This window comes from Vipera berus (genome assembly GCF_964194415.1).
Source record: "Vipera berus genome assembly, chromosome: 3".
NCBI lineage: Eukaryota > Metazoa > Chordata > Lepidosauria > Squamata > Viperidae > Vipera > Vipera berus.
In genome coordinates, this window is record NC_138204.1 from 183,028,201 (window position 1) to 183,305,951 (window position 277,751).

Consider the following 277,751-nt stretch of genomic DNA (forward strand, 5'->3'; position numbering starts at 1 on the left):
TGTATAACAGACAGACTCATAACTCACATGTAATTCAAAGGCTGTTCTGCTTTTCAGTTTGTTTCCAATTCAACATGTTAATGATGATCTTTAAGTCCTTAAGAGCTTAGGTCCAGAATATCTCAGAATTGCCTTTCTCCATACTTGCCTGCCTACAATTCAACAGTGAATCTTTTTTTATAATCCTGTTGTGAAGTCCTGGCCAATAGTGGCTTTTTCATGGCTGTACCTCAAAGACTATTTAAGAAGGCATTTGCTTTACAGGAAATGCAAAATTTATTTTTTGTCTCATTTTAGCTTCTGAATCTGCCTACTTCTTTCTGCGTGTTCTTTACTTTTAAATTCTACTTTTCCCCCTCTAATTTAATTTTATTATCTTGTATTGTAACTCTCCAGAATGTTGTAGAACATAGCAGTTTCTTTGAGGTTTGAAGGTTGTAATGGACCCTCTCCTCCCCAAAGTTTTGCAGTAGCCAACAAAATCCTCCAAAACTTGTAAATAAGCAATATTTAATATGACCAAAGGGGGTGATATTGAATAGATGACTAGAGAATAGTTATACTAACTATGTTTTAATTAAATAAAAAGTTAGGTTTTTAGCTCTACCCACTAATTTTTGGAAAGGGTTATACCACTCAAAAGCCAAGTCCTGTAAATCTGGAAAAAGTTATACTTCACTAGTATAAAACTCTGGGTGGGTATAAAGGTTTGAATAAAAAAAGAAACATTTGTATTTTAAAAAAATGATTTAAATAAATGTACACTGTACTTTTTTAAAAAAAAAAATTCTAGTTATATGGCTTCCCTATCTCATATTCATGACTCTGGATGGTTAACTACAGTAAGATCTGTATGAATATACAATCATACAAAACCATATAAAAATCTTAAAAGCACAAGCAGCAGCCTGGATACAAAAAACCACCACACCGCCAATGAATATAACTGTTACCTTTTAAAAAGCCAGTATGATAAAGACCAATCTATTATCTACCCAAGGGAATGAAGTTCTAAAGGACAGGTACGACAGCAGAAAATGCTCTCTTCATAGCCTCTCCCCACCATTTCCTAACAGATGGAACCTCAGGCATGACTCTTCTGATAATTTCAGATGACATAATTGGAAGGAAATGGTCCCTCAAATTATGCATCCCTATGCGTTGACGAGAGTGAGCGCCTGTTACTCGTCCCAGCTTCTGCCCACCTAGCAGTTCGAAAGCACGTAAAAATGCAAGTAGAAAAATAGGGACCACTCCGGTGGGAAGGTAACAGCGTTCCGTGCGCCTTTGGCGTCTAGTCATGCCGGCCACATGACCACGGAGACGTCCTCGGACAAACGCTGGCTCTTCGGCTATGAAACGGAGATGAGCACCGGCCCCTAGAGTCGGAAACGACTAGCACGCATGTGCGGGGGAACCTTTACCTTTACCTTTACCTTTATGCGTTGACGAACTCTATGGATCATTACAAGGACCTTGAACCAGGAAGCATTCTGGTGCAACTTGTGGAGGAGACATGTAACATGTTCACATAACTGTCTGGGCTGTTGCATTCTGCTCCTGCTATAGCTTCCAGATGCTGTTCAAAGGTAGTCTCATGTAAAATGTTTTCTACATTTAGTCTTTTTTACCTTATGTTCATCCCATTAAATTGTTATTTAGAAGGGCAGAATATAACCACCTATAGCTCTTACATTGGGTACAGTTAATCTGTCTAACTAGTATAGGTATGAAATCTGGACTGGTCAGCACCATCTATAACTTTTGGGGGTTTTGCCCTCTGTAATCTATCACATTTTAAAAGCTTCTGTGAGTGCTTGTCTTTGGTTATATGGTATTAAAAACAATATGGTTCTTTAGGAAGCAAAAATGTAAAGCTCATGTTCAAAAGAAAGAAAGAGAAATATATACAATATTAGGTCTGTGCATTACTTTGAAAATCATTTGCAAAAGGTGTTCTGGAGTGGGCAAAAATGCTCACATTGCCCTTGTCTTCATCTCTTTTTTAAAGTAGTTCTATCATTTCCCAGGTATGGCTGTCATTTGCAGCTGTCATGTAGAGCACTCTTTTGGAATCAATACTAAAGCATTGTATAACCCTAATATACTTTAGGGAAAAAAGATGAGAAGAAGATAAAAAGAACAAAAACAGCTCCTGTCATGACATGCTGATTGATGTTTAGAACAAATGAAAACTCTGTGTGGGAAAACATAATAAAAGATCCTACGAGTGGGCATGGCTACCTGGCTAGAAGCTTGAATAGAAACATTGTATTACATGTTGCTACATGTTATTGCAGATTCCCCCACAATATTTTTTTTCATTTTAACATCTCTTTGGGAAAATTAAACAATAGCAGCATACCATAATATTTTTGCTGATTTTTTGGGGAGGGAGGGGAACTGCAGTTGGTGTAAAAAGTTTTTAAATTTTTTCTACTTTATAATAATAGTACTAATGATCCATACACGAATATGGATCTTCAAGCTTATGGATCTTAATCATAGTTCATGTTTAGGAGGCAAGAGAACTTTGAGTAATTCTACTACTTCTTTTCCTGCTAGTAATGTTGAGAGATTGTTTTAAGTGATTGAATTAATGGAGGGCCATCCACATATGTATACTTATAGTTAATTGGGTAGATGCAAGCCAGGAAAGATCCTGCAAAGTTTACCATCTTCCTCCTGTGAAGAAGAAGTCTAACTTGAGACTTTATTCAAACTGAGCTGCCTTTTTGGTAGACACTTTTTATAAGACTTGATTGAACTTCAAGAAACTCATTTTTGGTAAGATTGTAAACAAATAAATTGTACCATCCTATCCCAATTCACGGTTGTGCATTTCCTGCAGCACTTTCATTTTCTTGTCTGTGCTAAACTGACCTCTTTGCCAACCATAATGGTATGTGGGAATGACATGGGAGACATGGAGAGGAACCGCAGCCAGGGCAGTAGTGCTCAGATATGTGGCAGCTTAGTGTGTAGAAGAAATGTGGATTGTGGCAAATATCCCAGAAGGGATGTTCCTTCTGGGACTGTAAAGATAAAAGAGAAGAAATGCACTTTCAGACTTGCAAGATTCTCTTAATATAACTTTACAATAAAATAGACCTAGTACTTCTGGGTGAGTTTCTTGTCTAGACTACCTCACAAGGTTGACACTGACTTATCAGAAGGCCTTAAAAGCATATGTATTGAATAGGATAAATTAAATTGACTTTAATATTTACTTTGACTTTTATATATGTGGTTAAAGTCTGGGATTTTGGAACTTTGGTTTTAAGTTGCAAACAGATTTCAATACCCAAGAGCATAACTTGTTAATAAATATATGGGCATACTTAGGTTGGGTTGAAGAAAACGTTTTCCTCCATATTGATGGAGTCTACCAGCTGAGTGGTGTTTTTATTTAATAATTCAAAGTATTTAGGATTATTGGAGTCAAGAGCCAGGCCTTTTATATGGCAAGTCAGAGACTTTTGGCTTAGATTCCTTTTAGAACCTTTATTAAGACTATTTTGTATTATAGGTAAATAAAATTCAATCATGATTTTTTAAAAACATACTGTATGAGAAAGAAATGCATCAATGGTATTCATCATAAAATTATTGTGTAGGGGAAAACAACTGTACATTGGTTGGCAAAGAATCAGGCTATAATCTTGTGGATTTAAGACACTGAAAGATTGGCAGTCCATCTTATATACATTTATTCAGAATTAAAGCTAGTATGTGGTGATCTTAATTCTAAGGAACAATGTAATCTGAATGTTTGAATGCTGATTAATATTAGAAAAAAATTATCTGTGAACCTAGAAGATGAAAATCTCAGCCAGTGTTTCAGGAAGAAAACTGGTGTGGAAGCTTTATGAAGTCTAGATGGAGACAAGATTCTGATCCTCAGTTCACTTCATTGATCCTTTCCTTGTTGTTCTATACCAAAATTAATGAGAATGACTGGTGACTTCCTTTCTAGGCTTTCATTAATTATATCGGACATTCAAGATAAGACCTCTTCAGTGGAGGTCTCATGTTTCCACAAAATCATAGTATGTATGGTTTTGTTGTATCTTTTCTTAATGTTCAGCATTTTATTTATGTGCTATTCATTACACCACTCAGAGTCATGTTTCATGAGATGTAAACAAAGAACACATGAGAGAGAGAGAGAGAGAGAGAAAGCCAGTAAATTTCCTGCTTAGTCCACTGGAAATTCATGTGTTCACCAAGTACTCAGTGTTCCTTTGAGATCTTTAACACTAGCCAGTGGGCAGTAAACTGCCAAACCTTCCCAGCAATTCAAAGGCCTCTAAGAATTGCTTGCCTTCTCAGAACTGGAACAACCTTCAGGATTCAGCCAACAAAGTTCCAGTATTACAGCTGTAACTAGGACTATAAGAAGACGCCGCCAAGATAAGTTAGCGAAAAGGAGACCATGATTCAAAGTGTAACATCCAAATGTTTCTCATCTCGCACTTGAACTACCCAAGTTTTTTTGGGCAGAGATACTAAGCTGCCTTGGACAGTCAGTTTGGGAGTATCACGGAAGACTAGCAAATACATAATTTTACTAGGACAAAACTCATCAACTGATTTTTATCAGGGATGGGATGTTAGGATTGTTGAGGGGGAGGAGAGGAAGAAAAAAAGAGAAAGAGAAAAAAGAAGGAAAATAAAAATAGGAGGGAGGAGAGGAAAGAAAGAAAGAAAAAGACAGACTTTCTTTCCCTCCCCCATACTTTTTCCTTTTTTAATTTTTCATTAGTTTTTATATATTTTATCTTTTGTAGAAATTCAGTTTTATACACACATACACAAATATACATACATATTCTGTGTGAGTGTGTTTTGTGTGTGTGTGTACTGTATAGACACACATATACACACACATACATACACACAATATATATATGTATATATTTATATTTATATATATATATGTAATCTATATATATATATATATATATATATATATATATATACGCACACACACATAGTATATATATAGTGTATGTATGTATATATATATATATATATATATATATATATATATATATATATATATATATATATATACACACACACATACATACGTACATATACATATACATACAGCATGTATGTGTTATATGTATGTGTAATCTGACTCAGAGTTCCAGACAAAGCTGATTTTTTTTCTCACTCAAAATTTTAAAGGAACAGCCAATGGTCCAGAAATAGTAATGATTAAATAAGTCTTTAAAAATCATTTGTGTTTGTGTGTGTAGGTAGTCCTCAACTAATCACTTAGCAACATTTGAAATTATGATGGACCTATCTTGGGGTTACTTACAAACCGGATTCAAAATTTTAATAGTTGCCCCCACCCTGCACAGTCACATAAGCAAACTTTGGGAGTTTGGCAACCAGGTTACAGCATCCCAGTGTCATGTGGCCACATTTTATGATCGTTTTGTCAAAAACTCTCATTAACTTTTGGTACATAGCCATACTGTGTTTGCTTAATGAGCACTTACGATCATGATAGGCAGGCTCCATTAAGATAATAAATCTAGGACTATATATATGCATATCTATACATAAATAACTATAATATACATAATAGTTATAACATAAATTAAAATGGCAGGCCCTTGATGATATTTCAGAGCACGTGGCCCCAAATATGTACATCTCTGATCACATATTTTAGAACAGGTAAGATAGAAGTAAGTTGCATATAGTGAAGATAAAGTATGCAATGCCATAGTGCAATGTTTTGCAGTGTCACTAATTTTAAGTTGTGTAGATTTCCACTCCCAGAATTCCTCTGCCAATATGATAGGAATTCTGGGAGTTAAAAGTCCACAGATCTTAAAGTCACTGTGACTGAGAAAGACTGATATAATTCATGGTGGTGAAGGTGGTGGGAAGTGGGGGGGGGTGTCTCACTTGTTAGATAAATGATGAGCTGGACAGGCAGCCAGTTAGCTAAGCAACAAAAGATCATTCTACTTCTCTGCAAAGCATGACTCATTGTTACAACTGTGTCTGAAACTAGATTACTGTACATCAAATAAACTAAGAATGCCAAGAGCCACAGGATCCTTCATTTTCGTAAGAATGAAAAAATACTGCAGAATTGAAATCAAGTTAAAAAAAATCTCCACATTTCAACATATTTTACATTTATATATCGTATATCGACAATGTATAAAAGAATATAAATATTAATTCTTAATAATTTGTGATTTTTTTTATCTCGCAAGCTGTCAGCAGCATTTTCACAAAGCTCTGTTTCTATTCTTCAAATGATCTCACCCGTCCCCTTCCACCAGCTTCCTGGCACTCCCCTCACCTGACCTTTGGAGTAGAACTAAAGCAAATTGATGCCTTACCCTTCTTCTTTCTTCTGTGTTTACTTTTAATGGTGGCAAGAAAGAAGCTAACAGTAACAACTCCTAGTAACTACCAGTAGACACTATGAAAGAACTGAAGATAGAGTATTGCGAATTAATGGCACTTCTGCTTTAGGAGGGAAGGAAAAATCTCAGGAGGTGGAAAGCAAGACAGTCAGGATGTCCCACCATAGGGCTCCACAGGAAACATAACAGAACTATACTGAGGGGTGGGTGTTTCTGTAGCCTCAGTTAATCAATTAAATTCTGAAATTAATAGTCTCAGCATGAGAAGAGTGCTGGAAGTGATGGGCATCATAGGAACCCACAAGGGCAGTGCCAAATACCACAAAACAATGCTGATTTTCTTTAAAGCAGCATTTTAAAGAGTTAAAACAATAAGCTTTTTGTGAAATAACAGCATAGAAATTAACTCCCTTTGACTCCAAATTTCCTTTGAAGTTTACTGTTTCTTGATATATTCTTGTGCGATAGAAAAGGGACTGCAAATAAGAAATAAATCTAAGAGATTAGCAAAACAACACAGAATGATAGTGTCACAGTGATAAGCATTTCCCAGATCTTTTATATAATTATTATTCTCCCTTCAGAATATTTCCAGGTTCCAGGCATACATCTTCTGGACAGACATAAGTTGACTAGCATATGTATGGCAACTTTTTGCAAATTAATGTTCTCCAGATAGGTTAGGTGGAGTTCCTGTTACCCATGCTGCTTCCAGTGATGTAAACTTTCATAAAACACATTTGGGGAAAAACTAGGTTCCATGATATACTGTATATTCTATAATATTCATGTCTTTGGGGAAAGGACAGCTCCTTCAAAGGAAAGCCAGAATAAAGCCAAGAACACTATTGAGCTGTTATGACATTTATTTTTACAAGATGTCAAGTGTAGATCAGTGTAGAAATTAAATCTGTATGTTTAGATGTTTTGGACATTTTTCCCCCTTTGTTAGAAAAATCAAGATGTTTCACATCAGGCAGGCAGGAAGGACGTTCCTGTTTTACAACATTGGAAAAACTTTAAGCAGGAATAAAATAGCTACCGATATTTGCAATTGAAGGTTCACAGCAAAAAGATAGCTGAGTTTTATCATGTCTTCATCTGTCCACATTGAATGAATAGTTTTTTTGTCTGAAAAGAAATATAAATGTTATTAAAGCCGTTTTCTTATACTCATCATTGATTGATGGAGGACAATCTTTACTAATTCCTAGAGGAATGGAAATGATTTCTTCTCATAGTATCAAAAAAAAACTTTTCATGGTAAATAAAGTTGAGGAGAGGAGAGGAGAGGAAAGGAGAGAATAAGCATGCTGTTCATTTCATTTCATTTCATTTATTGGATTTTTATACCACCCTTCTCCCGAAGGACTCAGGGCGGTGAACAGGGCATGTAAATAGAGATACAAAAGTTAAAAAAAGATTAAATAAATTGCCCAATTAAAACAGTCAAATATAAAAACCCATAAAAACCCAGACATTCCCCCATCATTTCTTTGTTTGTTTATGAGAATTATAGGTTGCCCCAATTCTGATCAACTTACAAAATACAATAAGAAAAACACAGTAGGAACACAGACTATATCATCAAAAAAGAAAGCCTAAAATATCATAATCACACATCCAGACCAGAACTTCACATTAGGGTTCCATCATCCATTCTGACCCAGGGTCTAGGGATAGCCAAGTGGTAAGGCCTTGTTTAAATAAGGACAATTTTGTTTAATATAGATGAAAAATGATATGTTTTTCTCCTAAACCTCCTTCAGCAAATTGTTGTTAGGGGTGCAGTGTGCCTGCATTTCTATCTAATCATTCTTCCATAATAACATCCCACTGTTTTGAGGAACTGATTTTTCAAATTATTTTTCAGCATTGCAAAAGTTGCTTTCTCTTTTTCTTAAAAATGCATGTAGTCAATATAATATTACACGATCCTGTAAAAGTTTTATCAGAAATGAATGCTCCTTGTTAAAAAAAAATTATTTATTATTGCATCGAAAATTGCTATTTTCCTGTACTAAAATGTGCCTCCCCTCCCCCTTTTCAGCTTCAGAGATGGAACAACCTACCTAAGAAGGGCCTAACTTACGATAGCAGTCAACTTTAAACTCTCTTTAGGACTCTGGCTTTGCTGCTACTTCCTTATCAGGATGGCTGAAAAGGCTCCAGGTATGAACAAAAAGTCATCCGTGTCTACACAGTCTCTTCCACCAGAACCAGTGGACATAATCAGAAGCAAAGCATGTTCTAGGAGAGTGAAAATCAATGTAGGTGGACTTAATCATGAAGTTTTATGGAGGACTTTAGATAGACTTCCACGGACACGTTTAGGAAAGCTCAGAGACTGCAATACCAATGACTCTTTACTAGAAGTATGTGATGACTATAATCTTAATGAGAATGAATATTTCTTTGATAGACACCCAGGTGCTTTCACCTCTATCCTGAATTTCTACAGGACAGGAAAGTTACATATGATGGAGGAAATGTGTGCCCTCTCTTTTGGCCAAGAATTAGATTATTGGGGGATTGATGAAATATATTTGGAGTCCTGTTGCCAAGCAAGGTATCATCAGAAGAAAGAGCAAATGAATGAAGAATTAAGGAGAGAGGCAGAGACAATGAGAGAAAGAGAAGGTGAAGAATTTGATAATGCTTGCTGTCCAGAGAAAAGGAAAAAACTCTGGGACTTGTTGGAAAAACCCAATTCATCAGTGGCTGCAAAGGTAGGAAGAGATACTTGAGAATTTGTTTGTGTTGCATATTTATATCAATTACAAGCCATCAGTTTCATCTACTGAATATATTATAATAAGGATTACAGAGAATATATTTATATCCCCTGAATAGGTGTTTGTTAATTTGGGGTGGGGAAAATATATTTTATTTCAAGATATTATGTGGGGAGTCTGTGCTGTCAGTCAGGCTTTTGAAATTTGTCACAACAGATATTTTTTATATAGTTTTCATATATATTTTTTCGGTATATATGAGACAGTTTAGAATTTCTGGGATGTTTCCTTCAGTATAGTAGGAGCAATTATGATCAGCAATGTAATAAGTCAGAATGTTCATGACATCAAAGGGGTCTTGATGCATTATTAAGTCAGAAATATTTACTTTTCTAATGCACAATTTTATTCTTAAGTATATTCTTTTTGAATACAACAAAACTTTCAAGATAATTTGGTTAGCATTTGGTTTTCATGAATCCTTGTACAATAAAAGTATTGAATAACTGCTTACTATCATGATAATCCAGAATTGCTAAGCATCCCACTTATTGCTAGTATTGAGGACTAATATTACTAAAGGTTGTCAGATTGCTCTTATTTGCAAGAACAATTAAATTCACCAGAAAATGGAAATGAAAACAATAGCTTCCTATTGAATCAAAATATTAACCCTGGAGACTGATTTCCCTGTAAACCAAGGAACTGGAAATTAATTTCACCATTCCAGTACAGAGTCTGGTTTGCTTGGGAAAGGACTATCAGGATTCCAGTTTGGAATATTATGGAAAGCTTTTGCTTTCTCATTGGTTTCTGCTTAGTTTTAGTCTTTCCATGAGTGGGTAGAGTTAAGGTTGATAGGGTTTTTTATAGAAATTTGTCCTCATCAGTGATGGGCAACATTTTTAGCATTCTGGATTATTATTACTTCAAATATTATTAAATATTACATATATAAAATTATATTTCATTGTATCTTATTACTGGTAATACAAAATGCCTCCCCACTTAGATCAATTGTTCATGATACACTGGCTGTGTTTGTTATAGCTTTGTGACTTTGATTAATACAGTATTTATTTTGATTGAACTCTATAGAGGTGGAATTGGTAAGGATAGGCTGTTGAATCTGAGAAACCTTTTTATAATACATATGCATTCTGCACATTTTTACACCTTTTTCTATCACATGCTTAGGCTGATGTTAAAGGATCTGTTACCAAACTGACAAACTAGTAGATCCTTTGCATTTATTTAGTCTGTGGGAAAGACATACATACATGTTGTTGTTTTCTGTGAAAATGAATAGTGTTGAAATCTTTTTTAAACAGGGAAGTTTTGGACATTTTATCCTGTCTGAAATACAACAAAATGTGCTCTTTTTTGTAAATAGAAATGTATGTCCATTATAGTTGTAAGCATTTCAGATAAAGGGTAATGTCATAGGTTGTCATGAGAAAATATAAAGCAGTCTTCTTTAGCTGCTAAACAAAGAGAAAGGAACCTAAACTACAGCATCCAATCCTCTGGATAGCAGGATTCTTTTTGTGTCTTTTAATTGTATTGTACCCACCCATCCACACACAAATGTAAGTATACTGGCTTAATTTCCAATGAGGATTTTTGTAAAAGCCATTTATAAAACTTTCATTTTGATCTGAGGGCTCTGACAAGCACGTAGGAGTTTACCAGTGGATGGAGAATCAAGAAATTTCAGGGGTATCTGCAAGATGTGGTTAAAAAAAGTCAAAATGGTGGCTACAGTTGTAGGATTGAAGCGCTATCTGTTTCTTATGTGTGATGCATGTACAACACACACACAAACATGCCACATTTCTATCACACTATTGTAGCCACTGTCTTGAATATTTTGACACAACCTTCAGTAATGACAAATGTAATCCTCTTCTAGGTCAAAGGATACACTGTTAATAGAATGGTATATCTTTAGTCATTCATAGATTAAAAATTGATTAGCTGAAATTTTATTGTGAGGAAAATTTGGAGATGTACAGCTAGCCTAGCAGGCTACCCTAGATTCTTAGGCCCACTCAGAACTAGATTACCATCCTAAAGAGAATAACAAAGGTAGTATATGTCTGTCTGTACGTACGTAAGTATGTACGTATATAGAGCACCAAGGTAGAAACCAGGAGACCTGGTTGGGTAATATTGGGCCAGTTACTCTCTCTCAGCCCTATGAGGGAAGCAATGGCAAACCATTTCTGAACATCATATCAATAAAACCTCAGGGACTTGTCCAGGTGGTCACCAGGAGTCAAAAATTGGCTTGAAGGTGACTGGTTCTTCCCTCTTCTGCCACTTAAGATCAATTCAACTTGCTGTGATTTTTTTTTCTTTAAGAGCACTTTAAATAGTTCACATGTGTGTTTGGGATGCATCTCATAGGTTTGGCAGTGAATGGAGGTTACATGTGTATTGAGGGGTACCTTTTTGCACCACAGAGGTAAGGTATTTATGTCTGTGAGGTCAAAGCTGAGTGACTTGTCTTTATGGTACAGCAATCCAGTTTATGGTCTGAAAGCAACAGGTGCCAGCTTTTATCTTTGTTGTATATGATTCTACCGACATTGGTTCTGACTGTTCAAACAGAACTGGAAGTGCTGCCACTGCTTAATAGAATCCCTCTATAATTTGTTATTAATTAGCTATGCACTCAAGGTCCCAGAGACTAGTCTGTGGGAGATGGGCCATGTCATTGAGCTGATGCATGAAATCTCTACAGAACAAGGCAAGATCAAAATTCTCTGCCACACGGGTAGCTCAGTGATCCAAAATCCATTGATGTCAGGTTTGCAACATACTGCTGGTTTGCTTTTATTGCATAAGGAAAGGAAGGGCTTTTGCATGACAACAGCCTTGCCTGGGAAATGAAGTGGCATTATTTTTACATCATCTAATACTACTATTCTTACTCTAGTTGGAAAAATGCAAGGGCTTTGTCACTTAGGGGGTACTGTATATCCACATTTCAAGCCTGTGTCAATTTTATTGGTTTTGGCTTCTTTTAAAAAAAATCCTTGGAAAGATACTACACACAGGGTGTTGAGAGAAATACTGCTTCTTCAGAGAGCCGTCATTTCCAGGGTTTCCTATGTAAAAGGAATGATTAAGGTACCAATTTAATGTTTCAGTTTGAACAAATGGTTTGAAAGAAGTAGCAAGATGCTGACTAATAGATACAATTATAAAGCATCAGAAACCTTAATGCGTATTAGCCAATCTGCAGCTAAAGTGAAAAACACAGTGCAGTCCTTAAGACCTGGCATGAATATATTCATCTGCATTTCAGAGTAAGCAGGGAAGTGATTTCTTATTGATTTATTATTCTATAGCTGTGATTAATGATTTATTATTTTAGACCTGTGAGTTCGTTGTTCTAATATGTCCCCAGTTTAACAAATAAAAAGACACAGAACTGTATGTAGTTGGTGATTTTAAATTTTACAATCACAGCAATGACCCTAGCTTTTGATTTCTAAAATACAAAACAAACTCCCCAATCAAATAATTTTCCAACCTTTGCCCTCTTGTGTTGCATAACATTTAATGAAATATTCAGAAATTGTTTGGAAACTTCTTCCCCTTCAAAGTGCTATTGGATCATTCATGCTTCTGAAGCATACAGCATATATTTAGAAGTAATTATTATAATTCTGAATATAAGTATGAACTGTGGTATTCCACGATGATTTGTACTATATCTCTGAATTGTGACCATGTTTGGAAAGAATTATAAAATATTCCAGATTATAACACTGCCTTAGTATTTTCATTGTATTTATTACTAGATTTGTCTCCTGGCTTTATTTTGTACAACTCAGGGGAAGCGCACTGAGCAAGATAGACTGACCAAAGTCACCCAGCCAGTTTTCATGCCTAAAGCAGGACTACAATTACAATCTCCTAGATTCTAATCCAGTGCCATAACCACTACACCAAACTGATTCTTGGTTGTAGCTTGCATGGGCTAAAAAGCTATAGGTGAAGTTATAAAGATTGAGTTTGCTTTCAACATGATGAAATCTAATGCTGAGGTTTAAGCTTTTAGTGATGGCATTGCCATGTGAAGGAAATTGATGTATGCTAGGACTTGATGACATATAATCAATACATCAAAAGGACTTGTAAAACCTAATGCTAGATGATAATTCCCAGCATGTCTCACCATTGGCCGTGTGCTGCTACGAGATCAGGTCATCTGGAAGGCCACCACTTCATCATTTCCATATGATCAACTGGTCCTAAAATGGTACAGTGAAACCTCATTTTATCAGACCTTGATACAAAAACCTCACAGGTACTGTCCAAATGTTCACTGTGATTTATGTTATTTGTATTTTCATTTCTCAAATGAAGCAAATTTTTATTTGTATCATTTTTCATTATTTGTAAATGGGATCCCCTATTCTCCAATTTAACCGCTTCCTTAATAAGAGGCACACTCTGCTTCCCAATGAATACATGAAAAACAGAATTTACTATATATTAACATTGCACACATCTCACATATTTTTGAATTGTTTGCTATTGACAAAATTAGTTTTAACATTTAAATTCATATTGTAAAGAAATTACCACTGTTGAAGCAAGTGGTGAGCATGCACACTTACTTACGTTATCTGTTTTTTCAATAGGGGATGGATAAACCATGCATTCCTAGATGAACTTTCTTCTTTATTGTGACTTCTAAATATAAATTCTAGCTTAATCCAAGATCAAGTAAAGCCTTGCTAATGGATTTGTCAGGTATCCAGGGGATCCCTGCTAAGACAAAGTGTAGAACAAAAATGTAAGGATGATGCATATGGAAATGAATAGTAGAACTGCCTGGTAGCAATCAGATCCTTAAATATATACTGATTTTTTTCTTTTGGGTCTGCGTATGCATATTTGTATTTCCTTCCCAAATGCTTTCATACAGAAAGTATTTGGAAATAGGGAAAGTTTATTATCGGTATAGTAGAGAACAGAAAATGTGGGAAAGATGAAAGAGACATCCTGAAGTATCTTTTCTTTTGGCCTTTTTTTCTTGAGAGTAACACCTTCATTGGATTCCTGATAAAAACATTCACAAGCTTATGGTCTATCAAGCTGTAAACCTCAGCTCTCTAGACATTTTACATGGTCAGGATTAGCTTACCTAGCAGAAGGCTCTGAGATTTGATCCAGCTCAATTAAATCCTTTATTGCAGATTAAGCCACATACTCACCTAGGATTTGTCTACACATACACAAAAATCAAACTCCTTGTATGGGTTTATTTCCTAGAATTTAACTTCTGCCTTTTTCCTCTTGCCTTTCCAAATCAACAAATGTGTGCTTTATGGCCTTGAAAGATACTAATCCATCTCTAGCTTCTGAAGTCTTGGAACCACTGCTTCATGCCTTTCCAATTGTATTCCTTACATCCTAATATGTATATTGTAGTACTCTAGTCATTGAATGTCCCCACAATGAAAATCATCTCTATCTTACCTTCTGTAGAGGAACATCTATTCCCTCAATTATTACATTTATTCTTAATAATTAAAGTGCAATAATAAATGTATTCCTCAATATTGGAAATTACACATAAGTTTCACGTGAAGTCCACAGATTATATAGTAAGAATGCAACAGAATGCCAGTTGATAATTGATTTTGTTTTAAAAGCTGTTGTAACTATGGTCTGGTAAGTCAATTATTAAAATATTATTTACCATCCATGGTTTCTAAGCGAAGTATTGTGTAACTAATGATTCAGCATTATTTTTAGCTGGCACAATTATGAAAAAATAAAACCAGTATCTGAGCTATCTTATCTTAGCAATGTTTTAATGCCTTGGTGAATTATGTATAAGGATTCTTTTTAAGTCATAGCTGGGATTATTTGCTAATATAATAAGGCATTAGTACTGTTTTGCTGCATATTCTGGGGTGGAGGGAGACAAGTAATTGCTAAAAGTAGCTTTAAGTGTAGACAGTTCTTCATAACTCAGTTACTGTAATACCTAGGACTCTGAGCTATAACAATCTATTTTTGACCTCCAACAACCAAAGCAATGACTATGCTGTTCATCAGATTTGCCAGAAGAAAATGATATTTTCTGCCATAAGCTAGGATTAAAAGGCTGCATTGGTTTTGCAGCTTTGGATAATAACTTATGTTTTAAATTGTGTGGTACATTTCATTACCTAGATTTTCCAAGCCTAATATCCAGGATATTTGTTTTATATCATGAGCTGAATATTAACATAAGTTTCTCACTGAAAACTGAAAGATCTAACGGATCCACCACAAAACTTTCTAAATTGTATTTATTACTTTTTGCTGCTTTAATGAATGACCCTAAAACCAAGATGTGTCAAGTAGCTTGGCATATTATAAATGGTTCTTTAAGTCATGTGACATTTACAGCAAATAGACAAGCATATTTGATGCTGCCTTTCACAGAATGGCATTCTTATCTTACACATTAATTCAAGTAATTAGCTACTCATTGTTTGGAACAGTGAGGTAAGGTTACAATGCAGTTAATGGAGTTTTTAAAAATAATGTTCTAGGAACTCCCTAAGACCTAAGAACATAGCAAATTCACAAGATGTTCCTGGGTGCTGCCTTTTGCATGGTGATTGCTGACTTGTCTGCATGATGTAATATATTAGCACACTTAGGCAGACAAATCCCCAAAGACAAGATGGTTGAAGAAGTTTGCATGTGTGTGTTGTTTACACCAGCAAATGCATGCATTGTGAAAACTGCCTCCTATTCCACAGGAATATCTTGACATGGGGTGGAAACCTTACAATTCTGCAAGCCTTACTGCTATGATATATTAAAGTCTGACTACATCAGAATGTCACAGCTGGGGGGGGGGAAAGAGGGTACCTTATCAGAAATGTCTCATCCAATTCTTAAATAGAGAGTATCTCTTTCATAAACTCAGCTGGATTGAATGGAAATCATAGAGGGTAATGCTGTTGTTAACTGAATCCATTGAATTAATAACACCAAATGATACATTCAGCTATGCCTCCAAACATAAATTGCTGGATTTGTGAGTACATTGTATTCCCTATAAGATTGAATATCCTACATATATCAATTTTGCCTGGTTATAATAGGAAACGTTTGATGACATAATAATTGTTTTAAGGACTGACTTTCAAAATATAGAATGATAAATTTGGATAAAACCCTTATGCGGAACAAAGTACCTTTAAAAGGTGATTTGATTAGTTTCTTTAGTGTGGGAACTGTTATTTCCAAGTGAAAAATGGCAAGATAGAATGTACCTTTCTTAGTTTGCTTGTTTATTCCTACAACTCATGTGCTGCTTTTAGCAACTTACACTATTAATATAAGAAAATTAGAAATAAAAAATGATTAGAGAGGGGAAAATCTTCTCTGAAAAGCTGTAGAGTTGTTGAAGATGGAATTCCCTCATTTATGAAGTGCTTTCTCCCCATATTGGACAGACAGACTTTATTCAGACAGGGTGAATGAATATTCAGTTCTTGAGCAAGGTGATGTTTTGATGGTGACAACCAATGCCTTGAAATCTACCTGGAAGCTAACTGTAAGCTGATATCACACCTGTAGTAGTGATGTTATGTAGCAAACCTCAATGCATCTATAAATATCCAGCCCATTGTATGTTGTGTCAGCAGAAGCTTCCTGGTGGTTTTCAAAGGCAATCCCATCTGCAGCACCTTGCAGTAATCCAGCTGGAAAATGATGAGGCCTCCTGATCCCAGGCTGCAATTGATCCATATATAATTGTACAAACCTTCCTGGCCATAGCCTCTACTTTATGTATTTTATTTTCACCAGTATCACTCCTTAAAGTTGTTTGAATGTAGAACTCAGAGTAATACTTTCTTTCCCTAGATGGGGTGCTTACTGGTTCCAAAGAAGTCTCCATCTCTAAATAAATGCTTACATATATGGTGATGACTGCTCATTTCCAGAGATTGTTGCAATCAAAGAGCAGAAGACAAGATGATGAACCTTTTGTCTGGTATTTGCTATTTAACCTTCTGTTTCTAAACAGCAAGCAATGGGAAACTAAATTGTAAGACATAAGATTGATCTGCTTAAGATCAAAAATCACATAACTCACAGGAAATATGTTTCTATTTTCTACCTGTTTATTGAAAGCTGGCCAACTTTATTTGCCATAAAATGGCGATGCTAAGCAGAGTATGATAGATGTTATAATCAGGGAAATTATATTTATTCAGTAGCATTTGTCAAAAATAGCATTTCACTAAACAAGTGTACCCTTCTCTGAAAAACTCAGTGGGTGACTCTGGGCCAGTCACTCTCTGTCAACCAAACCTGATTCACATGGTGATTGTTGTGGAGAAAGTAAGAGCAGTAATGCCTCCTTGAGAGGGAGGGAAGGAGGAAGTCATCTTTTGGCTTCACTTGCACTAGGTTGGATCATTCAAATGTTTATGTTCTTCCCTGTGTGATGAAAACCAACTACTGCAATAGCCTAACAACAGCAAAAACCTTTCCCACTTCCAGAAGTGACTGTGTCCCCCAGATTTCAGATTTCACTTAGCTTACATTGAATGCCAATTGACGCAACCACAAAGGTTTGATTGTGCTTAAAATAGCAGGGGGTAGGACATGCTAGATTTATCCCAAGGACAGCCAAGTAACAATAATACAGTTCCGGATGTCAGCAGTCAAATCTAGGATGCACTTTTGGAAAAGAGCTGGCATTCTTTGCATTGCCCTGCTCGTTTTAATTTATCTTTGGCTGGTGTAAAACTATGCAAGCCAGAATTTTCCATGGTGTGACATATATGAAAATCAAGGTCTGAAAAAAATATTCATATTGCAAGAAGTTTTTTAAAAGTTTACATTTCTTTTTCTTTTCTTTTTTTTTCTTTTTAAAAGTACATTCAAGTCTTGTTCCTTCCAGTCTCCTTTTTCCTGCTGGGAATGGTTTCAGATTTCAGGTTGTTCTATTATGGAAGAACCTGGTCTATGTTTTTCTTGATAGTTTTGTTCCAGAGTATTATAATCGTATTGTTAAGCTTGCTGATGAATCAGTTTTAGTGGAATGTAAGTTCTGAAGAAAATTATTGCAATTTATTGAATATGATGGCTTAGGGTTAAAATGAAGAAAGTAAACTGCAAATGATTTCTCAATTAAGTTAGTTCCAATTTATCCTTTCTTAGTGTGATTCTCTCCCATACTGTATGTTAAATTTAGGGGAGTTGAACTTTTTCCCATTTGGAAAGCTCTTATTCCAAAGTATTGAAACACAGAAGAACTTACCGTATATACTTGAGTATAAGCCGAATTTTTCAGCCCACTTTTTGGGCTGAAAAATTCCACTTCGGCTTATACTCCAGTCAACAAAAAAACTTACCGAGGACTTGTGCGCGGCCGAGGCTTTGGTGCTTCCGGGATCGCGCGCACCTCTCCCAAGCCACCGCCGTCCGGAGACCTGCCGAAGTTTGGGGAGGTTTGGGGAGGTGCGCGCGCACCTCCCCAAACCTCCCCAAACATCGGCAGGTCTCCGTTCCTCCGCGCCCTGCCTGCCTGCTTCTTTCCGCTGCGGAAAGAAGCAGGCAGGCAGGGCGCGGAGGAACGGAGACCTGCCGACGTTTGGGGAGGCGCCCAAACCTCCCCAAACGTCGCCGGGTCTCCGTTCCTCTGCGCCCTGCCTGCCTGCTTCTTTCCACAGCGGAAAGAAGCAGGCAGGCAGGGCGCGGAGGAACGGAGACCTGCCGACGTTTGGGGAGGCGCCCAAACCTCCCCAAACGTCGCTGGGTCTCCGTTCCTCTGCGCCCTGCCTGCCTGCTTCTTTCCACAGCGGAAAGAAGCAGGCAGGCAGGGCGCGGAGGAACGGAGACCCGGCGACGTTTGGGGAGGTTTGGGGAGGCGCCCAAACCTCCCCAAACGTCGGCAGGTCTCCGTTCCTCCGCGCCCTGCCTGCCTGCTTCTTTCCGCTGTGGAAAGAAGCAGGCAGGCAGGGCGCAGAGGAACGGAGACCCGGCGACGTTTGGGGAGGTTTGGGGAGGCGCCCAAACCTCCCCAAACGTCGGCAGGTCTCCGTTCCTCCGCGCCCTGCCTGCCTGCTTCTTTCCGCTGTGGAAAGAAGCAGGCAGGCAGCGCGCGGAGGAACGGAGACCCGGCGACGTTTGGGGAGGTTTGGGGAGGCGCCCAAACCTCCCCAAACGTCAGCAGGTCTCCGTTCCTCCGCGCCCTGCCTGCCTGCTTCTTTCCGCTGTGGAAAGAAGCAGGCAGGCAGGGCGCGGAGGAACAGAGACCTGCCGATGTTTGGGGAGGTTTCGGGAGGTGCGCGCGCACCTCCCCAAACCTCCCCAAACTTCGGCAGGTCTCTGGATGGCGGCGGCTTGGGAGAGGTGCGCGCGATCCTGGAAGCACCGAAGCAAGTCCTCGGTAAGCTCCGGGCGGTCACTTGCTTCGCGTCTCCTGAGGGAAGGGGGGGCGACTGGAGCGGGCGTGTTTCCTCGCCTGCTGGGCGCCGCGATTTGCCCGGGGAACGCGCGGGCCCCGAATGGCAGCGTGGAGCGAGGAAGCGGACAGCCAGGGCTTCCCCAAGAGCCGCGGCCACACAGGGTATTCCTGTGTATTCAGGCTTGCAAAATGGCGGATCGAGCCTCTGCTGGCGTCAGAGGCTTGCAGAACGGCGGATCGGCTTATACTCGAGTCAACAACTTTTTCCAGTTTTTGGGGGTGAAATTGGGGGTCTCGGCTTATACTCGAGTCGGCTTATACTCAAGTATATACGGTACTTAAATACATTGATTCATCTTATTTTTTTGGAAGGGTTGCATAGCTATTGATGCTTTAGACAAATCTGCCCTTCCAGTCCTAGTCTTAGTCTTGCCAAAAGCTGTACAGCATAAAAATGGTTCTTTAAATGATCATCGACTATGTGATTTTACTGGTCTCAGTTTTTGTGTTTTGAGTTCCACCTCCCCATTCATATCTGCATATATGCCTTAAGTGGTTAATATAAATCAGTTGAACAATCATTTGTGTCCCATTACATTTATTGGAATAACATTGGGCTGACAAGTTATCCTAACCATGTAGTTCTCTTTGGCAAAGGCATTTGCCTAGACCAGGGGTAGGCAACCTCGGCTCTTTTATGACTCATGGACTTCAACTCCCAGAATTCCTGAGCCAGCTGGCTTGGCTGGCTCAGGAATTCTGGGACTTGAAGTCCATGAGTCATAAAAGAGCCGAGGTTGCCTACCCCTGGCCTAGACAAAGAGACCTTGACTTGGGATATTTGCATTCTTGCTGTTCTGTACCAGCCTGCTACCGGCCCTGCAGAAAAGGCAGGGACAACCCTTTACAAACGGCAAGAGGCTGGAATTAAGCCTGCCAAATTTATTAACATAAAACAGAGCAAACAAGACACCAACCATGAAACAGGAGCTATGAAACAGGAACTAATCAAGCAGTTGCCTTCAGCAAACCAGCCCTCCTATGCATTCCCCTTTTATACAGTTCAGGGCGTGGCTTCTCTCTGCCTCCTTCCGAGGTACCCCATTGCCTTCCTCTGTTTACTCCTGATTGACTGCCTCCTGCGTCGGGCGTCCTTGAACAGGGCAAGCTGTGGGTCATCTTCATCCACGCTGTCAGGCTCACACAGCTGGGTCTCCGTCATGACCAGGTGGGAGGGGCCTGGCTGAGGGCTCTCATCAGCAAGATCTTCAACCCCCTCAGCAAGCTCTTCAACAACCCCCTCCTCCTCTGAATCGTCCGACCCAACTGCCGAACCCACAGGCTGACCCTGAATCACAACACTTGCTATGAAAACTGAGAGATTGTGGAAGCTGAATGGAAACCAAAGTTTAACATTTATGGAAGGCATTGCTTGCATATAAAGCACTTAGCCCAAGGTTCAGTGATAATTCCTGGACATATTCCATTATGTCCAATCAGTTACTCATTTATTTTGTTCTTTAACCAACAGTAAAAAAACATAAAACAACAAAATTAGTCATAAGATTTACAACTATAACTTCTGAATGGCCAATACCTGCAAGATAAATATAGAATTATAAAGTACTAATATGAAGTACATAACTGTAAAATTACTGCTAAATCCAAAACCTGTAAAAATCTAAATGCTGCAATACAACTTAGAAAAAAATCTGTAACATTACAAAAATCTAGCACTCAAAAACTAAAAATTGGGAAGAACAAAATACAGGATATGACCATTCTGATGACCGGTCCCTCTTTTTCAGTCAAATCCTGCCAAATGTTGTAGGCTGCTAGATAGAGCATTAAAAGTTATGAAGAGTCTTTATCAGAAAGGAATGAGTACAGAACAAAGAATGTAGTGGGAAAATAAGAGTAGTCTGAATATAACTGTAACACAGGCAGTAACGAAGGATGTGTTCAATAATTTAAATCTGTCTACCGTCACAAAGACATTGGCATTTTTCTTGTACCTTTTATCTAGTAGGGATGAAGAAAGAACATTTCAGAAAATTTCAGGAAATTTCATGGTAAATGTCTTTCTATGATTAGAGACTTCTAGTTGTATAAGATGTGCTGTGGATAAACTACTAAGTACCTTTCACTTTCATTAAAGGTTTGGTATTCTGCCTAGGTCAGATTTATGCTCCTTGTTCCTTATATGTCTTTTAAAAAGAGTTCTTATTTCTTCCAACTTAGAGAAATATAGTGGAGTAGAACATTATAAAGTTAATGTGTTAGATCTAATTTTCTTCCAAGTGGTTTGATATTTATACACCAGCATTAAGGGGCTAAAGCTGTTATAAATAGCAATAGTCTTTGTCAAAAATTGTATATAGTAGCTATATTCTAGCCTACACAGTGTCTTCTTCCATCCATAAACCAGAGTTGACACACACTGCAACATCTGAAAAACTACTTTAAAAAATTAGATTGTTCCAACAGGGCAAAAATTGAACAAGAGGACCAACTTGGCTCCACAGGGAAGTTGTGCCACTGATTTAATTTCAAAGAGTTTTCCTTTTGTTCAGGACATGGCAACAATAATCCTTTCAGTGCTTTGAGTTTTAAACAAGGTAATTTCTACTGGCCTTCCTATAATGGCATTTGGGCTAGAATCAAATACATAATGCTACGTATTTTAGAATATATAAAGAAATATAAAACTGCTTTCTTCTGTCTTCATTAGTGTGTGTATGAATAAAATGCATACTATCATATATTTTTGTTAAAGTATATTATAATGTCAAAGCTTTAATGTAAAAATAGAAATGTCAATGAAAGCCATAAAACAAGAGAGCTATTTAATTCAGTAATATTTAATTAATTACATATTAATGAATTAAAAAATTCCTATTCTAATAATTGTTGCTGATGTTATTGGCAATTTTAGAAAATGTAACCTTCCTTCCTAAGGGATGCCGTGGCTCAGTGGGTTAGGACGCTGAGCTTGTTGATCAGAAGATTGGCAGTTTGGCGGGTTGAATCCCGAGTGCCGTGTAGCAGAGTGAGCGCCTGTTACTCGTCCCAGCTTCTGCCAACCTAGCAGTTCGAAAGCACGTAAAAATGCAAGTAGAAAAATAGGGACCACTCCGGTGGGAAGGTAACAGCGTTCCGTGCGCCTTTGGCGTCTAGTCATGTCGGCCACATGACCACGGAGACGTCCTCGGACAAGCGCTGTCTCTTCGGCTTTGAAACGGAGATGAGCACCGGCCCCTAGAGTCGGAAACGACTAGCATGCATGTGCAGGGGAACCTTTACCTTTACCTAACCTTCCTTAAATATCCTTTTCCATTTTCTGCCAAAATATACAACCTGATCTCTTGGGTAGGAGGTGAGAAAAGGAGGAGGAAAAAAGAGAACCCTGCTTAGATGAATCAACATTTCTTTCTTAAGGCTTTTGTTTGTATTTCAATGTGAACATTTATTTGCTTGATGGGGTATGAAATTGAAAACAGTAAACTGTTAAATTGGTCTTGTAAAGATGCCATTGGTAGGATGTATTTCTGATTCTGTATAAGATTTGTCTTCCAGCAGTATTAAGCTACAGACAGGATGGTCCTAAACATTAATTAATTGTAATCCAGGCATCACAGGTATTTTACTTCCTTTGCATCAACCTTACCAAGTCATTAGAAGACTGAAAAATATAGTTGTATTGAGCATTTGATAGGAAAATATTTTTTTTCTGCATGTCCCCACGCCTTTTCTTTTTTCTCCAAGGAAAGAATTCTGCCAGGAAAAACCGACCATCCAAAAGGTCTGTGATAGGATAGCTAAGAAAAATATCACCTTTGCTACGATTTCCAGCAAACTAGACAAGAATCATAAATTACTCTTCAAAAGGATAACATCATGATATAGTATCAGATGCGCCTTGAACTGGTAATAAATTGATGCAAAAAATGATGTGGAAATACCTTTTGAATGTGTTTCTGTTTCTGACTACAGCAGATTCTACTGCCCATAAGAAATTTATGAACTTCTCCCTATCTCCAAGTCTGAAAAACTATTCTTCCAGTTATATACATTAACTGTGGGATAAGAGGTTTATGGATAGTTTCAGAACAGTATTTAATTGTAAAAACACTGAGATCAGTAATGAATTGCCTTTCAGAATTACATCACCCATTAAATTGTATTTGTTATTTGTTTTCCTTCCTTCCTTCCTTCCTTCCTTCCTTCCTTCCTTCCTTCCTTCCTTCCTTCCTTCCTTCCTTCTTTCCATCTATCCATCCTCCTTCACTCCTCCTTCTTCCTTCCTGCCTGCCTGCCTGCCTGCATTTATAAAGTAAGCAGGCACTGAAATTTTCAAAATTAAATCAAACAAAAGGGGAAAATACATCTAGATAAATTCTACTGAAAAGTACATATTCACTTTTAAAATGTCAGTTACCATTAAAGTCCATACTTTTTTCCCAAAATAGGTTTGTGTTATAAAAGCCAACCAGACAGACATGCGGTTGGATGGATAGATGGATGGATAGATAGATAGATAGATAGATAGATAGATAGATAGATAGATAGATAGATAGATAGATAGATAGATAGAGGGCTTTTTTTCTCATAGAATGCTCAGAACAGCGTTCCGGCACCTTTTTTGAAAAGAAAAAAAAAAGCTTTTGCACAAGCTGTGCTGCTATTGGCTTAAGCCTATTGCAGGCTTTGCTCTTTTATGACTCATGGACTTCAACTCCCAGAATTCCTGAGTCAGCTATGCTGTTGGCTTTTGGAAGCCAATAGGAATTGCTGCTGAGCTTGCCAAAAGACCCAGCAGGCAAATGTTGCAGAGGCAAGTTGCAGCGAAGGCAGCCCTCCTCACTGCTTCCCAACTACACCATCTCAACTAGGTAAGTAAGATATTATTTGCAAATAGGATATCCAAGTATGACTCAAGGAAATTTTTCCTGCATGGAGGGAGTAGTAGTTTGTTTCACTTTGTTTCACTTTTCAAATTGCTGTAGAGAAGAAATGATGATTAGAAAAAGCAGGAAGTTATTTAGTACCACCAGCACAGAACATTTGCTTTTCTGAAACTTCATTCAACTTCAATTCCTGATAGGGGCATTTGAAAAATAAGATGTTATTTATTAAATTTATATGCTGATCTCACCAGGATGACTCTGAAGTCAAGGAGAGGGCTTGCAACTTCTGTTTGTAGTTATCCACGTTTCTGCACACTGAGATAATTGGCCATTGTACAATCATGTTTTTATATTTATATGGAACAGATACATTACCTGAAATTTTTGGAATGTGTAAAAAATTTGAACCAGCCCAGAAACTCATTTCCCATTGTTTGTGTATATGGAAAGTAAACCCTAAAATAGATCTGGAAAGAGCAAGGACTTTGATTAAATGGAAATGTTGCTAAGCATAGAACTGTTGAGTTAATTTGCAGCTGTTTCTTCTGTTTTCTTTTTATGTGCTTATGATTTTACATCACATTTTAAAATCAGCCAAATTGAATAGGAATAAAATTGTGACTGAAAGAATACTAATTCTGAAATATAGTAAATATCTTTAACAAGTAACGTTAAATTTAGCTTTAGTGTAATTTGCTTGCTTACTGTAGCTAAAACTGGAAATTATATTTCTAAAGCATTAGTTTGGATCATTGGAAAGAAAAAAGATTTAATATTTATAATTCAAAAATATAAATATGTGAGAAACATGTTTTTAAAGACTTTTGCAGCTTGTTCTCATATATATCCTGCCACAAAGGAATAACTAAAATTATGAAATTTAGAATCTACCAAGCTTCCCTCCCATGGATAGAAGACCATCCATGGGAAATGTGAATCCATAATCCATAGCTATAGCAGCAATAATAAATCTAATTATGCTATGCATATTTAAGTTAGCCAAACCCTGGAGCAGTGGTAGCAATCTTCTATCACAATGGCAAGCCCTTTAAGATTATATATTGTTAATCATATACTGTAAGTGAAGAAATGAGGAAAACTGTGGTTAAAGAAATTGTTTGATCCAATAATAAAATTTCATTGATAATTGATGAATCAACCACAATAAGCAAAAAAAATACCCTCATAGTATTTGTTTGATGCTGTATCGAAGGTATGGGAATGAATTCACCAGTAAATTTGTTTTTGGACTTGGTAGAAACTGAAAAAGTAACAGCAGAAGGAATATTTGATTCCTTACTCCAATGTCTTTACTCTTATGGGATGACAGAAGATTATTTGAAAAAATATTTGATTTCTCTGGCATGCGATGGTGCCACTGTGATGATGGGATGTAAAAGTGGAGTGAAAAAATTGCTGTCAGAACGTTTTCCTTCTATTATAGTTTTGCATTGTGCTAATCACAGACTAGAATTATCAGTAGGTGATGCTGCCAAGGAAACTTCAGGAATAAATAGATTCCAATCATTTATTGATAAACTGTATGTTATATACCATGCTTCACCAAAGAATAGCAAAGAGTTGCATTCATGTGCAGAATTACTGGGGACTGAGCAGCTGAAAATTGGAAGAATTTTAAGTACCTGATGGGTGTCATCTAGTTTGCATACAGTTTTGGCTGTATGGCATAATTTTGAATCTCTTGTGTATCATTTTGAACAAGCAATGCATGATCCTACAAGAGGTAAAAATGATAAATGCACTTATGATGGCTTGAAAAGAAAAATAACATCTACAGAATTTTTATTGAACCTAGGATTGATGTGTGACGCTTTCCAAGAATTGTCAGATTTAAGTCTGGATCTACAGGACCGCAACATCGACTTGTATAAGGCAAATAAGAAAATAAAAATACTGGTACAAGTTTTTGAAGAAAGAAGACAGAACTTTGGGCTCTATTATAAATGTGCTGTTGCTGCTGTAAGTGATCTTCGCTTTCGTGGAGTTTTACTTCACAAAAGAGATACAAAAAAGGATCCTCCCATTGACCCAAGTATATTTTATACAAAATTGAAAGAGTCAATTGAAAAAAAGATTACTTGATAGCAAAGACTATGAGTTGGCATATTGGTCTCGTGTACTTGATCAAAAACATTGGCCTGAAGATGTTAATACTCAACTGACATTTGGAGAAGTGGAAATTAGAAACTTATCAATCAGACTGCAACTAAATGAAAGAGAAATGATTCGTGGATTCCGTGAATACATTCTCAAAAAGACATATCCAGAAAAACTGTTGCATTTGATACGGACTCTGAATACCATTCCTATTTCTTCAAGTAAATGTGAACATGGGTTTTCACAGATGAATCTAATTTCCACCCCAACAAGAGCTTTGTTAAAGACTAAGACAATTTCAGCTCTTTTGTTCATCAAACTTGTCGGACCACCTCTGAGACTTTTCGATCCTTCAAAGTACATTGATCTGTGGTTACTCAGAGGACGACGTTCGGCCATAGATACTAAGAGCAAGGAAAGGAGTCAAGAAGATTTGCCAGACGAGAATTGGACAAAAGTTTGGAATTTTCTATGAACATTTGCCTTAAATACAATAAATTAAATGTATGTTAAGAATTGAATATATAATTGTTTAATTATATAAATAAATTTATAAATAAAATTATATAAATAAAAGATTAACAAGATGAGAGTTCCGTCACCTTTTTTTATAGAAAAAAGCCTTGGATAGATAGATAGATAGATAGATAGATAGATAGATAGATAGATAGATAGATAGATAGATAGATAGATAGATGATAGATAGATAGATAGATAGATAGATAGATAGATAGATCCTTTCAGTTTAAATGGTGTTATCCAGCAGATCTAGGAGTGCCTTCAGTGACAGGATTTTGCTGTTTAACAGAAACATCAGTGTTCCTATACTGTGTAAAATACTTTTTTGGAATCCCTGCACCAATCTGTCTGAATGCACTAATTTGCATAGTAATACTTTCTTACTCAGAGGTACTTGGTGATTACAGAAGAAAAGAAAGGATTAGAAGAGAGGGTGTGTTTTCTATTGAAATGCAAATAATATACACAACTTACCCGCAAAGAACTTGATGACTTGACTATATTGGGAAAGTACAATTATAGGGATTTCCTTTCATTGTATAGTCTCTAGCTCTCCTGTGCCTGCTACAATTTCCTCTGCTTTACATTGTGGGTTATCTAGTGAAAAAAATAATAGAGAGAAACAGCTCTAGGGATTTCAGCTTGTGTGTATTCAAGAAGAGGAGGAGATTTGAAAAGTACCCTAGCACAAAACTCACATCAGTCGTGGCTTTGCATGCTGCTATAAGTATAGCATACTAGGGTTTTGTTCTTCTCTAAAGTGGCCAAGAAAAGGAAAGTATTTACATTTTTAACTACATATAAAAAGGCACTCTGTCAAAGGGAGGATATACAGGCTTGCAGAAGATTTTATTCAGAAATTTTAAAAAGGCAAAAGCAAAGAAGAGACTAAAATCCATATTTTGTTTAGTTTGAAATGAATCACTGGTAGAGGATGGAAAGATCCAGGACTTTCAGGATTCAGGATGAAAAATATTCAGTAATTTACTAATGATTTAGTCTTTGATGGGAGTAAAGTAGGTAATGGTTATTCATAATTAATTTATCTCTTTTCCTGCTGTCATTATTTTTCAGGAAAAGCGACCGATTAATCACTTCCATTCTTTGAAACTTCCAGCTAAATGATGCTTTCGTAATGCGTTGATCCCCAGTTTCAATAAAGATGTAACCTCTGCTGAAATTATAATCCAGATTTATCTTTCTTAAAAGTACATTTTTTCATGGAGGAGTTAGATCTGTCACATATCTTGAAGCCAAGAAATAAACATGTCTTTAAAACATTAATTTTATTTATTTGTCAAATTTATATGCTGTTTGTCTTGAGGTGCAAGGTGACACTGAACAGCTTACAGCATAATAAAACATATGGAAATAAAAACAATTATAAAATATAAAAACAGATTTAAAATGATGACGATGATAATGATTAAAATTACAGGAGATTAAAACAAACTAATACCCCATGGATTTAGAGCAGAAAAGTAGTGGTAGCTTCTTTGTTTACTACACTAGTCATCTCCAGCCGAAGCTTCTCCTTCAGGGCCCCATGCCAAATGGCATAGCCAAGTTTTAAGAGATTTCCTGGGGGGCCAGAAGGGTGGGGGCAGACCTCGCCTCCTGTGGCAAGCTGTTCCAAATTTAAAGTGACCATTCTGCAATGAGTAAAATCTGTTAACTTACATGGTCTAACTGGAAGAAAATGCCATGAATGTGCACACAATGACCGCTTAAGACCTGGAAGTGGTTCCCTTAAATAGCTTGCCCCTGGATGGTAAGTTATCTCCCACTTTTGGTTTTTAAGAAGTTGGATAAAGCACTCCTTTTCTCAGAGGGCATTTAGTGAGGAAGAAATTAGCTTCAGTTTTAATGTGATCAAGAGTGTATAGATGCTTTAGTTTTGTGCAACCTAAGTTGCCTAGAATTGCTTGGGTAGGCAGAATATAAATACAGCTGAAAAAAGAATAGAAAGAAATTTGGATTTGTGATAACCTAAGTGATTCCCCCACACATTGTTCTCAGAAGATTTCTGATTAGCTTCTTTAATCAGTTGTTTTCTTTTTAAAAAAAAAGTTTAGAGACTGTGAAATTTTAAACAGGAAGAAAATTGACATGCTATACCTATGATGTCCTTTTTTCAAAAAATGGCAAGCTCTAAAAAGTATTTAAAAATTATTTAAGATATTCCTTCCCAAAGCTATCCCATTCCAGATTAAATCCATATATGTCTTGGTTATTCCTGAATTTGTCAATTTTGCTAGATTTATTTTTTTTTTAAAAAAAAAAGGGGAAAGCTGTATGGTTTATGATGAAACTTTTTGGATTAAGAAAGAAATATTTTTACATTGCTAATAGGTTTTACTCAAAAAAAGCTGAATGATTCAAGTGCTTTTAATGCAGTTTTTTATTCGTTATGACTAGTTAGATATTGTATGATTTGTAAAGGAAAAGTAACTCCAAAAATACTTTATTTGAAATTTTTTAGGGTATATTCATTATTGTTATTTTATTTTACCCCTTTATTATTTTTATAAATAAATCAAAGCAGTTAACTTCCTTCCTTCCTTCCTTCTGCTATTTTCCCATAACAGCATGTGAGGTTAGTTGGGTTGGGTGAGAATGACTGGTCGAAAGACACTGGCTTGTATGCAACCAGTACTGTACAACCATCTTAATATATTGCTTTTAAAATTTTGATTAGTAAAACATTTCTAATTGATACATTTAAATCTTATGAAACAGGCCATCATTGTACAGGTCTACTTTTTTACAAATTTCTATGTAATACTTCTAAATGCTTCTATTTTTACAATTAGTATGAATTTTCCTACTAGCTAGTTTATGATTTTTAATACCTTGTCCAATTACAATATTAATGATTGTATGTAATTGATTAGGAAATAAGATAGATTATTGTAAATGATCAAGAAACTAGGAATTTATATTTTCTAGTCACTGCCCATCTACTTGATTACAGAAAAAAGCATAAGAGGAAACGTGATCATTTTTTTACAAGAAACTTAGGGTGGTTCTAGTCAGTTTGTATTTGCCAGAAAACTCATTTGCAATAGACCTGCTGTTTTTCTGAATTCTCTATTAGCATTGATAAAACATTCATATAAATATCTGGCTGAAACTCAAAAGCAATCAGTTGCAGAGCTAGGAAATTTTAGACTGGATTTAAATATTTGAATAAATAAGTGTGCCTTCTGCTGATCCTCCAAATGTAGGCTTTAGTGATTATGGTCCCAAAATTCTTTCCTTCAGAAGAACAGTAATAGCAAAAGTGATTTAAAATATGAATACATATTTCATTTATACCACCTCTTTTTTCAACACATCCTGACTGTGTTTTCTGTTCTAAATATCAGGCCTTTGTGATCAGTGTCTAATTATCATTTACAGTTTTGTAAATGAAACGTAGAGTATGAAAAGGACTCACACATCTCTAAACATTTGAGGTCATTACGGAGGAAACAGCGATTGGGCAAATCAAACAAACAAAAGCCTACTGATATATTTAGAGAAAAAGGGACGTGGTGGCTCAGTGGGTTAGGATGCTGAGCTTGTCGATCAGAAGATCGGCAGTTTGGCGGGTCAAATCCCGAGTGCCGCGTAGCAGAGTGAGCGCCTGTTACTCGTCCCAGCTTCTGCCCACCTAGCAGCTTGAAAGCACATAAAAATGCAAGTAGAAAAATAGGTACCACTACGGTGGGAAGGTAACAGCGTTCCGTGCACCTTTGGCATCTAGTCATGCCGGCCACATGACCACGGAGATGTCCTCGGACAAACGCTGGCTCTTTGGCTTGAAACGGAGATGACCACTGGCCCCTAGAGTCAGAAACGACTAGCACGCATGTGCGGGGGAACCTTTACCTTTACCTTATATTTAGAGATGTGCATCTGCTGTTTACATTTTGCATGTTTATTGAGAAAAATATTGATATATAAACATTCTGACCTAACTTCTGCTATTCATTACTTCCTTAAAATATATTCATTATAGGAGAAATTCTCCATAAGTTAAATTATGAACAGTACATGGATTTCTTTCCAAAGCAATACAGATCCTATTCAAAATGTATTGGGGGCTATTTGCAGCTTTTTACAGTACAAGCTTTTGATGTAGTTAAACTGTATATTTTTTATTTATTTTATTTTAATTCCATTTACCGGTATATCCCGCCCTTCTCCGAAGACTCAGGGCGGCTTACAAGCTTAGCAGTAGCCTTCATTCTATTTATATGCCTGCTTATTAGGGCTTTCACACACACCCCCAAGCGGCATTATAACAAAGTCAGCTTAATTGCCCCCAACAATCTGGGTCCTCATGGACATGTCCAGTCACTTTGGGTTGAAGCGTGTAAGAAAAGGGTTGTTTGTCTGCCTATTATTTTCAGCAACTGAAATGTATCAGGGACTGCTTTCCTTATCAGTATGGTTGTTTTTGGAATTTGGACAACAATTTGTTTCTCTCATGATGAATTTGGGAAACAAAAAAAATGTCAAATTAACAATATTTCTTGACTTAATTGCTGACAGGAAAAACATATGTTATGTTTTGCATTGTTTCTTCAGTTGTGATGCCTGCATTATTATATGCTTCTGATCTCTAGCCAGCGATATTCCAGAATTGAATTTCAGTGCATTTCATTCAGAATCCTGTAGGTTTCCCCATGCATCCATTTCTTAAGCCAAAGATTCCAAGTAGGTATGTGTCCAAAGGTCTTACATTTCTGAAATATTGAACTAAGTCTATCTGTAACACTTATCTTACAACTAAAGTCTTCGTCACTTTGATTGATTTCATCTAGATTCCAGAGACTTTAGTATTATTATTTACTTACTTACTTAAGTGTATTGGCTAACCAATTCTGGTGACGCTATATCATAAATATTTTAAATTCTTATTGGATTTATGTTGAAGAGATCTTCTCAGTAGATATGAAATGCCAATAGAAGAAAGACCAAATTATGAAATGTCTTTAGGAAATTAGTATAAATTGTCTAGTTGGTTACAGGTTACACCTAGTGAGGGGATAATAAAACAAGGGGATTTGCATTATACATGTGGGCAGTGCCCAAATTTTACTTTTTCTGAAGACCTTTTTGGGGGGGGTTGATTTTGTTTCTTTAAAAAAATGATATAAAACTTATTACTAGGGATTGCTCTTCATTTTTCATGTGTTTCCTATTTAAAATTGAGAGATGCTTACGGTAGTTATAAAATGAGGATTTGGGGAAATGAGAGGTAAGTGCTCTTGGGCCTCAGAACGCCCAGGCTTTCTGTAAGGGGCCAAGCTAGATTTTATTACAGCATCGTAGTAAACCCAACATTCAGATTCTTGTAATTGTAGGTACTCAGACATTTAATTCTTATATTCCCTGACATAACATGCTCAGGTGAATATTACTAATCAAAGGTGCATTTCAAAAATAAGAGCACAGATACAAACCATGCATAATTTATTCCCACAGATTTTCCTCTAATCCTGCAAGTTGTTTGACTACCTCAGGTAATGCATTAGACACAGTTAAACATGTTCTCATGAAATTATTCTCTTGAAGTCTAAATGCATATTGGCAATAGCTATGCTATCAATGCAGCTGGTGCTTTTGAGGGAAACGGAAAAGCTTGTTTTAATCTGGAACAAATGACTCAGATGAGAGCTCTTAAAATACAATCCGATTGTCTTCTACTAAATCATGATCACTTGCAAAAAGATTTGGGTACAAGCAATGTAACAAAATTAAAAACAAACTAAAAATATGACAGCTGGCTAGGGCCTGTTGTGATAATAAGTGTCTCATATGCCAACATTTTAATTTGTATCCAATGGTTGCAACACCATAATCACGCCTTTAAAATGCTGGTAAGAAATTTCTCATCCAAATTCTGCTTGTGAATGAGAACACTCTTCCTGTGAGATATGAGTATGCTGACATTGAATCTTTTTGCCAAAAAGATTCCCTTTTAAAACTTTTTGCTTGCTCCTCCTTTCTGTATTCTTTTAAACCATGTTCAAAATTCAGAATTGTCAGGACATGCACTTAAAGAAAAGGCCCATTTAAAATACTTCTAGTCCTCATTTTTCATCATTTTATACCTGTGTAAAGCAAAAAATATGAAACAGACAGCTCTAAACTTTTGTCACCATAATATTTTTTTTAGTTTTTCTCATTTAAAAAATCCCTTTAATTTTCTATGTTCTAAAGAAAAAGCTTAGTGTTCATTTAAGTACATGGGGCCTTTTTTAATTAAACTATTTATCCCAATAGTTTCAGTGCCGTCAGCAACAAGAAGAACATCTGGATTGTGGTCAGTGTTTTATATAGATAATTTTGTAAAACATTAGTATATTTCAAACAAAGCTACATACTGCACATCTAAACACCTCTAACTTTGATGGAAAGGATTAAAATATATGTTTGGCATGAATCTTGAAATCAAGGAAATGTTTGTATCTAAAGAATACGATGTACTATATATCTTTTTTACTTTATGTTAGTGTAACTGCTACCATTGAAGAAAATTAATAGTTTCTTCTTTTCGCCAACTTAGTTCAAAAGATATCCTAAAGTGTGAAAAATAAACCTCACCACTTTTCTTTTCTTACCACTTTTACAAAAAACTCCTTAGCAATAACAGTAGCACTTAGACTTATATACCGCTTCACAGTGCCTTACAGCCCGCTCTAAGCAATTTACAGAGTCAGCATTTTGCCATCCACAATCTGGGTCCTCATTTTACCAACCTCGGAAGGATGGAGAGTTGAGGTGGTGAGATTGAACTGCCAAACTGCTGGCAGCCGGCAGTCAGCAGAAGTAGTCTGCAGTACTGCATTCTAACCACTGTACCACTGTGGCTTTTGAGAACCATCAACCAGTGTTTTCAATCTTTTCTTCACCGTGGACCCCCCCTTAAATACCTTTTGTCACCACAAACCTTAGCCACAGACCACCAAGACTTAACTCAAGATTTAAATCATAACACTTCTTCAAGCATTCGCAGATCCCCTGTGACAACATTGCAGCCCCCTGAGGGGTCTGCGGACCCCGTGTGAGAACCACTGCCATAGACCAATGAATTTAACTATGCCATGGTGGGTGAGTATGTGAATTTTGTAAACAAAAGTCTGGAAGTGGGAAAGATTAGAGATCCTGTGCATCCAATCAAAATTGGGCCACAATGCATTTACATTTGAGTATTGTATATAAAATTAAAAGGAGATCTAAACAAAGAAATACTTTGATTATTTCAAACCGTATTAAGTTGTCATAACTTTGGAGATTCTTTTTTGTCAAAAACAATTGAGCACATAATTTTTCACTGTTTTTCTTCTGTAATACAATGTTCTCCCATAAAGCCAACATAAAAGATTTGCAATTATTTGCTTAATTCATATTTATTTGATTCATGGGCAGATAAGATAATCACCAACTAAAAGGATTATATGTTTTAAAATAAAACAGTTCCAAAAATATAGCAGGTAGTAAAGATTTAACTTGTGCACAGCTAGACTAGAATTTTGTTTTAATGATATTTTATTTAGATCTGCTGCTCTTTTCAACAGATCATGTTTTTCAGTCTCTTGAGTTCTTTTTTAGTAGCCTCTACAAATCTCTCTATTCCAATATTTAGTGTGCTCCAAATGTTTTAAAACTATAGAGTATTCCTTAATATTCAGAAATAATAACATTGTTCACATTTTGTCTGCTGATGGCATATGAAAAGCTAAGACATGAGAAGGTCCAAGGTGACTTACCACTTTACATCTCATATGAGTCTGCTTTTTTGTCTGCTCTAAAACTCCTTTCAGTTAGCTTCATTTGGTACTAGAGTCCTGGGAGGGAGAGAAGAACTTCCTCCTACCCACTTGTTACATGCAATGCTTTATTTCATATGCCCCAGTAATGTCCCCATTGCGTTTCCTTTTTGTCAACCTAAAAAAAATCACAAATATGACAACCTTTGCTTCTAATGAAAGTGTTTGAACTTCTTGACCCTTTTGATTTTTTTTCTTCACTTTTTACACAGGTCTGTTGTATTCTTTTTCAATGTGGCAACCAGAACTGCATATAATACGCTATCCCAATAGTTTCTGTGCATTAAAATTAAAACAAAAAATTAACACCAGTTTAACTGTCAAGAGCTTATGTGAAGAGTAAGCTCTTGCCTGCCACTAGAAGGAAAGCAGAATAATTTAGCCTAAGGTGTGCATCCAGAAAACCTACATGTTTCCATGAAATATGTCTCCAGTTATCTGTATGGGTGTATGTATATGTTGCGGAGAGGCAGTAGATAAAAAACATTTCTCTGTTATGTCCTTAGGCTTTTAAACACATCTGTAAGGAAGAATGAAATTTTGCAAACAGCCTGGTTGAATTTGTGTGGAGCTTTAAAAGTCAATATAAACTGCCCAGAAGTTGGTGAAATGTTTTAAAGACTGTCTTCCCTGTGGATGAAATTGAAACATGGAAAACCAAAGAGACTGCAGTGGCCTGGAAAATTAACTGTGCAATGAAATACAAGACAATCTAGCGCAGGGGTGTCAAACTGCTGTCCTGCAGGCCAGATGCGTCATGGCAAAACCACGCTCACCCCATTGCCGGCAATAGGAAAAAAGTCACGATACGTCGCAACACATCAGGTGACATTGCGAGTTTGACAACCCTGATCTAGTACCTCAGAAATAAGTATAAGACATCCATATATAATTACTGAGGATTTAAGTGAGATTTTCTTCTGTTTAATGCAAGCAATTATTTTCCTTTAAGATGAGCAAGAGAGTCCAAAGAGACCAGAAAAAAAATTATCTCAAAAAAAATATTGCAGCATTAGCTTATGTGTTTTTTATGTGTATATATGTATGTGTGTATTATGTGTGTAAGTGATGTGGCCATCTTCACCCTGATATCCTGATATCAGCATTCCTGCTTCATCTTCATTCAAGGGTTTGTACCAGTTATGGTTAAAGCACAAGATAGAAACCAGGACATGGTGAGTCCCATTATAGGCATGAAAAACTGGTTGGGTGACTTTGGACTAGTCACTCTCCCTCATCCTAACTCACATCACAAAGTTGTCAGGAAAATAAGAGGAGGAAGGAGTATTAGATATGTTAACCATCTTGAGTTATTTTTAAAAATAATAAAGGTAGGACATAGGTAAAGATAAAGGTTTCTCTGTCAGTGCTCTTCTCCATTTCTTGGCTGAGGGAGCCAACATTGTCCGAAGACAATTTCTGTGGTCTTGTGGACAGCATGGCTATAGGCCAAAGACATACAGAATGCTGTTTCCCTCCCACTCAAGTGGTACCTATTAATCTACTTGTATGTGCATGCTTTTGAACTGCTAAGTAGGCAGGAGCTGGGGCAGGAACAGGAGCTTACCTGGTTGTGTGATACTTGGATCTCAAAACCAGGCTGTCAACTTTCCAGCTGACAAGCTCAATGTCTTTAATCACTGAGCCATTGCACCCCCTTAAAAATGGGATATAAATATATAATGTATAAATCCTCCTGTTATGCTATTCGCTTTTCTCCTTAGCCAGATAAGATTGCTTTTGCAAAAATAGTTCTGCAAAAATAGTTTTCACTTATTGATATCTTGAGAGTCATACTTTAGTTTATGTTTTAATTGTACTCATTTCAAGCACTGTTAAACACATTCTGAAACCCAGTGTCCATTATAAGCACTGAAATGAGTAAATCTTATAGCATGAATGCATATATCCTATCAGCAAATCTGTTCCTTAGCTCAGTGTTATATCAGAGCTACCTTTCCTGAATGGATTTTCATTGGGAGCACTGTCTGTGTGAAAAACAATTTATTACACAATCTGCACACTTTCCTTATTTAGATAATGCTTTTAAGACAGCACTTTGTACGTTCTCCAATAAATCACCTAAAAATATCACTTGTCTCATGATACTACGTACAAACAACAATACACATACACTCTGCATTAATTGGACAGTTGATACATTTCTTTAAAGAAGATATTAATAACTAAAATGTTTAATTCAGTAAGAGATTATTAATGCCTAGGTATTTTATGGGCTTTCCTGCTTTTTACTATTCACACATCTGAAGTGAATAGTAAACTGCAACTGATCTATACAGCGAGGACTAAATCTAGTTAGTAAGAGTAGAATGGAGGAAAGCACTCAAGAAATATCTGGAAATCTTCAATATCTTTCAAGATCAGTGTAACTCAACTTCACCTGATCAAAGACTGAAACAGGATACTCAAAACTCTTGTGTTTTAGCAATAGCATTAGCAATCAGATGGATATATCTCTCCATAGTGCTTTATAGCACTCTGTGGGTGTTTTACAATGTCAGCATATTACCCCCAACAATCTGGATCCTCATTTTACTGACCTCAGAAGGATAGAAGGCTAAGATAACCTTGAGCCCATTCAGAGTTTTCCTGCAATACTGTATTCTAGCCACTGTGCCAGTGTTTTACTTTCTGACAGTTGATGATTGACCTCACCTAGAGTAGGTATGCAGTGTCCTTTTTTATTAGCCAGCAATAAAGCATATTGTTCTTTATTTCTGCTGATTTCAAGGGAAAGAGGAAAACTAGATTAAATAAAATGCCCCTTTAGAAGCAAAGGAAGAGGACAGCAAATGTTGAGTATTTCCCCTATTTGCTCCAAATAAAATCTACAATCAAATCAGGAAGGGATGTTTCTCAGAAATGCTCCTCTGAAACTTAGAAAGATGGGAGATAGAAAAAGGTCTTTTCTGTAGCTACCTTGGTCTTACGGGATGGCTTTCCCTTGAGGCTTGGATGGCTCCTTTGCTAACTAAACTTTAGGAAGCAACAAATATCATTTGGTTTCATGGTCCTTTCAGAATTGAGTATTTCTCCTGGCTTTCTTCTAATTTTACTATTTAATATTGGGTATTATTATAATTTTAATTTAGTTTCTAATCATTCATTTTTATTATTTGATTTTGCACTTTTGTAATCTTGTAAGATTGTAATTTTGTAAGCTTGTCGATCAGAAGGTCAGCAGTTTGGCGGGTTGAATCCCGAGCCGCATAACAAAGTTAGTGCCTGTTACTCATCCCAGCTTCTGCCAACCTAGCAGTTCGAAAGCACATTAAAAATGCAAGTATAAAAATAGGGACCACTACGGTGGGAAGGTAACAGCGTTCTGTGCACCTTTGGCGTCTAGTCATGCCAGCCACATGACCACGGAGACGTCCTCGGACAAGCACTGGCTCTTCGGCTTTGAAACGGAGATGAGCACCGGCCCCTAGAGTTGGAAACGACTAGCACGCATGTGCGGGGGAACCTTTACCTTTACCTTTAATCCATCTGGAACCTATTGGTTAGACAGAATAGAAATGACATCATATATTAAAACATGCTGTACTATATATTTAAATAAGTAATTGAAACAGATATTCAACTTGAATTGTCATAGATACTATAAACAGCATCGAAACTGTATATTTATCACTTGCAGAATATACTGACAAAAATACTCAAGAATATTTATCATATGATGAAATGGTTGGATAGCTGCCACTTTATTGGAGTTATACAAAAAAGCAAATGCATTTGAAGGGTAATTATCCTTTATTTCTTCTCCCTTGTCATCAAAATATGATTGGATAAAGATTAACAATTATACCAAAGGAGATGAAAACTAAAGAGAATAGGACACATTAACAGTTTCTCAACACTACTATGTAAGAGAATCAAAATTTGTGGAAATATTTCAAATAGAAATGTAATAGTTTGAAAACAACAAGCTTAAAATTGCTTTTAACAATAGAATAGAATAGAATAGAATAGAATAGAATAGAATAGAATAGAATAGAATAGAATAGAATAGAATAGAATAGAATAGAATAGAATAGAATAGAATAGAGCAGAGCTGGAAAGGACTTTGAAGGTCTTCTAATCCAGCCCCCTGCTTAGATAGGAGAACCTATACAATCTCAGACAGGTGATTGTCTAGTCTCTTCTTAAAAATCTCCAGTGATCAAGTGCCCACGATTTCTGAAGGCAAGCTGTCCTCACTGTCAGGAAATTTCTCCTTAATTCCAGGTTGCTTCTCTCTTTGATCAGTTTCCAACACGTGACCCCCCTCTTCCTTGTGGCAGCCCCTGTGATACTGGAATACTACTATCATGTCTCCCCTATTTCTTCTTTTCAGAATAAATAGGGGAGACATGATAGTATTCCAGTATCACAGGGGCTGCCAAAAGGAAGAGGGGTCACGTTGTTCACCAGAGCACCGGAGGGAAGGACGAGAAACTATGGTTGGAAAGTTTGCATAATAAATTTTGCTATATTATGGAATGGAGAAAATGGATTGAGTTTATCCAGAACAAGTATAGGGTTGAGAAGTTTTATGTAGCATTCGAATAAGTCTTCTTTCGTTTTTTTTTTCTATTTTATTTTAGTTTTTTTTTATATATAGTTAATATTGTTAAGGTGTGTCTTATCCTATATAAGCTAGAGAGTAATGGATTTTAGATTTTATAGTGGGTAGTATATGGTTGCTTATGATTGCCTTTTTATAGATATATACCTTGTATTTAGCTCTGGGAAGTCGGGGGGGGAGGGGGGGATGGAGGGAGGGGAGGAGGGAGGGAGGTTGGGGGGAGGTAGGGGGGGGAGTAGGGAGGGGGAAGGTGGGTTTTTTAAAGGAAAATTGTATTTTAAAACTTTTCAATAAAAAAAAAATAAATTTTGCATCTTGGAATTTTCAGAATCATGGCTCTAAATATTAACATGTTATTTTTCATTGTTATTATATTAAGATGTTTCCTCTCAACTGTTTTGGTGTTGTTGTTTTACTTTATGGAGGAGATGGCAGTTAGAATTATATCGCAGTGTTTCCTTGCTAATTATTGAGTAGAGAAAAGAAAACATAGGTTTGTACTGATGAAAAATGAGGTGATTTCACTTGCCTTCCTACAATACCCAGTTACTTTGACTTTATTGTTTGTTCCTGCACTACTCAGTTACCTTGCTTTTAATATTTGTTTGGTCAAAATTCTTAGGGTTAGCATACTCACATAAAGTATAGGTAATAGAAAACCACACTGAGAGTCACTTTGGTGTAGTGGTTTAGGCCCTGGGCTAGGTGGCCACAAACTCTAGTACCAACTCCACTAACTTGATAATATAAAAGATAAAAGTGTTTCATGGACCGGAATAACTGTAAAAAGCTATTATTATTATTATTATTATTATTATTATTATTATTATTATTATTATTATTATTATTATTATTATTATTATTATTATTATTATTATTATTATTATCGTCCGATAATTTTAAGGGGAAAGGAATATATATTTCATGGCAGCAGGTTAATCATCCAAATTAGGAATTTTTCATGTTTTCATAGTTGTAATGTTATCTATTATTTCTTGTCAAGGTAAGCAGCTTGATCATGTATAGTTTTAGGAAGAGCTGCTTTTATATGATATACAAATTTATTGATTTGTTCCTCAATTACATTTGACTCAGTATTACACTTGATATTCTGCTTTTTTTAACGAATCCTAACTTACTTTATACTGGCTTCCCTTAATTCAAGATATAACATTACATTGTTGTAGCTATTTCAGCTGAGAGGTTAGTAATTTATCTCACTTCTAATATTCAGTGAATGTACTAAATATTCAGTGAATATTTTTGATGTGAATAAAGAAAATTAGTTTAATTTCTGTATGTTTAGCATACAGGTAGTCCTTGATTTACAATCACAACTGGAGTCTGAAATTCCATCATTGTAAATTGAGGCATCCTGTCATTGGACCCAATTTTATAACCATTTTTACACAGTCATTAAGCAAATCACGATTGTTAAGCAAATCCAGCTTCCCAAGTTGATGGGATTTTTTTTGTTGGAAACTGTCTAGGAAGTTGCAAGGTGACCTGGGAAGAGTTTAAGCCCATGGAACCTGAGGAATTGGACAAGCCCTTCTCAGCTACTAGTTCAGCCACTTGTCTATCAGATCCATGCCCTTCTTGGCTTATTAAAGTTCAGGAGGGGATGTAGGATTGGGCCTGGGTGATACTTAACTGCTTGAAAGAAAGAGTTATCCCACCAGCTCTTAAAGAGAAAATGATGCTACTCCTCAAAGCACCATCGCTTGATCCAACCATACTGGACAGTTTTCATTCAGTTTCCATCTTCCTTTCTTAGGGAAGTTTGTGTAGAGAGTTGTTGCATGGCAGTTGCAGAGGACTTTGGATGAAGAGGATTACCTAGACCTCTTTCAGGTGAGGTTCAGGCCAGTGCTTGGGCCTGAGAGGGCATTGATCACACAAATGAATGATCTCTGGTGGGAACGGGATGAAAGTAGTGCATCCATCCATCCATGCATGCATCCATCCATCCTTGACCTCTTAGCAGTATTTGATACCATCAATCTGGGCCATGGGATTTGGGAGTTGGGATTGAGTGTCACTGTGTTGTGCTGATTCTTTCTTCCTCTGGGAATGATTTCAGTTGGTGTTGATAGGCAGAGAGAGATCCAGGCTGCAGCTCCTACTTTGTGAGGTGGTAGAGGGTTTTGTTCCTTCTCCTCTCCTATCTAACATCTACATGAGGCCACTGAGTGAGGTGATCCAGCTGTATAGTTCTACTCCAGGCCCCTTGAGTGATACTGTGGACGTCCTATTCCAGGGTCTGAAGACTGTTGGGTTTGGATGAGGCCCTATTTGCTTCTTGTCTTTCCAAGTAAATTAATAATTCCTTCCTCTGTTGGAGGAAATTATCACTGTGGCTTATTCTATGTAGATTTCCCATATCAGTTTCAAGAAGTTACTAACCCTTCTGTTCATAAGGAAAGAATTAAAAAAGGCTTAGCATCTTGAACTAAAGCTTAACTGTCCCATTCAGCTGCTTGTATTTTATTTTGCTTGCAGAAAAAAGTATCAGGATTAAACTGTGTTTTCTCCCATAGAAACTAGGAATGAAAGTGAAAGGCTTGGCCTTAGGATTGTTACATTATATGTAAAATGTCACCAAGCTATAATAATGGGTTTCCTTCATCATACTGGCAAAGCTGCCCTTCATATTATGTAGAATTTACATTAAAGCCAAGTTTGATTTCTTTTTTACATTAAATTTCTTATTTGGCTTTTCTTGCCGTCACGTTTTTGTCTCTCAGTGAAATCAACATGTGGTGCACAGTTGTAGAGATAATTGTAATGTATTTTAAAAGCAACAGTAGTAAAAGCATCAACAATAATGTGATTAGTACAAGGAACCGTAAAATATCTGCATTTCTGCTGCTTTGAAATAGCAGAGTTAACTGCAGAAAACAGTGTTTTCTGTGCCTAAATATTGGAGTTAACAATAATTAGCTGCTTTCATTCTGTACATAACTACATAATCTTGATAGCACACAGTGTATTTTATTTGTTGTAATACAGATTCTACCACCCAGCAAACAGAGTCTGAAGAATTCCTGAGAAATTTAGTTGGTCACTGCCCATGCTAGTGACAGACTGTGCTTACATCTGCAAGAAAATATTAGGATCAAGTAATAAATAAAAGAGGAAATACTTTAGCTTTGTTTGATAAAAAATAACTTTCATAAATATGTAAATCACCTTTTGGAAATAATAGATTCCTATTGATTACAATCTAGAGCAAATTTCATGAAGGTACTTAACCTTTGTCACCCTAGTGCAGGGGTGTCAAACTGACGGTACACAGGCCGGATGTGTCATGCCAAAACCATGCCTACCCCATTGCTGGCAATGGGAAAAAATTGTGATACATCGTGACACATCACATGGCGTTGTGAGTTTGACATCCCTGTTCTGTTCCAGCCTACGACCGGCCCTGTTTGTGTGTCAGGGACAACCCCTTTTTCCTTTTTACAGTCAATAGGCTGGAAAAACCCAACCAAATTTATTTACAGTTGAAACAAAAAAGTAACAGAATATTTCCTTCAATAAATAAATCAAAATATCAAGCAAGAATCAACAAACAAGAGTTAAACAGAAGTAGCAAGAACAGACCAGAATTCTCTTAGAATGTCTCCAAGTGGTTGCCCTCAGCAACCAGCCCCGCCCACACCTTCCCCTTTTATTATCATTCCCAAGGGGTGGCTTCTCACTGCCTTCTCCTCCTCTCACTGAGTTGCCTCATTGATTTGCTCTGCTCTGCTCTGCTGGATTGCCTTCTGCTTCTGAACAGATTCAGCTGTGACTTCTGAGTCCGGCACCTCGTACACAGCTGAGCCTCATGAGGAACATAACTGGAGGGGCCAGGCTGAGAGTCCTGCAGTGCATCAGAGCCTCCCTCTGACACCAAAGGCTCTCCAAACCGCTCCTCCTCCTCAGATATATCGGACTCAGCTGCTGGGAGCACAGGCTGACACTGAAGCACAACAATCCCTGCCCTGGTGAAAATAACAGAAAACATCTTTTTCTAAGTTTAAATTAAAGCTACAGTTTATCCACACTGCTGCTTTTTTCACATCCCTCAATGCTGAGAGTAAAGAACAAGTATCACTGCCCACTTGGAGCTTGTTCAGCTCCTGCTGCAACAAATATCCCTCATACCATTCCACATAAAAGGAAAATAAAAGAAATGGGATAAATCCAAAGTTCCATTTCACTCCTACTTGTTTGACCTGGACAAATGAGGAAGAACTGTAAAGCTGTTAATGATTCACCTGTGGAGACGGTTACCAGCATCAAATTCCTGGGTGTGCAGCTAATGAGTAGACTGGCTTGGTCACTCAACAGTGAGAAACTGGTGAAGCGGGCATAGCAGCACCTGCATTTTCTGCATCCTTCCCCTGTCTTGACCACTTTCTACAGGGGGACGATTGAGAGCATCCTGTCATACAGCATCATAGTCTGGTTTGGAAGCTTCAGATAGGAAGGCGGTGCAGAAAGTGGTGAGAATGGCCAAAAAGATCATTGGCAGTTCCCTCACTCCTGTCCAGGACATAGCACAGAAGCGTTGTTTCAGCAGGATCTGTAAGATTATCTGGGACACTACACATCCTCTTCATGACCTGTTTTCTTTGTTACCTTCTGGGAGGAGGCTTCGTGGTATCCATAGCAGAACATCCAGATTCAGCCATAGTTTCATTCCATACATCATTAACCTTGTGAACTCTCAAGCTTCCTCCTTCCGTTATATGTTCAAGATGGACAGTATTTAATATTTGTTATGTATATGTAGGGGTGTGGGTCTATACATATGTTGTATATAGTATGTTTGGGTGTGTGTCATGTATGTGTTTCACTTTGAGAGCAGGCAACTAAATTTCATTTTTGATATGTGCCTTTGTGCCCACAGTAAAAAAAAATGACAATAAAGGTTCTGTTCTTCTCTTATCATAGCAATTGCTTCTTTGATAGTACTTGACACTTTGGAACTGAATGAACAGGTAAAGCAAAGGGGTTTTTTAGTTTTGAAAACACACATGTACACAATCTCAAATGAAGATTCTATAGACATTATCAAGTCACTATAACTCCCTCTGTGATTTTTGACTGTGGGTATAAAAAATATTTTAAAAACTCTGTCCCTCAACTGCATTTCTTTATCTTAGGTGAAGGAAGACACTGCATGCAAGCTTTAGCATCATAGTCCTCCTATGCTAGAGATGGATTAGAAACCTGAAATCCCATCAACTATATTAAAAAGGAAAGAGTCCCTCCCACCCAAATCTTCTTTATAGTGAAGTTCCAATGCTATTGGCTATTACTTCCTAGTGGCTGGAAAAGTGAGAAAAATCTCTCTTTATAGAATCTCCATCCATGTATTCAGTGGCTACTAAGCATGGTATACTATCTTGGCTTATTCAGAGGTGTGGCTCTTCCAATGTTTTCACATGCCTTCAAGTCTTTAATGAGCACTTATAAAGGTTCCCATCTTTCCTTGACAGCCCAGCAATCTCTGTCAAATACACAGAGGCACAGCTGATGGATATTCTGAGGCTAGGGGAATACTGATTTGCATTAGGATTGTTGCTGCATTCTTGGACTGGGTGAGATTTGGACAAGAGATTCCTGTTATACAGTTCATCTTTTTAGCTTCTGCATGAACAGCAGCTGTCTTTATTTGCCAGATTCTGGGTTTTTTTATTGTATTATGAGTGAGTACTTCAGGTGATCAAATAGTATTATTATTTTTGTTTGTTGCATACCTTATTTCAGTTCTGTCTCTTGTTTCTTTGTCAGAAGGACAACACCTAGTAATTACAGCCCTAAATGATAAAATCAGTGTAATAATGAAACATTGCAAATTACTAAATCAAGACCAAATACAGCACTGGCTATAATCAGAGCCTAATCACAGGCAATGTGACAGAAAGAGAGGCCAATTTATCCTTTTTTGCCAAGGAGATAGTATAAGCCCAGGTGCTGGATTGTAGCAGTCCCTGAGTGGTCATGTTTCAGCTCTCCCTGCTTTATTTCCTGAGCATTTCATTTTCATCCCAGCCAACTGTTTTGGCAAGGGTTGTTGCCTAGTAACTTCTGGACAGACTCCCCCCAATATTGGCATCAAAAGGGCTCCTGCAAAGTCAGCTGAAAAGGATAGTGAACACTGAATATTTTCTCAAATGATGCATCTGTAGCCTTCTTGTTTTCATCTTTCTTTGGGTATAATGTGGCATTCACCAATGTCAAAGTGTATAATAATATTAATAATAAGTTGGAAGGGACCTTGGAGGTCATCTAGTCCAACCCCCTGCTCAGGCAGGGAACCTTATACCATTTCAGGCAAATGGCTGTCCAGTCTCTTCTTAAAAACCTCCAGCGTTGGAGCATTCACCACCTCTGGAGGCAGGTTGTTCCACTGGTTAATTGTTCTAACTGTCAGGAAGTTTCTCCTTAGTTCTAGGTTGCTTCTCTCCTTGACTAGTTTCCATCCATTGCTTCTTGTCCTGCTTTCAGGTGCTTTGGAGAATAGCTTGACTCCCTCTTCTTTGTGGTAGCCCCTGAGATATTGGAACACTGCTATCATGTCACCCCTCACTCTTCTCTTCGTTAAACTACACATACCCAATTCCAGCAACCATTCCCTATATGTTTTAGCCTCCAGCCCCCTAATCATCTTTGTTGCTCTTCTCTGTACCCTTTCTAGAGTCTCGACATCTTTTTTACATTGTGGTGACCAAAACTGGATGCAGTATTCCAGGTGTGGCCTTACCAAAGCATTGTAAAGTGGTATTAGTACTTCACTTGATCTTGATTCTATCCCTCTGTTAATGCAGCCTAGCACTGTGTTGGCTTTTTTGGCAGCTGCAGCACACTGCTGGCTCATATTGAAGTGATTGTCTACTAGGACTCCGAGATCCCTCTCACAGTTACTACTATTGAGCAAGGTACCACCTATACTATACCTGTGCATTTGATTTTTCCTGCCTAAATGTAGAACCTTATTTTTTCAAGAGGAAGGCCTTTGCTATGATACAAAGAAAGAGAGGAAAAACTTAAATGCAGTTGTTTCTGTTTTGATCAGAGTGACCTAAAATATATTTCAGGAAAGGAAGAGTAAAAATATTTTTCCATAGGTGGAACTTTTCTGAAGACACAAGACAGTTTTTTAAAATGCCACTATGGGTGCAATAGGACTGTAACTTCAGTGGTGGTTATGAGTTTAGTCCGCTTCTTGTCATTTAGAGTCAAAATAGATAGTACACCAATAATACATTCTAGAGGCTGCCAGCAATCTAGTTTTGGAGGGGAAAAAATCCAGCTAAATGCCTGTCAACATTGCTTAGTTCATTTAAACAAAACATATTAAGTATCATTACAGACAGCAATATTTTTGTACCTATAAAGCATCTGAGTATCTGCAAAGTCAAGTCAGGGAAATGTTTTATCAGTTCCTCTCTAATAAGCATTGTAGACAGAGTATAGGGAATTTAACTTTTGCTTTGATAAATGTCCAGATAAACAGCTTATATGCAGAGCACATCATGAGAAAGGCAGGGCTAGATGAATCAAAAGTTGGAATTAAGATTGCCGGAAGAAATATCAACAACCTAAGATACGCAGATGATACCACTCTAATGGCAGAAAGTGAAGAAGAACTAAAGAGCCTCTTGTTGCGGGTGAAGAAGGAGAGTGCAAAACTTGGGTTGAAACTTAACATTAAGAAAACCAAGATCATGGCATCTGGCCCTCTCAATTCCTGGCAAATAGATGGGGAAGAAATGGAGGTAGTGACAGATTTTATTTTCCTGGGCTCCAAGATCACTGCAGATGGGGACTGTAGCCAAGAAATTAAAAGACGCTTGCTCCTCGGGAGGAAAGCCATGACAAATCTAGACAGCACACTAAAAAGCAGAGACATCACCCTGTCAACAAAAGTGCGTATAGTCAAGGCTATGGTCTTCCCAGTTGCAATGTATGGCAGTGAAAGTTGGACCATAAGAAAGGCTGAGCGCCAAAGAATTGAGGCCTTTGAACTATGGTGCTGGAGAAGACTCCTGCGAGTCCCTTGGACTGCAAGGCGATCAAACCGGTCAGTCCTAGAGGAGATCAATCCTGACTGCTCTTTAGAAGGCCAGATCCTGAAGCTAAAACTCAAATACTTTGGCCACCTAATGAGAAGGAAGGACTCACTGGAGAAATCCTAATGCTGGGAAAGATCGAGGGCAATAGAAGAAGGGGACAACAGAGAATGAGGTGGCTGGATGGAGTCACTGAAGCAGTAGGCGTGAGCTTAAATGGACTCCAGAAGATGGTAGAGGACAGAAAGGCCTGGAGGAATGTTGTCCATAGGGTCGCGATGGGTCGGACACGACTTCGCAGCTAACAACAACAACAACAACCAGGCAATCAATAAATATGAAATTGCTAGCTATGGCAGGGGATTCAGACATCTTCAGATACCTATCTGATGAAATGGCACTTGCCTAGCAATCAAATTTTATCATATTTTTCTGTAGAAAAAGCAACATGAATTGCTGTCCACACTTGTTAGTTTCCTTCATCGGTGTTTTAATTTGATTGCTTATATTATTTCTTTGTTTATTTGCATTCCACTTTTATTATTTTTACAAATATTTTTTACAAATAATTCATGGTGGCAAATATATCCAACACATCTTCTTCCTCCAATTTTCCCCACAACAGTCCTGTGAGGGGGGGTTGGGCTGAGAGTGTGACTGGCCCAGTCACCCAGTTGGATTTTATGCCTAAAATGGGACTACAACTCACTTTCCTCCCCCTTTCTTTCCTGGTGCCTTAACCACTAGACTAAACTGCTGGGGTGATGTTTTGCAACCTTAGCAACTTTAAGATGTGTGGACTTCAATTCCCAAAATTCCCCAGCCAGCATGTTGAAAAATACTAATGTAGGACATTGTTTGTCACAGGGTGATAAAAAAATCCATTCTTATATTCAGAGGTTAAATTACTTTTTTCTCCAACCTTATATTTATTACAAGTTCAACTTTCAGAACTGGGAGTTGAACATCCTAGCTAGAAATGTCCTAGCTAGAAATGTCCATCCTAGCTAGAAACAGTCTCAACCATTCTGAAAGTTACTAGGGTTGCTGACTTTTACCACACTGTCATAGCACATTTATTCTTCTGTTCATTTTAAAGTAATAAATACACTATATAATACTAGGAAGGTTATTTTTGCACATATTAATCTATTTGTTCACGTATCTTTCTCCACATGCACACTTACACTTTTCTGTGCAGTGAATTTCTCCAGGGAATAGGTAGTATACAAGCATATCATTAGTATTCTTTTAGCAAGACTACTTTCTATATATCCTGTATGGTGATTCCATTACATTGTGTTCATGATGGATTGAGATTATTATTATCTGTAAAAACCCTAAACTGTTGAGTAATTAACTCTCAGAATAATTACATATGCAGTACACATGGGGTATGCTTGATTGGTATGATTGCCCCTCTCTCCTTTTACTTGGGAGATCCATATGTGCATATGTGTGTGTTTTAAGTTCATCACAAAGATAAGATCAACACTGGGGACAGTCTTTATGCAGCTGTTGCATTTATTCAGTGCAGCCCTCATCAGCTCCCTGTCTGCAGAGATTATGGGTTTATACTCCTACACTTTTCCTTGGATAATGACATAAACTCTTAAGTGTAAATGTAGATTATCTAATTTTAGTCAAGCAGCAGTAAATTCCTCTGCAGTACATGCAGTATACTCGCTTTCTTTCAGGAGAAAACAAAGCAACAGGATATATACATTTTAGACAATCATTGTTCAGTTGAACAATCACTGTTCAAGCAATGAATCTGTGAACACCCAGAAGCAAGCAAAGTTATAACCAGAAGCTAACAAGGGTTTCTCAAAAATAGATCATACCGGACAAATCTTATTGCATTCTTTGACAAAATGACAAAATTAGTGGATATAATTTACTTGGACTTCAGTAAGGTATTCGATAAAATAAACTACAACCTACTACTTGATAAGATGGAAAAATGTGGATTAGACAGCATCACCACTAAATGGATTCAGAACTGGATGACCAACCGAACGACATGTAATCCTTAATAGAACTGCACCTACATTGAGGAAAGCATACAGTGGGGTACCTCAAGGCTCTGTCTTAGGCCCAGTACTCTTCAATATCTTCACTAATGATTTGGACAAGGGGATGACACCAAGCTGGCAGGAAGAGCCAACACTCCAGAAGATGGGCTCAAAATACATAAGGATCTTGACAGATTGTACATTTAGGGAAGAATATTTTCTTCGTTTATTGAAGCTGTGCACTGGAAGATATGAACATTGTATGTAGCTGTAATCTTCACTGATAGTGTAGAAAGTCAATAAAATGAATGTTAAAATTACTGATGTCCTCAAGACATCAGGTGATTTGTTCTGAAGAAGTAAATGACCTCAGGTTATGAAGCTAGAGGCTGGATATACTGCAAAGGAACAAAGCTTCTACAACGTCTGGAGAGACTTAGTTAAGTCCACTATGAGATTAAAAATCCTCGTCAATGAAGCTGAAAGCATAGGCTGTCTCTGTTGTTTTGATTTGGCAGAACACAAACCTTTCTTTGGCTCCTAACAATAAGCCTTATTTTATATGTATTTTTTAAAATATAAGCATCCTGAAGGAAAGTATGCTGAGGACCACAGCCTCAGACTATAGTCATGGTTAAAAATATGTAATACTTTATTCACAGTAAATATGCATACATGCTTTGCAGGACATTATTTCATTCACAAGAAGTTTAAGAATATCAGGCAACTAATGTTTCTTTGTGAGCCACTGTGAGAAGAGAGCAAAGGTAGTGTGTGGTAGCAAAAATGTAGTGCTTTATCCCAATTTAAATCCTACAGGCACACTCTAGTCACTCTACACATCTGATGAAGTTTGCTCGTATATCTCACAAAAACATGACATTTGTTAGTCAGAAAAAGTGCTACAACACTCTAACTGTGAGTATAAAGCACCTTTTTCCATTCTAGTGTCCCTTAGCTCTCAGAATTCCTAGCCAGTCTTGTTAAGGACTTTGGAAATTACAATTCCAATATAAAAAACAACAACAATGAAGCCAAGATAGGGATGCTGGTTTTGTATCCCTTTTACTTTTTTATCAGAATAATATGTAGGTGCACAATAAATAATGTCACTATCATTATATCAGCATTATAACAATAAACCACCCTATCTATGTGAATGGATTGGATAGGATTGTAACACTTATACAAACAAGATTGTTTTTCAAACTTGGATACCTTAACAAACTTGGCATGCTGGCTGGGGAATTCTTTGAGTTAAAAGTCCACCGATCTTAAAGTTGCCAAGTTTGAAAAATACTGATATCCAGTTAGCCTCTGTTTAATTACTTTCATTGAAGAAGAGTGTGCTATTCCACAAGACAGACTCTATTCTATTGTCACTCATAATCTCCAATAAGCACTATTGAACAACGCCATATATTTCTAAATAGAAATGAGTTTTGCTCAGAAGCGTGTCTTTTAGAACCTGGTTACTTGTTCATTCTTTTTTGATGAAGGGAAAAAAGGGACAATAAAGTTAGGCGATGGTATTGTATGCTAGGATTGGATTGTTTAAGAACTAGATTTTGTTAATTATTAATTAAATGCTGATATCTTTCCACCTTCTCTTATAAATTATTTTAATGACATAGTTTTTTTTTATTTTGCCTGTGTTGTAGAACAAAACATTTTATCTGGATTCATGTTCCAGATTGCATTGTCTAATGATGAGAAACCACTTTTTAAACAGTTAACCAAAGTTACCACCCCTTTTTAAACTAGTTATTGAGGTTGCTACTGTATTCAAGCCAGGGAAAAGATGTGGGTGCTTTAATTATTTGAAAAGTGAGTGATGCTTTACATGGGCACCCATATGTTCTGAATGAATTCATTCAAAGGATTTGCACAATACTAATAAAAACTTTCCATTGCTAGCAAATTCAAACAAATTTGGCTGATCTCTGTGTGTGAGATTTTCAGATTTACAGCCTAGCTTAATCAGAGAAACCCAGCTGCTTTAGCTGATTTGACAGAGCTTCTCTGTCTCCTCTCCTATTTAGAAATGCTATAATCTGTTGAAGTCCCATGTCATAATGAAGATTATGAGATAAAGTATGTCAGTGTTCTGAGAATGACAGCAAGTATTCTCAGTTGTGAGCTGGGAATGACATAGAAGTAAAGTATTGCCTTGCTTGAAAAACATTTTATGGTTTCACAGTGGCTTGGTTCAGAACTCCTTGAGTAGAAATGTGGGTATCTACTCATATAACTAACAGCAAAAAGACACAAAATGCCATGTCACAACTTCCAAAATTGAGTCAGTAAACACTGCGAATATTAGCACTGGGGAAAATAGCACATTGTTTCTAAGGCAAAGAAGTTAAACTAACATTTTTGGGAAAACATAGCAGAACTGTTCTATTGGGACTTTGACTTAGAAAGCTTTGTACTTATTGACAGTTCATTCTGCTGTTATTTGATATTTGTAACAGATAAATGTATTCATAATTTAGTTTTAGATGGTGGGCAATAGAAAACATACATATAAAGTCTTTCAGAAAAATATAAGGTAATCAAAACATCTTTTAAGGTATATCTTAAAAATATTTAAAAGCTATTTATCTTTTCTACTTAAATATAAGTAGAAGTAATCTTAGTTTCAAGTAATGTTAGTTTCAAAATATGCATTTAGGTGTTTGATGCTTAGCTTCTTTGCAAAATGCGTAAGTGTATAAATCAGTTTTTATTCTTGTCATATCAGAAACATCTCAAAATTATATACATAAGGAAATAGTTTACAGATATATTGACCACATAATCATTATATTTCTGCTAATTTTTAAAATTATAACTATGTAGTAAATCTATCTTTTTTTAAAAAAGTACAAGCTAAAAATACAAACTTTTTTAAAAAAATATTTTATACTTATCAATAGTCACTGACTTAGCAATGAATTCACTGCTATAATATGAACAATAGAAGATGTTATTGTAACATCATAGAATCTCTGCTACAGTAACTTATACTACTACATTATTGGATTATTCATTTGATCTTGAAAATACTACCTTTTCCAAAACAGATGGATCACAGATTTCCAACAACCATTCTCTGACATCTGGAATATCACTTTTCCAGTTTCTCAGTATAATTATTTTTGTCACTGTTCATGGTTGAGATAACTCCAATTCCTGATTAAGTCAAATTCCAAAGCTTTGTATATAATCAATATTACATTAACATTTAATAAATGTAATAAATCTACTAATAGACATTAATATACCAGTCCAAAAGAGATATTAAATCATCACATGACCATATTATATGGCTCAAGAAAGCCCTCAAATTTCTTAGATCTCTGTCATAAAAAGTCTGATGTTTATCCTTTCATAAACATTCCTCAAGATATCCCTAATCATAACTTTTTGTTGCCTTCTGCAGCGAATGCAGGAATGTCCCACATTTTTAGATTATTTACCCTTTTTATTCTTAAACTTTATGCTTTAGTTTCTCTTTTGGAGCATTATACGTTCTATGTGAAGCTTACCCGCTTGGTTGGGCTCTATTCACAACCAAAATATTATTTCTGTGCTTTATTACTCTTGTTAATAAATCCTTCATCTTCTATGGCATATTTCCAATTATAGATTGCAAGTTTAAGGTACCATCTTTTTTTCTTTCTCTTCTTCTACTCTATTTGGCAGTAATAGTTTTATAGAAATAATCCTATGTAATATATTGGTAGGACCAATTCAGCCAAAAAGGATGATAAATTGTGACCAGCTCTTTCTCATTACACATATAACTATATTGTATATAGACCAGTATTTTTAGTTGTAAAGGTACAGGTAAGATTTTTATAACTCTTATAAATGAGAAATCATTTCTTCCTTCTGTAGATCATTGTTCTTGACAGTGAATTGGCAAATATTGCAATTCACCCCATTATATTATATAGATTTTTTTCTAAATTTTTAATGTTGGTTTATCTCTGAAATACATCTTCCCTGTTATAATTGCTTCTTTTGTGATCTGAACCAAAATAAGTGCTGACTGAGAATTTAGGAGAATTTTTGCATAGGTTTTTTTTCTGAATTGGAACAAGCAAACCTGGAACAAGCAAAGCTTTTCAACCAGTATTAGTGCAATTCTAAAAGGCACTCATAATCTTTACAGAGCACATTTTGTAATAGTGTTGAATAATTTGCATGACAAAAAGTGACTTTGCATATATAAAAGACATTGTTCAAATGTTGATTGCAGCCATTAAATTCAAATGTACTAATGTTCTTTCTTATACACGCACCAAGTTACTTCTATATGCCCATACTACCAAAATTTTCTCTCTCAATCTCCCTTTTTCTTTTGTCTTTTAATCACCACATTTGGCATTAATTTTGCGGTTAATTACTGCCTAATTGCTGCAATTGGGAGGTAAAACCCCTGAAAGTGTAACTATCATAATTGCATTAACCAACTGTGTTATTTAAAGTTCCTAAAATATTTGTCGTGTTGTCAAATATCACAACTTCTAAAATTGAACTATAACTGTGACTGTTAAATATCCCAAATACTTTTATGCTAGACTGCTATCCAACTGTCAGACATTGTGATACTGAGCAAAAACAAAATTTGGAAATCCTTTGAGCCATAATATCTGAATAAATTCTAGAGTGTTATACATTGATATTCTAGAGATCTAAATTTGTAATTGAGAATTATTTGTACCAGTGTTGTATTTACCAGTTTTGAAAGTGAAAATAAGGCTGTTACTTAAAATCAGATGCAGATTAAATATCACTGGGAGAAATATGTTAGAAGGAAATTCTGGAATCTGAATTAAATCTAATTCTGAATAAGATATTTCAGAGTTTGCAAAAACAGTAGCTTGGGCCAACTGTAGCCAGAAGTACCTTTACCCACTTTAGACTGGTGTGCTAGTTGCATGCTTTCCAGAAAAACTGGGTCCTAGAGATTGAATCATTCTAGAGCAGGGGTCGGCAACCTCGGCTCTTTTATGACTCGTGGACTTCAACTCCCAGAATTCCTGAGCCAGCATAGCTGGCTCAGGAATTCTGGGAGTTGAAGTCCACGAGTCATAAAAGAGCCGAGGTTGCCAACCCCTGTTCTAGAGCAATGTTTCTCAAACTTGGCATTCCTGGTATCTTGGACCTAAATCATTTAATGTTTTTAAAAAATATCATAATCAAACCTTTTGCTGTCAACTAGAGAAATCTATCGGTAGTTCCTACATAATTCCTACAGAAAATTCCATAGAAAGCGTTTTCTGGCCATCAACTTTGTATAGATAGGAAGTGTTTGCTTTAGCAATTAACAAAAAAAAACCCAACAAGTCTAACTCATATGGGCAAAGAGATGAAAAGAAAAGCACTGTCTTGGACTTCCACAGATTTTGTGGTTGCTAACACAAGAATTAGTACTTGCCCCTAGAAACTGTTGCCAGAGAGAAAATCATGTTAGTCTATTTCAGCTATATCAGCTTTCTGTGCCATAAAAATGGATGATCTCATGATTTTTTCTGAGATTATAATATAGCATCTTCCCCTTTCCAGAATTGCAAGGCAACAGCAGTGATTACCTGGCAGTGCCTTGTGCTCTACAGACTTTCTGCCTACTCAGAGTGCCAAGGGCAATAAAAGGGGGAAGGAGAATTCTGCTACTTTCCTTAGTTACTTTAGGGTATCTGCAGCTGTAGTCTTGTGCATAGCTTTAAGGGTCGATGACCAAATAATATCAGCATATTAGACCCTGTTGCAGTTCAAAGCCTCCTGGATACAATCCTGTTGATCTATCAAGCTGTGATACATGTAGGAAGTTGAAATCACAATAAGTGCTAAATTCCAACTGTGATTGCTAGAAAACTCATTGCAAGCAATGATTTACTATCTTTTAACTGATATCCAATACTAACCGCTGTATATTTTTATCTGAGGACCTGGTAAATAAAGATGGCTGGGTTTACAGAAAACTGCTCCATGTTCCATAATTTCAGCATGATGTGAATTTAATAATTATGATCACTGTATCTTGAGATTAAGAAGTTCTTTGCAGTTTAATACAACCCACAGCTTATTTTTTTATTGTATTTATATACTGTCTATTCAAAATAAAGAATTATTATGAGGTCAGCTGTTCTTAGTTCTGAATATATTTAGCACTTTATAAGCATAGCTCAGCTAGAGGTATAAGTGAAGCTACAATAATTTAAGTAAAAATGAATATTGGATGTTTTATGAATGCAAACATTTTGCTTATGGATATTTTTACAAACATTTTACTGAAAAAGAGAAAACTAAAACATACGAAGAATAGCTGCAGGACTTGGGTTTGGCTAGTCTAAAGCAAAGAAGAAATAGCTGGAAACTGATCAAAGAGAGAAGCAGCCTAGAAGGAGAAACTTCCTGACAGTGAGGACAATTCACCAGTGGAACAGCTTGCCTCCAGAAATCATGGGCGCTCCATCACTGGCTGTTTTTAAGAAGAGACTGGACAGTCACTTCTCTGAGATGGTATAGGTTCTCCTGCTTGAGCAGGGGGCTGGACTAGAAGACCTCCAAGGTCCCTTCCAGCTCTTTTTTATTCTATTATAACATAAGATACACTGTTTATATATCTTTACTGAGGAAAATGTCCAAAATAGAATTAACATAGTTTACAAATCTAAAAAAATCCAAATTGATATGAAATGCAAACTGTAATGATAATATTGCTACCTTTAGCTTTATTTGGTGTTGGACTTAGTTTAAGACCTGGATTATGTTTACTGCTGCTTTGTAAAGAAATATATCTTATCCTTACTTCTAAGGATAATGCAGTGATGGGGTTGGTAACTTCATGTTTCTTTGAGCTCCTCATTCAGCAGATCTAAGAATTGGAAGAGATTTCTGCCCGCCATGCAATGCTGCCCCCCCCCCCCGGCAGAAGGTGGAGGCTTTTTTTCCAAACAACTTTTTGTAGCCACTTCTAACTCCTCAACCAGCCAACTAAGGTCTTTGAGGCTCTGTGAAGAACCTCAACCTGGAGGATTACATTATATTTTTACCGTGTGAGAAAAATAATTCCTCCAAACCATCTCAGCCACCTTGTACCTGCATATTACTCTACAGGTAGTCCTTGACTTACAATCACAATTGAGCCCAAAATTTATGTTGCTAAGTGAAACATTTGTTAAGTGAGTTATGCCCCATTTTACGACCTTTCTTGCCTTAGTTGTTAAGCGACCCACTGCAGCTGTTAAATTAGTAACACGGTTGTTAAGTGAATCTGGTTTCCCCATTGACTTTGCTTGTCAAAAGGTCGCAAAAGGGGATCACATGAGCCTGAGACACTGCAACCTTCATAAATAAGAACCAGTTGCCAAGCATCTGAATTTTCATGTCTACAGGGATGCTGCAATGTTATAAGTGTGAAAAAAGGTCATAAGTCTCTTTTTTCAGCACCATTGTAACTTTGAATGAACTGTTGTAAATCAAGTACTACCTGCACTGTATTTGGTGATAATAGTAAAAACATTGCAGTTTTTAGAATTAAATATTCATATCTATTTTATGCTAATACATGGTTTGAATAAATGAATACTGTGTGTGTCTATATGTTAAACAAGCATGATTTACCAACCATAGTGATTTGATTCACATATGCTAAGCCAAACATAAATAACTTGTTTGTATGTGTGTGTGTTGCATGCACATTTGTATGTTATATATTATATTTTTACATTGTCATCATTGCAAATGTTTTTAGGTTGCAGTGCTATAATAATTTTCTAAAACATTAGACTTACTGAGAGTTGCTGTGCTATTAATACTACATTTCAGTGATAGATGCTTATCAACAGGTATCTTTTGCTCGCATAGCCAAATAATTTCACTTACGGTAGCTTAGATGCATTCAAATCAATTTGTCTTTGAATCTTTTAACACCCAAGCTTGCTTTTTTTCCTAACACCCACACATTTCTGCACAGATGGAGAGATGTGATAGATTGTGGAATTAGCAAACCCAAAGCTTTTTTTTTTCTTGCTACATTTTTAATCTACTGGAGCCTAAGCACCCCCACCTCTGCAGTCCTTTGATGTACAGTTTTATTCAAAGTGAAAGAAGTACTTAACAGGACATCTGTTCATAGCATGTGTTAAATTTCAGCCCTGAGGTTAACCCTTCAAATGTTGATTCCTTACAAATAGAAAAGCTTAGTTAACATATGTTCATAATAGTTGGTTTATATACATCAACCTCCATTGCCTCATTCCTGGGAATAGAAATAAGAGCAGTGCAGGGGTAGCTGATGTGCTTGTGTCTACTAAGATTTACAAATAATGCTATTGTCAATGCAGAGCTCTTATCTACTCAGGGGAAAGCCCCAGTGAGTTCAGTAGAGCCATCTCCTATATAAAAGAAAAGATTTGTCATTTTTTTTACTGTGGGCACAACGGCACACATCAAAAATGAAATTTAGTTGCCCGCTCTCAAAGTGAACATACATGACACATACCTAAACAAAGCTAACAGAGCGAGAGAGATCCTGTGGCTCAAGAGGTAAAATACACTGCCTAATGTGCAATCAGCCCAGGTTCGAATCTCAGAAGGGTATGGCTGACTGATGAAAACTAATGAGTTAGAAATGCATTTCAGTCTCCCTTAATTCTTTGTTAGTAATTTACACAAATACCTAAACATACTATATACAACATATATATATAGACCCACACCTCTACATATACATAAGAAATAAATATTAAACATTGTCCATCTTGAATATATAACTGAAGGAGGAAGCTTGAGAGTTTACAAGTTTAATGCTGTATGGAATGAAACTATATAATGGTGATGCTGCATCTCTTTACCTGGCAGTGGGTCTCTGTTCTTATTAAATTTGGGTAACAATCATGCGTTTCTCATATACTGTCTCCAAACAGAGGCCAAATATCAGTTTACCAATGTACGTATTGATCACCTGATATAGTACATTTTCTTATCTTGGTTTCCATGGTGATTATTGCAAAAATATAAACAAATGTTGGGGTTTTGCCACCACCACCACCTATCTCCTCTGGATGTTCTTATACAGTAGTGATATTACTGGATTGGGGAAAACAACGTTGTTGCTGCAAGTGATCTTAACAATTCAGTTTCCAAAATAAAGTTTCTCCCCAATAGCCATTTATTATAATGTTCAAATCTGGGGATATGTTAATACTGCAATAATTCTAAATTATTTTTTCTTGATTTTTATTGCTCCAAATAAATTGATGAATAGAATTTTATCATTATATCTTAGAGCTCTTTTTCTAATTTGAACATCTCTGCCTATTGACTATGAAACATGGCAAGTATAATCCAAGATATTTAGAAGACATCATCTTGGAGAAGATGATCTTAGCTATTGTAAAGAAGAAACAGAAGGGGCTTGCATGTGCCGGATCTGTAAAGATCTTTATAAGGAAAATGCTCCATTCCAAATGTGAAACATGATACATAATAAACATGTAATTTTGGCATTAGCAATCATTCATTTTTAAAAGTTGGTATCTTATAATTATGTAATGATATAATAGCAATAGGTTCAGGCCTGATTTCCAGAAGACTACTTTCAGGGAAAACTCATTCATGACTGTGATTAAATATACAGATTATTGCTTTCTGAAATTGTCTCAAAGGTGCTTTTTCAAAAGGCAACTGGATTGTGTTTTTTTTTCCTTTTAAGGAAGAAGACATTTCGTTTCTCATCCAAGAAGCTTCATCAGTTTTGGCTGGGTGGGTAGGTGGAGATGGAAGGATTAGTTCTGATTGGTCAAAACTTATCCTTCTAATTTCCACACACACCATCAATCCGGAACTAATCAAGCTTCTTGGATGAGAAGTGAAATTTCTTTTTCCTCAAGGGAAAAGCATAGTCCAGTTTCCATTTGAAAAAGCACCTTTGGGACAATCATGACCAGATGACTGAGAATCTCCATAGATATTCCTGAAACATGTACATTTTCTTAAGGAAAGATTAATGATGTGTGGTTTGCAAATAAAGATAAAAAGTTTGATAGCTACAGTGTAAAAAAAAATAGCAAGTTGAATAAGTAACAAGGGTTTGGGTAGGTTAAGCAAAGTGCATCCTTCTTTGTTACAGTGATACTGATAGTTTTATTGTGACATAATTGAAGGTTAAAGAGCAGTGCTGCTGGATTAAACCAACATCTGTCTAGTCAAACAGAGAAAGAGACTTTTTTTATTAAAAAAAGAAAAGTACAGAGATAACAGGCTTTTCCTCCATGGAATTTTAAGATCTTTATAGGCATCAGCAGCTGAGTATTTCAGTGAAGATAGCTACTGCTTGACTAGCCTTCTCTGTATATTTTTTTAAGTTTATTAAATCCTTTTTATGATCAGAGCAGTACATGTTTGAGCTATTTTATACTTATTTCTACAGGCTTTAGAACACTTTGTTATGTTTTATTCTTTAGGTTATAATTTGAAATTATCAGTAGTAGTAATACAGTAGTGTCAACGGTTTCTTGTTCCGTTTTGACATAGTTAAATAAATGTTGCTTGTATCTCTTTTTATTTAAATGGATGTTTCTTCTTGACTTTCATTTCATAAGGTAAGCAAGATGTCTACTTTTTAAAAAGAAGTTCATTGTATTCGTGCTTTTTTAAAAAACAAACATACTATTTAACCACTCTAGCATACTCTTTTCCACTCTTTTTACGCTGGTGTAGAGTTTATCTGATCTCATTTATAGCATTTTTATAATGATTTAGTTCCAATCCTCCAGAACAATATTTTTTCTTAATTTTCTCCTCTCTTTTTTTTTAAACTTAAGAAATTTCCTTAAAAGATCTAAGTTCTACTGATTCAGACTCATCCAACCAAGAAGTTGAACTGTTTCTTCTCTTTTAGCTTTCATTTTGGATTTGGCCTGTCCTGAATTGAAATTCTGAATCTTCTTTCAACATCTTTTTTTAAATAATTGAATATTATGAAGTCAAATTAAAAACCAAAATCTACATTTTAATAGGTAGCTGGATCAGTTCTAAAATAAAGAGTAGCTAGGAAGGTATTGGTTATTTAAACAAAACAAATCAGAGTGGCATGAGAATGAAGGAGTGCATATCCTGTGATGTTTAATTTCTGTATTCATGTGCAGACACAGACTCTGCAGTCTCAATAGGTTGACAATTGTATTTGTTACAAATAATTCATAAGAGTGCTTCCTGTGAGAATTTTTACATCAGAAGATAAACTGGCTTCCAGGATACATTGTAGTAAATGCCATGCTTTAAATCACAGAAATGTTGTAGAATCTGCCAACTCTATAAAAGCTGAGTGAACAACAAGAACTTTGGGACTAGGCCAGAGAATAGGCACACTTTTAGAGGACGGTCACTTAAAAGCACTTACTGTATTTTAAAAAGAGAAAACATTCTCATCAGAAACAAAGGGCCTGATATTTTCCATTTAGAAATGGATGAATTGCTGTTGTTTGCAATTTTTTCTATGGCAGAAGCAAAAAACCAACACTATTTCAAAATAATTGGTTTTCTGAAAGAGGTCCATAGTTGTGGTTAATAAAAAAGAATGCCACATTCAAACTTACTTTTATTTTAAAAAGTATGATTTAGCATTGCTTCAACAACTAAAAATACTTTTCAGGGATGTAGTGTACAATTAAGTGCCAAGTAGAAGCTTTCACCACCCTTCCATATCAGTTCTTATGTAATTTGCTGAAACAGAATTTGCTTTAGAAATTCTTCCAAATGAAAACATAATTCTGAAGAAATTTTCATAGGTAACTTTTTTTTTCATTTACTTGGTTCTGAAATGGACAAAGATTGTATTTGAATCTCCTGCTTGTCACTGCAGGGGTGTCAAACTGCCGGCCCGCAGGCCAGACATGTTATCCAGAAGCCACACACACCCCGATTGCCAGCAATGGCAAAAAGGCTCCGATACGTTGCACGACGTCACATGACGTCACGAGTTTGAAATGTCTGCTATAGAGTCATCTCTCCAGCAAACTCCCTGACGTCTGCTATAGGCAAAGAGGGATCCTCAGTCTGCTAATTCAAGGACTGGAGGATTCTACTTTAACTTGACCTTGAGGAACAGACTATGGTCACTGATAATACCTATCCAGATTAGATTTGGGACTGATTTGTCTAACATAGAATCTCCAACTTTGGAAACTTTAAGACTTATAAATTTAAATTCAAGTTTCTTCTTATTCTCTTACTCACCCATTCCTATTAAAGAGTGAACTGAATGTCTTTTCATTGGGAATACCAATTGAGTACTGTTCTGAACAATTAATTTGCCATTTTTTAATATTTTTTGTTGGTAGAAAAGGCTTCTGTCTTCCTGCTATTGTGAATTGTTTTACCTTTCAGAAACTTATTCTGAATGTATGACGTTGGGATAAGCCTTATGGATTTATGACAATCATGAATCAGATGTCTTTAATTAGATCCAACTTCATTGAATATTTTTATGCAGAATGAGGTGGGAAGCATCTATCATGTAAGGATTGTATTAGATAAATTGTATTAAAACCTTTTATTTTTATTTTTTGCTCCAATGAGTACTTTGAAATTTGAGATAAAATCAAAGATGCAGTGATATTGGGAAGATTGCCTGTTTCTCAAGAGGCTACATTTATCAGAGAGTAATTTGACCAGGCTGTTTCTTACAGTTTCCTTAAACCCTTTTCTCCCAGGATATTTTTTCCCCTAAGCTTATAGACACACATCCCAGCAAATCACTAAACCACCATGCTCCATCATTGCAGCTCAAATGGTTTTTGAGACTATTGCTTTCTTTTGCAGCATGCCATTCTTGTTCTATTTTGTTTTAATAATAATAAAAAAACTAAGAAATATTAAAATGTTCTACTTATTATTAAGCATGTGCTAAACTAGTTGAAGGGGGACTTTGTAAAGTAGCAGTCCAGATGGAAATATCTATGCAAGTGTGGCCAAGCTCAGATGATCTCAGGAGCCTCTTAAGGCAGGGGTCTTCAAACTTGGCCCTTTTATGACTTGTGGACTTCAACTCCCAGAATTCCTCAGCCAGCCAGTGTGCCTGGCTGAGGAATTCTGGGAGTTGAAGTCCACAAGTCATAAAAGGGCCAAGTTTGAAGACCCCTGTCTTAAGGTATTTGCATTGAACCTTCAGGAGAACATAGTGTGCATGCTGAAACCCCTCTGCAAATTGTTTTTTGCTGCCTAAACCATATTGTGCTAATCTGCACTGCAGGTTCTTTTGTTTGATCCTTTTCAATCATAAGTTAGCATCGCAGCCAAAACCAATCAGCAATATAGCAATAAGGGGAAAATAATTGGCTTGAATGAATAAAGTGCTTGCTGGGAAATATACAAGTTACATTAGATGATGATGAGCTTGGACATGTAAGCTATTTGTCTTCAGTACTGATCTGAAATAATTGGTCTTTATCTAGGTGAAGGAATCCTTCCATGAACAGTAAGAACCCTATATTATTGTGGCCAAATATTTACAAACAGAATCCCCCCAAAAAACCATTACTTAATATTTTCTTTAAATGGTTATAATTTAAATGTTATACTTTTAGTTCTAGAGTGAAGATTTCAAATGCTGTGATTCATGAACATTAATTACTTCCCAGATCCAACTGGAAATAAAAAAGGAAGAAAGTGACATTTTCAATTTTATAAAGGTGATAATCTTTACTGGGAATACCTTGGTTCAAAATGAAAGTAGTTCCAAAACCCTGGCAAGACTTTTATCATAATAAATCTTGTTAAAGAAGATTTTGACAATCATGTTTGCAAAAATTACTTTCAGTTAAATCAACTGCCAAGAACCTGACACCTTTTTATCAAGAATGTTGTGTTGTAAAGTACAATATAGATGTTCTTGGGATTCTCACTAGATGCGAGTGTTACAAATGGTGCAACATAATTATTTTTTGCAGGAGATGGGAGAATAGGTAAATGAATTGTGTACTCCACCACTCCAAACACACAAGCCCCTTCCTCCCAGCTTTTATTTTCTTGAAATGTGTAATGTGGGAGCCGAATTCTAGAAAAATACCAAATTCTAGAGGACTAATGTTGAATCTTTTGGTTCAGCATTTCAAAAATTTAAAAAATGCCTAAGAATAGAATAGAATAGAATAGAATAGAATAGAATAGAATAGAATAGAATAGAGTAGAGTAGAGTAGAATAGAATAGAATCTTTATTGTCACTGTAAATGTACACTAATTAGCATACATTAAAATGAAATTTTGTTGCATTCAGCTCTCAAGAAAATACCATTATGCATATACCCACATACACACACATATATGACACAGAAAAACATCACAGTCTAATTCAAATATATAGGCATGGTGGGGGGGGGGAAAGAATCTTACAAATTTACAAGATGGATGGCATAAGGAACAAAGATGTTACAGAATCTAGTAGTTTGCTATACTTTGAAACCTCCTCCCAGAGAGGGGAGCAACAAAAACAAACCGTAAAGTGGGTGTACGGGGTCTTTAACAATGCTGTGAGCTCTAACCACATAGTGCTTATAAGCAGTATCCTGAATAATGGGAAGTGACCTTCCTGTAATCATCTCAGCTGTCTTTACCACTGTCTATATGGACCTTCTGACTGAGGCAGTGGCGTAGCGTGGGGGGTGCAGGGGGGGCGGGCCGCACCGGGCGCAACATCTGGGGGGGCGCGCTCGCACTGAGCTGCTCAGGGAGCCCCAAGGGCTGCACAGAGTCGGCTTGGCTCCGCTCTCGAGCTGCTCTTTCTTGCAAAGCGAAACAAGTCCGGCAGGTGAGATGGGCGGCCACATAAACTGAATAAAATAAATAGAAGCGCCCAACTCTCCGCCCAGGCTCAGGCCAACCGCAAGCGCCCCGCAGGCGCCCCGGCAGGCTTGGCTGAGCGAAGACGGACCCGCCGGCCGGCTGGCCTAGCTTCGTGCGCATGCGTGGCTTTATTTAGCGGGGCTCACATGCGAGCTTGAATGCAGCGGCTCTTGCAGGTTGGAGCCCCGCCCAGCCGCCCTCGAGAGGGACCCGGAAGCATCCCGCATGCGCGCGACTCTTCTTGGAAAGTCTACGCCGCTGCGGGGCGCGTCTTTTCGGCGGTGCCATGACGTCACCGGGTTAGAGGGCGCAAATTGCCCCGGGTGCTGACAACCCACGCTACGCCACTGGACTGAGGCACTGCTGCCACCAAACAAAACAGTGATGCAGTTTGTTAAAGCACTCTCGATCAATTTGACTCTGCTGCTATATAAAACTCCCCCTGAGCAAAAGAGAAACAATTCTCTATTTCCCCTCATCCAGTCCACCCTGAACAATGGCACTGGACAGCAATCTCAAGGCTGGGCCTGAACTTTAGTTCTAAAGCCACTGCTACCACTCAAAAAGGCCACCTCACACCCTTCCCCAAGTTTTAATTGCCTGTGGCCTAGTCCCTCCCTTTCCTCAGGATCTGCTGTGCACTGCTGTGCAGTGTTGTGGTCTACCTGAGGCTGCTGTGGATTGCACAAAGTCTTCATTACTTAAATGGGTTTGGTGAATGCTCTTTCATGTCCTCTGTAGCCTCCTAAAATTATGTGAAAGGACCCCCCACCCATTCTCCCACATTTTTTGCAGTTCAGGAGGCCATGAAAGATCATGGTACTTTTGTACAACATCTGTAGGCCACACAAGAGCACATCCTTATCCCAGGTAACCTCCATGGCCTCTAAAAATCACATAAGAACAGGCTGTATTTTTGAGAATAGTTGTTGGGTGTTGGTGAATTCTGGCATGTCATCTAAAACATCCAGACATCACCTTTGACACACATCATAGGTTCACCATTACTGTTCTAAAAAGATATTTGCAATTTATTCTGGAGAGGTAGCAGTGTCGTGGGGGTTCTTGTAGAATCTACATGTCATATCCCATTCAATTATTTAATTTTTTAATCTGTTTGATGAAATGCTATGCTATGAATTCTGAATATACAAAAGTTTTAGTATTATTTTAATGCCATTTTGTAATGTTAATATTTTGTGTTGATTTACTTTCATAAATCACTCTGTGATACTGTAATGGTTCTGTATATTTCTATTGTTACTTCACATATAGACACATGCCCACACGCACACACAAAAGAGCTTTCTTAAAAATTCCATTTTCTATTTATGCCATTCCATATTCCATTGGGGGTCTTTCCATGCTGTATGTTCACTTTCATGGCTTTTTCAGAAAACATGGCATCTCAAAGAAAATCTGAACGCAGTAGGAAAGCTTTCTTCATTGAAACCTTTCTTCATTTAATCTGCTTCATATGGGACATACAGCTCACTTTTGTATTACAGGTATTGCAAGAGCAAAAGAAGAAAAAGAGTTTAATGTAAAAACACACTAAAATTTAGGTCCAAAAGGATGAGATTTTGCTAGTAGCATGTCATGGATTTTTCCCCTTTTTTAGAGACTATTCACTTAAACTGATCCAGACTCAATGACCCACAAAAGGGCCATATATATATATATATATATATATATATATATATATATATATATATATATATATATATATATATATATATATATATATATATATATATATATATATATATATATATATATATATATATATATATATATATATATATATATATATATATATATATATATATATATATATATATATATATATATATATATATATATATATATATATAATCTCCCTATAAGAATGGGAATATGTTTATATGTTTTATTTTATTTTGAAAAAGTATACAAGATATACAAGTGAAATGTGAACTTACAAATCTATATGAAACTATTATTACCATTGTTTCTATCTTATATTCTATTCTATTGATATTCAATTATTGCTATGCAATATTTCTTCTGTAATATACTTTATAATATACTATTAATGTAACAGGAGACGCGGTGGCTCAGTGGGTTAGGATGCTGAGCTTGCCGATCAGAAGGTCGGCAGTTTGGCGGGTCGAATCCCAAGTGCCACGTAATACAGTGAGCGCCTGTTACTCGTCCCAGCTTCTGCCAACCTAGCAGTTCGAAAGCACTTAAAAATGCAAGTAGAAAAATAAGGACCACTACGGTGGGAAGGTAACAGCATTCCGTGCGCCTTTGGCATCTAGGCATGCTGGCCACATGACCACGGAGATGTCTTTGGACAAGCGCTGGCTCTTCGGCTTTGAAACGGAGATGAGCACTGGCCCCTAGAGTTGGAAACGACTAGCACGCATGTGCGAGGGAACCTTTACCTTTATTAATGTAACATTTTCCACTAGTATGCTACACTCTATATTACTATTATATAATAATGTTTTCTGCCTTAGTTCCTGTCTGTGATTTCTTCTGCTTTTTGTTGTCTTCTCTGTTAATGGATGGCATGTAAAATACTTGTACCTTTCTATGTTGTGCTTTGCATTGCTGTGCCTCTATATTTCTTTTTCCTCTCGATCATCCATTCCTTTTGAAGAAAAAAACCTCCATCTTTTATTTGGCTGTTTTTCTGTTTGCTGGTGCTTCAGAGCTTGTGAAATGCATGTTTCCTCCTGTCTTGTCCCACATTTGTTTGAAGGTTGCAGATTTATTGACAACTCTACCATGCTGATGTTGGAGAAGAGGCTGAAATGGGAGGAGAAGAAGGCAAGCGCCTGCAATTTTTCTAAGCGGCTTGCTTTCATGCATGTATTCCTTTATTCTTTCTACAAATAATACAAGGTGGGGAACATCTCCAGCACACCTTCCTCCTCCTATTTTCTTTACAACAACCACCCTGATGTAAGAGAGAGTAACTGGCCCCAACTCACCCTGCTGGCTTTTATAGCTAAAGCAGGACTTGAACTCAGGGTCTCTCTCTCTCTCTCTTTCTAGCTTGGTGCCTTGACCATTAGACCAAACTGGATCTCTTAATATACAGTATGCTATTCTCTGTTTTATTTGTATTTCTTTGGAATAAATCTTGTTTCTCTTGCTAAGAATCATTGTAGTGAATGCACCCACATGCTAAGAGGTATTAGATAAATTATCAGCAAGTAAAGTAGCTTGGTTACCTTTAATCTCTACAGAAATTAACAGTCTATTTTGAGCACAGTTTCCATTATGTATTATGGAAGACAGGGAGATATATTGAGCTACTATTACTTAATAATGTAATTGAACATAATCCTTTAGCTCTGATTCCACAATAAGGAAATGGTTATTCATTTCATATCCAGTGTGTATTTAGTCTCCTGATAAATCAGACAATATTCACTGTTAAATTGTTTGTTTATAAATGCAGAGTCTAGATTAGAGTTCCCCAGAAGAATTTGGCAGAGGGCGTACAATTTGGAGAGGAAAAGAAATTAATGTATTGTATTGAAATATTTGTAGCCTCTTTGATAGCATAGAATTTCAGAACATGATACTATCAGGTATACATGTTTATAAAGTATATGGAACCCTAATAGTTCAATTATTTAAGTGAAATCTGTTATTATTATTATTATTATTATTATTATTATTATTATTATTATTATTATTATTGTTGTTGTTGTTGTTACTATTATGTTGGAAGGGACCTTGGGGGTCATCTAGTCCAACCCCATGCTCAGGCAGGAAAACCTATACCATTTCAGACAAATGGTTGTCTAATCTCTTCTTAAAAACTTCCAGTGTTGGAGCATTCATAACTTCTGGAGGCAGGTTGTTCAAATGATTAATTGTTCTGACTGAGGAAATTTGTCCTTAGTTCTAGGTTGCTTCTCTCTTTGATTAGTTTCCATCCATTGCTTTTTTTCCTGCCTTCAGGTAGTTTGGAGAAGAGCTTGACTCCCTCTTCTTTGTGGCAGCCCCTGAGATATTGGAACACTGCTATCATATCACCCCTAGTCTTCTCTTCTTTAAACTAGACACACCCGATTACAGCAACTGTTCCTTATATGTTTTAACCTCCAGTCCTCTATTCATCTTTGATGCTCTTCTCTGTACTCTTTGTAGAGTCTCAACATCTTTTTTACATTGTGGTGATAAAAACTGGATGCAGTATTCCAAGTGTGACCTTACCAAGGCATTGAAAAGTGGTATTAACACTTCATGTGATCTTAATTCTGTCCCTTTGTTAATGCAACACAACCTAGCTCTGTGTTGGCTTTTTTGGCAGCTGCAGCACACTTCTCTCTTTTATTTAGGTGATTGTCCACTAGGAATCCAAGATCCCTCTCACAGCTACTACTATCGAGCAAGGTACCACCTATACTATACTGTGCATTTGGTTTTTCTTGCCTAAATGTAGAAACTTACTTTTTTACCACTGAATTTCGTTTTGTTAGATAGCACCCAAAGTTCAAGTCTGTCAAGATCCTTGTGTATTTTGAGCCTATCCTCTGAAGTGTTGGCTCCTCCTGCCAGCTTGGTGTCATCTGCAAATTTGATGAGTTCCCCATCTATCCCCTCATCCAAATCATTGATGAAGATGTTGAAGAGAGCAGAGCGCTGGGACACACTTCCCTCCATGTAGATGCAGTTCCATTGAGGACCACACACTGAGTACGGCCAATCAGCCAGCTACGAATCCATCTGGTGGTGATGCTGTCTAACCCACATCTTATCAAGTAGTAGGTTGTGGTCTACTTTATCAAATGCCTTACTGAAGTCCAAGTAAATTATATCCACAGCATTTCTCTGGTCCATTAATTTTGTCACCTGGTCAAAGAATGCAATAAGATTTGTCTGGCATGATCTGTTTTTGACAAACCCATGTTGGCTTTGGTAATGACTTCATTTCGTTGCTTGATTATCTTTTCCAGAATCTTCCCAGGTATTGAGGTCAGGCTGATAGGACTGTAGTTTCCTGGATACATTTTTCCCCCTTTTTGAATATGGGAACTAGATCAGCTCTTTCACAGTCCTCTGGTAGTTCCCCAGTGCTCCATGATCTTTGAAAGATAAACAGCCTCTTAGACTGCTCATTGAAGTGAGGATATAACTAAGCAAAAACATGCTGACTTAGACTGGGAGAACACTGAGAATCGCTATCTGGCTTTTCTGCTTATATTGATTAGGCAGCGAGAGATGAGATGGAAAGGGCTTCTGTCAATCACACTACACACAATATAAAACTTTAGACGAGCTGTAAAAATGGTGTGACTTATGATAAAGCATGATAATAGCTTTGTAGCTCACTATGTAAAATATGGAAATATACTGTAAGTATATGTAAGTATACTATAAGTATTTACAACATAAATATTCTAATATTAATGTTTTCATGTATTAGATGATATCTTACAAATTCTACTCCAATAAAAGAAATAGATTTGACTAACCAGACCAATAATTAACACTAAATATAAGCAATGGCAGTGTTGTATTTTATGACTAGGCATTTTATACAAGGGAACCAGCTTTTCATCTTTAACCCATTTCTTGTGATATGTAGGAAAGATACAGAAGTGGAAGATGTCATTTTCCCTGCCCCTGTGCAGTTGCTTGAATGGGGCAGATTGGAGAACAAAGGACTCAGAGTCAATCTCCTTCTTCTTTGACTGTGATTAAGTTTTAGAGTGATAAAATTGAATCCACCAACTGCCAGTGGGTCATATTGTAGTAGCCCTTTCCTCTCTATATAAACATATTGGAAATGGTATAGGACTCTGGAGTGTAGCTATTGTCCAACCAGTAGTCAACCTTCTACCTGATACTAAGCTGGAGGTTTCACAGGATTATTTCTACAATTTGCCTTAATGTTCTTAGGAATGGATAATCTGAAAACCTATTCTTAAAACAAAACTAAAACAACAACAAAACAGGCTTGGTGTCCAGGTGCTGTTACTCACTGACTTCTGTCCACATCTAACTGTTCCCACAGCATCTTACACAAGTGGAAGCACACTCAATAAAATAGATGTCTGTTAATAATACAGTGCAACAGAAAAATGGTGGATTTAGCATTGTATGCCAACATGAATGCAAACTAAAGAAAATATCATTATTAACATTTTTAATAAATGCCAAAATAATTATTCGCTAGTCTATAATTCTTTCTCATTTTGCCAAGCTGGAAATCAGAGATGCAAATAATTTAACAGATTGTTAGTTGAAATTGCATGCCTAATTAATTTTCCATGCGCTTGCTTGGAAAATTGTTCCCGATATATTAGATGCATTTTACTGTAGTCTTGATGGAAGTACATTTTTCTTGCAGCAGGTGCTCAATAACATTGGTGTTAAACAAATTTAAAGTGATATGGAAGTTAGAAATGGAAGGCTGCTTGAACTAGCAGCAGAATGGGACATTTAGGCACCTTCATTCAAGCTTTAAACAAGCTTCACGCCCAGCTACCCACCTCAGTCAATTTACAGCCAGCTTTCCTCCTTCACTGGCTCTAACCTGACCATTCTCCTGGGTTCCTGGCCCTTCGCCCCTGACCCTTCGTTCCTGCCCATTCGCCCAGACACCATTTGACCCGGTCCTTTGGCTGCATGGGACAAATAGCCCCCAGCCAATTGGGTGACAGGCAGAAGCAATGATGCTGCGGGGGCAGCGTGCGATGGGTGGGGCTGTGGGTTGGGCAGTGTGTAGTGCAAGATTTTTTTAAAAAAACTGCTGCTGCTGCTGTTCTGCAAGTTTTTTTTTAAAGGGGCTGGGCTTTTGGACCAATTGGGTTGCTCCAGTGTGTGGTTCAGACAGGTCGTGCAGAGGGTGACGGGGCCTGAGTTATAAAAAGAAGGAGTTGGAAACGGCAAAGCTGCAGTACGAAAGCATCCTGCTGTCAGGACTGACAATTGGGCAGACAACCAAAAGAGTGTTTTGGGGGGGACCAAGAAAGGAGAGAGGGGGCTTCGCAGAGACAGCTTGGCTTACAACTCAGCCAGCTCCAAAGAGGCAGAAAACAAAAGGCAGGACGAGGACCCAGCTCAGTGCAGCTGCTGGCATTGTGGGGGGGGGGCAATAGTGGTGGTGTCGGGGGGTCAAAATGGGAAGCCACCGCTCCTCAGTTTTTTTAAAAAAAAGCTGTCAGAGGTTGGCAGTGGTAGGTTGGCTCCAGGCAGAGCAGGCAACAGGCAGCAGTGGCGAGGCCTTCCCATTTTGGCCATTGCCTTTGCGTCTGGACTCTGGCTTGATGCTGAATGGGAAGTTCAGCTGCCCCTCCCCCACTGCACACCAAAACTGTTTGCCACCCCCATTTGCCTGCCATGCCTCCTCACAATGCTAGCAGATACGCAGCACCCCCATTTGCCTGTTGTATCCCCCCACAATGCTAACAGCTGAAGAGCACCCCAATTTGCCTGCTGCATCCCCCTCCCCACAATGCCAGCAGCACTCAGACACTCAGAACAAACTTTCCCCTTGCAGCTAATATTTCTGTAACTATTTTTTTAATGGAAAACATTACAATAATAACATGGCTGGGAAGAAAAGTAATCCAGTAGCTGTTTATTCTAAAATAATAGATTTATCTTCATTTCCCAGTGTCCTTCTTCTCACTGAATAGACACAATGAAATATGATAGGCTAAAACAGGCATAGGTTTTCTAGGGGTACAGGTTATATAGTGTGTGTATGTATGTAAGTATGTATGTACAGTATGTGTGTGTGTGTGTATACATATACATTATATATATATATATATATATATATATACATTATATATATACATATACATGATATATATATACATATACATGATATATATATACATTATACATACATACATACATATATATATATATATATATATATATATATATATATATATATATATTGTGTGTGTGTGTGTGTGTGCGCGCGTCTGTGTGTGTGTGTGTGTGTGTGTGTGTGTGTTAAATATTTTAGAATACCTTGCTAGGCCCCAAACACGGGACAAATCTTATTGCCTGCTTCAGCTTAACCCAAGGCCATCCACAGGCTGTAGTCACACCAGTGACAGCTCATATTTGTGTAAATTTAATTCTTTGTTAGCAATCCAAAAAAATTATATTTATACACTTCTCCCAGAAGAACGAAGCTGAAGCCACCAGCCTGAGGATGACGGATGAGATTTCGTCGAAACGTTGCCCTGATACCTCCAATTCTACGTGGGGAAAAACCCGAATGACCAAAGATCTACATATATATATATATATATATATATAACATTACATATATAGAGAATCTCTGTTTAACGCTTGAATGAATAAAGAAATGCCATGAGCTAGCAGGCAATCCATTCATTCCTGTCCACAAATGTGTTATTCCAAGTGAGGATTGCATTGGATCTGATTAGTGATAATATCAAGTGGTTCTGAACCAGATGTCCTTTGCCCTTTATTTCTTCCTCTCTTCCCCAAGTTTTCTTTGTCTTTCTCCTGTTATTTTTCTTCAGTCTACATTATCAGGCATTAACACTATCTTTCCCTTAGTTGAATGTGCTACAGAGCATAATTGCCTTTACATTTGTTTATTTTATTAGTTTACTAAATTTAGATGGCCACCCATCTTAAATACATGGGTCTAGATGATGAATAATATTTAAAAACAGAATAAGAACAGTGTTTTCAAAATTATGAATTACAAAATTATATATAACAACCTACAGCAACAATTAATATAACCATATAACAAGCTTCCCGATTTGTGGTCCTCATTTCATGGAGTCTGGGGAAGAGGTCAGGTAGGGTTTGTTTGTTTGTTTGTTTTAAAAAAGAAAGTACATAGCATTGAATATTGGATCCCTCAAGACTTTGGGGTCTGGACCTAGATTATGTCCTGTGGGGGCAGGTGCATCAGAGACAGACACAGCAGCCAAAACTATATCAATTCTGTAGTGTAAATTTGGCTGCTAAAAATCTGAAACTCATTCTAGTGAACATATTGAATGTATACAGGCACTCATGCCCTAGTCACCTCAGATTAGACTACTGCAGTTTCCATAGGGCTGCCTTCAAAGAATATGTGGAAGCTTCATCTAGTATAGAATCTAGCAGCATGGACAGCCCTAGAACAGCACATATTATACCTCTGCTTCATGAGAACATGTAGATCTTCTAGATCCAATTCAAAATACTGGTTTTCACCTTTAGAGATTTGGGACTGGACTATCCTAAAGGATGATGGTTACATCCGCCTACACTATTAGATCTGGCGGAGAAGGCAGTCTCTGGGTACCATCGGCTAGGTCATATAATTGGTGGTTCCCAGGAGATGTGCCTTCTCTGCTGTGGCTCCTGCCTTATGGAACTTCCCCTAAAATTAGATTAGCTTCATCTACTTTGACATTTTGGAAGTTTTTCAAGATCTGATTAAGTATCAGGCCTGCAGTTCCCTGGGAACCAGAGACAGGCTTAGATGGCTCCATTATTGGGGTGACAGTTTTTATATTGCTATGTCTGTTATTTTATTGATTGTTGTACACTACATAGTGTCACTTGGATCATTTGGCAGCTGTACAATTTTGGTTAATAAACCAAGCAAACAAAAAAAAAGGAAAGGAACAGAGAATTGAATTTCCTTCTCTCATTTTCAAATAGTTAAGTTAATTTGCTCCCTTCTAAGAGATAAAGGCTTTAAGAGCTCTTGGGACCAAAGAAAAGGTAGGTAAAATATTCAGCTTCTGTCTCCTACCCATCCAAACAGAATTTCTCCATTATCTTTTTATAAGGATCAAAGTTACATAATGTTGCATGAGATCTACTTTCATATTTTGTGATGTACAATTAAATACCAAAATGCAAAGTCAGTATAATACTGGGCACATGTTTTTAAAAGCAGAAGTCTGCTTTGTACAATGTATCTGTCTTTATTATCTAAAAGGTCACATGTTTGAGCTGTTTCCTTGATAGTTTAGACATAGGAATAGGACGCAGATCACCAAAGGACTTCAGCAATAGTAGATCCCTACTCAGATTGTCAGACATGACTGATAAGACAATTGCCTCCTACTACTGCACCCTGGCAGCATCTGTATAGTAACATCCCTCTTGTCATTTTTGGAAGAATTCAACACATCACAGGAATGAACTTTGGAAACTCTTGGATTTGCACAGCAATGGTGAGGTACTTGCATGACAGATAGAAGCAGTTGCTTCATTTATCTATTTTAAGATTTATTCACTTATTTATTTGTTTATTCAAGAAAAGTTATATTCTTATTTAATTCATTAATGATGATTATAAAGGGATAATTAAGTCATTATTGGCTGATCCTTTGGGACTTAGTCAGAGTTATTGTGAGCTTTCATGTGTTGCAAATTCAGCATGGCAAATTCAATCCAATAACTATTGTACTTTAAGTGAATAACTATCATGCTTAAACTTTAGCAACATTTAAACTTTACAAATAGAACTCCATGGTCCTAATCAGCTAATTTTATCTCCAGTTGTATTATCTGAAGTGAAGATATAAAATATTCATACCAGTCATAGCAAAAGTAATGAGTCACGCTAGTTCCAAAGGTTTCCACAGGATGTAATCATGACTTTATATAGATCACATGAACTTTAAGTTGATCACATTATACACATATATAATCTTAGTTCAACCATCCTCAATGAGGCACTTCTTACTTATATTAGATCAACACTCCTAGAATCCTAACCAAATTTGCCAAAGGTAGGTTGGTTGGATCTTATAGATCCCGCATTGGAGAATTGATGCAAGTAGAAAAATAGTCAGCCTTTAACATTTTATTAGTGTCATACATTACAAAAGCAATTTGGACTTCATAGTGATACTGTATATCTTGCAAACTTTGCTATATATATTTCCCTTGGGATCTTTACGTAGTATATTCTAAAGTCCTATATTACCAATGCTTTAAGAATATCTTCTGTCTTTCCTGTTAGTAACATAATAAAAGTAATTTTCAGTTTGTTCCTTTCCAGATTAGTTGTTGATCTTTACTGTAGCCTCAAGACAGTAATTAGAGTTGACTAGAAAGTTAAATGTTTGCTTTGCCATAAGTAATACTTAAGCATTTGTTGTTGTTTTTTGTAGATATAAGCAATCGACTGAAACATAACTGTGTGTGTGGACTGAGTTACAGAATGTTCATATTTTTACTTTTTTACATTAGACAGCATCTGGACAAAGCTATTTTGCTAGATTCAACTACCATCTATATGAAGAGTTATCTATTCCTGATTTAAATGCTACTGAAATTAATAGGAATCACATGCAGCAAGTTATTTGATGTAATATCCATTGCCTTCTTTTGTTTTCCCACAAGCAAAGGGTTTTACATGCTTAATAATAATAATAATAATAATAATAATAATAATAATAATAATAATAATAATAATAATAATAATAATAATAATAATAATATTTTATTTGTATACCACCCTTCTCCCGAAGGACTCAGGGCGGTGAACAGGGCAATACATGTAAAAAGACAAGAATACAAAAATTAAAAGAGATTAAACAAGATGCCCAAGAACTATAACAATAAGTTAAATACATAAAAAGCAATAAAAACCCAAACCCATCGCCCATCAGGCCAGGCCGGCTTGTTCGAACAGGTAAGTCTTTAGGTCACACCGGAAGGAACGAAGGTCGGGCACCATCCAGAGCTCAACGGGAAGATGGTTCCATAAATCCGGCGCGCCCACAGAGAACGCCCTCCCCCTGGGGGCCACCAGTCGACATTCTTTGACCGGTGGCACCCTGAGGAGGCCCTCTCTGTGGGAGTGCACTGGGCGGAGGGAAGTTGATGCCGGCCGCAGGTGCTCCCTGAGGTATTCTGGACCCATGCCATGAAGGGCTTTGTAGGTCATTACCAGCACCTTGAATCTCACACGGAAGACAACTGGGAGCCAATGCAGCTTGCGGAGCAGGGGTGTAACATGGGAGTATCGGGAAACTCCCAACACAACTCTCGCAGCTGCATTCTGTACCAGTTGAAGCCTCCGAGTGGTCCTCAAGGGCAGCCCCATGTAGAGAGCGTTGCAGTAGTCCAAACGAGAGGTCACGAGCGCATGGGTGACCGTACGCAAGGCATCCCGGTCTAGATAGGGCCGCAACTGGCGAACCTGGGCGAAGGCCCCCCTAGTCACATTTACTATATGAACTTCTAAAGAAAGCTGTGAATCTAGGAGGACTCCCAAGTTGTGAGCCCTATCTACGGGGGGTAATAACTCACCCCCCATAGAAAGAGATGGAATATTCTGAATATCCCGAGATGCTGGTACGCACAGCCACTCAGTCTTGTCAGGGTTGAGTCGAAGCCTGTTCCTCCCCATCCAGACCCAAACCGCCTCCAGGCAACGGGACATCACGTCGAGGGCATCACTGGGGTGGGTTGGGCTCGAAATGAAAAGCTGGGTATCATCAGCATACTGATGATACCCAACTCCAAAACCACGAATGATCTCACCCAGCGGCTTCATATAGATGTTGAACAGGAGAGGCAAGAGGATCGACCCCTGAGGAACTCCACAATGTGAAGCATTCTTCAGGGTAGCATAAGTACAATGTTTTCATTGCTGAAATACATACCATAGGAATTAACTTATTTACATTCTGTATAATGTTCTGATTTAAGTTAAAAATTTAGCAACAGTGAAATCAAAGTCCATTGTTCAGTCAGTGCTCCAAGATGCTTGCAATTAAAGTAATGTAGTCCAAAGAAAAGTTTATCTTTTTGATACTAGATGGATAGAGCCTTGGTGGAGCAGTGGGCTAATGCCTCCTTAAGTAACACCAGCTGCCTGCAATTAGTGCAGGTTCGCATCCCACCAGGCTCAAGGTTGACTCAGCCTTCCATCCTTCCGAGGTAGGTAAAATGAGGACCCAGATTGTTGGGGGCAATAAGCTGACTTTGTAATAATGCCGCTTGGGGGGTGTGTGAAAGCCCTAATAAGCAGGCATATACATAGAATGAAGGCTACTGCTAAGCTTGTAAGCCGCCCTGAGTCTTCGGAGAAGGGCGGGATATAAATGTAATAAAAATAAAAATAAAAAAAATGTGTTTTGTATGTCTTGATGCTGGCTTGTCCCAGATATCACTTTTTAGGTTTAGTAGAAAAACACTGAAAGTGTCAAGCAAAAGTGATTTGACCCATTTTGAGTTGTCTGGTCCCTCTGCATGGATCATCTACTGAGAGAATCAAATATTAATAATAAAAATTATGTATCTTCTGGTCATCACATTTTAAGGTATGAATTAAACTGATTTGTCAAAAAGAGATTATATTGAATGAAGAACATCCTGTCATATGTTAGAAATCATTTAATCACACTTATATATTATGATGTGGAGGGGGTAGGAGGCTAGGAAATAACCTTCTGCCCATCCAGTTTGTGGACACAATGAAGGACATTCCTCAAATATGAAAATGCTTATTAAAATACTCTATGTATATTTTTTGCTTTATTATACAGTGGTAGGATTTCCATAGTTGAACTTTCTTTTCTCTGGTCAATGTTTTACATTCTCTTTATTTCAGAGAGATAATAAATTTATACATGGGAAACTATTTTCACAAGCCAAATTTCATGTACTGCAGTATATGCTGTGTTTTCTAATATTGTTCACTTCTGCAGTTGCCATCACAATTCATTCTTATTTAGGTAAAGCAAGGTGTGTTTTTTTAGGAGAAATGCGTGGGTAAGTCAGTCATCCACCCTGAATAAGAAAACCTAGTTAAAATCAGTATGCAGTGATGTTGATGCATAATGAATAAGATGTGAAATTTAACTTTCCATTTTATATTCTCCTAACTGTAAACCAGGATAGCTTCTGTCTGCATTGAAATACAACAAACAATATATCAAGCTGTTTTAAAAATGTAAGAGGATTAGTATTCTGTAGGTCCTATTCATACTGTTTCTATTGCAAATGAAGGCAAATATACATGTCCCAGGATAATCTTGCAGGATCCAATCTGAGTCAGTCACTGGGACCAAATATTTATTTTTCTAAACTTTCAGGTTCATGCTGGAGCCCATCCTCAGGGAATTCCTCTCTCTCCAGAATGACTCAGATTGGATACTATTTCCATTAACTGAAATGTAATATTATATTTTTCCTCAACTCTCTAATGGGACTATTTCTAGCCTATGCTATTATTATTATTATTATCCCATAAACATATCTCGTTTAGTCCAAGAGGTTCCATCTTTGGTTATAGGAGGAGAGATGTTACCTCCCGTTGATAGAGCACGCAATCTAGGCGTCCTCCTGGATTCATGACTCACGTTTTGAAGATCATATTGGAGTCGTGGCTAGCGGGGCATTTGCCCAGATTCACCTGGTACGCCAGTTGCACCCCTTTCTGGACCGAGATGCCCTACGCACAGTCACCCACGCACTCGTTACCTCCCGTATAGATTACTGCAATGCTCTCTACATGGGGCTGCCCTTAAAGACCACCCGGAGGCTTCAGCTGATGCAGAGTGCAGCTGCACGGGTAGTGATTGGAGCACCCCTATACTCCCATATTACACCCCTCCTGCATGAGCTGCATTGGTTACCGGTTGCCCTCCGGGTGAGATTTAAGGTGCTGGTACTTACCTTTAAAGCCCTACATGGCTTAGGCCCGGGATACTTGCAGGATCATCTGCTGCCGGGAACGAATTCCCATCGCCCAGTATGCTCACACAGAGAAGGCCTCCTCAGGGTACCGTCGGCTAGACAATGTCGGCTGGCGACCACCAGGGGGAGGGCCTTCTCTGTGGGAGTGCCAGCCCTGTGGAACCAGCTCCCCCATGAGCTTCGGATGGCCCCAGATCTCCAGTCCTTTCGCCGCGGCCTCAAAACACTCCTTTTCCACCTGGCTGACCTGGACTGACAGGGATTTTAATTACCGTATGTTTTTTAATTTTTTAACTCTAATTTTTAATTTATTTTAATTTTAATTTTAATTTATTGTACAGAGGCCTTTAATTTTAATTTTATCTTAACTTCTGTATTTATTGTATGTTATTGTTGTTAGCCGTCCTGAGTCCTTCGGGAGATAGGGCGGCATATAAGTCCCAATAATAAAATAAAATAAATAAAATAAACTCCTAGGTCACACAGATTGTCCGTAGAAGCTGGGAGTTCCATGAATCTTGGCCTCCATATCTTTGAATAAAACAGCTTGGGTTTGCATGCCAATCTTAGATAGTTTCTTACTCTCACACAATTTTATCAAAATACCAAATTTCAGATTCCATACTGAACAACACTCAGTATCCCAAGAATGCTTTTTTTTCCTATTACTTTGTCTCATCTCCACTCCAAAGGCATGTCTAAATGTAAATTTGAGGGAAAGTCTTTTGTGCATTTAGCTTTGTTACAAACAAAATATATTTCATAGCACTGAAGTCCATTTGAATGGTATTGTTATTAACAGGAATGAAAATATCAATATAAAACAAAAGATTGAGAATATTTTCCTAAAAGGAAAATAAAAGAGATTGCTCAGCCTAGCATTTTCATTTTGATTCTTCTTGTCTTGTAGTATAAATTTTCTGGGAAAGTACTGCTTTTTATTGCTATTGGTTTTATTGCACTAATCTCCTGTGATTTGTCATTCTGGATTATCAAAATGTCAAAGTGAATCAAATCAGTTTAATTTTCCCAAATAATAAACTTATCCCACTTACACAGAAGATTCCTGAAGACCAATGACTGTATTTTCATCTAGGAATACCTCCTGCTGTAAAAGCAGTACTGCTGAATCTAAAAGGTGGTGTAAAGGCTTCATGAACTCCTGCCCCTGAAAGAAAACCTAAGGGATTGCCTTGACTGACCTCTCCAAGTTGTTCTCAGACTGTAATTTTTTTAATGTGACAGTAGGCGGAAGTTATTAATACATGATCAGAGAGTAATCCTATCAACTATATTAAATTTAATTAAAGTCCCGGCATGGCCTTCAAGGGTCACATAAGGTGATTGGCTTAGAAAAAGATGCACATTCCTGCAGAACCTCATTCTATTTTTGTCTTCTTAGTAAAAATATAATTTGGGCTGGAGTACTATGTTCTGAAGCAATAGGCGTGAGCTTAAATAGACTCCAGAAGATGGTAGAGGACAGGAAGGCCTGGAGGAACATTGTCCATGGGGTTGTGATGGGTCGGACACGACTTTGCAACTAACAACAACAACAACAACAACAACTATGTTCAATTGGTTGGAGGAAAGTCCTAGGTAGGTAAACCCAGCCTTGAGCTATTTCAGAATAGCTTTTTTTTTGCTCTATAAATTTCAGGATTGTCAGGATTTCAAAACACCAGATATTTTGGCTTCTGTATTTTCTTAAAGAGAATTTCTTAAGATTTCTCAGAGTTTCACCCTCAAGGTGATTATTCCGCTGTTGAGGAATAATCACCTTTTGCTTCCACGAATGAAAAAGATTAAGAGAAAGGATAGGTGGTGGGTTGCAGGGGTGGACTTTTTCATGCTGAAGAAATGTCATTTTTAAAATGCCAAGATGCCTTGTAAAAGGGGGCACAAGATTGTTACTAGAAGATGATGTCAAAAGGTCCAATTACAGATGGACTCAGTGCTAGGTTGTCTTAACTTCCTCTTCCTCCTCTTTTCTTGGTTAATCTTGCTGTGACAGCGTTCAAGGTACCTACGAAGGAGAGAAAAATATCACAAAACTTGATAAATTAAATGATCCATTTTGGAAGCAGAGACTCTAATATACATACATAAAATGATGCTTTTTATTGCCATCTTTTTTAAGTACATTATGTTTTTGTTTAGTTCAGTGAAGTAAAATGAACTGGGCTTTCTTATCACATCATATCCAACTACATGCTTGAATATGTATCGAAGTTTGGATTTGCTTCAGATACAGATACAGATACAGATACAGATATAAACAATTTATTTGCCTTTGAGACTTAGATTATTAATTTTCACTAATGATTTGTCCAAATAACTTGTGTCACAAAGATGCATAAAACTTTAGTTGTTACAAATGAAGCAAAGATTTAAGACCAAAAACTTTACGGTATAACAAATGTGATGCAATTTGCTGCAGTTCCTATTATCTAATAATGAATATATTTTGGATTAAAATTGGATGAAAATGTCAAATAATTTTATTCTTATAATTAGACATCTTAAACTGAAATTAATATTGATAGAATATTTACTTCTCTCTTTATTTCCAATAATTTATCTAGGTAGAATGTCAATAATTTTAATTGTTGTTGTTAGTTGCGAAGTCGTGTCTGACCCATCATGACCCCATGGACAACGTTCCTCCAGGCCTTCCTGTCCTCTACCATTTTCTAGAGTCCATTTAAGCTCATGCCTACTGCTTTAGTGACTCCATCCAGCCACCTCATTTTTTGTTGTCCCCTTCTTCTCTTGCCCTCAATCTTTCCTAGCATTAGGCTCTTCACCAGTGAGTCCTTCCTTCTCATTAGGTGGCCAAACTATTTGAGTTTCAACTTCAGGATCTGGTCTTCTAAAAAGCAGTCAGTGTTGATCTCCTCTAGGACTGACTGGTTTGATCGCCTAGCAGTCCAAGGGACTTGCAGGAGTCTTCTCCAGCACCATAGTTCAAAGGCCTCAATTCTTTGGTGCTCAGCCTTTCTTTGGTCCGACTTTCACAGCCATACATTGTAACTGGGAAGACCATAGCCTTGACTATACACACTTTTGTTGGCAGGGTGATGTCTCTGCTTTTTTGTGTGCTGTCTAGATTTGCCATGGCTTTCCTCCTCAGGAGCAAGCGTCTTTTAATTTCTTGGCTGCAGTCCCCATCTGCGGTGATCTTGGAGCCCAGGAAAATAAAATCTGTCACTACCTCCATTTCTTCCCCATCTATTTGCCAGGAATTGAGAGGGCTGGATGCTATGATCTTGGTTTTCTTAATGTTAAGTTTCAAGCCAACTTTTGCACTCTCCTTCTTCACCCGCAACAAGAGGCTCTTTAGTTCCTCTTCACTTTCTGCCATTAGAGTAGTATCATCTGCATATCTTAGGTTGTTGATATTTCTCCCGGCAATTTTAATTCCAACTTTTGATTCATCTAGCCCTGCCTTTCTCATGATGTGCTCTGCATATAAGTTAAATAGGCAGGGCGACAGTATACAGCCTTGCCAGACTCCTTCCCCAATTTTGAACCAATCAGTGGTTCCATGTCCAGTTCTTACTGTTGCTTCTTGACCCACATATAGGTTTCTCAAGAGACAAATAAGATGGCTTGGTACTCCCATCTCTTTAAGAACTTGCCACAATTTGTTGTGATCCACACAATCAAATGCTTTAGCATAGTCGATGAAGCAGACATAGATGTTTTTCTGGAACTCCCTAACTTTCTCCATGATCCAGCGTATGTTGGCAATTTGATCTCTAGTTCCTCTGCCTCCTCGAAATCCTGCCTGTACTTCTTCTGGTAGTTCTCGATCCACATAAATATCATTGCACTGAAACAATATAATGTACCAAGATTTACAACAATGTAATAAAAAGGGGGATAAGAATTTTTTTTAAAGAATGAAGCAAAGGTGTACATAATATTTGATGCCTTTATCAGTTTTTTAATTGTATTAGTGAAATATAATAAAAGAAAAGAATACATAATTGAATATATAGTTTTTTAAAAAATTAAATGCATACAACGAAATTAGAATTGATTTTTCAAAACGTAAATCTTGCTAGACTAATATTACCTCTTTTTTGATTGGGTAACTTTCCTTATAGATTGATTTTATCAAATGATTTGACAAAGTACCATGGGGCAGGCTGATTAGCAAGTTAATTAATAATGGGTTGGATGTCATAATTCATTTTTATTTATTTCATTTATTAAATGTATTACTAAACAGATTTATATAGCTGCCCAACTCAAGTGGATACATCTCACCCCAAAATCATCTGACGACATATATTCCCCATCAAATTGGAGAGAAATATTGGGTAGATTGCCACAAGGATCAGTTCTAAGTTCTCTGTTCTTCAATATTTTCATAACTGATTTCATGAGGAAGCAGGGGAATGCTTAGCAATTTTGCAGATTGCAAAAGTAAAATTTGAAATGTTTGTGGAGATTCTCAGTCATCTAAGTCATAGCTGTCTCAAAGGTGCTTTTTCAAAAGGCAACTGGATGGCTTTTTTTCCTTAAGGAAGAAGAAAATGTTTCACTTCTCGTCCAAAAAGCCTCAGTTCTGATGATGGGGAAGTGGAAGGATATTTTTAAAAATCAAAATTTAAATATTTTAAATTTTTATTTTAAATAAAATATTTTAAATTTGAAACAATCACTTCTTCCTCTGTGGCCACCATGATTGCAAGGATTCTGTTCAATTGGCAGTGAATATTTGGAAAGTTTACTTATTTTTCTCCTCCTATTCATGCCAGGAAAGCAAGCACCAAATTGTTTCTGTTCTGTTTTATGGGTCTTTTGAAAACTAGTGAGGAGGAAAAAAAATCAGTCTTTCCTGTCATTTAGCTAGAAGGCAAGGCTTGACAGAACTCTTTGTCAATTTCACCCGATAAAAGGAAAAGCAAATGGAAACAGCCAGCATTTCCTAATTCTGCTATTGAATCTGCTTTTAAAAAAAAAAAAACACACACAAACCTTTCATGACAGAGGTAGCCTGGTTTGAAAAATCTGTCAAAGTTGGTTGTGTTCAAGAGGAGGCAGAGTGTTGTACTCAATGGCCTAAACAGCACTGTAATTATTTATAGCTGTGGAAAATATATTCGTTCCGTGCAGTATGAAAGGATGGTTGAATCTTTCAATATACATTCATTTCAACTTTGCATATTTTTCTTGTCTTAAATATAATACATCCCTATTTATTTATTTATTTATTTATTTATTTATTTATTTAACACAAAATAAAAAAAACAAAATGGCAGAAAGGTATACAAGAAAGTGCACCTATAAATAATCATATAACTATCTAGCAAACTACTCTATTATGGATGCTCAAGCCAATTGACATGTTTAAGGCTTTTCCATTTCAAGTTTGACAATTACCAGAGATTTCTTTTCTCTCCCTGAAAAAAATCAGAGTATTCATCCAATGAATTTTTCTGTCCAATTCTAATTGCTGTGCATTGATTTTGAATTATAATTTTGCCTCATTTCTTGAAATAATAATTTTAAAATCTTTCTATTTAACCTGTCCCCTTCATGGATTACTGCCTTGTCGTGGCGAAGGGGCTTGCATAATTCAATGAAGCTATGAGCTATTCCGTGCAGGGCCACCCAAGACGGAAAGGTCATAGCAGAGAGTTCTGACAAAACGTGATCCACTGGAGAAGGAAATGGCAAACCACTCCAGTATCTTTGCCATGAAAACCCTATGGACAGTACCAAAAGGCAAAACGATATGATGCTAGAAGACGAGCCCCTCAGGTTGGAAGGCGTCCAATATGCTACTGGGGAAGAGCATAGGGCTAGTACTAGTAGCGCCAGAAAGAATGAAGCGACTGGGCCAAAGCCGAAAGGACGCTCAGCTGTGGATGTATCTGATGGTGAAAGGAAAGCGCGATGCTGTAAAGATTTTTTCTCCATAGGAACCTGGAATGTAAGATCCATGAATTAAGGAAAGCTGGATGTGGTCAAACAAGAGATGACAAGACTAAACATCGACATCTTAGGTATCAGCGAACTAAAATGGACAGGAATGGGTGAATTTAATTCAGATGACCATCAGGTATACTACTGCGGGCAAGAATCCCTCAGAAGAAATGGAGTAGCCTTCATAGTCAATAAAAGAGTAGGAAAAGCAATACTGGGATACAATCCTCAAAATGACAGAATGATCTCAGTTCGAATCCAAGGCAAACCATTCAATATCACAGTAGTCCAAGTCTATGCCCCAACCACCAGTGATGAAGAGGATGAAATTGACCAGTTCTATGAAGCTCTACAGCACCTTATAGAACTAACACCAAAAAATGATGTCCTTATCATCATGGGAGATTGGAATCCTAAAGTAGGAAGCCAAAAGATAACCGGAATAACGGGCAAGTTTGGCCTTGGAGTACAAAATGAAGCAGGGCACAGGCTGATAGAATTTTGTCAAGAGAATACGATGGTCATAGCAAACACTCTTTTCCAACAACCCAAGAGACGGCTCTACACATGGACATCACCAGACAGTCAACACAGAAATCAGATTGACTATATGCTCTGCAGCCAAAGATGGAGAAGCTCTATACAGTCAGTAAAAACAAGACCAGGAGCTGACTGTGGCTCAGACCATGAGCTTCTTGTTGCAAAGTTTAGGCTTAAACTGAAGAAAGTAGGGAAAAGCACTAGGCCACTCAGGTATGAATTAAATCATATCCCTGTTGAATATACAGTAGAGGTGACAAATAGATTTAAGGAATTAGATCTGATAGACAGAGTGCCTGAAGAACTATGGACAGAGGTTCGTGACATTGTACAACAGGTAGCAACCAAAATCATCCCAAAGAAAAAGAAATGCAAGAAAGCAAAATGGCTGTCTGAGGAAGCTTTGCAAATAGCTGAGGAAAGGAGGGAAGCGAAAGGCAAGGGAGAAAAAGAAAGATATGCCCAATTAAATGCAGAATTCCAAAGAATAGCTAGAAGAGATAAGAATGCCTTCTTAAATGAACAATGCAAAGAAATAGAAGAAAACAATAGAATAGGGAGGACCAGAGATCTTTTCAAGAAAATTGGAGAGATGAAAGGAACGTTTCATGCAAAAATGGGCATGATAAAGGACCAAAATGGCAGGGACCTAACAGAGGCAGAAGAGATTAAGAAGAGGTGGCAAAATTACACAGAAGAACTATACAAGAATGAGCTTAACGTCCCTGATAATCACAATGAGGCGGTCACTGACCTCGAGCCAGACATCCTAGAATGTGAAGTGAAGTGGGCCTTAGAAAAGCTGAGCAATAACAAAGCTAGTGGAGGTGACAGTATTCCAGCTGAGCTATTCAAAATCTTAAAAGACGATGCAGTAAAAGTGCTAAACTCAATTTGCCAGCAAATTTGGAAAACTCAACAGTGACCACAGGATTGGAAAAGATCAGTTTACATTCCAATTCCAAAGAAAGGCAGTGCCAAAGAATGTTCAAACTATCGCACCATTGCACTCATTTCACATGCTAGTAAAGTTATGCTTAAAATTCTACAAGCTAGACTCTAGCAGTATGTGGATTGAGAACTACCAGAAGTACAAGCAGGATTTCGAAGAGGCAGACGAACTAGAGATCAAATTGCTAACATACGCTGGATCATGGAGAAAGCTAGGGAGTTCCAGAAAAACATCTACTTCTGCTTCATTGACTATGCTAAAGCCTTTGATTGTGTGGATCATAACAAACTGTGGCAAGTCCTTAAAGAGATGGGTGTACCAGACCATCTTATTTATCTCTTGAGAAACCTATATGCGGACCAAGAAGCAACAGTGAGAACTGGACACGGAACCACTGATTGGTTCAAAATTGGGAAAGGAGTCTGGCAAGGCTGTATACTGTCGCCTTCCTATTTAACTTATATGCAGAGCACATCATGAGAAAGGCAGGGCTAGATGAATCAAAAGTTGGAATTAAGATTGCTGGAAGAAACATCAACAACCTAAGATATGCAGATGATACCACTCTAATGGCAGAAAGTGAAGAGGAACTAAAGAGCCTCTTGTTGCGAGTGAAGAAGGAGAGTGCAAAAGTTGGCTTGAAACTAAACATTAAGAAAACCAAGATCATGGCATCTGGCCCTCTCAATTCCTGGGAAATAGATGGGGAAGAAATGGAGGTAGTGACAGATTTTATTTTCCTGGGCTCCAAGATCACTGCAGATGGGGACTGTAGCCAAGAAATTAAAAGACGCTTGCTCCTCGGGAGGAAAGCAATGGCAAATCTAGACAGCACACTAAAAAGTAGAGACATCACCCTGTCAACAAAAGTGCGTATAGTCAAGGCTATGGTCTTCCCAGTTGCAATGTATGGCAGTGAAAGTTGGACCATAGGAAAGGCTGAGCGCCAAAGAATTGAAGCCTTTGAACTATGGTGCTGGAGAAGACTCCTGCGAGTCCCTTGGAATGCAAGGCGATCAAACCGGTCAGTCCTAGAAGAGATCAACCCTGACTGCTCTTTAGAAGGCCAGATCCTGAAGCTAAAACTCAAATACTTTGGCCACCTAATGAGAAGGAAGGACTCACTGGAGAAGAGCCTAATGCTGGGAAAGATTGAGGGCAATAGAAGAAGGGGACGACAGAGAATGAGGTGGCTGGATGGAGTCACTGAAGCAGTAGGCGTGAGTCCATTTAGGACTCCAGAAGATGGTAGAGGGCAGGAAGGCCTGGAGGAACGTTGTCCATAGGGTCGCGATGGGTCGGACACGACTTCGCAACTAACAACAACAACAACATTTAACCTGTTGGGATTAAATCAATATATCTACCTATTAAACCCAGGATATCAACCCAAAGGTTAAACAGAGTATCTCTGCTTCTTGGCAGAGAATACTTTCCTGGATTGAAGAATTACAAATGGCAAATATCATCTTGGCATTCAGTTTATGAACCATAGCTGACAAGTAAAAGCATTTAAAGAGCATTTCAATCACTCAGTCTGACACCTTCTCAGCTTTTTTGTCTGTCCTCTTAAACAGAAAGATACTTCACAACATTCTGTTGTAATTCTGGAGTAGAACAGAACAGTAAAGAGCAAATGATTAGTTTTCTTGAAGCACTCTTTTTGCAATTGTACTGTGGATTTTTGCGGCACATTAAAATTGTACTGTATCAATTATCTGTGGGCCTTAAAAATAAAATATTTTGGCTTTTTAAATGTTTCAGGTTTATAGGAATTGTATCTTATATGAGTTTGATATTATTCATTCATTCATTAGATTTTTATTCCACCTTTATTTCTTTGTATGTAACTCAAAGTGGCAAGTATATATAATATGCCTTTCTTGTCCTATTTTTTTATCAATAGAAGAACAGCCCTGTGAGGTGAGTTGGGCTGATAGAGAGTGATTAAACCATATTATCAGCTGGCTTTTGTGCCTCCATATTATCTAGCACTTTAACCACTGCTACAGTCAATTCTGACAAATTTAAGTTATATTGTTCTTCGAAGATGCCTGAATGTTTTGTATTTTATTTTAGTACCTGTAAACAAGGACAGAGTTCCCTTTGCAGGAAGCCTTAATTCACATTTTGATATCTAATAATTTAGTTTCTGAATATATATCATGAATTGGAATTAATTTACCTTTACACTTTAAAAACAGCATCTATCAATAAGAACATTTTTTCTGTGCCTTGGCAAATATTGCATTCAGTTGCTTGGGCAAGGGGTAATCTATCTATTGGCGGGGGGGGAATTCCTATATCCCGGAGACCATATTCCAATACAGTATATCAAGCTATAAGGACAATGCACAGTTTAGTCTAATTGACTCTTTATCTAATAAAACAAACAAAGTAAGTTTCTGGCTTTTTATTGCAGCATCTGTTCTATTTCTCCATTTCTGATCTCTACCACACCAGGAATCTAGAAATATGTTGGAAATACTAATGGCCTTTTTGATCCCAGATATGGAAGAAACCACCATTTCCACTTGTTTATATTTTTGTCAGTTCAAAAAAGTACAATACAATATTTTTTGAACAGAGACCTTGCTGCAAACAGTTTGTCTGTGTAAAGGCTCCCCCTCATTGTCAATATAACCCAGACACTCCTAACTGATGTATTCATGGAACTGAACTCCTAAAGGATAAATTGGGTCCTTAGAATGAAATGTAATGTGAGCTGTACACAGTGGGTGCTTATGCAAGAAAATCTTACATTTGCCTTACAATATAGCATTGTGAAGACCTCTGAGTAGTGAAACATACACAGATGTAGCAAGGGATGTTAGCTGATGACAAGAAGTTCTCCCATAGATGCAATGGATTTGCAGCTCAGGACAGTTGATTGGAAGGACATGATATAAGGCCTACGTACAATTTCCAACCATCCTAATCTTTTACCTGGTGGTAGTATCATGTCTAAAATGATTTTAATGCATTGCCCTTCTGCTTTATTCCAGTTTTCATTAAGGCATTGGAACAGTTCCGATTAGGTTTAATTCATTCCATCACCATTTGGTTGGCTGCCTATTCCCTTCCCAGCATGATAGCAAGTTTTCATTTTCAGAAGCAGTAGGACAAGTAGGGATAAGATGGCTCAGTTATGTCTCAATTGAGCTGAGGAATGAAGAACTGTGGCCTTACAGCACTTTGGTACTATTTGAAAATTCATCAGTAGAACATAGAAGAGGCAAATATGCTTTGCAACCTTACTTGCAATAGACTGCCAAAGAGCAATTGATATAGTTTGTCTCCACCATTCTATAAAGGTTCCCAGCTAACTTTAGCTAGAAAATGTTTTGTTCATGTAATCCCTCCTCTCTCCTCATCAAATAGCTACCTATGTTTAATTTGAAGTATTACCTAGTCTGGCTTCTTATGTAGTGATGTACAATTTCTTCTGGCTCAAGGGAGAATGCTGGAGGCCAAGTTCCAAAATAAATGACAAAATTAAGCTTCATTTCACCTAATTTACATTTTAAGAACATTAAATATAGTCAATAGGATTATTCTCTAATGATGTATATTATAATTTCTCCCTTCTGTTACTCTTCACAAACAATGTTAGAACCCCTGTGGGTAAGGTAAAGGTAAAGGTTCCCCCGCACATGCGTGCTAGTCGTTTCCAACTCTAGGGGCCGGTGCTCATCTCCGTTTCAAAGCCTAAGAGCCAGCGCTTGTCCGAAGACGTCTCCGTGGTCATGTGGCCGGCATGACTAGACGCCAAAGGCGCACGGAACGCTGTTACCTTCCCACCGTAGTGGTCCCTATTTTTCTACTTGCATTTTTACGTGCTTTCGAACTGCTAGGTTGACAGAAGCTGGGACGAGTAACAGGCGCTCACTCTGTTACGCGGCACTCGGGATTTGACCCGCCAAACTGCCGACCTTCTGATCGACAAGCTCAGCGTCCTAATGTGTCTACTTGTAGGATCCATAGGAAGTGATGCCTACGAGTTATTTGGAGGATACACAAAGGGTTGGTGCTACTGAGAAAAGTATGCAAGAAGGGAATACATAGAACATGGTAACAGGAATAATTGTTTATTTTCCCAAAACAGACAGTGAATCCTTGCAGGCTTCTTGTCTCCAGAACAGACTTTGTAAATTGTTCCAATTTCTGACAGTGCCAGTCAGTATGGTAAGTGATCAGAGATGATGAAATAAAATGTGTTTGGGAGAATCAAGATCCTTTCTGGGTTGAAAGAGAAGGCAATTGGCTCCATGTATTATACTCTCCATGGTGTCTGAGAGTTGGCAAAAGAAAACTATTAGCTTGGTCCCAGTTCTACTGCAAGAGCCCTTTCAAGTGGCCAAAAGCTGTCATGAAAGCCAAGAGAATGGCTGACTTTGGCCTGGCTCCCCAGTGTAAACAATTTATTGTTTCAATGATGACTTCATTGCTCATATATTTACTCTCCTGCTTGTTTCCTTTCTGAACTGCCTTCCTGCTTCTATTGAACCATCCTTTAGTGCATCAGTCTTTGCACTAAATCTTTGAATGCATGGGATTAAAAATAAATATTTCGTGTGATGCCTTCTCTGGACTGCACTAATGATAAATGGTTGCTTTACTCCTTTTACAGCACTTTCAGAGCTTCTATAGAAATTTCCAGCAAACAGCCACGTTTAACGAAATTATTTTCAAATCTTGTTTGTATTTTTTTCCAACAAGCTCAAAGCTGCTCGTGATTCACACTGATAGGGTAATAAGTGATACCAAGTTTGCTACTCTGTCTCAATATGTGCATATGTGTGTGTGAAACAAAGGGAAGAAGTGTGCTTCCTCTCCTCCAGTTCTCACATTATTAGCAAGTCTCTGACTGTGGTAAGTTTGCCCTGAGCAGAAAGAAGACCTACTTTTCAAAAGAAGGAAACAAATTTCAGCTCCTTAAAGATGGAAATTTACAGTCCATATTTTTCCACTTATTCCACTTATGCTGGTGATGCTATCTAACCCACATTTTCCACTTATTTCACATATGTATTCTGTATACATGTTATTCCTCCATTTCATGTCTATTACCTCAAAGATTTTATATGTGGCATGGGAAGAATAGCCCACTTTCTAGTGGAAATCACAGTTTATAAAAGAGGAATATATTTTAATATTTTATTGTACACCGCCTCCAGAGTCCCTCTGTGACTCTGTGTAAAAATGTAATAAAATAAATAAATAATAAATAAATAAATTGGAGGTTTATGTTATTATGTTATTTTAATGCTTTATCACATTCTAGATTAATAAATGTTTTTGAAATAATCACAACTAGGATTTGACTGTGCTCCTGTAGAGAAGGCAGCATTTCAAGAAAAGCCAACTCAACTCTACTGAAAGACTTTTGATCCATCCCAGATTTTAAGATGTTACTGCCAAGATCCACACACATTTCCACAACCAGCTCCTAGTACTGTATTAAGTGGCTGAAATGTATGACTCCTGCTGTAGAATAAGGCACACTGGAATATTTGATACAGAAGAAATGATATCTTACATATGAAATAAATGAGAATGTTTATAGAGCATGGTAGCAAGAGAGATTTTTGCTTATTTATTTATTAGATTTTTGTTCTGCCTTTATTATTTTACAAATAACTCAATGCAGCAAATGTATATAATACTCCTTCCTTCTTCTATTTCCCTCACAATAACCTTGTGAGATAGATTGGGTTTTGTTTTGTTTTAGAAGGATTAAAACCTTTTGTATTAGCAAATTATGCTGCATATGCTAGATGAGTTTCTTTCTCCTTAGAGAAATAATTTTAAATATGATTGTAAAATATTTTGAAAAATATTGTTTTCTGGATTTAGTACCAAAAGAGTGTTTAGGGTATGGACTTTAGAAAGTTTAAGAACAGATTAAGGGCTCAGATGGACTTGGAATGGCAATTTTAAGTTTTGAAAGAATTCCTCCCTTAAGAAACTTGTTGTTTACCTTTTCTTCGGTCAGACTTTAATAGTTGGACACTAGAGTGAGTTATACTTTAAGAAAAGAATGGAAGGAAATATTCTAACAGTGAGGTTCCTGATGGAAAACTATGAAAAATATATGAATATTTGTGATAAATGGTCTTTGAAACACTCAGAAATGATGGATAGATGTAAACTAAAGATGTAATGGGAGAACAAGATACTCTGAATAAGTTTGAAATTAATGTGAATGTGTATATCGATTTGGCAGGTAATGGAAGAAATATAATAAAGGATGTACTGGGCTTTCAAATGAAACAGGATGATGCTTAAATGCCTAAAGGAAATATACAAGTATCAAACCAGAAAAGAGATTTACATATTTTTTTACTGATTGTATAAAACAGATTTTTTTAAGAAGTGACAAAAAAGGATGAATTCCGCTTACTCAGACTATTCCTCTTACTGAATATACAAAAGAGACTAGCTAAGGTTCTGAAAGATTTTTTTGGAGGGGGGGGAAGGAAGAAGAAAAGATAACAAGAAATCAATTTGTAGGACACTATATGAAAGGTTAAGAATTAAGATTGAATTAAGAATTAAAGTGTAGGGAAGGAATACAAATTGGGATTATTCAATCAAGGTTAAGATATATTAGATATATCTGACACTGGACTTCTGCTGATAAGGAATGAAAGATGAGGGTTTGGATTTTGTTTTTAGCTAAAAGATGAAATATGGGATGAATATATTATAATTTAAGATATGGCAATAAATTTACTTAAATTATGTGCATTTGTTGGTATGAAGAGGAACATTACTTCTTTGTTTCTTTTTTTCCTTTTTACATTTTTTATTTTTATATTTTTGTAGTTTGTATAGTTTTTATTCTTTTTGCCTGTAATCTCTAATAAAATTATTTGAAAAAATGCAAAAAGGTAACCGATAGTCTGAAACAGGCTAGGAACAAGAGACAGGTGCAGAGAAGGTTGAATATTATTTCTGTGAATAGGGCTTGCTTCCAAAACATAGCAGTCTCTAGAATTGTTTGATTATGATTTCTATCTTCTCTTCAGTAAAGAATTACTTAATGAAAATATTTGGGATACTTTTGAGCTTTCATAATTGTTACCAATCCTATCTGTTGGGTAAAGTCTGATAGAAGACAAAATAAAGAATGTTTTTATTTTCAATAGTTCAATAGTTCAGCTGAACTGTAGAGATGGAAATTCGTACTGGAATTCTTAGGTTGCTGGTTTGACTCTGGCTACAAGGAGGCTTATTTGGTCCACTAATCTAGTATTTAAAGCACCAAGTTAAAAAAAAACAGGAGCCTGTGAGTACTAGTCCTGCTTTAGGCATGAAAGAGATATTCAGGTTTTTGCAATCAATGTATGAACAAGGGAAACTTCAGGGAAGGATCAACACAGAATATTTCCTAATATCAGTTTGAGCTCTTTCTATAGCTAGGAATGTGATTTGAAAAGAATGCTAAATTATTTCTTATAAACTTGGATTCTAGCTTTTTTTCTGAATCAAGAAACAGTTTTAGCAGGAAAGAAGGGCATATGATTCCTGTTCTATTTCTCCTTTAGAATACTTTTTGTAGAAATTCCAGACATTGGATTAGACTATTTTTGCTGTAAGAAAATAGACTTTTGTATATGTTGTGAAACATATATTACTTGAACAATATTGTTTTATTTTTCAAATGATATACAACTAAATTCACATAAGCAGTGTATCAGAACACAAAAATCCTAGAAACAAAAATACCAGTTTGTTGCTGTATAATGGGATCTTGCTTTTGTCTCATCCCAGAATCTTGTGTTTATAGCAAAGAAAAGCCAAATGGTTATTACTGCATTCAACATCCAGTGGCTATTACTGCATCCAAAATGCCCCTAGGATATCAGTTTTTAGCTGGTATCAGAAAAAGGAATCCCATTTCCTCATAATATTTGGCTATATACTAACTGCTGATTTATAAACATGTACTGTGTCAGGAAACCATACTTTAACACACACACTGCCAGGGAATAATTAATTGGAAATAGTTTTAATGACACAATTACATTTTGGGCTGCAAGTAATTTTTTTAGGTTTGCAATGGTACATAATAGTCAGCAGGCATAATACAGAAGGAGGACAAATGATCACTTTTAGGGAAGAGCAAACGTTTTCTTGAATTTGTCGGAAAGGAATGTATTGCTTCTGTCATCACTGTTTCTTGTATTACTGGGCTACTGAATGGAAGACAGTATGCATATAGACACATACACATAGGGAGGGAGAGAGATGACTGAAGGAGTAAAAGGGTTTGTTCCCTTTCTTGTAGTTCACTGCCGCAGCTCCCACCAAAAGTGCTTTATCGAAGAGAGCAGGCGAGACAGCAAAGTTAAGCAACTTAACTTTTATTAAGAACCAGGCAAGGAACAGAAGAACAGCGCTCTTATTTATACTCGCAGCTGTCAACATCTTGACCAATCAGGGCTGAGCCGGTTTCCCGCGCCGTCTGCTTCGCCAATCGGAGCCGGCTGGGTTTTGACAGCTCGGAGCTGTCATCGGTAGCACGTGTGGTTGCCAGGTGATTCTGACAGCCGAGAGCTGTCAGACGGCGGCGCCTGCGTGGTTCTGTCCGGCAGCTTTTGACAGCTGTCAAAAGCTGCCACGGCTTTTACCTCAGCCCTGTATTCAATTATACTTATGTTAACATTAATAACCTGTAAATACACAACACCCCTTACCCCTCCCTCTGATTGAGTTGTCGTTTCCCCGATTGTTTCTTTTTGGGGTTGCCCCATTCGTAGTCTTCTAAATAAGTGGGGGGTCTTTTTATTCTTTCGGACCATTGGGAAATGGGTTCTTCCGTATGTTCTTTTTCTTGGTATGTGTTGGAATCAGGCTCGGGGGGTGGGGGGCTTGACCCTCTTGCTTCTGGGTTTCCTTGATGGAAGAAGTCTCGTTGTGCTGGGTTTTGTAATGGTGTCAATTGTTCAGGGGTGTCTTGATGTGCATTTGCCAGCGGCTGTGGTTCAGATTGCATTTCCAGGTTCCCCCTCTCCCCCATATTTTGTGGGCTGCGACGCCGAAGTTGGTCTATGTGTCTGCGGATGTGGGAATTATTTCCCGTGTCAATGATGTATGATAGGGGACCTGTTCGTTCTAAGACGACCCCCTGTGTCCATTTATTGCCCCCTCTGTAGTCCCTGGCCCAGACAGCTTGCCCCGTACTGAGAGTTCTGTACTGGAGGGGAAGCTCTGGGTCTGGTGGGGATCTGTCGGGATGTAAACGGTCCAATCTGGTAGTTAGTCTCTTGCCCCAGCGAAGTTCTGCTGGAGACTTCCCTGTAGTTGTGCAGGGGGTGGTGTGTTGTGATAAAAGGAATTGAGCAAGTCTGCGGTGCCAGTTGCCGGTGATGATTTTCCGCAGTGCCTCTTTGGTCGACTTCACCATCACCTCAGCCAAGCCGTTAGTGGATGGGTGAAACGGAGCCGTGGTGGTGTGCCTAATAGAGTTCGCCGTTGTGAAACTCTGGAATTCGTAGGAAGTAAATTGGGGGCCGTTATCAGAGACTAATACATCCGGAAGCCCATGTGTGGCGAACAACCCCCTTAAAACCTGTATTGGGGCTGCAGAAGTTGTGCTTGTTACTGGGGCCACCTCAAGCCATCTGGAATAGCTATCCACGACTATTAGGAATGTTTGTCCTTGGAATGGACCTGCAAAGTCTATGTGGATGCGTGACCAGGGTGTCTTGGTTGTTTCCCATCTGTGTATGGGAGCTTGGGGCTGGGCTGCTCTGACAAGTTGGCAGGGATAACACCCAGCCACATGTGCTTCTATTTGCTTGTCTAATCCTGGCCACCAGACGTAGCTTCTGGCCAGAGCTTTCATTTTGACGGTGCCCGGGTGACCTTCGTGGAGGCTTTCTAACACCTTTAATCTGTGCTTTTCTGGTATTACTACCCTGCTGCCCCATAATAAACATCCTTGATGGGTGGATAATTCTTTTTGTTTCAAAATATAAGGTTGGAATTCTGGGTCTGGGGGTGTGGATTGCCAGCCTGACGTGACATAGCCTAAGACTCTGCCCAGTGTTTTGTCTGCAGCTGTGGCTGCAGAAATGTCCTTGACAGATAATGGGCATTCAGGCAGTTCAGAGATAGCCAGTATCTTTCCAGCTGGTGCAGGGTCTGGGTCGATAATTGGTTGGGGCAGTCTGCTAAGCCCGTCAGCATGGCCCATGCTTTTCCCTGGTCTGTATTCTAAGGTGAATGAATAGGCTGACAAAAAGGTAGACCATCTCAGGATGCGGGGAGATAATATTTGGGGTGTTAGTTTGTTTACTGTAAAGATTCCTAATAGAGGCTTATGGTCCGTAAAAATGGTAAATGGACGACCATATAGGTAGTCATGAAACTTTTTTACACTAGCAACTATAGCTAAAGCCTCTTTATCAATTTGAGCGTAATTGCGCTCAGGTTTTGACAGCGTTCTAGAATAGAACGCTACAGGGGTTTGCGAACCTTCCTTAGTTAAGTGGCTTAGGACTGCTCCAATGCCGTAGGGAGAGGCATCGCAAGCCAGACATAAAGGTAGCTGTTCGTTGAACAGTGCCACCGTAGCGTTGCTAGTGAGTAAATTTTTTAGAAGTTTAAAACTGTTGTCGTGCTGAGGTGACCAAATCCAGGGTTTGCCTTTATCTAATAGCCTGTGGAGGGGTTCAGCGATGGAGGCTTTGTGAGGTAGGAAGGTATGGTAAAAATTAACTAAACCTAGGAAGGCTTGCAGTTCCTGCTTATTTTTGGGGGTTGGTGCTGTCTTAATGGCTTTTATTTTTGTTTCAGTGGGGTGAATTCCTTTTGCGTCAATTTTAAACCCTAAAAACTCCGTTGAGGGCACCCCTATGGAGCATTTGTCTCGTTTTAATTTAAGGCCAGCCTCCCTGAATCTAAGGAGTACTTTTGTTAATTTGTCCGCTAAGTCGTTTTCTGATTCCCCTGCAATTAGGATATCATCGAAATATGGACAGACCCCAGGGATCCCTTTAAGTGTTTTTTCCATGATTTCTTGGAAGATCCCTGGGGCTGCAGAGATGCCGAACTGAAGGCGGTTGATTTTAAACGCTCCTTTGTGCGTGACAATTGTCTGTGCTAAGGCGGTGTCAGGGGTGACAGGCAGCTGTAAATACGCCTGCGCCAAGTCTAACTTAGCGAAAATGGCGCCTGACTTAATGGCCGCGAGGATGTCTTTGACAGCCGGGACCGGGTAGGCATGGGCGTTTAATGCGCGGTTTAGGGTCGCTTTATAGTCAGCACATAATCTGATTTGGCCATTGGGCTTAATTGGGGTCACTATGGGTGTCTCCCATTCGGCCCCTTCTACTGGCTCTAGGACCCCTAAGTTAATTAACCGGTCTAGTTCATTTTCTATTTTTTCTCTCAAGGCGAAGGGAACTCTTCTCGCCTTGATTCTGACAGGCAATACATTCGGGTTTAGTTTTAAGGATACAGGCGGTCCTGTGTATTTTCCTAGTGAGCTGTCAAAAACGTCCACGAATTGAAGGCAGACGGATTCTAATTTTGACAGCTGAGTGGCATTGACGCCTGTCAACGCTATCCCTAGCGCCTCAAACCAGTCCAGCCCTAGCAGGCTGGTCCTGTTTTCCTGGGTCACTAGTATAGTAAGGGGTCCTTTAAATTGCTTAAACTCCGTTGGGACGGAAGCCTTTCCCCGGAGTTTAATGGGCGTTTTTTGGAAATCTGCTAGGCGGAGTTTAGTGGGGCGAAGGGCGGGCCATTTTCTGCTGCGGTTACAAATGTCCCTGTAAGTTTGCCAAGAAATGAGTGAGACGGAGGACCCAGAGTCCACTTCCATCTCACAGGGAATTCCGTGAATTAGGACGTCCACCTTGACTTTGGGCTTAAGGGTGCTGTGGACTGTGTGCTCCCTCACTTTTCCCTTCACATTTTGTACTAGGGGTTTGGATTTGTGCCTGACCCTGGGTGTGGGCTGGTTCATACCTGCGGACGTCACCTCCAATTCATGCAGATTCTCTCGGCTTCGGCTGCGGCACACGGCTTTGAGGTGACCTGTTTTCCCGCATCCATGGCACTTGGCACTGCGGAACCGGCACGCTGCTCTCGGGTGGCTTCCGCCGCAGCTGGCACATTTAGCCCTGTTTGGCTGGTAGCTGGCGCTCTTTTGGTTGTTGGCAGGGCCCCCTCGGTTGTTACATTGCAGCCTGAGCCTTTCGAATCACCGCTGCACAGCATCGATGTCCATGGAGACGTCGTCATCCTCTGGACCGCTGAAACCGCCGTCCTCCTGGTGCACGGACCCACTGGGCCCGCTATCAGGGGAACGTTGGTTGTCCCCGTGGCTGTCCTCGTAGGCGATGACTTCCATTGCCACTTCAGCCAGTGTCAGTGCGGGCTTGGCGATCAGCTTCTTCCTCAGCCGCTCATCTTTAAGCCCAATGACAATTTGGTCCCGGATTCGGTCCTCTAAATCAGGGAACCGACATCGCCGTGCTGCGTGTCTGACCCAGGTTATAAAGTCGTTGGCGGGCTCGTCAGGGAGCTGTACTCTTCGGGCGAAATTTACCCTCCAGAAGAGCTCTGACTTCGTGGGCATGAAGTGTTTACTCAGCCCCTCGGTGAGATCAGCGTAGGAGATTGTAGCGATTGGTTCTGGACTGAAGAGTCCCACAGCGGCATCGTAGACGGCGGGCCCGCTGAGCCAGAGGAGGGCGGCTGCCTTCGCCCGGTCGTCCGTAATCTTCTTCACCACCAGGTATCCTTCTACCTGGCCTAGATGAGATTCCCAGCATTCTGGGTGGCGAGTGTTGAACTCGCGAATGTGGCCGTGGTTCGTCATGCTGTCTGTCTAGTCGTGGGTGCAGCTGCTTGCGTTGAGTGGAAGCTAGGCTTCCAAGTGACTTCAGCGAGTGACTAGCTCAGGCTAAGGGAAAAAATCTCTTCTCCCCTTAGGCGGTGACTTCAGCTATGCAAGCAGGCATCCCACCTTCGTCGCCAGTGCTTTATCGAAGAGAGCAGGCGAGACAGCAAAGTTAAGCAACTTAACTTTTATTAAGAACCAGGCAAGGAACAGAAGAACAGCGCTCTTATTTATACTCGCAGCTGTCAACATCTCGACCAATCAGGGCTGAGCCGGTTTCCCGCGCCGTCTGCTTCGCCAATCGGAGCCGGCTGGGTTTTGACAGCTTGGAGCTGTCATCGGTAGCATGTGCGGTTGCCAGGTGATTCTGACAGCCGAGAGCTGTCAGACGGCGGCGCCTGCATGGTTCTGTCCGGCAGCTTTTGACAGCTGTCAAAAGCTGCCGCGGCTTTTACCTCAGCCCTGTATTCAATTATACTTATGTTAACATTAATAACCTGTAAATACACAACAAAAAGGAAGACAACGTGAGATAATATCACAGATATCCCAGACCATTTCCAGTTCAAGTTTTTGCCAGAAAACTCTATTGTATAAATAAAGAGCAGATTGCTGTAGATAATTGATATGTCATTTAACAGCGTGTACTTACAACTCAGCTTACTCATTAATTTTAAAAGAAACTCTTGACCAGCTATATAGAACACTTGAAACTTGACTAGGAGAAAAGTAAGTCCAAAATACATTGTATGTTTTCTTAAATCAATGGCCCATTAGTATGCAGTGCTGAACTATTGATTCTTTGTAATACTTGCAATGATTACTTTAAATGGCTTCTGCTATTTAAGTTTGCTAATATTTAGACTGGTTTGCGTAGCCATATTTTCAAATGTAGCTGTTTGCTAAAATGTACACCATAAATTATACCATTTCCCTATCACTCGTATAAAGATAAGTTTATTTTCATTTATTTAAAGAAGTACCATTATGAAGTGCCTGGCTTAGTCACACCTCCTGAAAGTTGATATAAAATATAAAAATATGTTTATAAAATTAGATACAAAATTATTTTATATTATAAAATATAAAAACAGTTTTACAAAACTGAAAAAATTAAAAACACAAATTAAAACAATAATGGTCCTCCAAAAATCCTATTAATCCTATTAAATCCACTCAAACAAAATGGCATTTACCAATTTCTGGAAGCCCTTAAATGAAGGTGCCAGGCAAACCTTAGTGGGTGAGGTATATAGACACTGCAGAGAAAGGCTGAATTCTCTGAATTCTCATAGGGGCAGGCCCCTCAGCATCTTCTGCCTGAATGAAGGTGTGGAACAGGCACATTGTTCCTGAAGGAGATGGTCCCTAGTGTACTCTAGCATCTAGCCATTTTGGCTTTAAATGTTAAACCAACTCTTTGAATTTGATCTGAAAGCCCACGGGCAACCAATGGAGAGGCTGAAAAACACACATAATACTTGCAGAGTGGCAATAACACCTTACCACAGAATAGACTACAGAATTCTGGACAAAATAACTGTTTCAGTTCAGTTGAGCTTGTTTTAATCTATCCAAACCCTGACACCCTCCATTGGTTCAAGGCTTTCAGCTTAGGTGGAAATGTAAAATTAATGTAAAGTTAAGCATCATCAGTGTATTGATGATATTTCTCTACAAACTGATAATAACTTATTCTAGCAGCTTTATATAGATGTTAAAGGAAAAAGCTTGGTCCAGTAAGATACCATGATTGATTTTATCAAAGTCTTCTGAAATCTCCAACAAAACAAAAGAGATGAACTTCCACCCTCAAGGTCCTGACATACTGTAAGTAATCTACCATGGCAACAAATGCTGTTTCCATCCATGCCTGTGTCTGAACTTGAATTGAAAAGCATCTATATAATGTTCTTGCTGTATCACTCTTTGTTGATGATACTCTACCATCTTTTCGACAACTTTTTTCCCAAAGCAGAGATTAAAAACACCTAGTTCTTAAATAAAGCTGGATTAAGAGATAGCTTCTTTGAGAAAGGGCACACAATTGCTTCTTTCAGGTTGCCAACTTCATGCCATCTTGCAAAGAAATTTTAACCAACCTACAAAACTAACCCTATGACGATTATACTGTGCACCACCCTGAGCTCCTCCCTGAGGCAGAGAGGCAGTCTAGAAACATGAAATATAAATAAATAACCTCTTGTATCCCATTCATTGCTCAAAAGAGCCAGGGGTGATGTAGATCTAAATCAAAGCTAGTAATGTTCATATTGCAGAGAACTATATCCACTACTGTTACTATCCACTGCTAGATAGTGCTATCCACTATCACCTTAATTTTCAAGGCTTTAACCAACTTCTTTGGTACATCCAATAAAACTACTTATCAAAGTCAATGTCTTATTTGTATTTCCATTTTAGTTGTTCTTCTCTGTCTTATAATCCATGTTTTTTAATTTTTCAGTATTTCTAGTTCCAATATTTCTACACCAAAATTTGCTTCACCTCATTATTTTATAAATTGAGAAAGAGAAAAAGAAAGAGAAAGAGTAGATAAAAATCCCTGCATGTGTAGAAACAAAGCTTTGGGAAAATGACACTTCTCTTTAAATTCTGACAAACACACTTGAAGCATGCCTATTTTGATCCATTATTTAGTTAATCTTTAGGAAATTTGCCAAACACAATCAAAGAACTATATGTTTGGAAATGTTTGAATGCTTTTGCTGTCATAGCAGATATCAGAGTTAGTTAACACAGATTTAAGAACATTTTGAGGAAATGAGTTGTGCACTTTGTTCCCTTGCTGGACCACTTAGCTACTCTTGCCGTTAAATGTAGAATAGAATAGAGCTGGAAGGGACCTTCTAGTCTTTTAATCCAGCCCCCACCACCACACTCAAGCAGGAGAACCTATACCATCTCAGACAAGTGACTATCCTGTCTCTTCTTAAAAACCTTCAGTGATGGAGCGCCCACAATTTCTGAAGGCAAACTGTTCCACTGGTTGATTGTCCTCACTGTTAGGAACTTACTTCTTAATTCCAGGTTGCTTCTCTCTTTGATCAGTTTCCAACCATTGTTTCTTGTCCTTGCCTGTGGTGCTTTGGAGAATAATTTGACCCCCTCTTCTTTGTGGCAGCCTCTCAAATACTGGAATACTGCTATCATGTCACCCCTATTTCTTCTTTTCTTTAGTCTAGCCCAGGGGTAGGCAACCTCGGCTCTTTTATGACTCATGGACTTCAACTCCCAGAATTCCTGAGTCAGCATAGCATAGCTGACTCAAGAATTCTGGGAGTTGAAGTCCATGAGTCATAAAAGAGCCGAGGTTGCCTACCCCTGGTCTAGCCAAACTCAAGTCCTGCAGCTGTTCTTCATATTTTTTAGTCTCCAGGCCTTGGATCATCTTAGTTGCTCTTCTCTGAACTTTTTCCAAGGTCTCAACATCTTTTTTGTAGTATGGTGACCAAAATTGGTTGCAGTATTTCAGGTGTGGTCTCAGTAAGGTTTTATAAAGTGGTACTAATACTTCACGTGATCTTGACTCTATCCCTCTGTTTATACAACCCAGGATTGTACTGAATTAGCTCTTTTGGCTGCTGCCAGTTTAGTGTCATCTGCAAATTTGATGAGTTCCCCTTCTATTCCCTCATCTTTAAGTCATTGATGAAGATTCTGATTCTCTTCCATTCTTACAGAGACTGGGGAAAGAGCACATCGAATGCACATTTTAGTAAGCAAAAATATACTATCACTTCAATAATCAAAGAATGTCCACTTACATCCATTTTTTTTACTTTTCTGAATACTGCAACAATTAAACAGTTTATACTGAGCCTCTTGGTTAGAGCCTTGGTGGAGCAGTGGGCTAATGCCTCCTTAAGTAACACCAGCTGCCTGCAATTAGTGCAGGTTCGCATCCCACCAGGCTCAAGGTTGACTCAGCCTTCCATCCTTCCGAGGTAGGTAAAATGAGGACCCAGATTGTTGGGGGCAATAAGCTGACTTTGTAATAATGCCTCTTGGGTGTGTGTGTGAAAGCCCTAACAAGCAGGCATATACATAGAATGAAGGCTACTGCTAAGCTTGTAAGCCGCCCTGAGTCTTCGGAGAAGGGCGGGATATAAATGTAATAAAAATAAATAAATAAATAAAATAGTAAAAGCAAAGCACATTTTCACTGCCCAGGGAGAGCATATGGATGTAAAGTAAGGAAGCTTAAGTTCAAAATCCAGCTCATCCATAAACTGATATATCTAGCTAAGTACTTTATCTCCCGGATTCAATTCTGCATCCCCAACTGTAAACTGAAAAATTTAATTGTATGACTGAATTATTAATAATTGACATGGAAGAATTTCATTACACATATGGATAAAAAACAAAGTACACATTGTTGTCAGCTTGCGGACTTTGCTAGTCATGTGAAACCAGTTGAGACAAAGGATTATACACCTTTGTTCCTGAACATAGGTAGTTCTTGGCTTACAACTGGTCATTTAGTGACCATTCATAGTTGCAATGACCTCAGAAAAGTTGTTTTTCAGTCTGCAAAGCCTTTTTAGCTGACAAAAAATATTGCACCCCGCCTCCCTCATGGATGCATGACCACATTTTGAGGGCTTGGCAGCCAGCTCATCCTTATGACTGGTTGCAAGATCCTGTGGTCACATAATTGTGATTTGTGACTTTTTTGCCAGTTTCCAGCAAAGAAAAAATAGGTTTAGATAATTAAATCAATCTAGGCAGTAGGTTTCATGGTTGAAATTTTTAGAGTTTTTGCTTTTCTTTGCTTGATGGAAAATCTTTTGGAGAATTCTAAAGCTTATATGCTCTTTTTATGATCCTAATAAAATATTACATAGCAGCAAATGATTTAATACATATTTCAGACATGTGTCATCATGAGTATTCAGCTATCAGGAAACCACAATGCTATTTAAACAACAATATTTAATGCAGCAGTGGACATAGAAATATTTGAGACAATAGTATCGCTTGAATGCATATTATTCTAGAAGCAAGATATTTACGGTATGTATCTATCGACATCATGGGTCAACTTCCAAGAAAAAGCTAAACCAAGCAAATCTTCTTTCAAAATTCATGCACTGCTGTCCAAAAATGTATACTTGTACTACTCCATAAAGTTTTTCTGTTTTCTGACTACACCTGGCTCAGAGGCAATATGAAACAAACAAGGAAAGCAGAGGTTAATAATAAATATTAAAAGGTCTGCAGGGGTGGGCTTTTTTATTACTATTATTACCCTCTTCAGCAGAGCTTCAGGATTGTCATCAATCAGAGCCCAGCATCCAAGTGGGTTTTTTCAAAGAAAATACAGTATATGTTCTACATTTGTCTTCTCCAAATTACAATAGCATTGTGAAAAAAACAGGACTGCTTCCTTGGCTTGTTCTGTTTAGCATATTGGCTTGCCTTTCAGCCATGTGTTGGACACTGAAGGTGTTAAGCACATACTTCTTTTATGAAGAAGACAGGATGAGTAATGGGAATATGATTGGGTGGGTGCAGCAGAAATATCCTGCTGCTTCCTCTCATCTACTTTAAGACATAAAAACAGATAAGTGTTATAATATTTTCAAATGACTAGGGCCAGGGAAAAAAATCTCTGAGCAATACTGTTGATTCCATAAGAGGAAAAAATATTATTTATCAGACATCTTTATATGGCCACCCAATTCGCACATGGTGACCCTAAGGCTACTTACATTATGTTTTTAAAATGGATAATCAGTGAAGGTAAATCTATCTATAGATTTTTGGTTCTTTTGCTTATGATGTCACAATATGTACTAAAAATTATGAGGACTTTTTCTTTTACCAGATTCAAGATTGTTTTCATTGTGACAGATACACTTTAGTGTATTTTTTATTCTGACTTCTGAGATTATAAAGGTTTACCTTGGCAGATAACTGGAAAAATAAAAGAGCCAAGTAGACATCCTGAACTATCTCATTTAGGATTACAAGAGCATATTGTTTCAGCACTATGAGAGCCCAAGAAAAGTGGAAAAGCTTAGGGAGCAGGTGAGATAGCTAATAGGGGAAGGGATCTTGATGGGTTGACAGGATGGAATGATTTCTTGGTAAATTCAGGCTATTTGGCTTTTAAAAGCAAATAATACCACTTTGCTCTTCAGTAGCAGTTCCTTCTGATGATTCAGGTTCAGGAGCTGTAGAGTAGCTTCTAGAACAAGGGTGTCAAACTGTTGGCCCGGAGGCCAGATGCGTCGCGCAGAAGCCACACCCACCCCAGCTCCAGCAAGGGGGAAAAAGTCGTGATATGTCATGACATGTGACAGGGCAAGTTTGATACTCCTGTTCTAGAAGCTCCTAGCTCATTGAGTTCAGCCTCTGCACTGTGTACAAGCATATGGTCCAATTTTGATGGCTTTTTAAAAATAAGAACTTACAAAATATGCAAACCTTTCATAAACAGTCTGGACAGTTCTTTAAAAAAAAGAAAGAAAATAATGTGAGAAGAAGGCAAATAGACCCAATTAATTGAGGAGGCATTAGTGTTTAGCTATGAAAAATATCCCCCTTCATGGATTACTGCCTTGTCATGGCGAAGGGGCTTGCGTAATTCAATGAAGCTATGTATCAAGTTTCCGACGTATGGGCTTTTCAAGTGACTCTGAGGCATTGTTTACCTTAAAAATCCTTTATTAGCCTAATACACCAGCAAATGCTTACTCGAAAGAAGCTGGAATCTGAAGTCTCCGCCCCTTGCACAATATATTAAAACACAATTCTCCACCTTTCTAATTTTGTCATTAATCATATTCTCCAATTAATTTAAAGAATCAGTTTCCCTTCCATTAGAAAACCCGCCAAGGTCTTATCTTCTCTAGTTAGAGATGGCCTTGAAAGTGCAATCCTACTCGTCCTCCCTCCCAATCTTAAACTAAATCTTTGAAAGCAATACACAAGTTTAACATATGAAATGGCTACTTCTTCATCTCTTGTCAAGCAATAACATTCAATGTTAGCAGCATTGACATCCGGCCCACCTTACAAAAAGGACAGATCCTGTAATGTAAACAAAACACAAGTTAGGAACTGGCTTTCAGTTTGTTGGGGTGTTTCTCATAAAACCTTTTGATAAGTCTGAAAGCTTTCACATCAGTAGATTTTACCCAAATGGCTTCAGACACTGGGTATCCCTTCCATTGTACAAGGTATTGCAATTTTCCCTTAAAGATTCTAGAATCAAGAATACATTTCACTTCATAATGGGTCTGATCTGCTACCATGAGGGGTCCAGGTACTTTCTTAGGGGGAGGTCTTAAAGTGGAGGTTTGAAAAGGTTTCAGCAAGCTACAATGGAACACCGGTTGAATTTTCCCCAAAAGTCTGGGTCATTTCAATTTTACTGTGACCGGGTTGATGATTTTCACAATGGAGAAAGGCCTCAAGAATTTCAGTCCCAATTTCTTATTGGGTAGTTTAAGGCGTAAGTATTTGGTCAACAAATAGACCTTTTCCCCAACTTGGAATGTTCTTTGGGGAGATCTCTTTTTGTCAGCTTGCTTTTTGTAGGTCTCAAAAGTCTTTTTTAAGGCCACCTTTGTATTTTTCCAAACTTCTTCCCAACCCCTCACCCAATGATCAAGAGTCCAGGAAGCGGAGGGTAACTGAGGGTATTCCGGTATGGGGTTGAATTCTTTCCCTGTGGCTACAGGGAAAGGAGTGTAGCCGGTGCTGCTATGCACTGAATTATTGTAAGCCACCTCTGCAAAAGGGAGGAGGTCGGTCCAGTTTGTTTGTTAGTAAGAGATGTAGCATCTAAGGTATTGTTCCCCCATTTTGTTGGCGGATTCTGCAGCTCTGTTAGTAGCTGGGTGAAAAGCAGTTGATAGGCCTTGAGATGATCCAATTAATTTAAGAAAGTTTCTCCAAAATTTTGCTGTGAACTGCACCCCTCCTTGATTGTTGGATCAACGGTTGCTGGGGGCCCCACTGCTGCAGGCCCCCTCCTGGTTGTTGATTCACCGGCTGCCAGGGCCCCCACTGCTGTTGTTGTGTCTCCAGGTGCTGCTGGGCCCACTCTGGTTGCTGATTTAATGGCTGCCAGGGCCCCCCCCTGCTGCTGTCCCCACTGGTCCTGCTGTATGTTCAGGGGTTGCACTTTTGGGTCCTGCTGCTGCCACCCTTGCTGTTGTCCTCCCACCAGCTCCTGATCTCCAGGCTTCTGTACCACCCCCAGCTGTTGCAAGGCTTCTATTAGCTGGGGCAAGCTCAGAGGTTGTTGGCCTTTCATTTGTGGGGGCTTCCCAACCTCCCATTGCTGCAGAAGCCCCAGGCTGGGGTCCTCTGTCTCTATGGGTCTGGAGGGCTTGGCAGGGGACTCCTGGGTCTGGCAGGCAGTCTGATCTGCAGACAGGATTTTCCACTCACCCGAGTATTCAATCTCAGCTGGCCTGACTGCTCTGAGGCGCCTGGAGTCTCTGCTGGGCTTAATCCACTCTGACGACCAGACCAATTCTCCTGGTTGTTTGGGTCTAGTTCCCAGCTGGGAGGATTGCTGAAACTCTTTCCCTGCCGGCTTCTTCGCTGGCCTTTCCCCGCCTGGGGTGGCTGCTGGTGCCAGGGAGCTGGCTTCAGGCAATTTTTCTCCCTCCATTATGGGATCTTCCTCAACTCTTTGCCAGACTGCCTCCCAAACTTGGAGACAGCGATGTGAGGTCAGGACTCCCTAATTAGTTTAAAAAGTAGTGTGGATTCCAGCTTAATGTCAGGTTTCTGATGTATGGGCTTTTCAAGTGACTCTGAGGCATTGTTTACCTTAAAAGTTCCTTATTAGCCTAATACACCGGCAAATGCTTACTCGAAAGAAGCTGGAATCTGAAGTCTCCACCCCTTGCACAATATATTAAAACACAATTCTCCACCTTTCTAATTTTGTCATTAATCATATTCTCCAATTAATTTAAAGAATCAGTTTCCCTTCCATTAGAAAACCCGCCAAGGTCTTATTTTCTCTAGTTAGAGATGGCCTTGAAAGTGCAATCCTACTCATCCCCCCTCCCAACCTTAAACTAAATCTCTTAAAGCAATACACAAGATTAACATATGAAATTGCTACTTCTTCATCTCTTGTCAAGCAATAACATTCGATATTAGCAGCGTTGACAGTATGAACTATGCCATGCAGGGCCACCCAAGATGGACAGGTCATAGCAGAGAGTTCTGACAAAATGTGATCCACTGGAGAAGGAAATGGCAACCCACTCCAGTATCTTTGCCATGAAAACCCTATGGACAGTACCAAAAGGCAAAAAGATGTGATGCTGGAAGATGAGCCCAGGTCAGAAGGCATCCAATATGCTACTGGGGAAGAGAAGAGGGCTCGTATTAGTAGCACCAGAAAGAATGAAGCGACTGGGCCAAAGCCGAAAGGACGCTCAGCTGTGGATGTATCTAACGGTGAAAGGAAAGTGTGATGCTGTAAAGATTTTTTCTCCATAGGAACCTGGAATGTAAGATCCATGAATCAAGGAAAGCTGGACGTGGTCAAACAAGAGATGACAAGACTGAACATCGACATCTTAGGAATCAGTGAACTAAAATGGACAGGAATGGGTGAATTTAATTCAGATGACCATCAGGTATACTACTGTGGGCAAGAATCCCTCAGATGAAATGGAGTAGCCTTCATAGTGAATAAAAGAGTAGGAAAAGCAATACTGGGATACAATCCCCAAAATGACAGAATGATCTCAGTTTGAATCCAAGGCAAACCATTCAATATCACAGTAGTCCAAGTCTATGCCCCAACCACCGGTGCTGAAGAGGATGAAATTAACCGGTTCTGTGAAGCCCTACAGCACCTTATAAAACTAACACCAAAAATTGATATCGTTATCATCATGGGGGATTGGAATGCTAAAGTAGGAAGCCAAAAGATAACCAGATAACAGGCAAGTTTGGCCTTGGAGTACAAAATGAAGCAGGGCACAGGCTGATAGAATTTTGTCAAGACAATATGATGGTCATAGCAAACACTCTTTTCCAACAACCAAAGAGACGGCTCTACACATGGACATCACCAGACGGTCAACACAGAAATCAGATTGACTATGTGTTCTGCAGCCAAAGATGGAGAAGCTCTATACAGTCAGTAAAAACAAGACCAGGAGCTGACTGTGGCTCAGACCATGAGCTTCTCACTGCAAAGTTTAGGCTTAAACTGAAGAAAGTAGGAAAAAGCACTAGGCCACCCAGGTATGAATTAAATCATATCCCTGTTGAACGTACAGTAGAGGTGACAAATAGATTTAAGAAATTAGATCTGATAGACAGAGTGCCTGAAGAACTATGGACAGAGGTTCGCAACATTGTACAACAGGTAGCAACCAAAACCATCCCAAAGAAAAAGAAATGCAAGAAAGCAAAGTGGCTGTCTGAGGAAGCCTTGCAAATAGCTGAGGAAAGGAGGGAAGTGAAAGGCAATGGAGAAAAAGAAAGATACGCCCAATTGAATGCAGAATTCCAGAGAATAGCTAGAAAAGATAAGAATGCCTTCTTAAATGAACAGTGCAAAGAAAGAAGAAAACAATAGAATAGGGAGGACCAGAGATCTCTTTAAGAAAATTGAAGATATGAAGGAAATGTTTCATGCAAAGATGGCCATGATAAAGGACCAAAATGGCAGGGACCTAACGGAGGCAGAAGAGATTAAGAAGAGGTGGCAAAATTACACAGAGGAACTATACAAAAATGAGCTTAGTGTCCCTGATAACCATGCTGGGGTGGTCACTGACCTTGAGCCAGACATCCTAGAATGTGAAGTGAAGTGGGCCTTAAGAAATCTGAGCAACAACAAAGCTAGTGGAGGTGACAGTATTCCAGCTGAGCTATTCAAAATCTTAAAAGACAATGTAATAAAAGTGCTACACTCAATTTGCCAGCAAATTTGGAAAACTCAACAGTGACCACAGGATTGGAAAAGATCAGTTTACATTCCAATTCCAAAGAAAGGCAGTGCCAAAGAATGTTCAAACTATCGCACCATTGCACTCATTTCACATGCTAGTAAAGTTATGCTTAAAATCCTACAAGCTAGACTCCAGCAGAGAAACCTATATGTGGGTCAAGAAGCAACAGTGAGAACTGGACACGGAACCACTGATTGGTTCAAAATTGGGAAAGGAGTCTGGCAAGGCTGTATACTGTCACCCTGCCTATCAACCCTGACTGCTCTTTAGAAGGCCAGATCCTGAAGTTGAAACTCAAATACTTTGGCCACCTAATGAAAAGGAAGGACTCACTGGAGAAGAGCCTAATGCTGGGAAAGATTGAGGGCAATAGAAGAAAGGGTCAACAGAGAATGAGGTGGCTGTCTGGAGTCACTGAAGCAGTAGGCATGAGCTTAAATGGACTCCAAAAGATGGTAGAGGACAGGAAGGCCTGGAGGAACGTTGTCCATGGGGTCGCAATGGGTCGGACACGACTTCGCAGCTAACAACAACAATGAAAAATATCAGTCCAAATTCATGGGCATTTAACTCTTGAGGGGTTGGGGGTGGATTAGGGTGACCACCTCTTTTCTTTAGGTGGAAACAGGTGACCACCTCTTTTGTGGACGTAGAAACAGACAAACAAGGTTTGTCTTCAAAACATGTATGGAAGGCAGTTCCAACATGATTTCCATACTGAGAAGAGTTGATTCTAATGTTTATAGACACCTGATTGGTTTAGATTTATTTAGAATAACTTTTCAAAGTGCACAAGTTTCACAAATGGGATAAAAAAATGGCTATTTGTTTTTAAATGTAAGAGAAACAGGTATCACTTCATATCATGTCTAGGCTCTCTATCCCTGCTATTGGCTCATCTAATCTGTCTACCTTCTCACCTGTGAGCATCTGGTTGATGTTTGTCATGTTAGATTAAGATGGAGAAAATATAGTTTTTAGGGATTGAAAGTAAGGCTTAGAAATTATATGAATTGGCACTGCCTAGATGCTCTGATTCTGTTATTCTTGTATCTAATAATTTATTCTTATGTTCTAATACTAGTAAGAAATATGGGATTTCTCATGAATAATTCACTCACTGGATCATTTTGCACTGTTGCTGTGTATGTTACATTTAATGATGAGATCAACAGACGCATGATGAACAAATAAACTAAAAGCTAAAAATATCTAATAAATAAACAATTGACAATTCTTTGTTCATTGGCTTTTCTAGTGCATTTATAGAAAAAATCAATTTTCCTCTATTCATATGTTAAGATATTCTCTCAGATAAAATATTTTTTTCAGTATGTATGTGGAGAATAATATATACTGTGATTATGTCAATGTTATAAATATCTAGTGTCTGTACTATCTGTATTCAAGAGTAGCATAATGTTCTTTTATTTCAGCCTTTACTAAGAATTTAGATTTAGATTAGCTGTATCAAATTATGATGCGGTTTAACCCAATTAGCCTTATCTCTTGCATAGAAATTCATAGATAATTTATATGCAAAATTTTGGGGACAATATATCTGCTGATGGTAAAAATAATTTTCCAGCAATCTACCTGAATTGTAGAACAAATGGCTTTTTCTAATTTTTGAAGATCACATGCTCTATGAAGCATATCCTGGATCAGTCTTTCAGTATATCTATAATATTCATCATTCTGATTGGCTGTATATCTGAACTGCCAAAGAACATAACAAGGGTCATAGTCCGTCAGATCAAATCTAGTCCATCATTCTGTTCTTAATAACCTATGAGAAATAGGGCATACCTGCAACAGAACCCTTCTAATGTTCCTCAGTAACTGTGTTTAGACATAAACTTGTATCTGATACTGGATGTAGTGATGTGTAGTTATTAATAATTCATGAGTTTGTCAAATTTACTTTTAAAGTCATCCAAATTGGGAACCATTCTGCATCTGTCAGGAGTTTAATAATATGAAGCATTATATTTCTGATGTGACTAGGTCTTCTTAATAACTGTTTTTACCTGGGCAAATCATCTATTTTTCTATTTATTTTAACAATTTAAGTTGATCATTATCGTTAGAGCGTTATCTTTAGAGCTCTACTTGTAAAGGTCTCTTAATGCTATTTTCAACTACAAACACTTTTTATTGCATTTTGGGTTTATAAGATTATTTTTGCTATATTCCCTTTTTTGATAAATGAAAGTTTCTGATTATCCAAATAAATACATGAACACTTTTTAATTTGCATAGACTCTGCCACTGTTTTGATTTATTAAATGGCTTGGATTCTAATGAGTTTAGAGTAGCAAAGTGCTCTGAGATCCTTTTAAATAGTGATGTAAATAGTTGAAACTTGTATGTTCTTTACCACAATGTTTCTCCCCTAACTAATCTCTCCAATAGCTATCTTGTAATTTAAAGCAGATTTCCCTAATCTGGTGACATCCATTTATTTGTTGGACCTCAGTTCCCAGAAGTCCAACACATTAAAAGGACTTTAGGCTGGGGAAACTGATCTAGTTACTCTCAAGCAAAGGGTTGCAAAAGAATTGTACAAAAAAGTGCCCAAATGATTTGATGAAGGTTATTTGTCCTGGTTGCAAAACATTGCTTTGAAAACTGCTTATTCTGAGTCTGTTTTGTCTGAAATACACACTTCAATTACAACACTGTTTTGTTCTGATTAACCATCTATTTTTAGTCATTCATATGCTGTGGATCCAAACATCTTTAAATAAATGCTGTCTGGTGTGTGTGTGTTTAGAAAATGACTGTAGAGTCTTTGTCATTTAAAATGAAATTGGCAGGCCAAAGGAAGGAGAATTTCCATCCCACTAGGTGCTTTTAATTGCAGTTATTATGAATGGTCTGACTCTTTCATACCTGAGTTGCTGCAAAGAGCAAGCTATTTTTAGCATTTTGTAGCCCAAAGCGACTGTTGCTACCCAACCGAGCCATATCCAAACACATGCTTTCCATTTTGCAGTTTTGAGATGAGTAGGTAAATTAAGTGCATTACCTGATGTGTCAATATTAAAAGAAATTAATGAATATTATACAAATAGGCACTGCGGTATAAAGAAGGCATGAGAAATGCAGAAGTGAAGATTGTACTCTGTGCTTAAAGAGCACACAAAGATCAAAATGTAGAAAAATTATTTTAAAATGTAACTTAAATGAGAAAAGTCTCTTTTCAGAATATAAAGTAAAGCAAAGAAATGCTTCTGAATAATTTTACATATTTGCAAATAAAGTTAAAAGTGAAAGTCATAGAAGTGGCTGTTGCTTCATCTGTGTCCTAGAATTGGTCTCAGCCAATGATATTTAATTAAATGATAATTAAATAAATGATATTTAATTAAATAAATTGTCCATGAATAAGCAAAACTATTGGATAGAGGTTGATTAATGTCGGTAATGAGAAGGGCAAGTACTGCGTCTTGATTCATATCAAAATTAGGTCATTTCACATCCCTTTTAATAGCAATGTTGGTATATCGCTATCTTGGCCTAAAAGGAACCAGCATGTCTGTTCAAATTTCTCTAGCTTCCATTAGTACATGAAAATTTAGGAATATGGGTGTTAAGGAATTTATTGTGCAGAGGTCTCCTTGTGCTACCAAAGAGTTGCACAGACAAGGAAGGGCACTGAGAGCAGTAAAAGTCACACACAGAAATACACTGAGTTCTAAAAGCAAAAAGTATTTTACTTTGAGGTGGTGTAAAAACAAAAATGCACAGTCAAAAATAAACAGTCCAAGTCATACACAATAGCAACAGTCCAAGGAGTAATCCAAACTACAAAGTCTTCTTACCGGTCCAGAGGTCAATACACAGTTCAGGTTTACAACAGTAGTAAACCAACAGCAGAGCAAAAACAGTAACAGTAGAAAGCAGTGAATTCAGAGAGAGAGAGAAGCTACGTTCCTAGCTTCCTCTTATGGCCATGAGAACACTTACACACCCATTGGCCAATTAACAACTTAAAGCCATAGCATTATGGTTAATATATTTTCAACCCAACATTGTAGGCTAGCACCATATGCCTAACATTCTCCCCTTTGGGTAGAATAATATATAACTCTTACAATCTTATGCACATTCTTTCACAATTAGCATTGTGTTTCACAGCACTTTGTACCTTCGTAAAATGGTCTGCAATATTTACATCAGATGGACAATACTCTAACTGTATTAATTTATCTTTGACACATTGTCTGACATTTAAATAACGAAGATCAGTATGTTTAGATCTTGTTCTTACTGCAGCACTATTAGCCATCTTTATCGCAGCTTGATTGTCCTCATACACAATAAATGGATCATTTACATTTAAACTCATATCTAACAATAATTGTTTGTACACTAGCAGTTCTGTACATAACACTGATAGACATGAAAATTCAGCCTCCATTGTAGATAAGCTTATGTGTTTTTGTCTAATAGACTTCCATCCAATTAAAGAATCACCCAACATTACAGCCAACCCTGAGGTAGATTTACGACTGTTTGAATCAGAGGCAAAACTCGCATCTGCATATGCAGTAAGGATTAACTCACGATTTGGCTCTAGATATAACGAGTAGTGAATAGTTTGCTTCAAATACCTTAATACTCGTTCAGCTGATTGCCAGTGTCTAACAGTTGGATTATTGTTGTACCTAGCTAATTGATTTACACAGTAAGAAATATCAGGTCTAGTCCAATTACTCAGATACATAAGACTTCCTATCAAAGATTGGTACATAGTCTTATCAAATACAGGACTCTCAACATTAGTGTCCTTAAAATCCATAGCCATCGGAGTTTTAGCTGGTTTACACATTTCCATATTGTATCTCTTTAATAACTGAGATATTTTACTGGCTTGTGACACCTTAAAACCCCTATTCGTTTTCACAATATCTAACCCCAAATAGTGGCTTATTTCCCCAAGATTTCTAATTGTGAATTTATTTTGCAATCTTGAAATGATAGTTTGTGCTTCTAACTCAGTTTTTGTTATTATTGCAATATCATCTGTGAATAATAAGAGAAAAGATAATGCTCCATTGTGTTCTCTTCTAAACAAACAAGGATCAGCATTACTGGCTACAAAACCTAATGCACTTAACTCATTTACTATACATTTGTTCCACTCATAGCCTGATTGTTTCAATCCATAGAGGCTTTTCTTTAACTCCCAACAATCATGGTCTCTATCACTGGTCAATCCTGGTGGTATTCTTAAATAAATAGTATGTTGCAATGGAGCATGTAAATATGCAGTTTCAACATCTACATGATTAACCATATATTGGTTTTTAGCCGCCCATACTAAAGCTGCTCTTAAAGTAGTTGCCCTTAGACTGGGTGCAAACACTTCGTCATAATCCTCAGTAGTTTGGGCAAAACCTTGTGCAACCAAACGTGCCTTATGGGTTATAGTTCCATCTACTCCCTTCTTTATTTTATATATCCATTTACAACCTATAGCTTGCTCACCAGGTGGCAGTTTTGTTTTCTGATAAACCTTAAGATTCTGCAAAGACTTCAACTCCCTGTTCATTGCAGCTTTCCATGATGCCTGTTCTTTTTCAGGATACATCCTGATCTCATCATAGTTAGATGGCTCTACACTAACTTGACATACTATACTAGCTTCATAGCGATCAGGTGGATGTCTGATACGCATTGAACGCCAAGGAATTACAGGGCTTTGAATTTCAGACTCCTTTCCTTCCTCTGATTCCTCTATTATCTCCCCTATCTCCTCTTCATCTTTTATATTTACAGGAGATGCATTATCATTACTAGTTACGTTATCAGAGGAGTCCTCAAACACTAGAGGATCAGTATTAACAGTTTCTTGCTCTAACCTATCCCAACCAACGTGCTCAAGGAATTTTGCACTCGCACTGTTATATACATTAGTTGTGCCTCGTTCCCAGAAACGATAGGATCTGTGGTTAGCTTCGTAACCTACAAAGTATAATTGCCTAGCCCTATGTTGGCCTTTACTCCTGAGTTGTGCAGGAATGTGGACCCAAGCTGGGGTGCCAAACGTGTGCAGGTAATCAAGGTTTGGTCTTCTACCATGCCATATAGTATATGGTATTTTACCAGTAGAAGTATTAACAACTATATTCAGAACATGGTTTGCACATTTTGCTGCCTCCCCCCACAGTCTATCTGTTAAGCCAGAATCTTTTAACATGGTTCTAATCATGGCTTGTAACGTTTGCCCACGTCTCTCAACAAAAGCATTATGTTGAGGCCTATAAGGGGCTGAACGTTTATGCTCAATGCCAGCTGATTGTAGCATATCAACAAAACACTTATTTGTAAATTCAGTACCATTATCAGTAATTATGCACTGAACCTTTCTCTTTGTTTTCCTCTCCACGAACTTCAGCCAGTTTGCAAATTGTTGGAAAGTATCTGCCTTTGACTTAAGCAGATAACAAAATCCATATCTAGAGTAGTGGTCCAATATACTTAAAATATAACATGATCCTCCTAAACTTGGTTTCATGGGTCCAATTAAATCAGCAAACACAACTTCCAAAGGTACAGTTGTTTTGAAGCCGTTTATCCTGTTTGCAGGAGTTGCCTTGCTCTTTTCCTGATTACAGGCATTGCAATTCAAATACTTACTACATGGCTTCAGTTTAACTCCCTCTACTAATTCCACTGTTTTACGTAGTGAGTTAAAGTTTACATGCCCTAACCGCCTATGCAATAAATGTATACATTCATCATGTGGCTTCTTGTTCTCACATATTGAGTTAGCTTTAACTGTAATAACCTGGTTACTTGTGAGAACGAATAAACCATTTTTCAAATTAGCAGTTACACAGGTTCCATTTCTCTCAATAGTGCATTGCTCCCCTCTGAATGTTACCACAAACCCAACCTTAACCAATTCCCTTACAGATAACAAGTTGAATCTTAGTTTAGGTATATATAACATAGGTAACTGTTCATCAATGCATGGACAATAGGAATTACCTTCACCAGAGGCCTTCATCCTCCAACCGTTTGCTAGTGAAACATATTGGTTGCTGTTTTTCATATTAACAAACCTCTTTTTCACTTTAGTAATGCATTGTGAAGCCCCACTATCAACAACCCACAATTCATTATTTCTGGATGTTGATTCACCAGAAATAGCCAAACCAATGCCCTTCTTAGCCTTCCCACTGCTATTTACATTCTGTTTTTTACCCTTTCTACAGAATTTGGCTATATGCCCTCTAGCCCCACAAGAATAACATTTCTTGACGTTGTAAGCAGTGGTGAATTGCTGCTTCTCTCGTGGCTGTGTCTCTCTCAGCTGGTCTCTGTCACGCCTCCTTCTGGACTCTTCCAGCAGTCTCCCAGTAATGTTAGTCAATGTCAGTTCCTCTCTGGTCAGGACTTCCAAAGAAGAAACATATCCATCATAACTCTCATCCAAAGATGACAGAATAATGTAGACCTGATGCAACTCTGAAAAAATCAGCTCCTTTTCATGAAGCTCTTGAAAAGTTGCCTTCATGTAATTTAAATGGGTCAGCATATCTCCATTCTTCTGCAGACGAGCCCTAAACAGCTTACGTGTAAGGTGTATATGTGCACCCACACTGTCACGAACATAAAGCCTTCGCAAAACATCCCAACACCTAGCAGCAGACTCCTCACCACGAATATGGATGCAAAGAGCTTTCTCATTGCTTCGTTTAAAGTCGTCTAACTTCTTTGCATCCTCTTCGTCATCTGGATCCCAAGCAGTAGTATCTGGTGGGTTATTTACAACAGCCCATAGTCCTTCCTTGCGCAAAAGCAAGCAGCATTTCGTGGACCAGGAAACATAGTTTGCCCCATCCAACCGGGTTATCCAGGAGATGCCTGACAACAGTTCCTGTGCCATTTTACACCAAATACAAACTCAGCTAGGAATACTGTGTGTACTAACTCTCAGTACAGGCCTGGGCCCATAACCCGTGTTAAGGAATTTATTGTGCAGAGGTCTCCTTGTGCTACCAAAGAGTTGCACAGACAAGGAAGGGCACTGAGAGCAGTAAAAGTCACACACAGAAATACACTGAGTTCTAAAAGCAAAAAGTATTTTACTTTGAGGTGGTGTAAAAACAAAAATGCACAGTCAAAAATAAACAGTCCAAGTCATACACAATAGCAACAGTCCAAGGAGTAATCCAAACTACAAAGTCTTCTTACCGGTCCAGAGGTCAATACACAGTTCAGGTTTACAACAGTAGTAAACCAACAGCAGAGCAAAAACAGTAACAGTAGAAAGCAGTGAATTCAGAGAGAGAGAGAAGCTACGTTCCTAGCTTCCTCTTATGGCCATGAGAACACTTACACACCCATTGGCCAATTAACAACTTAAAGCCATAGCATTATGGTTAATATATTTTCAACCCAACATTGTAGGCTAGCACCATATGCCTAACAATGGGTATGTTTCATCTTCATTTAGCATCAGTTCATTAATATTTGATTTAATGTGTAGCTATCATTTACCATTTCCTAATAATATGGACAGCCTGATGAAATTTCTAAGTATTCCAAGGTTATGCCAAAGGTTCTTGGGTTTTATATTTATTTATACTTTCACCTAGCAATGTACTGTGACTCAGCTATGAACTAATCTTTTGTTGCCTGAGGCAGAGGACAAGATACCAATATCTCTCTTTTCATACATAGAACTGACCGGACTGGCAAATTACTTTTCACTTTTTCAATTTTAAATAGGGTATCCTCTCTATCTCTGCTGATGGTTAGGGGGGTCCCAGAGTTGATTGGGTGCCACTTTGCTCTCTTGTAGCATCTTAAATTCCTTGTTGTCTGAACCAGCTTTGTCACTCTGTCAAAGGGCCATCCCTAATGCAGGGCATAAGGTAGGAAGACTATATAAGGTTGCTAAACAGGATTCCAGACTCTCAATGACCACCTATGTTCAATCTAAGATACTGTCAAGTATGGAAGAGTAGGGAGGCTATTGATTAGCAGATGCCTGGTATTCTATTTATGTTCAGTCCCAAGCAAAAGTAAAAGACAACTGTTCTTTGGGCAATAATGAGGTTCCAGCAATCAGTCCTGACATTTTTTTCCCTATATTTTGGAGAAGTCAACAAAAGTATAGGGCTTCACCACCATCTCCTTTACAAAATAATAAAATTTTCACATTTTTAAAAATATTATGAAGACTAAGGACAAATTCTGTGGAACTCAACACAAATTCCACTGTAAAGATAATGCAGGGTTGTAAATGTAGGGGTTCCTTGTTTCTTATATTTGCTACAATAAAATTAATTAATTAATTTCATTCATTTCATTCTCTGTCTCTTTTAATCATAAAAATTTAAACTAAAAACAAGCAAATGGGCACACAACTGAACAAACTACAGAAAACACTAATTCGACAACCATCTTTTGCACATAGGATATTATAAAATGCTTCTTATTAATAAGATATGATCCAATACAAAAGCATTCATCTCTGATAACTTTGCTATCTAAAACAATGTAAACTATGTTGAAACTAGGCTGTGATAGCAATTGTATTCACCATTTTGCTTTATGATACTTGAATAAAGCAAAATAAAGACTAGGATTGAATATTTATAGTGTTGATTATACCTTATGGCATGTATAATATATGCATACAGTATATGTGCAGTGCACACAAGAATTTTCACCCTTACAGTAATAGGAATGTGTGCTTACACTTTCTCACTTTTTAAAAATGCTTATTTAATCGGTGTTAATTAAACTCAATTGTAAAAAAGGCAAGTGTATTTTTATCAATACAATCCAAATTTTACACATTTTTATTCTTGATCTTTAAAACAGGACAAAGATGTAGCACTTTGTGTCAGCTACTTTGCATAAAATATTAGATACTGTGATTTTGCATACACAAATTCTGTGAAGCATTGAAGGACAAGCCATAAAGCTCTTTGCAAAGGGAAAATGGCACACATTATTAAAAATAAAAGCTTTCAAAAATAAATGTAACAATATTTTTCAGTAAAGAAGTGTTGGAAAAAATGATGTGTCACTATGCTTACCTTAATATTATAATATTATATATATATGTGTGATAATGTATCAATAATTGGTTCATGCTTAATGGGATGTACAAAATTGTTGAGTTTTTAATGACCTTTTTTCATTGTCACACACTTCATGCTATCTGCCACTCATAGCAAGCATTAATAAAAGATACTTTGGTGTACGTAGTAATGCCAAATCCAAGAAAAGATGCAGTTGTTTTTAAAAGCTATAGACCAGTGCCACATTTGCACTGTAAATTCCAAACCACTACAATTGGACTTAAAACTGGGGCACTGAACAGCTGTAGTTAATCACATGACTATGTGCAATAGCCCTTATTGGTGTTTCCAGGACCTCAAATTAAATTGCAATTTTAAAATATGTTTAAAATAGAAACAGGAAATAAAGTCCTGCACAACTGCCAAATCTTGCAAAATTTTAATATTCTTTCATACACAGTCTTGTAATCTAATGCAAAATGCTGAAATATAAGAATTTACTTTGAAAAATTGTTGCTTATGAAATATTTTATTTACATAGACATATAGATTTACAAATGTATAGAATTATATATAGTCTCTGACCTAACAAGTATTCTTTTCAGCAGTGATTTATATCAGCATTTCAATTAAATCCTTCCTTCCTGCACACATGTAATCAAAAGCTAATGTTTTCTGGGGGCTAAGCAAGTACACCCAAGCTGGCTACAAGTCAGTTTATTGACAAGAAGTACTTTAGATAGTTACAAAGGCGTGCATAGAGCAAGTCATGCAGATGCAAGCCAGATATCATTTGGGTGGCCAGAGTAAAGCTATAGAAGACAATCTAGTGCAGGTTCAGAGAAATGGAGAAAGGGAGTCACTGAGAAGCAAAGGTCCATGACAGTCCAGAAGTGAATGGCAGAGAGGGTATTCAAGCAATCCAAGACTCAAGGAGCACAACAGAAAGCAAGGGCACAAGAAGAAAAAGTCCAGGGTTGAAGAGTTGTTTTCAACAGTGGGGCAATCACTAGCAGCTGTTCTTCAGTAAGGGCAGCTTCAGATCTGTGTTTATTAAAGGTGTGGCATGTTTCCTTCTCAAGGAGGCAAGAAATAGCTGCCACATCTTGGGGCTGGGCACCTTTCCACCATAAGGCCCCTCATCCAACCTTACCAGCCATACGCTGTTCGATTGTCTGCCAACTTGTGAGGCTGGTAACTTGATGGATCAGGCCCTTGGTTTCAGTCTTTGACCTGTGAGCAGTTGCTTCTTTGAGTTCTTATAAGATCATGCTTGTACCATCAATGATGATGTCTAGCCTGCCTGTTTTCTGCCAGCCTATTTTTCAATTGGCTTTGATTTTTCCAAGTATTGTCAATAATAATAATAATAATAATAATAATAATAATAATAATAATAATAATAATAACAACAACAACAACAACAATGTTGGAAGGGATCTTTTTTGCCAAGGTATGAAATGTACTTGCTTAGAGAACAGATCTGTGACAGTCCAGACTACGGTGTTTCCATTACTTTCTGGCAGTTCTACGATAAAATCCATGGCTATTTCTTTCCATGGGGCTGAGGGGTTCGCCACCGGTTGTAACAGACCTGGCAGTTTCCCTTGCAGTCTTTTGGCCATCGCACAAATTTGACAGCTACCCACATAGCTTTCTATGTCCTTTTTCATAGATAATAATAATAATAATAATAATAATAATAATAATAATAATAATAATAATAATAATAATAATAATAAGAAGAAGAAGAAGAAGAAGAAGAAGAAGAAGAAGAAGAAGAAGAAGAAGAAGAAGAAGAAGAAGAAGAAGAAGAAGAAGAAGTTGGAAGGGACCTTGGAGGTCATCTAGTCCAATCCCCTGCTCAGGCAGGAAACCTTATACCATTTCAGGCAAATGGCTGTCCAGTCTCTTCTTAAAAACCTCCAGTGTTGGAGCATTCACCACCTCTGGAGGCAGGTTGTTCCACTGATTATTTGTTCTAACTGTCAGGAAGTTTCTCCTTAGTTTTAGGTTGCTTCTCTCCTTGACTAGTTTCCATCCGTTGCTTCTTGTCCTGCCTTCAGGTGCTTTGAAGAATAGCTTGACTCCCTCTTCCTTGTGGCAAGCCCTGAGATATTGGAACACTGCTATCATGTCACCCCTAGTCCTTCTCTTCATTAAACTAGACTTACCCGCATCCAGCAACTGTTCCTTATACATACCGTATATACTTGAGTATAAGCCGACTCGAGTATAAGCCGAGACCCCCAATTTTACCCCCCAAAACTGGAAAAAGTTATTGACTCGAGTATAAGCCGAGGCTGGGAAATGCAGCAGCTGGAGGCTGGATCCCCCGAAAGACGTCTCTGCTGAGATGAGAGAACGGGGTGGCAAGCCGCCGAGAGAATGGGGCGGTGGAGTGCTCCGCCGAGAGAATGGGGCGGCTTGCCGTTCTCTCGGTGCAGCACGGCAGAGGCTGGATCTCGCGAAAGAAGTCTCCGCTGAGCGAGAGAATGAGGCGTCTCAGCGCCCATTTTCTCGGCGAAGACTTCTTTTGGGGGATGCAGCTTCTGCCGCCCCTTTCTCTCAGCTGCCCAGTGGAACAGCTTGCCACCAGAAATCAAGAGTGCTCCATCACTGGAGGTTTTTAAGAAGAGACTGGACATTCACCTGTCTGAGATGGTATCGGTCAGTGGTGGCAAAACTTTTAGAGACCGAGTGCCCAAACCGCAAGCCAAAACCCACTTGTTTATCACAAAGTGCCAAGGCAGCATCGGCATTCTGGTGCCCTCGGGGGAGGGGACAGGGAGGCGCCTCTGAGTGCCGCCTCTGGCACGAAAAAAAAGGGGGAGCAAAAAATGGGCCACCGTACCGCAAGGCACAAAAACGCCAACCGCCGCGCCGTAGGGTGCAGATACAAGGCACCGCACCACGTGAGAACGGGGCTGGGCTAGTGAGTATCACGCAGGCACTAGCCCCGCCCCCTTTGCAGCATGTGCTTGCTCGTGGCCCCGTGCACGCATGCACGCATGTAAAATGCTTCCCCCTCCCTTTTCTTCCAGTCCACCAACCGACAAGGACCTGCTGCTGGCAGCGGTGGTGGCGCATGTGCCAACAGAGAGGGCTCTGAGTGCCACCTCTGGCAGGCGTGCCATAGGTTCACCACCACTGGTATAGGTCCTCCTGCTTGAGCAAGGGGCTGGACTAGAAGACCTCCAAGGTCCCTTCCAGCTCTATTCTATTCTATTCTATTCTATTCTATTCTATTCTATTCTATTCTATTCTATTCTATTCTATTCTATTCTATTCACTTTCTATGTTTCTATTCTATTCTATTCTATTCTATTCTATTCTATTCTATTCACTTTCTATGTTTCTATTCTATTCTATTCTATTCCATTCACTTTCTATATTTCTATTCTGTTCTATTCTATTCTATTCTATTCTATTCTATTCTATTCTATTCTATTCTATTCTATTCTATTCTTATTACCATTCTCTATTCTATTCTATTCTATTCTATTCTATTCTATTCTATTCTATTCTATTCTATTCTATTCACTTTCTATATTTCTATTCTATTCTATTCTATTCTATTCTATTCTATTCTATTCTATTCTATTCTATTCTATTCTATTCACTTTCTATATTTCTATTCTATTCTATTCTATTCTATTCTATTCTATTCTATTCTATTCTTATTACCATTTTCTATTCTATTCTATTCTATTCTATTCTATTCTATTCTATTCTATTCTATTAACTTTCTATATTTCTATTCTATTCTATTCTATTCCATTCACTTTCTATATTTCTATTCTATTCTGTTCTGTTCTGTTCTGTTCTGTTCTGTTCTGTTCTACGTTCTGTTCCAATCCATTCCATATTTTCTATTCCATTCTGTTCCACTGTCCGAGCCCATCGGAGGCAACCCAGTCAGCCCACACAGGAGTTACACTAAGGCTACGCAGCCTCTCCTCTCAACCTGAACCCCTCCTTACCTTTCCTTTTATCTGCATCCTATTTTTAACTGCCGGCTCTGCCCAGCCCTATGGCAGGGCAAGATCTGCAAGATCCCCATTTGCATTTGACTTTGCCATCCCATCTGGTTCGAGATAACACACGAGAGAGAGAGAGAGAGAGAGAGAGAGAGAGAGAGAGAGAGAGAGAGAGAGAGAGAGAGAGAGAGAGAGGCACACCTCAGCAAAAAAGAAAGAAAGAAAAAGTAGTAGAAGAGGCAGAGAGCCCCTGTGGGTAGGAGTGAGGATGGGGAGAAACAGCAAGAAGACCGGGTGGGGTGGGGTGGGTTAATCACTAAACCTTCCAGTGTTTAACCAAAGCAGCTTTTGCATTTGTCAAGCTCTGCTAGCAGGGCACTGGACGGGCCTGGCGGAGCTGCTGAAGGTGAATGGGAGAAGGTGAGTCTTCGCCGAGAAAATCTCAGCGCCCATTTTCTCGGCGAAGACTTCTTTCGGGGGATGCAGCTTCTGCCGCCCCTTTCTGTCAGCTGCCCAGTGACAGAGGCTGGATCCCTCGAAACAAGTCTCCGCTGAGACGAGAGAACAAGGCGTTTCTCTCTTCCCCCCCCCGCTTTTGCCGCTTGTGTGTGTGTGTGTGTGTGTGTGTGACAGAGGCTGGATCCCCCGAAACAAGTCTCCGCTGAGACGAGAGAACAAGGCGTTTCTCTCTCCCCCCCCCCGCTTTTGCCACTTGTGTGTGTGTGTGTGACAGAGGCTGGATCCCCCGAAACAAGTCTCCGCTGAGACGAGAGAACAAGGCGTTTCTCTCTCCCCCCCCCGCTTTTGCCGCTTGTGTGTGTGTGTGTGTGTGTGACAGAGGCTGGATCCCCCGAAACAAGTCTCCGCTGAGACGAGAGAACAAGGCGTTTCTCTCTCCCCCCCCCCGCTTTTGCCGCTTGTGTGTGTGTGTGTGACAGAGGCTGGATCCCCCGAAACAAGTCTCCGCTGAGACGAGAGAACAAGGCGTTTCTCTCTCTCCCCCCCCCCGCTTTTGCCGCTTGTGTGTGTGTGTGTGTGTGTGTGACAGAGGCTGGATCCCCCGAAACAAGTCTCCGCTGAGACGAGAGAACAAGGCATTTCTCTCCCCCCCCCCGCTTTTGCCGCTTTTGTGTGTGTGTGTGACAGAGGCTGGATCCCCCGAAACAAGTCTCCGCTGAGACGAGAGAACAAGGCGTTTCTCTCTTCCCCCCCCCGCTTTTGCCGCTTGTGTGTGTGTGTGTGTGTGTGTGTGACAGAGGCTGGATCCCCCGAAACAAGTCTCCGCTGAGACGAGAGAACAAGGCGTTTCTCTCTCCCCCCCCCGCTTTTGCCACTTGTGTGTGTGTGTGTGACAGAGGCTGGATCCCCCGAAACAAGTCTCCGCTGAGACGAGAGAACAAGGCGTTTCTCTCTCCCCCCCCCCGCTTTTGCCGCTTGTGTGTGTGTGTGTGTGTGTGACAGAGGCTGGATCCCCCGAAACAAGTCTCCGCTGAGACGAGAGAACAAGGCGTTTCTCTCTCCCCCCCCGCTTTTGCCGCTTGTGTGTGTGTGTGTGACAGAGGCTGGATCCCCCGAAACAAGTCTCCGCTGAGACGAGAGAACAAGGCGTTTCTCTCTCTCCCCCCCCCGCTTTTGCCGCTTGTGTGTGTGTGTGTGTGTGTGTGACAGAGGCTGGATCCCCCGAAACAAGTCTCCGCTGAGACGAGAGAACAAGGCATTTCTCTCCCCCCCCCCGCTTTTGCCGCTTTTGTGTGTGTGTGTGTGGGGGGGGCAGTCAAGCGTTGTTTCCCTCCTCGTGCCCGTTTCTCAAGAGAAGCCCCCTGATTCAGCAAAATTGTGGGGGGGGGAGGGAAAGGAGGGAAACGCAGAGAGCCAGGCAAATGGGAAGAAGGCTCAGGAGCTTCAGCCTTGCCTCAAGGACAGCGGAGTCCTCTCCGCAGCAGCCGCGTCCCCGCCCCCTTCCAAGCCGATGCCCCCCACTCCGATCCCCAATTCTCCCTTGCCATCAACAAAGCAGCTAGGGAGGCCTGGGGGGCGCAAAGAGATGCACCCCTTCCGCCCCCAAATTCACTCCCCAGCGCGCCTGGAGCTGCCTAAAGCCGGGAGTAAACGGAAGAACTGGAGACGGTTCGCTCCCGCGGCCTCGAAAGCGACCCGCGGAATTCTGCCCCGCCGCCCAAGCTCGTCTGCTCCGTCAGCCCCCACCCCCACCCCTGCGCCCCGCTCTTCTTCTTCTTCTCCCCTCGAACTTGGCAGCGACGCCGGGAAACCCGATGGGGAGTTTGGGGCCAACGTGCCGGGAGACGAGGCTGGGGAGAGAGATGAGGGTTTTTTTTACCTCTCGGGCTGCTGTCCGAGAAATACGGCGGGGCCATCGGAGTCACATTGCCCGAACTGGGCGCTGACAGCAGCGTTCATCCACCCCGTCAGCAGCCATGACTCGGGCACTAAGTGGGGAGCGAAGGGAAGGGACCGGCTTCCTTTCAGCCCCGCTGCGCCAGTGTGCGCGTCGCCAGGCGGCGGAGAGCGGGGGAGGGAAGGCGCCGGGCGAAGCGCTGCCCAAAGGGGAGGGAGGCGGAAAGGCCTGCGAGCGGCGGCTGGCTGTGGTGTTGGGGCGGCGCGGGCGAGGCAGCGGGCGAGCGGGGGGCAAGCGGCGGCTGGCGGTGAGTTGGGGCGAGTTCGGGGCTGCGCGGGCGAGCGAGCAATGGGGGGCGAGCGGCGGCTGGCGGTGAGTTGGGGCGAGTTCGGGGCTGCGCGGGCGAGCGAGCGATGGGGCGGAAGCGGCGCCTGGCGGTGAGTTGGGGCGAGTTCGGGGCTGCGCGGGCGAGCGAGCAATGGGGGGCGAGCGGTGGCTGGCGGTGAGTTGGGGCGAGTTCGGGGCTGCGCGGGCGAGTGAGCGATGGGGCGGAAGCGGCGCCTGGCGGTGAGTTGGGGCGAGTTCGGGGCTGCGCGGGCGAGCGAGCAATGGGGGGCGAGCGGTGGCTGGCGGTGAGTTGGGGCGAGTTCGGGGCTGCGCGGGCGAGCGAGCGATGGGGGGCGAGCGGCGGCTGGCGGTGAGTTGGGGCGAGTTCGGGGCTGCGCGGGCGAGCGAGCGATGGGGCGGAAGCGGCGCCTGGCGGTGAGTTGGGGCGAGTTCGGGGCTGCGCGGGCGAGCGAGCAATGGGGGCGAGCGGCGGCTGGCGGTGAGTTGGGGCGAGTTCGGGGCTGCGCGGGCGAGCGAGCGATGGGGGGGAAGCGGCGGCTGGCTGTGGCTTCGGGGCGGCGCTGAGCTGCGCGGCCGCCCTCCCGCCCTGCCTGCCCCCTGGCCTTCGCCCCGCAAGCCCCCCCGACTTGCCCGGAGGAAGTGGCGGCGGCGCGGCGCTGCGGGCCGGGAGGGGAGGGGGCGCAGCGGGGGCTGCCCCTCCTGCCGAGGAGCCGAGCCCGGCGGCATGTGTGTGTGTGTGTGTGTGTGTGTGTGTCAGACCCGCAGGAATGGCTAGTAAAGGTGGCGGCAGTCCGGCATTTGCGTTTCTCTGTGTGTCAAGCCCCGTGGGCTCGACACACAGGAAGGGGGGGAATGCCGGAATGCCGCTTCCCTACCAGCCATTCCCGTGGGTCTGACACACACACGCACGCACGAGGGGGAGAAACAACGCTGGACTGCCGCCAGCTCTGCAAGGCTCTGCCGCTCCCTTCTCTCAGCAGCCTGTTCCGAACGAAGGGACAGTTCTTTTTTTTGTTGACTGGAGTATAAGCCGAAGTGGAGTTTTTCAGCCCAAAAAGTGGGCTGAAAAATTCGGCTTATACTCAAGTATATACGGTATGTTTTAACCTCCAGTCTTCTAATCATCTTTGTTGCTCTTCTCTGTACACTTTCTAGAGTCTCAACATCTTTTTTACATCATGGTGACTATTATTTTTCCAGTATGAGTCTGTATTGGTGTATTAGGAAGACTAGATGCTTTCAAGATCACACCTTCAATATCTTATAGCAATCTTCCTTTTTATGACATTCTTGAATTATGCAGGTTTTTTTGAAAATTAATGTTCACTGTTTCCATTAGTGTTGTTCGTCAAATTAAAGACCATATAGTAAGAAAATCATCTATTACAGCTTAATAGACAATGTTATTTTTCTTCTCTATATAGTGTAGCATTTTCCTTTCCTTTTTCTTCCCTATTTTTCTATATATACTTTTTATGTACTTTATGACTAAAGGCTTGGCAAATTTTAATTGTACATTCATGAAGGATTCATCAATACTATTAATGCATGAGGAGAAAAAAATGTCATCAACTAGGTTTAATGATCTGGCTCCTATTCCATGAAAATATCTAATTTACACATCTATCAGCTTTGCTGCTGTTCCTTCCCCCTCTCCCCAATCATGGCAGTCGTAGATGCAATGAAAAGAAAGCTAGAGAGGAAAAACCTAAGCAGAGGGAACTTTTATGATCACTCAGTGATAGGGATGATAAAATATATAGCTAAGGGGAGTTTCCAATGAAATCCATCAAGCTTTGCATCTGCCTCTGGATCGCTTCCCAAATCTGAAAATATATAGACTTGTGGACAGCAGAGAGTGCAAGAGAAAGTTCTATTGTATAAACAAATATTTCTTCAATTTTCCCTTGTTTCATTTTTTTTTTCCAATTTTCAGAGCAGGCCAGTCTCAGGAATGATCATTCCTATATCTCTCAACTTTCATTATACTAAAATTTGTTTAATAAAGTTCACTTGGAAGGAAGAAAAGAGAGTAAGAGAGAAATTCATATTTATTCTACTATTGTTATTAGTATGCCTTGCTCATGTGACTTTAGACTTTCACCCAGATTTACATTTGTTTTCTTTATTTTTAACCTTATTCATGTTTTTTCATTAGACATGTAATACAGCTTACTTTCTGTACTGAGATTACCTCTGATTTTTTTTAAACTCTAAAGTTGCTACTTTAACCCCTTTAATTTTTTCTTTCTCCTTCAAATTGCTTTTTAAAACCCTGCTTTCTTTCTCATTTCTGTTCTGTCCTAACTATACATGCCTTTACAATATTTGTGTATGTTCTGGAGTGGGCTTCCTGCTGAATTATTGTCCATGCAGAACTATCATATCTGGGTTGTACCTAGATGACCCCTATAAAGCAGAGTTTTTTGTTATCCAGAAAGCAGTGGTTATCCAGATTTCTGCAGCCCAGACCCAGTAGCTTGGTAGTCTTATTAACCTATTAACTTGTTCTACTGTATAGCAAATGGAAGAACAACTCTATGAACTCAGTAGCTGAAAGAACCAATCAAAATATGAGACCATCATCAAGAGTCATCAATATTGAATGTATCTTTACAACAATCATTGTATATAACAAATACATTTTTGAATTAAGAAGCTTTTTTATTCTGCATGTTGCCATGGCATAATTCCTTTCAGATGCCATGGAAATGTATCTGAACAATCCATATATAAATTCTGTGGTTTTACTGAACAGATATTCTAACTATTAAAAAATGATTTACACTGCCAGAGAAAAAAATTAAGGAATTGAAATAAAATTGAAAAGCATTGAAACAGAATGAGAGATAATTATAAAGAACCTTTGTAGTCACATATGGAATGTTTTCTTTGTTAACACATTAGTATGAAAAAGAACAAAAAATAATAATTAATTTTATTCATTCTAATAAATTTGAAATGACCATGCAATATGAAAGGAGACAACCAAGTTAGCAGAGCTTTCTAATGTATACATACATGTGGTTTCCTTTGAATTAAGAATTTTGTTGTGTGAAATAAAAAGTGATTATGACCAATTTATGTAAATATCGATTTGGCACAGCGATGAAAGGTGGCATATAACCTGCTTTATTTGCTTTCAAGCAAATGAGTACATTTTTGGCATTTTATCCAAACTTACATTGTTCCTTCACTGTGTTGAACGTTTATCCTGTGCTTCAGTAAAACACAAATCACAGTTCTTTATCTTTTCTTCCTTTGCAATGAGACAGATAACCCTTTGTGATTTTATAAATATAGTGAAGCATATGTGTTGGCAATCAATATAGCTCTACCCCATGTCAGTAAGATTCCACAATCTTCACAAAAATGTCTCTGTAGAACTAAAAACAGCAACTCCTCAATAAATCACGCAATTTGGGCATCAGATCTACTTGGGACCTATTTTTTCTCTTTAGGAATAATCTATTAACTTACATATTTGTTTCTAAGCAAAGGCATACACTGAGAATTCCAACATCACCAGTAATAACAGACAGATGTTTTATGAAAGGATTTATATTGGAATAATCACCAAGGAAACCAAATGTCCTTTCATTTTTTTAAGAGACTGATAATTTTTGAGATAAGAGTTTTTAAAGCCTTTTTATTCCCTTATTTGGCATTAGCTATTTTAATTTTAACCAACTTCCTCACTGGTCCTTTCTGACCTAGCAAACTCCTTCAATAGAAAAATGAGACCAGCGGTAAACCTTTACTATTACTCGAGAATTGAACCATACTTCAAGGTGGTATCAGAGGAACCATACGCAATAAGTTGTATTCACAGAGAAGCCAAAGAATGTTAAAATGCAAACTAAAATTCAGAGTTACAAGTTCCATAGAATCAGCTTGGATGCAACACTAAATCAATGTTTCTTTGAAGTATATTGGCATCTATCTTTCATAGTTGACTATATTGGCTGGAAATTTTATAGATGTTAAAATGTGGAGGTGGAGGACACCCCCTTCCATTTTCTCCTTTTCTATTTTAAACCAACAATGACTTCTTACTATGTCCAAATCCAAATAAACCAATTACCCTTTGCAATGTGGGTTTTTGCTCCTAGGAGAAAAAATATAGAAATTTAGGATTATGTTTTAATCTTTCTTTTAATGTTTCTGTTATATTTACTAAAAGGTGTTCTGGTGCCTGATTTCATGTGGGAGATATGAATCATTTATAAATAAAATATTGAGGATGAAAAAGCAGATGGGGAAGACAGTTTTGAGCTAAAATGAAATACGGTGCCCAAATCTGTCTTCCAAAAGTATTGTTTTCCCTCCCCTGTGGAAAAAAGAGCTTCTGTGTTTTTTATTACATCAGAGGGCTTCTGATTTTTTTGTGTTTCATTTTCAAGTTATCAAGGTGGCATAGAAATTATTTTGCACCATACTTCACTGTCATCTCTCTTGTTGCCTGCACTTCCTGTCCTAAAAAAGCCCAGTTCAAGGTTATAGCATAATTATATCTTTCCTTGGGATCTAGTTGAAATGGAGAAGCCAGGGACACAGGATTCCCCTAGAATGTTAGGCTCCAGAACCCAAGAAAAACACATAGTGATTCTTCCAAGCAGATTTCCAAGTAGACAGAATCTTGTCCAACTGAAGCAAACTACTACCTGCATGAAACATATACTCTGGGAACTATAAGGGAGGGGCTGTCCTCACCCTCTTTCTCACACACACACAAACTGAACTGAATTGTTTCTTACTCCTCTGGAATGCACGCTCTCCCTCCTGGAAATTCAGACTACATTCCATCATATAGAATGATGATAATTATTCCTCATACGTACTTTGGCTCTATTGTAACTAAATAAATATAAGAATACTCTACTCTGTTTGTAAGAATTACTTAATTGTTTATTAGATTTCTAAGGCTATCCATTCACCAATCGCTTTGGGTAGCTTACAGGGATTAAAAACAGTAGAAGCCAAACTTTAGATTAAAAGACAACCATGTGGAGAAGGAAAATCAGCCCCAAATTACCACACTTATTCAATGATTAGCCTAGGAAGATATTGTATGTCAAAACAATCTCTGCTTTAGCATCCAGGAAGAAAAGCTTCTTCAGTTCTCCAAGCCTCTTTGAAGATGTTTCACTTCTCATCCATGAAACTTCTTCAGCTCTCCAAGTTTCTTGGATGAGAAGCGAAACGTCTGTAAAGAGAAAAAAGAAAGTTCAGTTGCCTTATGAAAAAGCACCTTTGGGACAACCATGATCTGGATGACTGAGAATCTCCATGTTCATCATGCATTTGTTTGCTTTACCTTACTACTATTTCAAAATTCAGTCACATGTAGTTTATAAGCCATAACTGATGCTGAGCATGATCTGTGAATCTAGCCATTCTGGCTTACCAACATTGTTCAAACTAACCATGCCCCCATATTGTATATTTTTAAATCAACTAATGTTACTTGATTTCTCATCTCTCTGCTATATAAAAGTAAGATAAATTAAAGCATAATAATACTACATTATTCATATTATGTCCTTGATCAGTTTATTGTTCAAAAGTGTTTTTATAGTTATCTCTTATTTAGTTTTATAATTGTGGCCAAAAGTTAAAAATGCATTCCAACAATTATTTTTGTAATAAAGCATCTAAAAGCAGGTTTTGGAAGGGCTAATGGATACTGAAAGAATGGGAAGCTAAAAATAATTTCAGTTCTATTTATAAGAATGTATTTTTCCCTCTTTTCTCTTGGGAAGTGCTAACATAGGTTAATTATTTATATCTATATAGATGAAATTAGGGGGGAAAACAGCTTTGGGCGTTTTTTTCATTGCTTTGAACAATTTGAAAGAATATAATTCTAGTACCATCTTTTAACCTGTTACATGGATGTTGACATGGATCCTCCTGTGTTCCAGACAGCTTGACACAAAAGGAAGCAGTGAAAGTTTGAGCCTTTCTATAGAAGAGTGGGAGGATCTAGGACTATACAAGCAAAAAAATACTGTAATCATATAATTAGTATTAGAAACTGAGTATTTTCATGATGTTATACTAGCTTGGGGCAAAAACAGACTATTAAACTGAAAGTTCAATACTTACTTAGGGATATGCTGACTAAATTCCATTGGTTTTATTTCTGAATAGCCATACATAAGGTTACAATCTTGTTTTATTGTAGTTAATGTATAGGGACACATTAAATGTTTTCAACTGTTATTCCTAATGAGATGCCAGACCTTATAGAGAATTAGTAAAACTGGTAAATAGTCTTTTCAATAGGTTTCAAACATTTAGATATATAAACCTTTTATATTAAATTGAAAGGGACGCGGTGGCTCAGTGGGTTAGGACGCTGAGCTTGTCGATCAGAAGGTCGGCAGTTTGGCGGGTCGAATCCCGAGTGCCGTGTAACAGAGTGAGCGCCTGTTACTCGTCCCAGCTTCTACCAACCTAGCAGTTCGAAAGCACGTAAAAATGCAAGTAGAAAAATAGGGACCACTACGGTGGGAAGGTAACAGCGTTCCGTGCGCCTTTGGTGTCTAGTCATGCTGGCCACATGACCACGGAGACGTCCTCGGACAAGCGCTGGCTCTTCGGCTTTGAAACGGAGATGAGCACCGGCCCCTAGAGTTGGAAACGACTAGCACGCATTTGCGGGGGAACCTTTACCTTTACCTTTATATTAAATTGAAATTGAAATTAATACTTAATTAAAAAAATAAAATTATATATATATATATATATATATATATATATATATATATATATATATATATATATATATATATATATATATATATATCCTTACATATGTAAAAACCTTATATATAAACCTTATTTTAGAAGGTAGATAATATATTTCCTATTCATATTGCAGTAAAGAGAAATAAAAAAGAGTTATTTGCTTTAGCTAGGGCAGGAGAGAATTTATTCTAGGGAGTCCCTGCTCACATTCTTGATTGTCTGAATATATTTAATTTAACCTTCAGTACAGTTTGATGTTCAGATGTACAAGGCAATAAAGGGGAGGGAAGGAAGGAAGAGGTATTTTACAATAAAATGCCTAGTTCTGATTGATTTGCACCTGTCTTTCACCCTAATGTTAGGATGCCAGTGAAATAATAGCTGAAATGAAATCATGATGGAAAGGTTCGTGTTAACACAATTTATTACAGTTGAAATAGATTTTTCTTGAGGGAAAAACAATTCCATTAGCCAAACGTCTACATTTCATCCTTTTTATTTCAGAGTGCTTGGATGGATTTTTTTAAAATTTAATTTTAGGATGTAGTTTGAGAATTTGTTATTTCTGCAATTTATTATATATTTTAGGTGAGTGAATAACATTGTCTAGAATTTGTCATTTGGTATAGTTAAAAATTGATATTCACTGTTGAATTCCATGCTTGTATAATAAATTAGATGAATTTTGCATTTAGTAGAACAAAAGAACTGGTTTGGTATAGTGGTTAAGCCATCAGGCTAGAGTTCTAGTCCTGCCTTAGACATAAAGTCAGCTGGGTGACCTTGGGAAGGAGGCAATGGCAAACTTCTGAAAACTCCTGACTTATCCAGGCAGTTTCCAAGAATCAGACACAAATGAACGGAAGAAAAAAATAAAAGGACAAAATGCTCTGCTCTTTTTCATGGGTACCCATGTTAATAAATACTTTGATAATTAGGCTAATTATGTATTTATAACCCTGTGTAAAACATATTTTTCATGTAATAATAACTGTTATTACAGAAATTTATAGAGCTAATGTTACCCATGACTTGGCTCTTACATTGCTTCTGTAATGTTGCAAATTACATTTCTGGGATGCAGCAACAGCCAACATAATATGTCTCATTCAATCATCTAAGCTAGATAAGATGTGACAACTTTGGGAAGCAAGAGGGGAGAGATACTGTTATGTATTGAATATATATAAAGTTGTGTTAAGCCCTGCTAAAGTGAAACTAACTTAACTCCAACTGTGAAGTTAAAATGAAATTAACCTTTAGATGACCCTGACTGTTAACTCCAGCTGTCTTGGAGGGAAACTTTGAACATTCATATTTGGGTGGGCTTTTTCAAGTATTGTGATTGGTTAAGGCCCTGTGGGCTCAGAGTATAAATTAAAGGCAGTTGCCTGCAGTTCTCCAGTTCTAGTTTGAGTCAATAAATGATGTTGTAACTATGCTGGTCTGCTCCTTGCCTACTGAAGCCCACTACACAATAGATACAATGCCCAAAGCTGATAATCATCAAAAGCTTAGGGCTTATTTAGAACAGTCTATGAGATGGTCTCTTAATTTCAAACTAATATAATATAATAGAGGTTGAGAGAGGATGAATGTTCATATACTTTTTTTAAAACAAAGAAAAGAAAATATGCTGTTTTAATATGTCGCACTATTTAAATTTGCTTTTAAGCTATTTAAAAGAGGCAATTGGAAAGTCCTGGATAAATCTGTTTTATCCCAAATGCCCAGATGTTCCAAGGATAAAGGTGGAATCGCAGTTAAGTCTCATTCAGATGGCCATCTCCAATAACGAAGGGATGATTCCATAGAAGTCACTAAAATATATGCACTTTGGATATAAGTAGGATGAGCTTAAGCATGCATAGCATCTGGCTTTGCAGTGCAAATATTCTGTATCCTGAAAAGGAGGAAAGAAAATTCTCCCCAAATCTTATTTAATAGAGGGAAAAATGTTTTTTTCCAACCACAATTCTGCTTAGTACATGACATAATCAGAATTATAATGAGAAGATTTGGAGATTATTTTTGTCCACAGCCAATAGAGGTACTTTTGTTCCTAATATTGCATTAGCTTGAGAAAAAAATTCAGGCTGCGTTCTTCAGTCTTCTATAGTCTTTATTGTTAAGTCCGGAATGACGAGCGGAGACAGCGATGTCACACAAGGAACGTTTATTGGAACTCACATGGGTCAACTAGCTAGCAGCCGTTGAACCCTGCCTTAAATACTAACTCCATTCAAACATAACCAATCCCCGGCTTAGAATCTCCCGCCGGGAAGTAGCAGCCAATGATTGCACTCAGGTTTCCCGCCGAAGGGAAACCACTCCCATAACTATGTACACAACACCCCTTCCCCCCTGGATGAAATTACTATTTGACATAGTCCTTCAGGTAGCTTGGGGGTTTATGTTGCCTGACTGGATATCTGCTGGCCATACTAACTGCTGGGGTTCCTTCGGTTCCACCGGTGACTACCTCCTCTGACCCTGTTGTGTGTGTGGACGGCCCAGGTGGTGTTTCCTTATTGGGCTGTTGTTGTGATTGCTGTTGTTGGGGTACGTTGGGTTGACTGGATGCCCCTGGTGTGCTGTCAGGGGGCGCTATTTCTATCCTTGCGTTACAATTCTGGGGGTTTGCGTTACAATTCTGGGGGTTTGCTTCAATTGCCCTGAAATGTATTCTCCTCCCTTTCCCCCCTGGTGCTTGGTTACCCTTGGCTGGGGAAGGTGTAGAGTTCGTTGTAGAGTTGTCCCTCTCTTTGTTGGCTTGTACACCTTCAGGGGCCCTTTTCCTTAACTGATCGATGTGTCTCCTAATCAGCTGATTCCCTTCCCCCTCAATTAAATAAGATAAGGGACCAGTTTTCTCTATCACGACCCCTTGTGCCCATTTGTCCCCCTGTCCGTAATTTCTAGCCCACACCATGTCCCCAATGTTCAGAGACCTGGTTGGGGTAACCGGGTCGTGTTCAGCAGGTAGTCTGTCAGGGTGTAGTCTGTCCAATTTTGTTATCAATCGCCTGCCCCACCTCATTTCAGCAGGACTCTTCCCTGTGGCCGCACACGGTGTGGTGTGTTGGGCCAGCAGGAACTGAGCCAGTCTCTGATGCCAGTCACCGTGGATTATTCGTCTGAGGGCGTCCTTGGTTGTTCTGACGTTCTGTTCTGCCAAGCCATTAGAGGAAGGGTGGAAGGGTGCTGAAGTCGCGTGTCTAATCCAGTTGGCCTTGAGGAAGTCCTGAAATTCATTAGATGTGAATTGTGGCCCATTGTCAGAGACAATTACGTCAGGTAACCCATGAGTGGCAAAGAGTCCCCTTAAGACCTGTATGGTTTTTGCTGATGTCATGGACTTAACGGGCACGACCTCCAACCACCGGGAGTAGCTATCCACTACTACAAGGAATGTGAGGCCCTGGAAAGGGCCGGCGAAGTCAATATGGATCCTAGACCACGGGTTCCTGGCCTCTTCCCACTTGTGTACCGTTGTGTGTGCTTGCTCCAGTCTAGAACGCTGACACTGGTAGCACCCTGCAACTTTATCCTCTATGGCTGTGTCTAACCCTGGCCACCATACGTGACTTCTAGCTAGGGCCTTCATACGCACAATTCCAGGGTGCCCATCATGTAATTCCCCAATTACTGTGTTTCTATGCCTCTCTGGTATGACAACCCTGTTGCCCCACAATAGACATCCAACATGTGATGATAGTTCATCCTTCCTTCTAACATATGGTGTGAACTTGGGGTCAGGGCTTTTGCTAGGCCACCCACCTTGTACCCATGCTGCTATTCTGCTGAGTATGGGGTCCTTCCTGGTGGCAGCTGCAATGTCCCTGGCAGTTAGGGGACACTCAGAGAGTTCTTGTAGGGACATGATTTGTCCCACAGGTGCAGGGTCTGTACCTGTATCCTCTAGGGGTAACCTGCTGAGGGCGTCAGCGTGCCCCATCTCCTTGCCCGGCCTGTGTTTGATTGAAAATGTGTAAGCGGAAAGGAAAATTGACCATCTTAGCATCCTGGGAGACATTATTTGTGGAGTCTGTCTATCGGTAGTAAATAGCCCTAGCAGGGGTTTGTGGTCAGTGTAAATAGTAAAGTCCCTACCATACAGATAATCGTGGAACTTTTTTACGCCTGCCACTATGGCCAATGCTTCTCTGTCAATCTGTGCATAATTCCGTTCCGCCTTTGTTAAGGTCCTGGAATAGTATGCTGTAGGCCTCTGTTGCCCTTGCTCATCCATGTGGCTAATAACTGCTCCCACTCCATAAGGGGAAGCATCACAAGCTAAGAATATGGGTTTGTTTTCTATAAAGTGAGTAACTGTAGAATTGCTAGACAGGATGTCCTTTAAAGTTTGGAAGCTGGTCCTGTGTTTTTGTTGCCACTGCCAGGGGGTCTTCCTATCTAAAAGTCTATGGAGGGGTTCAGCAATAGCTGCTTTGTGAGGCAGGAATGTGTGATAAAAATTAATTAAGCCAAGGAAGGCTTGTAGTTCCGCCTTATTCTGGGGTTCTGGGGCTAACTTTATGGCCCTAATTTTTCCTTCTGTAGGGTGGATGCCTGATGCATCAATTCTAAACCCCAAGAATTCAGTTGATTTTACCCCTATGCAACACTTATCCTTTTTTAATTTCAATCCTGCCTCCCTGAATTTCCCCAGTACCTGTTCTAGCCTTTCAGCTAGGATGTCCTCAGTTTTTCCAGCGATGAGGACATCGTCAAAGTAAGGGCATACACCTGGAATGCCCTTCAAGGTTCTCTCCATCACCTCCTGAAAGATGCCTGGAGCTGCAGCTATCCCGAACTGAAGTCTGTGAACGCGGAACGCCCCCTTGTGGGTAACTATTGTTTGAGCCTCGGCGGCTTCCTTAGACACGGTAAGTTGCAAATACGCCTGCGCCAAGTCGAGCTTGGCGAAAATGGCGCCGTCCTGGATCGTCGTGAGGACCTGCTTCACCGTCGGGACCGGGTAAGCATGTTTTTTCATTGCGAGGTTCAGGGTAGCTTTATAGTCGGCACAGATCCTCACATCCCCGTTCGGTTTCAGGGGTGTGACGATCGGTGTCTCCCACAGGCCCCCTTCTACCGGTTCTAAGACGCCCTGGCCTACTAGCTTATCTAGTTCGGCCTCGATTTTTTGTTTGAGGGCGAAAGGCACCTTCCGGGCCTTAAGCCTGATGGGCCTAACCTCGGGGTCTAAGTTAAAATTAATAGGGGGTCCCTTGTACCTCCCTAATGACCCGTCAAATACGTCTGCGAAATTATCGCAGACGGATTTTAGGGTTTTATTCTGAATGGTGTTAATTCCCCCCACCCAAATGCCTAGGGCCGAGAACCAATTAAGGCCTACAAGGCTAGTTCTCTGGCCCTCGGTGACTAAAATAGTTAATACTCCACTAAACCCCTTATATTTAACGTTGATGGTAGCCTCCCCCACTAATTCTATGGGTGATTTCTGGAAGTCGGCTAATTGTAATTTGGTGGGTTTAAGGGGAATTTTCTGGCCGCTTCTGGTTTTGATGTATTTAAGGGTGTCCCTAGAAATTATAGATACTGAGGCCCCAGAGTCCACTTCCATTTTGCAAGGGACACTTTGCAATTGGACTTCGATTCTTAATTTAGGCCTCAAAATGTGGTTGACTCTAGGGGTGTGTTTTTGTCTAGGGATCCCCACGTGGTTGACCCCCACCCCAGTCCCCGGGTTGGAAGTGCGTGCCTTGGGCCTAGGGGTCTCTCCGCCACTCCGTTCGGGGGTTACCTCACCTGAGGCCCAAGCGTCGAGCTCGTGGAGGCGGTTGTCGCGCGGTCGGCTTCTGCAGATGGCCTGGATGTGGCCCGTTTTTCCGCACCCTCGGCATTTGGCGTTTCGGAATCGGCAAGTCGATCGTTGGTGATTTCCGCCGCAGCTTCCGCACCGGGTCTCTGGGTCTCGAGGTCTGGCGGGGTTGTCCCTCTGGGGTCGTTGCGGCGCTGGTGGTGGTTGCCTTCTGTTCTGATCTGGGCCTTCGGCTCGTAGTGGTCTCGGCGCCATCTTCCCGAACCTTCTGGCTACTTCGGCAATCTCGGCTTCCCACTGGTAGTCCACCTCCCCACCGTCCACATGGCTCTCCAGGTTAATTTCGGCTGAGGCTGCCATGCTGTTGTAGGGGGGGTCGCGTCTGCCTGTAGACTCATACGTGAGTAGCTCGTCTAAGACTTCTTAGAGGTTGCCGGTGGGCTTAGAGATGATTCGGTTTTGCAAGTGTTCGTCTCGCAGCCCCAAAACCACTCGGTCCCTGATGCGAATCTCGAGATTGTCATATTTACAGAGCAAGGCTGCTTCTCGGACTGCTGCCACAAATTGTTGTATTGATTCGCCCGGCCGCTGGTTCCTCTTCTCAAATATCCTCCGCCAGAACAGTTCCGACCGTTTAGGGGTGAAGTGGACCCTCAGTTTCGCCAACAGGTCGGCGTACAATACGCTGGAGACCGGCAGGGGTTGGCACAGGCCGACGGCCACCCGGTAAACCGGCGTGCCGCTGATAGTTAGTAGCGCTGCTGCCTTCTTCCTGTCCTCTGTGATCCCGTTGACCAGCATGTACCCCTCAACTTGTCCAACATATTCTTCCCAGTCTTCAGGGTAGTTAGGGTCAAACTCCTTCAGGGATCCGACTTGCGCCATTCTGTTGTTTTAATTTGCTTGCTGCTCGGTTGACTGTGGTTCAAATTTCCCGCTTTTCGCTCTGTCGGCTTTCCGCGGTTCTCTCGCTGTTCTGCCGTCAATCCCACCTTCGTCGCCACTGTTAAGTCCGGAATGACGAGCGGAGACAGCGATGTCACACAAAGAACGTTTATTGGAACTCACATGGGTCAACTAGCTAGCAGCCGTTGAACCCTGCCTTAAATACTAACTCCATTCAAACATAACCAATCCCCGGCTTAGAATCTCCTGCCGGGAAGTAGCAGCCAATGATTGCACTCAGGTTTCCCGCCGAAGGGAAAACCACTCCCATAACTATGTACACAACATTTATGATAAAATGTGTCAGCGCTGCTAACATCGGATGTCCTTGCTCTGACAGCAGATGGAAATGTAGCCATCTTTTCTCTTTCGCTTTTAGAGTTAGATGATGCTGGGAGGGGGGATGTGGATGGGAGTCCAGTTAGTCATAACAACAATAACTCAGCCATGGGAATCAAGGTTATTGTGCCCAGAGCTGATAAAGATTTGGCGGGCTGGAGAGCTGGGGAGAAAGCCCGCGCTTCAAGCTAATTGGGGAATGTGATTTATGTCTGTTAATTGGAGGAGGGAATTGTGCTTTGCTACTTTGTGACCTGTGGGGTGGAATTCAGTTTTTGGCTTTAACTATGTAGTGCCGATAGTTTGTTTCTGGAACAAAAGATTCTTTAAGGTAAACAATGCCTCAAAGTTCTTTTAAAGAGTTTCATCTGTCAGAACCATGACAAAATGTTCTATAATGCAACTAGAAATTATAAATGTGGTTGATAGACTGGAATTTGGTCTTTAAGACCAAATTCAAAGACCAAGATATCCACCAGATTTATGATTTTTTCTCAGAAGCTTGAAATGGTTCCGGTGTGCTCATTGCAAAGAGCACTAGCATAATGTGTAAAAAAATTTCAGGGCTGCTATTATATGTATATTAGAGCCTTTAGAGAAGATTCAGGCCAGATGTTTCAAAACCATTCATGGTATCCATTGTTCTTCAAAGTGTTCCTTCCCCAACATGGTGATGGGGAAAGATGTCAACTCCATTGTTCTTAGATAGTTGTGGTCATGCAGATGGCGAATAGCAGGAATTGAAGCACCATGTTGGGAAATGTATTTACATTCTTGAAAATGAGAGAACAGAGTGGGAAATATTAGCTTTGAAGAGATATCTTCAGTTTGATCCCTCCAGAGGTATTATGACTATAAGTTCTAAATCTCCCAGTCAGCATAGCCAAAAGCTATTCTACTTGGGAATTCTAAACGTTGCATCTGAAAGGGGATTCCTGCAAACCCAAAGATGCTTTTTCAAGAGGCAACTGGACTTTCTTGTTTTTCTTTGAAGATGTTTTGCTTCTCATTCAAGAAGCTTCTTCATCTCTGACTGGATGGTGGGGAATGAAAGGATTTATATTCCTTGCAGACCATTGGTCATTTGCATTCTTTTAGGGAGTTGTTGAGGCCATTTGGCAGTTTGTCTCTGTCCTCAGGGTCACCTGAGTAGTGCAAATGGGTGTGGAATCTTCTTGGAACTGAGAATCTTCATAGACAATTTCTGCAAACATTTTGGACACAGCCTCTCATCAAGTTTTTCTTTACAATGCTGCCATTTATCAACCAGTGGTGTGTCTTATAATAAAAAGCATTTATTGCTCAGATTACTTTTTAATACTTGGAGCTTGAATAAAAGAAAATGAGCTCATGGCCTTTCTGAACAGATAAATGAGGTATTCTTGAAAGGCTTCAGACCACATTGAGCAAAAGCAAAATATTATGTTGCCTAATTTAATACAAGCTAAATACAGTGCTACAGCTTATGAAAACACAGTTCAGTTCAAGGTCTTGTTTCCCAAAAACCTTGATGGAAGAATGAATATAGATTGGGAAGCTTGGGTTTATTTATTGTGCATATGTATATTATTTCAAAATGAAAATCAGTTTGATATAATGGTTAAAAGCCAATTAGTAATGGATTAGAAGCCAGGATGCCATGAATGCTAAGACCTGCCTTAGACAAGGAAGCCAGCTGGGTGATTGTGGTCACTTCTCTCTCTCTTAGTCCTAGGAAAAAGGCATTGACAAAACCACTTCTGAAGATGTTGTTTTCACAGTTGCCTGAAGTCAGGATTGACTTGATGGATAATAACAATCATAATTTCAAAATAATTCTCATCTAATGAGACTATATTGGTTTGTAAAATATTTTTAATGTCAACTACAAAAGAATACTTACAATGTATTTAATTAATGTAATTAATATTACATTCGAGAAAGTAAAATCTTGCTGCAAACCAAAAATCCTTGTTTAAAATTGAGCCGTTTTTTTAGAAAGTGATATATTTTTACCCTAAGGGAAACTGTTCTCAAACCACCTGCTGACTTCACCTGCTTGTAAAAAGATAAGCTTTCTCTTTAAAAAAGTAAACCTATGTTTTTTTGTCCTTAGTGAGATATACTAAGGAATATAACAAATTGTACCAAAGCATTTCTTAGAATCTGGCATAGGTCCTTCTTCTTTTGCATCCAATATTTCTGTCAATATTTCATCAATTACTGTAGTGTTCCAACTTGGTAATGACTCAGTATGATTTAATTTCATCTTCTAGTACTATAACTTCTTGAAAATAATGAATATTTTCTAAGGTTTCTTGGATGTTCACATCTCTATTATAGATAATTTCAGTTATATTCCTTCCATCTTTGTACATTGGCTTTTTTATGCTATCAGTTCAAGGCTGGAATCTCCTTCTCAGTTTAGAAATGTTTTGGAAGACTTTCTTTGTTTTGCTGTGTCTCTTTATGTCTTTGATGTCTTTAAATATATATATTTTTAATATCACTTCTTGTGTCTTCTAACAGCCCTCTGAAATTCTATGTTCCTAAGTTCCTTTCTGAAATCTTTCTTTCTTTGCTTTGGTTTTTCTTCTCTTCTTGCCAATTTCTACCATATGTTGTGACATCCAGTTTGCTGCCCTCTCTTTCTTAATCTTTGGCATTCTCTTTCTACTTTCATTGTAATAACTCTGGTTTCATTCATAATTCTTCTGGTTCTCTATGAGGTTGAGGACTTCAAAGAAATTTTGAAATTCTTCTTGAAAATGGTGAATATATAGTCAAGGTAACGTTGTGGAATCTAGTTGGCTTACTTCTTCCACTTTAGCTTCACTTGTAACCTAAAACTGACTAGTTGTGATCTGTTCCATAGTCAGCTCCTGATCACATCTGCTGTTATAACTGATCTCTTCCACCTCTTCATATCATGATTTCTCTATGTTCTCCATCTGGTCATGTTTTTGATAGAAACTGATGAATCATTTTTTTTCTGGCCCATGTAGTTGAAATACATTTTCTTCATTATTTTCAGCTCTGGTATTTTAGTGTCCAACTACAAGCAGCATATATTGCTTGCAAGTTCTATAAATTTCAAATGGACCTGGTCATAAAACTCCTCCACCTTCTCTTCTTTTGGAAACTTATGGATGGAAACCAATCAAGGAGAGAAGCAACTTGGAATTAAGGAGAAACTTCCTAAAGTGAAGACAGTTAATCAGTGGAACAGCTTGCCTTCACAAGTTTTAGGTGCTTCATCACTGGAGTTTTTTAAGAAAAGACTGGACAGCCACCTATCTGAAATGGTATAGGGTCTCCTGCTTGAGCAGCATGTTGGACCAGAAGACCTCTAAGGTCCCTTCCAGCTTTATTCTTTTTTTTTTTATTGAAAAGTTTTAAAATACAGTTTTCCCTTAAGAAACCCCCCTTCCCCCTCCCTGCTCCCCCCCTACCTCCCCCCAACCTCCCTCCCTCCCCCCCTCCCTCCACCCCCCCCTCCCCCCCCGACTTCCCAGAGCTAAATACAAGGTATATATATATAAAAAGGCAACCATAAACAACCATATACTAACAACTATAAATTCTAAAATCCATCACTCTCTAGCTTATATAGGATAAGACACACCTTAACAATATTAAATATGTATAAAAAACTAGAATAAAAAAAAAGAAAAAAAAACGAAAGAAGACTTATTCGAATGCTACATAAAACTTCTTAACCCTATACTTGTTCTGGATAAACTCAATCCATTTTCTCCATTCCATAATATAGCGTTCTTGCGAATGATCTTTCAAATAAGCCGAAATCTTCGCCATCTCTGCCAGGTCGGAAACCTTTAAAGTCCACTCTTCTATGGTCGGCAGTTCCTCTTTCTTCCAATATTGGCCTATCAAAAGTCTTGCCGCCGTAATTAAGTTCAACATCAGCTTGGTGTCCACAACTGTAGCGTCTGCAATTATTCCCAACAAAAAAAGTTGCGGACAAAACTTTATCCTCTGTTTAAAAATCTTCTGCATATTCCACCAGACTTTTATCCAAAAAGCCTTAACCTTCTTACATGTCCACCATATGTGAAAATACGTTGCATCTTCATCACCACACCTCCAACACTTAGTCTGATAATTCGGATACATACTTGCAAGCTTTTTAGGATCTAGATGCCATCTATAAAACATTTTGTAAAAGTTCTCTCTTAAATTTTGAGCTTGAGTAAATTTTACGTTCCTCACCCAAATCTTTTCCCACATGTCCATTGTAATAACTTCCTGGATATTTTGGGCCCATTTTATCATACAATCCTTAACAAGCTCTGTTTCCGAGTCAATCTCTATCAATGCAAGATATATCCGTTTAATATGTGCTGACCCCTGATTTCTAATCTGCTTTATCAAATTTCCATCAGTCATTGTAAATCCATTTTTCTGGTCTTCTTTCCACCTGGCCTGTAATTGAATATATTGAAACCAAGATTGAACAACCTTCTCTTCTCGCAAGAGGCTATATGATTTCAAACACCAGACATTCCTTTCCAGGCTTAAAATTTCCTTGTACGTAGTCACATCATGTTTGAAACCAGCATGTATATTTTCTATTGCGTGTTTTGGAATTGCCCACAATGGTATCTTGCTGCTTAGCTTATGTCTATACTTCTTCCAAACTCTCAGCAATGCCTGTCTTAAAATATGCATCCTAAACACAGTATCTACCTTCTTATCATACAACAAATATGCATGCCAGCCAAACAACAAATCATGGCCCTCAAGATTTAATAACCTCAATTGTGTCAAATTAATCCAATCGCTTATTCCTACTAATGCAGCAGCTTCATAATATAATTTAAGATTAGGCAATTTAAGGCCACCTCTCTCACGAGTATCCTGCATAATCTTAAGTTTAACTCGTGGCTTTTTCCCTGCCCACACAAATTTATTGATACCTCGCTGCCATTCCTCCAGATTAGAATCTTTCTTAAGAATCGGTATCATTTGAAACAAAAATAAAAATTTGGGCAGGACATTCATTTTCACTGCTGCAATCCGTCCCAGCAAAGACAATTGCAATTTTTGCCAACTCTCCAATTCCTTTTGAATTTTCCCCCATAGTTTTTCATAATTATTTTTATATAGCTTTGTATTAGAGGGCGACAAAATCACCCCCAGATATTTAACCCTTTTAACAATCTCAAATCCAGTTAATCCTTCTAAGAGAGCCTTCTGTGAAACTGTCATATTTCTAGCCAAAATTTTAGTTTTCTGTGTATTTACTTTAAATCCAGAAACCTTCCCATATTGTGTTATTATCTCCATCAGGTCCACAACAGAGTTCTCTGGCTGGGTCACTGTAACAACCAGATCATCTGCAAATGCTCTCAATCTATAGTCCTGATCTCCAACTTGTATCCCTTTAATTTTTTCCGAGTTCCGAATCTTAACCAATAGTATCTCTAATGTTAACACAAATAACAAGGGCGATAACGGACACCCTTGCCTTGTGCCCTTCTCAATATTACATGCTACTGTCAGGCTATTGTTAACTATGATTCGGGCAGTTTGTTTTTGATATAATGCCCTAATCGGCTGTAAAAATTTTTCCCCAAAATCCATTTTATCTAAAACTTTCAACAAAAATTGCCAATTCAATTGATCAAAGGCCTTTTCAGCATCTAAAAAAATTAGCGCTGCAGAGATCTGGTTGTGCCTTTCCAAAAACTCTAACACATCAACTATATGTCTCACATTATTTTTCATTTGCCTGCCACTAATAAACCCCGTTTGATCCCCATGAATCACCTGTTGCAGAACCCTCATCAGTCTATTAGCCAAAACCTTAGCAAATATCTTATAATCTGTATTTAAAAGCGATATCGGTCTGTAGTTTTTAACTTGAGTAGCATCCTGGTCTTCCTTCGGAATCAAAGAGATAAAAGCTGTTCTCCACGACGGTGGCACCTTTCCCCCCCTCTGAATTGTCTGAAACAGTTCCTTTAACGGCTTTATCATCTCAAATTGTAAATTTTTATAATAGGCCGCAGTCAAGCCATCCGTGCCTGGCGCTTTATCCACCTTCAGCTCCTTAATTGCTGTAAGAATTTCTTCTTCTGTAATCAGTTGATTAATCCCCTCTTTTTGTACTTGCGTAAGAACCGGGATGCTAGCATTCTCCAAGTATATATCAATATCTTTTACATTAATTTCCTCTTTAGTATATAATTTTGAATAAAAATCCACAAAAGCATCCTTAATAAGATTCTGTTGAAACACAACCCTTCCTTTATTCTCAATCTTATCTATATTAGAGGCCCTTTGTTTTTTCCTCAGTCTATAAGCTAACCATCTGCCAGGTTTATTAGCGTTGCAAAAAGTATTGTGCCTAGCAAACCGCAGATTGGTTGCCACTTGATCTGCCATTAATTTATCAAATTGTCCTCTTAGCAGTCTAATAGCCTCCTTGATCTTCACATCCTCTGGGTTCAAAATCAAAGCCTTTTCTTTTTCCTTTATTTCATTCTCCAGTTCTTTCCTTCTAGTTTCCACTGCACGTCTATATCTATTATTCATATATATCAACACCCCTCTCATATAGGCCTTGCTAGCATCCCAAACCATGTCCATAGAGGTACCCTTATTCATATTAATCTCAAAAAAATCCTTCATCCGCTGTTTGCATTCTTCCACATTTCTCTGATTTCTAAACAAATTCTCATTTACGCGCCACGAGCGCCTGTCTCTATTCTCCTTATCAATCTCCAACCAAACTGGACTGTGGTCAGAAATAGTTCTTGCACAAATCTTCACCTTTTTAGTTCTCAAAAAAAATCATTAGTCAACAAAATAAAATCAATCCTCGAAAAAGATTGGTGTCTGTCAGAATAAAAAGTATAATCCTTCTCCTGCAAGTGTCTCTCACGCCAAATATCTCGCAATTCCAGGTCATCCTTCATTTCAAAAAAAGATTTAGGCAGTCTAGCATGACTTGGAATGCACTTAAAAGCTCCAGCCTTGTCCAACTGTACATCCAAAACACCATTCCAGTCTCCCATAAAAATAAAAGATTTATAATCCAACTGGGTAAGCTTTGTGTGGAGTAAGCTAAAAAAATCAGCTTGTTGTTGGTTAGGTGCATATAATCCAACTAGAAGCGTCTTTTTACCTTCTAACAACAGCTCAATCATAACATATCTTCCATGCTTATCTGCTTCAATTAAGTCTGCTGTTAAGGCACTTTTAACATAAACAACCACTCCATTTTTCTTATTCTCTGCAGAGGCAACAAATTGCGTACCCAGTCTCGAGTTCAATAAATGCTTTTGATCCAAAACTCTAATATGCGTTTCTTGCAAACATATAACATCTATCTTAAATTGTTTTAGATATTGAAAAACTTTCTTCCTCTTCTGCGGTGAATTTAGTCCATTAACATTCCAGGTTAGAAATTTAGTTGCCATGCATATCCTCCAAAAGCTCTTGGACCACAGCTTTGATAGGACTAACTTCTTTAGGCCGTGCTCCTCCCACAGCTTGACTATATGTACGTTGTGAAGAATCTGAAGACTTTTGCTGATCTTGTTCTTTTATTTTCTTTGCTCGTTTTAAAGCAGCACGCGTTACTCTTTGCTCTCTAGAATCATCCAAAGAAGTTGTGGCTTGATCTCCTCCAGCACCACTTTCCTCTGTTTCATCCTCTTGATGTTCTCCTTCTCCAGATCCCTTTCCAGCTTCCAGAAGTGTTAATGGGGTTGCTTTTAAGACATTATTGTAGAAATCATGTGCTTGCTTTACAGTAATCAGCCGATACCTTTTACCTTCATGCATCACCATCAGCCCATCTGGAATCTCCCATCTGAACCTTATATCTCTTTGCTTAAGCTCATGCACGAGAAATGTATAGTCCTTCCTTCCCCTTAAAATCCTTGGAGGAATTTCTTTTAAAACCAAGACTTCTTGTTCAGCAATCACCACTTTAGCATCATAGGCAGCTTGTATAACTTGATCTCTAATCTCTCTTTTTGCAAAATAAACCACCACATCTCTAGGCAACTTTCTCTGTCTGGCAATCCATGAATTCACCCGAAACACTTTATCCATAGCTGCTCTTATTTCAGATGCTGGCTGATTTAATACCACTTCAAGAGCCTCAGAAATCAGCTGCTTTAAATCTTCTTTAATGTTCTCTTTTAAACCTCTGATTCTGACAGCAAACTGCATCTGGTAATATTGGGCTAGGCTTACCTCCCTTTCCACTTTGTCTCTTGCAATTTCATTCTCCCGTGCTTTTACTTCTAATATAGCATTCCTTTGAGCCAAATCATCCATTTTTTCATCTAATTCTTACACACATTCCGCCACTTTATGCACTGAAGACCAAATGTCTACCTTCATCACGCTGAGCTTCTGTTCCATCCTCTCTTCCATTCTCTCCTCCAATTTCTCCAATTTCTCCTCCATCTGTGCAAATTTATCACTCATTGATTGATTGATTGATTCCAAAAGTTTATCCAGAGCATCTCGTAAGTCCTTCGATGTCAGCGCTTCAGAAGGGTGCAACGCCTGTAGTGATGACTGTTGCACCGGCGAGGATCCACCGCTCCGAAGAGTTTTAGGGGGAGGTTTCGCCGCCATCTTTTAGTCCTCAATTATGACGCACTTTCACTTAAAGTTTAAAAAGTCCAACAAGCTAGAGAGTATAGTAAAATAATCCTCTTCACCTTTGCCACTTGTACCGCTCTGCCTGCTCCTTTAAATCATAGTCCTTTCTTCAGGCAGGGATGGTTCGCAGACGCCTGGCTCTGCTCCAAGAAGTTCAGAGCAGAGACGCCGGCCAGCTGGGAGCAACCCAGGCTTCGGGGGAGTTCAATCCTTCAGCCGCCCAAGCTCCAAGCTCAGGCGGCCCCGGAGAACTCTACCCCTACCAGGGGCCTCACCCCCTCCTCTTCTCCTGAGGAGGGGGCTTCAATTTCGCCCGAACAGCTGATCGGCGCTGTTTCGGGCGAAAAAACAAACAGCTGAGCCGCGGGCAGCCGGGGAAGGCTGTCTTCGGCGCCACGCCGCCACCGGCCCTTCCAGCTTTATTCTGATTGATTGATTGATTCTTCCACATCAATCTTGGAACATGAACGTGGATAACTGTTTTATTAAAAAGTTACCTTTAAAGTCTAATTGATATTATTTGGACTTCATTTGCATTGTATGCAAGTTCTGTTTTCTGTCATTCTTTCTTTGTTTTTCATAAGATGGAGTGGCTTGGGTTTTCTGTATCTCCAGGGTCTGGTGATATGTCATCTTTCCCCTGGATGGAGCTAGTTTGCAATTTGGGGATCCTCCTAGACTCGCAGTTCTGCTCAATTACAGTTCCTGAAAACTACAATTGTTCCAGATACAGTGGCACACACAGTGTTGGGTATCTGTAGGTTTGCCCATATTACACCCCTGTTGCAAAAGCTATGTTGTCTCTCAGTTTCTTTCCAGATACAATTCATGGTGTTGATTGTTACCTTCAAAGCCCAATATGATATGGGACATGTTAGCCCTTCAAGAAACTTCAGACAAGAAGCACAACAATGAATAGTATCTCTCTCTTTATGTAAAGGCTCATCAACTGAATCTTGCAACCCTGAAGGTAATCCTCCCTTCCTTTACATTTACTCTCTGAAAAACTAAGGAGGGTACCTTCTGAAATGTTTTCCATGCCCCTGCTTTAGTGAACTTATCTTTTGCATGACAATTGTTTAGTTTGCAGGTCTTCCCAGGATTGCCTCTTCCTGACAGTATCTGCCTATCCCACCAGAGCAGATAGGATGGACATGCTCCAAGCTCCTTACTTTAAACTTTGTCACCTTGTAAGTCCTTGGAAGCATACCTTTTCTGTTGCAGCCCCTGCCTTATGGAATACCATTCCCCAAAATATGACAGCCCCACCCCTACCTGTTTAACCTTCAAAAGAGCACTTAAGATTTGCTGTCCCCCAAGCATTGGGAAAGGATTAGGGTGGGAGAGATTGTGTGGGTTGCATCAAGGGAATGTGACTTTGGTGTCACATTTTTCAGGGGAGGGAGGTTGTTTATTTTATTGTGGTTTTTTATGATTTTATTCTTGATTGTAAGCCACCCAGAGTTTAGTTTTAAGATGTGTATCTGTGCAAATATTTTAAGCAAATACATAAAATAATACTTCTGACGTTCCATATTTCCAATGTATTTTCTTTGTAGTTTCAGATTTTCTTTTCCTGAATGCAAATTTCAACAACTAGATTCTAAAAGGCTTTAATATAGTTATGCCATAAACACCATTGGTATTGCTAAAATAATAATAAGAAGAATGTTTTCTGAGTAATATATTGAGTGCCATTCTCTCTGAGAGGCCTATCATTTATTTATTTTTTAAAAATTATATGCCCCATCTCTCGCTGTCCGAGGCAATCATCCAGCATTATATCATCAATCACTTTATACTGTCTGTCTGTGTGGCTTTCTTGGTTAAATACAGGAGTAGTTTATCTTTTCCTTTTCTTACTGCAGTATAAATGGATATCTTTGCCATTGTCACTAGAGATTGTGCACTTCCAACACTCTCCTGTATCACGTCTGTCCAGTGTAGGTGCTGATTGCTTTAGCTGCGCAGCTGGTATGATCTTCATGCCTTGAGACACTCTGTTGAGATTATATTCCTTTTGCCTTGACCAAACCTGTTGAGATTATATTATATTCATTTTGTTTTGTTTTCCATGTCAGGAATAGATTGCACTCAGTAAGGAAAAAAACTTTAGTGAGTTATGAAAAGGCAGCAGTTTGACCCCCCAAAGCTTTATCTAGGTATTTGTTTTTCTTGTACAGGGCTAAATGTGAAGTAGGGCAGTAGAAACACACTGTCTTTTCTGCCTTCAGTGTAAAAATTGTTCTTTTGTTCAGCAGGGAGGTCTGCGTAAAGATGTGTAGGTGGCTTATTCAACTGAATCTCCTCACCACACAACATGGTTGTCAGCAATCCAGCATTCACCAAGCATAATCCATGACTCTTCCTCACAGATTTACTGTATGAGCAGAATTTGGAATTTTGTATTTGAAAGGAGGAGGAAGAAACAATGGCTATTAGCCAGTGCTTATCTTCTAATCTGCATTAACGTGGAGCCAATTTTATTCTGAGTAGTGGGGAAAAATGAGTATAATTATATAATAGCAAAATGTAATTAATGCATTATTAAATCATTATAATTATTACAACATTATTAAACCCATATGTATAATAATTATTGGATGTCCCAAATGACAATATTAATCCTCCAGGATCTATCTTAACAGCACACTTTAAATAGCAGTCAAAGTCAAGAGAGAAGGCACCATCCAAATCTCCAAGGAAACACTGTTCCCTGGAGTCAAGGCCGTAATTAAAAAGCAATGATTTCTTATTTTTCCCAAATTTCCCACAGGGAGGATGCCCTCAGGATTCCTATACAGGATATGCATACTGCAGGGATAGGTTCAATTAGAAGCACACTCTTGCAGATAGTTCTACAAATATACAGGTGCCTAATTAATTAGGGCTTTATAAGACAAAACCAATGCTTTGAACTGCACCTAATAGCCTATTGGTGACTGTAGAGAATAAGGATGATGGTCTTGACAGAGTTATGTCAGCTCTATTTCCAAGGTGATGGGGCAAAATACATTTTAAGTGCGCCATACATGGATAGCACTGTATTTGAAAGAGATCCATCTCCCTAACTCCCTAAGTATAAGAGCTTGCAATGCCTGTATTATGTGTGAGTGATAGATATGAGTGCCAAAATGTAGGCTTCTGCATTTTCTACCAATTATAGCTTGCAAATCATCTTCAGAGACCAGCTCACGTAGAGCACATTGTAGTAATCTATGTAAGAGGTAACAAAAGTATAACATATTCTATCATTGCTTCTTTCCAAGAAGGCTGCAACTGGTGCATCATCCAAACCTAGTGAAAGGCTTTCTTAAGAACAGCATTCATCTGGGAAAGTTTCTGATGAGTTTGAATTTGGAACTGGTGTAATATAGCACAAAACTGTACATCATTATCGTAAGCCAGTATTTCCAATTCCCAACCTTTGAAGATGGACCAGAAGGACATCATGATCGGTGGTTTCAAATGCCATTAAAAGACCCAGAAGGACAGAAAAGGTTCACCCCAACATCCAGGAGCTGATAGAGGTCAAGCATCAGGAGAACCACTCTGACTTTTGCCTCTGAAGCTAAACTGGAAAAGATCAAAGAAAGGTTGGAGATTAATAGTGGTCCAACATAGCCATCTCTGTGGAAGGCTTCTCGATAACATGACAACTAACATTTTTTTATGACGTATAGATAACACCCTTGAATAACCAATCCCCTTCCTCAAGCTTTTAATGTTTCAGTGTTCTATGAGGCCCTCATGACCTAGCTTTACCATTAGGCCTGGAGATCCCAGGGGAATAGGAATACCTTAAAATGGCTCTAATATTGTCTTTAAACTACTGTCCCCTGTACCAGATTGTTGTATTTTTAATAAGACAGCTTTTAATAATTGCTTTTTTATTGATGTATTGTTTTATTGTAATAATTATATGCTGCCCAAAGTCATTTCATGTGAGATTGACAGCCATATAAATTTACTAAATAAATAAATAATATACAGGAGTGCTTGCATTGTCCAGCAGTATATCTACTACTTCACCCTCAGAATCCAGATTACTTCATAAGTAACTCAAGGTGGCAAACATACATAATACTCTTTCCTCTTATATTTTCTATATAACAACAACCCTGTTTGGCCCAAAGTTACCCAATCAGTATTCATGCCTAAAGTCCTGCAATTTTAGATGGTAGTTTTGGGATGCCAGAATTTACAGGAGTGCCATTGGTCTAACCATATATATTGTCTCCTTAATCATTTAGGCCTGATGTATAAACTCCTTAATTTTTTTAGGAATTTGATTTAGCTCAAACTCATTTATAACAGCAAACATTCCTTAAAAGTTGAAGAGAATCTTCATAGAAATTTGTTCTTTAAGGTGATGTTCTCCATGATATTCTCTGCCTTACTTGTTCATACAGGTTCAAACATTTTAATAATTTCACCACATTAACTCTGATTTTGAATTTATGGAATTAAATCTTAACAATAGGCAATATATTTTCTAAAATATGTTTTAAATCTATCTGAGTAAGTATTGAATGGACCATATCAGTCTCATGAGCATAGACACATCCTTAAAGAGGTTATAACCTGCCTACTACCAAGTGTTACACTGTTACTGAAAGTTCTCAGTGGGATTTGAGTAATCATTTTAGTCACTAAGAAGCAGATCAAAGGTCATCTTCACAAGCTTACTGTGATTCATTCATCTTTTTCATGTTTCCGCAGTGTATGTTGTTCCGAATGCTGCTTTTTCAGTATTAGAATTTGATTTTTGTGCTTCTTTAATTTTGTTGAAATTCACGAGACAAAGGAAAGATTGAAGGCTGCTAACTTTCAGTATTTACCTAATTTAAGTAATATGAATGTATTACAAAACAGCACATTGTCTTCCATCTGTTTGCCGATTCTAATGACCTGTTTGCTAAAAGGAACTGAAGTTTTATTACATTGGAAATTGAAGAATAAGGAGCAGATCTGGTGTCAAGCTGGGAAAAATCTCTTCAAATAACAAGTAACAGAACATAGGTTTGAGCTCAGAATGAATGACTTATTTTGACCAACTGATATTGAAGTATTTAAAAAGTCAAAATATTTTTTTTTGCAACTTCCTATTGTCTAGTGGGTTCTGGAGAGCAGGAAGGATGCCAAGACGATGAGTACAGCATGGCAGATCTTTATTAGGTGGAAGTGACTGTACTGGGGAATAGGGGTTACCTGCCCTCCTTTTATACCTGGCCAGGTGAGCAGCCAGCCAATCAGTCTGAACCTCTGTTTCCCATCGAAACTGGATTCCCGCCAAAACAGTTACAGTTCAATGCCCCCTGGTGGTGACTGCTATGTAAGTGTGTATGTGTTCTCTTCACCTGGATACATAACACTTCCTTTCTTAACATTAGTTTGTTCAGCATTAATCTTTAAAAAGAGCTTTTGAATACCTGATCTTTAAATGACTTGTAAAGCTTATTATGATTTAACATGTGTGATAGGTTTGTGGCTGCTCCATAACACTTACTATATCTTTAATACATGAAGTCATTATTGCTTTAGCAATACCTTTTTTATGGTATTTAGCATTTTATGCCAACATCATATATAGATAAAACAGTATAAATATTCAGTACATCATAGAGAAGAATGATTTTTTTCTCTAATCAAGGGAGGGGGTGGGGGTTATTATTTTATTTTTATTTATTTTTATATCTTCTACAGTGTGTTTTTATTTTTTTGTAAGCAGACTAGAGTCTGTGAGTGAGTAGGCAGCTATATACATTTTTCAAAATAAATAAAATAAATTGATCTGCCATTTTGTCAGATCTGTTTAAGTTACTAATTTATGCATGCCTTGATGGACTAATATTATGTTTCTTCCATGCTTTTTACATTTTAAAACCTCATAGCCATTTAATATTAATTAGGGGCATCAAAGCTGGACTGCAGCATTTGAATGAACACAAGAATGAAAGATGGTGATAGGATAAGTGATAGTGTAGAGAACCAGGGAGATGACCTTGATTAATTAGGCAAGACCCATTGTTTCCCAAAAACAAGAATTTCTTCTTGGAGAAGATGAATTTTCCCAACAACACTGATAGGGCAAGCCACTAGTAAATAAAAAAAGAGCAAGCCACACTCCTTTCTAGCACTGATGTTGTTACCTACTTGGGTAATGAAATATCTGGAAGAAAACAACCAAGATCAGAGAGCACCGATAGCTGTTAGAATTAATAATATATTATGTTTTAATCTTGATCAAATAAACCAACATTGTATTCTTTCCTTTTTACTTCTAACAGTCTTAATCTGTAATTCATTCAACTATTGTCATAGGACTTGATTTCTCTTCTTTTCTTCTTTGTCCCATTCTGCAGAATTCTTTAAGGTTCTAACAATCCTCTTGTAAATGGAATAGGAAAAATTATCAACTCTCTTGATTTGTCATTTGTCTTTCCCTTTTAAATTTTAAAACCTCACCAGTTTCTTTTGTGGGTCTAGGAAAACATCATTTCTAAGTCATGGTTGTGGCCAGCCAGTCCATTTTCAATGCCATCTCTATCTTGTCAGATAAACTTTGTTCTACATTTATCATTTCTTCAATAACATGTTTTGGACATAGTCTATTCATTCCTTACTGACAACAACAACAACAATAATAATAATAATAATAATTGGAGGTCTTCTAGTCCAACTCCCTGCTCAGGCAGGAAACCCTATACCATTTCAGACAAATGTTTGTCCAGTCTCTTTTTAAAAACTTCCATTGTTGGAGCATTCACAACTTCTGGAGGCAGGTTGTTCCACTGATTAATTGTTCTAACTGTCAGGAAATTTCTCCTTGCTTCTTTCTTTGATTAGTCTCCATCCATTGCTTCTTGTCCTGTCTTCAGGTGTTTTGGAGAATAGCTTGATTCCCTCTTCTTTGTGGCAACCCCTGAGATATATTGGAACACTCTTCATTAAACTAGACATACGCAATTCCAGCAACCGTTCTTTATATGTTTTAGCCTCCAGTCCCCTAATCATCTTTGTTGCTCTTCTCTGTGCACTTTCTAGAGTCTCAACATCTTTTTTACATTGTGGTGACCAAAACTGGATGCAGTATTCCAAATGTAGCCTTATCAAGGTGTTATGAAATGCTTCACGTGATCACACTTCACGTGATCTTGATTCTATCCCTCTGTTAATGCAGCCTAGCACTGTGTTGGCTTTTTTGGCAGCTGCAACACACTGCTGGCTCATATTTAAGTGATTGTCCACAAGGACATTGATGATATTGTGGTTACTATTTTCTGATTCCATTTTTCAAAAACTGCCTTTCAGTATTTTTATTGTTATATTGTTTTGCATCATTTTATAGACTTCTATATCTTTCCTCTACCTAATATCTTTAGTCCCCTGTAGGGTCCAGTTGTTGAAATCATGACATTGCTTGTGTTTTTATGCATTGTAAAACGAAAACAGGATATATTTCCCATAACTTCACATTTACACTTGGCTAAGTGCAATCTAATATATAACTGAGCAATATTTGGATAAACACCATCAATTTTTATTTGCATTCAGCAAAAGAGAATAGTTAGGCTATGTAATTCACAGAAAGACAGCTTCTGTTTCGTACTTGTTTCAGTTGAAGTATTACAAATAAAAAGTTCTGATAAAAATATTGCATATCACTCACAGATTTACTAATAGATTTCATTCTTTTACTTCGGTAACATTAATGGTAGACCCATTCTTTGTTCCATGCTAGAATTTCCATGTGCCCAAAGATTAAATATTAAAAAGTTTATCCCAAAAATTGTACCAGATTTGAAAATAAAGATATTTTTGTCTCTATCAAGAGAAAAAACGATTAAGCAAAATATATATCTTTTAAATTTAAAAAAGTACATTATAATTGTCCATTCAACATAACTTTATTCATCATCATCATCATCATCATCATCATCATCATCATCATAAGTAAGTTGGAAGGGACCTTGGAGGTCATCTAGTCCAAGCCCCTGCTCAGGCAGGAAACCCTATACCATTTCAGACAAATGGCTATCCAGTCTCCTCTTAAAAACTTCCAGTGTTGGAGCATTCACCACTTCTGGAGGCAGGTTGTTCCACTGGTTAATTGTTCTAACAGTCAGGAAATTTCTCCTTAGTTCTAGGTTGCTTCTCTCTTTGGTTAGTTTCCATCCGTTGCTTCTTGTCCTGCCTTCAGGTACTTTGGAGAATAGCTTGACTCCCTCTTCTTTGTGGCAGTCCCTGAGATATTGGAACACTGCTATCATGTCACCCCTCACCCTTCTCTTCATAAAACTACACATACCCAATTCCAGCAACCGTTCCCTATATGTTTTAGCCTCCAGTCCCCCAATCATCTTTGCCTTACCAAGGCATTGTAAAGTGGTATTAGTACTTCACGTGATCTTGATTCCATCCCTCTGTTAATGCAGCCTAGCATTGTGTTGGCTTTTTTGGCAGCTGCAGCACACTGCTGGCTCATATTGAAGTGATTATCTACTAGGATACCAAGATACCTCTCACAGTTACTACTATCGAGCAAGGTACCACCTATACTATACCTATGCATTTGATTTTTCCTGCCTAAATGTAGAACCTTACTTTTTTCACCATTGAATTTCATTTTGTTAGATAGCGCCCAGTGTTCGAGTCTGTCCAGATCCTCCTGTATTTTAAGCCTATCTTCTGGAGTATTGGCTATTCCTGCCAGCTTGGTGTCGTCTGCAAATTTGATGAGTTCCCCATCTATCCCTTCATCCAAATTGTTGATGAAGATGTTGAAGAGCACTGGGCCCAAAACAGAGCCCTGGGGCACCCCACTACACACTTCCTTCCATGTAGATGCGGTTCCATTGAGGACCACACACTGAGTACTGCCTGTCAGCCAGCTATGAATCCACCTGGTGGTGATGCTATCTAACCCACACTTTTCTATGTTATCAAGTAGTAGGTTGTGATTTACTTTATCAAATGCCTTACTGAAGTCCAAGTAAATTATATCTACAGCATTCCTCTGGTCCACTAATTTTGTCACTTGGTCAAAGAATGTAATAAGATTTGTCTGGCATGATCTGTTTATGACAAACCCATGTTGACTTTTAGTGATAACTTTGTTTGCATCAAGGTGTTCGCTGATTTGTTTTTTGATTATCTTTTCCAGAATTTTCCTAGGTATTGAGGTCAGGCTGATACATCTGTAGTTTTCTGGATCTATTTTTTTCCCTTTTTTGTAGATGGGAACTACATCAGCTCTCTTCCAGTCCTCTAGTAGTTCCCCAGTGCTCCAGGATCTTTGAAAAATATAGTTCAGTGGTTCTGAGATCACGTCTGCCAGTTCCTTGAGAACTTTGGGGTGTAATCCATCTGGTCCTGGTGATTTGAACTCATCTAGGCTGGACAGGTGCTCACTTACCATTTTCTTGCCTATCTTAACTTGCGTTTCTATTCTGTTTTTTATGGCACTGGTTTTGGTAGGTTGGACTGTTTTTTTCCCTTTGTGTAAAGACAGATGCAAAAAATGAGTTAAATAGTTCTGCTTTCTCCCTGTTGCTTGTCACCTTCTTGCCATTTTCCCCCACTAATGGACCAATCATTTCCTTAACTTTTTTTCTTGTTTTTTATATGTTGAAAGAAGCTTTTTTTGTTATTTTTGACTTTGGTCGCAAGCCTTAGTTCATTTTGAGCTTTAGCTTCCCTCACTTCATCTTTGCAGGCACGGGCTGTTTGCTGATATTCAGCCTTAGTTATGTGCCCCCTCTTTCCACTTCTTATACTTGTCCTTTTTATCTTTTAATTTATCAGAGAGTTGTTTATGCACCCATGCTGGTTTCTTTTGAGAGTGGTTATTTTTCTTCTTTGTTCGTATTGTGCTAGACTGGGCCTTTATTATTTCACTTTTCAAAATTTCCCAAGCTTCTTGAGTTGTTTTCCCCTTCAGGATTCTCATCCATGGAATTCTTCCCAAGGTCTCTCTAAATTTATTGAAATTAGCTCTTTTAAAGTCCAAGACTCTAATATGACTGTGTTCTATTGCTTGTGCTTCCAGAATGTTGAATTCCAATATTGCATGATCACTTCCCCCCAAGGTTCCTGTGGCTTCGACACTTTCTATCATTTCATCTCTCATAGTGAGAATTAAATCCAATATGGCTAATCCCCTAGTTCCCTTCTCTACTTTTTGGGAGAGAAAGTTGTCTGCTAGGTTTGTCAGGAATCTGTTTGATCTTCCACTTGGTTTGTCTCCCAGTTGATATCAGGGTAATTAAAGTCCCCTATTACTATTGTGATGTGCTTCCTACATACCTTAGTTAGCTGACTAGCAAAAAGTTCATCTATTTCCTCTGCTTGGTTGGGCGGCCTATAATACACACCTATGGCAATGTCATTTTTCCCCCTTTTATATTGACCCAAATGCATTCATGTTTACAGTTTTCATCATTGTTGTGCTCTATTTCTGTAGAGATAAAGTTATTTCTTATATAGAGAGCAACTCCACCTCCTCTTTTGTTTAGTCTGTTTCTTTTAAATAATTTAAATCCCTCTAGCTGTGTGTTCCATTTGTGGGTTTCATCCCACCATGTTTCCGTAATGGCAACAATATCATATCCGCCCTCATTTACCTGAATTTCTAGTTCATGTACTGTATTTATCTAGTTCGCAAATGCAAAATCATCAGACGCTTTTCTGTGTAAAACAGTAAAAGTTTTGATTTTCCATCTCTTCTGTATTTTTTACTAGTTTTATTATTATATCTTATTTTGCATTGCCAGAGTTATAATGTATATCCATCTTCCTTTTCATAAACAAATATTTCATAAATTTTGGGTGGGGGGTCTTTTCTAGCCTTGTCATCTGGGCATGAAACTGTTCTTTCTTCTCTATTTTATAATTTACAATTTAGATGTGACTTTTTTTCATGTTCCCATTTTGTGTGAAGACTTTAGATTAATTATTTCAATCCTTTTTCTATTATTAATTATTTAAATTATATCTCTACAAAACTTTCTATCAGTTATAAAAAATGTTATAAAATTTGGTGATTAAAATTTAAATATTTAGTGTTAGCATAACCAATTAGTCACATATTAATAAATTCATTTGAGACATAGAGACTTATATTTTTATGGTATTCTAATTTCTTTTGATAAGGGACACAGTGGCTCAGTGGGTTAGGACGCTGAGCTTGTCGATCAGATGGTTGGCAGTTTGGCAGGTCAAATCCCGAGTGCCGCGTAACAGAGTGAGCGCCTGATACTCGTCCCAGCTTCTGCCAACCTAGCAGTTCGAAAGCACATAAAAATGCAAGTAGAAAAATAGGGTCCACTACGGTGGGAAGGTAACAGCGTTCCGTGCGCCTTTGGCATCTAGTCATGCCGGCCACATGACCACGGAGACATCCTCGGACAAGTGCTGGCTCTTCGGCTTTGAAACGGAGATGAGCAGCAGCCCCTATAGTTGGAAATGACTAGCACACATGTGCGGGGGAACCTTTACCTAATTTCTTTTGAGAGTGATTGGTAGTTCTTTCTGTTATGAAAAATAGTTTCATAGTGATTTAAACAATAGCATAATTAGGTCCTGTGTACAGGATTATTGAAAATAAAATTCTGGTTACAAAAAGGAAAGTTTCCCCCCATATTTATTCTTATGAGTATTTTAATCAATTAATCAATTAAAGCATCAATTGTGTACATTCACAACAGCAAAAGATTCACTTATGGCTCTGAATGTACATAGTTACTTATGGCAGATTTCCTTAAATCAGTGTAAGTTAATTAACTTAATTTTCATTGATTCAATGGATTTCCTTGAAGTCTAGGCCAATTCAAGTATATGTACAATTATTTATAATGAAAACACAATTTTAATATTCAGTTGAGAAGTCTTACTGAATTTGGTGATGTTACTCCCAGGTTAAGCAATTAGAATTGTAAAACTAAGAGTATTTATTTATTTCCTTTGAGTAAGTCTTTACTCCTGTGACTGCATGGACAAATCCAGGGAGTTTTCTAGGCAACATTTTCCGAAGTGGTTTGCAAGTGCCTTGTTTCTAAAGCAGAGAAGGGTCATTGTTCCAAAGTCATCCAATTGGCTTCCATGCCTAGAGCAAGACTAGAACTCAGTTTCTTTCATACCTAATCCATGCTTTAACTATTAGATCGTCTTCTCTTATAAAGACTATAGTTCAGTGTTTCCTAGCTTGGTGGCTGCCCAATGTTTAGCGCTACCATGGCATTGGGCATACGAGATGGAAATTCTGGGAGACATCTGTCTACGGAAGTTCTCAGTCATCCAGGTCATGGTTGTCCCAAAAGTGTTTTTGCAAAAGACAACTGGACTTCTTTTCCCTTGAAGATGTTTCACTTCTCATCCAAGAATCTTCTTCTGGAAATCATCATGCCAATATAAAAAATACACATGCTTGAGCCCTAGGACGAGGTTTATATATTTCACATAAGAGACTGATGTTGCTTATAAAAGACATGTAGTGCCAAAATGTGATTTCTCTGATTAATAAACTGATATTGCAAGCAAATTTCAATTATTGTTAGTGGGCACCTTGTATTTCTGAAAAAAATCACTTTCTGCTTTATTAGAAATCCTTATAATTTACATGTTAATTCACATATAAGTCCCCTGTATTCAGTGAGATAATATTTTTAAGTAAATTTGCATAGGTTTGACAATTTTATCATGAAAAAAACATATAAAAGTAGAAAGATAAGCATAGAGGCTGAATTTTTAAAAACTTAACATTCAAGGATGTTCCCAAGCATTATTAAGATGCACTAGTTTTTCTAGCATTACTGGAAGTACATTGTGAATAGCTGCCATTAATAAAGGGATATCATATTCATGTTTATTTAGCCTTTTGTAAATAAATTTCAGTCCAAACTCTGACATGTGTTCAGTACTATACCTCTTTCTATAAGCACATCATGAGTTATATGCTCTCCATTATACAGATTAATATCAACAGTTGGAATAACATTGATCCCTTTGGATTGTAATATTCGTCACCACTAATATAATTAGGTGCTTAGTGAACTGTTTTAATACTTCATTTCTTGATCAGACTATGAAAGTTCAGATATATTATACAAATTCATACAGGGAGTAAGTCAAATTGCTTTAAAAATTCATTTTTGGAAAAGTTGGTAATTGTCATTTTTTCCTGAAAGAGTAACCTAAACACTATAAACATTTCTATTATATTTTAGTGTTCTATACATAGCTGCAAAGATTCTAAAAAGATTCACATTAATTGGATTTCAGGTGAGATTCAGAAGCACTTACAGTAGTTGCTTGCTTACTTACTTACTAGATTTCTAGCCGACCTTTATTTTGCACAACTCAAGACAGTGTAAATAATGCTCCTGTTTCCAATTTTCCCCAAAACAACCTCCCCGTGAGGTGGATTGGGTTGAGAGAGATTGACCGGTTCAAATTCACATCGACAGTGTGGGGGGTGGGGAATCCAGGTGCTTCAAGAAGTTTCTAAACCACTACAGTATATCAATTTCGATTTCATTTGTGGCTTACTGAAAATATGCATTTGGAGATTCCTAGGGAAAGGTAATTTTCCTATGATTTAAAACGCCTTTTACTGCAATAAATTCACTTCCCACAGTTCTGTGCCATATCAATACCTCAAGCTGGAAGAGTTATTTTTTTCAGCAGCTGGGGCCTATAGGTTTTATAGTCCAATTTGTCTAGAGAGACAAGTTATAGTAAATTTTCAAATCTTAAATCATCAACACTGTTGTGAACTGGCTGGGAGATAAAATAAAATTATTTTTACCAGATTGACCATTGTAAGAATGAAACCTTCACTTCAAGTTGAGCTTCGACCATTTAGACACATCCTTGTGGTGATCTTGGCAACACTATAGAAGTGATTTACATTGTCTTCTTTTGTGATGGTTTTCCAATTTCCCAGTATAGAGTACAATCCTAATATTGTTTGATGATTTCCCATCTACATATTAACTTGCTCCAATATTGCTTAGTTTCCAAGTTGAAACAAGACTTGGCAAATGCTGCTACCTGTTTTCTGTGAGAATACAGAAATATCAATGATAAATATATAAGTACTGAGTTATTAACCCAAGAAGAATAAATATGTACAGTGTTCCTTGATCTGCACTTATCTGGATGTTTATGTATATAGATATGTGCTTATGCATGTGGTTAGGGCTATATTCAACCGTTGAATAACTTAAAGGACTTACAGGCTATTTAGAACAGAATTTCTTATTTTTAGTTGTCCTCAGATAATTGTTTACAGTCCTAAGTTATCACTTTTATTTAATTTATTGTCATTATTAGTTGTTTTTTTGCAGACACTGAATAACTGGATTTATATTCTCTACTGGCTACTAAATATATTGTGCTATTGTCAGTTGCTTTTAAATATAATATTTTATACAGCATTTTGTGAAATGTCTAGAAACTTTTGGTACTATTTTGTGTCTTGTAGAAATATTGAAAGGAGAAGAGGAGGGAGAAAAAAATAGGAAGCTAAGAAATCATTGATTATGGCTTGTTGTAAATATTATATTAGATAAATAAATGTAGATGAATGGGAACTGCAAAAAAGAAGAAAAATATTATGTAAGAGAAGAGTATATTTCTTTCTTTTTTTGTTCCTTTGCACACACACATATAGAGGAATATATAGTTATACTTTTATGTAATGCCTGCCCATTAAAGATGTAAATATAACTGGTACTGATAATCAGTATTTATTTTCACATATATAAATTCTCCTTTTTCTGAATAAAACAGTCCGGCTTAGATTCGCATACATAAGTCTGCTAGGAGAAAATTGCAGGGATGATTCAGAAACAAGATAGCACATTCCTTATTTATCACTTTTATTTAATTTGTTTCTTTGTATATGGTTCTCTTGTATCATGTTTTATGTTTTATTCTGACTGTTCCATCTTGTATTTTGGTATGGCCTATGATGGGCTAATCAGTAACAATAAAGGAAAATATATAAAATCGGCTCAAAGTTTGGAGTGATATGGAAAATGTTTGTTCTCTCTATTTTGAAATATATTTTGTTATGTTACTATGTGATTCAGGGAAACAGAGGATACCCCTAAAAAAACTGTTCTGTAGGAAAGCAAAGGACAATTAAGGCAAATTGCAATAGGACTCCATATATAGCAAGGATAAACATTCATTATTTTTTTTCAAGCTGGTTGACAAGCTTTCTGATGTTCCCAGGTACATTTTGAAAAGTGTCAGTTTTATATCTTTATTAAATTATCACTCAGAAATTACATGTGTCTGATTACTTATACAGACCTCAGAATTTACTAGTGGTATCTATGTAAATAAATTCTGAGTTTTTCAACTATTAAAGTCAGGGATACTTTAGGCACACATTAGGACGCTGAGCTTGTCGATCAGAAGGTCGGCAGTTTGGCGGGTCGAATCCCGAGTGCCGCGTAACAGAGTGAGCGCCTGTTACTCGTCCCAGCTTCTGCCAACCTAGCAGTTCGAAAGCACGTAAAAATGCAAGTAGAAAAATAGGGACCACTACAGTGGGAAGGTAACAGCATTCCGTGCGCCTTTGGCATCTAGTCATGCCAGCCACATGACCACGGAGACGTCCTCGGACAAGCGCTGGCTCTTCGGCTTTGAAACGGAGATGAGCACCGGCCCCTAGAGTTGGAAATGACTAGCACGCATGTGTGGGGGAACCTTTACCTTTTAAAAAATGTATAGACTGTTAGTCTTCTATCTGACATAGGCAGTTTAGTGGAAGTAATATTTTTGGACTATGCTTAATTTAAATAGACAAGCAGATTATGATTTGGGGTTAACTGAACATTTTTCTGTATGAGTTTTAGCACTTTACCCTAGCAGGAAAAAGCAGCAATATTATGAACAATTCAGTTTACCAAAAACAAATTATTAAGCTACAAACAGCTTGTATTCTTCATTTCAACTCTTCCAATTTAATGTATTTCAAATGCATTGGAGTATTACTCCCAAACTTTCCTGTCAGCAGAATTAAGTGTGTTGTTCAACATAGAGGAAACATGCCAAGATCAAGACTGCTAGAGTCACAGAAGTCCTACTGAACTCACTGGGTCTTAGTTCAGAGAAAACATATTTTGGGAGGTCCTGTCAGTGTACAGTAATGCTGAGATGAGAGTGCTTATTCGCCTCAATACTTAATTAGCCAAATTGTCTGGGTATTTATAATGAGTTGTGGATATTTATAAGATATAGCCATTATCGTTCATCAGTGTTTCAACATTTCAGGTATGTAAATTATATTTGAAAGCTGTCATCAGCCAACTTGGCTCTTAATCACAGGTTGGAACACTTTTCCGTCCATCTCAAATTAAACAGATTGAAGTACTATGCTCAGTCAAATGTTGAAAGTCAGTTGACTTCTGGATTTCAAATATCCTGTTGGGGACAAATGTGATTTTTTAAAAAAAGTGTAAAAAATTCAATTGGAACCTTCTTACAATGTAATTTTCCTTGACTTAGAATTGACAAAATATTCCAAATAGAGAACCATTCTGTGATCCCTTGTGCAAATTAACAACTCCCCTCCGCCCTGTGCGTGCCCACAGAGAGGGCCTCCTCAGGGTGCCTCCGGTCAGGGAATGTCGACTGGTGGTCCCCAGGGGGAGGGCCTTCTCTGTGGGTGCTCCGGCATTATGGAACCAACTGCCGGTTGAGCTCCGGATGGCATCGGACCTTTGCTCCTTCCGCCACGGGTTGAAGACCCACTTATTTGAACTAGCTGGTCTGGCCTGATGGGGAATATGGGTTTTTTAATGGGTTTCTTTTTTACTATTTTATTGTTGTTGTATTTTAATTGGGCATTGGTTTAATTTCTTTTTAACTTTTGTACTCCTATTTATATATGCCCTGTGAACCGCCCTGAGTCCCTCGGGAGAAGGGCGGTATAGAAATCAAATAAACTTAAACTTAACTTAAACTTAATAATGCCCGCTTGATGAAAACCATTGATCTCACAGACCCCTCACGAACCATTGGCTGCTGTTGAGGTACAAAGGAGTATTATTTGAAAGCTAATTCAGAAGTTCATTCAAGTAATATCTGACATACAGCACTTATAGTATAATATCTTTGCTTCGTATCTACTGTAAAAGTTTGGAAGCAATATTGTGAGGAAGTGCTTTGAGCAGGTCTGTTTCAGCATTCAGCATGGATGCTTTCCTCAAACATTTGTCACTTGTACTTTACAGTGCACAGATTTTATGGCTCAAGGCAGAGACTCTCAATATGTTCGACGTTGTAACAGAATGTGCTCTGTCAACTGCAATATAGCAAGTTCATCAGACAAGATGCTGCTTCTGGAGTAAGCACTTAACTAGCTATTTGATATTTTCATGTCTTGTCCTGACATTTTAGAGAACAATTATACTGAGTTTACATCAACTCATGAAGAATGAAAGGCATGAAATCAGGCCTATATTCTAAGCACAGCAATAGTTGAGTTAGGATTTAGGCTGAGTGGTATTAAAAACCTTTTGCTACCTCATGCATGAGAACCGTCATAAAAGAGGACAGCATACGTTTTAACAATGATAGTCCATTCTGAGATTGCAAATTTCAGATAACCACTGGAAAACAGAAAAGAGAAACAGAAAACTTTTAAATCTTTGCTCCCATCTAGGTCCTATATTTCGGGGAAACTGAAATGTGAACAAAATGGGGGCAAAGACAGAGAGACCTCTTCTTAGCCACCAGATATTTGCAGCCATCATTCTATTTCTTTCCCAAACTCCACATGGGAATACTATTTTCTGATAATATAGAATTTCTAGGAAGAAAATAGCAGAACATTTTCTTCAGAGAAGTGTCCAGGGAATTCTAAAATATCATTACACTGAGTTTGCTCCTAGACTGATTCTAAATAAAAGCAATTGCCATCAGCCAACTCGTTCTCTTTCCCAGCAAGATGAAGCTAGCAGGAAAACTAAAAATGACAAATTTGTTTTTCTCAATTGTTTTGCCTGTTTGCATATATCTCAATTTCAACTTAAAAGTTTTCAAGTGAGAACTTTTACCACTTCTAAAGATTGTCTTACTTCAGAAGAAATGAATAAGTGTACAGAAATAAAAAAGAATAGAGTTATTGGAGCATTAAGCATGAATACAGTATATAAGGGAATGGCATCAAGATAAGGTTTTTCATAATGTCACTTCCTGCTATCTAGGCAAATGTATAAGTAGAAGTTGAATACTGCAACAAAAATCTCGCTACTCTATACATGGGATTCATTGGTGCAGAAAGAAAAAAAGTAAGTAGTGAATCCAGAACAGTGGTGGGATTCAGCCAGTTCACATCACTTCAGCACAACCAGTAGCTAATTTTTGTTGCCCAGGCCCAGAATGGACTTCCAGAAGCAGCATCCACACAGAAAACCAGTTCTTCACATATTTGAATCCTACCACTGATCCAGAAGGATATGAAATGCAAAAAGTACACACTAACAGTTACACTGATGGATTTTATTGCTTTCTATATAACATAGCTTACAAACAACAGTGTCTTGATTCACATAATATACCAATATAAAGTCAAATAAACCACATTCTAACTTAAATGTGTTTTATGAATTTGGAAGGGTATTTTTCCTTGACATGATCAATAAAATTATCATTACTAATAATTTATTTGGAGCTTGTTCAATATCTCTGCTACCATTATGTAAATGTTTGGACTTTTGCAGTTCAGACATCTTAATCTTCATGTTAATAAAGAGATGTTTTCTTGCAAGTAGTTTTCCTGTATAGAAAGCTTTTTATGTTATTTTCTTATTTTAAGAAATATACATATTTTGTTTGCACTTGGAGAAGTTCATTCCATCTTTCTCTGAAGTGCATATAATACATCCTGGTTTATACATTCATCTGAGAGCCAAATATTTAATATAACTTTGTTGCAAAAAGAAAAAGAGCCTTGGTGGAGCAGTGGGCTAATGCCTCCTTAAGTAACACCAGCTGCCTGCAATTAGTGCAGGTTCGAGTCCCACCAGGCTCAAGGTTGACTCAGCCTTCCATCCTTTCGAGGTAGGTAAAATGAGGACCCAGATTGTTGGGGGCAATAAGCTGACTTTGTAATAATGCCGCTTGGGGGGGAGGGCAAAAGCCCTAATAAGCAGGCATATACATAGAATGAAGGCTATTGCTAAGCACATTGATTTGTGCTTTAGATTGTAAGCCGCCCTGAGTCTTCAGAGAAGGGCGGGATATAAATGGGATTTAAAAAAATCAACAAAATTCTCCATTCTTATGTAGCTGTATGGCTTAATTGCAGAGAAAATTAAAAGCTGAACTCAGGCAGTATCCACAATAGTCAGATTATGCCCTGGTGTTTCCTCTTTGCCAGAAAGAGCTGATAGCCACAATTTTCTGATCAACTCTTTATATAAAATGTAATAACTGTAGCTAAATGCTATACCAAAGACTTCTTTTTCATAAGTACTTTTTAAAAGTACTTATTTAAAAAAATTACACACTGACAGTATCTAGAATTGCATTTATTTCTGAAATATTAGGAAGAAACTAGTATCTAATGTGTAGTGGTATGTGGGAATGATCTTTGGAGACGTGGCAAAGAGATACTGCTGAGGGAACAGTCAGATAAGGAAGAACACAGCCCACAAATGAATAGTGGGTAGAACTAAAGACTCAGGAGGGACCCACCCAAAGTTACCTGGCTGCAGTGGTGATGGTGAGAGAATTGTGAAAAAAGGAACTGCATTGAACTTAAGCTGAGAAATCAGAATAACAGAGTGGGAAGGGATCTTGGAGATCTTCTAGTCCAACTCACTGTTCAGGCAGGAAACCCTATACTACTTCAAACAAATGGTTTTCCAGTCTCTTCTTAAAAACTTCCAGTGTTGGAGCATTCACGGCTTCTGGAGGCAGATTGTTCTACTGATTACTTGTTCTAACAGTCAGGAAATTTGTCTTTATTTCTTCAGTAGGTGCTTCTCTCCTTGATTAGTTTCTGTCTATTGCTTCTTGTCCTGCCTTCAGGTGCTTTGGAGAATAGCTTGACTCCCTCTTCTTTGTGGCAACCCCTGAGATATTGGGACACTGCTATCATGTCACCCCTAGTCCTTCTTTTCATTAAACTAGACATACCCAATTCCAGCAACCATTCTTTATATGTTTTAGCCTTCAGTCCCTTAATCATCCTTGTTGCTCTTTTCTGCACTCTTTCTAGAGTCTCAACATATTTTTTTTACATTCTGGCAACCAAAGCTGAATGCAGTATTCCAAATGTGGTCTTACCAAGGCATTATAAAGTGGTATTAACACTTCATTTGATCCTGATTCTATCCCTCTGTAATGCTACAAACATATAAGCATATAGGCAGCATGGGTTTACAAATTTGTTAGGGTCAGGAGCCTGGCCTGGTTGCAAATATCTGTCCATATAAATCTCCTGGTTGCAACAGTTCACATAAAATTTTAAACCATAATTAAGGTTTACCAATATAAGTAGAAATGAGATTCTTCAAAGCACTGGATTCATGTGCTTCCCTTCCCTTTCTTTTTCTGCACAATCATGAGGGAATTATAGACTTCTTTGCAGGTACCAGAGTCAAGGTAGTGTTGTATTGATAGGAAAAAAACAGTATGTCCAAGCAGAAAATCAAGCTTGAGTGATCAGGCAGGCACAGGAGAAGCATACATGAAAATGAATGGGATGGCTTCAATAGTCAAAACAATTTTTTCCAACATTGAGGATCTGTGCACAGGCATAGCTTTCTCCTGGACCATGCTATAATCTCTGTTGTTACTATTGCAATACATTGAGCCACTTCATATATGATAGATATTAGAAGGCTATCTTTATTAGAAAAAAAATCATAATAAGCTAGACACTTGTCTATTTTAAATCTTAAATCATTATAGGTTCAAATTATATTTTCAATTTCCTAAAAAATAAGATGAATTATTTAAAAGTCATATTTATTGTTGGAGGGTTTTTTTTTCTTTGAAAAATGACTTCATTTGTGGGCTTCTGCCAAAGCCTTTTACTTCCTGCCCTGAAATTCTTTCCTGCACACCAGAATTAACAATCAGTAACTGAGTATCTACTGTTTACAAAATGGGGTTAAATATATTGATGGTAAAGTGCTTTTAAATTTTGCAGCTCTATAATAAAATTATGAAAATGAGAATAACAGCTCAATTTTGGATTTGATGCTCCAGAATTTTTTTCCTTGTTACTCAAAGTAAACGGTATTATACAATATAATATTGTATTTTAACTTTAATCAGGTCTTGCTTAACCATGCTCTGGTTACCTTCTATTTGAATTACTACAATACATTTTACATAAGGCTGCCTTTTAAGACCACAAGGAAACTTCAACTGGTCCTGAAGTAAGGTTTGGCCATGTAACACTTTTTTGGCTGAGCTGTATTGGCTTCCAGTTTCTTTGCACGTGCAAATCTAATTGCTGGTCATCATCTTTAAAGTCCTACATGGCAGAAGATCAGGTTATCTGCAGCACTGCCTTTCCCTAAGGGCATCTACCAGTCATACCAGGTCAGACAGGGTGGACAAACTCCTAATCCCTTCCCCTAAATATTCTTCTTATAGAGAGCTAAGGAGTCTGAGTTTTTCATGGCAGCCCATGCCCTATGGAATGTTCTTGCCCTCTAACGTTTGTCAGGCTTCCAACCCTCTTAGCTTGCCATAAAACTTTAAAGACCTGGATCTTTTCCCAAGTGAATAGAATAGAATAATAACTTTATTGTCACTTTGAATGTACACTAATCAGCATACATTAAAATGAAATTTTGTTGCATTCAGCTCTCAAAGGGTCACCACCTCCAATATACACTACATAAATATGACCTAATAAATAAATACACATACATACATACATATATGCCCACATATGTTATATGACACAGAGAAACAACACAGTCTAGTTCGGATTATGTATACATGTGCATGGTGAGAAAAACGAATCTTGCAAGTTTACCAGACAGATGGCCCAGGGAACAAAGCTATTACAGAATCAGGTAGTCTTGCTAGAAAGTGCTGGGACAAGATTGGATAAAAGCATGTTAGAGGGCAGAGTTGGAGCCAGGACTTTGTTGTGTTTGTTGTTTTTAATGTTTTAATATTCTAATCTGTTCGATTTTACAGTTTTAATATCATTTTATATGTTAACTTTATATGTTTAACTCTTGATTGGGACTTGCCCAGAGTTGGTGGGCTTTATAAATGTTTTAAATAATAAAGAAAGTATTCCTAACTTTTTCTTAAAAGAGAAGTATCCTGTTTGTTGTGCTATGAATGGAAATCTGAAGGCAGTTATCATTTGAGATAATAACACTTAAAATACAAACTCATGACATTGGACTTGGCCAGTCACTCTCCTTTACTGGTCATTAACTGGAGTGGACAAAAACAACAGCGAAGGCAAGGGCACACCTAAGTATGTCTTCTCTTAGGGTACACCAGTCCCAATACCCCAGAATTATCATGTTATCAAAAGTTACAGTACGGTATTTAGAAAGATGGACAATGCTGTGGTGCAGGCCAATCCTCATACAACTGGACTGTAGTGCATAGATGTACATTACATGACAGTTTAGAAGCCTCCCTAGTCATAGGTTACTTGGTTCACATTTTACTGTATTTAATAAGATACTTTAGTCATTTATGAGGTGTAATCCATGAGTGACATGCAGCATGTAATCAAATTTCAATTGTCTTCTGGCTTTGGCCCATTTAGAGGCTCAGTCAACCCCACTGAGACTTTTGAAAGGGTGTGTAGTGCTTTTGATGGAACTTCAAAGGGAGCGAAGAGATTTAAAAGTATATTCCGTTCAGAACAGAGCTTGGAATGCCATATTCCTTTGAATGAAGACTACTTGGCCAATTACAAAGCCCACTTTATAAAAATGGATTGGTCTTATCTGCATTTTTAGAAGGCAGCCGGGTTCAACTGAAGAGCTGTGGGTGATACATGTAGGAGAAATGGACCACTTTGAAAGCTTCTCTGCTTTAGCACTAAGGAAATAGTGTGGGACTGCAGATTACGTTGCAGCATTGTGCAACAGCTGCATTGGAAGAAGGAGGAAAAAGAAACTGGAACAGCAGGAAAAATGAAAAAACGGATGGCAAGAGAAAGAAAAGGGGGGAGTGGAGCTTAGTTCCACCCACTGCTTGACTCTCAATAGATTTTTCTTATGCTTTATCAGTGATTCATTCTTTCAAAACAGGGCCCAGTCCTGCCTTTAAAGGACCATTTTATATTCTGTTTCATTTTTCTCATAGAGTTCTTTGTTGTTAAAATCTGTGCAGAGCAAGAAAATCAAATTCTATTTTTGAGGCTGTTTCCCAGCTTTGCATCTAACTGCATAGATTTAAATAGAGCTGTATTGATGTTCACAGATTGATCCAAACAAACAGCTCAGTTGCTTAGCCTTTAAAGGACTGTCAGTGAAAGACAACACTAAGGTTAGTGTAAGCAAACAGGGATTCGTCTTTTCAAAATCTGGCTTTATTTTCATACATGTAAGACCCTGGAATACTGTTACTTCTGGCAGGTTTTTTTTTTCAAAAAATAAATCACAAACTGAGACACATAGATATTTGTTATTTCTTGGCTTGAACCATTGCGATTTTCCAGTTCAAAGCATTAAAAAGTGTTATGATAGGTTCATTAATTCAACCAAGGATGTCAGTGGAGGGATGGCCAAAAAGGTCACATGACTGAAATTCCACCTCTTTCTTATGTGTGTTGAAGCCACAATGTGTAATTTCAAATAAAATCTTGATTGTTTTTATACACATTCAAAACCATAAGGACATATCAAATTCAGTTTTTATGAGTTTCATTAATTATAATTGGATAATTATGGAAATATTTATTACCTAGAATGTTTAGTATGGAGTACCTGTTTGGAACAACCAACCCAGGTTCAGAGCTTTCATTCAGTTTGGCTCAGGCTTTGATTTCCATGCACTGTTTTTGTGATAATGGAGACATGTCTTCATGAATTAGTGTACTACAGGAAGGCACTTCTTTTTAGTCTGTTTTAGATAATACTATACATCTTAATATTACAACTGCGGAGCTCCGGGAGATGAAGCGTCGGAGACGGGGTCTAGAGAGTGGTTGGAGGTCCAGCCGATCCGAATCTGACCGATTGCAGTTAAGAACCTTTATAAGGTCTTATCTTGCGGCGATAAGGACAGCAAAGTCTAACTACTTCGCTGCCCTCATCGCGTCCGCAGATAATCGCCCGGCCGCCCTGTTTAGGGTAACTCGCTCCCTCCTTAATCAGGAGGTGAGGGAGGATCCCTTACGGGGACGAGCCGAGGAGTTTAGTCATCATCTGGCAGACAAAATCGCTCAGATCCGGACCGGTCTGGACTCTGACTGGGCAGAGTCTGATGTGGAGGAATCAGACGGTCTTGAGCATGTTACCTGGACTGAGTTCGATCCTGTTTCCCCTGATGATGTGGACAGGATCATGGGGAGGCTGAGCACCACCACCTGTTTGTTGGATCCGTGCCCCTCCTGGCTAGCTTATGCGGCCCGGGAGGAGACACAAGGCTGGTTCCACGCAGTAATAACTGCTTCTTTGAAGGAGGGTGTTTTCCCTGCCGCCTTGAAGGAGGCGGTGGTGAGACCCCTCCTCAAGAAGCCTGCCCTGGACCCGGCTGTTTTAAATAACTATCATCCAGTCTCCAACCTTCGCTTTTTGGCGAAGGTTGTTGAGAGTGTGGTGGCGCATCAGCTTCCTCTGTTCCTGGAGGAAACTGATTATCTGGACCCGTACCAATCGGGTTTCAGGCCCGGATACAGCACGGAGACGGCATTGGTCGTGCTGGTGAATGATCTCTGGAGGGCTCGGGACAGGGGTTGCTCCTCTGTCCTGGTCCTATTAGATCTCTCAGCGGCTTTTGATACCATCGACCATGGTATCCTACTGCGGCGTCTCATGGGGTTGGGAGTGGGAGGCACCGTTTTACGGTGGTTCTCCTCCTATCTCCTGGGCCGTTCGCAGTCGGTGTTGACGGGAGGGCAGAGATCCGCCCCGAGGACTCTCATTTGTGTAGTTCCTCAGGGGTCGGTTCTCTCGCCCCTCCTGTTCAACATCTATATGAAGCCGCTGGGTGAGATCATTCATGGTTTCGGGGTGAGGTATCATCAGTACGCTGATGATACCCAACTTTTTCTTTCCACCCCGAACCAACCCAGCGATGCCCTCGCCGTGATGTCCCGGTGCCTGGAGGCGGTCCAGGTCTGGATGGGGAGAAACAGGCTTCATCTCAATCCCGCCAAGACTGAGTGGCTGTGCATATCGGCATCTTGGGTCAACCAGACTATTCCATCTCTAACGATGGGGGGTGAGGTGTTACCCCCCGTTGATAGGGCTCGCAACTTGGGCGTCCTCCTGGATTCACGACTCAATTTTGAAGACCATATAGGAGCCGTGACCAAGGGGCTTTTGCCCAGGTTCGCCTGGTGCGCCAGTTGCAACCCTATCTGGACCGAGATGCCCTACACACAGTCACTCATGCGCTCATGACCTCCCGTTTAGACTACTGCAACGCTCTCTACATGGGGCTGCCCTTGAGGACCACTCAGAGGCTTCAGCTGCTGCAGAATGCGGCCGCGCGAGTTGTGATGGGGGTTTCCCGATACTCCCATGTAACACCTCTACTCCGCGAGCTGCATTGGCTCCCGGTTGCCCTCCGGGTGAGATTCAAGGTGCTGGTGATGACCTATAAAGCCCTAAATGGCTTGGGTCCGGGATATCTGAGGGAACACCTGCTGCCGGCATCAAGTTCCCTTCGTCCAGTGCGCTCCCACAGGGAGGGTCTTCTCAGGGTGCCACCGGTAAGAGATTGCCGGCGGACGACACCCAGGGATAGGGCCTTCTCAGTGGGTGCGCCTGCCCTTTGGAACCAGCTGCCAGTGGAGCTGAGGACTGCCCCTGACCTCCGTTCATTCCGCCGGGACCTGAAGACCTGGCTCTTTGAGCTCTCTGGCCCAGGCTGAGAATTAATCTTAATTTTAACTGGGGTTTTATTTATGCAGGGACAAATATAATTTTTTAAAATTTGTTTTTAACTTTTGTATCTTGGTTTTTTAATCACCCTGTAAACCGCCCTGAGTCCTTCGGGAAAGGGTGGTATATAAATGTGAATAAATAAATAAATAAATAAATAAATAAATAAATAAATAAATAACTATATATGTTCAGTTGCACAGAGGATGGACCAAGGAAGAAAATAGGGTTCCTGGTATCAAAAATGAAACCGAGGGGACCTTGTTTGAACGCATAAGAAACATCATAATTAGTCAATAGATACTAGGACTTAAAAAAGAAATAAAGCCACACTCAGCAGTACACTGTCACGGTTCCAATAGATGAAACCCTTCAAAAGAACTTTGAGACATTGTTTTCCATATAGAATCTTTTACCCGGAAACACAGTATCAGCACTACATAGTTGAAACAAAAAACTAAATTCCCCTCCTGTGGATACAAAGTAACAACGTACAATTCCCACCCCCAATAAACAGTCGTAAAGCACATTCCCCAATTAGATTAAAGCATGGGCTTTCTCCCCAGCTCTCCAGCCCACCTAAATGCTATTAGCTCTGGGCCCAGTTTGTCCTTGGATTCCCACAGCAGAGTTATAGTTATGGCTAACTGAGCTTGCATCCCACCCTCCACTCTCCCTGCACTAACTAATTCTAAGTGTAAGAAAAAAGGAAAAGAGAAAATCGCTGCATTTTCATCTATTGTCAAAGCAAGAACATCCGATGTTAGCAGCATTGACATCCAGCCCCTCTTACAAAAAGGACAAATCCTGTAATGCAAACAAAATCATAAGTTAGGGGTTGCTTCTCGGTTTATTAGGGTGTTTCTTATAGAATTTGCTAATGAGTCTGTCAGCTTTTACAACGCTAGACTTAACCCAGGTGGCCTCAGACAGTGGGTACCCTTTCCATTGCACTAAATACTCTAGCTTTCCTTTAAAAAGTCTAGAATCAAGAATACGCTTCACTTCATTGTGACTCTGTCCTGCTACTACAAGAGGTCCAGGTGCCTTCTTAGAGGGAGGCCGTAGGGTGGAATCCCGAAAGGTTTTCAGCAGGCTACAATGGAACACAGGATGATTTTTTCCTAAGAGTCTGGAAAGCTTTAATTCTACCGTGACTGGGTTAGTGATCCTTATGATGGAGAAGGGTCCTAAATACTTTGGTCCTAATTTCTTACTAGGTAACTTAAGTTGTAAATACTTCGTGGACAAATAAACCTTTTCCCCAACTTGGAATGATCTTTGAGGAGCATTCTTCTTATCTGCTTGTCTCTGAAGACTTTTTCAAAGCAATTTTCATGGTTTTCCAGACTTCTTCCCACCCCTTCAAGCTTTGGTCAAGCATCTGGGAAGTGTAGGGTCCCTGAGGATATTCAGGTATTGGGCTGAGCTCTTTTCCAGTAGCCACTTTAAAAGGTGTGAAACCGGTGCTGCTGTGAACAGAGTTATTGTAGCCCACCTCTGCAAAAGGGAGGAGGTCAGTCCAGTTCATCTGTTGATAATCCACATAGCATCTGAGATACTGCTCCACCATTGAGTTCGCGGATTCAGCCACCCAATTGGTAGACGGGTGAAAGGCCAACAACAGTCCTTGAGATGAGCCAACTAGCTTAAGAAAACCCATCCAAAACTTAGCTGTAAACTGCACCCCCCCCGGTCTGAGATTATACATTTCAGTGGGCCATGCAGTCTGTAGATGTGTTTCAGAAACATCTTGGTTAGTCACTGGGTGGACGGGAGCCCTTTGCAGGCAATGAAGTGAGCCTGCTTTGAAGACAGATCTATCACAGTCCAAATAACTGTATTTCCCTTGCTTTCAGGTAGATCTACTATAAATTCCATAGCAGTTTCTTCCCATGGTTGGGAAAAGTCCGCCATCGGTTGTAATAGTCCAGGGTGTTTCTCTGGGATTCTTTTCATGGTGTCACATACAGCACAACTCCTGACATAGTTCTCTATGTCCCGTTTCAATCCCGGCCACCAAAATTGCTGACGGATTAGGTGTAGTGTTTTTAAGTATCCAAAGTGCCCAGCCTGTTTTACATCATGGCCGTGCCAGAGCACGTTACGGCGGAGGGTTTCAGGCAAGTACAACTTTCCCCCCTTTGTAAGCCAAACCATTCCTACATGTTAGGGAGATTTCATTGTCTTTAAACCATTAGTCAATGAGGAGCTCCTGTTTTATTTTCTTTCCCCCTGGGTCATTGGGGTTTGGGGCTGTCAAAGGTGGGACTCTGTGCGGCATTAGTTGAGCAGTTTGTAGAGTAGACATAATTGCTTTATTAACCTCTTCACACTGGCTCTTGTATTGGGGCAGTCTGGATAAAGCATCAGCCAAAAAGTCCCCCCCCCAGTATGTACTTTAGGGTGAAATTAAATCAGTTAAAGTATTGCACCTATCATACTTGTTTTGGGGACAATTTGTGGGGAGTTTTCAGTACTTCTAGGTTTTTGTGATCAGTCCATACCTCGAAAGGCACCGTGTTCCATTCTAGATAGTGTTGGCAGTTTAATACAGCCCAATGAATCATGAAGGCTTGAATCACAAAGGGTTTTCCTGGGCAAGGATGTTTTAAGACCGGCTCGGTTGCAAATAGATTTTTCAAATTCTCAAAAGCAGTTTGACAGTTCATAGTCCATGCTAGTGGCTGGCTCAGTCACAGTTTCCCTTCCTCCTTGCCTGTTTTCAGTAAGTCTGTAAAGGGTAAAGCAATTTTGGCAAAGGAGGGGATGAACTGGTGGTAAAAGTTGGCAAATCCTAGAAGCTGTTTGCGAGTCTTTGGGGGTTGCCATTCAATTACGGCTTTCACTTTAGCCGGGTCCATTTCAATGCCCTCACTGGAAATTCTGTAGCCAAGATCATCTAGTTGGGTCTGGTGAAACTCACACTTTGATAGTTTAACATGAAGTCTGGCATTCAGCAGTTTCTTTAGTACTTTTCTCACTAGTTTTACATGGTCAGCCATATTCATGCTGTATATCAGGATGTCATCAAGATACAGCAGAACCCCTTTGTATAAATGGTCATGTAGCACCTGATTGATCAGCTGCATGAAGACAGTTGGAGCCCCCTATAGTCCAAATGGCATGACTTTAAATTGGTAGCTCCCCATGGGACAATTAAAAGCAGTTTTCCACTTGTCTCCATCTTTTATCCTCCCTCGGTAATATGCATCTCTCAGGTCCAGTTTAGTGAAGACACTCCCCTTTGTCAGGTGGGTTAGGAAGTCCTTCAGGAGAGGGAGGGGTATTTGTTTTCATGCTCACAGCATTTAACCCTTTATAGACTACACAGAGATGAAGCAACCTGTCTTTTTTTTCTTTAAATAACACCGGAGCTCCCACCTGAGATTTGGCCCGTTCAATAAATCCCCTCACCAGGTTCTTGTTCACATACTGCTGAATTTCTCCATTTCAAGGAGGGTCATGGCATACATCCTCAGTCGTGGGAGTTTAGCTCCCAGTAACAGTTCAATAGAGCAATCATTAGGCCAGTGGGGAGGCAGGGTGTCACATTCTTTCTCACTAAACACTTCTCCCTGCACTAACTAATTCTAAGTGTAAGAAAAAAGGAAAAGAGAAAATGCCTGCATTTTCATCTATTGTCAAAGCAAGAACATCCAATGTTAGCAGTGTTGACATATGCCTTCAAACAAAATGTAGGGATTGATTCAGCTGCTGGTTTGAAGAAATCCTGTTCCTTCCATCCTCAGACAGACTTTTTATGCTCACGTAATAGTGAGCAACTAGTGTTGCAAAGCAATTATCAACAATTGATTGATCCCTTATTATGTTTCCCTTATAACACTTCTGGCTGGGGTGAAATGAAAATGATGGTGTCTCATTCATTAGAATAGAATAGAATTCTTTATTAGCCAAGTGTGGTTGGACACACAAGGAATTTGTCTCTGGCGCATTAGTTAGTTAGTTAGTCAATACTTTATAAGATCTACCCCAGAAAGACAGGCTGCTTGGAAAGCATCTGTATTTTATTTGGGTTCTCCTAGTCTATAGACTTTGCCCTATCATAAAATTTTTATTAAGCATTTTCATTTCATTGACATTTCTATTGATTGTTTTATAGGATGAATTTATTTTCACGGTTTAAGACTGCATATTTTTAATTAAACGCTTACTGAACTGTAAAAGACAATGTACTAAAAGATTTTTCTTTGAAAGCATTTTGCTTTCCCTCATTGACTTACCTGTGAACAAATTACTTGTGAAGTCACTGAAGCTTAAATTCTATTCAGATATAAATAACTGCTGAATACAATGCAGTTGTAAAGTGTAATTGTAATGACGTAGATCTCATTGAGCTCAGTTTTTTGTAAAATGCTGGCTGGGGAATTCTTGAATTCTACACATCTTAAAGTTGATAAATTTGAAAAACACTTCTTGAAATCCATGCATATGCCATAATATATAAAGTGAGAGACATCTGAGACTTTTAAGTGATAGAAGTTGGTTGGAGAAAAGTAGCAATAGAAGTTAACTAACTAGCGTACTCGAAGTTGTAGTTCAGGAACTGCTGAATTACATCTTCCAGAATCCCTCACCATTGGCCATACCAACTGCCACTTCTCAGTGTTAGCTGCATTTGGGAGAGCATGATGCAAACAAGTGAAATAAGGACTTTATCATTATAAAGTGTTATTTCAGATCCAATGCAAGTTATTTCCATGCTCAGAAGTTGAAGATACTGAATTGTCAGCCCGGGTTCGATTCCTGATCACCAAAACAACAGGTTGATCTCCCATTCCTTGCCCTAGTTCCTGCCCACCTACCAGTTTGAAAACATGCAAATGTGATTAGATTAATAGGTACCACTTTGGTGGGAAGGTAACAGTGTTCTACAGTATGTGCCTTTGGCCTATAGCCATGTTGGCCACATGACCACAGAAAATGTCTTCAGACAATGCTGACTCCCTCACCCAAGAAATGGAGATGACCACTGTGCCCTGGAGTTGTACACAACTGGAAGAGAAACCTTTACCTTTACAAACAAGCAAAAACATTCAACTTTATTCAAGTATATGGTAACCACAAGTCTTGTTACTCAAAGAAGGCAGGAAGAATATAGCAGATTAGTTTACCTGAACATCCTGTAGCATACACCATTTGACTAATGCATAGTTTAGTCTAAAGAGAGATTTTCTGTGCCTATAATGATAAGAAGCAGAAAAATGTAAATGAAACTCAACAGCACAAAATCAAGTGAGTCTTTAGTGACTGCAGTTACAGTTCATTATTATATGTTATGGTTATAAGGGTAGAAGAATCAAAGTCATATGCAAAGAGTCTGTTATAATAATGATGCAGAGATGTCAGCCAACAACTGGAAGGGAGGGAAGGAGGAAGGGAAGGAAGGGAAGGAAGGAAGGAAGGAAGGAAGGAAGGAAGGAAGGAAGGAAGGAAGGAATTTTGCTGGGAATCAGGATAGCAACAGAAAGTGTCCTTTAAAAGGCTCTGCCACAGTTGTGAGCAAAATGGCTAATCCTTTTGTTTCCCACACTCGAACCCACAAGAAGAAACTGTCTGAAGTATATGAGGGTGATGTCTCATCCTCTCTCTATATGAAGAGGTTTCAAAGATCTAGTCTATTCACTGTTACTTCATTCTTTGCCATTGCCATCAATTCCCCTTTCACAGAGATGTCTTCCCTGGATTCACCATGCCTTCCCCAGATGTCCTGAAGCTTATCCCCCCCACCCCAAGATAATAGAGCTGAATGGATATTAGAAGAAATGAATAGAAGTGAAAGGGTGACAAAAAGACACAGGAAAGGGGTGAGATAGTTGACTGTACTGGAAGGGAGTTAGTGAATATGGACATTATTTTGGGAGTTTTAGACTGTTTGGGAATAATAGCAATAGCACTTTGACTTATATAGCACCCATAGTGCTCCACAGCACTCTCTGATCAATTTTCAATGTCAGCATATTACCCCAACAATCTGGGTCCTTTTTTTTACCAGCCTTGGAAGGATGGAAGGCTGAGTCAACCTTGAGCCCGTCAGGATCAACTGTGGGCAGAGTTTGCCTGCAATACTGCATTCTAAACACTTCACCATCAGAGTCAGAAGTGAGGCCCATTGTACAAGTACTGTACCATCTATATCCCAATGTACTTTTAAGCTAGCAATGGTTTATTAAAATATTCATTTATTTCATCATGCTTTGCATTTTGTTTTTACTCCTTTCAGTAATCAACCACTGTTCCAGTAAAAAGTTTTGAGAGCTTCTAACATACCTGGAAGCAAAGTTGGGGAAATGTAATACATATGGTGATTTTAGAATCATTTCAAATATTATATCCTCCCCCAGAAGTATCTTCCACCAAACCCAAAAATAGCAGCTTGACCCTTTAAGTTAAGGCTAAAACATGTTATTTTCAAACATGAGGTTGTAGTGTTCATCGCTCATATTACATTTTCCTGTCATCACTTCAATCAGAATAACCAAGGAACCTTGGAGGTCTTCTAGTCCAACCTCCTGGTCAAGCAGGAGGCCCTATACCATTTAAGATAGGTGGCTGTCCAGTCTTTTCTCCAAAACCTCCAGTGATTGAGCACTCACAACTTCTGGAGGCAAGCTGTTCCACTGGTTAATTGTCCTCACTGTTAGGAAGTTTCTCCTTAATTCTAGGTTGCTTCTGTCCTTGATTAGTTTCCATCCATTGTTTCTGTCTTGACTTTGGTGCTTTGGAAGATAAGTTCTTTGTGGCAGCCCCTCAGGTATTGAAATACTGCTATCATGTCACCCCTAGTCCTTCTTTTCTCTAGACTGGCCATACCAAATTCTTGCAACTGTTCTTCATATGTTTTTATCTCCAAGCCCTTGATCATCTTAAATGCTCTTCTTTGCACTTTTCCCAAAGTCTCAACATCTTTTTTGTAATCTAGTAAACAAAACCGGATGCAGTATTCCAGGTGTGGTCTTACTAAGGCTTTATAGGTAAGGTAAAGGTTCCCCCGCACATGTGTGCTAGTCGTTTCCAACTCTAGGGGCCGGTGCTCATCTCCGTTTCAAAGCCGAAGAGCCAGCGCTGGTCCAAGGACGTCTCCATGGTCATGTGGCCGGCATGACTAGATGCCAAAGGCGCATGGAACGCTGTTACCTTCCCACTGAAGTGGTCCCTATTTTTCTACTTGCATTTTTACGTGCTTTCAAACTGCTAGGTTGGCAGAAGCTGGGACGAGTAACAGGCGCTCAACTCTGTTACGCGGCACTTGGGATTCGACCCGCCAAACTGCCGACCTTCTGATCGACACTATAAAGTACTATAAAGTAGTACTAATACTTCATGTGATTTTGATTCTATGCCTCTGTTTATACAACCAAGGGTTGTATTAGCTTTTTCTTGCTGCTGCCGCACACTGCTGGCTCATGTTTAAGTGATTGTCCACTAGGACTCTAAGGGCCCCCTCTCAGAGTTACTCTTTTTGAGCTAGGTTTCGCCTAATCTGTACCCATACCTTTGGTTTTTCCTGCCTAGCTGTAAAACCTTGCTTTTCTCTACATTAAATTATACATTATCCAACATGGCCCATTGTTCAAGTATGTCAAGATCTTTTTGGATTCTGAGCTTGTTTTCTGAGGTGTTGGCTATTCCTGCCAGTTTAGTGTCATCTGCAATTAGTCATAGAATATTTAGATTTACAGGGAGTGGGAGACAGCAAGAGATGTTTCTGAAATAAAGTTTTTTGAAATTATTAGAGATGTGGGATTCTGGCACAAAGTTCAACAAAGAATCCTTTAAGGAAAGGCAAGGATATGAGTATTGATAGAAAGGCTGGTGCTAAACAAAAGAGAGGGCACTAAAACAACATCATTGGCATATACATCTATAGAATTTCCAAGTGCTTGATGCTCAGATTTCATATTTTGTTTATGGTAGCAGCTAGGAAACTTGTAGTTTGCTTTTTTCTGGGGAGAAGAGAGAGAGAAAGATATGCATTATTGTAATTGCAATTTTTCCAAAAGATAACTGATGTCATGAATACCAGGATGGTATAGTAGAGACATCTTCTGGTTAAAATGGGAAAAACTTCCTTGAAAGTAATTCATGAGAATTCTACTAAGAATTTTTTGTGTGTGATCATTTTTGTATGGTAACAAATAATACTGGAAGACAATTCCATTATTTTCAAAAAGTGCAACATGAAAATGGCAATAGTAGTTCTAACATATTGGTTTTCTATGTGTAATTGAGTAGTTTTCACACAGTACAATCGAACATTTTTGTATTCCAGACTTAAATCACAAGAGCTTCATTTCATGCAACAAAATTTTCCCCACAACTCTTCTAGAGTATCTTTTCTATGGCTCATAACCAATCATTTTAGAAACTAATTATTCATAGTTTTCTAAAGGTTTGCCACTCTGTGTTTGTGTGGTCTATTCAATACTACCTTTGAATGCATCATATTGTCTTCATTCTTCTGTATGTGTGCATAGAATTGAGGCTTTTTAAAGTGGAATGAAGCTTTGAAATCAGCCCTAGTATTGCCAGGCAACTAAGGAAGCCAAGATGAATCTGAAAAATAATGATAGTTTAAAGCCATCATATATTCAATATGTCACTGAACAAGAAAATCTGCTGACAGATAATGATAGCTATTGTTATGGGAGAAGTTCTACTTTTGTGTCCATGTTATATTATTATGCTTTTGTCAAACTTAATAATAGTTAGAGATTTTAAAAAGAACTTTGGTTTATGATGCCTTAAATTACACTGGAAATGTAAAACTAGAAGCATACAAATTCTCTGATTCAAGTGATAAAAATAAGGGGCAATTAATAATTCTTGAAAGGTAGGTTAGATGCAATAGATTTTTAGTTTTTAACCTATTTTTTTAACCTTTGTGTGTGTGTTTCATTCTATTAAGTTGCAATGTCTTCTCAGATCTGCAAAAGCTTCAGCACTTACTGAACTGTGATAAAGGTTAGGTAACCTTGAAATTTTTATCTGGGAATTAATCTGTTTTAAAGAGTTCTATAATATTTATGTATTTATATGTTTATTGATTGGAAGTATATTCACATTTTGTAGAGGAGATCCAAGTGGCATACATAGTTTGTCCTGCCCTTCATTGGGCTGAGAGACAGTGGCAGTTCCCTAGAAGATACAACAATAATGTGGATGGGATAGGTTCACCTAAAATAAATAAATAATAGTCTAATTTAACACAATTTTATTAAAAGTTAAAGTAAAAAATGCAAAAGACCCCAACCTGTTAATATTCCATTATTATGCTATTAGGTAACATATAATGTTGCAATCTATATACCGGTATATTGCATTCATCTGAGCCTATTTTCATATTTTACCTGGAGACAACTCATTCATAAATCTCATCTTCTTACTTAAATAAGTCTTCTGATCTTGTTTTTAATGAAGTTCTTAAAAACATAACTTAATAAAATCATATACCGCAATTACTAAACTGTTAAGTTCCACTAACATTAAATCCGTGGGGAATATTCAGCACTACAGTTGTGGACAGCTCAATCAAATATCTGTGTTTTTCTTTTTAGCATTAATACTGAACTTTGCATCTTACAGGTTTGTCATTAATTTTCATATTGTTAAAATTATTAAAATTAGGAATGCAGCCTATGACATTTTTAGATTCAGTCTAACACTAAAATAATATTTTGTTAATTTTGATTTGTGACACTTTTTTATTTAAAAGGTCATATTTTTTAATATATCAACTGAGATTATATTAGAATGATGCATAATTCAGAGTGGATCATAACCAGCCTTCATTAAAGTGATGTTCGTTGACATCTTATACTTCCACTCTGTAGCCAAGTACACAAAACAAGTTTCTAGGCTTCCCCAAAACTGACTCTCTATTTGCTTTTGACATTGAAAGATGAAGCTTTAATTAGTATGTTTGTAATTAAAGAAGTGTCTAGTATGCATTTTACAGAAACAAATTCCATTTGCTTTTTTTGTTACCTCAAACATTTACTGGGCACTCAATTTAGGATAACAATAGGAAAAAATATCTTCTCTGGCTATGAACTGGGAATTGTGGTCTAATGTACTATACTTAGAAATCAGCTGATTGAAAAATACGCTGAAGTAAATAATCTAATTAAACTTCTGAAATAATTTGAGTTGTATTACTGGATTCTATTCCCAAATATGTAGACCTTTGGAATTATTTAGTATAGCATTGTCACATAAATTAGGTTTTCAAGGGAACTATTATTGTGGACTAGCACTTCAGATGAATTAACTAGGGGTACTGATAATAAAGGAGCATATCTAATTGCAGTGAGTAAAGAACAGCGATCTGTAATTCTATTAGTGTGCTGTTTCTTTGGTTGAAATGTAAGCATTCTTTATGATTTGTTAACCACAGTTTTCTTATTTATCTTTTTTTTTCAACAGATTTTGGCCATTGTATCCATATTGTTCATTGTACTATCCACCATTGCTTTGTCACTCAACACTCTACCTGAGCTTCAAGTAATTGATGAATTTGGACAACTAAATGACAATCCTCAGCTAGCACATGTTGAAGCAGTGTGTATAGCATGGTTCACTATGGAATACCTTTTGCGTTTTCTGTCATCTCCAAACAAGTGGAAGTTCTTCAAAGGTCCATTAAATGTGATTGATTTGCTTGCCATTTTGCCCTATTATGTCACCATTTTTCTCACAGAGTCCAACAAAAGTGTGCTGCAGTTTCAAAATGTCCGCCGTGTAGTTCAGATATTCCGTATCATGAGGATACTGCGGATCCTTAAACTTGCTCGACATTCAACTGGACTTCAATCTTTAGGATTTACCTTACGAAGGAGTTATAATGAATTGGGTTTATTGATACTATTTTTAGCTATGGGAATTATGATATTTTCCAGTCTCGTGTTTTTTGCTGAAAAAGATGAAGATGCTACAAAATTTACAAGTATTCCTGCATCATTTTGGTGGGCTACCATCACTATGACCACAGTAGGTTATGGTGACATTTATCCCAAAACTTTATTAGGTAAAATAGTTGGTGGGTTATGTTGCATTGCTGGAGTGCTGGTAATAGCCCTACCCATTCCCATCATAGTAAACAATTTCTCAGAATTCTACAAGGAACAAAAGCGGCAGGAGAAAGCCATTAAAAGAAGGGAGGCTCTTGAACGAGCAAAAAGAAATGGAAGCATTGTCTCAATGAATTTAAAAGATGCCTTTGCTCGCAGTATGGAATTAATTGATGTAGCTGTTGATACTGATAAAACTGAGGAAGCAACCAATTCAAAGGAAACTCCCGATGGCAACCATTTGTCTCCAAGCCATTGGAAATGGGCCAGAAGCCCAATGTCAGAGACAGGTTCTAACAAATCCTTGAAGAACAAATACCAGGAAGTGAGCCAGCAAGATTCATATAAACAGCTAAACAATGCATCATCAGCCTGCAGTCCTCAACACTTGAGTGCTCAGAAACTTGAAATATTATATAATGAAATTACTAAAACTCAGTCTCAGCCTAATCTGAATTCTACCTACCAAGGCCCTTCAGTGAAACCTCCCCTCAATGAGGAGGAGATAGAAATGGAAGAAGTTACTGGACAAGGACATGCATCTATAACAGGACCCAAAGAAGTCATCCCTGATATGAGAAGTACTTCTAGCATTGACAGCTTTGCCAGCTGCGCAACTGATTTCACTGAGACAGAACGGTCACCTCTTCCTCCATATTCCAGTTCTCATTTGCAACTAAGATTTCCCACTGAGTTTGCCCACTTAGAAGACCAAACAACAAAAGATTCCCAGCTTTTACCACTCATGAAAGATAAAATGTTTGCTCCCAGGGATACCTGCTTTGATTACTCCTCAATCAATACAATGATGAGCTGTGAGAGCTGTCCTCATCCTCTCCTTCATGGTCACTTTCACTTTGACAATGCCATGGACAGCCCAAAAAGTTCTTTCAGAGGAAGCAACCCTTTAAAATCAAGGTCCCTTAAGGTTAATTTTAAGGAAAACAGAGGTAGTGCTCCACAAACCCCACCAAGCACCACAAGGCCATTGCCAGTGTTGGCAACAGGAGACTTCCTACAATCTACCCCTCAGCATATCAGCACTATCCTCTTAGAAGAGAATTCACCACAGGGAGAAAGACCTTTGCTGGATGCAGATTCTTCTGGAGCTTCTAAGCAAGCATGCCCTTTGTTCCCCAAGCAGAAACGTTTTTCTTTCCCTGCCAAAGAGAGAAGTTTCACTGAAATAGACACTGGTGAAGAAGCTGACTTCTTGGAGATCCCTGGATTAAGGCACAACAGGCAGTTGGATATCAAGGCAAACTGCTTTGGGGATAAACGTAAGGATGGGGACTATGTAACAGAAGACTCTGAAGTCAGTTCTTCTTCACCCAAACATTTGGGGCATAACTGCACTCAAGACATTTATCATGTGGGAGGGGAAGTAACAGGGGACAATAATCAAGAAGGTCACAAAATGGAAAACCATTTGTTTTCCCCAGAAATCCATACAAATCCTAGTGATCCTGGTTACTGTCCCACCAGAGAAACCAGCATGTGACTAATTAGGAGAGCAATAAAGACAAAAACTTACATATTTCTTGAAACTGAAATTAGCAATGCCTATGAATTAAAAAAGGGAAGCCTCAAAAGTAAATATAATATTATTTTTGCATGGCATGAAGAGTTGCTTAGTTTAAGTACACCTTAATTTAAAAGCAAACTTCTTTTTCTAACAAAAGATAAATCAGGAAAAATGCAACAAAAGAACTGAGTGAAATAAAATGCTCTTTTCAGAGATGATCTTTTGCGATGCTTAACACTGTTAATATTTTCAGTTATGGTTGTAGATAATGAATTTTAATTAACTTTTATTTTTCCTTTTGACTTTCAGAATTTGCACATGAAAGGATAAAATATTGATTCATATGTTAGTAATAGTGTGAAATAAGGTGCTTTGAGTCTGCAAAATGCACATTTTGTAAATAATTTGGATTTCCTGGAACATCTCCAGTTTTCAAGGATTTGTAAAAAACAAAAACAGGTTTCTTGGGACTCAGATACTTCCTTCAAGTCCACTGCCTGGAGGATTTGTATAGACTTATGTTGCAGAATTGCAGCTTATCCTTAGAGCATCTTACTTATCTTGTTTTCTCTTTAATCCAATGTACGCTCTTTGTTTAAGAAAATTGCAGTGTTTTCTCATTTCTTTGTGAAATGAACCATAGCTTCAATTATTTTTATTTGCATAGATGTCGTGGATGCACTTGCAGCTTCTTAAAAAAAATTCTTAAGACTGGGCAAGATTTAATGACCAGGAATTGAACTTTTGTTATACCTGCCAAGTTGAAAGCAAACAAGAAACCATTACAAGAAATAAAATTACTTTTATGGTAATAAAATGTGCCAAATGACATGAAAACTGATTATTTTATTTTAAGACTTTAATAATGTTGTAATACAGTGGTGATTACTGTATGCACTGTTGTTAAAATCTTACTATTTGTAGACTTCTTGTTATTGTATATCTGCTGTTTTCTTTAACAGTAGTGTGTCATTTGCACATCATTTTTCACTCCAATTTAGTTATTATTTCATTTCAGAATGCTGTATCAATATCATTCCATGAATCAACCAAAGGAATTGTCACATATACGAAGTCAGAAAATGTATCTTTCAGAGGAAATTATTGAGTTTCACACACTGTGCAAAGAAGTAAAGCAGACTGTTTGTGTTTAGCTTAGAGTATGCTGTGGCCATAGTGGTCTGTAAACTGTGGCACAGGGCTTAAAAGTGTGTGAAACTTGTAATTGTGCTTATTCAGCAAAATGTCTGAATGCTTCAATTTTGCACAAGGAACGCTGAATGCAGATTGGTTCACTCATAATTATTGCCATTTCCATCTAATTAGAGCAATTAACATGCAGAAAATGGAATAATTTGAAACCTCCATTGCTCATCTTCATGGTATCTCTCCCATCGCAAGCACTCTAGTCAATCTTTTTCTTTCTTTTTCTATAACTAATTCTGCTAATAAAGATTTAATACATTACTTATTTTAGAATCACAAAATTCAGTAGAAGATGTAAACAGCATTTTAACTATATTACTTTAAAAAAAAACAACTTTACATATTACTCAATTACACTTATTCTGTCGGGCCAAGGAGCACATTTGGAATTTTAGGAACTTGTCGGAATTCAGATGGGGAAATAGAAGGTATTGAGGGAAACCAAGTTCAAATCTATTGTCAGCTAGCAAAGCTCACTTAGGTCAGCCATTTTCTCTTAAAAAGTCCAACTTACAGCTGTACAGTGTACTTTTTATGGGATGAATTAAAGACAGATTCCTATGTAACACTCAGAGAAATAAAAGGATATAAATCTAACAAATAATATGATAAATCTCATGATGCAAATGAGAAGATATCTTCTGTGGCTCAATAGATCTCTGTAGAACTGCAGTTTAGCTTTATTAATTTTCTCTAACAACTGTAGGCAAATGACACATTTTCAAATAAAACTTAGGATTGCAGCCCTCCAGCAATGTTATTTTCTGACAGTGACCAGTCCAAAGCCTTTTTTATTTTTGAAAAATGCATGATACTAGAGGCCCATGCATGGCTTTGCAAAGTGCCAACTCATGTCCTTTTTTCCAGTTAAAGTAAGATTTTTAAAGCACATTAAGCACTGAGGAAAAACATCTATGGCTGAACTTTTGTACAGCTAAACAAAGCTCAAATTTTCCCCTAAACTTTTTTAAAACACATTTTTATTTTGTTATGTGCACCAAAACAGCTTCTATTGAAGAAAATATACTGTACAGGTCATGAATTTTACTTCTCCTAAATACAGTACCACCTAATTTTTTTATTTCATTCTTTGGACCAAATCTTAAGCACAGGAGAGTATCTGTTTAAAAAAAATGGGTTTTAAAGTTCCTCTTAAGACTTCCTTTTTCTATTAAATTATATGTCTTCAGATCCATATTTTATTAATTTAAATACTGGGGCTAAATGTCATTTCTAAAGCAGCCAATATCTGGTCATTAAGTCTCAAAGTATTTATTAGTTTTTCATGAAAATCAAATTAATTTTATTTTTGCATAAGATTTCACTTAATTACATAGCAATCCACGTGATCTGGTTCAATTACTTATATTTTGTTCCATAAAGTTCTTTTATTTATCTTCTTTCACAATTAGATATTCCTATTAATTGAGAGCAAATGCTAGCTAATACTTTTTTAGAAATGTTGCTATATTATTCAAGTTTATTTGTTTATTTGTATCCCGTATACAGTTTTTGCCTTTATTCAGACAGTTGTGTAACAGTCAAAAATAAAGGCTAAATGAAATGTTAGCTTTAGATAACAGCAGTTTGCTCAGTAATTTCAATGAAATCATGATTTCCCTCATCATGTCTACTCAAAAAAAAAATCCTTGGGGACTACCATAACTTCTGAGTTAAAGATCTAAATTCCAAAAGTGAAAATTGGCAATTCTTAGATTGAATGATGAAGATCTTTCTGTCTTTATAGTTCTGACGGTATATGGACATTTTAAGTTGCTATATAATAGAAGAAGAAAAAAGAAACTGGTGTATTTCATTAGATGCATTGAAATTTTGTAATGTGTTTCCCATACCTTGTCTGTTCAACTATACTTTCAAAACCGTCTGCTACTGAAAATATAGTTTTTAAAATCTTATTTCAAATATGTTTGCAAAGTAATTCAACTGCTGCTACTGAAAGCTGATCATCTGCTTAGGAAGAAATTTGAAGATTTATTAATTGCTCTTATAATAGTGGTAAAATAAAAGATGTTTCTTTCATTTTGTAGAGATACTGCTACTAAATATCATGTGCTCTTATTCTAAAACAAGTGTTAGAATAAAATAGTGGCTGATTCTAAGGCAGAAATACAGGACCTATGACTTTCCTGTCTGCTGAATTTAAATTCTCAATGACTCATTTTTGACCAAAATGGCTAGAGTTGCTAAAAATGGCCAGAAAAAAAGTCATTTGGCCTGATGATACAGAATGGCACCCAAGCCACTAGGAAAATATATGTATTGCTGACATACATTGTTTTATTTTTCACAATCACAAGCTTATGAAATATATTAATGATTAGCCTAAAGTCATTAAATGGCTGGAATCCTGTAGAGGGATTTGAATCCAAACCTCCACAAACCTTGTCCCACTCTACACTCTTAACTACCTACCTACCTAGCTAACTAACTAACTAACTAGCAAACAGTAACATTTTTCATTCCCTATTGTCTAAAACAGAAAACTCTCAACATATTCACATAGAAAACTTTAGATCAATTTGGATATGTGTGTCACATAATCACATGTGTAGCAAATGTCTTAATTCACCAAGGTTCATTTGTCATTATTATTCCAAAAACAAGCCACATTAAGGTGAAAAAAGAATGGAATGTTTTCTTCATTTTAAAGTATAGAACATTTATCATAGGAAGTGATTGTAGTACTCAGCTATGATAGACGGATACCTGCTTTTTAAAATTATGCTATAATTCTGTAAAATATTTGATCCACTAAATACCTTGAGGAAATTGCTGAGCCAAACCCTGTTTGAAAAAGGAGAAAGAAAAATAGAATTCTAACATGTTTAGATTTTTTTTACTTTTTTGTATATTTGCTTGTTAATTATTGTAGCAAAGAGCAATATTAAAAATTTTCATTCCAATCCTCTTACATATCAGTTATAATTGAAACCACCTTTTAAAAATGTCAGTTAATTACAGTAGTCCACTCATTCTTCTAGCCAGTTTCAGCTGGTCAGTGGGCAAAAGAAAGAACAAAAGTATCATATTTATTATGTTTAAGGTATAAATAGATAGCTACGTCCACTTCTCTGCAAATTTTCAGGGAAGAAAAATGAAAATTATCTATAATAAAAATATTTACAATCTGGTCTTAAAACATTTTCCTTCTGCTATAAAAAAGGGTGAAAGCAATTTTCCCCCTCTTCACATTCCCTTATTGTATTGACAGACTTCTCAAACTGTCAGTCTAACTCCTATCTCAGTAACAATGGTAGTTGTGCAAAATAGAAATCAGTGGTCCTTCAAGTTTTGCTGACTACAATCCCCAGCAGCTCTCACCAGGCCATGTTGGCTTGTGTTGTTGAGAGCCGTAGTACTGGATTGCTCAGGTTCCCCAGCTTATTTATTGTTTATTACACACTAGGTAAAGGTAAAGTTTCCCCCGCACATGCGTGCTAGTCGTTTCCGATTCTAGGGGCCGGTGCTCATCTCCGTTTCAAAGCCAAAGAGCCAGCGTTTGTCCAAGGATGTCTCCATGGTCATGTGGCCAGCATGACTAGACGCCAAAGGCGCACGGAACACACCTTCCCACCGTAGTGATCCCTATTTTTCTACTTGCATTTTTACGTGCTTTCGAACTGTTAGGTTGGCAGAAGCTGGGACAAGTAACAGGCGCTCACTCTGTTACACGGCACTTGGGATTCGGCCCGCCAAACTGCCGACCTTCTGATCGACAAGCTCAGCTTCCTAACCCACTGAGCCACCGCGTCCCTATTACTTACTAGAAAATAGTAAAAGAACTGTGGATTATGCAGTTCCTCCCCAACCTGGTCTCCTTTATTACTCATCCACACATAAGGAAATCCCTTGAATTGGATTTAACAGTTCTTCTTGAATATAGGGTAGGACAAAATTTTCTTTCACAAAATGCACTCCCAGACATAAATGCTGCTGAAAACCACTGCTCTTTCCCTCAGAACTGATTATTCTTAGGAAGGATCTGCTCCAGCTGCATAACCTATGTGATGGAAAATATCTTTTGCTCACACCTATGGGAAAAAAGGCTTACAGTAGTGTTTTTTTAATTTGCCTGGTCCAGAGCACTAAAAAAATTGCATCCCAAGTCCCTGGATGTAGAAGAAAGATTGGGACTTACACTTCTTTATATTTTCAGTAAAATATGCAAAGCTCACCCACAGACATGATATACAAGTCAGTAATGGTTGTGCTGATGATTAAATACTTAGGGATAAGTTTCCTGAAAAGAATATTGCTTGTTACACTGAGATAACTGTACACAAATATTAAATGATGAAATACTGTCTCGTGTTTATAGGTTTTATGTTATAACTGATATTTGTTTCTTATCTACGAGTAGCAGGAATTCCATTGATTTGAATTTAATATTGTTTTCTTCTTAAATGCTGAAAAGGAGAAAAAGCACAACAGTATTTGATGATGATGATGATGATGATGACTTCTTTTGCCACAATATGTCTTTACTATTCAGTTTCAAGGAATGGCAGAATTTTATTGTGAATTGCTAAACTACTGTAACGAGTTAGCCTCATTTTTTAAAAAACAACTAAGGAATGTATTTTCAGTGGGAGATCAAGACATACACATCTTGTCAAATGTCATTCTACTGTCTTTACAAAATGCCCCATATTTTAAAATGGAAATTTTTGCTACTTTTGTAGAGCATATTATTCATCTTTTAAGGATGGCTGCTGGGCTGAAAATAATACTCATATAGGACACTTTGCAAGAGTACTTGCTTGCATTATTTATTAGGAATGACTTAGTTTCACCATTTTGTATAGAAATACCAGCTTACCCCTTGCCTTTTTCTGTCGTAAACCATTAACAGAATTTCACATATAATAGTATTCATTATCAATGTGTTTGTATGAATGTTTCCATCTCAGCTGCATTTTATCATCATGAAAAGGAAACGTGATGTTCGAAATTTTCCTTTCCTTTCCTTCCTTCCTTCCTTCCTTCCTTCCTTCCTTCCTTCCTTCCTTCCTTCCTTCCTTCCTTCCTTTCTTTTTCTTTCTTTTCTTTCTTTTTTCTTTCTTTCTCTTTCTTTCCTGAATTCTTGCTGATCAAGTAAATATTTGTGCACAAATCAGCACATAAATATGCATGTTGTAGCTGTATTGTACAATTGTTCAGCAGCGAGATATTTGTTTATTTTCTGTCAAATGTCTGTAAAATAAATGGCATTGTTCTCCATTTCCGTCTGCCAGAGTAAGCAGAACAGTAAATAAATGTGTAAATGAGTCATCTGTGTCTCATTTCAGTTCTCTGCATGAAGCCCCTTTGCCTTCAACATTGCATACATATCAAAGTCCCAATCCATAGCGACTTTTAGTTTCATTTCAAGGGGTGGGAAAATTATAGAAAAATAATTCGGAATGCTGAAAAATAAGAGAGACTCGCCATTTTCATCACTTGCCTTTTCTTTCAATGGTTACTTTCTAGGCTAAGCATGATTGGCAGCAATTGCCATGAGACTTTTCTGGAATCAAGCCCTGAGTCAGGAGGCTAAGCCTAATGTTTTGAAACAAGACTTACAGGAAATGCCTTCTATTGTTTTTCACCCTTCCATTTTACAATAGCCTTTCTTTTTGAATAATTGCCATTTTACATTCTTGACCTGTGCTTGCCCTAAAGCAACAACAGTAGGACTGCAGAATATTGTTGGTTCAGTTTAATGAAGAGAAGGGTGAGGGGTGACATGATAGCAGTGTTCCAATATCTCAGGGGCTACCACAAAGAAGAGGGAGTCAAGCTATTCTCCAAAGCACCTGAAAGCAGGACAAGAAGCAACGGATGGAAAGTAGTCAAGGAGAGAAGCAACCTAGAACTAAGGAGAAACTTCCTGACAGTTAGAACAATTAACCAGTGGAACAACCTGCCTCCAGAGGTGGTGAATGCTCCAACACTGGAGGTTTTTAAGAAGAGACTGGACAGCCATTTGCCTGAAATGGTATAAGGTTTCCTGCCTGAGCAGGGGGTTGGACTAGATGACCTCCAAGGTCCCTTCCAACTTTATTATTATTATTACCTCATTAATTTAGGTTTGAAGAAAGGCTGCCAGGGCATCTTTCTCAGAAATGGCACTCTGGCTTGGACTGGTTGCCATGAATTGGGCTGTTGCCTTAGGACTGGAGTCGTACCCAGTGCGGCATCCCACATACCTGTGGCCAATTCTCATCAGGCTCGCCATCTGATTTTAAAAGAAACTGACTATTTTCCAGCATCTTGGTTTTCAAAAATGCCTCTAAGCCCCAAATTAGTTCCATGAGCATTTTTGGAATGTAATGTTTTAAAAGAACCCTGGCCATAGTCTGACATTTGTAAGTATGATCAGTAGCCTGCAAAAATAGCAAAAGCAACATTAAAAAAAGCAGGGGGGAAAGCTCTAAGATTACCAGTTAATAAGCTAATAAATTTATGTTTTGTAACCAGTTATGTTCCCCATGGCAGCCATTTTTTCAATGACTGGATTCCCCAGTAGACATCAAAAGATTGGGGATCCCTATCGTAGGACTTCCTCAGTATCTTTGGAACTTGTGCATCTCTCTCTCCAGTAAGATTATTGTTCTTTGGTACAACAAAGACCTGTAGATCTCATTTGTCCAATATAGAAGAATTATTTACAAAAACATAATTATTTTACTTTTGTAATACTGTAGGGTGTTTTTGTTTTTTGCAATGTAGCTTGAGGGACAGGGAAGGATATCTGGGAAGACTAGGGAGATTTGAGTCTTTTCTACTTATTAAACTGTCAATGGCCATTTCAAAGAAATTTGGGGCTTCGATGGAGATTGATGAACACAATACACTGGTGACAGCATGATTCAAGTGCATAACCTCAGTATGATCAATATTTTTTTGAGAAAAACATTGTCCATAATGATATTTAACTTTTTTAAGTTCTCACCAGCTCATGCACGAGTCCCTAACTACAGTAATCATTGATGATCTCAAGAATAGCTAAGCAGAGTTGGACTTGTTTAGTATTTAGGCTTGATTGGGAAGTCTGTCAAACATTCCTTAGGAAGGCAGTGGCAAACCAGCTATGTGCTCCTCATGAATGAAGGCAAATGCACATGTTCCAGGATAATGTTGCGGGACCCAATCTGGGTTGGTCACTAGGACCAGAGGTTTAGTCTTCTGAGCTTTCAGATGCATGCTCGAGCATCCTCAAGGAACTTCTCCCTCACCAGAATGTGTCTCTCTCACATTTTGGTGAGAGAGAAACTCTCTGAGGATGGGCTCCAGCACAAATCAGAAAACTCAGAAGACTAAACCTCTGGTGCTGGTAACCAACCCAGATTGGGTCCCGCAACATTATCCTGGAACATGTGCATTTGCCTTCATTCATGAGGAGCACACAGCTGGTTTGCCACTGCCTTCCTAAGGAATGTTTGATAGACCCAGATTGGATACTATGTGCTCCTGTTCAGAAAGCAGCACTGAAGTCATGCTCAAGAAAGTCTTTAACTTAAAACTCATCTAAGATTCTGTTGCTGTGAATACCATAAATTAATTCTGTACTTATATAGTAGTATTTTCTAATTTTGTAATTAATTTGCTAATTAATTAGGTCACACACACACACACACACACACACACACAATTAGTAGCAAGATACAAACTTAGGCAGTCAAATAGAAACATGTCTCAAAACCAATTTTTCATTTAATCTTCCCATTTAATTCAGTCCATTATCTCTGCTACTTTGGACATTGCAAGATTGCCTAGTGGCTTGTTGTTGCAGGGTTGTCAATTTTTCCCAAGAGGCCACTGAGTCCAATGTGGCTGGTAGTGTTGGACAAGATCTCTATCACCCCTCACCATTGGCCATGCTGGCTTCAGTCAGAGGAGATGAAGTTCAATATCTGGATGATGCCTGCATGCTAACCAACTCTGGTATATTATGTTTAGGAGTTATTCTGAAGTTCACAGTTTTAAAAGGAATCCACATCAGCCACTGCCATTCTATAATTCCTAATGAAGTGAAATCTGAAAGAAAGCATTTTGACATTGCAGTAACAAAAAAACCCAGAATGTTTCTCTTAATGCTTTACCCAACAGCCTGCACCAGTATGTATTTTTCAGATATGTTAGATATATAGCTGAGTAAAATAACTAGCTAATTAATTATTTCAGGCTAAGAGCAATGGTATTTGTAGTCCAATTCATCTGGAGAATAGGAAATTTGATTGCCTACTTTGCTTATTATTCAGTGGCAGTACATAAACTATCAAGCTAACTAAAAAGATGCTGAAATTCATATATTCCACTAAAATTCTACTTGATTTCTGCTGGACCATGCATTCCTTGTTACCTTTGATCCATTTCAAGATTTCCGAAATTAATTAACTTCTGCAAAGTTTTCCTAGCTTTACCTTCTATCTTGGTAAACATTCTAAATAATGAACAGAATGGAGTAAACATCTTTTATGGATATATATTTGTTATGTTTTATCTTAAATCTATAAAATGGGATTTATCTAATTGCTAAAAATATTGCATACATGATTGGGATCCTCTGAAGAAAAACCATAAGTTTAGCCTGGTTAGGGCAAAAAAAAACCACAACAGAAACATAAGGACACTCGTGGTAGGTAATTTTATTTATTTATTACATTTTTATAGTTAAGTGACTGAAAGAAATAGTTTAGCTACCTCAATCCTTCGGATTTTCAAGAAATAAAGAAATACATTAACTATACAAATTCATTTTAAAATGTAATTTTGAATTCAAAATGTATTCCATGAGATTTATTGTTGCCATTAATCTCCCCATAATACTGAGTATTAGATAGGCTTAAAAGACAGTTATGGAACAATGAAACACTAGACGTTCTTAGGAATCATATTTCACCCTTTCGTATAATCCAAAATTCTAAACAGTCCAGAAATAATTATATACCCAGGATTGGTATTCTACCCTTTTTTAATCTGTTTCATGTTTGCATATGTTCACTCAAACATTCACTTTGTATAAAAAACAAATATTGGCAAGAAAAATCTAATTTAAATACACCCTTTAAACATGTCCAGTTATTTCATTACAGGCAATGCATTATGCTTCACATTTTTATAAACTGTTCTGAAATAAAACCTCAAAGAAATCCAAAAACTATTTGTGCCCCTATATTTATTTTTGCACAGGGAATGCCATTATATCAATTCATAGTAAAATAATCCAGTCTGATTTCACCAGTCATAATACAGGTAGTCCTTGACTTACAATGTTTCATTTAGTGACCATTCAAAGTTACAACGGCAATGAAAAAAGGGACTTATGACCATTTTTCACACTTAAACTGTTGCAGCATCACATGGTCATGTGATGAAAATTCAGATGCTTGGCAACTGGCATGTATTTAACTTTCAGGTAACCCAAATTTCCTTTATCTCATTTCATAAAAATTATAATATCTAAAATACACATATTAAAACTTAAATATGTTCTTATTCTATTCCATAAACATTTTCTACTTCCCATCCTAATAGATCACCGCCTTAATAATAGAGTATCTTATTAGTTCAGATCCATCATCTATATACACTGGGCTAATCAATAATTCAAACCTATTTTCTTATAGTTAATTTAAATTTCCCTTGTTAATCTAAACCTTCAATATTCAACCAATTAATTTCCTGTTTTTTACTACTTTCTGACTACTTTAAATCTAGTACTCAAATTTCCTTTTATTTCAAAATCTCCCTTTAGCCCACTAACTGACAGTTTAGAATCCTCTCTAATAAAACAGGGTTTTATTGGCCTCTTCTATCATAGCAGAAATCTCTATGAGCATTTTATAGTTTTTTGGATTATGAATTTTGCCTAAATATCATCTTATCTGGGCTTACAATAACTCCAGTTACTCTTAGGCTATTTGCAGCAAAACACCCTTTCGCCCATTGTATTCCACAATATATCATGTAAAGATCCAACTAACATAGCCACCATTCTTCCTTTGGCTGCTACTACTGCTACTCAAAGTGCAATCCCACTCACTTGTGACTTGGCATAATATCCTCTAGCTATAAAAATCCAGCTAATTATAGCATTATATCACCTCCTCCTGTTCTGGATGTAACCCCGGTCACCTGTAGTCAGGATATTAAGACTACAATAAGATACATTCTAGCTGTCCAACTTCTCCATTTATTTCTCCATCTCCTCTCAAGTAGCCAGAAAAAATATCTGGACAAACAATATTTATGTTTTACAAGTTCTTAGGTTCACACTATTGGGAAATCTTTGAAATTTCCTCTTTCACAACAATCCCTCTGCACTTCTGTCTAAAATTTGGTATTCTGGTCCAATACATTGAAGTTATACATCCTCTGCAACAATGATTTTAAAAACGGCATCATTTTCAGTGAAATTGAATAGCTTTATCTTGCAAAGTGGAAGCAAATTTCATTGAGTTTGTTTTACAAACTCTTTATGTTTTTCCCATTCTAAACGAGGCAGATCAAGCATCAGATTGAATAAGAAAATATGTCATATATTTAACAATGATTAGCTTAGGATACATCTACTAATTTTCTCTCAAGCAGGTTGTAATTAACAAGTTCAACAATTTGCCACTAGTTATATCTTTCTTTGATCCTAATGTCATTTCTTAAAATGAAATAAAGTGTATCTTATTGAATGCGTTTTTATTTACAGAGCAGATTTCTGTAAATGCTAACTGGGAATTTGGAGTTATATTCTTAATCATGTGAAAGGCATAATGTCAGATAGGATACATCCAACATCAGTGTACCATAACCCACATGACATGTTGAATTATGGAAAATCTGTGTGCTACTTTTAAAAAAACTGCCTTCAAATACATAGGACTCAATGTCCCCCTGATATATTAGTTCTCCAAAATTCTCCAGGTGGCAGCTAACTTAATATTTTCATTTATTCAAAAACTAATGCAACCATTTCCCTATTAATTGAAGTATTAGCCATATGGGTGGCCAAAATAAATACCTGGCATTCTTGAAGTGTTTAATATATATTCTTACTCGTACCCAGGTATAATAGGTAATAATTTTTCGATATCTTGTGATATGTGTCAATATCCACATTAACACGGCCATTTCTTTTTTATAATTTTCTTCCCTCTCTCCACCTGACCCTACCTCATCTAATTTCATTTTAATTTGCCCATCAAAAGATGATGGCAGCTACAGAAGAGGGCATTACAAAATATCCTGGGAAGGTAATTTTTTTCTCTTTGCAGCAAGTAGCTACAAGGACCAGAATTTCCATCATTAAGTCAGTGTAACCATAAGCCAAATCAGACCTGATACTACAACAATTTTTATAATGGTGATGAAGGAAATCCAGCTACCCTAACGGTGGTTTTTTATTTAATTTTTGCTGGAAATCAGCAAAAAAAGGTTGCGAATCATGATCATCTGACCATGGGATACTGAACCAGTCATAAATATGAGGTTTTTGCCAAGTGCCTGAATTGTAATTATGTGACCGTGAGAGTGGTGTGACGGTTGTAATTATGAGTACAGGTCATAAGTCACTTTTTCCAAGGCTGCTGTAACTTTGAACCATCATTAAAAGGTCTTAAGTCAAGGACGTGTCGTGACGTATTGCTTCGGTATGATGAAACCAGCCCACGGGCCAGCAGTTTGACACCCCTGAACTGTTCAGTTGCCAAAAGACACCTACTTTCCTCTTCAATGGATCAGACAATGATAATGATAATGTGTTTTCTTCTCTGTCATGGTTATGTTCGCAGTTGCTGTTATGTTATTAATGTTGTTTTATTATGTTGTATTCTGTTTAACTGTTACTACCAGACTCATGCATAGGAGATGGGCAGTCATATACAATGAGTAAATAAATAAACAAATACCTAACACTTTTGTCCATGCAGAGAAACCTGCTGGAAATTTAAGTCAACTGGAGTTTCTTCTGAGTAATGTATAGGATTGTTCTGTTCATCTGGATCTGTTTTATGTTTTCAAGGTTTACTGCTTTTATCCACCCACTAGGAATGCTCAGTAATCACCTATATGACAAAAAGTAAGCATTCCATGATTTTAGTCCCTGGGCTGTTTGTTTCTCAGGCTTATATATGCTACTTAAAGTATACTTGACCCTTTATTAGATCAGTACATAAGGAAAAACATATGTATGAAGCAGAATATATATTAACTGCAACATGTTAGTGGCAAGTAAATGGCTCGTAATGAAAAGCAAATACTATTTATTTATTACATTTATAGAATAACAAAAAATACTAAAGTATAAAAATGGCAGAGATTACAAAATTAATCTAATCTGTATGAGAGAGAACAAAGAAATGGTGAAAGGCACATAGCAATTATAAAATAACAATGTTTTTATGTTTTTATTATATTTTATTTGATGAATGGGTACAATGTAAATTTCCTAAAACAGTCTTTTTTAATATTGAAAAATTAAGGTGTTGAACATTTTTACAAAAATAAAATATTATTATTATATTGTTATCCTGCCTTTTTTATATACAGATAGTCCTCGTTTAATGTCCACTTGTTTAGTGACTGTTCAAAGTTACAATGACACTGAATAAGGGAACATGTTGGGTCCTCATACTTGCCTTTGTTGTGGCACTCCTGTGATCACATGATCACAATTTGTGCACTTGGCAAGTAGCTCACATTTATGACATCATGCATTACAACTGCATCGCTTGACAGAGTTCCCAATTTCAATTGCTAACAATAAGCAACCACTATATACCTAATAGTCCTGCCTTTTATTTTCCACACCACAATCCCCTGAGATGGGTTAGGCTGCTATGCAGTTTAAATATTTAAACCATTGTGTGTGTGGGGGGGGTGTTAACATTCTCTTTCTACAAAGAAAATATTTCATTTATTCAGCTTATTTCCAAGTTTAGGAATAGAAATGTGGTTGTCAGAAAAAGGTAGGCAGGCAGGCAAACAGAGAATTAGTGTCCTTGCTAATTTTCATCTCTTGAAAATATTATGAACCTCCTTATAATGAAATTATATCGTTATAGAGAATAGAATTCCTTCCAATAATAAAAAATGAAAAAAAAATACAAAGACATAGAGCACACAGTTAGAACCTTGGGAAGCCTTAGGAAAGAAAGACTTTATTAAATAATAGGAAGGAAAGACTTATTAAATCCTAGGATTCTTAAGGGGTCACTTTGTAATGAACCTTAAGAGAGTACACTCTATTTTCAAACTATTAAAACTTCTCAAAATAAATTGTGTTAGTTCATATAGTAATCATCACCACATATTAATGTTGAACAGTCTGGAAACAATTGAAAGAGGTTGCTAATCTTGACTGAGCAAAAGGCAACATTGCTCAATAATTCAAAATAAAACCACGTCACGGATTAAGATTAAATGTTTATTAGAGTGACAGTCATTGGACATAGCGGGATAGATCAGTACATTGATAGTCCATTTATCCTTTGTACATACTCAATTATTTACAGCTCTTACAATAGTTGCACACTCAGCATCGCTTACACGATCTCCAGTAAAGAAAATCAAGGGGACCAAATAGGATGGCACAACATGTTTCCGACTTCTCCAGGTGCACTCACATTTTCCACACATTCCAGCCCTTTGTGTTATCTTAATTCAGCCTCGCCCAGGATCAGACCTTGAAAGAGCTTCTCTGCCTGTTGACTCGCTCTACTACCGCGATTTCTTTGTGCAATTTTCTCCAAAAAAGGAAAGTGTAATGTTAGACCAGCCTCATGCTCCCATCCCACGGGCGCAAAAGCAGGAAAACATTCATCCCTAAAAGGCTGTAACGTCTTCAGGGAGGGCAATTACGCTTCTCGCATGCCCGCTTCTTCCTGAATTATTAACGCTTCCCACAGCATCGTGAGGAATATTTGAACTGAGATCAAACCGTTGCTCTTTCCAGAACAAATCGACATGCTTATTGCACTTGTAGTCTCTTCAGTGCACATTAGTACAGTTTACTCAATCCTGTGTACCGATTCTCATGACATACCAAACCTTCCACTAAACTAGACAGCAGGGTAAGTTTGCTCAGGTCACTAAAATGATCTGAAATTGGCTAGTTTATAACTCACTCTATCCCGAAACAAAGAGGTTAATTCTCCAAAAATTCAGAACTATCGTTAATTTTGTGATTTTAAGCCAGTCCCTTCTGTCTAGCCTTCCTATGGTAAGGTGTGGAGATCACGGTATACACATTTTAGCCTGCGTTAGAAGGGAAGGTAAACCGTTTTAAGAAATGAAGGGAACTTGCATGTACAGTGTAAACCAGTGTTGTTCAGCACGATAGCTGTATTTCAATACTTGAAGTGCTGTAAAAAGAAGAGGGAGTCGATTAATTCTCCATAGCATTTAAGGGCAAGACAAGAAGTAAGGCTGGAAGCTGGTCAGAGGGAGATTCAACCTGGAACTAAGGAGGAATTCCTGACAATGAAAACAATGGAACACCTTGTCTCCCAGAGTTACGGGTGCCCCATCACTGGAGATTTTCAGAAATGATTAGACAACCATTTGTCCAGCATGGTATAATGATTCCTCCCTTGGCAGAGAGTTAGACACAAGACCTCTATGTCTTTTCCAGTCCTATGATTCCAGTCTTCAAATTTGGCCCTTTCATGACTTGTGGGCTTCAACTCCCAGAATTTATCAGACAGTGTGCCTGGCTGAGGAATTCTGGGCGTTGAAGTCCACAAGTCATAAAAGGGCCAAGTTTGAAGACCCCTGTTCTAAATCGTATGGAGTTCAACTCGCAAAATTCCTCAATTAGCATGCTGGCTGGAGAATTCTGGGAGTTGAAGTCCACATATCTTGAAGTCGTCAAACTTGATGTAAGCCTTCGTGTTTCGTTCTGCGATCCGACAGACGTGTGTCTGCGCGGTGACTTGAGACAAATTACTAATTTTAATGCGGGAAAAGAGAGAGAGAGAGATGTCAGCTGAGCTAATCATTCGATGCTTGCAGCTTCCACTCTCCTGGCCACAGAATCCGCAAGCGGGAATCAGAGAACACTCCCTCTTTCTCCTTCGCCACGGAGCGAAAAAGCGCGAACAAGACACGTGACAAGAAAGGAGGAGACCCGGCTCGACCAATCGCTCGGAGAGAGGGTGCGGCCAGAGCGGAGCACTTCGTAGCGGGGCCGTTGTCGTAACAGGGCGGAGTGTGGAGAAGCAGGGTGCGATTTTTGAAAATGGAGCAGGAAAGTGATTTAACTGTCGCGCGCTATGCCGCTTCTTTGCCACAGACGACGCTGAAGGCGGCCTTTGTGGATTGTGGCCCGACGGAGAGTAATTCTTCGGATCTGTTCGCTGAGGTGGAGTCGACGGCCGCTGGATGGATGCTGGATTTTGCCTGCCGCTGCCTGTGCCGCCATTTTTGCGAGGGCAACCGCGTCGCCTTCGAGAGGAGCAGAGACCTGGCCCTGAGTATTTGGCTGTTTGGCGGGATGTGGGAGAAGGGAGTTGTGGCCCCTGGTAACCCCTTTGTTGGTGCCGGTGCCCAAACCAGCCAGACGTTCGACGGCTGCATTTCTTTTCTATCGTACCGACACGTTTTACACTTCTTTGCTTGATTTCGTTATATATGTGCTGCCTTTTTTCGCCAGAAAAAAATATGTTTCTCGGAGCAGTGGCTCTAGGCAGCTCTCAACAATCCATAAACCCTTTTTCCCAGGCACCTTTCCATCCCAATGGAGAAATCCATTTTTGTCACAATTTTAGTAGTTTCTGTTGAATATTCGTAATTTTTGAGATGTTTATTACAGAGCATTACAGAATGACAAAGATTTGAAAAGTTCTATTTTCCCTCTTCATGGATGTTCATTAGTGATTTACAGTACAAATTATTTCAAATTGGGGGACAGATGGGTTAATTGTTTACTAACTAGCATAGTATGAAGTATTCAGTATATATTGCTCTGAAATGTTCCAATCATAAATACAATTATTTGGGAGTAAATTCTATTATATTTGGTATTATAGACAAAAGTTACTGATAACCACACAGTGGCACTGTAGGAACAAAATCATAACTGACATGTCTGCTTTCTTTTTTCAGCTATTATTAAAGGGGACCACAAAATGGAAACTCATCAAAAGGAAACAGTGTGGCTCTGTCAGTTTTTGACATACATTGGCGAAGGAAAAATACTTGGTAAAACATTTTAATATTTTGGCTTTGGCTTTGGAGAGAGAATTCTTATTAGATGCTTGAAAACTAATACTAATTATATGTATGCTTATTTATAGAAAAATATGTTTTAGCCAAAAATATATATCTTGCAAATATGTATACATATATACATACATAGTCCACACATTTGTATTTATCTTTAATTGTTAAAAGGTAAACTACTTAAATTATTAGAAATAACCACTGTTAATAAAAGCAAGAGATCCAAAAAGTTTGGTAAATTGATAGCCACAAACCATATATTTTCTGAAATATGTTCTTGTGTTCTTATGCTCAGCAGTGGCAATTGTCTGGCTCTGCACTAATGGCAGCTTCAAGTCAGCAGCATATTTTAGTATTTGTAAACAAGTCCTTAAGGTACAAAAAACATTGCTTAAATAGATTACTGCTATGGTTCTTAAATTCCTGGCTCAAAGAAAAATAATAGTTGTAGGACTAATTTATATTATAAAATAATGGATTTAATATAAGTTAATGTTGTCTTTAATCAGGTGTAAGCTCATATCTTATTTAGATCTATTGTTCTGAACTGAGAACCCTAGATAGTTTATTGTAGTTTTTCAAATACTGTTAACAATGAGTAGCAAAATAAATTATAAAAGATCTTTATTCTATGCTATTTGACTTGCTCCCTCTCTAAATTATATCCACAGTTTGGCTTGGTGTTTGACCAGGCTCTGTATAACTTATTAAAAAGGACCTGGGGATAACCTTTCAAACCAGAGATTTCCCAAGATTGTTCAGTCATCTCCTTAACCACCTCAGTTGCATAGTTGATGATCTCTATTTAACTTTCTTCTGTGAACCAAAAATCAAAGGAAGAAATTGACTTCTAGTATAATGACTGATGTAGTTTTTGTGTGGATGATTATTTTTTGGTCTTTAAAATACTATGCTGCTATTTTTACTTCTTCTCATTTCTCTTAAGATTCTGATTTTGGAGATGACCAAAGACTTTCACCACTGGAAAATGCTTTGTCAGTTTGGACTTTATTCCTAAAAACACAAAGCAAACAAGATAAATTGCATGAAGATATCAAGTGCTTAATTCAGATTCAGGTTTGATTACAGATTAATATATTCATTTCAATTCAGAATGCCATGCAAGAAAATCTAGAAATTTTTTATGGTTTCTCACAGGCAGATTAAAATGTTTGTCATAAATTGAGGTAGGAAGGACAATGTTTAATATTTTAAGGCTTTTTCCTATGTCAGGAACTACTCCAAAACAATCACTGTATGTAGGCTATCCTCACAATAATTTCCATGGAAACTATCATTCACAAAATACAAAAGATAATTATTTGTTTTCATCAAATCCATCCTTGCATCTTTAAAATACAGTTAGGAATTTAAACATTTACATGATTTTAGTTAATTAGCAGTAGCATGAAATCTCATGACCATTTATAGCCTGTGGCCATATAAATGAATGAAAAAGCTACCACGCAAACTCTAGCCAGTTGTGAAAAAGAAGAGCAGAGTTGTGTACTTGGATTAGTCATATTGGATGGGCAAAAAACATAGACAAGAATAGCATAAATGAAATATGGGAAATGAAGGTGTTGAATAAGATACTCCCAGGATCATTTTCAGTTATCCCACTAAGATAGCTAGACATGCAGGAGTAGCAGCTGTCATACTCTGCCCATGCCATAGGCCAAACTTGCTTCTTTTTTCCATTCATTGTCAATATTGGTTGATTCACTTACATGTGGAAACTCCTGTATCTACACTGAAAATCGGGTGGAGAGAGGATGAAGCTGTCTCTTAACAAATGATCCTGTCTATAAGAGTTCTTAGTAGTAGCAATGGAGAGAATTTTCCAGTTCCCCGTACCAGTTGATGGAATTAGTGAAACATTTATTTGGCTGATTGGTGCCTCCATTGTGCTGAAGGGGAAGGACAGAGTAAATGCTCTTTGGCACCATACATCAAGATGAGTTGCTAGAGGGAATAGTACAGTTGATCATAACATTATATTGCATCAGTTGTCTTGTTCCCAAATTTGTTATAAAGAATGGAAGTCATTACTTAATGGCGACATGCTGGCACTTAGAACAGCCAAAGCAAATCTGAAAAGTGCCATAAAAGATGCAAAGCAAGCCCATTGCCAGAAAATTCAGAACTTTTAAGACCCTACAAACACCAGACGAATGTGGAAAGGTATGCAGGCCATTGCAGATTACAAGGTGAATCCATCAAGATGCAAGGACGACACAGACTTCCTAAACAAACTGAATGCATTTTTTGGTAGATTTGAGACATCAAATAGCACTCCTGCTGGGAAAGCTGTGCCCCATCCTGATGAGCAAGTGCTAAGCTTTGATGTCATCTCTGTCCGGAAAACACTGAAGAAAGTTGACATTCGGAAAGCAGCAGGCCCAGATAACATCCCTGGATATGTCCTTAGAGAGTGTGCATATGAGCTGGCTTGTGTCCTCAGATATTTTCAATCTCTCATTGCAGCAGTCAGTGGTCCCATCATGTTTTAAGATAGCCATCATCTTGCCAGTGCCAAAAAAGTCCACAATTACAGGCCTCAATGATTACCGTCTGGTTGCACTGACATCCACCATTATGAAATGCTTTGAGAAGCTGATAAAGGACTTTATTGTATCTAGCCTCCCGCCAGCATTTGACCCACTTCAGTTTGCCTACCGACCAGATCGCTCTATGGAAGATGTTATTTCTTCCTTCCTCCATCTGAGCTTGAAGCACTTAGAGGAAAGAAATACTCATGTGCGTTTGTTGTTTGTTGACTTCAGTTTGGTGTTAAACACAATCATTCCCCAGCATCTAGTAGACAAACTGGGCCTTTTAGGCTTAAACACCCTTTTGTGTAACTGGATTTTTGATTTTCTTACCAACAGACCCCAATATGTGCGAGCTGGAACAAATAACTCTAATACCATTTTCTTGAGCACAGGTTATCCTCAGGGATGCGTCCTAAGTCCGCTGTTGTTTACCCTGTTGACTCATGACTGTTGTGCTAGGTTTGCCACCAATCATATTGTGAAGTTCACAGATGATACAATAGTAGCGGACCTTATTCATGATGACAATGTGGAAGCTTACCGCAAGGAAGTTGAGGGGTTGGTGAACTGTTGTAAGGAAAACAGCCTAGTTTTAAATACTGGAAAAACCAAAGAGATCATTCTCGATTTCAGAAAAGGCAGGCATAACCACACTTCTCTGTGCATTAATGATTCACCTGTGGAGATGGTTACCAGCATCAAATTCCTGGGCATGCAGCTAAGGAGTAGGCTGGCCTGATCGCTCAACAGTGAGAAACTGGTGAAACGGGCACAGCAGTGCCTGCACTTTCTGCGTCACATGAGAAAAGCTCATCTTCCTTCCCCTGTCCTGACCACCCTCTACAGGGGGACCGATTGAGAGCATCCTGTCATACAGTATCACAGTCTGGTTTGGAAGCATCACTGCTTCAGACAGGAAGGCGGTGCAGAGAGTGGTGAGGATGGCCGAAAAATTCATTGGCATTCCTCCCATCCAGGACATAGCGCAGAAGCGTTTGAACAGGATCCGTAAGATTATCTGGGACACTACCCATCCTCGTCACAACCTGTTTTCCTTGTTACCTTCTGGAAGGAGGCTTCGTGATATCCATAGCAGAACATCCAGATTCAGCCATAGTTTCATTCCATACTGCATTAACCTTGTAAACTCTCAGGCTTCCCCCTTCCGTTATATATTCAAGATGGACAGTATTTAATATTTTATTGTTATGTATATGTAGGGGTGTGGGTCTATACATATGTTGTATATAGTATGTTTTAGGTGTGTGTCATGTATGTGTCACAGAACGGGCAACTAAATTTCACTTTTGATGTGTTTCATTGTGCCCACAGTAAAAAATGACAATAAAGATTATCTTATCTCTTCGTAGGCTGTTGCTATATATATGGAAAAAGGATATTTTCAGGAGGCTGAAGAAGTGATAGAAAGACTTTTTCCAGAATCTTCATCCAATGAGGTAGTATATTCAATACTGAATTAAATTAGACAATTGTTCTGAAGCCTTGTGAAATAAAAATGCATGAGATATTCTTAAATGATCAATGTACCAATTTACTAAGCTGATAAAACAACTTTCAGGATTTACTCTTCTAGTCATTATTAATTTGCAATCTATGAAGGCATTAAAGTATGGGTGAGCAACCTGTGCCCCCAATTTGTTTTTGTGACCTTCAGGATGCATTGCTGAAATCATTGATTAAAAGTATTTAAATTCTACAATATTTTCCCTGTTTTGTCTTTTACATTTTGTAAAATAAATGCATTACATTTCTGGGACACCGAATACTGATATTTTCAGTAAACTCCAAATATCTAATAGTAAAAAAGCTAAAATGTTGGCTTTATTGACTCTAGTTACAGTACACCAGGCAGCCTTTTGAAATCCAAACTAAGAAAAGTGTGGCCTTAGTCAAAAATAAAGTTGTCCTCTATTCTACTAATGCTAAAACAAACAATAAAAAAACTTCCAGGAATTTTCAGTAGTCATACCTTACCGAATTAAGGTTTCTGATCCAATTTCATGCCTCCTTCCTATTCAATTTCTCTGCAGTAATTCCAGATATTATTTTACTGCCATCTAAATTTCATTCAACACTATCGAAGTTTAAGGAACTTAGATTGTGGATTTTTAATCTTGTAAACACCTGGATCCATTGTGTGTGTGAGTTGGGCAGCCATATAAATTAGTTTAAGAAAATAAGGAAAAATTCATACTGTTGACATTGGCATCAGATTTTTTTCAGATCATTATATTTACCTACTATATGTTGTATAATTTATTGTGACTAAGGTTGCTTCACTTTTATAAAATATTGGAAAGTGGACACCATATATTTATTGCTGGATTGGAAAGCTAGCTGGAGCAAACACTAATTAAAGTCAGAAAGAAAAACTAAAATGAATACAAATCATATGTAGGATGGGATGTTTAACTGAGACGTGGGTATTTAAAAAAGAATAATGTGGAATGAAGGAATGTAAAGGAAGATTGAAGGAGAGTGTTCGGCATGAGATGCATTGCTTTGGTTGCGCAAGTGTTTGAGAATTGAGAACCCTGAGCTAAAGAAGCTATTACTGTTGTTGTATCGTCTTATCTGTGCACAGTTGTGTAAAAATTATAAAGAAAAACTGAAAGCTACAAAATGAAGTTCTACAAAATCTAACAAAAGTGAATTTCTCATGTCTCAAGTTACTAGGAAAGATAATTTGCATGTACTTATCACTTATATTGTATTATTTATAATGGAACAATATAGATTTAATTTCATGCATTTTGGTTTCTGGAAGCAAAACTAATGTTCTGCTTCTTTAAAAAATATATACCATTGGCAAGATTACAAGCACAATATGTAGTATTTATTCTCACTTTTCTTTCTGTAGCCTTTAAGAATGAAGCTTTCTGCAATATCAAAACAAAAAGATCCATATCATCCATTTCTTCGATTTTTCAGTTTCAATCTTTTGACTGAGAGAATTAAAACTTATATCAATATTTTTTTGAAAAAAGAAACTAACAATTTTTTAATGCAGGTATGTCGAAAACCATAGTAAAATAGAATAAAAGTAGTATGTACTAATTCAGTTATATAAATGTTAATTATTCAATTAACTTTGTATACTGTATATAAGTGACTGTCTTACTCATTAAAATATTGTAAAGTATTGGAAACGTTCTAATTGTTAAAATTGTAATATACAAACTACCAAATTTTAAATAACATCAGAGTAGTAGGTGCAATAGACCAAATGTATAACATTGCAACAGTTTGTTGCGTGGATGGGATTAGAGCAGAATTAGTTTCATGACAACTATAATTCTAGAGGTTCAATTAATAGATGCATCCAGATTCTTATCTTCTGAGGCTTCTTTGTTAGTTTCAGTTCTTGCCTGATGTGTTGACTGAACGCAGCCAAACATTTTTGCTTGCCCCTTGGTCCTCATATCTGCTAAGAAGTCATAGCTAGATCCAGGAAATTATAAATTCCTCCCTACATAAACCTCATTAAAACGGTTATTATTTTTGGAAGGAGGAGTTATGGAATGAGAAAATCTAATTATAAATACCACACTGCTGAAGTATGTGATGGTGATTCATCTTGATTATTGGCCTGAATCTAGAGTTATTAGGCTTTGCCTTGCTCGATATGATTCACAAGAGCTTACTGAGGTAGTAGCAGGAACACAGGACTTGTATCTGATTCATTAAATCATCCTAGAGTGAGAACACTCCAATTGAACTGAACAGCTGTAGTTGTTAATTATATTGCTGCTTTATTTTACATTTTTATTAATCTTATATTTTAAATGTTTAACATATCTGGTAAAAAGTGTTTTAGGAAGACAGAAAGATATGAAAAGTAGTATTTCTTAAGTAAATGTTGATGTGTTACAGGAAGCTACAAAAGAGGTGAAAATGAAAAATTCGGGAAAAGTAATGGTAAACATACAATGTGACAGTACAATTGAAATAAACAAAGAAAAACATTTGGAAAACACACCAAGCACCCTCCTGAAGTAGGAATTTTCCTGGAATTTGCTAGTTTTATATTAACATGAGTAGTTATCTTGGGGGTTACAGATTTTTATTTTCATCTTTAATGTATTATTCTGATAAATAAACGGCTCTAGTTAGGTTTTTTAATGTATTACCGTATATACTTGAGTATAAGCCGACTCGAGTATAAGCCAAGACCCCCTAATTTTACCCCAAAAAACTGGAAAAAGTTATTGACTCGAGTATAAGCCGAGTATAAGTATAAGCTTGGCCCCTTCTTAGCAACATATCTATATTCTGTGCCACGACGAGCCGCTCGTTGACTCTGGCAGCATCCCGGAGCTGGCTCGGCCGCGGTTCCCAGGGTCCGCTCATCAGGCTGCCAGGCTTCCTGGCAACACATCCCACAGGGAAGGTCTGCTAGGGAGGCGGCAGTCAAGCGTTGTTTCCCTCCTCGTGCGTGTGTGTGTGTGTGAGAGAGAGAGAGACCTGCGGGAACGGCTGGTAGAGGTGGCAGCAATCCGGCGTTTCCCCCCCTCATGCATGCGTGCGTGTGTCAGACCCGCGGGAATGGCTGGTAAGGAAGTGGCGTCCCCCCCTCCTGTGTGTCGGGCCCACGGGGCTTGACACACAGAGAAACGCAAATGCCGGACTGCCGCCACCTTTACTAGCCATTCCTGCGGGTCTGACACACACACACGCACGAGGGGGAGAAACAACGCTGGACTGCCGCCACCTCTACCAGCTCTGCAAGGCTCTGCTCCTCCCTTCTCTCAGCAGCCTGGCCCAAACGAAGGGACAGTTCTTTTTTTTTTTTTTTTTTTTTTTTTGTTCACTGGAGTATAAGCCGAAGTGGATTTTTCAGCCCAAAAAGTGGGCTGAAAAATTCGGCTTATACTCAAGTATATACGGTATATGTTAGAAAAGTGGTGGATAGTGGAATTTAGCAAAGAATGGTATAATTCAAGGGGAGAAAAATTTTACCAGCCATATAGGTATTCTCTATCATATCTCCTTTTTTTTCATTCTCATATAGATTACATAAAAAATCTTGTTCCTTACCTGATCAGTCATTTTGGAAAGCAAGGCAGATACGGACTTCTTCTATGCCCAAAAATATAAAACGAAAAGCCCTTCAATGTAAGTAACTGCATAATTTCAGTATATCTGAACAGGATGGATATATTGGAAATATGGATGGAATGAATTATCCGTCCCCAAAATCCATGCTTCAGAGTCCTGCCTTTCGCTTAAAAAATACCGTATTTTCCGGCGTATAAGACAACCCCCGACTTTTAAGAAGATTTTCAAGGTTTTTCGTCTTATACGCCGGAAAATACTTACATGCCCTGCCCTCCCTGTCCGTCGCAGAGGAGGCAAAGGCCCGACTGGCCCCGCTGGTCCTCCCGCTGCTCCCGTGCTTCTGCCGGCCCCCGAGGCGCAGCGTTTCCCGGGCGGCACGCAGCGCCGGAGGGCAGCCGCCACCCCGCCACGGCCGGCGCCCCTCCTGCTTCCCCCCCCAGGCCTTGAAGTTAAACTTCTCCCATTGGGTGCAGGGCGGGGCAGCTCCGCCCGCAGCCTCTTTTTTAGAACTCGTGCCGCTTCCCTCTCACCATTGGCCGAGGCGCGCTCGGCCCGGGCTCCTGGTCCCTCTTCCCGGCCGGCTTCCCGCCCTGCCCCTCATGGAGCTGGACTGGGCGTGCAGCCTCTCGGTGTGGCTGCTTTTCCTGGGCAGCCTGGTGGTGCGGCTCCTGCGCTCGGACCTGTTGCTGAGCCGGGGGCTGCTGCTGCGCGTGGGGCTGCTGGCCGTCCTGCAGGCGCTGGGCCAGGCCGTCCTGCCGCTGCCCCTCAGGGCCGCGCTCACGGCAGCTGCCTGCTGGCTCGTCTCGGCCAGCACCGCCTGGCGGAGTGGTGCTGGTGACAGGTGAGTCCGGCGGGCGCCAGGCCCTCCCCTCGGGCCAAGAGTCGACAGGCAGCGCCGCCTTTGCGTGGGGAGAGCCGCCCAACGCTCCCACCCAGCCGTGTCCCGGAGCCGTGCCGGAGATAGCTTGGTTGCGCGGGGCGGCCCGGGCGGGGTCCTGGAGAGCCAAGGGCCCCGGGCCCGCTCCATCCTCCCCGCGTCAGGACCAAGCCTGGTCTCCGCGCTCGCCGGAACCAAGAGGAGGATGCTGGCGGCGGGCGGGCTCTCCCTCCCCGATCCGCCGGGGAGCGTCTCCCAAAGCGCAGCTTCTGGCGGCCAGGAGTCCGTCGGCCTGGTCGCTGGCGAGCTGGCCCGCGGCTAGGGCCGGGGGCCAGGAACTGGTAGCCGGGTGGGGGGAAGGAAAGCCGGGCGTGGGCTTCTGCGGCTGGTTGCGAGGCCGGATGCAGACGTCTGCCGGGAGAGATAGCGGGTAGCAGGGCGTGCTCTGCTTATGCTCAGATGCCGCTTGGGGGAGGGGGAGGGGCTTCCTGCCGCTCCCGGGGTCTGGCGTTTGCAAGGGGGAGGGGAAGGGGCTTAGAGGCTCTTGGGGGTGGGAAGGGAGAGTCACGATGGAGGGGGGACTGGACTAAGGAGGCTTGAAGTTGCTTTGCAAGAACGGGGACACTCGACTGATATATGGTTTTTTTCCGGCGTATAAGACGACCCCCCAACTTTTGAGAAGATTTTCATGGGTTAAAATGTCGTCTTATACGCCGGAAAATACGGTAGTCTCTTGTGGAAATAGACCAAAGTATCAATAATCATTCTATAGCCTGGCATGCTCTGTGCTTGATATATTTTCATTTATGTTGACCAAGTTCAGCTTTGCTTGGGCTAATCTCCATATACTTTTGAATCTTAAATCTCATAAAAGACATAACTTTATTCAGACCATTCTTTCAAAGGTTCTCTTTTTGCCTCTTAAAAACGATATCCATTTATTTTTTATTGATTCACTTTATTCTATTTGTTGTATACGTTGCAGTCCTGCTACTAATCCCTAATTGAATGTAGTTTAATTAATATTTAGCCATTAAAAATACATAGTACTTCAGGGTTCAAAAGAGATGATTGTATTGTTTCTCTGACCCAGGTAAAAAAAATCTGCAAAATACTACAAATGCTGTACAAGATGAGCTTCTGCCTGCTTGTCAAAAGAGAAAGGTATAACAAGAAACATTCAAAATAATGTATTAATCTAAAATAATATTGATGAGATTAACCAAAGAAACAACATTTTTCCAAAATATTTTCCTGCTTTCCCTAGAAGACTGCCTGTCTGTAAGTATGGTCTGATACATACACAAGATCCAACAAGATAAAAGTGTTATTTCCAATCCAGCCTGGCTGTGCAGAATGTTCAAACCTAATGTAATAGGAAGAAGTGCAGTAGTGTTCATATTTACATGTTTATTTACTTCTTTACATGCAAGTATTTCTTAATATAAATTCTGGGGGAGGTTTAGGGTAAAAAAAATAGGCTAATATACCAGTAGAGGCATGAAAATAAAACCTAAAACAATGGTGAAACTTAATAAGGGACAGCGAATACAGTGGTGGAAGGCAGTCTTCCCCAATTGTTCCAAATGTCTGGAAATTCAATTTGTATAATAGGCAGCTAATATGTCTGAAGACTACTGGCTTGGTTTATTGGAATTAAAATCCAACATATCTGAAGTCACTCCACAAATGATCTACAACATGCTAAACGTTGAAGATTGAAACTATGATCTTTACATGCCCAAAAGGTTTTCTTAACTAGCCAAGCTAGGTACTATATATATGGCCAATTATCAGTGAAGAAGCCAAGATGTTTTGTCTCATTTGGCACTTCTATTACAGCTGCTTATCAAAAGGAAAAGCAAAGAATGTCCGCTGTTGCGTAATTCTCATATATTCAGACCCACACAATACAAGCATTTGCCAGTAGTTTCAGCCCCTCAGATTTTGGAAACTGGTTGTTTCTGGCTTTTTATCAGGTTTATATTTCAACTGTCCAAAGTTCTTTGGTGTTAATATGATATTCTGAGGAAATTGAACTTGCTAAGTAAAGGGTATATACATATAGGCAAGAGAACTCTGTTCAGAAAAGTGTTTATAATGGAAACCTAAATGCATATAAGCAGTGATCTTTGTAGACTTCTGCTTCTTATTGTCCTGCTCCATTCAAATAATCTCTATTGGAGCCTGTATTTTGATATAGTATAACAGGTTGGTAGCTCAAATTGTAATTTTAAAAAAATCATGCCAATCACTATTGAAGATAAAGAGTTATGATAAATACAGAAATCAAGTAATTGCTATAGCTTAAGAAAACAATATTTCTATAATCTGCAAGTGACTGTTTTATGAATGTGAACAGATGTGTCTATGTGTTTAGAAGTTTTTATAAAAGCAATTTCTACTATTGCCCTGTAATTCTCACATCAGAAATAATCATTTGCTTTTCAGAAAGCTTTTCATATCTTTAAAATGGTAGAAGAAATAGTTCTTAAAATGCTGATCTTTTGTAAAATGCAAATGCTATAGACTTTAATTGTGCTTTCAAGAATGACAGTTAGTAGAATGTTCTTTCAGCAATTGCTAGTTAAGCTAATAATGAAACTGCTTGAAAAGATACGTTATAATATTTTATTTTAATTTTCTATAGCGATGGAAGTGGGAAGAAGACCAGAAATTAAAAAATGGAGTAGTGAAGTTTGGAGTTGGAAACTGGATGGAAATTCTTCAGCATTATGGTTTTAATAATAGAACCAATGTTATGTTAAAAGACAGATGGAGAACATTAGTTAAGTCAGGCTTGGCCTAAGTTTTTTTTCCCTCAACAATTCCGCCTATTACTTATCTCATTACATTTTGATAATGATGATGTGATGGTCTTACTAGGTGATGTCTTGAATTGATATAAAACAGGAACTCTTTTTTGCAATTATCGTTCCTAAAAATAAAGTTTTTGCTTCTTCAGTTGATTCTTGAAAATCTAGAGGTGATAAGATGTTAAGTTGAAGGTCTGTTACCTAGTTATTTGAATAAAGGTGCTTAAGACAAGCAACTTCAAATTGATTTAACCTTTCATTCTGGAGAGCTTGTAAGAAATTCAGGCTAATATTTTGCAGGACCATATAAATACTGCAAAGTTAAGACATAAGTTTTAAGCAGACAAGTTTAAGATTCGTGTTGGGTCTGTTTAACCAAGGACATCTTACATTGTTCTTTGCAAAGAGGACAAGGAGACTAAAGTAAAGCATGCAAGAAATACTTTAACAAAGAAATTATGCTTGAAGGCATGGGAGTATTTCTGCAACCCTTTCCATAATCTATATGCTCAGGAAGTGATAAATTGGCTGCCTGCAATGCTTTCTTGAGTTAACTATCCAAATATGAACCCACTATGTTCAACTTGTGGGCAACACTGAAGTGCAGAGGTTGTACTTCTGTTAATTATAACAAATGTATTGCATTTTTAAGTTCAATTCATACTGTTGCATTTTTAATTTGTAGCTATGTTTTATTTACTTGCAATCAGTCATATTAAGTGACTTCTCCATTCTTAATCAGCAACTCTTCTATTTTCAGAAATGTCCAAACAACTACATAGCAGTTGTATAGTATTTTGTGGGAGCAATATTTTGAAGAATGTTATAGATATAAGCATTTATTCCAATGTTGTTCTTATTCCAGAAAGTTAACTTGTTTTACAGATTTGGTTGCCTGCTATTGTGAGGCTTTGATCAGAAATAAAACCAATTTATAGGCTTGCTAGTGATTCATTCTCGTATAACCTGCTATCCTTCATGTTTCCTTCACAATCCTTTGTCAATGACACTGATGCCAAAAATAACTGGAGCATGCCAGATTGATCATTATGATACTAAGAATGAAATGTTAAAGCTTATCTTTCTGAATAGTATTAAATACCTATACCTCAAAAATTTAAATGATTCTGTAAATAACAGTCCTTCAGTATAGTCATCACAGTGACTTTTAGGTAATATTTGCTGAGTATCAACTGGATACCAGCTACAGTATCATATCCTACAATCTGCTTCTGATTTTTTTTCCTACCATGCATGGAGCCTTGCTCTCTTTAATTCACATGAAGTGGACAGGCTGCCGATGGCTTAGTCGTAGATTTGTCTTCTAAGGAGCTGAGAGATCCAGTTTGATGTAATGATTGAGATGCTAGCCCCAAAACCAGGAGACATCGAGTTCTAGTCCTGCCTTAGGCACAAAGCCACTCTCTCAGCTTTAGGAAGGAGGCACTGGCAAATCACTTGCCAAAAAGTCCTTGCCAAGGCAACTGCAGGAGTAGTCTAGGTAGTTGTCAAGAGTCAAAAATTGATTTAAAGGGACTCCCCCCTCCCCCAAAATAGGAACTCTGATATTGTTAAAAATACTTCTGGTTTAATCTCAATAACTTCCACTTTAAATATTTATTTTCAATTATAAATAAAGTAGACACTTTTCAAAAAGAACAAATGCCATATTACAATTGATTTATGTAAGTGATTACCTAGCTTATCTGTTTTAATGGCATCTCACAATAATTATTAGTACTGAATTCAGGTAAGACCAGTATAGCTATATAATTCATTTAACTTTATTCACACATACAAAAGACTGAGTGTAATGTCAAAAATTGATTTCTAGTTTGTTTAATGCCTAAAATCTTTACGTAGGTCCAGTGCTAGATTTCATGATTCAGGTAAATATATTAAAGTATATATTCACTCTGCTATGTAAAAATAAAACTATGTACAAGAGGACATGAACATTCTTCCACTTGCTGAATTTTCTTCCAAGTCCCATAGCAGGATGGGTTTCCAACTGCTTGCCAGTGGAGAATTGTATTCCTAAAATGGAATGGAAATATATTGTCTTAATGGTATAGATATTCCTTCATGGAATTTTAACATCCTGTTAAGCTGAGGAATGGTGTAAATAATGTCTTCCCTATTTGAATATTCTCATAGATAACACAGTTACAAGAAGACTATGCAGTAATTTTCACTATCCACATAAGAGTATATTGCATTTTGTGGCTGAAAATGTGTAACAAATACAATGGGATGCAAACATTAATATTTCTCAAACATAAAAGTCCCTTCTCACTCAGGATTCTGGTATCCAGCAGATGGTCTTAGAAAGAAGATCATAGTACACCTATGTGTCATTTTGAAATGGTTCTGAAGACACTTCAGAATGCAAGGGAATTGCAGCCCTTTAAAGCAGATCTCCATGTGATCATGATAATAGATGCTTTAACAAAATGACTCATGAAGATAATGTCATTTTTCATGTGACTCATTTGTCCTATCTCCTTTCCCACTTTCTTAGAAGCCTGAAAAAAATGTGGCTGCTTTGCAGAGGTATTTATTCTCAGTATTTCTGCTGAATCTTGTGCAAAACATTCACAGCAATTATTGATATTTCTCATGCTTCTCTGAATGGTCTTCCAGCTTTTCAAGAAATGCAGGTGGAAGGAGGAATGGTCTCCCTCTCCATTCCAATATTAGCAGAACTCTTCTAATGGATATGTTGAATCTAACTGTATACTTGTGATGGTATGAAAATGACCTTGGGAGATGGGTGGAAAGATGCTGCCTAAAGAATGAAGAGATAAGAGGGGACAGAGACCATAGCTGCATAAGAGAAAGAAAGAAAAAAAAACTCAGAAAAGCTCCTCTCTAAGTTATCAGGCTGCAGAAACAGACAAATTGGAGTTTTGTACTATCAGCCTTGCCAGATTCTGTTAATGTAATCTTACAATAAAGAATAACCTCTGGTTATGTTTCTTACCTAGTCTACCTGGGAAGACTGACAGTTATTTGCAGACTAACTACATTGTTCTTTCACAATGAAAATACAGAAACAATTCACCTGAAATTCATTCCAAACTGTATCTTGTGTGACCCTCGTGGTAATTCAAATATGTCTGCTAAGTTGTCTTAATACAATTATGAAGATAAAAGTAAAATGAAGTGATAGAACAGTAAGGTCAAGAAAATAAACAGCCGCAAAGTCAGCCAGGTTATGGAGTATAGATCATTTTCAATTGTAATTTGGTGGGACGCAATTCTTGATTTGTCATGAAAAAAGCACAGCCATGAATCTCAACAATAATAAGTTGGAAGGGACCTTGGAGGTCATCTAGTCCAACCCTCAGCTCAGGCAGGAAACCCTATACCATTTCAGACAAGTGGCTGTCCAGTCTCTTCTTAAAAACCTCTGGTGTTGGAGCATTCACCACCTTTGGAGGCAGGTTGTTCCACTGGTTAATTGTTCTAACTGTCAGGAAGTTTCTCCTTAGTTCTACGTTGCTTCTCTCCTTGACTAGTTTCCATCCGTTGCTTCTTGTCCTGCTCTCAGGTGCTCTGGAGAACAGCCTGGCTCCCTCTTCTTTGTGGCAGCCCCTGAGATATTGGAACACTGCTATCATGTCACCCCTCACCCTTCTCTTCATTAAACTAGACATACCCAATTCCAGCAACCATTCCTTATGTACAGGAAATTCTTACGCTGACAACTGAGTCCAAAATTTTTGTTGCTAAGCAAGGCAGTTGTTAAGTGAGTTTTGCCCCATTTTATGAACATTTTTGCCACGGTTCAGCAAATCACTGCAGTTGTTTAATGAGTCATGCAATTATTAAGTGAATCTGGCTCTCCCCATTGATTTTGTCAAGCTGGCTGGGAAGGGTTACAAATGGTGATCACTTGGCACTGGGACACTGCAACTTAATATACTGTACGTGGATGCGGCTGTGGTCATAAGTGTGAAAACCAGTCCTAAGTCACTTTTTTCAGTCCTGTTGTAACTTTGAATGGTCACTAAACAAATAGCTGCAAGTTGGGGACTACTTGTATAATATGCAAGAACAGATTCTTATATTTTTCCCTCTATACTTCGTATATAAAGGTAAAGGTTCCCCTGCACATGTGTGCTAGTCGTTTCCAACTCTAGGGGCCGGTGCTCATCTCCGTTTCAAAGCCGAAGAGCCAGCGCTTGTCCGAGGACGTCTCCGTGGTCATGTGGCCGGCATGACTAGACGCCAAAGGAGCACGGAACGCTGTTACTTTCCCACCGTAGTGGTCCCTATTTTTCTACTTGCATTTTTATGTGCTTTCGAACTGCTAGGTTGGCAGAAGCTGGGACGAGTAACAGGCACTCACTCTGCTACGCGGCACTCAGGATTCGACCCGCCAAACTGCCGATCTTCTGATCAACAAGCTCAGCATCCTAACCCACTGAGCCACCGCGTCCCTTTTACTACGTATATAGCACAAACCATATCCATGCACCTTGTATTCTTGTAATAGCTTGCTTTATCTCTAGTTAGAACTGGGATACTTTACTAATGCGACTCCATCGTCAACTGGGTAAGGTTATATCAAAGCCTTTACCAAAAGAAAAGTTTCAATCAGATATTTTGGCCTCAATATTTTGTCTAAATGAGGGAAATAGACTACTGTACAATGAAGTCTGAGTGTAGCTACTCACTGCTGATTCTAGCTGACAAATTTAAACAAAGGCTTCAAAGCAATCTTTGAACAAAATACTAACCATTGAAATCCAGTCTTATTATGGGGGGGGGGGAATGAGAAGATAAAGCTCTATACACAAAAATGATTTTTTTAAAGAAAAAATGTATATAAATCCAATACATGTTTTGGTTTGAGAATTTTTGCTACAAATTCATAAATGAAAAAATATAAGCTAAGGGCTTTGTATTAATAGAGATTCAGATAAGAAATTTAGTTGCCTACCTATCAGTATCAGTGCCATCTCCAGTACAACGATAGCTATCTCTGCGCATTGCTGGCTCTTGGCACATTACACATACTGTATAGCCTGCTCGAAGGTACAGCATCCATCGGGCATACGGGCGAGTTTCCATAGAGCAGTAAGGAGACAATGATTCTGTTTTAAATTCCACACAGTAACTCCTTTTGGGGAGGAAGTGTTTGTTACTAATGCAAAAATAAACCTGAAAGGTAATTATAGCATACGTAATCTAGGAAGTTTTTAGCCAGACAAAGCCGTTTCCTGAAAGTTAAAAATAATAGTTAGCCACTATGGCTCAGACTCTGATCTGTAATTAAGACTACTAAAAAAAATGGCAGACTAAACTCCCTATGCGTGTGAATATTAGGGTGAGCAACTTTGTTTGTTGAATCACATCTGCCAATAGTGAAGCCAACCATTTTCTTAGTAAAATACATTTGATTTTCTATACTGTTGTCTTTTTTTTGCCATTCTCTATTCAGTAGCAGATTTATCAGGATGCCACAGATTGGCTTTAATAATAGTATGAGATTGTCTAACTTCAAAAGCCACTTGCAAGTAATAAAGACCATATTTAGCTAGACAGCCACAGGTTGCCCACCTCTATACTACATGAAAGATAGTGAGGAAGCCCACGACATCTTTAAAATATGACTCTACTAGGGATAAACTCATTGGGCTTGTATTACTAGCATTGAGAACAGCAATTCCCATATGTGGGTTTTTAAAAATGATAAAATATATCGTGTTTAAAGTTTACATATAAAATTTATCATTCCTTATTTTAAATTAGCTAAACATTAAAATGGCTTTTTGTAGAAAAAATAATTTCTCATGCTTTGCCAAAAATACTGCTTTATTTCATTTTATTATAGGCAGTGCTGTAAAACACTATTTTTCAGCAGATAATGCAGTTAACACCAAAGGAACTAAAGAAAATTATGTGTGAAGAAGAAAAGCAATGGCAACATATGACTTTTCAGAAATATACTTTTAGTACAGAAACTGTTTTAATCCCTCTAATATGTATAGTTATGCAAAATTACCTTCTTCCAATTTGAAATATACATATGTATACTAAATGTCAAGATAGTATATATGTGTTTTGACTGGGAGACAAATTCAGAATTCAAAGAAATTTATCTCCAGAGAAGCTGGTAAAGGTTTTAGCCATAATTACCTAGAATCTTCTGTTTCTGAAGTCCACCTTGGATGTACAGATGTCTTTTTTCTCTCTTTATTATATTCAGAAGTAGTTATGAATGCAGGAACTAGAAAGAACACAGTTATTATGAAAATAAAATTTATAAAGCTGGTGTTGCTATTTAACTGAGAGTAGAAGATGTATAAAATAACATAAAACTGGACAAAGTTAAAACTGCCTGCTCCATCCTTTGGTATATAGTGGTGCTTAAAACATTGTGAGCCCATTTGAATTTTCAATATTTCTGCATAAACATGATCAAAAATATAATCAGTTCTCTACACAAGTCCTAAAACTAGATTATCCTAATTTAGAGAACCTAACTAAGCATTTGTCTGAAATGGTATAGGGTTTGTCTGAAATGATATAGGGTTTCCTGCCTTAGCAGGGGGTTGGACTAGATGACCTCCAAGGTCCCTTCCAACTTATTATTATTATTATTATTATTATTATTATTATTATTATTATTATTATTATTATTATTATTATTATTATTATTATTATTAATAATAATAATAATAATAATAATAAATCAAAAACATTATATTACTCATTTATTCATTAATGAAAACTTATCTAAATCAACATTTTTATGTGGTAAAAGAATATGAACTTCTAGGATTATCAGTTCATTTGAAGGCGAAATTAGAGTCAGGTGTTTCAATACATGGGATGATAATCAAGTGCGAGGGTAGGAGATCTTTGCCTTTTTTAAAGAACAGAATTAGGCATATTGAATATCAAAGTCTCCTCAATACAGGGATATGGAAGTGGCAAAACTAAGAATTAAATATAAGCTCCTAAGGTAAAGGTTCCCCCGCACATGCATGCTAGTCATTTCCAACTCTAGGGGCCGGTGCTCATCTCTGTTTCAAAGCCGAAGAGCCAACACTTGTCCGAGGACGTCTCCGTGGTCATGTGGCTGGCATGACTAGACACCAAAGGCGCACGGAACGCTGTTACCTCCCCACCGTAGTGGTCCCTATTTTTCTACTTGCATTTTTACGTGCTTCCGAACTGCTAGGTTGGCAGAAGCTGGGATGAGTAACAGGCACTCACTCTGTTATGCGGCACTCGGGATTTGACCCGCCAAACTGCCGACCTTCTGATCGACAAGCTCAGCATCCTAACCCACTGAGCCACTGCGTCCCTTTTAAGCTCCTACAGGATGCTAAAGAAAGAGGAGGTCTGAATTTGTGGGACCTCAGATTATATTATGTCTGTTTTTTGATATGGTTAAAGGATTGGATAACTTTAAAAACTCAAATTTATTACACCTTGAAGGTTCTCATTTGAGATTTGGGAGACATGCTTATTTGTGGTCCAATAAATAAAGGTTTTCGGACTCATTAGACAATCAATTGGGCATATATGATGGAAATATAAAAGAAGATTGGCTGACAAAGTATCACTGGTTATCACCCATGAAGCATTACACAGAAAAGAGATACTATTGGATTATAAATGGATGACATATCAATATTTACTAATATTTGAAGAAGGATTTAAGATAAAAACGAGAATAATTAGTAAGTGAAGGATTTGATTGTGATTGGTTTATAGAATTTTTAAAAGATTTAATTAAAAAGTTTTGTATCTGCAGGAGTTAAATCTGAATTGGATGTGAATGTATGTTCTGGAGATGACTAAGCTACTGCTAAGCTTGTAAGCCGCCCTGAGTCTTCGGAGAAGGGCGGGATATAAATGGAATTAAAATAAAATAAATAAATAATTGCTAAAGTCTGTAAAATGTTACTTAAGATAAATCTGGAAGATGAATTTGTTAAAGACTGTATGGTAAAATGGATGAAAAGTTTCAATTACAATATAATGCTAGACCGATGGGAGAATGTATGGACCAATGATTTAAACTTCACTGTGAATTACAGCTTGAAAGAAAACTTTTATAAGATGATGAACTGCTGGTATTTGACTCCAGATGTATAAAGGGATTTCCAATAAGTGTTGGAAATGCAACCAAAATCCAGGTACATTTTATCATATGTAGTGGTCTTGTAAATATGCTAAATCATACTGGATAAATATTATATTGACAATGCAGAAAACATTTAAATTACAAATATTAATGAAACCTGAAGCTTTTCTTCTAGGTATTATGGACAAACCAATCGAAAAACAGTTTGGGGCCTTATTTCTTTACATGGTGACTGCTGCAAGGATTATATATGCTAAGCATTGGAAGGAAAGAGGGATGCCCACTATTGAAGAGTGGATTTTAAAACTGACTGAATTAGCAGAGATGGCAAAAATAACTGCTCTGATTAGAGACACTGGATTAAACAAGTTTATAAGACATTGGAAGCAGTTTGATAAGGATGTAAATTGTAAGAGAGAGAGAAATGGGAGGCATGTATACCATCTCCACAATCTTTCCCTTCATGAGTTGCATATTCCAGGCAACCAGCTTTTTCTTCCAACGGAGGACAAGGCTCCCCACCATTTTTTGGCTCTTGCTGTATAATACGTGTACGTATCCGGAAGGTGGGTTTACACTGCTCTGCACAGCCACTCCAGCGATTCCATTCACCAACAACACATGAAACAGCTGCAAAAGAATTGTAAAAATACTATCACAATGAAACTTATGGAGTCAAAGATTTGTCTTTTCGCTATAAACATTTAGCAAAACCTAAATCAATAGGTCATGCAGGTTGCTTTTTCCTGAAAAAATCGATTAAGAAGAGCAACAGTTAACACTGATCTGCCATTTTCAAAACTATTGTGGAAATAAAGTTGATTTACAAAACAAATTTCCACCTGCCTATCCATCTGAGCCCCATACTTCAATAACTTTCCCGCTCTTCTTTTTTCCCAAAATAATACCCAAACCATAACTTAAAATATTCTTGCCTATAAAATGATTTTACATTTTCATATTCATCTGTTCTAATCCCAACATTTTTTTCAGCCTATCATCTATAATACATAAGCAGTCTCTAAAACTTTAAGTGGTAGCATATCAGTACATACATTTTTCAGATCATCTCAAAGTCCACCTTTTGAATCAGGATGGGAACTATACCACCAAGCAATACCACATTGGCGTGCTTGATGGGCCTGTTATAATTACCTTCAATGATATAGCCACTCATCTCTTTTTTATATGGTATGATACTAAAATGGAAGTAATCAGTTATACTGAAGAAGTATTTTGTTATTTACTCTTGTTTCAAAACAAAGGTGCTATCTAATTTAGCATATGTTACTTGTGCTGCTCTTGGCTTCTCAAAAGCCTGCATGAAAAGAGATTCTTGAACTTTTTGCAATCTACAGAAAATTTGGAAGGAAGCAGATGCTAGAAAGTAGATCCTGTGCATATTGAACAGTGCATGGCCATGGCTTCTTCTGACTAGGATTTAAGTGGAAAATGCTTTCCAGCATTACTAAAAGTGCTTCGGACCTGGAATTAAATACATTATTTTTAAACCTAAGGTAACACTCAGATTTAAGCATAGTCTACAACAATACCTTATAGACTAGTTGAAAGTTCTTGTACGTGTATTTGCACGTTTTAATATATGTATCTATTTAATAGTTTTACCCCAATTGTAAATTTTCTATCCACTAAGGCCATTTTTACTTTCCTATACTTTCTGTTTACCATTATCTTCCCAAATATATACATACTTAAGTCCCATTTTTCCATTCTGATGTCACAAATTCATCAGCTGCTTGAAATGCCTCCTGAAAACACAACCTCAGCTAAAACAAGCCAGTTTTCATGCAGTTAAGCCAATAGCCCATGGAGGAAAAAGAAAAACAATTTGAGGATTTGTTTGGCAGACAGGCATAAAGCCAAGCTATTGTTTACTGACATTTATAGATGTTGAGCATGGCTAAAATACATTGGATAAAAAATTAAAATTGGAACAAAAGTGAAAAGCTGCAACTTTATTTATCTTTTAACAATCTTAAGTGACAATCTTATTCCCGAGTCACCAAATCGGTGATAGTTGGCTACCAGTGATCTTCTCCATACTCCTCTCCATTGTTTGCTCTGAGAAATAAGTCATTGGACAGAACTAAAAATAATTTTGGGAAGAGAAGAACAGGTAAAAGGAGAGCTAAGTTCCTTGTGCAATCAACTGTAACATGCAAATGTGCCCATAATACTATTATCATAAGAGGGAAATCCATTGCTCCAAATTCAAACTTTGCTTTTTGTCTATCTCCAGCTAAGATCCAGTCCTGATTAAATGCATCCTGTCTAAATGATTTCATGACCATGCATGAATGAGTTCAGAGAAGCCACTTGCCAATCAGATTCTGCTCTTCTCTGAGGCGGGATCCTTCCTCTGTGCTTCACAGATTAATCCATATAATCTATTTCACAATGCACCAATTAGAGCAGAAACAAAGCTAGCACACCAGTCCAAGACACTGGTAAAGCAGACAGACGCAAAAGATTTGTGCTAACAGTTCAAGGGGGAAATCATGATTGAGAAATATACAAAATAAAAAGTTCCCTCAATTTGCCTTTTGAGCTGCAAAAACTGCCTTTACTATTTTCCTTTGACAGGCATATTTCTATATAATTTCCTGGTTCCTCAGTCATGCAAAAAGAATTGATTCATGCTTTATATTCTTTTTAAAAAGTGTTCCAATGGGCGGGCAAGAGGTTTTGATTTCTGTAGCTTGGATCTGGCTTTTAAAATGTGCCTTTAAAAAAACAGAAATCAAGACTTCTTGCATACATTGAGTAGTCAGTACTACAGTATCGATGACTGAATTCTAGAGAGTAATAATAGCTAAGGATGCAACCCTTACTATGTATTTGGATCCTTTCTATTCTTATTTTTAAATGACTGTAAGGATAATCATCATGAAATACAGAGGGGGCCAGAGGTAGAAAGACAGATGGTTCTTTTGAACTCCATTATGGTTCCTATCATAATGGACCTCACAAATCAAGCACTTGTACTTAGAGTAAGAAAAACACAAAAGGAAAGAAGAAAACAAACAAATTTATTGGATTATTAATATGTAGGGTGTCTATAAAAAAATTATGCATTTAATCTTACACAGAAGTGCAACCACCAGTATTAACTATATAAATGCAACAGAGAAGAATTTGACATTTAGCACATTTATTTGCAGGAGTCAATTTTCAATATCATATATCTACTATGATTTTGGATACAAAGGATAGCATGTTTTTGAAATCATCTGAATGAAGTTGTATTTCATAAAGGATTAATCATATTTATTATTCTGGAATCCAGTATCCATTTTATTTAAATTTTGAGAAAATTCCCTCTGCGTTGCATTTACAAATCATTTGTATCTTATGTAGAAGTGACCTTATCTATTAAAATTGCACAAGGACTTTATAGACAATCTGTATTACTCTTCTTACTTTTATTTATTTATTTATTTATTATTTATTATTTATTATTGGGACTTATATGCCACCCTATCTCCCGAAGGACTCAGGGCGGCTAACAACAATAACATACAATAATACAGAAGTTAAAATAAAAATTAAATTAATGGCCCCTGTAGAATAAATTAAAATTAAAATTAAAATAAATTAAAAATTAGAGTTAAAAATTAAAAAACATAATTAAAATCCCTGTCAGTCCAGGTCAGCCAGGTGGAAAAGGAGTGTTTTGAGGCCGCAGCGAAAGGACTGGAGATCTGGGGCCATCCGAAGCTCAGGGGGGAGCTGGTTCCGTAGGGTTGGCGCTCCCACAGAGAAGGCTCTCCCCCTGGGGGTCGCCAGCCGACACTGTCACAAATCTAACAAAGATTATTGCATTCATACACTTTTTAATAAGTTGATTCAATTTGCAAAGCAATCCATTGTCTTCATTTTTAAAGTTTAAATCTGCCCTCCAGATACTCATTGAATTTTGCTTGAGTCATTTCCTTACATTTTTGTCCTTTATTTGGATTTTCATATTCAGGAAAAGTCAGGAAAAGTGGGTGGATTTAAGTTTTGCAGCAATTATTTTTTTTTACAGAACTTTCCTTCTTTTGGGGAGCAGGAATAAGTGGGAAGGGAAAGGAAATAGGGAAAGCTCAGTTCCCATGACAGACTAGAGCTGGACAGCGTATGGAACTGGATAATTTATGATTCAACCTATTGGGGAATAATGGCTTGGCGTTACATTTTGTAAAGACAGTGGTTCCGGTGTCAAGATTCTAAAGTTGTGTAAACTCACCCCGAAGTTGCCAGAAGTAGTCGTCTATCCGGACTTTAAGAGATGGTTTTATTATTTATTATTTATCCCAGTCCCAAAACAAAGGTTAGTTCTCCTCGAAAACATGGGGGGGGAGGGAGTGGAGAGAGAACCACATAGTTTCTTCTACTTCTAAGGGCCATTGAAACCCGCCCCCGACTACCGCCGGGAGTGTTTTTGGAGGCAAAGCACCCCGGCGTGGAACCTCGCTCGGCGGCAGGTGCTTTCAGGCGCTCGCTGGGCGCCCTGCCTTCTTCCAGCCTACCTGGGCACGCCTGGTCGTAGTCGTGGCAACAGTCGCCGGTCTGTTCGCACGCCTGGTCGCAGAAGCAGGTCCCGTAAGTTCTGTCCAGGCGCCAGCCGGTGGCGGTGCACGTCGGATCCCGGCCGGGGCAGCAGCGCCTTTCTTCAACGCAACCCGCTCCGGCGAGGCGCCCGAGCGTCGAAAGCGCCACCAGAGCCAAGATGCCCGGGGCAGCCCTGATGCCCATCTCCCTGCCTCGAGGGCACAGAAGTCGTCAGTACGGGGTGGGGACGCCCTGGCGTCGGTCTCTCGGCGCTACAGGGCGAGTCGTGAGTGCGGCAAAGAAACTCGGGCCGCGAGAGTCCGGGCAAACTGGCCGCTGCTCTTTCCAGGAAGGGCGGAATTCTGCGCGGCCGGGCGCTTATCTCCCTCCCAGGGGAGAGGGAGAGGGAGAGGGATGCTCTCTCTGAGCCTCCGCCGCCGCCCGTCCTTTCACAGCAGGGTCGGGAACGGGCGCGGCTGGCAAAGAAGCGCGCCAAAAGCCCGGGGCAGCGTCGCTCCGCCTCTCTCTGGCAGCCGCGGCTGACCTCGTTCTCCGGGTCTTCAGGCCTTTTTTATAGGGCCCCTTAACCTAACCGAGAGTGAAGCCTCAGTTCTGCGTTTATATGGAAGGCATGTAATTTAATTGCAGAGCTGGGTGGCTCTTTGTGATCTACGAAGCCCTGCCTTTAAACCATGCCCATGCAGAAAAAATGCTCTGGGAGGTTGCCAAGGAAAGGTGAGTGTGATTGTCTTTCAGAGTACAGCACCTTTCCAGCTGCCTCCTTAATGACATTCCAATAGTTAGGAATTCCTCATGCGAGTTTCTTTAGGCCTGGAGATGTGAAGAGTCAGGGAGGCTTCAGCGTATACAGGTGTGAAACAGATTAAAAATAAAGTAAGCTTGAGAAAATCTGGAAGAAGTTTCAAGCATTGTGAAAAATAGTAGCAAAATAGCTTTAATAAGAAATCCGTTTAAGGAACTGGAAGAAAGATTCCAGTTGTACAATGACTGAGTTCACACGTGTTCAAAGTATGGCTTAACACTAATGTTTAGTATATTATAATTTATGGTTGCGTGTGAGATTAGGGCTGGAAACATCTTACATGTCCATCATCTGGCAGCAAAGAGTTGAAGTTTCTATATATTTTTTCCTGGCCATTTATGAGTTATTCCATAAATTGTGGTGTTACACAAAGCGTAGCTTACCACATTTTATATAACAGAGTCACAGTGTGTTTTTTCTAAACTTGCAAAATAAGTCCTTTCTTTAGCACAATAAATTATGTGGATACATTTTTGTTTTCTGCAAGGCGTTCAAGGCAGAGTACAATAAATGGTTCTTAATTTGAAATTCTGAACACCACGAGATAGCAATTTTCAGTATGTTTTTTTTATTTTTTTGCAGCAAAACAACAAAGCAGTATGGTATCTTAAAGTGGGGAAAAACATAGCAAATATATTTTGCATTAGATAAAGCAGATTGTTATCCACAAAAATTTACCCCTCTGTCAGCTCCACAAGTAAATTTCAGAAGATAGGAGGATTAGCTCAATACTGCACTTTGTTGGGATAGGCCTCAGTGCAGTAACAGAATCTTGCAAGTCTGTCTACCTTCCCGCTCTTATATCCCAGTGAATCAGGGATGAACTTGCCTGAGTCTCTTCTGAATGCTATTCTCTTTCCCAGGAATGTTGCAGCCTTCTTTGCTTGGGTAATATTTCTTGCCTCTTTCCCTCAAGATCATCTGCTGACATTCTACAGCCAGAAATGAACAAGCCTTTGATAGCCAGACCCCTCTCCCCCCCAAAATCCCCACTCTAGTAAGAGTTGTAGTGGGTGAACTAATGACACATGGAAGTCGAGACTTCTCAATTTTTATTAGGTTTCCTGGGAGAGTTTTGTTTTTCAAGTTTTCTTAAACTTTTCAGAGAAAATGGAAGAGAAATATGCAATAAATAAGTAATAATTACATACAGGAAGTCCTTGTGTTACAACTATAATTGAACCCCGCAATTAACAACCTTAAATTGTGACAGTTGTAAAATAGGTCACCATATGACCAGACCCAATTTTACAATCTCTTTTGTGGTGGTTGTTAAGCAAACATGACAGTTGTCAAGCAAGCACCATGGTTGTTAAGTGAATCTATTGTTTGCCGCAAACGAGAAGTCATTAGAGGTTTCTGGGGAAAACATTGCAAATCGTGGACCTGTAAATGGCTTTAAATGCAGGCCAATTGCCAAGACCCAAAATGTGATAAAGAATCAGCCAAATGAGGTCCTTGGCCAGCATTACCGTATTTAAATTTAAATATTACAGTGGCACTTAAATAATACAACACTGATGATGAACAGACAGTATATGAATGTTTTCATCTGTCATTCAGCAATAAATGGCAATATATAGAGTAACAGCTTGAGTTCATGGGCAAGAGACAAATACTAACATAACTTTCTAAGTAATTTTAAGAAAAATAATCTGCATTAAGCAGTTTGTAGATTCATTTTTCTCCAATGCTTTCTTCCTCCAACAGAATTTATAATCTGAGGCTTTAGGGGAACAATGCAGTCTCTGAAACCTCTGAGTGAAATCTTCCAGAAACTGCCATTATTTATTACCAAATTGTCATTTTTAATGTGACAGAATGGGAAAGTGACTAAATATGTGAGTGGAGAATAATATTTTCTGTGCCTTTTAAGTTATTATGAAATATCCTGCCTTCCAGGTAAAACGATTAGCATAGTACATGCTAAATTGTTTTAGACAATAGAATTTTTAAAACCGTGTTCCTAATTCAAACACTTTTTTATACTGTGCCTAAGGTTATAATTTAACTAAATTTTAAAAGATGTAATTTAATGCAAAATATTCTGGAAAAATAAAGATTTAAATACATTTAATCTATAATAGCCTGTCAGAAGCAAATCTAAAATAATATTACTAATATTACTTTACACAATTGCCTTTCTTTAACTTGCAAAGAAGCTATTAAACAAAAAACATTAGGGCAAAGAAGAAAGATTTACCCAAAACAGTCCAATGAATATTAGTATACCCAATAGCCACCAAAGGCTTTTTAATGATCCTTGTATGAAAAATGGAATAAAATTAAGCATCCTGTTAAAGAGGATCATGGTGTCTGGTTAGCAATGGTATAAATATAGGGAAGGCAATCATCTCCCTTCAAAGAAGTCCATCAGGTTATTTTTTTTCCCCAGTTCCTGCAACAAGCTTGATTGCTGCGGGCATTACCAATATATATGTTCAAAAAAATATCCAGATGACTGACTGACAGCAGTAGAGAATAATGTATTTTGAATCTTGTTATTGCTGCATCTGGATTTTTGCAAACCAAATTGTGGAGCCCTAATAGGGTCATGATAGAATAACAGTTTGTCGGAATGAGTGAGCAGAGGGCACTGCTGTTTCTACTACCTCCACTTTTGCTGGGTGATGGATTGTGTCTACAAAGGAGAAAGTGGTGTGATGAACTATAGTGAAGCGACAGGTTCCTAGGAAGTAGGGTAGCGGCACATTCCAAGGAGTAGGGTAAGACAAGAGACAACATAGCCTAGAGCTGAAGGGAGACATAGCAAGAGAATTAGGATAGCCACTCACTAGAATCTCCCAGGGTATATCCTTTAGGGTAACAGTGGTACAAGTAGGCCTCAACATATGACTGTAATGGAATCTATCCATTACAATTGTTAGTTATCATGGGTTATCATGTGACTGAACTAATTTTATGGTCTTTGGGGGGGTGATCATTAAATGAAACACCACACCACGGTCATTGTGAATCCACAGCTGTTAAGTGAATGCCATAGTCATTAATCGAACCATTGTTCACTATGAGGCATTTTGGCCAAAAACTGGAAATAAATGCTGCTTTCGGCAAAAACATCATAAATTTTGGTTATGTGATTGTGGGACACTACAATCATAAATATGGGCCCATTGCCAAATGCGTGAAATGTGGTCACATGACTGGGGGCAACTGTCAGAACTTCAGAACCAGGTCCTTTGGGAGATGGGTCAGTCATAAATTTGAACATTCATTAAGTGACCAGTCATACATCGAGGACTGTTAGTATATGTTTAATCTAGCACAATTCTGTCCATTTGGTGTGAACAGAATCCCATGGTCACTTAATCAAAATCTGGATGCTTGGCAACTGACTCGTATTTATGATGGTTGTAGTGTCCCTGGGATATGTGATCACCTTTTGCAAGGTCAATGGGTAAACCAGATTCACTTAACAGCAGGTGTTACTAAACAGCTGCAGTGATTCGCTTAACAACTTTGGCAAGAAAGGTTGTGAAATGAGGCAAATTCACTTAACAACTGTTTCAGCAGCAGGAATTTGGGGCTCAACTGAGGTTGTAATTTGAAGTCTATCTGTAGATAGCAACAATGCCATACAGAAAACTATCTAATCTCATCTACATTATATACATCTTCTAGTCCTCACTTAGATCTTTGCAGCTCAGCTATAGTATGCCTGAGGGAAAAACTTTGAGACAGCTGAGTGATGAATCTTCTGAGAACACTTGAGAATCAAACAAAAAAGGTATTAAGGTAATAGGAAGTGAAGGGAGGCTTCAAGCCAGCCACAACTATCTATCTCTGTTATTCCACAAATTCAAACCCTGAATTCATATATTAGTTAATAGCAGAAACTTCAAGGACTCGGTACTACTAGGTTAGTTGTTTTACTGAAGACAAAGAAAATAATCATATAATGTAGATGATTTTCCTGATGTAGAACCTGGAAATAAAGCCCTATTATATCTGCTCTAATTGTAAGCCCTTTCTTCCACCTTTTTTGGGTCAATAGAATGATGGTGATTTTTTCCCCACCCATAAAACTGGAATGCACCTGTTCTATGTTTACACAATCTATTGGGTTTCAGAATTTCTGCTTCCTGCCTCATCAGCTTCACCTCCTTCAGTCCCTAATTTCTCACTCCCCTCATTCAACCTGGAGGTACCAGGTGCATCCTCCTCTTCCCCCCACCCACCCATTTGAAGCTGCTTCCTCATAGTTTCTGTTGACCTTTGTTCTTCCATAACATGTGCTGCCCCAAGAACATTCAGCAGCTTCATTCAAAGGCATCATTTTCTGCCATTTAGGTTGCTCATCATCTCTGTCAAGTCATCTGTCTTTGATGAATCACCAGTAGTCATCCTGCCTAATAAATCTTACTAGCAAGCAGTCCTTAGAATAAAAACAGAATTTTTCTCTTTCTGCCTACCTTTTAAATCTCTTCTCTGGGCCAAATAGTCCCTTGTGGGATAGCAGATAGTTTTACACAGCAGAAAGAATGAATAGAGAAATTCTAAAGCTAGGAATATAACTTTTATCTGAAAGCATTCTTGAGGCTACTACTTTCACACTACTTGTGCGAAAGAAAAATAAAGGCAAGCTTTATTTAAGGAATAGCATAGTGCTAGGAAAGCCCAAGTGACTTCACTCTATAGTATTTACAGCTCAATGCCTATAATGTGCTCTCCTGCATTATGGAGAGAGAAGAAATCAGATAAGTACTTGACCTGTACAGGTCAGTGTCAGAAAAGAAAGACGACTGAAATGTGGGAGGAAGCAATAAAACGTCTGAAAATATCAGCTTAACCAGTACTGTAGGGGGCTTGTTCAGACCAAAGTGCAAAATAAATCTTTTTAGACAAGGACATGGCATTAAAGTGCAGGGTCCAACTACTAAATGTCTGTGTATTTATTGCTGTGGTAGTGAATATACTGATAGATGTCAAAAACTGGTGCATGCAAAGTTGAATCCCATCAGTTGGGGGCTATGATGCTCCTTCCATTTGTTTCTTTTTCATTTGGAATTGACAAAAACTCCTGCTTTGGAATTTCTCTGTTCTTTCCTCTGCCATTCATCATCTTCTTCCATTTTTTAGCTGGCTGAAGTTTCACAGCTTTCCTCCTGCCCAGGAATATTATAAAAGGGACATAATTTCCATCTGTTCTCTGGGAGAAATTGCTAGAGATTTTCCCTGTTGATCCTTTACTTCATTCTAACACCAGATTGCAAGAAGGAATAGTTCCTAGTTCATATATAACTTCATCCGGAACTCCCTCAGTTCCAGAACTCTCCCCCTGGACTTCATTCAGGGCAGTCTCCATCTCTCTTTTAGTGGGTATATAAGTGTCTTTTCCTCTCTGAATAATTTGTTCTCTCTCCCACAGAACCAGAATCTCACAACCTCAATTTTTTTGCCTCCTGCAATTATGATGGCGAGTATCGAGACCAAGTGTGCAGAGAACAATAGATGTGGTACAGGACTAGGGCAGACCGGAAAAACAGTGATATAGCAGGCTAAAAGTTGCAAGATTAAGCTGTACAATTTTCCATCCAGCTTTTTAGACAAACACGCAGAGTGGAGAAATTTGGTGGAAAACCAGAATAGGTCACTAACAAACAGCATTGAGCAGCTGCAGTTATTGGAAAAAATAGATGGCCCAAATGGGAGAGGCCTGGAAAACATTTTGTGAACAGCTGGTGATATCCAGGGGTAAAACTGTAAGAACTAGAAGAATGAATTGAGTATGTGAAAGCAGCCATAAGTAAAAAAAAACAAACAATTAAAGGTATTGGTCTTATGTAACATTAAGTCCTCTTATCCACTTCTGATTTATGGGAAGAGGACAGGTGGAACTCTCCATCAAATTGATGAAATATTTTGCCTAAACAATGCCACAAATTGTGGGCTTCTGTTATAAATATGAACAGGCAAGGCAACAGTTCTGGAAAACATGTTGAATAAATATATGAACTGTTTCAAAAAGATGGCATGACAGAAAGTGGAATAAGCCATTTAGAAAAGAAGTACAATGCCACTTGTGTCTAGGTCCTTGATCTATGATAAAATATAAGGAACCTATCTCAAGGCTCTTGTGTGAGGAATGAAAAGGAAGGTTCTGTCAGTCCAGTTAAATTATTAGTGAAAGACATGACACAATAACTAATGTGGCAAGAAAATGCATAAGACTTGGCATCCATTTTAATGCATAGCCACCAAACACAGTAGAGAACAATGAATCATTTGAAAGATCCAGCTAGCTTACTGTTGGAGCATAGCTGCAAGAGTTCCTCTGTCAAGGAAGACAGAACATATAGCTGGATAGTTCTTTGCAAGAAAGGGGGATATTGGAAATGATATCATATTCCTAGGTTTTGATGAGGAACAAAAGCTAAAATCAGAAAATAATTGCACCCACCTGACCTGACCTGGTACTGTTTGCCAACAAATCGAACTAGCTGGTTGTTAGTTTCATCTTTTTCTGAAGCAGGAAGTACTGACTGTATGGATTGTTTCTTTATTATCTCCCAAATGGACTACTGAAATTTGAAGATATTTACTGGAAAACACAACCGCCTGCTTGCTGATAGGGGAAGCCAGTACAACAAGGTGATTCTGAAACTGTAGGATTGCATTTGATTGGCTCCCAGGTACAATTCAAAGTGTTGAATATCGCCAAGCCCTCTACGGCTGAAATCTCCACTGCCTTCTGAACCATCTGCTTCAGGAGTCAAATACAGGTAGAACAAGAGGACATGTTACAATTTCATTTTTATTTTATTTTTTTAAAAATAAATCTTTATTTACATTTCGTGTTAAAAACACACCATACACCAACAAAGACAAAAAAAAAACATTTACAGTATACAAAAAATGAAGAAATCAAAAAAATTGAAAACCATTTCAAAAATTTCACATTATATCTACTTCTAAACTAACAATTATATTCCACTCATGTTACAATTTTACATACACAGACAGATAGACAGACAGACACAAATAGACACAGACAGATACCAGCTGAAAAGTATCTTTTTGTCTTATGCAAATAAGGAATCTAGAATCTGTGGAGTAGGCTGCATACAAATAAATGCAAATAAATAAGAACTTGGGAGAATCTGAACTCCAGGAATGAGACTATCTCATGAGAGAATTGGTGGGAGAATGCAGAGCCTGTTCTTCACCCTTTCCAAACCCATCATCATCTACATAGTTGGCAGGCAAAACAGGAGAGAGTTCCAGCAGAGGAGTGGTCGGTGGTGAAGATTTGAAGCTCTTCAGGCATATGTTTTGCTTGCCAGAGAATCAAAGTTGCATTATCTTCGTCTCAATGTATATGTACATTGTGAACTGAAATACAGTTGATTTGCAGGTCTATTGGAATTTATAACAGGGGCTAATTAAAATTGCAGAGGCCCAAATTTCCCTTGATGCTGCTGCTTATTCATCTCCTTCCATGTGCTATTTTAGCATCTTTTATGTTTATTTGGTACCTCCTAAGGGAACTACTTTAAATGTTTTTTAATGACTTTCTAAGTGTTGCAGTGTGACAGCTCATCTTACTCTTCTCTTCAGATCTACTGTAATACTACTTAATTTCACCAGACTTGCTGCTTTCACCTCGCAAGAAGTTGGATAATATCAATGTCCATTCTCTTTATGATTCTGATTAAAAAATGAGGTTTAAAAAAGGAAGTTCGTTATGTCAAAGAACTCACCCAGGAAATGAACATGACTTTAAGCCATTTTGCCCAAAGAGATTATCTCCCCTTGGAAAATTAACTATTATCTCTCCATGGAAAATTACTTACCTGAATTTCCAAGAGACATCTTGGCAATGCCTGGTATTCATTAAAAACATTACCATGCTGAGAAGTAAGAATTACCCAAGAATTATTTTAACACTTTATTAAGTGGCATAAAATATTCCTGTTCTCCAATAGTTTGTTTCTGGTTCTGCAGGATGCATTTTATGACCTAAGCTGAAAATTTTAAGGGTGGTTTTCCACTGTTGTGGGGTTTTGTAATCCAAGTTCTAATTTCTCACATATGGACATAACCAACATATGGTAATTATAAAACAAAAGTTGTATGATATATGATACTAAATTACAAAGAGATCAGAGCTAGGCATCTGCATTAAGAAGTTTCTTAAAGGGAAAAAATGAGCTTCAATAATATACCTATAGATCTTGCAGTCCAAGATTACTAAAAGAGTCCTTTAGTTTGAATCAGCATTCAGATCTCTTTGAGGACAGGTTGCAGCAGTTGAAGCAAAGAAATACATGGAAATGATGCTGTTTTGGAAATGTTGAAGTTTGATTAAATGATTAATAAGTTTATCAGCTTCCACTTTTAAGTTTATTTCAAGTTTCAATAGCCACAAAAATACTGAATATTCAGCAGAAGGATCACTCAGGTCATCTTTAAGGTATGTTCCCTGTATACTAGCTGTTACTTGATATAATTCCAGACCTAAATACCCCCTTCATATGATCAAACCAAATGCAGTTAGTTTGCTTTTGAAATATTTACCTGATGGCCTCAAGATGAGAAGTTTTCAAGATTCTTGTTTCATGTCTCTTTTTCTTCCAGGCTTGTTTGCACACACTTATTTCCAATAAAAGAAAGTTGGTATTCTCGGAGATAGAAATAAGACATCAACATGAATTTGGGTATTATAATGTTAATTTTAGAAAAGACGTTCATTTCAAAGACATGCAATTGTAGGTTTGAGGATATGGAATAAAAACATCAGAAATACCTTCCATTTCTTCTGTATTGATTTTGTTTTAGAGCAAGCAGTCATTCATCTAACTTCCATTAATCCTTCAGATATTTCTAGCTAAGGGATTGGTGATAAAAGCTTCCAAATACCGGTAAGTAAAAACATTTGAACCACACAAAATATCCCATCTATAAATTATTTTATAGAAAATCATTTTCAGGGATGAAAAAAACATGGGCAATTCTAAAACTAGAATTCTAAAATATCTTTCCAAATCTTTTGAAAAAGAATTATAGATAGTTCTTGAGTTACAACCATAATGGGACCTGCCCACCATGGTTGTACCTTGTGATGGTTTTAAAATGGGTCAGTCACGTGTCTGACCCAATTTTATGAGTTTTTTTGGCAGTGGTCATTAAGTGAACACAGCATTTGTTAAATGAACCTATGGGTGCAGTTTTGTCAAAAACTGAAACTTAATGGCAGTTTTGGGGAAATCTGTTCTAAAGCATGGTCAGGTGATCATTGGACACTACAAATGGCTGTAAAGGCAGCCCAATTGCCAAGCACCTGAGTTTGCTTATTTGATTCAGTATTCCAGCACCCAAACTCAGCCATATCCATCTCTCAGTTTCTGGACTGTATGAACAACTATATTCTGCCTAATAATTCATATGCCAACATGGGCAGATGCTGAACCCAATTTTTGTAGCCCTTGAAGCTACCTCCAGCACATTATTCTTAAAAATCACTTATGCAATTTCCTGCCATTCAGAAGCAGGAAACATTTGAATGAATGCAAACTCTAGAAAAACTTAACAGCTTAGAAATAATTTAAGTACCTGATATTTTCGATGTGTATGACATGACTCCAACCAACAAACTTGTACATTTAATCCATAAATATTACAGAACATGTGTTAATTCAATAATTAACATTTTAATTAAGGTATAAAATATTTAGTTCAAATCTCTACATAGCCATGAAACCTAGGGGGTATTCTCTCATACAGACTAACCTACCGGTACTTCCCAGGTTACGAGATGGTAAATTATACATTTCCTGAATTCCTTTGAGAAACAGAAAAATGATGTGTAATGTACTCAATCCTGGTTTTCCCCAAAGTTTGATATTGAATAGGTGTAAATAAAAACAAGAATTCAGACTAGGCATGGTAATATATACAATGAAACAACATTGAGTGTTCTAATAAAAGTGGATTACACAGAGCAAAACAAAATTAAGGGAAGGACAATGAAAGGTGCACCAGGTTATTTAATTCTAAATGGAAACCCTTTGTAACCTGACATTCACCAGATGCATTGGGATTGCAACATCCAGAATTCTCAGTGAGGATGGCAGTAAGCTTGCGTGGATAATAATTAAGTATCTCACTATAGTATGGATTAAAATGTTCATTTTTTCCATAAAATTGTTTGCTTTTTAACATAATTTTGCATTATCAAATTAGCATATAGGCTTACAAGGCAGAAAAGGAGGAAAGTACTGTAGTCCTAATGCATAATTCAATGTAAACACCGTCTCCTTGAAACCAATATGAAATTAATAATATATAGAATGATTGATTAAATTCCTGCAGGGATATTTCATAGAGAAATTCCAGTGATTTTAAATGGGTTTAATGGTTCCCCCCTAAATTCTTATATCTATGAACTTTTGGTAATTAAGTGTAAACCAATCAATTTTATGCTTAGATTGCAGCGAAGTATTTCTGATGTTTCACTCAATTCCTGACTCAGGTTGAACCATACATCATTCTCTTATCGAGCCAATGATATGATTAAGAAAATGGATACTAAGAGGTTTGCTGATAGAAATGCAGGACCCTGCTCTCGTAGGGGAATGCCTATTGTATGAAACTAATCAACTGCAATTTATTAAATAAATTATTAAACAAAACATGGTTTAATGTAATGTGAAAACCATACGACAAACTACAGGTTGGCTGTGTTTTCTCATTACATTAAACCATGTTTTGTTATTTAATAAAGTACAATTGGTTAGTGTCACTCAATAAGCTAAGTTCAAATCACCAGGACCAGATGGATTACAACCCAAGGTTCTCAAGGAACTGGCAGACGTGATCTCAGAACCACTGAACTATATTTTTCAAAGATCCTGGAGCACTGGGGAACAACCAGAGGACTGGAAAAGAGTTGATGTAGTTCCCATCTTCAAAAAAGGGAAAAAATAGATCCAGGAAACTACAGATCTATCAGCCTGACCTCAATACCTACGAAGATTCTGAAAAAGATAATCAAACAACGAATCAGCGAGCATCTAGAGGCAAACAAAGTCATTACTAAAAGCTAACATGGGTTTGTCAAAACTGATCATGCCAGATAAACCTTATTGCATTCTTTGACCAAGTGACAAAATTAGTGGAACAGAGGAATGCTGTGGATGTAATTTACTTGGACGTCAGTAAGGCATTTGATAAAGTAGATCACAACCTACTACTTGATAAGATAGAAAAATGTGGGCTAGACAGCATCACCACCAGATGGATTCGTAGCTGGTTGACCAGCCATACTCAGCATGGTCTTCAATGGAACTGCATCTACATGAAGGGAAGTGTGTAGTGGGGTGCCCCAAGGCTCTGTTCTGGGCCCAGTGCTCTTCAACATCTTCATCAACTATTTGGATGAGGGGATATATGGGGAATGCATCAAATTTGCAGACAACACCAAGCTGGCAGGAATAGCCAATACTCCAGAAGATAGGCTTAAGATACAGGAGGATCTGGACAGACTTGAACACTGGGCACTATCTAACAAAATGAAATTCAGTGGTGAAAAAAGTAAGGTTCTACATTTAGGCAAGAAAAACCAAATGTACAGGTATAGTATAGGTGGTACCTTGCTCAATAGTAGTAACTGTGAGAGGGATCTTGGAGTCCTAGTAGACAATCACTTAAATATGAGCCAGTAGTGTGCTGCAGCTGCCAAAAAAGCCAACACAGTGCTAGGCTGCATTAACAGAGGGATAGAATCAAGATCACGTGAAGTATTAATACCACTCTACAATGCCTTGGTAAGGCCTCACTTGGAATACTGCATCCAGTTTTGGTCACCACGATGTAAAAAAGATGTTGAGACTCTAGGAAGAGTACAGAGAAGAGCAACAAAGATGATTAGGGGACTGGAGGCTAAAACATAAGGAACGGGTGCTGGAATTGGGTATGTCTAGTTTAATGAAGAGAAGGACAAGGGGGTGACATGATAGCAGTGTTCCAATATCTCAGGGGCCACCACAAAGAAGAGGGAGTCAAGCTATTCTCCAAAGTGCCTGAAGGCAGGAGAGAAACAACCTAGAACTAAGAAGAAACTTCCTGACAGCTAGAACAATAAACCAGTGGAACAAGGAACAACCTGCCTCCAGAAGCGGTGAATGCTCCAACACTGGAAGTTTTTAAGAAGAGACTGGACAGCCATTTGCCTGAAATAGTATAGGGTTTCCTGCCTGAGCAGTGGATTGGACTAGATGACCTCCAAGATCCCTTTCATCTTGATGATGATGATGATGTTACAGTTGTTTTAACCCACAATGGCAGAGTTCAAATAACGTACTGGAACAAAATCAAAGAAACTGCACAATGTAAAATATTCAGCAAATTTTTACTGCAATAAAAAAAATACTGATCAAACTGGGCTGATATCCAGTGGTTCTCAAGGTACAGAAGGGCCTTATATTTGTTTTCTGTAACTGAATATGTCAGGAATAAATTTTGAGGTTGTTTATAAGTGAAATAAGTTTTGTTCTATTTAATATGGTCTTTTCTGTAGATTCCAGTATCCTTAACAGTCATGTGGAAGCCTTATTTATTTATTAAATTTGTGTGCCACCCATCTTCCCTATAAGGTGACTCTAAGACTGATTCCACAGTTCTAGTTTTCTCAAATGTAATGATGACAGAGTTTGGATTTAATGGTGTAGAACTCAAAAAAAAACCACCACCCTTCATCTGTAACCTTAAGAAATATAAAAGAAACCATTAAATTTGAGCATAGAAACTCCAGTGAGTAAGATTATATATTAAAAAAAAGATGCATGAAATTTGCTTTAAAGATAGTTGGGTAGATGTGTATCTATGTATACAGAAAGAGAATATACTGCTGGAAAAGATGGATACAAGCAAACTATATCTCATTAGACTTCATGAAAGGAGCAGAGGTTTTCATAATATTTATATGAACATTTATTTAAACATCAGAGACTTTCAGCACATATAGTTTTAAATGTAACATTTCCCAGACATTAGCTGCAGGTTGTCTAAACTAATTCCCTCTGTTCACGCCATATGTGGAACAACGAGTGAGATTTTATAGCATAGTTCTCATTTTCAGTGTTTTTACTGGGTGTTTAAAATCACACACATATATGTTGGCAGAGTAAAATAGCATTAGCTATACAATTGCACCACTGGAAACTATCTTCCTTTTCAACCTTAAAAGGAAATTTTTAAAGTTCCAAAACTGAGTCCAAAAATAGAGAGAAAAAGTAATTTGTGCCAAGTTTGTGGGTAGTTATCTTTTTTCCACTTTTTGTTTAGTTTAAAAAGGCTTTTATGTGAAACAATGATACCAGCACTTTTCATTAAACACCAATAGCTGGTGAGAATTCAGTGTGATTTGTTTCTGACATGCTGCATGTTAACTCTGTATTGTCCTAAAGCAGGGGTCTTCAAACTTGGCCCTTTTATGACTTGTGGACTTCAACTCCCAGAATTCCTCAGCCAGACACGCTGGCTGAGGAATTCTGGGAGTTGAAGTCCACAAGTCATAAAAGGGCCAAGTTTGAAGACCCCTGTCCTAAAGCATACACAATTTTAGGGAAGTTCCTTTCTTTATCAGTATTTATTTAAGAAACTGATATCCTATCATTCCACCTTTTGGTACTAATCAGAAGACTAAGAAGTAATACCAGTAAAAGAATAATGAAATATAATTAAACATTAAACATTCCAGAACGGTACAAACAAGAACACCATACCTCCTCATTCTTCATTGCAATGTTGTATAATAACCTAAAATCGGATGATTTAATATATACTAAATTTAAGTTTAGTAACAGCCATCACTCCAGTGTCAGAAACCATGAATTTATGCTCCTGCTGTAAGGGCCTCATGCCATCTCTATGACCAGATTTGTCACTGTTCATTTCTAGAATCAGAATGCAGCCCTAGGTTTCTAAATAACCCTGCCAGAAGTATTGTCTCATGCTGAATCCTTGATACTAGCCAGGTTTTGAAATTCATCTTCATTAAACCAATATGTTTCATTCTGTCAACTTTGTCAAACCTCACAGTTTCTGGAATGTCAGCCGCACCTGTTTCTGGAGGACACGAAAGAGGGAAGAGAAGCCCTCTCCTCATGGTACAGAGTGGTACATTGAAATACCACGCAGTATCCTCATATGAGCCCTGGGGAACACTCTGCCAGCCAAACACCTGCCCAAGACCAGTTTTCCTAGGTGAGTTCATATATGCTGTGTCATTGTGATTGACTGAACCACAGTCAAAACTGCCATGCAATAATTATATCCTGCTTCTCAATATAAACTTGATAAAATGTTAAATATGAGGTTAGTAAATCTTGTTATGGAAGAATGCATATCCTTGAGAAACTTTTAAATTACCTAAATCAAATAGAATTCTGCAAGCTAGAAGTCATATAGTGACAGCAGTTTTAATTTGAAGTAAAGCTATTTACTTTCCAAGACACCTGTTTTATGAGATTGGAACAGAGCATGCGCCAAACATTTATACAAGAGCATACAGAGGAAGAACCACCCTCAAACTACAAGTCCAGATCTCGCAGTATTGAGGCTCATTATTGTAAGAGTTTTCTTTGATCTTCTAGATAGGATAGAATTGCAACTTTCCAAATTTCTAGCTTGTGGGACTGTAGGCCAGCCTGAAACTGGACTGAAAAAAATCTAGATATTATTTCTTCCGAGATGGCCTGCAGTTGTTTTGGTTAGAAAACAGGAGTAAAATAAAATAATCTAAGCTGTGTGTGGGGTTTTCAGAAGGAACACACCATCACCATTTTCATGTCTGACAGTACCTCTCCCTTATTGAGGAATAATTGAATGAACAGGAAAGTTTTTCTCCCTCACTCTTTAGAACTAATCAAGAGAGAGCAGGATCAATTCTTCCAAAAGATATTCTTCCCCTATCTTTTGGATACAAGCCTTCTGGAATATTCCTTCCCTACTTTATTTTGGTTTGGGGATATGGGTACATTTAAACACTGTAGATTATATTTCCTAGCTTAGAATGTTTAGAGACTGTATACTCTTTAAATTCCTTTCCTTTCCCTTTTTTTTCCAAGTGCTTGAACTGCCAAAACTCTTCTCAGAGAACAGACCTCCCAATTTGTTTGTTTTTTCTTTTTTTCTTTATTTCACATACATAGGTCAAAGATCATTTTTGATCATTACTCACTATAGTGAAAGGCTGTTTTAACACCTTTTCTGAAATATGAAATTTACTTCATATGTCAAGGGAAAGTAAATCCTTAATGGCACGAAGAAGTCAGGAACAAAGATTATTAAAAGGATTTGTAAAGGAATTCAAAATTAAGAGGCACAAGTAGGGAAGTATACCATCTACTAAATCCAATGCACAATTCTTATTCTCCATGTAATGTCCTGCTGAATTCCTGCTAAAGGCAAACTGTAGGGCAGCAGCCATATTAACGTACTATTTACAATTTCTTGAAAGTGTGGGATAAGGTTTGAATTGCACATCTAGAGAGAAAACATAAATGGAATTGCATACTACTTAGTTTTTAGTGGTGACAAAGGTATTTTATACAAGAGCCAATTTAGAGTAGTTGGTTAAGGTATCAGTCTAGAAATTGGGAGTCTTTGAGTTCTAGTTTCACCTTAGGCAAAAACCAGCTGCTGATCTTGCGGCAGTCATTTTCTCTCAGCCTTAGGAAGGAGGCAATGGCAAACCACTCCTGAAATCTTGATAAGAACACTGTAGGGATTTATCCAAACAGCTGCCAGGAGCCAAGACTGATTTGAAGGCACACTCACACATACACACACAAAAATAGAAAAATGTATTGTATGCAGTTTTACTCTTCTTTACTTTCAAATAAATCAGTGCAGAGTCAGAAGATGGCTCAGCATCTTAAACCAACTGATTCTTCCCTCAAACCCCTTATTTAGAAGTTTTTTAGTATGTTATATGAACTGAGTTAACATCTTCCCTCTTTTGCTAGACACTTATATAAAGAAAGCTTATATAAGAGCATAAGTAGGTCAGGCCCCTGGCCCATCTAGTCTGGCAGTATTCTCACAAGGCCAACCAACTGAATAAAGCTCACTAGTCTCCCAGCAGGTGACCTTCAGAAGCAGTCACAACTGCCATCAAGGCTAATAAACATTGACCCCCATGAGTTCCATGAATTGGTCTAGCTCATGAGTGTCCAATTTTTTGATTTTCCTGGGCTACAGTGAGTGGAACTGTCTTGGGCTGCATATAAAATATATAATATAGTTAATGTATATAAAATCACATAATAATGTTAAAAGTTTATAATCTCGGGCTACATTTCCTAGCTGTCCATGGGTTGAGCACACCTGGTCTAACTCTTTTTTGAAGCCAGCCAAGCTGGTAGCCACCATCACATCTTGTGGTAGCGAATTCCAAAGCTGAATTACAACATGTATTTGTTGAGCATGAACAATCAGATCCACACGTGTAGAGTTCAATTAGCTATTTTATTGCTCGTGCCTACAACAGAAGAATCTTGTCTGTTGGTGGTTTGCATCTGGACCAGACTACAGAAGGTTCAGTAGCATTCAAGAAGGGTCAGACCCTGCCCTCTTGCACCTATGTAGAGATTCCAGACTAATTCCCTACTTGACTCCTGCCTCTGGCTCAACCAATCTCTCTGACAGTGTTGTGTAAAAAAAAAAATCTTTTTTTCTCTCCTGATTCTTTTAGATTTTAATTTCACTGGGTAACCTCTGCATCTAGTATTTTGGAAAGGGGAATATAGCTTCTCCTTTTCTACTTTATCCATATCATCCATATTTTTTGTGTAGCTTAATCAAATCCTTTCTTGGTTGCCTCCTTTCTAGACTGAAAAGTTCCAAATGTCACAACTTTTCCTAACCTCTTGATCATCTTATTTCCTCCTCTGAATCTTCTTTAGCTCTATTGCATCCTGTTTGAGATGTTGTGGCCAAAAATGCACACAATATTCCAGATGCAACCACACCATTGATTTATATAAAATCCTGCCATCTCTATTTTCAGTACCATTTCTACTATTCCTAACATGCTGTGGGCCTTTTTTTTACAGTAAATGAGCATTGTGTGACACCTTCATTGAACTGTTTATCATTAATATAGCAGAGGTCAATTAGATCAAATGTGCCTGAAGAGACACAGTAGCAAAGACTTTCCCAACTTTGTTGACTTCCAGATGCATTGCTTTCAGTGCTCAGAACTGCCCAGTCAGCAGGGCTATTACTAAGAATTCTAGGATTTGAATTGCTGAAAGTCTGAAAGAGTGGGCAAAGGAGGTAAATTTTCTATTTTGTTTGAATATCATAATCAGATTTTCAGCATCTGCCATATATGTGAAAGGAGCAAAAGTGTGAATGAACAAAACATGAACTATTTTATTAAAATATTACAAGTGACCAACAAAGTACTTTCCCCCAAACAGAATGGTGGTGGCTTGTTTTACACACTCACAACAACATACTTTATCTTGATTCCAAATTTCTTAACACAATGTAGGATCCTAATGATTTCCCATTAAGTCCCTAGCTCTGCACATTAATAATGAATCCTTGTTCTTGTATGGACCACCCAGGCTGATGGAGCCTTACTTCACATAGTTTTAGAACTGGATCCATGGGAAGAAAGAGCATGGTTCTGGTTTAACTGTGAAACATTCAGGCTGGAGAAGTTCAATTGAAATTCATTCTAGGGCAAGGCCAAGACTTTTGCTTGGAGCCGCAGGCAAAATGGCACATTCATTCCCCATCCCACTTACCCTCCTGATTAGACTGGTGGTTAAATGTTATTTATAAATTGGTGGGGAAAGAATCTAAAGACTGTAAATTAGTTTAGAGAATTAGCCTAGTGAATCTATGCAGGATGCATAGAATATTCCTCTTTGTCTTCTCGAGTGCTTTTTTCCCTGCTAACTTGGTAAATTGTTAACTGGAGGGACAACTTCATTCAGCATAACAACAGAATTGTTTATGACCCAGGCAGTACAGAAAAGTATTTTTAGCCTGAAATATTTATGGAATTTTGTTTTGCTGGTAATTTGTATTCTTCAGGCTTCATTAAGACAATTTATTCTAATGATATCTTGAATATAATTATATAAATAAATTTATGATCTGCCTATGTGCTGAAGTTGTAGATGAATATCATGTACAACCAAGAAAGCAAACAATGGATAACTGAACAAAATCAACCCAGTGTTTCAAACGGCCAGATTCAGATCATCTTTTGGACACATTGTGAAGACCTGACTGTCTGGAAAAGGGTCTAATGCTGGAAAAGAGGGCAGGAAAGAGGATGACCAGCAACAAGGTGTTCAGACTCAGTTTCAATAATGATAGGTTTACTGTTGAAAGATCTGAAAGACAAAGTTGGTGACAAATCATCATGGAGAAAATCTATCTACATAGTTGCTAAGAGTCTGCACCAATTGGATGGGCACATAATCAAGAAGAAAATGGCCTGGAACAATTGGAAAATTGAGAAGGCTCCCTAACATCTGCCATCTGAAGCAGTTACTTCATTCTGCTTTATGGTAGAGTTGGGCCAGCCTGGTAAGCTGAATGGATTTGAATATAATAGCCTAGATTTATAAAGGCAAGCTAATCCTTACTCAAGTAAATCCTATTTTGATTTAGTGCATGCTGAGAAACAGGCCAGCATGTATTTCCAGGAATATCAAGTAGATATTACTTTTCTTGTTTTTCAAACCCCATCTTAAAATCTACCTTTTCTGTAAATACTTTGGGCAATCAACCTACTTTGTGTGCCCTAATGTATTTTAGTCTATAATTAACCTTATAACTGAAATAACTGCATTTTGCTTCTTGGTTTATTTGTACTGACTCTCCTTTTAAAACTGATTCACACAATGTATTGAACCATAATGTAGTTTTTCATATTTTGGTTCAGTAACCAATTGTAGCTCATTCAATCAATCATAGAAAAGGTTAACTGTCTTTATATGATTCATGTGAAAAATTCTCATAAACCAAGTTTAATTTTGGATATTCATCACTGAATATTGCTGATAAAGACAGCTGTCTAAACTCCTCGTCTCATACATCATACAGACCAATACTGGAGCGTATTTGGTTTTGGCACCAACTGTAGTTTCTAAAATATGGCTCAAGGTTTAGCATGTGGAATGAACCCAGGCAAATGTGGTTTATTCACCAAATCATGGTTAAATAACCATGGCTTTATGCAAACCCAGCCAAGGTACACAATAATGAACAATCATTTCATATAAGGCAATTACGTACATTTCAGTTCCAACCTGAGAAGTCAAGAAGGAAAGTTTGCCTGTAATTGCCAAATGTTTCTTGCCTGCCTAGTTGTAATTTACAAAGGAAATGACTTGGCATGTATTCTCTTAACTCATTAAAATGATGCAGTTGAAACATTAAATAGAAATCATGGCTATTATGGGATAGTTATTTCCTGAAGGCATTATCCACAAATCTGAAAGGGCACCATTATCTTATGAAACTGCTCTTTGCAAAGCTCTTGATTTTGAAGAGAAGCCTTTTCCCTTTTAATAGGACACTGAATTGATGGCACTGACCTTTTTGAGTGTTTAATCTGTTGTTGGGAATGAGCAATTTGTGCAACAAGTTTTAAAGTCCTTTCAATATACACAATGCTCCATTTTCTGTTCAACAATAACATTAGCTCTTAGGGGAGAAAGGAACCTGTTTTGACCAGGGAGCAAGGAGGGCTTGAATCTTTTATCAACGGGTGGTATATATTTTACCACCCACCATTCATGTGAATCATTCAAGGAACAGAAGCCAGAGAGTTGCAACAAGGGTCTTAAGTGAAAACAAACCCAGAGCATACTTCTTTGTGGGGGATTAAGCATTTCTCGTTATGCTTCTCCTGTACAAAAATCAGTACAGGCTGCCCCAAACACTCCTACTCTGTGGGCTGAAGCATAATAAAGCTGAAAATTCCTGAAGCCTGAGGAAATTCATAAGCCAAATGTGCTGCATTTTAGAACTTTTTACAACTGCCCTTGTTCCACCTACAGTGAAGTAGAAATACAAAACAAGAATATTTTCTGCAAGGACAAGTTTCTTTGTTGCTTGCAAGGCTTCTGGGTCCAAGTCTGATGTTTCTCAATTTTGCCCCTCAACTTCTTTCTCAATCTGGAACAACTGATAGTCATAAATCTTCTAGCTAGTATGGTATGGGAACTCCCGGGTGTGGCAATCCTAAATCTATTTGGATGCTAATGTAATTACCTTAATGCTGAGACCTGTCTACATCAGACAGTGTGGTATATTTCAGATGTGGACCAGGACCAAGGAAATCCAAATTTAATTCTCCAGTGGACCAAAGAGCTTCATGGATTATTTTGGACCAGAGATTATTTTTTAGTCCCGCTTCCTTCACAAGGTTGAAAAGATAAAATTCGGAGGACTCTGATGTTTTGAATTTGCAGAGAAAAGGCAAAATATAAATTTTGAGTATGTCTGTCTGCAAAGGATCAGCTTCTGCTACATGTAATATTTGAGCCAGTAAAGTTTGATTGTTTATTATCAATTCCAAGACATTTTTTTCCAAATGCTACCATCATGATAATTAGCTGGTTTTTAATCATGTGGTTGTGAATTATTGCTGCTCCAATTTTACTCACTATGGGAATGCAAATACTGGATTCAAAGTTTTTAACTTTTGTAAAATTGCATGGAGATTATAAAAATTGCAACACATTAGATAACAGTGTAAAGTGAAATAATATATAGTAAAGAAGCAAATATTTGCAGAAAATTATGCACAGTTACATATTTTTGCCTACCAGCAATTTGATTACATTTAATATTGTGTTACTTCTGCAAAGCCTATTTTTGATTTATAGCAAAATTAATTAAAACCATAATAAATTTATGTTTTTTTCCTTTTGGGGAAGGTATATAATCATATCAAGTAGTTTCCCAAAATAAACAATAAATTCTCAGCACATTATTTCACAGTGGTTTATTTTTTAACTTTTTTAGTTTTCTTTTTTAATTTCAATGGAAGAGAACTCTTATAAACATTTGAAGACACAAAAGTCTTGGAAAAAGATGGCCAATCATGAATTTCATACTTTTCTCTGCCTCCTAGTGGACAAAGCCCCTATTTCTCACTAGGCTGTCAATGAAGAAACTTTTATTTTCATTCCACCTAAATGAAAGTATCTCAAATACAGTGGTTCCTATTTTATTCTCTACACAATTCACAAAACATGCTACTTTCTTCTTCAGGGAAGTCATGATTGGATTGCACAATTCCTGCCCCAAAAACAGTTTACTGGATTTCATTGACACTACTTGAGGTCTATTATAGTAGAGGCATGATACTTTATGGTGGCAAAAAAAATCAGTAGAAATATTTTACAACTTTTATTGAAAAGCATAAGATTTTTTTTATGTGATATATGCTATTGTCTGCCAGGAATGCTTGTCTAGATTCCACATAGGACAAACAGGATGAACTTTATGCAAAAGGATTAATGGACAATTAATTTCAGAAAGTCTCATCAAATCTGGTCTGGTCTGACAGGTTTAATTTTAATTGTGGTTTTAACTTATCTTCTACATTTGGGCAGTAGGGCTTAATTTATTTTCAATTTTCTGTATTTGTGCATTTTGACATTTATGTCACTGTTCACCGCCCTGAGTCCTTAGGGAGAAGGGCGGTATACAAATCAAATAAATAAATAAATAAATAAATAAATAAATAAATAAATAAATAAATAAATAAATATATATATATTTTTAACACAAGGGTTCATTGATAAGGCACTGGTAATCTGTTTTCTATGGATTCATCTGCATAACCAATGTTTCATTGCTTTCCTCCCTCTCTCATCTACCCCATCAGCCACCCTAACCACTCCATGCATCTGATGAAGTAAATTGCAGATCATTAAAACCTCTGTATATAAAACCTGTATGTTAAAAAGATGTTCCCAGATTCCTTCTGGTTACTAGAAGTCCAAATTCTCTTCCTTTAACTCTGCCAGAATTTCTTCTCTTGGGGAAACATTCATCCTTGCTTGTTCATACTTTTCTGGCATATGTTATAAGCCATGTTAGGCAAGGATCCAAGAAAGAGATGCTAGGCTAAATCACTCAGAATGCCCATGTCTGTTTTTTCAAAATGTAACAAGCATGGCCAAAGGATCCTCTGACACAACATGAATCTGAACTAAACTTGAGGCAGTATTTAATCAAGATGAAAGCTATTCTATTCTCAGCTGCAAGGCTAAAGGTTTACTGTGTTTGATTTTTAGTCTACACTACATGAAGTTTGCCCAAGTATTTCAAATAGATTTGCATGACTCTTCTGTACAAATGCAGTGCCAAGTCACATAAGCACAGCAGTTAATAACCTAAGGCACCCAGGACCACAGTGAAAACATATAATAAAAAAATAACTACCACAAGCTCAAAGAAACAAAAAAAAGTGGCTGGAGTTTTAAAGAATAATACTGTTCGGATCACACTTCATAAAATAAAGATCATTATTTGCAATTTGTAATGACTAGGTTCATACATGTTAATATAAAACAATTTACACTTTGGTTTATTGCAATGTATGAACCTGGACCTACTGTCAAGACAAAATTGCCAAAAAGGGCATGTTTTGTCTTAAAACCACTGATAAGACTATGCACTAGATCACAGGTCTGCAATCCGCGGCTTCCAGTCCTCTGCCATGTGCAGTACAAAAAAAAAAGGTGGGACTAAAAAAGTTCAACCAATCAATTCAAAAATGCAGTGTAGGTGCATATCTCGCCTTGGCTCCACTCTTCAGTCAAACCCTGTTCTGCGCATGCGCGCATGTATGCGCATGTGCACACATTTTTTTGCGGCTCCCAGTTTTTCCTTTTGTGAGGGAACCGGTTCCGAGTGGCTCTTTCACTGTTTCAGGTTGCTGACCCCTGCACTAGATGGTACCTAGAGCCATGTTCACTAATAGCTTCCAGATGTTCCAAACACTTCCCACAATTCCTTACCATGATGTTGAGAAGAGGAGAATTAAACATTAAGCTAGAGTAGTTTGTTATATTCCCAGGTTTTATATATTGTTTTTCTGTGATTTGTTGGATTATGGCTGTTTTATGCTGCTGCTCAGAATTAGCTTGGATTGGGGTGGTTTATAAGCCAACATTTCTAGTCATGTTATTTTTGTTGTTTCTTTTGTTGTTTTAATGAGCACCACTTATTAATGTATAAGAATTTGAATTATCCAAATAAATGTATATAACATGATATTCTACAGAATTTGGAAGTTATCTACTCTGCCAAGTCTAAACAAAGTTTAAATTATTTTGTAGATTGTTTCATCAAATAGTTGCCTCTTCAGTGATATAAAGATTAGAATTGCAAAGATGTTGTTTCAATGATGAACTCTAAAGCCCAAAACCAATAAACAATCAGGCAATTAAAAGTAAAATGTCTGCAAGAAAACAACCAAGTGCAGAGAGCATTAAGGACTTCACAGTTCAACTCTAAGCTACAGATATTCTCTCCTGTTGGAACTAAAAGTCAGTTGCCAAACATTCATTGAAACGGGTCTGTTTTATAGATCTACAGGAAGCTTCCTATTCCTGCACTTAATGTAAAAAAGCAGCAACCCAAAAATAAAGAAAACTCCAACATACTTGTCAAGATTCCCCTTATATTATTAGAATGTATCTATTAGGTTGCAGAAACCAAACTAATACTGCATCACTTTTTTTAGTGATTTCAGTAGTCATTCTGGATGTTCAATTAAATATTTATTTTATAAAGTTCTAGCTTCCCCATGCAAAATAAAATAAAACAACTGTGTAGTTCACAGAACAGCAGCATAGTTCTAGTTCACAAAGAGGTCAGGTAATGTAAGCAACTGATTGATTCAAGAGCTTCTGAATGTGTTCTTTTGTTTACACCAATGCCAATATCTCCCGTAGTGGAGAAACTTGTTTCTAATTAAACAGCCATGCCACCAAATGAGAGGCAGAGGAGGGCAAAGATGCCTTTGGCTGTGCTTTCCTATAGTTGAGAGGGCTACTTACTTTTATGAAACAACAAAGCTTTTTGCTTTCTTTTAGCCAAATTATAATAACTGGAAAGGAGATTACTATACACCAATGATGGCGAACCTTTTAGAGACTGAGTGCCCAAACTGCAACCTAAAACCCATTTATGTATTGTCAGGTGCTGGGTGGGCGTGACCAATTGGGTGGGTGTGGTCAATTGGGTGGGTGTGGCCCATTGGGTGGGCATGGCTGCGGTGGTAACGGCAGACTGGATGGGACTAGAAAGTTCAATCAATCAATTCCAACTTTGCGAGATCTTTTTTTTCCCATAAGTTGAAATTGATTTATTGATTGAACCTTTTTTTTTTGCACACGGCAGCAGAGGCCTAAAGCGAAAAGGTTTTATAAAACCCTGTTGAAGGCCTAGGACTGGGGTGACAACGCACATGCCCACAGAGAGGGCTCTGTGTGCCACCTGTGGCACATGTGCCATAGGTTCTGTATTGTTTGTGGCGGGTTCCTGGTACAGATTCGAGGACAGCAGGCTTCAACTCAAACAGTCACTTGCATTTCTTACATTGAACAGAGTTTAAACTTACATATATTACAGGTTCGCCACCACAGCGTATATACTGTCTTTCCATAAAAGAAAGGAATTAGGGTAAGGAAACTCAGGGCTTTCTATGTGCAAAGCATGTGCTTTATCACTGGTCTATTGATATTGTCTTCTACTGTAAGTCTTTTCCTTATTGCTTAAATTGTATTAGCTGGATTGTTGCCTTACGAGTTCTAAGAAATTTGGAAAAGAGAAGAGGAAAATGGGATGTAATTTCATTCAGCTAATTTCTCTTTAAGACTGGCAAAATCCAGCATTGCCTTATCATCTCAGGATGGCTTATTATAGTGGTCACAGTAACTTTATAATTCAAATTGTTCCTGAATACTGCATCAGTTTTGGCCTAATGTAACTTTAATCAGGTCCAAACATCATGGCTACTGTTTAATGAAATGATGTCTTTAATACTGCACTAACTCTGGAAGACTATGTTACACCATTCACCAATAATTTATTGCTATGTTACATTAGCAAGTTCTAGAATCATAGATAAAAATGTTAAATCTATAACAACTATATACCCTTGTTTGGAAAAGTAATGTGTACACTTATAGCAGGAAGAGTTATATGGACTTTGTCTGTTTTCACTGTTTGAATAGAAGAGGTACATGTATTGGGTAACATTATGCTCTTAGTATAGCTGTTTCAAACTTGTCCAAATATGTTGGTCTTTAATGTATGGCCAATATGAACTTTTGTCCTCCTAACTGAGAATGTATTTATTTGGCTTTTATCCTGCCTTTATTACAAAGTAATTCAACATAATACTCCTTCCTCCTCTGCCTTTTCTGCTCAACAACAACCCTGTAAGGTGGGTTGGACTGAGAGTGATTGGCCCAAGGTCATGCAACTGACTTTCATACCTAAAGTGGGATTAGAACTCACAGTCTCCTGATTTCTAGGTCAGCACCTTAACCACTATACTAAAGTAGCATGAATAGACCCAAAGTCCAATACATCTAGATTTCACTGCAATGGAGGTTGTTTTATGGCAGTCAGCAATATACTGTAGCACACCTGTAGCTCTTTAAAAAGAGATATGAAAAATATTGGGAGGAAGATTCAAATATAAATTGTAACTCAAATCTTGAGACTGATGGATCTGTAAATGTTGTAATAAGCACTTTATTCTTTGCCCCACCTGGTGGCTAATTGTATAATTCAACAGGCCTTATAAGAATGAAGTGCCTTGCCTGAAAAACGTGCCTAAGCATCTTGCCAAGTACAAAGTCAAGATATGTCAACAACATAATGGCCCTGGAATGACATGAATCTTTTTGGAAAATTAAGTCTGACAATGTATATTACAAGCAGGAAAATAATTCAAAGGCAACCTTATTGTGTTATGCATGCTCAATCCTAGGGATGCTGGCCAATTGTTAACAACTTTGAACCTAATTTTGGGTTTATTTGACATTGTTGGACTTGATTTTAGAAGAGCCCAACCATTGCTGAATGACAAATAAAAAAAGTATTCTCAGAAGTCAGACAAATTTGTTGAGTTTCCAATTTCTGAAGGAAAAATAGATTACTACTTAGCAGGAAAGCACTAACATGAAACCCAAGATATAGTATCACTTTTACATTTGATCTCACCAAGCACTTAAAATATCATGGGATTTCTGCATAGTACCTCTTTTTCAACTTTGACTAAAGTAAATTCAAAGCTCTTACACATTCATGCATTGGACAGAATGGTCCAAGATAAATGCATGTAGATTCTGTTCAGCCAACATTCTGTTCAAGATTGAACACTGTGGCAACAGAGAAAGAAATGCTTCTATTACTTTTTCAAAAACTCAATTCACGTATTGTATTACTGCTTAGTTGTAGCTTTCCTAATATGGGCACTCAGACTCATTTGTGCTTCTGTTCCTTTTCTAAAGTATTCAGCCATTCCTCCTAATTTTGCATCAATCAGATACTGAATAATCACCCTCTCAACTCCTAAATCTAGATCTTTAACAGAAATATTGAACTTTAACTGACACATGGTGTGGATCCATTAATGTCTACTTTCTATTTGCAGTCATTCAGCCAATTGTTAATCCAGCTAACAGATGTATAATCTAGTCCATACAGTGTACATTGTTATAAATGAAGATACTAAGATATTTTTTCATACGTTTTGCTAAAGTCAACATGATGTGCATGACATTCCACAAAACTATTGCACTAGTAATTCTTTTAAAAAGGAGATACAAAGAGATAATTAACAGGCTGTTCTTGTTGGTTTTTATTTTCTATCTAACTGCAACAAATACTGTTAGTTAATAATCTACTCAAGAACCTTGTGCTGTATAGAAATGAAGCTGACAGGTCTATAATTTCCCAGGTCCTCTTTTTTCACTTTTTGAAAGTTAAAAGAAAATACTTGGTCTCCTCCAAGGACTTCATCAGTTCTCCATCAGTTCTCTCATAGATTACAATTACCTGTTCTGCAATCATTGTCAGGAATTCCTGCAGTACCCTACGCTATAATTCATCTGGTCCTGGAGCCTTGAATTCATTAAAATAGGTTTTGATCCTCTTTATCAGTCCCGAGCTACAGCTTTCTCCTTCCACCAGTGATACAGTAATGGCCAGCTAAGGCTTTATATCCTTTGCCAGATAAGACAGGTATAAAGTATTAGAAAAGACAGCAGTATAAATTGTATAAATAAATAAGAATCTTGCTTTGACTTATAATCAGCAAACCACAAGGGTTTTTACAGCATGTTATCCCTGTACCATGTTAAAAAAACAGCCTCATGTGATACCCCAATTAGGTTATCAAAACACAGATGTCTGAGTTAAGATATGCCAATTCTGAAGTTCTGATGGTGCCCTTTCCCCACAGTCATTGACTGCATTTTGGTCATTTAGCACAATTATTGCCATTTTGCGGCATCCCATGGTCACATGACCACAATTTATAACCCTTTTGTCAAAAATGGGCATTTAATTCTGGTTTTCAACAAAAACTCCCCAATACAAACAATAGGTTGCTGAGTGACCACTGCAAAAAAGATAATCAAATGATGACCTGCTTTATGACCATCATGACTTACATCTGTAATTGCCAGGCTCAATTATGGTCATCAGTAGAAGACTGCCTGGACAGTATGTTAGAAATGTACTGGTACTGGAAATACAGTACCTAATTTAGAATTAGGAAGTATGTGGTGCTTTTACATCACAGCAGTTATACTTGAAGTTATGAAGCATGAAATAACCAGTGACATTCCAAAGAATGGAGAAACAGTTGTCAATAAATAATATTAAATGACACAGAACAAAATAACTTGTAAAAAATAATTACGTTTTATAAGGCAAGCACTGTAGTGAACAATCAATCTCAGAGGATCATACAGCTTGCTCAATAGTATCTTATATTTTATTTTACAAAAAGTCACAAATACTTTGTGCATAATATCACACATGCATTGTGTATTGATAGTATTGCTTTTTCCACAGCTTAGCAACGGGATGGAAGAAAAGCACCTTAAGGTTATGGGATATGGGTAATTATTTTGCACACATTTTACAAAACAATTTTACTAAACGTTTGATTAATCTTTCAGACAAAAAACAGACATGTGTACATTGCTTGTACAGTTTGTGTCTGCTGCATTTGATCCAGACTACAGATTGTATCATGTTGGATAAGCATAAATCTTGGTTTCTGTTTCCTGCCCAGACGTGATTGTCATTAATGAATTATTTGTATGTTAAAGTAGGTCAATTTTGTTTTCCTCTTCTCTCAAATCATCATTTCTAGACAGTTGTGTTTCTGGTTTTTCATAACAATCATAAATACAGAAAGATATTTTCAGCCTCAGTGCTGTTCATCATGAAAATAATTTTTATGCTTTTGGAGTTCCAGATTTTTCACTGCAGGGCAGCTCTATATAGCTAATCCTTTCAAAATAAAGTAAGCATGAAAATGAAGACTCTACATAACAATCACAAGACAGCCAGATGGTATATTTCCAACTGGGAAACATTTGACCTTAAATATCAGGAACATGACAAAATGTTCTGTGTCTGTTATCAGAAGCTATAAACCAATTCTGGCCAACCATTTGTAGAAAGTGGTGTTAATATATATCATTCCATTGACAGGGAATGACCAGGAATTTATATAGAAAGTGATATGAAATCAAAATGCATATATACATACACATATACATACATATACATATATACACAACACACACACACACACACACATATATATATTTCATATCAATATATATATATACACACACATACATACACATATGTACATATACATATACATACACACGCACACACACACACACATTTCTCTACATCCAGTCTCCCTCAAACAGGGATTCTGGTGATGTACAATAAAATGTTAAAATATAAAACACCATATATAAAAGCTAGAAATCTAAAAAAAAGTTAAGGCAAGAGATTAAAATTAGTTAAAAGGCGAAGGAGGGGCCTTTTCAGGGGACTAACCAACCTTTTTGGAAAGCCTGCCTTACCTCCCAAAGAAGAATATTTTCATAGGGCAGTAGTAACAGCAGAGAAGGCTCTCTTCCTAGAGGCTGTCAGTCGGAATTCTCTAAGTGACAAAGTCTGCAACATACATTCCTTGCCTGACCGGGTAAGATGGGCTGATGCAAAGGGACAAAGACAACTCTATAGATAGCCTGGTCCCATGCCATGCACGGCTTTATAGGTCACAACCAATATCTTGAATTGGACCCAGAAGCAAATCGGCATCCAATGCAGCCACAGAGCAGAGGTGTTGCATTTGCCTTTCTTTGGGTGCCTAAAATTGCCCAAGCGGCTGCATTTTGTACCCACTAAAACTTCTGGATACTTTTCAGTGGTAGCCCCATGTTTACTACATTGTAATCGTCCAAACAGGAGAAGACCACAACATAAGTGACTGAATAGAGACCCTCCCTATCCAGGAACCCCTTCATGGATTACTGCCTTGTCGTGGCGAAGGGGCTTGCGTAATTCAATGAAGCTATGAGCTATGCCGTGCAGGGCCACCCAAGACGGAAAGGTCATAGCAGAGAGTTCTGACAAAACGTGATCCACTGGAGAAGGAAATGGCAAACCACTCCAGTATCTTTGCCATGAAAACCCTATGGACAGTACCAAAAGGCAAAACGATATGACGCTGGAAGATGAGCCCCTCAGGTCGGAAGGCGTCCAATATGCTACTGGGGAAGAGCAGAGGGCTAGTACTAGTAGCGCCAGAAAGAATGAAGTGACTGGGCCAAAGCCGAAAGGATGCTCAGCTGTGGATATGTCTGGTGGTGAAAGGAAAGTCCGATGCTGTAAAGATTTTTTCTCCATAGGAACCTGGAATGTAAGATCCATGAATCAAGGAAAGCTGGACGTGGTCAAACAAGAGATGACAAGACTAAACATTGACATCTTAGGTATCAGCGAACTAAAATGGACAGGAATGGGTGAATTTAATTCAGATGACCATCAGGTATACTACTGCGGGCAAGAATCCCTCAGAAGAAATGGAGTAGCCTTCATAGTCAATAAAAAAATAGGAAAAGCAATACTGGGATACAATCCTCAAAATGACAGAATGATCTCAGTTCGAATCCAAGGCAAACCATTCAATATCACAGTAGTCCAAGTCTATGCCCCAACCACCGGTGCTGAAGAGGATGAAATTGACCGGTTCTATGAAGCCCTACAGCACCTTATAGAACTAACACCCAAAAATGATGTCCTTATCATCATGGGGGATTGGAATGCTAAAGTAGGAAGCCAAAAGATAACTGGAATAACAGGCAAGTTTGGCCTTGGAGTACAAAATGAAGCAGGGCACAGGCTGATAGAATTTTGTCAAGAGAATACGATGGTCATAGCAAACACTCTTTTCCAACAACCCAAGAGACGGCTCTACACATGGACATCACCAGACGGTCAACACAGAAATCAGATTGACTATATGCTCTGCAGCCAAAGATGGAGAAGCTCTATACAGTCAGTAAAAACAAGACCAGGAGCTGACTGTGGCTCAGACCATGAGCTTCTTGTTGCAAAGTTTAGGCTTAAATTAAAGAAAGTAGGGAAAAGCGCTAGGCCAGTCAGGTATGAATTAAATCATATCCCTGTTGAATATACAGTAGAGGTGACAAATAGATTTAAGGAATTAGATCTGATAGACAGAGTGCCTGAAGAACTATGGACAGAGGTTCGCAACATTGTACAACGGGTAGCAACCAAAACCATCCCAAAGAAAAAGAAATGCAAGAAAGCAAAATGGCTGTCTGAGGAAGCTTTGCAAATAGCTGAGGAAAGGAGGGAAGCGAAAGGCAAGGGAGAAAAAGAAAGATATTCCCAATTAAATGCAGAATTCCAAAGAATAGCTAGAAGAGATAAGAATGCCTTCTTAAATGAACAATGCAAAGAAATAGAAGAAAACAATAGAATAGGGAGGACCAGAGATCTTTTCAAGAAAATTGGAGAGATGAAAGGAACGTTTCATGCAAAAATGGGCATGATAAAGGACCAAAATGGCAGGGACCTAACAGAGGCAGAAGAGATTAAGAAGAGGTGGCAAAATTACACAGAAGAACTATACAAGAATGAGCTTAACGTCCCTGATAATCACAATGAGGTGGTCACTGACCTCGAGCCAGACATCCTAGAATGTGAAGTAAAGTGGGCCTTAGAAAAGCTGAGCAACAACAAAGCTAGTGGAGGTGACAGTATTCCAGCTGAGCTATTCAAAATCTTAAAAGACGATGCAGTAAAAGTGCTACACTCAATTTGCCAGCAAATTTGGAAAACTCAACAGTGGCCACAGGATTGGAAAAGATCAGTTTACATTCCAATTCCAAAGAAAGGCAGTGCCAAAGAATGTTCAAACTATCGCACCATTGCACTCATTTCTCATGCTAGTAAAGTTATGCTTAAAATTCTACAAGCTAGACTCCAGCAGTATGTGGATCGAGAACTACCAGAAGTACAGGCAGGATTTCGAAGAGGCAGAGGAACTAGAGATCAAATTGCTAACATACGCTGGATCATGGAGAAAGCTAGAGAGTTCCAGAAAAACATCTACTTCTGCTTCATTGACTATGCTAAAGCCTTTGATTGTGTGGATCATAACAAACTCTGGCAAGTCCTTAAAGAGATGGGCATACCAGACCATCTTATTTGTCTCTTGAGAAATCTATATGCGGGCCAAGAAGCAACAGTGAGAACTGGACACGGAACCACTGATTGGTTCAAAATTGGGAAAGGAGTCCGGCAAGGCTGTATACTGTCGCCTTGCCTATTTAACTTATATGCAGAGCACATCATGAGAAAGGCAGGGCTAGATGAATCAAAAGTTGGAATTAAGATTGCCGGAAGAAACATCAACAACCTAAGATATGCAGATGATACCACTCTAATGGCAGAAAGTGAAGAAGAACTAAAGAGCCTCTTGTTGCGGGTGAAGAAGGAGAGTGCAAAACTTGGGTTGAAACTAAACATTAAGAAAACCAAGATCATGGCATCTGGCCCTCTCAATTCCTGGCAAATAGATGGGGAAGAAATGGAGGTAGTGACAGATTCTATTTTCCTGGGCTCCAAGATCACCGCAGATGGGGACTGTAGCCAAGAAATTAAAAGACGCTTGCTCCTTGGGAGGAGAGCCATGGCAAATCTAGACAGCACACTAAAAAGCAGAGACATCACCCTGTCAACAAAAGTGCGTATAGTCAAGGCTATGGTCTTCCCAGTTGCAATGTATGGCAGTGAAAGCTGGACCATAAGAAAGGCTGAGCGCCAAAGAATTGAAGCCTTTGAACTATGGTGCTGGAGAAGACTCCTGCGAGTCCCTTGGACTGCAAGGCGATCAAACCGGTCAGTCCTAGAGGAGATCAACCCTGACTGCTCTTTAGAAGGCCAGATCCTTAAGCTAAAACTCAAATACTTTGGCCACCTAATGAGAAGGAAGGACTCACTGGAGAAGAGCCTAATGCTGGGAAAGATTGAGGGCAAGAGAAGAAGGGGACGACAGAGGATGAGGTGGCTGGATGGAGTCACTGAAGCAGTAGGCGTGAGCCTAGATGGACTCCAGAGGATGGCAGAGGACAGGAAGGCCTGGAGGAACATTGTCCATAGGGTCGCGATGGGTCGGACACGACTTCGCAACTAACAACAACATAACAACTATCCAGGAAAGGATGTAACTGGCACATAACACAAAGCTAAGCAAAGGCCTTCCTAACCACAGCTGTCACCTGCTCTTTGAGGAAGAATCATGAGCCGTGGAGGATCCCCTGGTTACACACCAGGCCTGTCTGCAGTAGTGCAACCCCATCCAAGAGCAAAGATGATAAATTCCTGGATATAGAGGGGACCATCCACAGCTACACCATCTTACCAGGATTCAGTTAAAGTCTGATGTTTCCCATCCTGGCTCCCACAGCCTCTAGGCACCACAAAGGGATACCACTGCATCGCTCACTTCATCTGGGATGGAAATATATATTATCGGTGTATGTGGTGATGGATGATTTGGCCCAGCAGTTTCATGTAAATGTTAAAAGGAGCAGAGAGAGCTCCAAGACTTGTGGCACTCCACAAAGCAGGTCTAGAGCTGGACTCTAGATTAGGACTGATTAGGACTGACCTCAGAGGAAGGAAGGGAGGGAGGGAGGGAGGGAGGGAGGGAACCAGCACAGAAATGTGCCACTCACCTCCAACTCCCTAAGGATACCATTGTTGATGGTATCAAAAGTGGCTAAGAAGTCAAGAAGTTCAAGGAAGCATGCACCACCCCCATCCTGCTCCCACCAGAGATAATCCATGAATGCAACCAATGCCATTTTAGTACTACAGGATCAAACTGTTCCCAGATAACTGAGTAAGTTATCTTGTCATCTCTACAGGACTTGTACCACATTTGGTATCCAATTGGGAATGAATGAAAATTCCTCTGCACGATCGTATAGATAGGCCTCATGGTCAACTTGGGCATGGTGGCAGGATCTGATCAGCACTCGCTCTCAGCACAAATGGAGCCCTTGACTTACAACTGTTGTAAGTCAAGGTTTATAACAATCCTTGATTAAACTGTTTAATGATGATTCAAAGTTACAAGGGCCTTGGAAAAAGTGATTTATGATGTGTCCTTGAAGTTATGACCATTGCATCGACCTCGCAGTCACCTAACTGCAAATTGCTTACTTGGCAAATGGCTAACATTTATAATGGGTTGCAGTGTGTAGTGGTCAACAATCACAATTTGCAATTTTCTCAGTTGATCTCCAAAAAGTGATGTCAATTGGGGAAGCTAGATTTGTTTAATGACTGAGGTAAAAAAACTTGTAATAAAAATGATCATAAAATCATATCTGGTCATGTGATGACTTGCCTACTAACTATATCAGGTAATCTGAGCCAATAAAGGAATATCCCATATTTGCTCAGCTTTATGTTGTCATAAAGTGCCTTTGGATTTTTTTCTGCATTGCAAGTAGGCGGTTAGCATTCTGGAACTCAATCTTAGCGGTAGGACTACCCACAATTGAGAAGTCAATGTGGTGGGCAGGACCATAGATTGAAGTCCTGTCCTTTTGTATGTGCACATGAACCAGGGTTAACCTCTCAGGCAATTTGCCTGGGGTCAACATTTTCATTCTCTTTCAACACAGTTAAATTTAAATGGATAGATAGTATGTTTCATGGAACTTTGAACTTCTATAGCAAGTGCCTTTAATTGTAAGTTAATTTAATTTTAAACAATGTATTTTAATTAGTGCTTGTGCATTTTACTCATTCATTAAAATGTCTATCTGTGCCTTTAACATTAAGTAAGCTGACCTGGAAAAAGTCTGTTTTTAAGATGGGCATAGAAATAAATAAGCCAAATACCTTTCCCCATAAAGCACTGTAAAGACAAAAGAGCCAATACAATCCTAGGCTGCATTAATAGAGGGACAGAATCAAGATAATGTGAAGTAGTAATACCGCGTTACAAAGCCTTAGTATGGCCACACTCAGAATACTGCATTCAGTTTTGGTGCCCACAATATAAAAAAGATGTTGAGACTCTGGAAAGAATACAGAGAAGAGCAAAAAAGAACAGAATTGAGTACATCTAGTCTAGAGAAAAGGATTAGACAAGATATGACAGCAGTGTTCCAGTATTTAAGGGGTTGCCACAAAGATGAGGTGTGCAAGCACCAGAAGGCAAGACAAGAAGCAATGGATGGAAACTAATCAAGGAGAGAAGCAACCTGGGACTAAGGAGAAATTGTCTGACGGTAAGAACAATCAATCAATGGAATGGCTTGACTTAAGAAGTTGTGGGTGCCCCATCACTCGAAGCTTTCAGGAAGAGCCTCGACAGCCATTTGTCTTAAAATCATATAGGCTCTCCTGCTCCAGCAGGAGGGTGGACTAGATAACCTCCAACGGTCCTTCCAACTCTGTTATTCTATTCTACTCTATTCTTTCTCCTGCCATTTCATAAACAGCCTGCCTTTCTTTCCCCGGAAAATTTAAAAGAGGAGTTTACTAGCAGTCTCTCATAACCTCCAGTTCCGCGTAGCTACAACACCGTACTCGCCCACCGAAGTAAGAATTGTAAATACCACGGGAAGGACAGGGATTATGGGCAGAAGGGAACCGCGTCTTGGAGGCGACATTCTCCCCGCCCACCAGGTAAGACTGTACCCTGAGCTTCACTTCTTTATTGCGGCTTCCCGGTTGCCTAGTGACTGGAGGCCTCGGTTCCTTGCCTGCTCTGGCCGGCGACCGCGGTAACAAAAACCGGAAGGGCAGGAATGCTGCTGCTGCCGCCGCCGTTGCCGCCGCCGCCGCCCTCTGGGTACCGGCCGCCGCGGGGGACCATGAGCGCCCCGGGTAGCTTCCGTCTCCCCAAGTTCTGCAGAAAGACGCTGCCTTTCGCCCCCGGGAGCGCGGCAGAAGGGCCGCTATGAATAGCAGCCAGCAATGCCCCGTCTCGAGCAACGCGGTGCGTGAGAGAGCCCGGTGGGTGCGGGACGGTGGGGTAGCTCGAGGGGGCCTACGCCGGCGACGGGCCGCCTAATGAAAGAAAGGAGAAATTCGCCAAAAGGGTTTGGAGTGGTAACCAGTACAGGGGTAACAATGAGAGTCTACCTTACAAGATTTGTAATAAAAAGAATGGAAGTGAAGTACAAGTAGTCCTCGACTTATGACCACAATTGAGCCCAGAATTTATGTTGCTAAGTGGGGGGAAAAATTAAGTGAGTTATGCCCCATTTGTTAAGTGAACCACTGCAGTTGTTAAATTGGTAACATGGTCGTTAAGTGAATCTGGCTTCCCCATTGGCTTTACTTGTCAGAAAGGCGCAAAAGATGATCACGTGATCCCAGGAACTGCAAATGGCATAAATATGAACCAGTTGTCAAGCATCTGAATGTAAATCACATGGCCCTGGTGATGCTGCAATGGTCATAAGTGTGAAAAGTGGTCATAAGTCTTTTTTTTCAGTGCCGTTATAACTTTGGACGGTCACTGAATGAACTGTTGTAAGTCGAGGACAACCTGTAGTTGCACTTTATCACAAAACGGCAAGAACCTATGAATACAGGTGGAGAAATCACATGGGGCTCAGACCCAGATAGGCAGCTTCTGAACCTCCTTTTAGCTGCCCATCTGATCATATTTGGATAGCAGAGGTTTGCATCATTTTGAGGGAAGTACTGTATCCATGTTTCTTTCTTGTCCTGAGTGCAGTGTTTTGTATAACTTTTATAGAAAAAGAATTTTGGACAGGATTAAAAACTACAGAAACATACAGAGAACACTGGAAGAGAAAGAGATATAAAATGATGAAAAAATGAAAAGGAAGTAAAAAAAGAGAAAGAAAAAGAGTTAAATAACCTTCTTACAGCCCTTGCAATGACAGTTATTACCATTATGTAACATGGTTGTGAGTGAGCACCTGTTACTCGTCCCAGCTTCTGCCAACCTAGCAGTTCGAAAGCACGTAAAAATGCAAGTAGAAAAATAGGGACCACTATGGTGGGAAGGTAACAGCATTCCGTGCGCCTTTGGTGTCTAGTCATGCTGGCCACATGACCACGGAGACGTCCTCGGACAAGCGCTGGCTCTTCGGCTTTGAAACTGAGATGAGCACCGGCCCCTAGAGTCGGAAACGACTAGCACGCATGTGCGGGGGAACCTTTACCTTTTTTACCTATAGTTCCTTCCTAAACAGATAGGTCAATATAGCCATTTCAGTAAACAAACTGCTTTTTAACCTCAGATTTTTTATAGTCTCCTATCTAAGGACTAATTAGTTTAGTTTAGTTTAGTTTTATTAAATTTTTATACCGCCCTTCTCCCGAAGGACTCAGGGCGGTGAACAGGGCATATAATAAAAATACAAAAATACAAAAGTTAAAATAGAATTAAATTAATGCCCAAAATAAAACAATAAAATATACAAATATTTAAAACCCTAAATTAACTCCCCATCAGGCCAGGCCAGCTTGTTCGAATAAGTGGGTCTTTAACCCGCACCGGAAGGAGCGGAGATCCGGTGCCATCCGGAGCTCAACCGGCAGTTGATTCCACAAAGCCGGGGCGCCCACAGAGAAGGCCCTCCCCCTGGGGGCCACCAGCCGGCATTCTCTGACCGGAGGCACCCTGAGGAGGCCCTCTCTGTGGGAACGCACAGGGCGGAGGGGAGTTGACGCCGGCAGCAGGTGGTCCCCGAGGTATTCCGGACCCATGCCATGTAAGGACTTAAAAACCATCACTAAGACCTTGAACCTCACCCGGAAGACAACTGGTAACCAATGCAGCTCGCGGAGCAAAGGTGTAACATGGGAGTACCGGGAAACTCCCAAGACAACTCTCGCGGCCGCATTCTGTACCAGTTGGAGCCTCCGAGTGGTCTTCAAGGGAAGCCCCATGTAGAGAGCATTGCAATAGTCAAGACGAGAGGTCACGAGCGCATGAGTGACCGTACACAAGGTCTGACTTTCTAAAGACCAAGGAAAAACAAAACAAAATCCTTGCCCTTACTTATTGATGTCATTATCTCACTTAACTGCTGCCCTCAGGATCCTCCCAAATGCTAAGTGTAGTCCACTTTGGATAGTGAGATGAGCAGCATATACATTTAATAAAAATAAAGTAAAAATGTGTTGGATAGTTTGGAATGTGTAAGTCCAGCTATGTAAACCATAATTTCTGGTTTAGCAATGTCTGTGAGTCTAGTCATTTTCAAGAAACTACAGTTAAAACAAAGCATGGAATAGAATAATGTTTCAAATCAGTCAGAAACACAACTTTCATTGAACAACTTTCAATGTCTGATTCTCAAAGTATAGCATGCAGGAAGTTCTCAACTAAAAACTATTTGTTTAGTGACCATTTGAAATGCAATTGCATTTAAAAAAATGACTTATGATCGTTTTTCACATAACCATTGCAGCATGTCCATAGTCACATAGTCAAAATTCATGCACTTTAGCAACTAACATGTATTTATCATGTTGCAATGTTCCAAGGACATGGGATCATGTTTGCGACCTATTAACAAGCAAAGTCAATGGGGAAGACTTAACCGTGTCAACTAACTTAACAATTGGGTTGATTCACTTAACTGTGGCAAGAAAGGTTGTAAAATGGAGCAAAATTCACTTAACTGTGTTGCTTAGCAATAGAAATGTTTAACTCAGTTGTGGTCAAGGACTACTGTAGTGGACCGTAGCCTAAAAATGCCAGATGAGAAAAGACATGATTAGTTGCAGAAAATAATGTAGTGTCAATGCTTGAGCATACTTTTTTTTACTATCTTCACTTTATTTTACATAAAATTAATGGAAAAATAAATTTCATTTTGCCAGAATGAAGCTTGACAGAAATGAAGCTTTAACAAAATCAGAATGAAACTAACAAAACTGATTTAGTAAAGTATGAAAGTAATGTAAAAAGTTGGAGCACCAATTATTTGTAAGGGGCAAATGGTAATAGGAATAATTGTACTGCAAATGTTTACAATCATTAGGCTGACCTTTCATGTGTATAAAAATGTTATCATTTAGAAACAATGTTTATCATAGTATTTGAGAATGCATGCAATAAAGCTGAATAATGGCAGATTCAGAACAGATAAAAAGTAACATTCTTTTAAACAATTTTCTGCCAGAAAATGTACAAATTTAAAAGGGGATTAGGTGGGAGGATAACCACTACCTATACCAGTGTTTCTCAACCTTGGCAATTTAAAATACAAATACTTCAATTCCCAGAATTCCCCAGCTAACATGGTGTTTGGTTAGTCATTGCGAGAATAGAATGTCAGAATAGATGGGACTTCGATCTGTTCCTTCTGGGTTTTTATTAACAGCTATATTTTTGTGACAGATAAATTAAAAAACTTTAGACTATACTGATTGACCATGGAGCCAAAAAAATGATATTGTCTAAGGTTAACAGAGTATAACTTTCTAGTTGAAATAACTGAGCAAGAATACGGATGGTATGATTATGCAAATGAAGACATTGGGAAGCTTGAAATGTTGTTTGGGAAAATTGTTGATTTGGAGAATTTGAATGATAGCATTGATTGGAGCACAAAATCCGAAAGTTAGAGCTTTAGCATTCTTTTAAATTGGTTGATTGCTTTATTTTGAACATTGTAACTTGAGGAAATGCTGTAATAGCAATGTAATCATTCAAAAGATTGGTAACTGTACAGGTAGAACTACTATGTTTTCATAAGATTCATCTACGTATTGATAGATTATTGATTAATTATTAATATTCAATTAAGAACATGTTGGAAGTCAGCACCTACCTACCCCTGAAAAAGAAACAATTTTGGGAAATATTAAACAGGCAGGAACAATAGGAAAAGAGGCAGAAAGCCTGGCCCCAGAAACCAGCTATTTACAAATACAGAAGGCTGGTGTTTCTAAAAGAAACATCTATTTCCCTTCTCTTAGAAAAGCCAAGCCAAAAAATAAAAGTCTCCTATCCTCTCCCTTCCTCCCCACCCCTCCTCAGTTAATAGCCCCAGGGCAGACAGCCAAGAAACACTTAGCAAAAGAAACAATGTAGCGATAAGCGCTAGCCTTGAATAATAATAATAAAAAGAGCTGACAAAATTGCCCTATATACACATAGAAACCAATAACAGGATTACCCCAGACACGCACCAGAACCTATGGCAAGATTAACCTACACATACAAAAACTTCATCAACAAGTTATTTCCTTCCCTGGGTGATAGGATTAATCAGTCCTCCTGACAGGAAAAACCAGGCTAGGAAATTAAGAAGAACAAACTTCTTACAAATCTCATCAAGACTTAAAATAGAAAGAGAGAGTATAAATTATACCATGTACTTAAGTGATTTTTACTAGCTAGTCTAGAACCCATTGCTGTGTTTTCTGGCTTCTGAATTAAAAAACACTTTCTGGCAGCTTGCTTCGTTTTGTGTCTATTTTTCTGCACGCTGACAGCTTATCCCCAGCTGGAGAAACAAACCTGAAAGCTTTTCTTTCTACAGTATATACTACTAAAACTTTAAACAGTTGTCAAACAAATGATTCATAAGTCAAAGACTACCTGTACGTTAGAAACTGTCATTGTTGAAAGCATTCAGAAATGAGGACCCAGATTGTTGGGGGCAATTAAGCTGACTTTGTAATAATGCCGCTTGGGGTGTGTGTGAAAGCCCTAATAAGCAGGCATATACATAGAATGAAGGCTACTGCTAAGCTTGTAAGCCGCCCTGAGTCTTCGGAGAAGGGCGGGATATAAATGTAATAAAAAAAAAAAATCTGCTAAGGAAATATCTCTGAAATGACCAAACAGTGCACAGGTTGTCTAGCTGAAGAATATAACCAGGTGTAGTTCAGGTAGCTCCATAATTAACCATCCTCATATCTCAGTGCAGTTTTAAACAACCTGCTTGTTCTTGTAAACATTAAACCTGGTAACTTTTGAATTGGACTAATAAAGCTGCTGGATCTGAAGTCTGCATTTTCTGAAGAAAAATCTCATTAAGCCACAGCGTTCAGAGAATAGCCTTAAGATATGGCAATGGGATCCACTGTAAATCTGACTTTGCTAGGAGACTGTAATCTTTTCCTCACAGCTGCCAATCCTAATACAAAGTAATAAAGCTGCCTTCCAAACCTACCAAGCATTAATGTGTCTTTTTATTCTTTAGCATTGAATGCATTCCAGCAGGAAAATTGTAAAATGCAGTGCAAGTTATATAAATGCCAGGGCCAATGTCTGATTACTCCCTTCTACAGCAATTTTATTTTGCTAGTCCCTCTAGATAAGGAATTTATAATAGAATTATACATATTTAAAATTATTAAGCATTACATCCCTTATGAGAATGTGTCTCAGTTTTATACACATAGACTAGTTCTCTATTTACAAACACAATTGAGTCCAAAATTTCCATTGCTAAGCAAAATAGTTGTTAAGTGAGTTTTACCCCATTTTGCCACCTTTCTTGCCACAGCTGTTAAGTGAATGAATCCAATTCTTAAATTAGTAACATAGTTGTTAAGTGAATCTGGCTTCCCCATTGACTTTGCTTGTCAGAAGGTCGCAAAAGAGGATCACATGGCCCCAGGATACTGCAACTGTCATAAATGCATGCTAGTTGCCAAGCATCCAAATTTTGATCACGCGACCACGGGATGCTGCAACTGTCGTAAGTATGAAAAACTCATGTCACTTCTTTCAATGCCATTGTAGCTTTAAATGGTCACTAAACAAATGGCTGTAAGTTGAGGACTACCTGTATACAGTATTTTGTTTGGATACATTAATTTTCATAGTAAAAAATATATACTATATTACTAGGGAGAGAAGAAAATATTTATATAAATCTAATAAATATTTCCTACAGAAAGGCATTAATCTCATTTATACCCAGATTCACACACACACTCACTCTCCTGCACACACACATAGATGTCAGTACTTATAACTCACTCAAAGGACTCAGTCATGGGATGTCCTGCTTTATGACTGCATTGCTTAGCAATGGAAATTATATTCCCAATTACTATCATTAAATGAGGATTATTTGTATTACCTGATGAACAATTATGTTAATCATTGTCAGTTTGGAAAATATGACTTCCTTTTTTCTAGTATAATAGTATAATATTGTAACCAAAACACCAACACCAAAATCTCATATCTTTCCTGTTATTTCTGTATTGTGTTTAAGGCTCCTTTTAGGACAAAAACACAATAAACAATCTTACAAATTACAGTCCATTAATAATTAACTGATGATTTCAATGGTTGTTGTTTGGATTTATTCTGCAGTGTATGTTAAGATATATGACAAGTTGAAGAATTCTCTAGTACAAGGATCTATCTAAAAACTTGGTAGAAAATCTTTAGTTAAAGATAGCCCCCTGGTTATGACAGTAATTGGGATTGAGAAGTCTATGGCTAAACAATGCAGTCATAAGGCATGATATGACATAACTGCATTGTTTAGTGATAGCAATTCCAGCAGTTTCTGTTGCTGTTGTTAAATGAGCATCATACAAGTTGTTAAGTGAGAGCCTTATGTTATTGTGACTTCCAATTTCCCACTTGCTTCCCCATAGATTTTGCTTGTGGGAAGCCAGCAGGCAATGTCAGAAAGCACAATCACATGACCACAGCTTGCTGCCACATAATTGTGAGGTGGACAAAGTACCTAGATCACAATCTTATGACCACAGGGAGACTGTGACAGCCAGAACTCTGAGGACTCGTCATAAGTCCCCTTCATTCAGTGCTATCGTAACTTGACTGGTCACTGAATGAATGATCGTAGCCTATCTTTATTACAAAATGCAGTGCATACATCTTGCCAAGTAACTGGAGATAAGTCTATGCATATGTAACCAATGCTTATATAGCTGTGCTATTGTTCCTCTAACCCCATCTACAATCAGTGCCCAATTAGTGCCCCCAAAACAGAAATGGTATGAAGCCAGGCATAATAATATTTTATAGTACATGAGCTTGGCTAAACTTTTTGTTATCTGAGGTTTTTTCTTGTGTGTTTCTTGACACTTTATGTTCAGCACAGAGTGACCAGCCTTGTCTGAGTATTGATGTGGAATGTCCTCCCTAAAAAAAGTACACATAGTGCCAGTTATGATACCTTTGTTGATCTCAGGAAAACAATTATTTTTATGGCCCAGATATTTCAACACGGTGTATTGTCAGTTTAGTATTTTATTTCCTTCAAAGATTTGGAGCTAGGCTTGATGTGAATAGTAATCCTCTTTATCCAGGGAACCAACAGAGCTGGGAAAGTTACATTACTGCCTTGCAAGAAAGATTTAATGAGATATTCTGGGGTTTCTGTCTTTTTGCTGATTTTGATTGTTTTGTCTTGTGTAGAATTTAGATATAGGTATAGATATATAAAAGATTTCAGTAAGTGTGGATTTGTTAAACAATTTAGATTTGTTTTATAAATAGCTAAATGAATGTTTTCATTGCTTTCTCTGGTACTTGCAAATTTATTATTACATACTATATTAATTATAATTAGTTAATGTTCCATATTATTATAATATTTATTTTGGGATGCCAATACTATAGAAAGTGTTTTTTTACTAAGAAAAATCATAGCTGTCATTTGATAAAATATCTCTTTTCCCCTTTGCTTAATTATATATCTAATCAGATTTTGATTTGGATTATTTGCTCCTACAAAAGGAGGGAAAAATTATAACATATGTTTAATACAAATACTTTTTTCATTATTCTATAAAATATTTACTTTTTTCCCCAATACAATTTTTTTTGAAAGTAATGTTTTTTTACATTTTTCAAATGAAAGTAAAATATTTCATTGCAGATTTACAGGTAGATAATGGCAAGCTCCCAAAGATCTCTTGTGTTCCAAAATGGTAAGTATTTTAAACCAGGGTCAATTAAATTGTTTTTAAAAAATTTTAAAAATGGTTTATTGTTTCTTTATGGAAAACACCATACTATTAGTCTACTCCAATCTAGCATTTCCAGATAAATATATTTCTACCACTTAACTGAGGCAGACAATTCAATTTTTTAAAATAAGTGAGTGGGATAGAGAGATGGACTCAAAGATAAGTGGTATGAAAGCATGAGATTCTCCTAAATTACTATTTGCTACATCTGATCAAGAAATACACTGCAAACTAGTACTTGGTAGAAACATCTGTGAAGGTATTGGAAATGATACTCAAATGCCATGATGGGTCTATACCTACAAAGATCATATTCCATATGACATTCCATGGAAGCAAAAGTTGGATTGTGAAAAAGCAGAACACTTGAATACTTTGGACACTTTTTGAAACTTTGCTGTTAAAGAAGACTCCTGAGAATACCATGGGCAGCCAAGAAAACAAATCAATGGATCATTGAACAAATCCACCCAGAATTCCCAGTCAGATTATCCCACTGTGGACACAGTACACACAGACTAACTCTCTAGAGAAGCTCTAATGCTGAGAAAGGTGAAAGAAAGAAGAGTAAAGAATAACCAGCAGCAGGATAAACTTAGTTACATGAGCAGTGAGTACATTGTTGGAAGATCTGAAAGGGTGTCATGGAGGAAATCTGTCTTGTTAACAACAGCTTGCTGGCACATATAGTAATCAGTCAATCAATCAATCAATGTCTGAACCAAAATAATACTAGGTAGAAGTTATTAGTAAAGTATCTTTCTATTGAATGTGGTCATGAGGTTAATATTGTAGTATATTTTTCTTTGATGACGATTTTGAGAAAGACGTTCTTTATCCTTTTTTTCTGGCACTTTGGAATTTATTTATTTTATTATTATTATTTTTTATTCCCATTTATATCCCACCCTTCTCCGAAGACTCAGGGCGGCTTACAATCTAAGCACAAATCAATGTGCTTAGCAATAGCCTTCATTCTATGTATATGCCTGCTTATTAGGGCTTTCGCCCCCCCCCACCAAGCGGCATTATTACAAAGTCAGCTTATTGCCCCCAACAATCTGGCTCCTCATTTTACCTACCTCAGAAGGATGGAAGGCTGAGTCAACCTTTAGCCTGGTGGGATGCGAACCTGCACTAATTGCAGGCAGCTGGTGTTACTTAAGGAGGCATTAGCCCACTGCTCCACCAAGGCTTTTATAATTATTCTTAATAAAACATGCTGATATTTTGGTAGATAAATACATTTGGGATACATCATTTGCTATTTTAGGGTAGAGGGAAATTGAACAAACAAATTCGTATTTGTAAATGTTAAAGCTGAAACATGTATAAAAGAATCAATAGCTAAGACAGTGATAGCAATGGTAATATAAGATCTGTTTCTTTAATAAAACAATCCTTTGCTTTTGGAAGATTATTTCTGGTCTAAGACCCATGATTTTTAAAGTGAGTAATTAAGCTTCCTTAATGAATTAATTAAAAATGCAGTGCCCAAATTTCTGAAACTCGGCTTGCATACTCTTACTAAATGCCTGAAAGTTTCTTTGTATGGACTACATACAAGGTTACACACAAAGTGCAAGAACACTTACCCTTGAAGATTTTCCACACTACTTTAAGGTACCATGGCTGATGTTTAGGAGTTGCACATAAAACTATTGATATACAAACAGATTCCGAAAAGTATATTGTTTAAAACCGCCCATGATAGTGTGTAGAACCTGTCAGTTAGCTAAACCAATATTGCTTAGGGATGATCAGTTAGGGAAGTTTTTTATAACTTGGTCCCTTCAGATCTATTGGCAAGCATTTCATCCTTCATTGGCCCTGTTTTCTTGGAGTTCCAGAAGTTATATTCCCACTCAAAGGACCTTGGTTACTGAAAGCTGAAGGAAGGTGTGTTTGAAATGAAAGGTAGCATTGTAACCAGATTCTTTAGTGATGTTTATCTGAAATATATTTGTGCTTTATAACATTTGAAAAACATTATTTGTTGTTTTTACATATTCCTGTGATGTTCCATTTTTCTGTCTGAAATAGGAAAGATATCACTTTCCAGCCAATTCCAAAAGAAAGAAAATTGCCATTCCTGACACCTGACCATAAATTCCTGGATCATAAAGGAAAATTATTTAAAAGTCAACCGTTTATGGATAGTTGGAAAAATGCATGTTTAAACACAAAAAAAATTAAACAAGGTAAAACATAACAATTTTGCAGAAAATTTGTTAAAATACTTATTAAATACATTTGTGTATTTTTATACAGGTGTTGTCATGTTACATATTTTTAAAATATTTCAAAGAGTCTTTCTTCCACAGATCTACATTTGAGCATTTGTCAATTGTTTGGGAAGCAGGACTGAAGACAATATATAAATCTTTTGTATAAATAAGTCGGTTACATTAACAGTTTAAATAATAACTATAGTAATATTAGCAACATATGGTTCAGATTGGCATATCCAAAATTGTCTATATTTTTTCCTGGAGGGTTTTTTTTCCTTATTTTGAAGATATTGTCATTCACAGCTTTCTGAGATGGAGACATCTAGGTTCATCTACTTAGGATGCAGTTCTATACACACAGTGCTCTAGTTACAAACAGGTTACGTTCTGAAAGGCTGTTCATAATTCTGTTTTGTTTGCAAATCCAAAAAGCATAAAAAGCATAATGAGTAAAAGTTTTTTTAATAATTTTATTTAATATATAAAATATAAAATACAAAGGAAAATAGAAATAAGAGATTAAGAGAGGGAAAAGAAAAGGGAAAGAGAAGATGTGAGGTACAAGGGAAAAGAAAAAAAAGTATTGGCTTCCGACTCTTTTTAGCAAAGTACAAAAATAAAAGCACTCTATAGCCTCCACTTTTTGTTTTTACACATTATTATATGATCAGCTATTTCTATAACAGCAAATCTATGTAAATCGACAAAACCAAAGTCAAAATTGCATGTATTTTTGTCACTTTTTTTTCTTCTTCTTTATGTTGAGAGTTTTATATCTACATCATAATAATGAAAGTTAATATCAGGTTCTTCCAAAACTGCAATGAGCTGGTCTGCATTTTCTGCCTTTTCAACTACTTGTGAAGTTTCCAATGTTTGTGAAGTTGCCTTGGTATTATGGCAGCATTCTCCACATGTTTGCATCTCAGTAATTTGAGAGGATTTTTTTTATCACCCTTAGATCACAGCTGTTCAATGAATTGGCGAATTTTATTTAAAGACCTTTCAAGTATATCTCTAATACTTTGTTCCACCATCTTGGATGTGAGTATGTGAGTAGAGTGGGAAAGGGTTAGTTTCTGGCACTGCTAACTCTTTCCCATCTTCTCTCGACTACTGAGACCTTTTAAGTTAGAGTTGTGGACAGATTGATTTGCACTAGGAAAAAGGTTCACAACCTGAAAATTTGTAAGTAATATCTATACACACATACCTGGGAGTAAGTCTTATTGAACTCTGTGGAGTTTAAATTTCTGTTGCAGCTGTCTTATCTGCATGTTTCAAGCAGATGATGGGAACTGGCAGTGCAGTTCATAAGGAACATGTTATTCTGTCTCTGTTTCTAATGTGGAATTGACATGATGAAGACAGCTTTTAGTTTTTGTTTCTTCTCTTCTATTTTGGTTTAAGCACTTAGATACCTAAATATGATTTCATAGAAGGTG

At 38.3% G+C, this 277,751-nt stretch overlaps 3 protein-coding genes across 4 annotated transcripts; 2 read left to right on the forward strand and 1 right to left on the reverse strand.

The window, feature by feature from the left end:
- Window positions 1–8,557: 8,557 nt before the first annotated feature.
- On the forward strand, window positions 8,558–188,238 carry KCNB2 (potassium voltage-gated channel subfamily B member 2; the record flags this gene model as incomplete). The annotated part of the gene is made up of 2 exons (XM_081325287.1): window positions 8,558–9,133; window positions 186,094–188,238. The coding sequence occupies 2 exons, from the start codon at window positions 8,558–8,560 to the stop codon at window positions 188,236–188,238; spliced, it is 2,721 nt and encodes a 906-aa protein (XP_081181413.1).
- A 16,419-nt stretch (window positions 188,239–204,657) lies between these two features.
- TERF1 (telomeric repeat binding factor 1) lies at window positions 204,658–217,955 on the forward strand. Of its 2 annotated transcripts, none has more exons than XM_081326179.1 (9): window positions 204,658–204,938; window positions 205,570–205,665; window positions 206,633–206,763; window positions 209,612–209,698; window positions 211,123–211,272; window positions 212,136–212,257; window positions 213,274–213,380; window positions 215,293–215,361; window positions 216,848–217,955. In XM_081326179.1, the coding sequence occupies exons 1-8, from the start codon at window positions 204,704–204,706 to the stop codon at window positions 215,331–215,333; spliced, it is 969 nt and encodes a 322-aa protein (XP_081182305.1). In that variant the 5' UTR covers window positions 204,658–204,703; the 3' UTR covers window positions 215,334–215,361; window positions 216,848–217,955. The 2 variants fall into 2 exon arrangements, with proteins under 2 accessions (XP_081182305.1, XP_081182304.1); XM_081326178.1 differs by having other exon boundaries at window positions 213,274–213,377; window positions 215,291–215,361.
- A 783-nt stretch (window positions 217,956–218,738) lies between these two features.
- Window positions 218,739–229,878, reverse strand: SBSPON (somatomedin B and thrombospondin type 1 domain containing; the record flags this gene model as incomplete). Its single annotated transcript, XM_081325340.1, has 5 exons — window positions 218,739–219,050; window positions 221,962–222,141; window positions 223,161–223,251; window positions 225,562–225,750; window positions 229,653–229,878. The coding sequence occupies 5 exons, from the start codon at window positions 229,876–229,878 to the stop codon at window positions 218,933–218,935; spliced, it is 804 nt and encodes a 267-aa protein (XP_081181466.1). The 3' UTR covers window positions 218,739–218,932.
- Between the last annotated feature and the right edge of the window lie 47,873 nt (window positions 229,879–277,751).

Coding starts and splice junctions, on each gene's coding strand:
- TERF1 (XM_081326178.1), top strand. CDS start 204,704: ATGGAGCAGGAAAGTGATTTAACTGTCGCGCGCTATGCCGCTTCTTTG. Junction 205,666..206,632: donor TGGCGAAGGAAAAATACTTG/GTAAAACATTTT, acceptor ATTTCTCTTAAG/ATTCTGATTTTGGAGATGAC. Junction 206,764..209,611: donor AGTGCTTAATTCAGATTCAG/GTTTGATTACAG, acceptor ATCTCTTCGTAG/GCTGTTGCTATATATATGGA.